At 30.7% G+C, this 250,098-nt stretch overlaps 8 protein-coding genes, 2 long non-coding RNA genes and 1 pseudogene across 23 annotated transcripts; 3 read left to right on the forward strand and 8 right to left on the reverse strand.

Annotated features, from left to right (window-relative positions):
- Nucleotides 1-51,117: 51,117 nt before the first annotated feature.
- On the reverse strand, nt 51,118-83,228 carry LOC129315457 (uncharacterized). 6 transcript variants are annotated; one of them, XR_008594504.1, is made up of 8 exons: nt 82,656-83,228; nt 82,478-82,547; nt 80,948-81,018; nt 78,914-79,062; nt 78,165-78,284; nt 76,703-76,795; nt 55,758-55,795; nt 51,118-51,310 (listed from the first exon to the last, which is right to left on the reverse strand). It is a non-coding gene; the product is annotated as an uncharacterized LOC129315457 (long non-coding RNA). The 6 variants fall into 6 exon arrangements; XR_008594505.1 differs by lacking the exon at nt 55,758-55,795; XR_008594502.1 differs by lacking the exons at nt 51,118-51,310; nt 55,758-55,795 and having other exon boundaries at nt 76,551-76,795; nt 82,656-82,776; nt 83,027-83,228.
- A 6,266-nt stretch (nt 83,229-89,494) lies between these two features.
- On the forward strand, nt 89,495-90,324 carry LOC129316586 (probable serine/threonine-protein kinase WNK11). Its single transcript, XM_054961002.1, has 4 exons — nt 89,495-89,506; nt 89,713-89,830; nt 89,873-90,009; nt 90,112-90,324. Exons 1-4 carry the CDS (start codon nt 89,495-89,497, stop codon nt 90,322-90,324), a joined length of 480 nt encoding a protein of 159 aa, XP_054816977.1.
- An 8,254-nt stretch (nt 90,325-98,578) lies between these two features.
- Nucleotides 98,579-103,234, reverse strand: LOC129316053 (monocopper oxidase-like protein SKS1). The gene is given in 10 exon segments (XM_054960299.1): nt 98,579-98,868; nt 99,027-99,226; nt 99,731-99,809; nt 99,893-100,258; nt 100,588-100,918; nt 100,921-100,953; nt 101,573-101,711; nt 101,828-102,098; nt 102,191-102,300; nt 102,972-103,234. Coding segments are annotated over 10 exon segments (1,782 nt in total). The 5' UTR covers nt 103,122-103,234; the 3' UTR covers nt 98,579-98,765.
- A 6,066-nt stretch (nt 103,235-109,300) lies between these two features.
- On the forward strand, nt 109,301-111,249 carry LOC129315116 (uncharacterized). Its single transcript, XR_008594382.1, has 3 exons — nt 109,301-109,486; nt 110,057-110,145; nt 110,969-111,249. It is a non-coding gene; the product is annotated as an uncharacterized LOC129315116 (long non-coding RNA).
- A 2,687-nt stretch (nt 111,250-113,936) lies between these two features.
- LOC129316587 (probable methyltransferase At1g27930) lies at nt 113,937-114,810 on the forward strand. Its single transcript, XM_054961003.1, has one exon. It carries the CDS (start codon nt 114,088-114,090, stop codon nt 114,808-114,810), a length of 723 nt encoding a protein of 240 aa, XP_054816978.1. The 5' UTR covers nt 113,937-114,087.
- A 1,020-nt stretch (nt 114,811-115,830) lies between these two features.
- On the reverse strand, nt 115,831-143,407 carry LOC129315320 (uncharacterized). 6 transcript variants are annotated; one of them, XM_054958939.1, is made up of 6 exons: nt 142,543-143,407; nt 126,351-126,416; nt 126,115-126,220; nt 125,765-126,053; nt 122,513-122,591; nt 115,831-116,432 (listed from the first exon to the last, which is right to left on the reverse strand). In XM_054958939.1, the coding sequence occupies exons 1-5, from the start codon at nt 142,885-142,887 to the stop codon at nt 122,555-122,557; spliced, it is 843 nt and encodes a 280-aa protein (XP_054814914.1). In that variant the 5' UTR covers nt 142,888-143,407; the 3' UTR covers nt 115,831-116,432; nt 122,513-122,554. The 6 variants fall into 6 exon arrangements, with proteins under 6 accessions (XP_054814914.1, XP_054814912.1, XP_054814915.1 ...); XM_054958937.1 differs by having other exon boundaries at nt 126,351-126,638; XM_054958940.1 differs by having other exon boundaries at nt 126,175-126,220; nt 142,543-143,405.
- A 2,966-nt stretch (nt 143,408-146,373) lies between these two features.
- On the reverse strand, nt 146,374-156,794 carry LOC129314973 (beta-fructofuranosidase, soluble isoenzyme I-like). Its single transcript, XM_054958464.1, is given in 9 exon segments — nt 146,374-146,622; nt 146,625-146,718; nt 147,862-147,949; nt 148,933-149,156; nt 149,589-149,750; nt 150,542-151,398; nt 153,326-153,334; nt 156,149-156,163; nt 156,166-156,794. Coding segments are annotated over 9 exon segments (1,926 nt in total). The 5' UTR covers nt 156,536-156,794; the 3' UTR covers nt 146,374-146,515.
- Nucleotides 156,795-160,595: 3,801 nt separating this feature from the next.
- Nucleotides 160,596-161,251, reverse strand: LOC129314945 (ras-related protein Rab-2-A-like). Its single transcript, XM_054958426.1, has one exon. The coding sequence runs from the start codon at nt 161,249-161,251 to the stop codon at nt 160,610-160,612; it is 642 nt and encodes a 213-aa protein (XP_054814401.1). The 3' UTR covers nt 160,596-160,609.
- An 8,945-nt stretch (nt 161,252-170,196) lies between these two features.
- Nucleotides 170,197-177,700, reverse strand: LOC129315721 (trehalose-phosphate phosphatase A). 4 transcript variants are annotated; one of them, XM_054959695.1, is made up of 12 exons: nt 177,246-177,700; nt 173,412-173,893; nt 173,162-173,302; nt 172,992-173,063; nt 172,746-172,871; nt 172,579-172,635; nt 172,383-172,484; nt 172,210-172,287; nt 171,742-171,811; nt 171,571-171,641; nt 171,373-171,465; nt 170,197-170,556 (listed from the first exon to the last, which is right to left on the reverse strand). In XM_054959695.1, the coding sequence occupies exons 2-12, from the start codon at nt 173,700-173,702 to the stop codon at nt 170,494-170,496; spliced, it is 1,164 nt and encodes a 387-aa protein (XP_054815670.1). In that variant the 5' UTR covers nt 173,703-173,893; nt 177,246-177,700; the 3' UTR covers nt 170,197-170,493. The 4 variants fall into 4 exon arrangements, with proteins under 4 accessions (XP_054815670.1, XP_054815672.1, XP_054815671.1 ...); XM_054959697.1 differs by lacking the exon at nt 177,246-177,700 and adding an exon at nt 176,788-176,944; XM_054959696.1 differs by lacking the exon at nt 177,246-177,700 and adding an exon at nt 176,670-176,816.
- A 31,520-nt stretch (nt 177,701-209,220) lies between these two features.
- Nucleotides 209,221-214,161, reverse strand: LOC129315102 (receptor-like protein EIX2; annotated as a pseudogene).
- Nucleotides 214,162-235,554: 21,393 nt separating this feature from the next.
- On the reverse strand, nt 235,555-237,917 carry LOC129316588 (receptor-like protein EIX2). Its single transcript, XM_054961004.1, has 3 exons — nt 237,758-237,917; nt 237,140-237,295; nt 235,555-236,657 (listed from the first exon to the last, which is right to left on the reverse strand). The coding sequence occupies exons 1-3, from the start codon at nt 237,915-237,917 to the stop codon at nt 235,555-235,557; spliced, it is 1,419 nt and encodes a 472-aa protein (XP_054816979.1).
- Nucleotides 237,918-250,098: the final 12,181 nt, after the last annotated feature.

The raw sequence follows: 250,098 nt of genomic DNA on the forward strand, positions 1-250,098 counted from the left end.
AAAATTACCAAGTGCCTTATAAATAAGATTAAATTTTTTTTTTCTCTAACTTGTAAATAGGACGAAAGGAGTGTTCATTTTTAATGCTAATCCAAGTTGTCTGTGTGTTTGGTTGGATTTCATTTTGCTTCTTCTTTTTCTTCTTGTTTTTTTTTAAGATTACTACAAGTAAAAATTCATAGTATTGGGATTTGAAATAGATAATTCCTTACTGTAGTTTTTCATTTCAATTTCTGTAAAGAAAAAAAATTTTAAATAACCATTATCAGTGCATTGGAGATTATTTCATGAGAAACTTTACAATCTCAAATCCATTATTCCTATCAAAAGCATGGTGTTATTTCCATGGCTGAAGAGAAAACAAGAAGAAGAAAAATAAAAAGGCTTCAATATTATGAAGTCAAGATTCAAAGTAAACCAGAACACCTTAACACACGTGTACTTGTGATCATTAAGTAATGCATAGATATTACTATTTTAACATTTTGTTCAGATTTGGTTAGAATAAACAAACTAAAGAATTTAGATTGAGGAGTTGGAGCATGGCTCTCTTGTGATGTGAAGTATCTCACTGTTAGCGTGGTGTCAATGGTTGTCCTGCTATTGTGATTTAGTTCATGCAGGGTCGTAGCGGTCCATTGTTTGTTCTGTGCAGCCTTAACCTGAATATATTCGTATTGTGTATGTAGCCTTAACCTGGCGTGGTGGCAATAGTTTGTTGCAGGTCAGGGTGCATGTAGCTCCGCCCATGATTGTGGTGCTGAGATGCTGACCAACAGCCACTTTGACTTTTCTCATGTGATGTCTTTTTTTTTGCATCTTTGTGATTAGACTATTCTTTTTTAAGAATCTGTGCTGCCATTACTTTACTTTTTTCCTTTTTCGTGTGGTACCAGGTATCATTTTGGCTGGGCATGGTGTCTGGTGATGGGGTCACGTGTTATTGTTTATGCCGGGCAGTGGAGGGTTTCTGCTCCTATCAGTTTATTTTTAGCTGCCATGGCTAAGGGTCTGAACTGCCAGCGGTGAGTATTCTCAACCAATTAGTTTTTACTTCTCCTTGGTAATAGGCTGGCCATGACAAACGAACATAGCTCTTTCAAGATCAAGCGGTTAGTTGGGATTCTACTCCTTGTGGCACCTCAGTGAGCAACTGCACTTATAGCGACATAAAATTATCATTTATATATTTCGGAGGGATTCTATTATCATTTTTGCTACTATCTTTTGCTTGCTTTTGTGTGGGTGGGTAGGTGAACTGTACAAATAAGCTATTGTGACTCCTATAGTATCCCATATTAATTTGCAGCACATAAAATTCTCCGTAAAGACAGGCCATTTCTAAAGCAAGTAGTCTTCTTTGAATTCAACAACTTTATTCTGCCTTCCAAATAAAAAAAGTTATTATATGCCACATATGAATTGGAGTGGAAGCGTGAGAAATTTCAACTGTCATGCATTATTGAACATTAACTTAAAATATGTTATTTCAATGCAAGTATGTTATTTATTATGAACTTTATGTTATATAAATGTTGCAGATTTACATATGTTCATTGTGTTAAGAATTAATAGACATTATGTTATGTATTCATAAATATTATATTGTTCATCCTTTGCTTGTTTGTACCTTTCACTTCATGTTAAACTATATTTACCAAATGTGTTATACATTCATGAATATTATATTAAGAATTTGTGGATGTCGTGCTGTGCATATATGAGCACTTTGTTGAGACAATGACAAATACGTCTTTCAGTGCACAACAAAATTTGCAAGAAGGCCTGCAATACGTTTTCAAATTTTATTGAGTCTTAAATATAAATTTTTATATTTTGAGGGCTTAAGTGAAATTCCCCCTTAAAATTAGTTGAACATAGAATGGCTTAGTATTAGACAGACTATGGCAATTAAAAGACTGGAATGATGGGGGTAGGAGGGACCCACAATAGAAGAAGATAGCAATCGTCCAATCTGCTTCTTTTGTGTGTGGGGCACATCCCAAACAAGTTCTTTCCATTTAATTATCAACATCTCGATTAGAATTTTCTTTTAATTTGTGGCAAGATGAGCTCCTAGGCCTTTTGGTAATATTCAAAAGCACATTCAAATTATATTCAAGATGTGTTTTTGCTAAATCTAACAAAAAGTTAGATATCATAAATGTATTTTTGCTACATATAAATTGAAAGCCAAACACACACTTAATTAGATCTTAGTTAAAAAATTTTATTTTCATAATAAAAATTAAAAAAAGATCTGTAATGTTCTCATCTATACAACAGCCAAGCAATCTTTCGATCTCCCAAAATCATATTGTCCATCAAAACAATTATTAGGTTGACTTCTATTAACATACTCCATCCATTCTTATACATAAGAAGTTTTCTAGAATATTTTTTTATTCTTAAATATAAAAGGTAGTTAGTATATTTTTAATGAATGGACTATTATACCCTTATTAAATTAGAAATAAAAAATATAAGTACTTTCATTAATTTACTTTGAAAAAAGAAATTTATTTTGTATTTACAATAACTAGAGGCCAAATTGAAATATTGCTGTGCTTTTAATTAGATAACTAACTTTTATTAGTTTGTGTGATTTAGTTAAAAATATCTTATATATAGAAACCAAGGGAGTAAATAAGAACAAACCTAAGGAACTAATTAACCATCACTTTCAAAAAACTATGGGGGAAAACAAATACCATAAAGAGGGGAGCATCTCTTTGCTTTCCTATCCAACAATAAGGTCCGTTGGATGCATCCTTTCACATAAGATCCAACAATCCAAACAGTAAATAGTCACTGCACAAACATAAATATCTCAAGAGAGAGCAAATAAGGAAAAAAATAGCAGAAACAGAGCAGCTTGGAATGAATTGTGAAGAAAATAAGATTTGGAAAGTGGAAACAGTTGTTTCATTGGCACTTATAAATTGAGTGTTGCTGTAATCGGGTGCCAAAGTGACATATATATAGTGTCCACTTTCCAACGATATCCTTCGAAGTGGGACCGTGCAGGGTGCAGGGTGGGATAAAATAGAAAAGCTTGAAATGAAATGTGAAGAAATAGAGGAATGAATCATAATTTCCATAGGTTATGTATATATATATAGGAAAAGTTATACATATATATTAACTATAAGTGGGGGGTTTTCATTTGAATTTTTTGACTCTCTCTCTCTCTCTCTCTTAAATTTGAAAAATAAAAATAGATTAAGCTAATCTACTCTTTCCAATTAAGATATTAACATAATGTAATTTTTTTACTAGCATTAAAATAATGTATTTTACTCAAAAATTTAAAACCTTCTCAAAACCCCAAAAGATTGGAAGAGCAACATGGGTTGAGTGGTTATACCAATAGGGAGGGCTAAAGAGGTCAAAACAATCGGTTATTGAATCTCCTAACTCCGCCGCGTATATTCAGGTGACAAACTTTTGGTAATCTACAAAAAATCTTTGGGCCTTAAACAAAAAAAGAAATTGATTAATGTTTTTAAAAATAAAGAATTCAAAATATTGAAAATTGTTTAAAAAAAGTATCACCCATAAGTTATTAATAGCACTGAACAAATTTCGCATGGAGTATAATTTGATTGGCTGGAGTTCCTGTGTAATAAATAAATGTAACAATGTAAGCCCCTAGCAACTGCCACGAAAGGGGTCGATACCATCACATTGTCAAATTAACAGCTCTAGTGGTGTTGGAATTTTCTTCAACACAAAAATTGAGTTCAAACATTTTCATTTAAAAAAAAAATTCAAGTTTTATTTACAGCACCTCCAAAGGTTGCCCAAAGAGAGAAAGACCCCACGCCCGGTAGTTGAAATTCTCCCTTACGATGTTTGTATATTCAGTACTCGGTAGACAAACCACCGCCGTGCCATCAATTACTTCAATCCATTAATCCCAAGAGTGTGGAGTTAGAATTTAAAAATAAAAGTGTCAATGTTAAAAAACATATATATTACAAAGTTTTCATAAATTTTAGAAAGGTTAGAAGTATGTAACATCTATATGATACAAAAAAAATTTTAAAAAAATTTGGAGGGTTGTGACCCTTGCTGGTTCTTCTCCCTCTGCCACTGATTAATCCATTTACATATTAAATGGCTTCGAATTTTTTTTTAAAATAGAATTCCATATAGACTGAATAATACATTAGATTGAAGAAGCCTCTTAGGCTAGAAAATGAACACTTACGTGGACTTGCCACGCATAGTCTGGGCCCTAAACAAAGATGTATAAACAAGATATATATAACTACTAATAAACCAATAAACTTATAAAACAGCCCAATAGGCATGCAGGCCCAAAATATAATAACAGATAATTCGACTGAACTAACTGGACCCAAATAACCCTAACTCTCAATACTCTCCTTCCTGTTGGACCTGAAGAAATTCAAGGTGCCCAACTTGGATAGGACTTTTTCATGAGCATTTCTTTCAAGAGCTTTAGTCAAAATGTTTGCTTCTTGTTATCCTAATGTTACATGCTTCAAAGAAATTAGACCATCTTACAGCTTTTCCCTTACAAAATGGCAACCTATCTCCATGTGCTTTGTTCTTTCATGATAAACAAAATTTGTAGCAATTTGAATCGCAACCTTATTGTCACAATACATAAAAATAGGAGTTAGATTAGCAACATGTAAGTCTTTCAACAATCCATTAATCCACATAATCTCAGAAACAATACTTCCTAATGCCCTATACTCTCTACTTCAGTAGAAGACCTTCAAACTATATTTTGTTTCTTGGAGTTGTAGACTATAATGTTACCTCCCAGCATAATCAAATATCCTGTTACTGATCTATAAGATTCTGAGCATGAAACCCAATCAAAATCAAAAAATCCTTCTAGTTTCATATCACCTAAAGAGGAAAAGAAAACACCTCTACATGAATTCTTTTTCAAATATTTAGCAGTATTTTTTGGTCTTTAATATGAGAGGACAATTCAAATTCTTAAACACATGTTGATATCTTGTGTTTTAGACTTTGAACGAAGTTGGGATAAGCATTTTGCATTAATAGAGTTTGCATATAACAATAGTTATCAGGAAAGTATACAAATGGCACCATTTGAGGCCTTATATGACAAGCAATATAGATCTTCGATTGGTTAGTTTGACGTTGGGGTGTTAAAATTTTGGAACTAGACTTTGTGCAGGATGCTAAAAAAATAGGTATAGGTTATCAAACAAAGATTGTTAACAACTCAAAATAGGTAAAAGTCTTATGCAGATTGTCGCCATCAAGAGTTAAAATTTATGGTAGGAGACAAAGTTTTTTTTGAAAGTATCACCTATGAAAGGTGTTGTGAGGTTTGGGAAATAATACAAGCTTAGTTCAAGGTACATCAATCCATTTGAGATTCTAGACATAGTGGGTATTGTTGCTTACTATCTTGCTTTGCCTCTGGTATTAGATGGCATTCATCCTGTGTTTTATGTACTGATACTGCAAAAGTATTTGTATGATCCTTCTCATATTGTTTAAACTGAAGGAATTCAAATAGATAAAGACTTATCCTATAAAAAAGTTTTAGTAGCTATTCTTAATAGGCAGATGAAGAAACTAAGATCGAAGGAGATTGCCTTTGTAAAGGTATTATGGCATAACCATTATATGGAAGAAGATATTTGGGAAGTAGAAAGTGAAATGAAAGAAAAGTATCTACAATTATTTGATGATTGAGGTAAGCATTCATTCAAATTCAATGAACTGAATTTCTTAAAGGGTAGACAATGTAATGACAAAAAAATAATAATAACAATCTGGTGGGGTACTATTTTAAAATTTTTCCCAACAAGCATGGTAATTTTCTCAAGCAGCTTATTATATCATTCTCTCCCTTCTTCTTGTTAGTTAGAAGCTATAGAATAGAGTGAAAGAAAGCGTTTGCGTCTGCCTCTGTTTCTCTCCTTCTTTCTGTCACATAGGCTTTATCAAGTGTCTGTCCCTTTCCTTTTTGTTCCTCCATCTCTATCCAGTGGAGTAGATGAAGTTCTTCATTTCTGCTTTGTTACGTGGCTACCGAAGGGGTGTGTGCGTGTGTGCGTGTGTCCAATCTTTCTTCTTCCTTTCCTTCTCACCTTTTAAACTTCCATGTGTGTGTGCTTAGTAAGCTTAAGTCCTTCCTCTTTTTGGTCTGTAATTTTAGCTTTATTTCCTTTTCTTTGGGGAGACAGGCTGAAGCTCTTTTCCTCTTCTTTATGTGGTTCGTGAAGTACGGTTTTGCAGCTATTACTGTGCTTTGTTTGAGGTAAGGTGTTGATTCTTTCTTCTTATATGAATATGACCTTAATGGCAGTGTGAATCACGCTTCTTTTTCCCTGAACCGAATGCATCCCTCTTTATCTAAGTTGCTGTCACGATTTTTTTAAAATTAAGTGGTAATTTTGGTTGATGTTGTGCATGATTTCAGTTGGTGCTAAGCTGAATGTTGATGATAAAGTTTATGTAAGAAGTTGATTAAATGGCTAGATGATTATTGTGAGCTGAAATTGGACACCTTTTAAGATGCTTGTAGAAATGCTTGAATGAAGAATTATATGTTGTTTTGGATAATATTGGGTGCTATTTTATTAATGTTGAGTTAAAGATTGATGAAGAAATTAAATGTTGAAAATCGTTAAATTTATTTGGATGTATGCCTCATGATTTAGTTAATGGTGAATGTTCTCATAGTGCTTGTAAATATGCTTAAAAGATTTGTTAGTGCGAAATAAGATTATTAAATTTTTATAGTAGAGTCTAGAGGAATTATACTATTACTTGAGGGAGTATATGTCCTTATATGCAAGTTATAAAGCTAAAATACTCACTAAAAAGGAAATTATTAGACTAAATGATAATTAAAATTTTGTTGAGCTTGTAATGAAAGTTGTGTTAATGGTGGTGGTTAAATGTTGCCCAATGTTGTTAATTACTTAATAGAAATTGTTGAAGGATTTAGTGAAAATTTAAGAGATTAATGAGAAATTTTAGGAATTATCAAAGATTTTGAATATTAATTTTGCTTGTTTATTACAAGAAGAGAAATTCATAATGACAAGAGAATTGTTGGATTATGTGTTAGATTATTTAAAAATCACGAGAGTAAGTGAGAATTTAGGGAGGCTAGGTTTTAGAATTCTTTGAAATTCTAAAGTGAGTGAGTAGCGTTTTGAATTAATTTTTGGTAAAATGTTTATAAAATATATTTATTTGAATTTTACTATTATTCCTTTATAAATTGTACGAATATTCTTGTAAATCTTATATTTTTAATAATTATTTTATTTATGAACATTTGTTAATTTTGCTAAGAATTTATATTATTGATAAACAATGACTGAAACGAATATACGACAAATGGTATAATTTCTCATAAGCAGTTTAATTTTTATTGCAATGATTCGTATATGGAGGAAATGATAATTAATTTGGATAATGAAAAATGATAATTGGACAGTATGTGCAAGTGAAAATTTTAAAACTATTTTTCTTACTCCATACACACTTGATTTTAATGAGAGGGATTAAGTTTAGAATGCTGGATGCTAATGGTAGTTTCGTTAACCCTTGACGTGCCATGGTACACTTAGTTGGAAGGGTGCTTGTAGGAAATGTTAGCCCCATGAGAAAGCCAACACATGTGGGTCGAAAGGATAGTAATTCATGAGCATTGTACTCACACTTATTTTCATGGGCATCGTGTCTGTGCTTGATTCGTGGCTCTTGTCATGCTTGTTTCATGGCTTTTAGTTATGCTTAACTGATTATTTATCCTCGTGGACTATGTGTCCACACTTATTATTCATTCTAATAAAACTTTTCTAAATTTTAAATCAAATTTATCATTTCTATAAATCCTCTAGAAGTATTCTATTCAATTGTACCATTACCTAAAAATTTTATATTTTATGAGCTATACAATCTTGATAAAGTTATACTGTTCTATTAACATTGTTTAATTTCACTATTTTATTATTGAGAAAGAATTTTTTTATTGCTAAATCAATTATATGTTTCATTATTTTATAAAATTTTTTTACACTAAATTTATTAGTTCTATCTTCATAATTTTCTTAATTATAATTTTGATTGCAACGCTACTCATCGAACACTTCTTTGGTCTTTGATATTATAGCTAACCCTGCGCCTCCTGCTGATTATTAAGAGGCCCATAGCTTTTTGAATAGTGAAAGCACCTTTTGGTCGTCTCTTTGGTGAAAACTTGTATTATATTATATGATTGTAATTTAATGCTCCATGTATACCGTAATTAGATCCCAATCTTATTTATTGGCATATAATTTGCTAGAATGGAGCTAGTCTATCTCTTTGTTGGTTTGGCTGACAAATTTATTATTGTAAAAATTTTGGGAGGTTTAATTTTTAAGGGAGACTCCACTGAAATTTTTACAAAACATTTGAAACATTATGATCTTTAATATATATAATTTATATACCGATATGTTAACTTAACCTTTGATTAATTAAAGCTTATAAAATATGAGTTCATCTTATATTTTATGTCGATCATACCTTTAATATCGAAGTGTGACACTCCATTTATTTACTCTCTTTTTCTCAACTTCGTAATCATGACCATTTATCAAATCTATGACTAAAATGAATTCATGATTGAGAAGTGGAAGAAAAAGAAGTAAAGAAATGGAGAGACCCCACTCTACTAAATTTTGATGAAAATAATGAATTTTTCTCTTCAAGGAAGAATCTAAAATTTGATGAATGGGGGCTAAGTCATTAATAACATAGAATGGGGCATAGCTACAATCTATTTTTAACTTGGGAAACTAAAAATAAATTTACATCTAAAATATGCTAATGATAATTAAATATCATAAAATGTGAAAATTATTATTTAGTTTCTAAGAACTTGTCTAGGAATTTAATTTTTGACAAAATAACATATTTACTTTCTATGATTATTATATGTTGGAATATAACTATTTTAGTGCTATTGACTTAATTTGAGTGAAAATTTAAAAGAAAATAATATAAATATTTTAAAAAAAAACCATCATAGGAACATAATAAAAAGAGAAATGCTAAAATGAGCAAGGTAAATAAGTAAATTATCTTTTGAACTTTAAGTCCAATAATATCATAAATTGTAAACTTATTTATTGTGCAAATTATGTTCCCTCAACTATTGAAAATAGTTTAATGTGATCATTTCATTAATAAAAGTTAACTTTGACCGTTAGTTGATCAAAAAATAATAGAAAATGAAAAAAAAAATTTGATCATTTTCTATAATTTTTTAGTCCTTTTTTGTAACTTTTTAATGTCATTTTCTATGAATTTCTTATCAACTAACGATTAAAGTTAACTTTTATTAATGGTAGGAGCCATATTGCACCATTTTTAAAAGTTAAAAGAACATTTTTTATAATAAATGAGTTCAAGGTTTATAGTGCTACTGGACCTAAAATTCAATAGATAATTTGCTCATTTATCCAGACAATAATATCATTATTTTTTAATGATTAATCAAAAAATATGCTTATTAAAATTCTAGACCAGGGAAAGATTTACCTATCAAAAGAATAACTCATGAATGCAGGACATAATGAAGGCTTAATTTCCGAACACATTCACATTTTATGCCTCCTCCATCTATCCTAACTAAATTATAAAATACTTTTAAGCTAATAAAATTTATTAAATACACTTTATAATTTTATTTTTTAAAATAAAATATAAAATTTTAAAAAGTCTTTCATTTAATATTTTATATGTGAAAGAATATTAAAAAGAGAAAATATAATGAGAATATTGAAAAGCATAATTAATATAATTTTATTTTTATCAAAATACTTTATATTTTAAAATGTTGAACCTCATCAAAAGTATTTTACAATTTGTGATGTAAAGAGTAACACGTGTCTTGTAATTTTTCTCGAGTAATAAGGTTTCAAAATAATCATCGAAGCTGATGGAACGAAAGTACGACGTTGCCTTAATTGATAATACAGTTCAGACAATAAGAATGTCAAGTGCAGGTACTTACTTTTAAGTAGTTACTACTTATTGATTCAGGGCCTACTTCGTGGACTAGAAATGCGCTGGGAGAGAGGACACAAAACTGTTGAAGTTGTCCTAAACTGCACGGAGAGCTTTAATTCCGTGACTCGTGATTTCTCTACTGCAACTCAGCTGGACAATACCCTCATGCAAGCTAGACGACTACTGATGAAAGATTGGAATGGTTCTGTGAATTTTTCTTATGATAACATTAGTGAATACCTTAGAAATCTTAGTAAGCCTGGTGGAACTTTTTCTGATTCTTTGAACTTCTTTCAACATCTACCTTCGCTAATTAGAAAGGGGTGGATGTTAGAAGGGTTCTTTCGGTTTTTTATGATGTAAATCTCCTGCCTGTTATCTTTTTCTGAAATAATATAATAGCTCATGTTTTCACTAAAAAAAAAAAAGACTTATTACTTACTTTTATTCCCTGTAGTAATTTTATATTTAGCATAATTTAATAAAAATTCAAAATTAATTTATTAAAAATATTAATATTTATTTTAGGTATAACTTTTGCCTCGACTGACAATATATGTCACTGCATGTTTGTTAGTTGTTTTAGTAATATATGTTCTAGTTTTTTTCCACAAAAAAAAAGAACTAATTTGAGGAATATTGAATAATAAAAATGTCATCTTTTTCAAGGTTTTCTTATTGTTTTTGGGTCTTGCATCCAGGTTAAAAATGTCGTCCAATTTACATGTTTGTTTGCGGGTGTACTGTGTGTACAAGATGGTCAAAATACTCTTCTAGTCTTCTTTGTTTCTTAATCCTTATTACATGTTAAAATCTGTAAAAAGAAAAAAATCAAATGCATATAATTAATACTCTATAAAAAATGATTTAGACAACTTTTACAAAGTCTTGCAATAAAAACCATAGAATGGTCCTCTCTTTATTAAGGAGTAGAAAATATATATGAAACATGATGGTTTTTATTTTAAAACTATATATATATATATATTTATATTTATATTTATATTTATATTTATATGGGGATAAAGATGTGCAATAAACCTTAAATTTATTGAAGCAGTTATGCCGGAGAAGGATTCTCGACCTCTGCTCTTCTCATTTATGCAAGGGAAAGGTTGATTGCACTTTAATATATTGGTGTCGTTGGTGGTTCCTCTGAACAAGAAGCTATCATCTTATATAAAATTGACCATTAAAGCCAGCTAGGCCATTAAAGGATTAGGGTATAAAAAAGTCAAAAGCCTGAACTTATTTTAGGGCTTTTGTTTTTGATGAAAATCAATCCTAGCCCATAGGGCTGACCCTAAGGCCCCAATTATAATATAATTTTTTTAATTTAAAAATTTAATAAATATATTTATAATCTCAAAAAAATTATTATACATAAAATTAAATCTAAAAAAATAAATTTGTATAAATCTACAACAAATTTATAAAGCTTAAACATCCAAGTCAAATGTCATAGCAATATTATCAAAATCATGCAATCAATTATTATGAGTATAAATAATAACCTCATCATTATTCGGAAGAAGAAATTTTTTTTTTGTCAAAACATGTAAACCAATATTAAAAGCCAATTTAATACATTGAATTTGTTCTAATTGTGAGGTTTAAATATTGGTTCACCCAAATTGTTCTCTAATTCAGACTTGTCCATAGAAAAATCATTTACATTCGTATAAATATTTTGATAATCCTACATTATAATTTGTAAAGGATTGAATAAATATCACTTAAATACTAATAAAGTAATAAACAGAATTGAGCCAGTTATATCGTGCTTTCGTGGTTTACTTCAATGCTTGCAAACTTCAAGACACGATTTCGATCACTGATTGGCATCTCAAAGATAAGTAGGATTGAAAAATAACAAAATTAGTTGATAACTTAAGTATTTAAAACATACGTGTCATTAAAAGGAGTTGTTTTTATGTGGCTGAGACATTTGAAGTTTGAGGAGCACTTGCTTTTTTTTTTTATTTTGTATTTTTTTTACCTAAATTCATTTTCATGTCCTAATTCGACACCCTAACCCTAGCTTTTTTTTGAACTTAATGAGCCGACCTAATGGGCTTGGCCCATTTTGTCGACCCTAATCTTATACACCTATAAAGAAAATGAGAGCATCTAAATTTTATAATGAGTTAACAAACTCACATGACAATAATACATTTGACAAATGATTAGAAATAATATGAATAAATTTTAGATTATATTTATTAATTTTATGGTCCTTTATATTAGAGAAAATTAATTTTTTAATCCTTTAAATTTAAAATCACTTAAAACTTAATCATTTAACTATGATTTGGTGCAATTTAATTCTTAACATTTTAACTTGTTTGAAACCCAATCCTTAATGTTTTTACCATTTTAAGAGTTTGAACTTATCATCCATGCCTCACCCCAACTCAATACCCTGTCATCATCTTTCATCTTATGTGGCATAACAATAAATGCCACATCGGATCAAGGAAAAATGGAATCCTCGTTGTGGATTTTCAACAGGACATGAAAAGTAAATTGAAGAGAACAGGAAATTGGGCTTTAGCCGAGGAAGAAATTGAAGAGAGGATTATATCGGCTGAAAAAGATCGATCCTCCAAGATCGCAACATAAAGATAAAGTCATTGTGTTGATGGTCTTCCAAAACTCAGTAAAGAAGAAAAAGTCAGGCGTGTTGACACAAGACTATGAGGAGATTACCCAACCTAAAGGTTATGGCAACCAGATTAGCACCATGAAATTTAAAATAGTATTAGATAATACCCCTGCAAAATGGCCCCTGAAATATAGTCCAATCAAAAGTTTTCTACGCACCATTTTTTCAAGAATCAGAAACAATAAAATACCCCTAAATTTAATTATGGGTCAATTTTATTTCTCAATCTTAAAGATTTTCTCAATCATCACTCTGACGTTAAGTGTAGTAGACAGTAAGTTTCACTATTTTTTAAATATTTTTTATTAAGTTAAGAGTCATTCTCACCTCTCAACTTCTATTTGAATTGTCATTTTTGTCCATCAACTCAAATATTTTATAATAAAAAATATTAAAAAATATAAAATAGGGTCCACTAATGGTCAACTAATATTTAAAAAAGGTAAGGTGATGAGGAAGAGAGTATTTAAAGTTAAAGAATAAAATTGACCCCTAGTTGAGTTTAGAGGTATTTGTGACATTTTGTGTACAGTTCAAGTAGGGGTGAGCATCGGTTGGTTCGGTTCGGTTCGGTCTCAAAATATGCAAAACCGATCGATCGAATAACACTGAAAATGAAAACTGAATCGAATCGAATAAGCCAATCAAACCGAACAAGGATCGAACCGAAATTTGATAATTCGGTTCGGTCGGTTAATTCGGTTTTTCGATTTCATATTTGGCTATTAAAATTGGTCTCATTTTTTAAATATTAAAACAAATAACACTACAAAATTGGGCCTTTTTTTATATTTGTTTTTTTCAATATGAGCCCATTCTAATTACATCCATATGACATAAAGTCCAAATATTATAAAGGCATGGATAATCAAATAAACAATCACAAATAAACACCAATGATCAAATAATGGCCCCATAATCCAGTCACAACACCTATTGATGAGAGTGACTGATTGAAATGGGGTTTCAAGTGATGTTATTATTTTTTATTCTTTATTAAAATAAAAATAAAAATAAAAATAAAATAATTTATAAATTAAATATAATTTATAAATTAATAAATTATATATAATTTGGTCGGTTCAGTCTATTCGATTTTAAATTTTACTAACAGAATCGAACTGAAAAATTAAATAGACCGAATCAAATAGACAAAATTCAATTCGGTTCGGTTCGATTTTCGGTTTCGATTCGATTTTGCTCACCCCTAAGTTCAAGGATAAATATAACCCTTAACCCTATATAGATTGATCATTATTTTTTAAAAAAAGTATATTGAATAAGTTGATATAATTTTTTATTATAAATATGCTCTTCATATTATATTTAAATAATTAAAATATTGTATGTATGTATGCATAATAAGTTTTTGTGTCCAGATAATTTTTTATTTTATCTAAAAGGTGCAAAGTATCAAATATAAGAGATGTAAAGTTGTAAAATTTATATATTGTACTTGTAACATTTTCAAAATTGTAACGTGGTAATGTGCTCGGCCCCATTGACGCTGATTCCTCACTGAAATTCTTGTTTCGTTGCAAAGACTCTTTTTTTATTAAAAATAATACTAATAAAATTTTTTTAAAATATATAATGATATTTTGACTTTCCAAAACATCATAATTTCTGTGAAATTTTTATAAACTTTTTTGTCATTAAAAAATTAATTTAAAAGATTAAATTGCCCTTAGTTTAATATTTCAAATGCAAACTTATAAATTGTTGTTGCATTCTAGTGATTTTAAGAAGAAAAAGTTGTTAATCTTGAAATAAAATTTGTGAATAATAATTTGTATTTACAACACTTGAGGAATATTATGATTTCAAATATGAACTTGTGAATTACTATTAAATTCTTGCAATTTAAGAAAAAAATTGTGAACCTTAGAACAAAACTTGTGACTAAAAATAATATTTATGATATTTGAGAAATATTAAGATTTCAAATGTAAATTTACAAATTGTTGTTAAATTCTTTCAATTTTAAGAAAAAAAGTTGTAAATCTTGAAATAAAACTTGTGAATCGCAATTGATATTTGAATTAAGGACAATTTAGTCATTTATATTAATTCCTTAATGATAGAAATTTTTTTAAAGATTTCAATAAAATTATAACATTTAAAGGGATTAAAATGTTATTTACATAATTCAAACAAATTTTATTATCATTTTCCCTTTTAATTTTTTGGTAAAAGTTGAGGCAGAGATTTCTTGGTTCATCTCGAATTGATCGCATGCTCTTCTTTGAAATTATTACATTAATTAATTATTTTATTCTAAAATTTTGGATTGGTTATCAAAGTCAATTTTATTCAAGATTAAACCCAAATGAAATGTAAAACTAGTCTATTGAAAGAATAATTCTACATCACGAATTCCATCCACACCCAACTAATTCCGTAAAAGTTTAAAGAAAAAAATAATTTTTTAATGTCCGAGCTTACCTGAACAGGCCCAAAAATTCTCACCAAATCTGATTGAGTTTGGTCTTAACATGAATATCCAAATAAAAAATGAATAAATTAGCCTGCTAGCTCAAAAAAAAATTTAGGCCCAAAAAGTATGAATCAAATTTTTGAAAATTTAGAAGTGTAATTGATTCATATTGATATTTAAAGGATTTATCATTAGACTTATCATTGAAAATTTGAAAATTGATAAAGATTTTATTTTTTATGTATAACACAGTATATCATTGATAAATATAATAAACTGACTATAATGCAAAATATAATAAATGTTAGATTGTTTACTTAATTTGATCCTATAATATAGATTATATCTGCAAAAACTCCGTAAAAAAATTATATTTTTAAAAATATATAAAATGTTAATAGAAAATTAAAAATATTTATATTATCATACTTTTATTATTTTTAATCTATAAAATATCTCAAAATAATATTTAAAATATATTTTAATATTATTTTTTAGTAAATTTTAAGATCCACATATTTTATTTTAAAATTTTTTTTGAGTATTCTACATTGTTTAAACATCCCAAATAATATATTTAATATTTTTTATAAAACAAAAATAATTAATTTTAAAATAAAAATTAAATTAAAATTAATTTAACAAATAAAAAATTAATACTCTCTCCATTAAAAAATGTAAGGCATTTATTGAGAAATTAAATGTTAAAAAAATATAAGACATTTTTAGTCTTTCAAAGTGTAATTATTATTTTTTTAAAAAATATCCCTATTAATAATAACTTTATATTTACTATAGGATGTTTAATAAGGATAAATATAAAAATAAAATGTTAGTTTAAAGGTAGGTAATTACTTTTTTAAGAGTGAAATTTAATTAAAAATACCTTACATTTTTTAACGGAGGGAGTAATTCAGATATCTATTCAAATTTTTTTATACAAGTTGAAACTTATTCCAACAAGATTGCATCTCTTTTTATCATTTTTTGCAAACTCAACCGATCAAACAACAAGGTACACGAATCTTCCTCCCCCTTAAATAAATATAAAATTATTAAAACAAAAAACCTGGATTATGCCTGCCATTTTCTTTTAAATACGCCTCAAACTCTACTGAAAGTATTCAGTGTTTTCATTCAAAAAAATATAATAATAATAATAATAATAATAAGCTGCTAAAGGGCTAACGTTTGAAGATGCAGGTGAGCTCCTTCAACGTTTGTTTGTTTGTTTGTTTTTGTTTTTTTTTTCTTTTTGTTTGAGGACCAATTGCAGGTGAGTTATATCTTGCTCTTGATTCCTTTTATTTGGGCTATGTATTCCATTTTGAATAAAATATCAGGCGTTCATATGATATATATATATATATATATATATATATTTTTGGTTGCCAAAGTTGCATCATATTAACGCCAAAAGGCAGAGAGTACAGCAATGTGAGCAACAAAAAGGGAAGAGAAAAAGAAGAGAGCGTGAAAAAAAAAAAAAAATGCAACAGCAGCAGCTGAAACAAAAAGCGATAAATTTCAACCATCGCGATCTCGATTTTGTGGATCCTACGAGCATATTAACGATTCATAAACACTTGCAACATCCTTAGCTAGGAGAAAAAACAAAGGTGGTGTGTGAACCCATCCAATCAGACTTACCTCCTTGAGTACAGAAGCAGCTATGAAGTTTGCTATGCAATTGCCTTTACGAGACAAAGGAGAGGAAAAAACCAGCCTTTGACGCCATAAGCGCTGAGATGTCGTCAGTGATGTTGTTACTCTGCCATGCACCTAGACTTCGTTGATCTTCTTTGATACAATGAACTACATTAAGGCAATTACTTTTGAAGATAATTTTATTATTGTTTAAGTCCTTAGCCAATAAGAGGGCTCGCTTCAAAACTAAAGCCTTTGCCATAAAAGCTAAGACTGATTTGACTCGGTCAGCAAACCCCCCAAACGAAGTGACCAGCCTCATTTCTACACAATATTCCAATAGTTGATGTGCCATCTATTAGAAGAAAGGCAGCGTCACTATTGATTTTTAAGAAGCCCTCAGGAGGAAGAGTCCAGCGTTGATCTTTGCTATGCCGCTCTCACTCTTCATTATGATAAGGACCTGATCTAATTGCCTTCCATTGTTCATGTAAAGAAGATCCGGCCATATCAATTACACAAGTAGGACTAGGGTCTTTGTGATTGAAAACTTTATCATTTCTAGTTTTCCAAAAGGTCCAAAGTAGCCAACAAATATACGATAGTTCAAACTCATTTAAAACACTGGCAACAGAAGAAATAGAAGTCCACCCCATCCCAAAATTTATGCCATTAAGCACACAAACTTTCATAGATAACTCACTGCCAAACTAGACACATCTTACCTAAGGGCAATTGAAGAACAAATGCTTGATGGTCTTTGGTTCTTTCTCAAAGATTGGGCATAAATTTGATCTTCCTCTATGCCTTTTAAATAATGCATCATTAGCGGCCACAACATTTGAGAGACACCTCTATATAAAATGAGCAATATGAGGAAGGGTTTTAACTTTCCAAAGGGCCTTCCACTTCAATTTTGTGATGACAAAGGAAGCTGAAGGTTTAATGCGATTAGGTGATGCAGATTCCATAGCTTGCTTATATCATTGATGGACCGTGTACATCCCATTTTGTGCAAGGTGTCTAAAAAGCCCTAGTTGTGTCAAGCTTCTCAAAGAAATTAAGATTAATAGTGTGAGCATCCTAGGTCATTCTATCCTCAAGGAGCAAACATTTTTCAATCAAATCAAGTCAATGACCTTGACAAATTAAGATTTCATAATTGAATTGAAGAGTTTAAAAGAGAATTTAAATATTTGTGTTTGATTTTAATGTAAAAAAACATGTAAGAATCAACCAAGTATCAAAGTAGCTTTCCAAAGTTAGATTCCACTACTTCTTTATTCATCCTCACCTAGTTTTAGATTTAATTGCCTTCTTCAATTAGTGTGTGAAGGTATCTTAATGACCATTAAGACTAGGTGATAGTGATTAGAACCTAGTAACTACTTAGAATCTAATACACAAACCATTCAAGATAGATACACTAATATGCAATTCAATTCTTAAAATTAATCCTAACTCTTGTCTTGATCGTATTTAATACTTTAAACCAATCAAGATTATGATATTAATTAAATTTTAAGACCTAAATAATAGTTGATACAAGTCCAAATAACATGAGATTGAAATGGAAATAAAATTAAAACATTGTCCAAATAGGCAAGGAAAAATCACAAGAAATTAAAGTGCAGATACTTTAATTCCAACTACTTTTGATAACCTACATATACTCAGGGTGATCTGGCCAATAATCTTCAAATTTAAAGGATCGGGAAGTTTTACCAGAATTAAAATGCAGATCCACAAGTACTGTGTGATGATCTGAGCCCATGGCTCTAAGTGGAATAACCGTGTACCGAGAAAATTTTCACAGTACAAAGTGTTAACCATAGCTCGGTCTGTCCGCTCCCTTATTGTATTCAAATCTTGCCGCCCATTACACCAAGTGAATTTAGAGCCATTAAAGCCAAAATCAGACAGGGAGCAATTTCAGATAAACAATTGAAAATTCAGCATCTTACGCATAGCTCTCGGTCTCCCCCTCTCTTTCTCTCTCATGGAGACAATACATTGAAATCCCCTAAACACAGCCAAGATTCATTCGCCCAAGTAGTGAAGTAGAGACTTGCTTCCACACTTTTAGCCCTTCACTCTCGAGGGGTGGACCATGTATGAATGTGACATACTAACGGGTTTTAAATCAGGAGTACGAACACTAGTATTTATCACATTTTCTGAGGATGACAAAATATTAACAATAATATCGTCTTTCCACCACATAGCCAAGCCTCCACTCCTGCCCACAGGATCAATGCTCCACATAGCCTGTCTTCCTTCTAATTTTGCTGACAGATCAATGTTTGTTTCCATAAGGAAAACAACATGGGGTTTATTTTTTCGACACTTTTCCTTTAGATATTTAACTATGGGGGAACCCCAATCCCTGACAGTTTCAGTATAAGATTTTCATTGTGCACCAGTGGAGGGTCCATCCCTACCTCCGGCGTTACTAATATTAAAATCATCCAGGGCCGAAAGAGTACCTTCAATCTCATTATTCGGAGATTTCCCCCCTGTTTGAGCCAGAGACGATCGCTGCTGTACATGGTGTCTTCCTCCAAAAGCCGATTTCGGTCATCTTTGTCCACTTCGGATTTGCTTATTGATTGTTCGGCAATTTGTACGAGGCGTCACTGTGGAAGATTTTGTTGCTGAAGACAAAGTCAGGGCCTTGCTTTCATCTTCTTCCTCTTCCATGAATAGATGCCGACATCGTTTAGATTTAGACAAGGGGGGCTTGATGCTTCTGACATGGGCCTCTTGAGCACAATTTTTGTGAGTCCCAAGGTAACTATGAGATTAGTGAGAGCCCACAATTGAAACCAAGTCCCATATATAGTTCTCCTCGTCATCCGGAAGCTCAAAGTAATGTCCAGGTGAGTCGTTGGTGAATTATTCTTCACATGTTGGGGTAACAGATTCGGCCCATCTAAATTATTAAAACCCTGTCCATTTACCTCAGGTGATTCTCTCTTCTCCTTCCCCATGCTCTCATCCACCTCCTTATTCTTGACACTAATTTCAGGGTGCTCGACCGTTATGCTAGATGTCATATCAGCTATCGCATCTTCATTTTGGGTTTAATCTGGAATGAACATTGACTTTGATAACCAATCCAAAATTTTATAATAAAATAATTAATTGATATAGTAATTTTAAAAAAGAGCATGCAATCGATTCGAGAGGAACCAAGAAATCTTTACCTCAATTTTTTACCCAAAAAATAAAAAGGCAAAATGATAATAAAATTTATTTCAATTATATAAATAATATTTTAATCCCTTAAAATAACATAATTTTTTTGAAGTTTTTAAGAATTTTTTTGTCATTAAGAAAGCAATATTACTTAACAAATTATCCTTAATTTAAATATCAATTCTCATTCACAAGTTTTATTTTAAGATTCACAACTTTTTTAAAAAAATAAAAGTTATTTTTTATCATGATAAGGATATTATTAAAAATATATCATCAATAAAATTTTATTTTTTTAAAGTGTTAAAGGATTTAATCTTTTAAAAAAATATTTTATAAATTAAGAGAAAAGTACAAAGTAGTATTACATATCCATAAAGACCTACCTCTACTCTTCACCCAAAGGCGGTCCTCCTCTGTTTTACTTTTCTTTGCAACTTTGACAATAACAGTATAAAAATAATAATCATACATTACAACTCTCTCACGTTTGTATGGCTTTTGTTTTCAACAACTGTTTTATAATATAATTTTTAAAATTATTTTTTAAAATAAAATAAAATGAAAATTTGTTTGATTATATCAATTCAAAAACAGTTTTAGAATTAAAAATGGATTGATAATGATGATTATAAGTAGTTAATGGTGATAATTAATAATAGAAATTGATCAAGATAACTATAATTTTCAATAATCAAATGTAGTTTATTTTAAAAATAAGGAAGATAAAAAGAAAACAACTTGAAGTTGTTTCTACTTTTTTGTTTTGAAAAAAATAAAATAAAAAACACTTATCAAATAAGTTTTAAATTTTTTCTGCTTTCAAAAATGAAAAACAGTTTTTAAAAGCAAAAAACAAACAGGCACTTAGTTTTTGTTTTTTTTTTTAAGAGTAAAGATTTCTATTCTTTTATTTTCTTTTATTTTTGTAATGCCCGTCTTATCTTCGTGATGTACCAAACCGACGGTGCCAAGTAGTTTCTCGCAATTTAACTCTCAACGTGGGTACTAAAAATTAATTTAGGATTGTGAAAGTTCTTAAGCCAGAAATTTAAAAGCCAATTTACAAACCCAATGTTTTTGCACCTATAAATTCTTTCTCTCTCTCTTTTTTTTTTTCTTCTTTTTCTTTCATCTGAACTATCTCCGCGTCTCTCTTCGTTTTTCAACACAATACACGACACACATAGAGGGACATACTTTGCCTGTTAGATATTCTATTATATACCGCTCTCTCTCTCTCTCTCTATATATATATATATATATATATTATAATTTTATTATATTATATTTATAGGTTGAGGAAGCTCAATCTAAATTAAATAATAAAATAGTACTGATGGCATATAAATACAAGCCTATAGATTAAGTTATTATACGGTTAATAATCACTTTCTAAGAATGTTCCTTGGTTGGTGATACTCTTCCTCGTTTTTTAGTGCTTCACGATTGTCCTCAGACTTGAGAGAGTCTGCTTCAAATTATCTAAAAATGATAAGAGATAACTTTAAATTTTCTGTTGGATCTTTGTGTGTGAAAAATTTATATAAATATTCTTAATGGAGTTTATCAAACTTGAGGCATAGAGATAGAGATAAGAAATAGGCAAGCTCGGCTTATATTGGCTCGGCCTTTATAAACTCAAGGTTTTAAGCTCAATTTTTTAAAAATTAACTGATTTTTGAAGTCTGACTTTATTTAAAATACTCCAGGCTGAGCCCATAAGCCCTTTATTATTATTTTTTTAATTTTTAAAAAATAAAAATTTTAATTAGAATATTTTATATTTTTTAAAATACAAATTATAATATTATAAAATTAAAAATAAATAATATAAAATTTAATTTTAAAGTATAAATATATATTTTAAAGTTTAAATTGAATTTGAAAAATGAAAATATTTTAATGGTAGCTAAATTGCTTGCCAAATATTGTAATGGCATGATGTATGCTTTGATGACGGATCTAAATCTTCCATCCTACCTTTTTCTGTGGAATCCAACTTAGCTAATATTTCTCGTGCATTTGTATTGAACTTGACTAGAAATTGTCAATTGATTTCTTTTTACTTTGATGTACTGTGATACATTAGTATATTATATTTTTGGGACCTTTCAGCTGAATCTTTGGGCAAGAATAATGTTTTTGGATGGAAGTGAGACAGGAATATCATGTGAAATCATTATCTACAGAACTTGTAAATTGTTGAAACAAAAATTAAATGTTTGATCTCTCCACGCTTGTTAGGAAGCAACTAAATGGTGCCAATCATGTTAGGATTTTGAAGAATGGGCTATTGCTTTAACAACACAAAACATACACATGAAATTTTAATTTTGTAAACACAAGGGAAGACAGGTTTTTTGAAACAAGCAAATCATTTATGAAGAAGAGGATGAGTTTTAAGAGAATAATTTTTAGTTCTTGCAGAGTAAAACTTTGCAGTATTAGACATAGAGATATATTTTTCAAAGAACAAGACTTTTTTTGAATAAGCCAATTCATTTGGGACCTTATGGATCCACTCTTTTTTCTAGTTGAAGATCAGCCTTTTATCTTAGTTGTTGCTAATACTTCCTTCTTGATTCCTTCTTCCATAGCCCGAGCCCAAAGAAGAAAGAGATAAGAGGGCCTGTGGAGAATGTGGTCAAAAGTCAATAATAGAGTCCGACCACAATGATCGAATTAATTATTTTCATACATAAGGATACTAAATTATAGCATGATTGAGGAAAAGAATAGAAAAGGTGATTTTATTATATCTCTGACTAGGAATAAGGCCTACCACAAGAATATTTTTTTTTAGTGGGACCTACTTAACTCGTTAGAGTATTATTTTGTGCCTGAGAAAATAATCGATTATTTTACTGTTAAAATTAATTAACCAAAAATATATCCAAATACATAAAAATCATGTAATCAATTTTATTGGCTAAAATTGATTTTTTTTCAGAAGTTGGCAATTGGAGCGTCTGCGATAATCCATCAAAAAGTGTTGGAGAAAATTACAAACAAAGACCCAGAAAAAAATTATAAAAAAATCTCAAAATTTAATAAAAATAAAACCAATAATTTTACTTCTTAAATAAAATGTAACAACTTCTATACTATTAAATACAAATTTATTAATAATTTAATTTTAAAAAATAATGTCTTTTATAGTAATTTAAACAGCTAAAATTGATTTTAAAAAAATTATCCAAACATATTCAATTTTGTTAAAATTAATTTTAGAAAAACAACATCCAAACAGATTGCGTTCTAACATAATCAATTATAATTAAAATCTACCACTTAATCAATTATTTTTATAATTTATTATGTTCAATTAAAATTCAAACGGATCCTTTATAAGGTGGGAGTCATTGGCTTAAATCCAATAGTAGGTATAAGCAGAACTTTTAAGCTCCCAAAGTTAATGGTTATTGAATAAGTTTTTTTTTCTTATAAGACATAATTAAATTTTAGAATGGATTGCTACCTATGCCTAGATCTCGAATAAATAGAAATTTTATTGATAAAACCTTTTCAATTGTAGCCAATATTTTATTAGGAATAATTCCAGCAACTTCAGGAGAAAAGGAGGCATTCACCTATTATAAAGATGGTGTGATTTAATTCTTTTTTCTCTGTTTTTTTTTTAGTTTTTTTGTCTCTCAATCTTAGGAGAAAGACACATTCCTCGGCTGGCTTTGCAAAAGTTCCGCAATTGAACAATCCCTTTAGACATCTACCTTGTCCTTGGGGTGTCATTGGAATTTTGTATCCATTTTTATCCCTCCGATTATTAAAAAATAATTAAAAATGATGATATGGGTAACGTGGTTTGACAAGATCAGGCTGAGTAAGAAGATGAAATGTGAGTACCGAGTTGCCGGGGTTTGGTGTAACGCAATTGAAACGGAAACACTTACAGTGAACCAGTTGAAGAGCAACAAGGCACCCAACTGCCACCCCCATGTGCCTTCCTTTTTTTTTGTTCTTTTTCCTTGTGGGTCCCTCTTTCCTCTCCCCACATTCTTTTTCTTTTTTTTGTTTCTCACCTGATATCGTGGAGAGTGTGAATATTTTAAATTTATTGTTCGCCCACCTCATTACAAACTAGTCAGGATCCTTACATAAGTTGGGCCCTTAATATGATGGTTTTGTGAGTATTATTGATGAAACATACTTTATGTGCTGGGCTGCATATCTTGAAAATCAAATACGAGATTTCAAGTTAAGCTATTTAAGCCTCTAACTGTTTAAACAAGTGCCTATTGGTCTTTTTCCACTTTCTTAACCCCAAACTCTTGAAGCATCTCACTTTTGCTTTCGCTCTTTTTTATCTTTTTTTAACTTTCACCTCATTATCAATCTCAATTTTCTTAATCTAAATTATTTTCAATTTAATTTTTATTTGAATCATCTGTTAATGTTATTCTCATTCAAATATAATTACATTTTCTTTTTGTTTCTCCTCGATGTTAAAATACAGCTGAAGTCAAAAACATCCCTATCTGCATGAATTTCCCGTATTGGCTGTTCCTGACTTCATTATTATTTAAATAAAGTGTTTGTTTACCTAAGACAGGTACTTTTAATTTTGACACGTGTATTTTGAAAGGCATGCATACTTGTTATTTTTATAAATACTTTGTGCAATAACATTTTTTATAAAGATTCCTATTGTAGATTCTTTTTCCGGGGAACTAACCTTTATTTGAAGGCTTCAACTATTTTTACTTGTTTTTTCAATGCAGGATTAGATTTTAAAACTTGATTTTCTTTTTTAAAAAATATCATTTTTAAATTCAAGCTCTTACAAAAATGATCTTAAATGGTGGCCCACCAAGCTTAATTATTATTCTCGAATCTAATCACAGGCATATTCTAAATTTACCATGTCTTATTAAACAATAAACAATGTGTTTGGATTTTGATTTATTTTTCTATTTTTATTTTAGAAAATAATTAATTATGAGATCATTATTATTGTCACTTTGTACACCGAATGTAAAATCAAACCTGGGTTTTATCAAAATAAATAAATATACCTGAGTTAACCTTCCAAACTGGAATAGAATCAACCCGGAGTGACATGGTCAGTCGGAGGAAAACTCATATTAACCCGTTCAACCTATTGCCTCGGGTTTTGTTTTGCTTTTTGTCTTCAGATCTAAATAATGTCAATTTGGGGGTCTAAACAATTCCGAAAAAAAAAAAAAAACCAAACGAGCTAGCATTGCTTGCTTGCTGATCCCATGTGTTTTGCTCAAGATACGTAAAACCGGACCGATCATTAAATCGATCATGACACTGGATCATAGGTTAGTGATTCAATTAGGGTTGAACCAGTAGTAAACCGGTCATGATTAAAATAATATAATTTAAATAAAAAGACATTAATTATAAAAACATTCAATCAAATCCAACCACTCAAAAGTCTAATAGTAATAAAATACAACACTTTAAATATCTATCATTACAATTACAACTCTTTAATCTCAAAAGTCTAGAAAAAAGATGTAGATAGAGTTGGAGAAGAGACGGAGATTGAGTAAAGAGACGAAGAGTTAGAGACTAAGCTGAAGAAGAGATGGAAATAGTAGAAACAAAGATAAAGCTAGAGAAGATATGGAGATAGAGCTGGAGTCTGGAGAAGAGACGCTGATTAGGTTAGGGCGAGAGAAGAGAGACACAGATGAAAGGCCGAACTAAATATTGTTTGAAAATCTGGATTGAACTTAGCGTGCTTTACCTCTAATTTCTCATTTTTTAACTTTAGTTTCACTTTTTTTTTGTTATCTTATTTCTAAACTCAACACTCTTAAAAATCAAAAATGAAAAAAAAATCTCAAAAAAAAATAACCCGATTGACCTAGTCAACCCACCGAGTTAACCGAGTTATATCGTGTTGAACTCGGATTGTTCGAGTTACACCGGTTCATTCCCCTACCGGTTTAGGAGTAAATCCAGACCGGACAAGGGACCGGGTCACCGGTTTTCAGGTTGACCCGGCCGGTCCGGGTTTCAATATCATGGTTTTGCTTTTGCCCTATAGAACTCCCAATTCATCGATTTAGATTTCTCTTAGCCGGAAAAGGGTACCGGAATGGCCGAAGATCATTGTCTGCAACGGCTGGAAAAACCGGGTCAGACGTCAGGTCCTTCACGGACCTGAATTGGGTGGCGCGACCCGGTCTAAGTGAGTAAGTGGGGAAGATGAGTTAAACGACATACGTTTTGTGAAACAATGAAAAATGACACGTCGTTTTAATGTTCCGGAATGGCTCTACCCCCGCCGCTCACTGACGTGTGGTTTTGTTGTCTCAGGAGTGAAATACTTATAAGGTTGGACTGCCAACTTTTGGGCTTTCGCCCTTTTGGGTTTGGGCTCTTTCTTTTTGTCTTGTTTTCTCTTTTTTCTCCCTCCTTTTGTTTTGGGCTGTACGTTATTTGGGTTAATGTTTTTATTTGGTTTTCAATTTCAATTTTTTGAATTGGACTTCGTGTTCTGGGTGCGAGATTCCAGGTTTTTATTTTCTGGCATGATTGTTTTCCAGATTCGGGCCGCTAATCTTCTGCTTTGGGAAAGAATTATTTTTGGAATTTTGAAAATTGTTTGGCATTTTTCTAGGATTATGAAAATTGGGCAAAAGTTGATTTATTTTCTGGTTTTTTCTTATGTTTTCCAGAATTAGTCTGTTCATGATTAAAAAGAAAATGTTTTTCTTTCTGGAAAGTATGTTAAGCTATATTTTGAGATCGAAATATTTTTGGGCCATTTTGGTTTAATTCCAGAAATTAATTTTGAGCTAAAAACATTATTATTAAATTCTGTTTTTGTCACACACACAGACATGTGTGTGTGTGTGTGTGTGTGTGTGTTTGTTTAGCACTTTGTTTGTATATTTGAGAATTCATTTTATGTGCCTATCAATTGTTAAATGTTCTGCGGATTTAATTTTGGCTATTTTAACATACTAGAGAATTTTACAAATTTGTTTTATTGTTATTTAATTGTCTATACATTTGGGAAATTAGTTTTGGGCAGTTATATATGATTGATTGAGTTTGACAAGTTATGTCTGAATTTTCTGAAATTAATTATTTGGTACATTAAATAGTGGGAGAATTTTTTTTTTGGTTGAATTTTAATCACATAGCAATATAGTTGATTAAATTCTCATTGAGGTTTGTACACATGTATTAAACTTAAGTGCACATATTTGATATTTGTAATTAACATGCACCTTTCTTTGATTAAGGAGTTGCCACAACATCTTTATAGGTTTTTTATATGTATGATTAATCACATATGGATTTTAAAATATCAATTATAATTAAGTACGTAATTATAGTTTATCTTTGCCCAAAAGGGAATGATTATATTTGCGTAGTTAATTAGGAAGTAGCCCATGGGTATGAGGAGATGTAAATGCATTCTAGTTTCATCATATTGGGCATAAGTTTGTGCTATGCTGAAGTCTTTGTAGATTTTAGTGATATGAAATTTTTGATTGTATATTTTACATTGGTGAACATACACTCAAATGTGATGGTTGTTTGCCTCATATATTATTTGTACAAGCATGATTGATTATGATTGAATTTCTCATTTTAATTTGTAGCATTATCATTATCTTTTAAATTGTTGAAATTTCTAGCTAGGGTCATGTTAGTTAGAGACAATTATTGAATCTAAGGAGTTTCACGCACACACACATGTATGTATATACATATATATGAAAAATTTTTAATAAAGAGGATCTTGACATAAATGAAATTCTCGTGTCCATTAATATAAATTTATTTAATACTCTATTTGTTAAAGAATATTAAAGAAAGAATATATGAAAATGGTAATATTAAAAAAATACCACTAATGAAATTTTATTTTTATTAAAGTGTCTTATGTTTTGAAATACCAAATTTTTTATAAAAATGTCTTATAGTTTGGAATGAAGGGAGTATTAATAATGGAATTTGTTAAGATTACAAAGAATTTGAATAGAAAAAGATTGAACATTCATTGCTAAAGATGATACAACATTACAAAGAATATGATCCTTCACTTGAAGGATTTACAGCCCTTCTTGAGTAATTTACTAATTATATCTTAAGGGTGAACTAAGCCCAACTTTAAGGTGAAACATTGGGGCAAGGACCATGTTAAGCTCCCTCTCTTAACTAGGATTAAACCTCCATACTTAAATTCTTAACCTATCCCTTTATAAGCTTATGCTAGCAGCTAACCATGATTAACAATTAATATTTCAACAGAATTCATCATTCAACTAACTAGGGATGTGACTTAATTACTATTGGGTCTATCCAAAAAAAAAATCTAGAATTTTAGATCAAACTAGGAGGATTGAAGTAGAAATAATTTCAATAGTGAAAAGATTAAAGCACCCTTCACTTATTAATTTTGTCTAAGATGCAAAATTATTCATTGTTAATTTTTTTTATTTTATTTGTTGATTTAACAATATGAGTTTAAATTACATGAATTAACCTATCAATAATTATACAAGACTTGAATACCAATTGTTCAATTATAAACAGCAATATTAGTTATTAATTTATTAACATTAATTGTAAATTACTTAACAAATAAAGTTAGCAAATTAATAATTGATATTACTGCTTGTCTGATAAATTAATGTAATTTATAACTTATATTAATAAATTAACAAGTGAAGTAAGAAAATTGATAATTAACAATTTTGCATCTTAGACAAAATTAACAAATAAAGGGTATTTTGATCTTTTCACCATTAAAATTATTTCTACTTCAATCTTTCTGAACTAAACTAAACTTTTAAATTCTTTAAGACTCACTTCTAATTAAGTCACATCTTTTATCTTTAATTGAAATTTTCCTATTTTATTTTGCCTTTGTTAATTAGCACCGTCAATTTTTTGAATTCAAAACAATTTCATTCATATATTCATCGTCATTTTCATAAAACGTTAGCTAGCTATATGCTTCTCCTTCGATCTTCTTCTTCCCCCTCTGATCATCACAAGTCACAGTAACATAGGCATCCTTACGAATCAAGTACTCCTAACCCTAACCCTAATTCCTATCTCTTTCATAACTCTAAAACTTTGACAGTACCCCTCCTCCTCCTCCCAATTCCGAGGGAAAATCGTCGGCTGTATATAGCCACTGCGGAGAGATTTTCTTGAGACTTGCTTTACGACTGATTAATCGCCAGAGCAACAGCACTGTTGTCAGAGATTCCAGCTCTATGACCCTGTTTGAGCCTGAGGTCCTGGGTTTAGCATCTCGGAAGCTGGACTTTAGTTGTTTTATATATATATCATCTTTAGAGTGGCTCAATTTCTCTTTGAGAGGAGTTAAAAGATCTAGCATGCAAAATGACAAAGACTAACTGGGTCACTTCAAGGCACAGTGAGTCTTGCGACTAGAGAATTCGGATCCCTTCAAAACATTTTGTTTGGCTAGCTTTGAGCTTTGGGACACAGTTTGTGAACTTCCATTCTAAGATGGTAGGTAGGAATGGTAGATCAATCATTTGAATTAACACGCTATCAGAATTGCATTTGAAGGCATCGTTTTGATTCAATTTTTGATCAAACATGCATGAATAAATTAAATCGATTGGTTTGTTAAAGAATAAGATGATCAATTTTATTAATAGACTGGTTTAATTTCATTTTTAATCAAGTTCGTTTACGTTTAGATAACCTTTTAATTATATATGGCTAAGCATAACTCTCTCTCTCTTTTCAATTTTATTCCCCAATCGTGCTATTTGTTAGTATATATAATCATAAATTGCTATTAATATTTTTAATGTTGTATTTGGAAAATGATAAAGAAGAGCCGTGTTAAAACAAGATACAGTGTATCTCACGACTAGAGAATTTGATCCTTTCGAAACATATTGTTTAGCCAGCTTTGGGACACTGTTGGTGAGCTTCCATTCCAAGATAATAGGTAGAATTGGGGGTCCATCTCACACACTCATTAAAAATCTAAATGGTCTAGATTTAAAAATTAATTTAATATTTTTATTTTAAAAATTTATAAAATTTATAAAAAATGTTTTTATGACTAATCTGGTCTATATTTAATTTAAAGTATCTAATTTAATATTAAAATTTTTATATAATAAATATTCAGACTTAACATTAAAACTTTTTATAATTTTTTATTTTTATAAATATAATATTAAAAATTGAATATATAATCTTTTAACTAGATTTTTTTAAAATTACAAGTTAAAATTTTTAAATATAAACTATACGGAATATATCTGGATAGTCAATATATAAAAATATAAAAATTTTAATATTAAATTAGATCCTTCAAATTAAATATAAATCAAATTAGTTATAAAAATATTTATTAAAATTTTTCAATAATTTTTATAATTTTTAATTTTAAAAAATATAAAATAAAAATATTAAATTGATTCTTAAATGTGGACCATCCGAATTAAAAATCTAGATGGTCCAAATTGCACCAGACGAGCACTGAAGATAAATCTGTAGGATTGGTAGTTTTCTAGCAAAAAAAGATAGAAATGAAGTAAACATCTATTTCCAAAAAAAAAAAGTGATTAACTTGACCAAGGAAGTTCGTCAGTTCGACATATGAGAGTACCATTTTAATTCCTTCAAAACCCTAATAATAAGCTTCGGTTTCTTCAACACGCAGAGAAGGCGATGGAGAAGCCGAATACAAACCACATGGCACTAAACTTGGCGAGATCTAAACGCAGACGATTGAAACCAGCTGATCAGAGAGCAAAACATGAGTTCCACAGCAACGAAGCAGATCCATTGCCAGATGGATATTTTTAACGCAGAAACAAGGTGTGTATATATATATATATATGTTAGAGTCCGTGCACCAAGTCCGTTTGGTTTCCAGATTCAAACACGCTCTTAATCAATCAAGTAGCAAATATTAGTCATGCATGCTTTCAACCAAAAAACAAATGGATTAAATATTTTCATTATTCTTTTAATTATCAAGTAATTTCTGTGAATTCCTCTTGTACATCTGCACAACCGTGTGCAATGTTAATTTTTTTTTCTTTCAGACACAAATTGAAGGCTAAATATGTAACAGGTCTCCCAATAATTCCGACCAACTTGTTCACAATGATCTCTCTAATTATTAGTTTATATACAACAATCACGCGAGTGAGGTAAGAATTAAGAAGTATTCTACCATCATTTTCTGTGTTTTCTTTTCCTTTTTTAACATAAGGTCACTACTGTATCTCCCACCATGAAGATGGATTATTGAGTGTTCTTGGCGAGCAAACTCACATATTCATCTGCTTAATTCTCTAACTTCCGTGATTTTCACGGTGACAAGAACAAGGTAAATGAAAAATACTCTAAACTGATTAAGGTAATTAAGAACTACTCCAGGCCAAAAAGTAGAAGGTATGCTTTCTTTGACCAAATATAGATTGTTACATATTCTACGTTTTAACATGAGAAGATGCTTGTACATTTATCTGGTTATCATCTTTCTTATGGGAAAATCTAATACTACACATGTAGACCCCATACACAAATTCCATGGATCATAACTCCTAATGTTATGAATTAAATTACTCTTTCCTTTATAATACGAATAACCTATCTTCCCTCCATGTTTTTATTATGAATAGCCTATGTGCCAGTCGAAAGACAAGGAAAGCTAGGAGAGTTCTTTTGAATAAATCTTGAATGCTCTAGTGGTCGGATATAACATTAATACTGTGTAGTGGTAAGAGTGGTAATTCTCTGGCCCTTGTTTGGGAACCACATCATATATTGCCATTTATTCTGTGAATTTTGTCGAGTAGCTTAAGGAATCCACCTAGAAGTAATAGAATAATTAATGAAAACAGACCACCATGAAAGTTGCAGAATCAGACATATCAAAAGGGCGACAGCTAGAGATCTAAACACTGACACAATCACTTCAAACCCAGAAGTGAAACCATGAAACATGAACTCGGCTGCTACGGTTAAGTGATATGCTACTGAACATACAACAGAAGCCGTGAAAATTACAGGATGAAGCTTGAATGGTGAAGGATCAGTCACTGGACTTCCTATTTGAAGGAAGCTGAGTAGAATAGGAAGCAAGGGAGCGAAGATCAAGTTGGAAGAAAAGGCTTCACGAAGGAAATTAAACTTATTGGCATTCAAGAACATAATAGAATCTCATCTTCTTGAGTAGAAGCTGTGGCTATAGCTGTTGCTGTAATAAGTCGTCTCTCTTTGCTGCAAAGATTAAAAGATATAGATGATTATGTACAATACGTAGGCATCTTTTTTATTTTATTTTAATTACATGTATTACTATATTATTTAGAAAAATTACATAAAATTTATCTGAAATCAAGATATATATATATATATATATATAACTCCTTTAATTATTGGAAATCTATTTTCTCGATCTGTACGTATAATTTTGTCACAGCGGAAGAACTTAAAAAACGAGAAACAATGAAAAGCAAATTTTAGATGGAGGCTTTGAAACAAAGGAGTGATAAATAATAATTCCATGAACATTTATATATACATAAATTAAATCAAGTTTGCTGAGCCCTAATGCTCTACCTCCCCCCCAATAGGGCCGAACCAACATGAAACTTGGGGGAGTTTGTGGTTTGGTTTTTAGACATTGAGAAAACACTATCATTCATATAGCTATTTATAATTTTATCGGGTTTTACTTTTAGGTCTTATAATTTTTTAGTATTTTTAGTTCCTATAGTTTCAATAATATTAAGTGACATTTGTTACTCATGTCTCTATAATTTTAGTGTTTTGAAAACATTTTAAAAATTACAAAAACTAAAAGTAAAACTCAATAAAATTATAGGGATCAATGATTGTATTTTTCTTTAAACATTTATCATAATTAATTTTTTTATAATTAAAAAATATTTAGATAATAAATTATGTATAATTATATAATATTTTAAAAAAGGAAATCTGAATCCATATGTATATTTCATATGTTAATTTTAAGAAAGAACATAAAGAATATATAAATTAAAGAGATATGCATAAATATACATATGTGTGTATATACTTTTCTTACGTTAGTGAGCACTCAAAGGTTACAAAATCTCACTCAATAATTTATAATTGTTATATAATTAGGCTAGTGGTCAACAATTCGTTGTCAATGCCACCTCTCTCTTCTTTAGAAAAAGTCGTGAGTTTGAACTTTGAACCCAACATTGACATGTTAACATGTGTGAGCCTAGGTACGTGTACCTCTCTTTCATATAGGAAAAAATAAGTAGTAATAGTAGTAATACAGTCATAATTAATGACTGACGAGTTTTATTTTTACTCTATCAGCATGTCACAGCCTCTCACGTAGTTTGGATGCCAGCACGTGCACAGACTTATCACAGTAAATATAGAAAGGGGGAGAACGTAGTTCAGCCAATGCATGTCCACCGGAGTAAAAATAAAACTCACTTGTCGGTGGTCACCGGAGAGAATGGTTTGAGCTAGGCAAACGTTAAGAGATAAAAAACATTGAAAGAGCTATCTCACCAGCAAAGTTTGGCCATTCTTTGCTTGGGTGGCAAAACTCCGCCAGTTCAGACCGTACCCATTCTCGTTCTCACCCTCCGGCGACGGCAACAACCATGTGTGGAGCTTCTTCAGCAACCCCAGGACTGGGTTGAAGATTATCATCACAAACAACGTAAAAGCTTCAGCCGCTCACCGATGCACCATCTCTATCAATCAGTATGCCGAATCGGATTCCGCAGAGAACAGACAGAGAGATGAGTATTGACGCTGGAGGATTATATAGACGATGATAGAGTCACTGTTGAGCCACTCTTCTTCTTCTTCTTCTTCTTTTTTAATTACAGTTGCCCATTAATCATGGGAGACTTTCAGTGACTAGGCCATAAAAATCACTGAAGTGTTATGCAGGCGAATTTTAAGTGTTATGTGCCTACTAACACTTGCGTATCCCCTTCATCGCCGACTTTAGTGTTACCGTCTACCGAACACTCAAGTCCTGTTCCTCTTTAGGCATATATAATTATATATTCAATTTTATATATTTTATGGGCAACTGTATTTGTTTCCAATTATATTTTAAAACATGTACATCTTTTATAAATTATTTAATTGATAACAAATTCTTGTTATAAATAGGGGGCTTTTGATAGATATAGGACCAGGCTGAGCAAACAGCCTACTATATATTATATTTTATATTACGATTGATTTATTATATTTATTAATAATATATTATTAAATATTAATGGCAAACTTTTTATAAATTTTTAAATTTATATTTTTAATGATAAATCTCTTATGTATTAATGATAAACCATATATCAATATAAATTGGCCCCATTCTTAAATTTTCAAAAATTTGGTTCATATTTTCTGGGGACAAGATTATTTTTGGTCAATGGGCCAATTTATCTTAAAAGATATTAACATATTAAAATTTATATGTTTTAATTTAATTGAATAAAAATATATTAAATATATAAGATTGAGTATACAAATCTCGCCTATAGTTAAAATTCTGCGATGTGCAAAAAAGACTATGTTTTTAGATGTATGCTTTCTTGTCAATTTGTTGCTTTTTTTGTTAGCATTTAAATTTTTGTAGACACAATTCGTTTTGAAAGATAATGGTCTTACAAAATGAATTGAGGAGGTATGTGTACGTGAGTTTGGAAATCAAGCTTTCGGTTTGTCCGGCACTCATCATGAATTTTTCTTTTGATAAATAATTCTTTTATTTTTTATTAACTAATAAAAAAATTAATTTTTATTTATAATAGAGATATATTGTACTATTTTTAAATATTGAATGAGGATATGTTACGAAAAAAAATGTTGAAGATTTTAGGTGTTTCTGAAGAGATAGTTGAAAGAAACATTCTCAAAGGCCCTTGTTTCAACGTGGCATTAGATTTGATAAATTTGTAGGGCCCACCACACCAAATACCATTGCCATTTGCCCAAAAAACCTAATTTATAGTGGGAAAATTCTCAAAAATCCATGTTTCAAACGCCGTGTTATTATTTCTGAGACCCTAAATGGTTATTTTGATTTTGAGGTTAGCACGATATCTTTTTTATTTAAACAAGCATTTTTTTTATTAAAAATAATTATGTTTGAAGCCTGGTCAGTTACGGAATATAAATTTTATAATTTTGCACCTCTACTCTTGATATTTTACACCCACAAGACTAAATAAAAAAATATTTGAACTCAAAAGCTTGTTAGATATATAATATTTTACTCATCAAGATAAGATATGAAAAGCATATTTATATAAAAGATCACATTAACATATTCCATATAATTTTTCAAAAAGAAAAATGATGATCAATGTACTTATGTTATTATCATTTTAATCCTAATGTAATTATTATTATTATTTAAAAAAATCATATAATTTTTAAATTAAATTATCTTGCACCCTTAACTTTGAGATCTGGCTCTGTCACTGAATGCAAGCACCTCTTCTTATGTAGATTCAAATAAGATAACTTGTTATTCTTATAGGATGGGTCCGCTTGTAACACGAGAAGGAAATCTCCATGCAAAATTAGACTATGGGACTGTGAATGGGTCAGTGAATTTCTTCAGAAAATGCTTTCGCCTTTCTACCCTGTTTGTAATTAAATTAGAACATGTATATTTTTTATAGATTAATTATTTAATAATAAATTCTTGTTATTAATATTATTAATACAAAAAAATTTTCTTGTCTTAATTTAATTGAATAAGAGTATATTAAATATATAAGACTAAAGTACATGAATCTTGCTTGGAGAAAAATTAATTATTTAATTCCTATAATTTTGAATCAAGTAATTAAAATTAAGTCCTTAAACTATACAACTCAATCTCTTTAATTTTGACTTGGTTAAGATTTAGATATTGTTTCCGAGTGTTTTCTGAATGAAATAGAATTGAGTGGAAGGGCTAAAGTTCTATACCATTATTTGGAAAAAAAAAATTAAAAGGGAGTGGAGTTGCTTGAGATAGTCTTCCAAGCATTCCTAAACCCTTTTTTTTCAACTGCTAATTTGAAAGGATCGAGGATGAAATGGCCTTATATAAATAATATTATTATAAAAATTACCTTTATTTTTTTCACCTCCTCTCACTCTCTCGGTCTCTTTCACCCTAATATTGAAAAAACATAATTATATTTAATTTAAATATATTAATTTTATAATAATTATTACTCTTATAAAAATTTCCAAACAATGAAATATTTTATTCTGTTTCATTCCATCCCATTCCATGTGATTCTATTCTATTAATGACCATTTCTTTCTACTCTATCATACACTCTCAAACATATCCCTTAGTCTCTAAATTTTGACTTTTGCAATTCAATCTTTATTGTTTTATCTATTAAAAATGTTGGTCCTTACATTTTATAAAATGAAATTAACACAAATAAAATTATTATTAAAACTTAGAGACTAATATTTTGAATGACTAATAAGATTATAGATATTGAGCTACATTGAGTTAAAATTAAAAATAATCATTCCTTAAATTCATGACTGACCTATTATTATTTTAATAGTTAAAAATTTTTAATTGTAAATAAAGACTGTTGTCTTTTTCTGGCATTTTAATATTTTGAGGTCTTCAAGTGTCATTAACATCTTTTTACAAGGACTGTAATTATTATCTTCCCTTGATTGAATTGGATCTAATAATATCTTTTGTTTGCTGTTGCGTATGGATGGGTGAACTACATTATTTTTAAGAAAGGGCTCTTTGTTTTGTATATCATCTCATGTTAATTTGCAGCACATAAAATTATTTGTAAAGAATAGCCATTTTTAAAGCATGGAGTCTATCAAAAGAAAATATAAAAAATTGCAAAATATCAAAAAATGCCTTCCATTGACACCTTACATATGTAACTAAAAAATGTAAAATGCAATAGTTTACCATTTTTAAAATGAAATATTTTTTTAAATACACTTGTTTGTAAAATACAGGCTCACTTAGACCTTCTTTAACTTCTTACATCTTACTTGGTCCATGTGGGCCCGGGTTCAAGTCTAAAATGCCCTATTCTTATTGAAGATCCAAACACGATCTATGCGAAAATCATCATCAAGGCCGCGACACCCATTCTAAATACTCAAGTTTTACCATATTTGTAAATAGGTGTTAAGTCTCTTGGAACTTAAGTGCAAATAAGATTGAAATGAAAATGACTAAACTGCCCATAATTTGCTTGCCTAAATGCGCTCTTAAAGTAACTCATCTATGATGCATAGATCATACACGTATCATTACGTATCTGATACATGGATATGTTAATTTTTTAAAAAATAGAGGATATGATATGCTTTCAATACATGTATATATATTTATAAAAATATTAAAAATATAATTTTAATTTAGAAAATATTCAGATTAGCATACATATATAGTCCTTTATAATAATACCAAATAAAATATGATCATTAATTGTAATTTTATTTTATCTATACCTAATTGCCTACCACCTAATCTGTACTAATAGGTATATTATCAATATCTCATTCCTCCTTGACCATTATAGGATTATATTTTCACATTTTTATAATTAAAAAAGCAATCTTTATTCTTTTGTTACATCCAAAACTTAATTTTTAAGGAAAATCTAATTTTTAAATTTAAAATAAAATAAAAAATGATTTACCAATACAAATTTAATTTAATATCACAAGTTTTAATAAATTTAATCTTTTTAAATTTTGTATTTTCAAATATTGATTAGCAATCTAAAAATATCTAATACATATCAAAAATTAAAATTTGTTAAAATTAAACTATATTATTTTATTACTTTATGTATAAGTATCGAAGAAGTATCGGCAAGTAATATAATATTTAAAAAAGTAATACCGATACATATCAAAAATTAAAATTTTTTGAAATTAAAAAATATTATTTCAATACTTTACGAATAAGTATCGAGTACAACATCCATATGGATACAATTTAAAGTGTCAATCCTTCATAGTGAGTAATGAATCCACCATCAAACCTCGTGTCTCTTATAGTTTCTCATTATCGGAAACTTCTGTTACCCCACTCAGAAATTTGTCGTTGCAAATCATCATATTGAAGCAGAAACGTTACCTTTGGGCGCAATTCTCCAAATTAAGACGCGGTCATTGGTCATCGAAATGCTCCCTGCCAAACTCGTTTGAGCAATTCTAACCGAAGCAAATCTATGAGGAAAGTTTGAAATTAGATTCGATGATTGTTGTCAAAATTTAAGTTATTAAAATTCATATTAATTGCTCAGATAAACACATTTATTCATTAATTTTAAATAAAATATGAATTTAAAATTATTGATTTTAAATTTAACGGTTTAGATAATATAGGCACTCAGTGCCTATGGTTATCGAATCCAAATTTGGTGGGGATGCTATGACCTTATTTTATTTTATTAGGGAAATTAATAATTTGGTGCTATTATTTTAATTTATTAGACTTCAGTCCGTAAATTTCCATTTTATATAATTTTTTCCCAATATGGGGGTATTTTGTGTTGTGATTTGAATGAATTTATTCATTCATATAGCTTTTGAGTTACAATCCCAAATCAATATTTGTGGATATCCATTGTAGATCTGATTTGAGCCATCGATATGGTGTTTTAGCTGCTTCTTTACGAGGATCAGTTGCTCTTTCTTGGGACATTTGTCAATCCTCTTGGAAAAATGTTTTATTGGACGCACTATTCCACTATTTCTTGTTGCCTTCGTTAAATGAGAAGTTCTTCATATGTTATACTTTTACTAAGACTTTGGTAGGCTTAGTCTCATTTGTTATTTGATGGACACAGTAAAATGTGATTACAAATGCACCCAGGAAGGTTGAATGCTTATTATGAGTTTGACCTATTGTGGCAGATAGACATATAATTTATGCACACTGCCTTGCTAGTTTAATAATTCATCTGCACCTTATGCTTTTGGACATTTATATGATGGAGAATTAACATTCTTTTAAAACTAAACGAGTTATAAGACACTCTATTAAAAACTTGACAATGCCCACTAGCAACTTGGCAAAGGCTATTGACAAGTGAAGCATATGCTAATGGCAAATTTGAATTTGTTAGGTACAATATTTTTTTTTTTTAAAAAAATAAACTAGTTATAAGATACTCTATTGACAACTTGACAATATTCATTGACTACATAGCAAAAGTTATAGACAAGTGAAGCATATGCTAATGGCAAGTTCAAATTTATTAGATGTAATAGTTTCCTTTATAAGATAATTTATTTGACAACTTGACAAATGTCCATTGACTATATGACAACTAGTAATGCCAAGTGAGGCATTTGCCAAGTATTATAGAAGAATACCTCTATCTCTCCCATTTCGGTTCCATAAAAGCCAGGCAAGAATGTTATCTCTCCATTTCTTTGCTGTAAAATCATTCAGATCAACAATATTGTTTCGGATCACTATTCCATAATCACACTTGAGTTTGATGAGATCCTCTCTCATATGAATCCCCGTGAATGTAATGCTCTTCAGCAGCAATAATAATGCCTCAGAGAATAGTTCACGGACCTTGACTTGATGTCGAGCTTGACTAGAAGAAGTTTATTTTTACTGAAGCAATAATAATTTCATCATCCTCAAGCACCTCAGTACATCCAACGTATAAGACGCCAGGGAAGAATGTCTCCCTCTTTCTTCTTCTTTCCTTTTAACCAAGAAGGCTTCTTGGTTATTTTAATTCCAATTTTATTCACCTTTTAGTTTCTAGGAGCTTAGCACATATTTAAAAATTTCATGAAACTTTTGGGTAGTTATAAAGGTTGTGAGTGATTTCATGATGATTTTCCCAAATTATATATAGAGCTTGTTTGTTTTAGCTTATTTTAGGAGGAAATTACTTATTTTTTTAAAAAAAAAATCTATTCTGTAAGTTTTTATGTTTAAATTTTTTAAAATAATCAAAATTTAAAAAAAAAAGAAATGTCGATTATTTTAAAAAATAATATGAAAACAATCTAATACGATAGATAGAAGAGAATGTTTTAAAGATACATGATATGAAAATATATCATAAAATTTTAAAATAATATAATAATAAATTATTTTAATAAAGTGAAAATTAAAAAAGATATTGTAAAATTTAAAAATAACTAACTAATAACCACTTTTTTATCATTACAACTCAACATAAAATAATATATCTTCTTTTTATAAAATATTGATAAAATTAATTTCTTTTTATAAAATTTTTAAAAATTATTTTTTCAAATCTTAAATAACCCCCCCCCCCCCAAAAAAAAAAAAAAACATACACACGCACACACACAAAGCAACTTCTCGTTTGAGGCTTTGAGCAACGGAGAACGCACCTTGGGTCTACTACTCTTTTTGGGCTTACCACAACTGAAGGTCCAGATTTAAATTTACTGGCCTTGTTTTTTGAAACTCCCCAAAATATCTCCTTTGAAAGTGAAGGTTTTATCAACTAAAATTGATATAATTGGTAGGAATTTTTATCACTTAAACAATTAAGTAAGAGGTTTATCCTTTGCCTTCAATACATCAAAAGAAATGGCTTGTTTGACAACTTATTTTAAATATAGTTTTCTGTTCTCTAAAATTAAAAAAATAAAATAAAATTTATTTGATAACATGTTTTTAGAAAGTATTTTGAATAAAAAAATCAAATATTTCTCTAAAAAATAGAAAAAAACAGAAACATATTTTCAGTAATTTAGAATTATTGTTCTAAAAAATAAGAGAGAATGTGAAAAATATATATTTTCATTTTTTTATTCTTAAAACATATTCTACAAAACATTAGTTCTCAAATTAATAAAACAAAAAAGTTTCAAACAAACATATATGGCTTTTTTTTTTCTATTTTAAAAAAATTAATTTTTTTAAAACAAAAAAATTTAAAAACTTGTTTGGACAAGTGTTTTCAATTTAATTGTTTTCAAAATAATTTTTATTTTTTTAAAATAGAAATAATTTTAAGTTGTTTTTTTTTTTTTCTTGTTTTTAAAATATACTACATTTGATTATTAAAAACTATAATTATCTTGACTAATTTCTATAATAAATCACCATTATTATAAAACTATAACTATTATTATCATTCTATTTTTAATTCTAAAATTATTTTTAAATTAAAGTAATCAAACACATTTTTATTTTATTTTGTTTTAAATAATAATCCTAAAAACTGTAATATAAAACAATTTTCAAACACAAAAACGGGAACAGGGCGAAGGTTCTGCTGGGTTGAAGTTGAAGGCCTTGGGAGCCGTTTCCTCACCTCCTTTAATTTCCCTTTCTGCGAAGTAGTCATAGGTTTTCAGATACAAACATGCTGTTCAAGTATTAATCAATCAAGTTAAAAAAAAAAAAAAACTATTTCCCCACCTGTTTTCACCAGAAAAAATGGAATAAACATTTTAATTAGTGTTTTTATCATACTCTGACAATTTCTGTGAATTCCTCTGATAGATACTCACAGGCCGGGTACTGTTAACTGTTTTTTTCTTCCAGACACAATAAAGACTATGACTAAACCGGCTTAATAATAAGTCTCCCAATAACTCCGGCCAGCTTGTTCGCAATTATCTCTGTAATTAGTGTTTACACAATCACAAGTAAGGTAAGAACAAAACGGATGCTTTCTTTGACCAAATTCTCTGATACATTGTTACAAATTCTTCATTTTAGCATGATAAGAAACTTGTTTATTTATCTTGTTATCACATTTCCCATGGGAAAATTCAATACTATAGATGTAGAAATTACAAATTTCATGAATCATGCATGGCTCCTATGTCGTGAAGTAAATTACCTTCTCTTTATCCATATCAGTGACCTATATTCCCTTCATGTTTTGATCACTTTTTGTTCTTCTGAGTCAATCTTGAATGCTCTACTGATCCAATACAACACTGTGTAGCGGTATGAGTGGTTGTCTGGGTCTTAGTTGAGAACCACGTCGTATATCATCATTTCTCTTGTGAATTTTGTCAAGAAGCTTAAGGAATCCACCTAGAAGTAACATAACAATGAAAACAGACCACCATGGAAGCTGCAGAAGCAGACATATCAAAAGGGCAACAGCCAGAGAGCCAGACGCTGACACGATCACTTCAAACCCAGAAGCAAAACCACGAAACATGAACTTGGCTGCTACAGTGAAGTAATACGCTACTGAACATACAACAGAAGCTGTGAAGATTACAGGATGAAGCTTGAATGGTGAAGGATCGATAGCTGAACTTCGTGTTTGAAGGAAACTGAGTAGTATTGGAATCAAGGGAGCGAAGATCAAGTTGGAGGAAAATGCTTCATGATAGAAATTGAAGATATTGACATTGAAGAATGCAACAGAAGAATCACGCCTTCTTGAGTAGAAGTTGTGGCTATGGCTATGGTTGTCTCTCTTTGCTGTTAACAAGAAGATATAATCATTTTTCTTTTATATATACAGGACTGAGGACACAGGTCATCACGTGCTTTTTTAAGGGAAAGCAATAAGCATGTCTCTCGTTTATTTTATTTTAATTACATATATTACTCGTTTATTTAAAAAAATAATATGAAATTAATATATACATGTATATAAGTCGTAAATCTATTTTATCATTCTATTTGTGCAATTTTACGGGCAAAATTATACTTAGGTTTCATATAAGAGAATTTATTATTAAAAGATCCTACGGCATTTACAAAATACTCACAAATCTTAAATCCTGCGTATTAACAACTGAATAAAGGATATTTATAATTGGATAACATGCATTTATAACTTTCTTTCATAAGTTATCATTTTTCATTATAAGTTGTAAATGCTCGTTTTTTAATTGTAAATACCCTTTACCAAATTATTAATAGATATTTGAGAGTATTTTATGAATTTTATAGGATCTTTTAAATAATAATTCTCTTTTACGAAACTTAGGTGTGATTTTCCCATTTTTATTTGACCAATAAATCTTATTATTAAATTTTAACATAAATATTCAATCATTATTTGAACATTTTCATGAGTCAAAGTTAAATAGATTTAAGTCAAATTGGGAAAAAATGGTATATTTTCAAAACAAGATAAAATAGAAAGATCATTCATTGGTCCTCATGGTCCTATTTATTTGACATATAACATTAAGAGAGAAGCTTTTAAGGAAAGATGACAGAGGTATTCTCTATTTATTTGATATTAATAATTATTTTATTTTATATTAATTATAATTATAACTATAACTATAGGGAGCTTCTTCGTATTTCTAAAATTATTATAGACTTAATTTAAAATTAAAAAATTGTTACTCTCACCATCACTATTTTTAAGGTCACGTCCCGTTAACTAACGTCCATAATCCAATTGATGATTAAATTATATATTTACGATTAATATTTCTTCAATTAACATAAATATTATTTTAAAATCATTTAACACTTATATAACTAGAAAACTCATTTCTATGCATATATTTTAAATTTTTTATCATATTGTAAATTTAGTTATTTTTATAATTTTAAAGATTTTAGAAACATTTATTTAAACTTACTTATTCACTAACATGCATGTTTAAATATAGATGTTGGCTTAATATATATATATATATATATATATATATATTTAGAAGATGACCTAATATAATCAAAATTTAATATAGAATGATTTCGGCCAAAAATATATATAGAAGGATAAATTTGTCAACATGATTTATATCATTATGATCTTAATTAATAAATATTACTTTTTTGGATTAATTTAATATTTTTTCTTATGATATTGGTTAAATTAGATTAAAATACAAAATAAAGGGAAAACATTTAAAATTGAGGTGAAATAGACAGAACAGTAAAATCGTTTACTTTTTTTTAATTACCAAGGATATCCCTACAATCAATAGTGGTGAGATTTAGTTTTTAAAGAATTCAATGTTATTTAAGAAATTATCCTTTCTCAAAGCGTGATTTTCCATTTATGCTTCCAAAAATTAAACTATGAAATGATAAATAAAAGGCTCAAACCGACCTTATCACTCATTGATTGTCCTCACCTTGAAAAACATTCACTATTTTAGATTATTAAAAAAATTATAGATCTTACTGTAAGAGATTAGATAATATTAACATGACATAAACAGTACTAATAATATTGTTATGATGATTAACATCATTATTAATTTTTTTTTTCATGTCAAACTGATGTTGATATAAATTTTTTAATAAGCAAAAATAAAAAAGCCTATATAAGATGAAATAAAAAGTTTTTTTTTTCTTCCAAAAACTTTCCATTGATTGTTTAAGACTTTAAATCAGCTTTTTTTTTACTCATTAAAAAATTCATATCAATATCAATTTGACATGTAAATATGAACTTAACAGCGGTGTTAGTTAATATGTTAGTATTATTATCACCGTTTATGTCATTTTAACATCCTTTTAAAAATGTAGGAATCAATATTATAAACTAATAAAAGTATAGGAACATATACTGAAGCTTCTTATTTACTTGTTGTTTACTAAATTCGTATGGATCAATATTATAAATGATCAATATTATAAATGAATAAAAGTATAGGAACATATATCAAAACTCTTTTAAAATGTAGGGATGAATATTAAAATTTGTCTTTCAAACTTACAGAATGTGGTGACTAAAGGTAGGCTTAAAAATTCCTTATTTAATTGAACATATATAGGAAGTACATAATACGGAACTTTGGACTCTTGCGAGTTGCGGGATAATTTTTTTATTTATTTTTTGACCAATGAAAATACTTCATATGATTAACAAGGCAAATAAGAGATTCAAAAGTACAATAATGAAGAATATATAACAGGAAGGAACAACAAAAAAGACAGAACCAAAACGCAAGAACACATGACTACTGTAGGCACGCTCAACCTATGATGATTTACGTACATATGAATGTAGATAATATGAATTAGATGTGTGTGAATGAAAATCGGAAATTGTATGAGCATTTGCCCAATTAAAAAAAAAAAGAGAGAAACTGTGTGAGCATTAATTTTAATCCATTGCATGAGATACTCCTTCTATCCTAAATTATAAAATATTTTTAAAAGAGATTTGATGTCTCAAAATATAATATTATAAAAAATAAAATTTTATTAATAATACTTTTTTAATATTATTGTTTTTATATATTCTCTCTCCTTAATAATTTTTTACAAAAGAAATATTAAATGAATGATAATTTTGAATGTTTATATTTTCATTTTAAAAAACTAAGGTTATATATTCAGTAACTTTTATTGATATATATTTCTAAATTGTTTGAAAATATTTTATAAATTGAGATGGGAAGATAATACGTTTTTAAGTGTACAAAAAAAATCCATTGCTGGATTTAATAATACGAATTTAAAATTCCAGAAATTTTTATAAACTCTATACAAAAGGGAGATCCAATAAATAAACCAAGTATTCGCTCACCAAAACAAGTCTTAAAAAAAAAAAAAAAACATTGGAAGAGCTCAGCTCACCAGCAGCAGCAGAGTTTGGCAAGGATTATTATTGTTTGGTTCGGCAGCTGAACTCCAACTCAAATTGTACTCATTCTCATGTTCTATATCCGATGATGAGGTCGACGACGACGACGACGACGGTGGTGGCAGCCGCGGCCATGTACTGAGCTTGTTCACCAATAGCATCACTGAGCTGAAGATCTTCATCACAAACGTCGTTAGGCCATCAGCAGCTGGTTGTTCCATCTCTTCATTAATCATCCAAACTCGTAGCTTTAGATTTGCGGTAAGCTTATATATGTATATATATACTATTCTCTTCATTGAAAAATATAAAATATTTTTAATAGAATCTTATTTCTTAATAAAATAATTATTTACTTCCAACTAACTATATTTTTCTATATTTATCACTATTAAATATCCTAAAATAAATATAAAATTATTATTAATAAAAATATTTTAAAAAATAAAATAATAATTACATCTTAAAAAATTAAAAATATTTTATAATAAAAAGGGTATTGTTTAATTGAGAATTGCATGGGTGGAATTTCGTGTCCAGTGGGACCCAATTTATTGGAGTGAGCTGCGGACCTTTGAGGTCAGGTGAGAAACGACGTATATAGTGGGGACTGGAGAGGGGCTGAGCCCGTCATCGTGATGTTATCATTATGTAGTGAGTTCAACTTTAGTGCAAATGAGATGATGAAGTCTGAACCATCGATTAAAAAATCTGAATGGTATAGATTTAAAATATTATTTTTATCTATTTTTTATAAAAATTATAAAAAATTTTAAATAAATATTTTATTATAAATATATAGTCCAGATTTAATTTAAAAGGTTCAATTTAATGTTAAAATTTTATAATTTTTATATATTAACTATCCAAATATATTTTGTATAATTCAAATTTATATTTTTTTGCTTATAATTTTTAAGAAATATATTTTAAAAAGTGCCAGTTTTATATATTTTATTTTAATAATATTTTATTTATTAATACAAACTTATAAAAATTATAAAAAATTTAATAATAAATATAGACTGTGCAAAGTATATATAGATTATCAATATATAAAAACATTAATACTAAACTGAACCCTCCAAAATTTTTTTTGGCCAGAGACCCTCCAAATTAAATTTAGACAAGATTGATTATAAAAATTTATTATAAAAATATTTATTAATAAAAATATAAAAAATATTTTAAATTTGAACCATCAAATTAAAATTTAAATGACTCAGATCTCATCACTCTAATAGTGCTCATCATGGTGAGGAGCAATGAAGTTGAACCCCATCTACCGCTAAATCTATATTGGTTCAAATTACACATGGACAACTCCATTGATTCTTTTAAGTTTGCTATTTGTGGTGAAGTCATTTGGGACTTGCAAGGATTTTGGTAAAAAGATATTCACAAAATATCTAGTATGCCATCCTAGTATTGTTGCAAAACCTTAGCAATCCTTGAAAGGCTTGGGAGAAAAAATAAAAAAAAACTACTGTCGTGTCAACATTTACTATGACTCTTTGGAGGCTATTCATTTTATGCAAATTGATTATACACTTAACCATCCTCTTATCAATCTTATAAAAAGCATTGGAAGCATTTTTATGCACGATTAGCAGGTTTTCATCAACCATATTTTTAGATAAATAAAATATTGCGTTGATTGACTGGTTCATCAAGCTGATAAAAATAGTTTCAACATTAGAATTTTTAATGATTCACTATTAGGGTGTAAGTAATTTTTATGTTTAGGCATCTCTTGATTTGTTTGTGATGCTATGATTTTAACCGTGACGTTCTTAACTCAAAAAATAAAAATCTTGTCTAAGCAATCTACTAAGCTAGTGTATAACTAGAATAATTTTTTTTAAGTAAATAAACTAGCCACTCTTTTAATTTATCTAAATGACAGAAACCTCCTTTCTATTTTAAAAATTTATATAAACTTTCATCTTTAACATTTGAATTATCTAAACACTTATAAATGTTTTAAAGAAATAGTTTTTTAATACAAACAAAAAATTCTCATAAATAAATTTTCAAACTTTTATTATGTTATAAAATTTATTAAATTTTTATTATATTATTAAAATTTTTAATTTTAATTTTTTAATCAAATTTATTGAAACTTATTTATTTAAGTATCTTTTAAATTTCTAAAAAGATATTTCAAACATATTTTTTATCATATAATATAAATAATATAAGTTTGAGAGATAGAAATAATTTAAATTTATAATTTATAATTTGTAAACACTTTTTCTCTACCAACATTTATAAACATATCTAGTTAACATATATTTATTTAAAAAATTAATCAAATAGTCAATAAACTTTTTATGTCTACCTCGATTGAAAAAATTACTTAAGTTTTGTCCCAATTTGCTAAAAACATTAAGCAAATAACTGTTTGTAAAAATAAAATAAAATAAAAGAAGGCAAATAAAACTATTAACTTATTTTCTTTTTCTTCACTAAATGAATTCATTTAATTATAAAAATAATAATATAATTTAGGGATTTATTAGAATGATGAGTAAATTAGTAAATAAAATTTTTTTAATATAAATTGTAATTCAAATTTTTTAGAATCAATTTATGGATTTATTTGAGCGAGGGTAAATTGGTAAATACTATTTTTTAATATAAATTTTAATTAAAAATAATATTTAGAATATTTTTACTAAATTAACAGATTAAACTAAAATGTATCATGTTTTTAAAATAGAAAGAAGGTATATATAATCAAGACAAATTAAAAGGGTCATCAGAATAATTTTACTATTTTTTAAGAGAATGCTTCAGTCTATTCCATTCTAATTTTAAAATAAAGTTAACCAAATTTTTGTCCATTTAACTTGCGCTTTGGCTTTCTATGATCATGGTTAATTCTATCTACCATGGTAATGACAATTATGGGACTTAATCATTAAATTACCATAATAGTGTGATTAATTAGTGTGTTAGTTGTCGTGAGCACTACAAGATCCCTGTCGTCATTGAAATTTAGGAGGAAGAACTGGATAATGGCTCACAAGGGAGAGGTTATTGCCGTCCGCCATTGTCCTTGTTGGAGTCATCACAATTGAGCGTTGTCCTTGTCGGAGTTATCACCATGGTTGCCATAATCCTCTTCATCGTGCTCAGGGTCAATAACAAGGACAATGGAGATGGGGCAAAATGGTCAAATTCAAGGCTTTAATGGAAGTGAAACTCTATTCTATGAGGTTTGGGTAAGGAAGCGGGATCCGTTAATTTTGATGGAAATGACTTCCAAAGAAAAAAAAAAAAAAAAACCAATTCAAACATGCCAAACACATGAAATTTGGACTTCTAGTTTCACTTCCATTTCCATGGCTTCAATTTGCTCTTACCAAACGTACCATTAGTGTTTGTAATGTCTTTAGAATTAGTGTATTAAACTACAATTGCCAGCCAGGATTTGTATTTCCTCACATGCATGTAGCCATAGAGAATAAGGGTCCGTTTGGTTTCTTTGTTTTATTTTTTTATTTTTAAAAATTGTTTTATAATATAATTTTTAAAATTGTTTTTCAAAATAAAGCAAAATGAAAATTTGTATGGTTATATTAATTTAAAAAAAATTATAATTAAAAAAAATATTAATAGTAATAATTATAGACGATTAATAGTGATAATTTACAATAAAAATTGGTTAAAATAACTGTAATTTTCAATAATCAAATGTAATGTATTTAAAAAAAATAAAATAAAAAAAATTGTTTTAAAAAAAAGCAGTTTTGAAAATAATTAAATCGAAAACACTCATTCAGACAAGTTTTTAAATTTTTTTTATTTTTAAAAACAAAAAAAATTTAAAATTAAAAAAAAAAACTGACCTTAATTTGACATTTTCGATGCATTTGCGCATTTTGGGAGAAGTATTCCCGAGTTGACTATTTTATTGGGGCCAAGTGCTTATGAATGCGTGTTGTGTGTGTTTAAACTTGATTTGGATATATTTGGTGGATTATGGGATGATTTATAAGAAATCATATTGTTGACCCCTTTTGTAAATTTTACTATTGAGGGATGATTTTGTGACATTTGATGATTTAATGATGTTAGGTGGGGGGTTGATGCTTGGCGATTCATTGGATGTGGTTCTGGGCCCGCGTGGGCTAATGGCTTGTGATGTCAAATTTGGACATTTTGTTGACGTTGGATAGTGGAAAAGTGGGTAAAAAGGCCCAGCGTGTCCAAATTCTATGTGTAATATTGAATTGGCATAAAATCAAAACCATAAATCAGTTTATTAAACGAAAATTGCAACAGGGATCTTGATAATCGCTTTGCAAGACCAAAGAAACAAAATTTAATTAAAATTTAATATAAAAATAAAAAAGTACACATTTATTTTTTTAACAAAATTCCCCCCATTGTCACCCATTACAGTAGCTTTGGCACCAATCACCAAATCATCCTCATTGGAGCTCCGATAAAGATCACAGAAATTAAATCATTTTTCAAGGTGGCTAAAGGGAGTTTGAACCCACAGTTCTTGGCCACCCAAAAGTATTACTAGCCACTAAGTTAGTAATACCTCATAATCATATAATTTCTACAAGTTTTTATAAATGTTTGCTAAATTAATTTGACAAGTGGAAATTTAAAATTTTTTAACAAATCCTTATTAATAATTTAATAAGTAATTATTTGTAAAATGACAAGTCTCATTACTAACTTTGAAACTTTCCCTCAATAATTTTACAAGTAGATTTTATTAAAATAACATGATCACATAAACTTTTGGAACAAAAACAAGTAAACATTTATAAAAATCAATGAAAATTAAATTTTTTTAACAAGTTTCTACTGATAATTTAACAAGTAACTATCTATGAAATGACAAGTTTCATTACAAATTTTGAAAGTTTCTCTTAATAATTTAACAAGTAAATTTTAGCAAAATAATAAGTTCACATAAATGTTAACGTGTAAAATTTTGGTAAAAAAATAAGTGAATATTTATAAAAAAAACTAGTGTATATTAAATTTTTTAACAAATCCCATTAATAGTTTGACAAGTAGCTATATGTAAATTGAAAAATAAACATCAAGCCCTTAACAAATGTTAGCTTGAAAAGGAAAAGCAAAGTTAATAATATCTACATATATATAAAGATTTGCATTATATGACTAAGCTCAGTGGTTAACAATTCTTTTGGGTAGGCAAGGTGTTGTGGGTCCAAACCCTACGTTGCCACCTTGAAAAAAGAAATTAATTTGTCACCTTTGCTATCTCCAGCAGCTTGAGTGGCAATGGTAGTCCAATGACCGATGCTAAAGTTGCAGTGGCCATTAGTGTTGTTCTCATTACTGGTGAAAATAAAGGGTTTTCTTTTTAATAAATAAGAGGTAGCCTTGTATTTTCAAACTAAACTTTTACTACATTTTGGTCTTTGATTTTGCAGAGCAATTTCAAAATGTTTAGTCATTCTTTGCAAATAAGATGCTACATAGGTCCTTAATTGTGATTTTCCTTTTCTTAAAATTGTTAATATTCATCTAAGATAGCCTAAGTGCACTTTACCCTACTTGCACTAGTATTTTGACACTATATAAGCTTTACAATCACATACCAATAGCTTAGGGCACAAAATATACAAAATATTCACAACTATAATGCAAGTAGGAAAAATAATAGAATAAAATCCTAATTGACAAATTAACAATATTTAATACACATAATTAAAACTAAGAGGCCTACAAGTAGGATTTACTCAAAATCCTATGCCTCCGGTCTTTATTCCTAATCTTGATCCAATAAGTTAGGCCCTGAAATATTGAAGAATGACGGGTAAATACAACTACTCAATAACCAAGGTCAACCATATTTATTGCCATTTTCTCTTAAACTCTGATTGTTTCCTCCTTTTTCTCTCCTCTAGTTTTAGTCTATTTCACGATCAGTATATTAGAAGATTTTGATCATGCATCGCGACTGCGTGATGGTACACAGAGGCCAATCCCTTGCTAGTTCACACACACATGCCGCAGTGGATGAATCACAAGCCACAACGTGTGGCACAGAATCACTTCCTTTAGATTTTCTCTCTTTTTTGCATTCGAGCAACCCGACTTTAATTTGGACCCGTATTTAGGGATGAGATCATAATCAATTATACTAATTAGACCTCTAGCCTCATACCACATCAATGAACTTAATTACTCTAATTAAATCCTAATTAGTTTTCTAAGATGTTATAGTCACAACCTGTGACGTACTTTCTGTAAAGTCTTACTCCACTAAACACAAATAACCAAAATAATTCATGATAATTAAAGGATCAACTCAAAGAGTAATTACTAAAGTTTAGTTCAAAAGCAAGGGATCCTAAATTTTTCATAATCATAAAGAGTTTAAAACAATGAAGATATCTTGTATTAGATTAAAAATAAGTTATGAAAGCATAGGATACCTCAGAGAAGTGAAAGAAATTGAAAACAAGTGAAAAGACAACTCTTTAATGTGTGACAGAGTAGTGCACCGTGGTTCGTGCATGCTATGCCATGGTGTGTTGCTCTTTGTGCCACGCACCGTAACTCAGGCGAAATGTGCTTGGTGTGTTGCACAAAAATTCAAATCAGGAACTTTCGACGCTCCCCGATTTTCCGTCAGACGTCCGGATGACATGATCTAGGTGTCTACGAAAAGCTTTTTACATGAACTAGCTAATGGTATGGGTTTCACTTTCAAAACAAGTCACACCAAGAAGTTGGACACCCAAACACATTTTGACTACTTTTTACAACTTTTACATAAAAAAGGTGTCTAAAACCCTTAGCAAGTGCTAAAAGTTTTTCTTAACACCTATACCATATCCATTAGACTCAGGATTACTAGTACAACACGTCACCCATACTTACACCATAATAAAACAAAAATTTACTCCTCAACCCCTTTTTACCAAAAATAGAGGGGGAGGCAAATTGGCATTGCATAATATCTAAATCAATCAAAACATGTTCAAATCATCATTTTTATACTTGTACTAATATTTTAGCCCTATAAAAACACACACACACACACATCTCAACATACACAAATACTCAAGGCCCAAAATACAAATCAAACATTTCCAACAACAAATTAATACATGTGTAATGGCATGCAACCTAGAATTAGCAATCATATACTATTACACAAAATAAATCTAAACTAGAGGCATACTGTAATATCCCGAGTTTTAACCCTGATTAATTAAATTTAAGTAGGGTAATTAAGTAAATTAAAGTGGTGTGTGTGGCCAGAGAGGTCTAACAACTATATTTGATGGTATTTTAGCCCTATTGTGGGACCAGTATCGAGGCAGGCCACTCGGGCATTAAAAGAAGAAGAAAAAGAAGAGTTGAAGTTGCTATGCCACACGCCGCGGTGTGTAGATTGTCCGTCACGACGCACAGCCATCTCTAAGCGAGAGAGGACCTCTCTGTGCCATGTGCCACGATGCGATGTGTGTCTGTCACGGTGCATAGCCATTTTCTGCACTTTATCAGACATGAATTGAGATAGCAAAAGAAATAAAAGAAAGGAAAGAAAGGAGAGGTGCGCCACAGCTCTGCTAGGGTTTGCTTGAAGATCACTTTGTGAGTATTTTGAAGGCTACAAACACTTAAGGTAAGTATTATACTCATTAATCTTCCCTTTTCTTCCATATTTATGAGTTTATGGTTATGGTTTGATAGTAGAAGTGGGATTTCAATCCATATAGGTTATGGGTTAGAATTTATTAATTCAAATGGAGTTAATAGGGGTAGATTAGAGTATTTAAATCTAGGTACGATAAGTTTTGGTGGCATGGGTTGTTGGGCACCATAAATGTTCGAAAATCCTATTTATTATAGGTGGTTGGAAGTTTGTGATTCCATTAATAAAAATTTAATAGCTCATTAATGCTATTGGGAGCTAAAGGTAATTATTAAACCCAATAGTTAGGCTTCACCTCTTACAAAGTGAAGGTTGAGCAATTTAAAAATAGAGATTAAGGGTTTTAAATGGTTGAGTTTGTTATGTTGATGGAATTCAACTTGGTTGATTGTAATTTTGGCTCTTGGTCACTTATTGGAGTGGAAATTCAAGCTTGGAAGCTAGTTAATTGAGGGATAAACCTTTGACCTCTTAAAGGTTTGAGGTAACCGGGGAAAAACTTCACTTTGGATAGTTGTATATTAATTTAAGGTTAATTAGTTGTTGAGTGTGAGGTTATGAATGTTACATGAAATTGGTTGTTTTAAGTAAAAATTATATATTAGCTTCTTTAAGTGAATGAAAAAGCTATTTTTGAGCTTGATAATGCAAGTGTAAAGTTAAGAAGATTTTATTATGAATATGCCTATATTTTTTAGAAATGAATGTGATGATGTGTAGAAATAGTTCGTGTTAATAAGAAATACATTTTGAGAAAAAGATGAGAATACACACTTGGGTAGCGCAAAGTCGTGAACCCAATGTAATTGTTGTAATAGTGAGTATATGAAAGTGAAAAGTGAGAAAAAGTGAGTATGGTTTATGGCATGATCAGTGGCGGGAGTTCGCCTAGGATTTGGGAGTAGAGAAAATTCATATGGTAATTAGGCTGCCCTTCGGTGCACGGGGGCTATGGCCTTATCCCACTGTTTGTTGAGGAACTGTCCCATAGTTTGTTGAGGGATTAGAACCTAACTATCTCCACCGGTTCAATGAGGAGAATAGCCTAGGGTATGAAACAACCCAGGGATTTGAGAATGGGAGAAGCCGTGGTCCGAGAGTGAGTCTTATAATCTTTGGCCGAGTCACACCTCACAATTGGTGAGCTTGGATAGTCCAGTCACATGGACGGAGCCCTAATCCATGTTATAGCCCACGATTTTAGTCTAAAGAAATAAGAAGGGTATAAGGTTAGTTAATCATTTCTTAAGTAAATACATGATGTGTCACACGTGCTAAGTGGTGGCAAGTCACAAGAGTATGGGTCTTGTCTCATATCTGAGAATATGGAGACAATGCACCTGGCTATGTGAGTGATGAAGCTATAGTGTGATAAATGATAACATATGATATATGGGTATATGTTTTATAAGTTTGATCTCCTTGTGCATGTATTTGTTTATAATTGATATATAACTGCATAGGGTATGTTTAACTTTAGTTACTAAGTAGCTAGACTCACCCCTCCTACTTAATATTTTTCAGGTTCTAACTCTAGTGTTGAGAGGGAGAAAACTAAAGAGGCAGGGAATTAGTACATTCCTTCTTGTATGCCTCTAGTTTTGATGTAGTTGTGTAATAGCATATATTTGCCAATTTTAAGTTGCATACTACCCATACTTGCATTATTTTGGTTTAGAAATGTTAAAATTATATTTTGGGCCCTTAACCTGTGTATTTTTATCATATATATGTTCATAGAGCCAAAATACTAGTGCAAGTGTAGAAGTGAAGTTTGACCATGTTTTGAATGATTTGAGTTTAATATAATGCTATTTTACCTCCCCTTTTGTTTTTGGTAAATTGGGGTTGAGGAGTGAATTTTTATTATAATAATATTTCGATGCTTGTGACGTGTTGTACTGTAGTCTTAGGTCCATTGGACATGGTCCAGGTGTTAGGAAAAACTTTTAGCACTTGTTGAGGGTTTTGGACACCCATTTTGTATAAAAGTGTTGGAAAGTGGTTAAATTGTATTTGGGTGTCCAACTTTCTAGTGTGATGTGTTTTAAAAGTAAAACCTATGCCATTAATTAGTACAGGAAAAGAGCTTTCTGTAGACAACTAGATCATATCATTCAGACGTCGGACAGAGAATCGGGGCGATCTGGAAGTTCCTCAATTTTGCTGTCAAATTGATAGTAGAACCAGTGAAAATTCGTGCAACACGCTGCGGCGCATGGCACCTGAGCCGCGGCACGTGGCACAGAGAGTAACACATTGCAGTACAGATTGCACCCGCCGCGGCGCACTGCTCTGTTTTTCAGCACATAATTTATTCTTCATCATTTTCGACTTCTTTTACTCCTTTGAGGTATCCTATGCTTTCGAAACTTATCTTTACTCTGATGTGAAATATTTTTATTGATGTTAACTTGTTTCTATTTAAAAAAACTTAGGATCCCTTATTTTGAATTAAAAACTTAGTAATCACCCTTCAGATATAATCCCTCAATTACCATGACCTTGATTTATTAAATGTGTTTAGTGGAGTGAGGATATTACACATACAGTAGGAATATGCTAATTCCTAACCTCTTGAGTCTTCTCCCTCTCATCACCAAAGCTGGAGCCTGAAAAGTGTTGAATGAAAAGGTTGAATCTAGTCACTCAGTAACCAAGGAAAAATATACCCTACGCAGTTATATATCAATTATAAGCCAAGCACATGTATATGAATCCAAGCACTTAAAACATACTCACACATATCATAACTCATCCTTTTTCATTAATAACATCCTTGTCTCACATATATTAGATACATTGTCACCATATTCTCATATATGTGACATGACCCCTCACTCATACGACTTACCACAACTCAACACGTGTGACACATCATATATTTGCTTATCAACTAATATTATATCCTCCTTATTTCCTCAAATTGAAATCGTGGGCTGCAACACTGAATAAAGTTCCGTCCATGTGATTAGGCTACCTAAGCTCACCAATCATGAGATATGACTCGGTCAAAGATTACAGGACTCACTTTCGGACCATAACTTTTCCCATTCTTGAATCTCTGGGGTATCTTATACCCTAGGCTATTCTCCTCATTGAACCGGTAGAGATAGCTAGATTCTAATCCCTCGAAAAATTATAGGATAGTCTATCGACAAACTGCGGGACAAGGTTATACCCTTGTGCACCGAAAGAAAGCCTAAATACCATATGAATTTTTCTCTACTCTAAATCCTTGGGTGAACTCCCGCCACTGATTATGCCATAATCAATACTCATTCATTTTTACATTTTTATTTTTTTTACTCATTATTACAACAATCACATTAGGCTCACGAGCGTGTGCTACCCAAGTATGTATTCTCATCATTTTCTCAACATTATTCTCACTTATCTCAAAATCCACTTCTCATCAATACATAATTTCTTTTACACAACATCACATTCATTTTTTAAAAGCATAAGCATGTTCATAGTTTAAAAACCTTTTTGACTTCACATTTTACATTTCAAGCTAAAAATAGCATTATGCACATTCAAATTTTCATACACTCATTAAAACTAATACATGATTTCACATTGAAAATCAATCCTATACATGTAACATTCACTATTCACATTAACAATTGATTAACATATGACTACCTAAAGTAGGGTTTACCTGATTATCTCAAACCTTTGAAAGGTTAAAGATTTATCTCTCAGTATAAGAGCTTCCCAGCTTGAATTTCCAAGCCAAAATAAGTGACCAAGAGCCAAAAATTACAATTAACCAAGTTGAATTTCATAAACATTACCAACTTAAGCATTAAACTCTCAATCCTCTACGTCTAAATTGCGCAATGTTCATTCTACATGAGTTGGAGCCTATCCATTGGGTTCATTATCTATCTATAACATCATATAACTTCATTGAACAGCCACATTGCCATTAATATCTCAGCAACCACAATAATAATAAATTTAATGTCCATTTTCAGACATGAATTGAGCCCATCATCCAACAACCACCAAAATCATTTATACTAAGTTTAAATACTTTAAACAACTCCCATTAATTTCATTTGAGTCAATAGGTTCGGACCCATACCCCATATGGACTGAAATTATCATCCCCATTTAAACTCTAATTCAAATTCTTGAGAAAATGGAAGAGGGAAGGAGAAAAAGGATTTAAGAATCTTACCTTGGATGATTTGGAGCTTTAAACCTTCTCAAATTCTTCTTTAGATTGTGCCTTAGCAGAGCTCGGTGCGTCTCTTTCATTTCCCTTTCCTTTCTTCTTTGTTTTTTCGTATCAGTTCGTATATTATTTCTGTAGAATTTGCACTGTGCGCTGTGGTGCATGTCCCCATATGCCACAGTATGTGGTATAAAGAAGGTGGTTCTCGCCTAATGGCCCTGTGCACCGTGGTGCACCGCTCATGCATTGCGGCATGTAACATAAAGGCTGTTTAGCATGTTTTTTTTTTTTCCACTTTTTGGTCCTTAAGTGATCCAATTTCACTTTAAACCTAAATTATAACTGAAATTTTAACTAAAAACACTTACTACTCTCCCTGAACACACACCACATCAACTTACTTAATTATTTTTATTAATCTTAGTAAATCAGGGAATTTAAAACAAAGATGTTACACTTTCTTTGCATTACATGCCTCGATGCATGTGATGTTGGCCATAACAAGTAGTGCTTGTTTGACTTTTTTGACCTCATTTTTACTTGTTTTAATTCCCAAACAATTTCCATGCTTTCTAATTATTTATTACTCTGATTGATAAGGGTTTAAATAACCTTTAAACTTGGTTTGGAATTAATATGATTTTGGGATCCCAATTTTGGAAGGAATTTTATGTTTAGCCATTTTTTGCTTGAATATTTAACTATGATTTAATCCTTTCTATCATGACAAGCCTTTTTATAGATTGATTTGATTTTAATTATCATGATAGAGTGTAATTATTGATTTAACTATGATTTTAATGATCATGATAGATTGGTTTGGTTTGATTTTAATTATCATGATAGACTTTAATTATTGACTAAATCTGGTGTAGAATAATATATCCTTACATCATCCATTGTAACTTGTTTTGGGTCTTTTTAAATTATTTTCCAAATCTAATTGGTTTCACATGCTTCCCAGCCTCTTACAAGTTTTGTTTTGCTAAATTTGAGTTTGGATCTCAATGTTTGATATATTTTACTCTATATTTTTGGAATGAGGACGATGAGAAGACTTAATCATAGTAATAAAATAACTCAATCAAATTACTCTACTAAGATAGAAAATAAAGGTGGGAATTCGAGCGAGTCGGATGAGTTTGGGCTCGTCTTGAATAAGCCTGATTTGAATAAGCCTGACTTCTTGGAAAGCTTGAATAGCTAAACTCGGCCAGAATTTTTTCAAGTTTTGAGCGGCCCGAATACCTAAATTTTATTTTTAAAATTATTTTTAATTTATTTTTTTACTTTAAAATTAATTATTTTATTTTATAAAAATTTTATTTTTAAAATTATTTTTAATTAATTTTTTACTTTAAAATTAATCATTTTATTTTATAAAAATATAAAATATATTTTTTGGATACTTCAATGATGTATAAGACCCAAATTTATAGTATTTTAGTATGAAATGACCTAAAACTTAAAGAATTAATTAACATTTATTATATTATACTCCCCCGATCTTATTTATAAGGAACATTTTAAAAAATTTATTTGGTCCCATTTATAAGTCACGGTGCTGCTTTTTGGGTAATATTTGAATGTATAATTAAAATTACCCTTCGTAAAAGAGAAAAAATAATGTGACATTACTTTTGAATTTATTATATAAGGACATATTTGAAATTCTACACAATTTTATTCTTTGTACTTTTTTATTGATATTGATGAGGTTAGTAGAAATAGTTTATAAAGAGAATCGAAGGAGTATATATTTTTTAAAGATATAATTTTTTTATTCAAGTATTTGAGATAAGCCTAAACTTGATCGAGCTTGGCCCAAACCTAAAAAAAGTATCTTTTTTTTAGTTTGGTTCTAAATTTTTCAGGTGGGTTCAGGCTAACCTGTTGCGCTTGGCCTGATTTATCAGCTTTAGTAGAAAATGATTAAACCTATGAAAAAAAAATTAAACTATCAAAAAAGACTATTATCCTCAGATTGAAAGTTATTATGCTTGTCATGATCTTGCTTTAACTAATGCAAGTTTGTTCTGGAATGACATAGTTTGGATAATATTATTGTTGCTCACGAGGTTGTTCATTCATTGAGAACCATGGAAGGGAAATGAGGTTTCTTTGCCATGAAAATTGACCTCGAGAAGGCTTATAATAAGCTTAGTTGGAGTTTTGTGGTCGACTGCTTGAAGGAGTTAAACCTCCTAAATCATATTATAGACATTATTTACAATAGTGTCTCTATAGCATCTACGCAACTCTTGAGGAATGGTAGCCAGGCTGATGAATTTGTTTTGTCAAGCAGCTTTCAGCAAGGAGACCCTTTCTCTCCATACCTGTTTGTTTTGTGAATAGAGAAATGGGCTAATCCTATTCAATCCACGATCAACACAGAAAAATGGAAGCCTATCCGACTTGTTAAATCTACCCCTTATATCTCATATTTTTGTTGACAATATTATTTTGTTTGTTGAAGCCTCAGTTCAACAAGCTAAGGTTATTGGTGACTAATTGGCTAGGTTCTGTGCTAACTTGGGAATGAAAGTGAACACTTAGAAGATAAGAATATTTTTCTCAATGTTCATTACATTTACAGAGAGGACATTAGCTCGATGTTAGGATTTGCTAGGACAAATGATCTAAAAAATACCTAAGAGTGCATTGACATCATAAGAGGGGAGGGGAGGACTCCTTCAATGATGTAGTAGACAAAGTGAAGACTTGGCTATCCACCTAGAAGGCTACTTTTCTCTCTCTAGCTAGAAGGTCAACCTTAATATCGTTTGTTACCAATGCTATCCCAAGCTATACCATGCAAACTGCGTACCTTTCTGCCAATACTTGCAAGCAGCTTAATAAAAGTAACAGAAACTTTCTATGGGGACACTATAGATAAGAAAATACACCTAGTTAGTTTGGATAAAGTGTCTAAGCCTTGGCACTTTGTAGGTTTAGGTCTTAGGCATGCCTTTCTCAGAATCAAGCATCCATGATGAACATGAGTTAATATCTTATTAAAAAAAATGTGATGTGCTATAGGTCAAAGTTATGCAGGAAAAATCTAAGTGTGTCTAGGATCGTATGCCTAAAGGTGATCTCAAGCATCCCGACTCTAACACATAGGCAGGAATTAAATCAATCTAGGAGAGAATTTCTAATGGCTATGAATTAATTAATAAAGACATGAATGTCCGTTGGAAAGGACACCGAAGTAGGGTTCTTATAGTCAAGTATGCTTATAACAGGTTAGTGGATGTGGGGAAAGGGAGGAACAAAGTTTGGCGAAGTCTTTGGAAGGTTCAAACCCCTTAAAGATATAAAACATTTATATGTGTACCAGGATAAGCTCCTCATTAATGCTGGCAAAATAGGGAAGGGATATGTCATAGTGACTTGTATATGAGGTGTAATGCGAATAAAGAAGATACTCTACACATCTTGCGGGATTGTGATGAGACAAGACAACTATGATTGAGTTTAACTTAACCCAAATACCATCAACACTCTAAAGGAATGGTTTAGTATCGAATCTTCAAAATAATATAGCAACTAATTCTTCAGACTATAATGCTTTATTTAGTGTTATTTGTTGGAGCCTTTAAAGGAGATAGAATGAACATATTTTTGAAGGTCATAGCCAGTTCAATGAAGGCACGATCACCCAAGCTAGAGGTATTTGTCATTCTATCTCAAGCTAATCTGCCAAACTCACTGGCATCTGCTAGAAGGGGCACGCTGATCTAATTCCAGTAGATAAATAGAAGCCACCTAATCTTAGTTGGGTCATCCTCAATATGGACGGAGCTTACTTGAAGATAGCTTGTAAATCTAGGTATAGGTACTTCTTTGAGAAGCCACTGGAAACTTCCTTATTGGTTTCTTATCAAACTTGAATGAGTGAAATCATCTAACTGTTAAAATATAGGCCATTACATTGGGGCTCAAGATTTCTTGGGATGTAGGAGATTGTCATGTGGTGGCCAAAATAAATTGCTCTAATACTGTTAAACTTTTACAGGGAGGCGACGTATCTACACATGAGGATATATCTATTATCATGGAAGTCGAAGGGCTGATTCAATAAGAAATTGAGATTCATTGACCTATCTCATATTTCTAAGCATATCAACATAGTCGCTGATCACCTTGCCAAGATGGCTTTGGACGAAAGCATGGTTGGGGTCGCATGTTTTTCACAAACCTGAAGAAAACTCGAGTTTTATTCTCAAGTGTGATTCTAATCATTTAGGTGCACAAGGAGGATAGTTATATCCTTCCATAATAAAAAAAAAGATATTACAATACTTATGCAACAAAACCAACTGCTAGCCTTTTTTTAAGCAAAGCTTTGGCTCCTCAACGCTGGAATCTTTCTATATGTAAGAAAGAATTGCCAGTAGTAGTTTTGGAAGTGGAACATTAGCACCAATATCTTAAAGGAAGGAAGTTTCTCATTGGATCTTATTAGGATAGTTTCTGAATCAAAATTGAAGATTTTATTTAGGAAGTATTGGATGGAAAAGTTAATGGGATATGACTATGAGATTTAGTACAAGTGGGGTAATGAAAATAGTACAGTAAATGCACTCTCTAAAGTGCTAAGGGATGAGGATTTTCATATGGCTCTCTTGACATGTTTAGATAAGCTTAAATAAGGGCTTTAATTGCTCATTTGCAATAGCTCGAAGGAGTATAAGGCAAATGTACTTGGTAGGAACAATTTTTAAAGAAAAAAGGCATGTCGGTTGTGGGAGATGTTTGTAGTGTATGACAAAAAACATTAAAATGGCCAAAAGCTAGTTTTCATTAGGGGTATTTAGGTATACAAGCAACATGTAAAAGGGTGAGAAAGTTGTTTAGTGGAAAAAGTTGTCTAAAGAGGTAAGGAAATTAGTTAAGCATTATGATACATGTTCTAGGTGTGAACATGAAGTTGTGGCATATCTCGACATTTTACCTCTTCATATTCCAAGTAGAATTTAGAAAAGTATGACTACCAATTTCATTGAAAGGTTGGCTAAGTCAAATGGTAAAGACACAATATGGATTTTGGTAGATCATTTAAGCAATTATACTCACTTTTTGCTACTATTACTACACCCATTTAAAACATTTAAGTTGGCTCAGAATTTTTTAGATAATGTTTGCAAGTTTCATAGGGCTCCTATGGAAATCACAATTGATAGAGATCTAATCTTTATAATGTGGAAGGTCTTCTTTAAAGTTCTAAGAGTAAAGCAGAAGTTAACTTCCTTTTATCATCCACAAATGGATGGTCAGTTCAAGGTGCTTAATACAACAACAACAACAACAACAAGCCTTTATCCCACTAAGTGGGGTTGGCTACATGGATTGCAAGACGCCATTGTGCTCTATCATTTATCAAGCTTTTAGGAATATTATTAATTAAGAGATCGCATTCAACAACTTTCAAGAGTATTCTCTTAGGCCTTCCTCTACCCCTCTTAATCGGACTCAAAGTTATATATTCCACTCTTCTCACTGGTGCCTCCCTTAATCTTCTTTGTACATGCCCAAACCATCTCAACTGATTTTCTACCATTTTTTCCTCAATAGGTGCTACCCAGTGGTTAGAAAATTATTTGCACCATATGTGCTAGGAAAAACCTAAAGATTGGGTTAAGAGGTCATCATTGACTAAATGGTGGTACAAAAATTCTTTTAATACTTCAATCAAGAGTAGTCCTTATGAATTATTGAATGGGAAACAACCATTAATACATATACCTTGTCTACCTAGAGATGTGACTATAGAAGCTATAAATAAGCCAATTTTTAACAAGGGAAAAGGCTTAGGGAATAGCTAAACACCATTTAAGTAGGGCCATAAATAAAATGAAGTAAAAGGCAAACTAGCATAGAACAAATAGAAATGGGCTAATAGATTTTTCTTAAGCTACAACCTTATAGACAAATTTTTGCCACCTCTAATAGCTCTAAAAAATCGGCTCCAAGATATTTCAAGCCTTATAGAATTATTCAAAGGACAAGTTTTATGACTAAAAAATTAGATTTACGTCCAGAATCAATAGTCCACCCTACATTTCACGTATCTTTATTGAAGTTATTTCTTGATCCTTCTGTTAAGGAGCGACATCCACTAGTCGATTGGCCTGCACTGCCTTAAAACTGAATTCTAGAGAAAAAATCAAATAAAAGAATGGGAACACATAGGTAGAATCATTACAGAAGTTGTGGTGCAGTGGAAAGGCCTTCTTGATAAAGTGAACTAGGTTTCACTATTTCAGTTGCAGTAATAACATCCAGCTTTCACTTTAACAGACCCTTGAGGTCAATGGTATTTGAATTGGGGTGTTGATTTGTAATTTGTAATTAAATAAATAGATAATTAGTTAAAGGTTGCTAGACATTAGTAGGTAGGAGTTAGGTCTATGATAATGCTTAAATATATATATATATATATATATATATGAGGTCAAGAGTATTTGAATGGGGGTGTTGATATATACTTTGTATCATCAGAACTTATATTTTTTTTATTAATTTAGAAAAGTATTATTTAGTATCTCCTATTTCTCTCTTCTCTCCCTTTTTCTTTCCCAATCCTAACTAGTTTTTCAACCACTACATATCATAAGCCGCATATCCTATTTTGATAGGGTTTGAGGCATGAAAATTGTGGGAATATTTAGGCATTATTAGTAATTACTTCTTCTTCCTTTTCTATATATAGACAGATTTTACTCAGTATTATAATTCAATATGAAATTTCTTCACTCAAATTCCACATGATACTAGAGCCAATACATCTTGGACTTTGGTTTTGTGTGTCTAGGGTTTTCTAAGTAAGCTTCACGGGATGTGGTCTTTAGAGTGTCTCTGGCTATTATTGTTCATCATGATAGAGGGAATACTAGACCTCACTATTGGCCCAGGGAGTTTCACAAGGGTCTGACCGATGAAACCCTGAAGTCCAACAACGACTAGCAGCACATGGCACGATTGATGACTCTACTCTAGAAAGCATCAGGTAGGGTATGGGAGTGCATGAAGGACTAAGGTGGATAGCAATGCCTTCCTCCGTCATAGCGTGACATTTCCAGCATAATCCTAGGTTGTTTAGGGTCTGGGTAGTTTTTCTTCCATATTCCTTTGTCTTGAGTTCTTCTAGTTGTGTGGCTACTCATTGTTTGTGAAAATGTGGCATTCTTTTTTTTCTTGGGAATTTTTTGCATTTATTAGAGCAATCTTATGGGTACTGTCTAATATTAAACTTGCCCATTCTGAATCTCTACACATACTAATAGTGGCGAAATCCTTCAAGCTTTAACAATGTCACGCAATAAAACAATGTTAATCATTGACTCTGAAGCCTCAAATCATATAACTAATTATCATGATTTATTTACCACTTACATCCTGCGTGTTGGGAATGTGTTAAAGTCAAAATTACAAATGGCTCTTTAGTACTTGTAATGGGAAAAGAGAGTATTCAAATTTTAGATTCCATAGTGTTGGAATACATACTCCATGTGTCCAAGCTTAATTGCAATTTACTTTCCATCAATCAACTAACTAAGCAGTCTAATTGTTATACTAAGTTCCTCCTATCCTACTGTGTGTTTTAGGATCTATCATCTAAAATGACAATTGAAAGTGCTAAGGAGAATGAGGAGCTCTACTATTTCAAAGTCTTCACTCGAGTAAGTAACTCATCGGTTACTGGTTACTCTGTATCTACTTTTAAAGTTAGTGATTTTATTTTATAGCATAAGAGGATTTCATTACCTTCAATGATTGTTCCCAGCTCTATGTCCAAAACTCGAATATCAATGACATTCATTATGAAATGTGTGAATTGACCAAACATGATAGAACATCCTTTCCCACAGCCAAATACACACCTACTAAACCATTTGCAACCATTCATAGTGACTTGTGGGAGCCATTTTGTACATCTAATCATACTAAAGCAACATAATTCATTTCCTTCATTAATGACTATACTTGTATCTGTTGGTTTTATCTTTTAAGAACTAAGTCAGAGATTCATGAACTTTTTTAACATGATCAAAACCCAATTTAATACCACCATCCAAGTCTTAATATACTGACAATGTGATGGAAATCATACTTAAGTCGATTTAAGGTTTATTTTATAAGATTTAATTTAGTCTAGGGTTTAGTTTATTTAATTTAACATTTATATTTTATTTATTTTGAATAAAATCAGATATTTAAGAAAATCTAGATTATCTTTGGTATCTTTTAAATATTATCAAATAAAATATGATATCTAGACTAGCTAGATATCTTATCATATTCTATTGATTTTAGATATATTTGCATTATTATTTTATTATTCTCTATTAGTTTTAAAGCTATATAAATAGAGTTAGGGTTCCTTTTGTAAACAATTCTAGCATTTGAATAAGAATTATACAATTTTCTCTTCCTCTTTCCCTCTCTCTTCTCTCTGTTCCCCTCTCATCTTTCTTGTTTCACATCAATTAATACCAAAACTTGGTTCCACCTCCTTTTTCTACCTGTGAAATCCACCCTCAGCACCTATTACACACGCCTATCTCCCCCAATTCGTCCAAACTACATTATTGGTATTTTTTAGCTCTATTCATGCCATTGTTTAATCCCAAATCTTCCTAAAGCTACAAATCATTTCACGAGGCCATTAGGATAAATATTCTCATTTATCAACTTTCTTAAATCACGCTGGCAAGGCCCGATTGATCTTTTATTTATTGATTATGACTTTAAGCCTTTTTAAAGGTTAAATTTAAATATTTTATTTATTTTGAGCATTTTTTATTTATCTATTTTGTAGTCTTAATTTTATTTAGCAAAAAAAAAAGGAAAAGGACAAAAAAGAAAAAAAAGCAGAAAAAATGTGTGCAATTTCTTTTTTTTAATTAGTTAATTTATATTTTCATTACTCTTTGCCTAGTCTACATTCCAAGATCACACATATTCCTCACACACATTCAGCCTCATACTCAAGCTAACTTTTACCCTAAGTTAGTTAAAGTTTTTAACGATTTTCCTAAAGAGTTTTTAAACCCTCTAAGATTACAGTAAAAATTTCACTCAAGTTGTTACTTATTTAATAAGTGTGATTTTTGAGGAGCTTTTAAGTTCCAGTAGACTTAAACTTGTTAAATAGGGTTTTTACCTTTTGGTAAAGGCAACTTAGAGGCATTTATCCTTTAAGATAGAATTACCTTAAACTTATACATTAGTCTACTCTTACTCTTGTATGACCATTCATGACCTTTATGACAATCAAATCTTCCTTGAAAGGGAGCTTAATTCCATTAGACCTAAACTTGGCTTCAAGATAAACCTACCTATTAACTTTCTATTAAAGACCTTACCAAAACCTTTGCTGACTTTGTTAAAAGACTTGATGACATAGGCCAAACTCTTCCAACATTTCAGCACAACTCTGAACTCAAAATTAGGAATTATAGGATGCCTTTCAAGAACTAAATAGACAAACAACTGGGTAAAATGGTCAATGTGCAGCCCTAATGGTAGGGGTCAAACACACACTAGGAATGTCGATATAAGGCTTGCAGTTATGATCAGTCATCAATCTTTCACAATTCTTAACAATACTAACACTAGATAACCTCACCTTGTGACTAATCCCCCAACCCTTTGAGGAAGAAGAAGTGCCTTGGGATGAACAAGATAAGCATGACCAATATGAGTAGAATAGGTAATTTCAATGGAATCGAGCATCAGCCCCTAAGCATAATTAAGAGCCCTTTCAAGAAGATTACCATGACAATGCTATTAAAAAGGTTAAGGTAGAAGCACCTGAGTTTGATAGTAGGCTGAACACTAATGACTTCTTAAATTATTAGTCAATATAGATGACTACTTTAACTGGTACAACATAACTGGCATGCAATATGTTCTCTAAACAAAAATGAAGCTTTTAGGATCTGCTAGGAAATACTAGCAGAATGTTTAAGAGAATTTAGAGTGCATAGGTTAGCCACTTGTAACACTTAGGTCGAGATGAAGTTGAAATTAAAGGAGAAGTACATGCCACCTTAGGCAAACTTCTATGGCATCTTAATATGTGTAACTGACCTCCTTATTAGGAACATTGTATTCGAGCCTTCTTGGATAACTATTGAAAGATTCGTTAACGGCCATAAGCCAGATATACAATATGAATTTAGGATAAACTATCCAAATAACCTTAAAGAAGCATATCATAAATCTACAAAGATATATTGTTTGTCTCGACACCTATCTACAAGACTCACCAATTTCTTACGCATGGATCTGTACAATAACCTTAACATTATGAGTAACCCTAATAACCTTGCACCTGAACGATCAACTTCCCAATCTGTTAGGCCAAATATGCCATAAAATAGTGAATCCTTAAAATCTACTTCTCATCGTAGCAGCTTCACAATTGAGTGTTCAAGTGTCACCCTAGGGTCCATATAGCATCTAGGTGCCCTCAATGTGCTTTACTCCTCAAATCTTAAGAAGAAGGTGTATTGATTGAGTACATACCTGATGTTGTAATATAGCCTGGTTGAGAGCCCCACTAATCTGAATGAAGAAATTATTGCCAACAAAGTTACTTTAGGGTGTCTTAAGGTAATGCGATATCAATTAGCTATTCCATCACTTGATGATTCATGGAAAAGGAATAGTATCTTCCATACATTTATGAAGTACGATGATAAATCTGTAAGTTAGTCATACACAATGGGAGTAAGTAGAATGTGCTCTCTAGTCACGGCGTTGCTTGGCTTGGACTTAATACAAAGCCTCTTCCTAAACCTTTCCGTGATGCTTGGATTGACTATACTTCCTTGCCTATAACGCAATAATGCTGAGTACCCTTTTGTTTAGGCCACTATCAAGAAGTCCTTTGTGTTGTTATTCCCATGAATGTGTCACACATCTTAGTAAGACGACCTTAAATCTATAACCACAATGTTAAAATTCACGGCCGAGCAAAAACCCATATGCTTAAGCATGATGACAAGATTATTCTTTTGTATCCTGCCAAACTAGAAACAAGAGGAAAGAGTTACCCTAATTCTAAGGGTCTAAAGCCAAATTATCAGAACCTTCACTTATTAACACAGAAGAATTTTGTGCAAGAAAGCAAGGAGTATAAAATTATTCTTGAGATTATTTCATAAGTCATTGCCCAACCCACCTAAACTCTTGTATCTATCAAAGTGTCCCAATTGTTGGATGAATCTAAAGATGTGACACCCAAGGAATTGCCTTCAAAATTGCCATCCATAAGAAATATCCAACTTGTAATAGACTTAGTTCTCATATCACAACTTCCTAACTTACCATACTACCAGATGAGCCATAAAGATAGAGATAAGCTAAATTGACAAATGAACGAATTACTTGAGAAAGGTTACATCTAATATAGTCTTAGCCCTTATACTGCACTTGCCTACCAACCCCAAAAAAAGATGGTTCTTAGAGAAAGATGTGCGTGGACGAGCCATTAATAAGATAATCATTAAGTATGAATTTCCATTCCCTAAGCTCGAAGACATGTTGGACTTAGTTTTAGGGTCTACTTGGTTTTCTAAAATTAATCTTCAAAATAAGTATCATTAAATTCGAATCAAGCTTAGGGATGAGTGGAAAATTGCATTTAAGACCTAAGATGGATTATATGAATGATTAGTCATACCTTTTGACTTTACAAATGCCTTAGCACCTTTGTGAGAGCTATGATTCATATACTTCGACCTTACTTGAGAAAATTCTTAATTGTGTACTTCGATGACATATTGATATTTAGCAAATCTAGGGATGACTACTTGGTCCACCTTTGGTAGGCCCTCTTTATTCTTCATGAGGAACAATTCTATATTAACCTTCTTAAATGTTCCTTCTCGCAAAACCAAGTCATTTTTCTTAAATTCATTATTTCCAAACATGGCCTGTCTACTGATCCATAAAAGGTCAATGCTATTCGAGATTGGCTTGAACTGAGGACCCTATATGAAACACGAAGCTTTCATGGCCTAACATCCTTTTATAGACACTTTGTATGAGACTTTAATACCATGATGACACTCATAACTATTTACCTAAAAAAAGACATTTAGTTAGACTCCCACGATATCCAAGACTTTCCAAACCATCAAAGCAAATTTTTCATGTGCCCTTATTCTCGTACTACCTAATTTCCACAAATGCTTCGAGGTTGTATATGATGCATTAGGAATAGGAATTGGAGGCGTCCAAAGCCAAGAAGGCTACCCGATGGCTTCCTTTAGTGAAAAAATTAATGAGGTAAGGCAAAAGTACTCAACGTATGGCAAGGAATTCTATTCCATTCTCCACTCACTCAAGCATTAGAAGTATTATCTCTTACTTTGGCAATTTGTTTTGTATTCAGACTACCAAGTACTTAAATTCTTAAGCTTGTAAAGTAAAAAGACACATTATTTACACACTTTATCTAGCTATTTAAAACCCATTTTGTCATATTATATTTTCCGTTTTGGTGCATTCATGGTCTCAAAAGTAAAAAAATTACCTACGAGACAAAGTTGTGTGCTAGGGGCATTTTGGTCAAAAAATATAATTTAGTAAAAATTTAGGTTAATGTTGGATTCGATGTGTTTTAAGCTTAGGAGAATGAATATGAAATTAAATTTTAAAAATTTAATTTAGTTTGGGAGATATTAATCAAAAATCATAACTTAGGATTGTTAACCTAATTAGAGTTTTGTGCATTTGTATGTGCATGGGTGTTTTTATGTGAGGCAGCCCTTGAATTACATTTTATTATTTTTCTCCCATCTAATTAATTAATTCCATGTGCCAAAATATGAATTATTATGCCACATATATTTACTTGAATAAATTTTGTTCATTATGTGATATAAATGACATGTGCATTTGAACTTGCATCAATTGATCAAGAAAGTGCAAGATGACATTATAGACCATAAAACAACATGCAAATGGCTTGATGGATGGGATAGATCTTCCTAAGTGAAAAATAGGAGATTATTTATATTAATATATGAATTATCACCCAACAAATAAAAAGGTGTCATTTAAAGGCATATGCACAAACTGTGAAGGTCTCTAACCTTTTTAATTTCATTCTGATGCAAAATCCATAGGCACATCCCTTCCTTCCTATTTACAACACAAATTATTCATCTTCTTCATTTCATCTTTTATTTTCTCTCTCTTTAATTTTTAGGGTTCTTCATTTTCTTCTCTCTAGAATTCTACTACTCCATCTCCATATCCAACCATTAAATTTTCATAAAACCACCACATTTCTTCTCCTCTCAACATCCTCTTCTCATTCCTATCATTTAATCATCCATCCAAGGCCTTAAACTTTAGTTAGAAGCATGCAAGAATTCGATCAACTCAAGAACTTGAAGGAGACTTTCATAGAGCTTGAAGGCTAAGGTATTCTTGGTTTCTAGAGGGAGAATGAAGGAGGAGTCACGATTCTACACTTACATTTTTAGCTAAGAATTAATTTGATCTAGCTATTCTATTTTACTTCACTTTGTAATTCTAAATTTAGATTACATTGTGATTGACTTAGACTCTAATTTGAGTAAATTATTGTTGTAATGTAAGATGTTTTGTTTGAATTTTTCCTATAGTTTTGACCCTCTCCTCAATGCTGCCATGTTAATGAATTGCATACTCTTGTGATTTATTAATGTGAATTTTTTTGAAATTAATCTTGCATAATCTTGTGAATTAATTTCTAGCCTTGCTCTTGTGTAACGTGATCTTGCAATGCTTGAGTGATTTGTGAGAGAGAGAGAGAGAGCTGTGCCTTAGTGAGATAGACACACACCTGGAGTCTTCATTTAGGTAATGGCCATGACTTTAGTTACTTAATTTAGGATTAAGTTTAGGTAATTAGCTAAAGCCAACTACATTTACTCAAACTTAGTTGCACTTTTGACTAGTGAGGGCATAATTCTTGGTTAATGACTTAATTAGCAAATAACTCTCCCTAATTCAAGCTCTAGGAACCTACCCATTTACATTTGATTTTTAAACACTTTAATTCTGCCCATAACTTGTTTTCCTTAGTGCATTAGTTTTAGTGACCAAATTGAACCTTAAACAAATGGATATTTAACCTAATTTACTTAAACAACTTACATAATTGAACCAGTGAACACTTCCATTGGAAGATGACCTAAATTGGCCCTTTGATACATTAAGGTTAGCTTAGAATTATTTTGAGAGAGAAGCGACCATCCTTGTCATAAAGGCACTTGAATGCCAAACATGCTAAGTGGGTCAAATTTATGCAAAAGTTCACTTTCATTATAAAGTGTTAAGCCAGAGTTGAGAATAAGGTAGCTAATGCCTTGAGTAGGAAATCCACTTTCTAAACACATTGATCATTAGTGTTGTAGAATTTGAGAGACTAAAGGATGATTACATTGCTTGCCTTGACTTTAGACTTACATATCAAGAAGTTCATTATAGTCATCATTGTGAACATGCAAACTTCTTAATCCTCAACAGGTACCTATTTCGAGGCTTTAGACTGTGTATCCCTCATACTTCAATGTGCAATTTTCTCGTCTTGAAATTACATGCTAGAGGCTTAGCTAGACATTTCGGTATCCACCCATAACCTTAGCAAAGGATAGATTTTATTAGTCCTCCCTTAAGTGAGACGTTACTAGAATCCTAGTTCAATATCACACATGCCATACTGCTAAGGCAAAGAAAAAGAAATATAAGATGGTATATGCCCTTACCAATTCCCTGAGGCACCTTAGAAGGATATTACTATGAACTTTATATTAGGTTTGCCTAAGAAAGTTAGAGGGCATGATTCAATTCTAGTTATCATTGACCAATTCTCAAAAATGGCACATTTCGTCCCATGTACAAAACCATCAATGCCTCCTATCTTGTTAAGCTATTTTTTCAAGAGATTGTCCATCTTCACAACTTACCCACTCTATTATTTCGAACATGGATGTCAAATTTGTTAGTTATTATTCAAAGATCCTTTGAAAGCTCTTTAGTACCCCAATTAAAGTTTTCCTTTGCCATTCATCCTTAAACTAATAGTCAAATTGATGTTGTTAATTGTAGTTTAGGTAACTTGCTCAAGAATCTAGCCAACAATAAATTAAGAAATTAAGGCTCGGTACTGCCAATCGCAAAGTTTCCTTATAATAATTCAATTAAATGGTCCACTAATGAGAGTCTATTTCAAATTGTTCAAGCGTATAACCCCAAATAGCCTATTGACCTTACCTATCCCTCTTACAACTTGTACATCTGAATTAGCCTAACCTTTTTCCCATCATCTTCACAACCTTCACGCTAAGATTAAGCATAAATTATCAATGAGTAATGATGTATATAAATTAACTACTAATGCATCTGTCATTCCCAAGAATTTGATGTTGGAAACTATATTATGGCTTGCATATGTCCAAAGTGCTTCCCGAGAAATTCACTCGAAAAGTTACATGCTCATGCTTCTAGCATTTTTTCCATTACAAAGAAACTGAGGCCCAATGCTTATTTATTAAATTTACCTCCAAATATGTCTATCAATCCATTATTTAATGTTGAAAATCTTGTTCCTTATCAAGGTACTTTTGACCCACCTCCTTAGCTCTCTGATGACTTTATAAGTACACAACCCCAATTTGCCCCAATTCCACCATTGTCGTTGTTATGCCACTTACCGACTCCATTAATGCTATTGTGGATGAACAAATGATTGTAACTCAAGCAGGTCCTATCCAACAATACCTCATCTACTAGAAGGGTCATTTTGATTTGGATGTCACATGTTCCACAACATCAACTCTGCTTTGTTCACCAACTACTAACTATTTACCTCTCAAGTGGAGAGTTCTTTCAACCAAGGGGGAAATGATGGAAATCATGTTTTAAGTCTATTTAGAGTTTATTTTATAAGATTTGATTCAGTATCTAGAATTTAGTTTATTTGATTTAACATTTAGATTTTATTTATTTTGAATAAAATAAGACATCCCAAAAAATCTAAATTATCTTTGTTATTTCTAAATTATCTTTGTCATGTTTTAAACATTATCAAATAAACTATCATATCTAGAGTAGTTAAATATCTTATCATATTCTATTGATTTTAGGTATATTTGCATGATTATTTATTATTCTTTACTAATTTAAATCTCTATAAATAAAACTAGGATTCTTTTCATAAGCAATTTTGGCATTTGAATAGAAATTATACAGTTTTCTCTTCCTCCTCCCTTCTCTCTCTTCATCTCTCCTCTTTCGTTTCACATCACCATGGCACAAAATACTTTAACCAATTTTGAGTATTTCTATCCAAATGCACAATATTGTGCATACCAATTTTTGTACCCATACGCCCCAACGAAATGGGGTTGTGGAAAAGAAAAATTGTCACATACTTGACATTGCTAGAACACTTATGTTTACCTACAATGTGCCTAAATTTTATTCGGGTAATATTATTCTGACAGCGACCTACCTCATCAACCATATGCTAAGTTGAATCTTTTGAAACTTATCTCCAAAAATTGCAAAGTATTTTCTTCACCTCCCATATTGAAACCAATCTTCCACTACTTGTGTTGGTTACATCACCTTTGTTCATAACCACAAAAACAACAAACTCAAACCCCAAGCCATAAAATACATGTTCTTTGGCTATTCTCCTACTTGAAAAGGTAACAAATGCTTTCACCCTACCACATAACACACATTTGTCAACCTTAATATCACCTTTCATAAACCAACTCCATTCTATCCCAATTCTTCAATTCAAGGGGAGAACATAAATGAATCTCAAACTTAGAAATAAGAACCAAATAGAGAATTAGTACTTCTTGAGCCATGGTGTGCACCAACTGAACCATTACTACCACCAATCCCTGAGCCATTACTAGTATCTATCCTTCTAATACCATTCCCTTTTATACCACAATTCGAGGAACATAAGCAAACAGAAGATGTAATCAGAGGTATTAAAAAAAGGAGAACTTCCAATTTATACTTGAAAAAAGAAATCAAAAGTTATTGAACAACTTATACTCGAAGCACTAAAAGAGATGAAATCAGAGGTAGCTACTGAAGCAAATACTCAAGGTGACTTAAATTTAGGGACAACTCTTGAAACCCTAAAGCTAGGTGGTACAGAACAAGTAACTAACTCTACTAATCTAGATCTTCCTATTACTTTAAGGAAGCAACCAGCTCATGTACTTTTCATCCAATAAAGGTTTGATTTATACAACATACTCTTATCAATATCAAGTTTTTGTTACTAATCTTAATAAGGTAAAGGTACCTAAGACTATACAGAAAGTTCTAAGCATTCCTGAATGGCAAAGTGCGATCATGAAAGAAATGAGGGCTTTAAAAGAAATGAGACATGAGAACTTGTCTAACTACCCAAAAGATAAAGAATAATGAGTTGTAAGCAAGAGTTCATCCCAAAATACAAGGCTGACGGAACCCTTGACACATTTAAAGTATGCTTAGTTACAAGAGGGTTCACACAGACATGATCTGGACTATGAATAAACATTTGCTCTAGTGACAAAATTGAACACTATCAAGGTCTTATTGTTTGTAGTAATTAATTTTGAGTAGCATCTTTACCAACTTGACATAAAAAATTCTTTTCTAAATAGAGAATTGAAAGAAGCCTATATAATTAAGTTTATAAACTGAAAAAATCTTTATATGGCTTACCGAGAGCTTGGTTTGATAAGTTCTCAAAAGCACTGAAGTCCGAAGGACATAAGCAAGCACTATTGAATCATACAATGTTTATTAAGATTGAAGGGAGCAAGAAATGTATTCTTATTGTTTATGCCAATGGCATAATACTCACCAGAGATCACCTTGAGGAGATAGAAAGAATAAACGCTCCAATTGGCAAGGAATTTGAAGTTAAAGACCTCAGGAAGCTAGAAACTTTCTTGGGATGAAAGTTGCCATGCTAAAAGAGGAATCTATATTTCTCAAAGAAAATATATGCTAGATCTTCTAACTAAAACAGGTACGTTAGGTTGCAAACTTATTAAAACTCCTATTGAGGTCAATAAACCAAAGAAGAAACCTGAGGAAAAGAAGGGCAAAGAGAGAGATTTTGGAGAGGAAGAAAACTTAGATAAGGAATGTGAAGAAAAAAAAGCAACACTAGCTGACAAGGAGAGATATTAGAAACTTATTGGAAAAATAATATATTGTTCCTATACAAGGCCAGATATAACATCCGCTATCAGTGTAGCCAATCAATATAAGAGCTACCCTATGAAGAGTCATATGGAGGCAATTTACAGGATTTTTGAGATATTTGAAAGATACTCCTAATAGAGGACTATTCTTTGGATAACATGAGCAAAGATCTATAGAAGTTTACACTGTTGCTAGTTGGGGTGGAACTTATAGAGATCAAAGGTCAACTTTTAGCTATTGCTCATTTCCGTGGGATAATCTAGTCATATGGAGAAGCCAAAAGCAAAGAGTTTTTTCAAAAAATAGTGCTGAATCTAAGTTAATGGCTTTAGCTTAAGGAATAATAGAAGAGTTGTGGTTGAGACCATTCTTGAATGAAATACAAGTTGGAGCAAGTTCACCATTAAAGCTTTACTATGATAATAAAGCCGCCATATGTATGGCTTTAAATCCAATACAACATGATAGGTTAACATGTAAAAATAGACTGACATTTCATTAGAAAAAGATGAAAGAAGGAATTCTATGCTTGACATATCTGCCTACAAAGTTGCAAGCAGTTGATGTTTTAACTAAAAGGTTACCTAATCCTACGTTCAAGAATTATATAAGCAAAAATGAACATAATTAACATCTATGATCCAACTTAAGAAGAGTGTGGGAATATTTGATATTTATTGTAAATATTGTAAGGCATCCTTAGTAATTATTTCTTCTTCCTTTTCTATATATAAACAGCTTATACTCAGCTTGTGAAATTTCTTCACTCAAATTCCACGAAATTAAAATAATTCAGGCCTACAAATCAATCTCATTTTGCCCACATTTGTAGCATTTGAACCAAGCATCAAATGAAAAAGAATTCATCAAGCTTTACTTGTCTGCTTGCTAGAGAAGTTTGTAAAAACAAGTATATATTTAACATGAAACAAAGAGGGTCTAAGTGAAAAAGTAAAAGTAGATCCCTATAAATATATTTCTGCACTTTCAGATTAGGCATCAAATGATAAAATGATCACCGAGCCTCAAATGAGTGCATTAAGATGCAAATACCAAAAGCAAAGACATCAATTTTAAATCCAAATAGTTATTTTACCTTACAAGCCATATATCCCATTTTGATATATCTCTAGCCATGCATGTAAGGAACATTACAACACCTTTGGATGCCAAGTCCACGCCTTCAAATCTATCACAATTTGTCCACACCACATTTGTATATGGGTATTCAGACCAATCATCAAATCATGCAATAGTCAGAATTTTGCCCAAAAAAAGGGTATACTTGCAAGCAAACAACTACTAGCAGAACAAATATGGACATTCCAAGCCAAAAGTTAAAGTACCATCACTATTCATATAAACCCCATATGCCATTTTGATAGATCTCAAGGCATATAAGTCAACTTTGGGTGTCCAGTTCAAGGCTCCAATCAATCTCAATTTACTCTCAAACAAGGCATCAAACGATGCCACGATCAGAAGTTTTGCAAGCGTGCTTACCAAAAAAAATTATTATAACTAGTCTTCTACCCTTATTTGAGAAAAGTTATTTGCGACCATAAGGTGCCTAATAAGCTTAAAGGAAAGTTTTATCGCACTGCTATCAGACAGGCAATATTATATAGTAGTGAATGCTGGACTCTAATGAGACAGCAAGAGCATAAAGTTGGAGTAGCAGAGATGAGAATGTTACGATGGATGTGCGGACATACACGTAAAGATAAAATTCAAAATGAGCACGTGCACGAAAAAGTGAGGGTGGCACCTATTGAGGAAAAAATGATAGAAAATCGGTTGAGATAGTTTGGGTATGTACAAAGAAGACCAAGGGGGCACCAGTGAGAAGAGTGGAACATATAACTTTGAGTCCGATTAAGAGAGGTAGAGGAAGGCCTAAGAGAACACTCTTAGAAGTTATTGAACGCAATCTCTTAATTAATAATATTCTTAAAAGCTTGATAAATGATAGAGCACAATGACGTCTTGCAATTTATGTAGCCGACCCCACCTAGTGGGATAAAGGCTTGTTGTTGTTGTAGTCTTCTACCCAGTGCAATGCACATAATGTCAAAAAAATATTAATATCTTTTCAGATTATTTTGAAAAATTCAATTTACTCCATAGTTCCTAAATTGCTACAAAATATCAATGAAAGGAAGATAAGTAAAGTGCTATAGAGAACTTAAAAGAAATAATGTGTGGAAAAAAGGCATTAGAGTAAATTACTTATGGAAAATAACTTAAAAAGAAATAATGTATGAAAAAAAAAAGCATTACAGGAAATCACTCATGGAAAATAAATAAGAATTAAGAATAAAGAAGAGCAAAATAAGGGAAATAAAGAACATTCACTCATGGAAGAATTCTGTTTTGTCCAATCTAAGCTTCTATTTCTATCACTATCACATGCATTGCATAGAAAGCACAGATACTTCCTACTATTTAGCCTTTGAAAAATTAATTACATAGGCACATATTCTAACTAAATTGACAAATAAAATTCTCAGAAAATGTCCAGGCATGAAAAAAATGAAGCAAAATATAGTGGGTCATACCTTTAATTTGCTTCACCAATTGCCCAAAACTTGCCGCACGAACACTTCTTTTTCTCTTTAATATCGCTATCCAGAATATACTAATAGAGCTTGTTCATATTTCTGGGAGAACCTATTCATCTATCATTCACAGAATACAATCCATGAGTTCTTTTGATGTATGAGTGAAAGCTAGAAGGTAATTAGATACTAATACATATAAAAACCATATTATTGCAGAAAGAGTAATCATAGCACTGAATTTTTCCTGAAGGTGGAATTGCCAGCTTTGAAATTGACAAAAGGATTGGACAAATCATTAATTTTTAGAAGTCCAGGAAACATCATTTCTAATATTGGCCATTGTTAACAAAGGACATGAACTTAGTAAATGCGAATACCCAGCTTGCAATAATACATATCTTTATAATACTTGATAGGCACTAAATAACATGAAATGTAAGCTTCAAATATTTCAAAGCATCCACCAATTTGCTTCACAAAATTTGCACCAGTCATGAATTAAAATACACAAAAAGGCAGTCATATGTTCAATTTGCTTCAGATTTTCTAAGGTAATGTGCTATAACAAACCTGAAAAAAGATTTTTTTTTTTTAGAAAGGAGCATTAGATTAAAGTAAATTATTAAACTAGCATAAAATAGTAAGAATAAGAAATACAGTTACTATATGTGTACATCATGTATTACAGAAGATTATTAATTGACAATATAATAAGCACTGATTGACATTTAATATATTATGCTAACCTGATAGAGTTGGAGATGGCCAAAATTCTCCTCATCTTGGAGTATAGAGCACAGTCCAACATTACTCAGATTCAATCAATGGTAGTTGACAAAATATCCCAAACCTGCTAGTCCATTCTGCTGGTTTTCTTACCATCTTCAATTTTGAGCTTAGGCAAAATGAGAGGAAATTTATAGTTTAAAGATCAATATCACATTAAAAGGAACAAAGAAATACTGAAAGCCTATGACAATAGCCCTCCCTGAAATAATTAGTTGTCAAGAGGCAAGTCCATTAGCATGACTTTCATATAGGTAATAAAATTTGATTGCCATAAATTTAGTTCAAAATATTATTACATAATTTATAAACTTATCCCCCACTCAACGAAGTTAAAAAAAAAAAAAAAACTTAATCCAATGATAAAAGCAATATACGTAAGCTACATAAAGGGATCAGAATAAACCTAAGCTATAAAGTCAATACTACAGAAACATTATTGGTGACAATGATACAAACAACTCTCAACTAACAAATTACCTTCGATATGTGGAGAACAGTTCACAAGAAATCACATACATAAAAAGCTATATCTAATAAAATTAATGATTAAAGTATAATAAGATTAATGCTTAAATTATAAAGAGCATAAAATGAGAGTAAGATCCTAAACATTTAACAGTTTGTGAAAAATCTGCTGGATATTAAATAAAACAAGACATCATGATTTTAAAAATCAAAATCAAAATTGCTGGAAAAATTAATGAAAAAATGTTCTAAAAAACCCAATCAACGTTATAGAAAACTTAATAATTATTGTGCATACAGGAAGGGATTTGTGTTAAAAATTGATGGTAAAAATGTTTTCAAGAAAATAATAAACCATGTGAAGTAAAATTACTAAAGTGGGAGGGACCTTCAATTCTAATGGCCCATCCTCATTTTCAAAGGGAGACATTGCTAGTGAACGATTCTCTCTGTGTGTGCGTGTGTGCGCGCGTGTGTGTGTGTGTGTGTTTAGATGATCAACGTTAAAGTCATAAAAGAAAACTCACTCATGAATGAACAAGCGCAAGTAAATATATTCATATTGATTTATCAATGACCAGCACGCTGCAGTACAGTGAGCAAGAGTGACAACCACACATGAGGGCAATTGCAAAACATAGCCATCAAATATTAACAACACAAGTAAACACAAAACATGCAATATCAATGATCGAAATTCGTGGTCCATCAAATATATTCTCAAAATCAAAAAATCCCCATATTTTGTCGGCTAGAAAAACTATCCAAAATTATTGAACACTGACCTGGATAAGGTCATGTCAATAATTCAATACAAATCTTAACACTGACAAAACTATATAGACAGCATACTTCAAGTAATTATAATTAAGGAAATAGATTCAGAACATACTCAGCTTTAAAATCAAAATTTCCCCTGATCATAATATGGAATTACTTTGCTACAACCACAACTTGTTTTGAGAGTAACTAATTATTTCCCCCAATGCAACAACTTTATAATAAATATATTTATAAATAACCAAAAAGATAAATGGTATATGATAAATTAAAGAGATGAAAAATATATTTTAGTCTCCCAATATTTCTCATTCAAGTTGTTCTAGAAGCAAAATAAAAACTACTATAAAGTAGTTACCATCATTTATTTGAATAAAATTTCATTTTGTTTTTTAAAAACAGTATACATGTAAGTTGTTGTACACAGAAACTTTCGGTTGATTCAAAACATATTAGTAGACAGAAAGTGATATAAAGGTGATTTTGGGGAATACCATGGTAAGAATTTGTCCTTAAGAAGACCCAAATCTTTTACTCCTTTGGTTGCCATTTATATAATTCAAAACAAATTCTACACATCATTCGCAAGTCTTCCATTCTGTTATTCTTCAACAAATTCTAAACTTTATAATATAAAAAACAATGGCAGTAAAATTATTGAATCAATTTCTCAATAGGGAAAAAGAAAGGTAATCATATTCATACCGATACAATAAAGTAGAGGAAGAAGCAATCAAAAACCTTACCTTAGGAGAAATGATTTTTCTGACATCAAAATCTCCAATCTCCAATTAGAAAAGGTTTAAACAAATAGTCACTGCAAAGAAAAATAGTGATTTTCTGGTTAAAGAATGAAAACGTTAAAGGAAAACTTAGAATATAAACACTTTTATCATAAACGAACATGATATTAAAAAAAAAAACAATATAACAACCTATGGCAGAACAAGAAAAATTTAAAAGATTGCTCACCTATCACTGAGTATTTAAAAACAAGTTGAAAGTGTGTGGAGCAGTTTTACCTTGATTGGATTTATATCATAAAAGAAAAAGACTCTAGGAACTGCACCAAACTCTGAACTATTGAAATGCTGTGTCACAGAATACTGTGCAACAACATATACAATACAACTTGGGCATCATCCAAACAAGACTATGGAATAATAGCATCTTTTCCTTAATTTGCAATACCTGATTTGAATAAGTAACACCAACCCCTGAGGTTTGTGTAAACTGTAGGGACCACATGCAATTGTGCACAAATGTACAAGCAAACATGAAACTGCGTACAAAAGTGAATTGATAAAAAGTTTGAATACAAACAGTGGAAGCTAGTCTTCATTTCTTTGCTAGATGCGCAAACTCTTGAGCTAGGCATACTCATGGCATGCCTAATAATTTTATGAGCTTTGATCATCCTCATCCCCCTTGGTGTTTGAAGGTGGAGAATGATGAAGGGTTGAGTAGATAATTCATGAGCCCAATGTAATATTACATATTATGTTAGGCTAGCTATCATCTTTATTCAAAAAAAGGCAGACAAGCATATCTCTACTATTTAATGCATTAATATAGGTAAGTATTAAAAATGTTTCTTTTGGTGAGCAAGAAAGTTAACAACAAAATAGAAATAATTCAATATTGTGTGTGTAGACACACAAATAGGATCCATAACAAAGATGGTTCAGATTTTTGCAACATCACCAAAAAATGGTTGTATTAGGTAAATACTAACGTCTTTAAACATTTAGCTGACACTCCCAAAAAATGGCACAAGAAATTTAATGAGAACATTATATAGTACTAACCTTGACAAAATACTGGTATATACCACGGTTCCATCAGGGAGATCTTTACATGATTTGGACAAAAATTATAGTTGAAGAATTTCCTTTCATAATAGTATTCCACACATGAACACTCAAGTATATTACATTATAAAATGAATTTGCACGCTGGGAGAAATTACATCTTTTAAAATTTCAAAGAAAAACGCTATCCTAGAAAGATAAATTTAAATGCCGCATGTAAAACATGCCTGCAAAAATCTCTAGCAGAACTGCAAGAGAATTCTAGCAGAACTGCAAGAGAATTCTAAATCATTTTGTACTTAGTCAATCCAACCTTTGGTTAAATTAAAATGAAAATTGTACAGCATTGAGTCAAAATTTAAGCAAAAAATTGGCTATTAATATTTATGTCAGGACACTTTAAACCATCCTTGTTAGTTGGAAATAAAGACAGAAGAAAAAGTATTACTCATCAAGAGGATTTACCAATCCAGGGAAATGGTCACCAAAACTTAACTTGTTGATTGAATGGCTGACTGCATTATGCACCATATTTCTGTAAATCAATTTTGAAATACAAGCAGAAAGCATTGGGAAAAAAAATTCTACAAAAAAAATTTTATAAAGTCAAAGCAATAGATATTAGAGATTCTCTGAGTCTTACGTTATGATTATCCTGAAAAGCAATCAGATCAGCCAAAAAGATAGTCGCCGCTTTTCCCAGTGGCAAAATCAAAAATTCCAGCTACCTTACTTCATCTTTTACCCTTTGTATATAACGTTCTCTTTTTACACATAAAACAAATTGTCAGGATCATAAACTATGAGTTGACAAACGCTCGATAATCATTTATTTCATGTTAAATTGAAAAGATATACATGACAAAACCTAGTCTTTTTTTCTAAAAAAAAAAAAAAAACAGATTCCTCAACGCTTAAAGTTGATTTTCCACTGTAAACTTGAAGAGATTAGTTTCAAATATCCAACCCTACGTAACTTTTTAGTAGTCCAATTTGAAAACCAAAACATCTTACTGAAGTTTCAAATTCAAAAGAAAACCAAGGCAGATTTATCATCAAATGATCACACGTGCCTCTTCTACCCCATAGTATGAACCACAGCACTTTTCGTTGTGTTCAAGTCTGCCACCATGTCTCAATAAAGGCTTCTCAATCTGCATTATGAAAGAATCCAGAAACAGAGATCAGAAAAATCTATTTGTGTTTTAAAAATCAGCTGATCCAATAGAGTTCTTGCATACTATGATTGTAATGGTAGCAAAGCCAACTGTAAATAGCAATAAGATAAAATAGTAATATTTTATTCAATTAAAACCAATAGAAAGCTGTTAACCTCTAGAAGTTCATGTTATTTCATCACATTTTCCTTTAATTCTAATTCATTTTGGTTCAATGTATATGTTTTTATCGCCCAAATTAGGAAAATGTGCATTTTGCTTTGGGCTTGTGTTCTTAGCTTTAATTTGATATTTTTCGCCTAATTTCATGTTATTTTGATTGAAGTTTTGATTATAAGCATTTCTGGAGCTTTGTGGATGTTTTTTGGAAGGCTTTTGGATGAAGAAATCAAGAGCAAAATGAATGATTTTCATTAGCTGTAAAAACAGTGCAAAACTACCAAAGTCGTCTCAAAGTCGTGACTTTCGTTCGCGACTTTCATCGCTTTCAGAAAAACGCTGCGTTTCATTTATTAGAAATTAGTTTGGCTAGGACACTATAAGCTGAGAGCTCAACCCAGAACATATTTTTCAGACTTTTAGACACTTTTGGAGCTTGGTTGTGCTAGGGTTTAGGCATTGGAAGAGTTAGGATCAAGAGATTGAAGCTTTGAAGACATTTGAAGCTCACTTTCTTTCTTCGATTTTTCTATTCCTCTTCCCTTTCCTCTCTTATAATCTGAAATGGGTCCACTTATTTTGTATATTTGTAGCTTGTGGATGATTATGAGTAGCTAAACCCTTTGTTCTAGGATTATTTGGAACCCTTGTATGGATTAACACTATATTTCTCTCCTCTCTTTTTGTGATTAATGATATATATGTGTTTTATTTTACTCTTTCCTTAATGCTTCTAAATGATTGGCCACCATTTAGATGTTGGGTTCACTTAATTGATGCTTGAGAGGGCTAGGTTGAGTGTAGAACTGGGTAATATTGTGCAAGAACTTGATATTTGCATGTTGAATGGATGGTTTTGCTAGTAAATAGAGATATACTTGCTAACCTTGCATAGCCACATTAAGGTTGATGTTTAAAAATGAATTTTATTAATTATAACAAGAGATTAGGCAATTAATTTAACTAAACACTTGTTCATGACTTGAGAGAGCTTGTCCAAGTATTTTTAGAACCCTAGATTAGCACTTTTTTCATTAAAAGCATTTATGAGAGGAGGTAATTTTGATGTTATGAAATGCAAGGGGGACAAATAATCCTAGGTCCCAATTTGTGTTGGAAGTTTGTGAATCACTCACTTTCTTAATTTTCTAGTGTTAGTTTCATTTACAAAATCATTTTCACCTAATGTTGCGTAGCTCAACTTGATCGAATTTACTTAGTCTTTTACTTTATCATTATTTTTGAACAAATCCTCGAGGGAACGATACTTTACTTTCATTATATTACTTGTTAAGATCCGTGCACTTGCGGTGAGCAACAAAAGCATCGCCAAGTATGACATAAAACTACTCAATATAGAATAACATTTTCATAACAATAAAAGTGACTCCATGTAGTTCTTAAAACGTAAATTAAAGCTGACAATTAAGCACACAGGATCTACTATAACTGTGGAAAATAAAACATAAACATTTCAAACTATGACAACAAAATTGAGCAAATAATGTTCATAGTTAATAAAATCATGCTACTATTAAAAGTAGAGAGTTTTGGAGTATTTCGGCTAACCTTTGGTACACCCGATTCCATCTTGCTTGGTGTCTAACACATTACCATTGGCACCAATTCTTTTTTTGACTATATTATCTTCCAGCAAATAGGAAGAGTGCATCGTAAGTAATCAATCAGAAGTAGTGTCGACACAAACGTTGGGGATAGAGAAAATCAGTAGACCGCAATTAAACAGAATGTCAAATAAGCCTCAATTTACCCCACACTACATCCAAGCATTTAGAGGAAGCAATGATTTACAAGTGTAGAAATTTTATGGGGGCCTACATCCAGCAGCATAGGCACTGATAGTTTAAGCTTAAAGAAAGAGTAATCCCCCAAGCAATATATTTCTGCATATTTAGATTAGGCATCAAATCATATGTCGTCATTGAGCCTTGTGAGAGTGCCGGAAAAAAATGATAAAATCCAAGACCAAAAAGCATCTGTATAACATCAAACTACCATCATTTCTCTACCAAGCAACATATCCAATTTCGATAGATAGCTCACAAGCCATTCATGAGAGGAATACTTTTGCAACTCTCTAAGGCCTCCATAATAATCCTCCATTTACCCACATATGATACAGGCATTCAGATAAGTTAGTCAATGATAAATGTTAGTAATTTTTCAAGGGGATACAAATGGCAGCATAGTCACACATAGTTTAAACTTAACAAGAATAAGTAATCCCCCTAAAAATATATTTCTTCTACACATTTTGATGAGGCAAAACAAATCATATAATGCCATTGAACCTTGTATGGGTCATTAAGAAGCATGGTGAAATCCAAAACCACAACCGTCCATTGAAAATAGAAGTACTGTCAATTCTCTAAGAAGCCACATATCAAACTTTGATGGACAGCACTCAAGCCCACAACTGTCTATCGAACATAAGAGTGCTGTGATTTCTCTAAGAAGCAATCTATCAAACTTCCATAGATAGCACTCAAGCTCACAAACTGCCTATCGAAAATAAAAGTACTTTCATCCTTCTCCAAAAAGCCAGATATTGAACTTCGAAAAATAGAAATCGAGCCATGCTGTGAGGAATGCTACTCAAGCTCTCCGCATGACAATTTTAAGCCAAAAAAATAAGCCTCAATTTACCCACACTTCCATGCAAGCATTTAGAGGCAATGATTTATAGGTACCAAATTTTCTGGGGGCCTACAGCCAGTAGCATAGGCACTCATAGTTGAGCTGAAAGAAAAAGAGTAAAACCCCCCCCCCCCCCAGCAATATATTTCTTCACATTTAGATTAGGCAAAAAATCATATATTGTCATTGAGCCTTAGCGATAGTGCTGCAAAAAAAATGACAAAATCCAAGACCAAAAAGCATCTGTAAAAAATCAAACTGCACCATTTCCCTAACAACAAGCAACACATATCCAATTTCAACAGATAGCACGCAAGCCATTCATGAAAGAATACTTTTGCACCAACTCTGTAAGGCCTCCATAATATCCTCCATTTTTACCCACAATGCGATACAAACATTCAGATAAGTCAATCAATGATAAATGTAGTAACTCTTTGGGGGGATACAAATAGCGAGCATAGTAACACACGTTTAAGCTTAACGGATAAGTTAACCCTAAAGCTTTATATCTTCCCCCTAATTTTAATATTTCTGCACATTTTGATAAGGCAACAAATCATATAATGTCATGAGCCTTATACGGGTGCATTAGAAGCATGGCCCACTCCAAAACCACAACCGTCTATTGAAAATACAAGTAATGTCAATTCTATAAGAACTCACATATCAAAATTTGATGGACAACGCTCAAGCCCACAACTGTCTATTAAAAATAAGAGCGCTGTGATTTCTCTAAGAAGCAATCTATCAAACTTTCATAGATAGCACTCAATCCCACAACCGCAATTGAAAATAAAAGTACTGTCATTTCTCTAAGAAGCCATATTGATCTTTGATAAATGGAAATCAGCCCTTGCATGTGAGGAATGCTACTCAAGCTCTGCCATGCGATTTTAAGCCTCCAAAATAAGCCTCAATTTACTCACACTTCCATCCAAGCATTTAGAGGAAGCAATGATTTATAGGTGTACAAATTTTCTGGGGCCTACATCCAGCAGCATAGGACTTGTAGTCTATGCTGAAAGAAAAGAGTAACCCCAGCAATATATTCTGCACATTTAGATTAGGCATCAAATCATAGGTTGTCATTGAGCCTTGTAAAAGGGGTGTAAAAAAAAGGATAAAATCCAAGACCAAAAAGCATCTTATAACATCAAACTGCCACCATTTCTCCAACAAGCAACATATCCAATTTCGACAGATAGCTCACAAGCTATTCACGAGACGAACACTTTTGCAACTCTATAAGGCCTTCAAAAAATAATCTCCATTTACCCACAATGCGATACAGGCATTCAGATAAGTCAATCAATGATACATGCAGTAATTTTTTGGGGGATAAAAAACAGCAGCATAGTCACACATGGTTAAACTTAACAGAATAAGTAATCCCCTTGAAATATATTCTGCACATTTTGATCAGGCATCAAATCATATAATGTAATTGAGCCTTATATGGGTGCTTTAAGAAGCAAGGTCAAATCCAAAACCACAACCGTCTATTGAAAATAAAAAATGTCAATTTTGCAAGAAGCCACATATCGAATTTTGATGGACAGCGCTCAAGCTCACAACCGTCTATCGAAAATGCAAGTGCTGTCATTTGTCTAAGAAGCAATCTATCAAACTTTCATAGATAGCACTCAAGCCCACAACCGCCTATCGAAAATAAAAGTACTGTCATTTCTCAATGAAGCCACATATTGAACTTTGATAAATAGAAATCGAGCCATGCATGTGAGGAATGCCATCCAAGCCCCGCATGTCAATTTTAAGCCTCCAAAATAAACCTCAATTTACTCACACTTCCATCCAAGCATTTAGAGGAAGCAATGATTTGTAAGTGTACAAATTTTTCTGGGGGCCAACATCCAGCAGCATAGGCACTTGTAGTCTATGCTGAAAGAAAAGAGTAACCCCCCCCCCCAAGCAATATATTTCTGCACATTTAGATTAAGCATCAAATCATATATTGTCATTGAGCCTTGTGAGAGTGCCGTAAAAAAATGATAAAATCCAAGACCAAAAAGCATCTGTATAAAATCAAACTGCTGCCATTTCTCTAACAAGCAACATATCCAATTCTGGATAGATAGCACACAAGCAATTCATGAGGAGAATACTTTTGCAACTCTGTAAGGCCTCCATAATAATCCTCCATTTACCCACAATGCGACACAGCATTCAAATAAGTCAATCAATGATACATGCAGTAATATTTAGGGGGATACAACCAGCAGCATAGTCACACATAGTTTAAGCTTAACGGAATAAGTAATCCCCCTAAATATATATTTCTGCACATTTTGATGAGGCATCAAATCATATATTATCATTGAGCCTTATATGGGTGTCTTAAGAAGCATTGTCAAATCCAAAACCACAACCATCTATTGAAAATAAAAGTACTGTCATTTTTCTGAAATGCCCAAATATCAGACTTTGGTAGATAGCATTTAATCCATGCATGTACAAATGACCATTCCAGCTATGCATGTCAATTTCAAGCCTCCAAAATTAACCTCAATTTACCACATTTCCAAATAAAGCAATGAATGATCCACGAAGCAATTTTTTTTTTTTTTTGGGTCTACAAGCAACAACATAGGAACAAATAGCCCAAGCTAAAATGAAAAAGTAATCCCCTAAGAATATATTTCCGCACATTTTAATTAGGCATCAAATCATATAATTATCATTGAGCCTTATATGGGTGCATTAAGAAGCATGATCAAATCCAAAACCACAACTGTCTTTGAAAACAGAAGTACTGTCATTTCTAATTTCTCTATGAAGCCACATATCAAACTTTGATAGATAACAATCAAGTCATACATGTAGGAATGCTATTCAAGTTCTGTATGTCAAGTTTAAGCTCCAAAATAAGCCCAATTTACCCACATTTCCATTCAAGCTTTCAGATTAAGCAATGACTAATAGATGTAGAAATTTTTGGGAATACCATTCAGCAGCGGAGGCATTGATAGTCTAAGCTGAAAGGAAAAGGAAATCCCCTAAAAATGTTATTTTCTCTACATTTAAATTGGGCATCAAACATATATTGTCATTGAGCCGGTTCAAGTGCACTGATAAAAATGATAAAATGCCAAACCAAAAAGCATCTAAATAAAATCAAAGTGCCACCATTTCTCTAAGAAGCCACATATTCAATTTTGATAGATAGTGCAAGCAATGTATGTAAGGAATAAATTGTAGGTAAGTCAGAAACAAAAAATACATCTGGACCTTGTTAGCCTGTCCTTGAGTGAGAATATGAAATGATCAAGTTACAACATACAAGGAAATGCAATCAAACTGCAAATAAAATCTAAACTTCTAACCTTTAATCAATGCTTCCCAAGTGGAGGCCTTAATTCTCCATATGTTGTAGGCAATACCCACATTTCTTTTTAAATTAACTTACAATTAAAGTTCGTCTGATAAAAGTGCTGAACCACCATTGAGATTGATTCAACTGGTCAATATGGAAGATACTGTGAGTTACTTGGAGCCGGTGCTGTAAAAAAGTATACAGAGCTTCAATCCAGTAGAAGGCAAAGAAGGTGGCTGGGTGGTTGAAACGAAATCTCCATACAAAAATTCCGCAACGACGAAGCCTGATCAAACGACTCTACTACGAGATTGAGTTCTGAGCAAGTTGAAGAATGAAAACAATTATTGGACTTTCACCAGTCATGACAGACACAGAACAAGACTCTGAACTTCATCACTGAAGCTTCCGTTTCTGGGAGCTGCCGATTAGCAGAAGAAGCACCGTCACCTCTAATCATAACTGTGAAGAAGAATGAAGGGTGCCGGGGTTAGAGTATCTTCATCTTCATGATTATTGTATCATTCGCAGAGACCTCAATTGCAGCATCTTCATCAATGGGAATCTGGGGGCAGATCAAAATCGGATATTTGGGGTTGGCGACTATGATAGAGAGAAACCATAGGGTTCATTCTATGATTGGGACGCCAGAGTTTATGGGCACCAGAGTTATATGAAGAGAACTACACAGAGAAAGTGGATATATATATTCATTTGGTATGTTTGTCGGAGATGATGACGCTTGACATTCCTTACAGTGAATGTGATAGTATTACAAAATTCTACAAGAAAGTAACCTCTGGGAAAGACCTAAGGCCATGGACAAGGTCAGAGACCCACAAATTAAGGGCTTCATTAAGAAGTGCTTGGGTTTTGCGAGGCCTTCTGCATCAGAACTCCTTCAGGATCTGTTCTTTGAGGGGCTTGATGATGTCAAAAAGAAACTGAGAGCTAACATTGTCGCGAACACGAAGGGAGACTAGGTGAGCCGTGAGGGAAATTTCGTATCAGCAAACTGAGGAGAGGAAATGACAAAGGACGGCAGGATAAATTTTCGTTGATCTACTGTACTGGAAAGCGTGAAACACAAAGAAACTAGGAGGGAAAATTTGAACCAACCTAAGCACGCGGCCTTTGGCAATACGCATGTCGACACCGGCGAAACGGTGTTTTCTCAGAGGGAGTATGGGTTCGAAGGTTTTGAATCGGAGAATCTCCGGCTGCACGGGTTCTCTCGGACAGCCATTGATCTTGATGAGTCCAAAGCCGAGCTTGCAGTGAGTCGCGGCGACGGCGATCTTCTTGCGGCTAAAACATTGAACTTGTTCGATTTGCCACGCCAAAGCCATTGCGTGTTCGTCCTCGTCTACCCCAAAACTAGTAGTAATGCCGTGCGACGATACAAGAAGCGGTGTATCTGCCATTGTCGGTGCCCTGAAGTTACCGTTAGGGTATTTTGAGGTTGGCGTAAAGGGGAGGGTTTTGGCCTTTTGGGGTTTGGAGGGCGCGCGAAAATCACAAAATTTCTAATGGCGGTGCTGGTATTGGTAATGTCGGCGTCCTGAATAATTTTCCGTTACCGACTTAAAGTCGGGATAATTTGGAGTTGGCGTGAAAGTAACGAAAAAACAATCGCACTTCCTTTTAATGGCCGTTCTGGAAATTTCTTTTCTCGGAATTGGCAATTTTATTTTTATAAACAGCTGGCTTTTTTTTTTGGAAACTCAAGAATAATTTTTCAAATTAACTATAAATCAAAATATAATCAAAACAGGAATTCTCAAATATATAAAAGGAAAATTTAGTGAAAAAAAAAATGAAAGTATCGATTCTTTCCTTTTTAAAAAAAATTACCATCTTTTAAAATAATATTTAAAATATTAAATTTTATTAATTCATATCTTGTAGTAGTAAATAATGATATCATTAAAAATATCTTAATTATTTATTGAGAAAATTTATCATCCATGGGAGGAAGGCAGTGTTTGCTTATAGTAACTGGGGGGAGATGATATTTTTTAATGAACAGATTATACTTTTTTTTTTTAGTCCTATAACATTTTTTACTCTGAAACCATTTTATTTATAAATATAAATTATGTTTAACCTTTTAGTCCTAAATACTTAATAAGTTTTTTTTAAAAAGATATTTTAACCAGGAATGTAATTAGCAATTTTTTTTAACTGAGACATCCTATAAAATAAAAATTAAACATTTAAATAGTATGTAATTTTTAAAAATAATTAACTATTCATATAAAATATAATTCAGTTACAAGTTTGTTATAATATTAAATAGAAAGAAAATTTTATTTGTATAAATACAAAAAAATTATGAACAATATATTGTAAATTTTTAAAAGGCAGAAAAGTTATATGCTGTGTTGAAATCTTAGAATCTTAGCAACTCGTCAAGAAAAGATATATACTCAATTGGACGAGCTCAATCAGCTTGATCATTTTAACAATCATGGCAACTCGTCTCAAGTTACTTTTATTTCTATCAACTCAATATGTCCCTCCTTTTTAGAGAAAATTTGCTCAATGGCCTCAAAAAAATACAACTTTCATAAATTATGGAAGAAGTTTTTGAATATTTCAGAATATGGCCCATTTAAAATAAATTAGATGCATTTTTACTACATTGTTCTCAACTCCATTCAGTCTTTTTTATTAAAATAAGATATAACTGATGTTATTTTGATCTGATTTTCTTGATTTTATTTCTCCATCCATATGGTTAACGTTTCTTATCGTACTGCTGCCTCTCTTTGTTTATCTTCTCTGTTTTTCCTAGATATTCTCATCACATTGAACAGAAAACTACATTATCGAATAGAAAATTGTCTTGTATTCGTTTATCTAGAGGTTGAAGAGAATCATCCATAATCGAAGTTCCATCATCTTCATATATTCAGGTAATATATCCATTGAATCAGTAAATCATCTATTCCTAATCTATTTTTTGTTGTTATTGATCATGCAATTTGCTTGAATTTCGAACACAAAACATATTATTTTCTCACTGTTCGTGATTTTTTATTTTTTATTTCGGTTATTTGATTTTCTATGATCAGCTAAGCCGTCTGTAATTTTTTTCAAACCTAGCTTGATCTGAGTTGGGTGAAGGAGTATGGCGTTTTCGTGTTTCTGATTAACGTAGTATATCATTGATATACTATAGTATCTCATTGATAAGTAATATCAGTGTTAACTTACCAATACTATGTCATCTTATAGATATGGGGATGCTTAATCTGATAATTTCTTATGATAGAAAATGGGATTTGAACAACCGTTACATTGATGGTTCATACTTAGAGGTGCTTGTGGAAGATACAACTTCCTACCTTGATGTCATGGAATTGTGTATAAGAAATTGCAGTTGAGTGCAAGTCATGAGGTCAAATTGATGGTTTCTTTTGATATTGGAACTTCAACATATAGTATTTTAAAGGTGAAGAATGACAATGATTTGATATGGTATTTTATTCGCTGAGAAATTCTAATCTCTTTAACTTCCCGTTGATTGTCTCTATTTCCAATGGACCTTTTTCCATACAAGAAGTGTTTTGAACCTTGCCATGAAGGAGATAGTTCCTTAACTTCATGTTCTTCTACATTTTCCAATAACAAGAATTGTAGCGGACCTGATGAACTTTTGCAAATAGATGATATTAAGGAGGGAGGATGCTTTCTTTAGCAAATTGGAAGTCCAAATCTGCAACTGTTAGCTATGAAGAGGAATTTTGAATACAAAACTCTGAAATCAAATGGTCAAAGGCTTGTTGTTGCTTGTAGTATTGATGGTTGTAAGTGGTACGTACGGGTCTCAACAATTTTCTTCTACTCAGGTTTGGGTCATTAGATAGTATGTAAAGGACCATACTTGAGCTGTTGACGTCATGCGCGGTGACCATAGGCAAGCAACAAGCCTTATCATTAGTGAATGTGTGAAGCAAAAAGTTATTGATGGAGAATGTAATGACCTGAAATCAATAATTAAGCACATGCGTAAGGAATTTGGAGTTGGGTGTTAGTTATTACAAGTCATGGAGAGTAAAGGAACTTGTTTTGGAAGCAATTCAAGGTTGTCTGGAGGACTCTTATGCCCAATTACCTTCCTTGTGCTATGCTTTGAATCACACAAATCCTGGTACTATTTATTAGGGATATACATTCGTTTACTAATTATATATTCAAGCAATAACTGAATTAGATATATTGTGTTATTTAGACAGTAATTATGTTTTGTATCCTACTTTGTTGTCTGATTATAAATATAACACAGGTACTGTTACCATATTGAAGATGGCGGTAATAGTCGTTTTAAGTATTTCTTTGTATCATTTGCTGCTTCTATTGAGGGATGGAGCCATTGTCGACCAATTATATCTATTGACGGAACTTTTTCACGAAGATTATCCTCACTCACGACAACCTCAGCATTAATAGAGTGGAAGATATCATCAACATTATTAACACTTTATCTTTGTCCCCACTATTTTCTGTTGTTTGACAAGGATGTCAAACATTTTTCTATCATTGATCGCATCTCTATTTGACTTTTTGCGATCTCAATTTGTCTTTCTTCAATCTGTAGCTATCGCTTCTCAACTATCTCAAGCTTTTTGTATATTCTCTCACTTTTTGATCTAGAAAGTGAGCCTCGCATGCTTGTTTCTGGGTCATCATTGTCAGTATCTTCAACACTTAGAGGTGACACAGTAGATGTTCCTACTGCAGCTTGAGTCACGCTCTTCTCTCCTACAAAATGTGCATATAATCCTTTTCCCATTCTTGATTTGTGATGACCAACTCTTGTATTTTCAATTGTAAGATCCAAAATAAAATGATACATGATGAGTTACAGCTGCTAATTAATATTAGATGCAAGTAATAGCTAGCAATTTTTCAATATATATTAGATATAAAAAATCATATATTACTGATATACACGTATATAACACTGATATACCATTATATAGCACTGTTATACAAGATAGTGAACTCTACATTTTTTATTTTCCCAAAAATGCATATCAATTGCACCTATCTGTATATGATTGACATATAGTTACAAAAAACTATTAAATATTAAATGATTTACAAAAAGTAAACATGATCACGTTCTTTGCATTCTTTGCATTGAACACACTTAAATATAAGGTAAACATAAAATTATGAACATACTTACATTCTTTGCATTGATCATGTTCTTTTCAAGTTGTGACCACTCATAATAATCATTCGTTGTCCATTTCAATATCCTTGGGAGTGCGTCTCCTACTTTTTCAGCATATTTATGCTTTTTCAATGCCGTATCATTTCATATGCCCAAGCAACAATGGCATATGGGAACCTCCAATCCAATAATTGACACCAAATTTATTAATTGCATCCTTAAAAGATTCCACAGTCATGTTGTAGCACACCCTTCCCATGGATATTTTTCAAACAAGTTATCATCTTCAAGCAATTTGTAAAAACTTGTGATCAATGGCATTATGATCTTGCTTTGACAAGAGCATGTTCTCTAAACAAATTAAGTTTTGCTAACTTGACAAAATCCGCATCATTGTTTGGGATGTTGCCTCTAAAAACAGAAAAGACGTCCTTTCTTTTAAGCAACGTGTTCTTGACTTGAAAGAATTTGTCTATGAAGGTTGGGATGGGTTTTTTACTAAAGTCCATAGCAGGTAAAGGATTACAATTTAGGCCAGTAGAAACAATTGCAAACTCCTTTAATAATCCAAAGGTTAGCACTTTTCCTCTAATCAAAAAGTATAACTTGTCATCCCTTTTGCCAGGGCATTGGCTTCAAACCAACCAATGCACTAATCGCCCTGGAAAAGCACGCATTTTTATGTCTAGTAGGTGTCCTAGACATCCTTTTTTGAATGTTTCAAGCTGCTCCTCATTTAGTTTTTGGTTTATTATTTCAACAACTTCAATCTTGCTGCCATGCAAAATTCTCTGGTGAGGATTCCAGAGATCCTTATGGACGATAATATCTTGTGCTTCTTTGGTCTTGGCTTATATTCTCTATTGCCTCTTGTCTTTCCTACGAACGGCCCTCGAAGTTGTTGCCCCTGATATTTTAGAAAAGTGTTATATATATTTAAGTATTAGCATTGATGAATCAAATATAAAAGCAATGAAAAAAATACACTTCACAATGGTATGTCTTTGATATAGGTACATATATCATTGGTGTGCTAATGGTATATCATTGATATATATATTTCTTAAACAGAATTGTAGTAAGGAGGATTATTTGATTAGATGAAAAAGAACAACTGAAAGAAAGAAGAAACAGGATGTCACAAGGAAGATGTACTTTATAAATTATAACTAAAGAAACATAAGCTCTATCTACTCTTTTAATCTTAACACAGATATCTTTAAATGAGAAAAAGAAAAAGGAAACTTACCAACTCTTATGTAAGCTTATTTAACAAATGGTTTAACATAATTCAATTAAATAGGAAAATAACTATCCCAACCATGCAACAAAATAATAAGGAGCAACAAAAGCCATCCACAATAATATTAATAATATTAAGCTTATAGCTATTCAAACATGCTATCCCAATCCAAACATTATGGACTGAGGCGTTAAGATAGTTTTGCCTGATAATTAAATCGGTCCAGAAATTCCTAGCCCAACTCACAAGTGGTGTTAAACAAGTAGGCTGGTTTAACTTAGAGGAAAAATGCCACTAGCTCAATTTAATTAACTTAAAGGAAAAATGCCACTGCCTGATGGAAAAATGCCATTATATAGAGACCGCATGTTTTGATGACATACTTCAAAACCAAATAAATCCTCATCTTTGTTATCAAACAGAGAGAGTTCATAATTGTTATTAAATCTTGAAACAGGTACTGGTATTACTGTAAACACTATCATTTCCATATTAAACGAAACTATCAATGTAGGATCATAACTATCATAATTTTCTTTGTCCATCTTATAACCATATCCAATACAGAGCTCCATTGACACTAATTGCTTTAGAACCATGCATTATCCCCTCAAAATTTCCAGACTCTATTTCTTTTCATGACACTGAGCATAATGAATATGCTTGCACGCGATTGATCACCACATCATATTCAACATATCAGTGAATATACTCTCTTTTTTTCCTCTTTTACCAGGGACCGGGAGGGAGAGGACAGGTCACCTTTTTATTATCAACATCTTTCTCTTTTACCAGGGATCGGTAAGCAGATTTATCGACAAAGACCCAAGAAAGACCTCACAACAACCGGCCAGTTAGCTTCTTAGATCGGTTTGATTTGACAGAATATATCAGTGATATAGAGAAAAAACCTGGTGAAGTGGGACGATTTTTCCTCTTTGGCGGCATTGACAAAAGACCTGAAACCCTCACTTGAACTCTGCCTTCAGTAACAGAGTATGGCCGGCAACCTACCCTCAATCTGTAGGTTTAGCGTGACTTTGTGTAGAAGATGCAGTTCTGGACTTCCTCACCTCACATTCGTAATTTTTGACCTTGAATCTGTAGCAGCAAGTCTGCCTGCCTCGCGTTCGTCTTTGTTAGTAAATGAATATGTAGAACTTCGGTTTGCCTCTTCTCTCGTTTGTGTGGTCTTCTTTTCCAAAAGTATAAGTCAGTTTATTGTCCGGTGTGAGCTTTTTCGGTGGTTGCTGTCAGGTTCTTCGGCGTCTGACCGAGAGCGTATCGTCGTCTTTCGTGTGGGGTAAAGTGAGTGAAAGCAAGTGTGGGCCAAATGTCCAGATCTTCGGTTTGAAAAAGGGAATTAGGGTTGTGGGTTTTTTTTTGACCGAAGGCATTGGGTTAAATTTGTCTTTGCATCAGATGAAAATTAGGAAAAGGCCATCCACTTAATTTATAAAAGGGAGAATGACAATTAAGGACCTGCTAAGAACATTAATTCAAATTACGGACCGTGAAATTTTGAAATCAAAGTTAAGGACCATGGTCTTTAATTGTGATAAAAAAAATGTAATTTATGAGGTGGGATTCACTAACGCGACTTGGGAATTCACTAACCCAACTTGAAAAAATTACTAAAGTATATTGTGAAAACATGAAACTCCACTTGGAAATGAAATGTTTAACAAAAAACGCCACTTGAGAATTCACTAACTAGACTTGAAAAAATTTCTAACGTATATTGTGAAAAAATGAAACCCCACTTGAGAATCATTAATAAAAAGTGACTTATCCAAATTGGTGTTTTTGTATCAAACAACCGATTCCCAAGTGACGTTTCATGTTTTCACAATATACGTTAGAAATTTTTTCAAGTCTAATTAGTGAATTCTCAAGTGGCGTTTTTTGTTAAACATTCCATTTTCAAGTGGGGTTTCATGTTTTCACAATATACGTTACAAATTTTCTCAAGTTGGGTTAGCGAATTCCCAAGTGACAATAATGAATCCCACTTCACAAATTACATTTTTTTTTAATCACAATTAAGGACCATAGTCCTTAATTAGGATTTCAAAATTTCATGATCTTTAATTGGAATTAATGTTCTAAGCAGGTTCTTAATTGTCATTCTCCCTTTATAAAAAGGTGGGTTATTAATTTTATTTAGTCATGTAAGGTTGGCCAAATTTGCTAAAGCCCCTATGTTTTATTCCTTTTTTTTTATCCAAATTTAAGAGAGGAAGAGAATTTAAAAGAAAAAACAGAAAACCAACTTCATTTACTAAAGGATACACTCATTAACCATATATTAACCAACTAACTGAGAATACGGACAAAGCCCATTAAGCTATCGGATTAAGCTTTTGTTTTTCTGGCTCGAGTTTAGAAAATTGAGATAGTTCGGCATAAAAGGGATTTCTCAACCTGTTTAAACCCTAAAAAAAAATGGCTTTAGCTTGGGTTATCCATTTAAACTCATATTTACTATAAGCACAACAACTTGAGATATTTTATATCTTTGAATTAAATTTAAACTTTAAAATATGTATTTGTACTTTAAAATTAAAATTTGTATTACTTATTTTTAGATCTTAGAATATTTTAATTTATACTTTAGAGCATAAATATTCAATATTGTAAATGTCGAACGTCATTTAAAAGTAAAGAAAAAATAGAAATGACTTTCAAGTTCAACCTTGAATTTCATTGATAAAAACCAAGTTTAAATAGATGATCAATTTTGAGGTAAAAGGGCTTTTAAGCCCAAGCCCACATGAAAATAGATGTGAGTTTGTAACATGAACATGAATAAAGAATTATCAAACCAAATGAAATCATTAATTCATCCTTTAGTCCATTAGCAACTAAGTTAAGAAGATGAGGGCCAACCAAAAGAAAATCTTGACTCAGAACAATCTTTACACCTAAAATTAGTATTACCCTTTGGGCATACTATCCTACAGATATCCAAAACCTCACAGACATAGCAGAGAAGCTTAGCTAGATAAGAAAATGGCAGTAAAAAGTGCCAGCAGCATCATCATGTAATGCTTCAAGTTTACTCCAAAACTACGAACTCCAGAAGAGTGGTCCTGCTGCCTGCAGTTAAAATTCGCAAACCAATCACAAAAAAGACAAAGACTTGATGATAAATTAAAGAGTTCTTAACAGTGTTTTTTTCACATGTTTTGATTATGTTAAAGAACATGGTAATAAACAATTAATCAATCAAGTGATGGGTTGGAAAGATTGGATACTTCTGAAGAGACTTGAGGGGTCCACAGTACAGAACATTATCTGGTGCTGCCATTTCTGTATCCCCATTTTCTTCAGGATTGACAATCCTCAGGTATGTTTCTTGGCCAAGATACCATCGGTCCAGGTTTTCTGCTCTCAGGTTCCATGCTCCAGTGTTATCAAGAGAAACAAGGATTGCTGTCCATGCTTCAGGATAAACCTATTCATTGGGAACATGAACACTTCAAACACAACACATAACAGAACTCAAATCCATCAATGGTTGAAGATTATTGCATGGCAACACAGCAGCAATTTACTAAGAAAAACTAACCCTCTCAGATACATAGCATGCTATTTGGAGCGCAAGCTAGTATGAGCGTATGGTCAGGTCAACAATTAACAATCTACTTTTACAGTTAAAATCAAGGTCAAGGTTATTCTCAGTAGCTGAGAAGTGTTCAAATCCAAAGGACATCCGTGACGAGCAAACAATGAAGATCAACTCAATTGCTCGTTAAATTTCAACATTTGACATTGGGGAACATTCATTCAACTGTTTTTTCAAAGCTGAGCTAAAAAGGTGCAGAATCAACAAAAGAAAATCCCGAGATATTAGATGCTTGCAAAAGACAATATCACGAGAGCAATATGGCCATGGGATGTATAAATGTAAAGCTTTTTTGTCCCAGCAAAGTGATATATTTTTCAAAGGAAAACAAACCTGAATTGTGCAGCGAATAATTCCATCCCACTTATTATATGTACCTCTAGAATTTTCTGACCACTCACCATAGCCCATCCTGGAGTCATAAAATTTTTGAACTCTGATCACAGACCCTATTATACCTTATAAGCGACCAAGGGAAAAGAAAAGGACCCATACCCCACTACGAAAAAGGAGTAGCCATCCATGTGAAAGCTCTGTATTGTGGTGTCATTGTTGTGCAATATAATCTCAATGAACCCTCCATATGTAGCATTGATTAAAGATCTGTCCATCACTGGAGTTCTATTCAGTGGCTTACTGGGAAAATCGAGCTTGTAAATTCCTCTCAACTTGTGGTGGTCAGCTAGCCGAAATGGTATCTCAGGTTTAACAAATGAAATGCCATTAATGGCAGCTCGAACTTGGCCATTGATAGGCACTGGAGGCAGAACCTTCAACATGTAAGTATCAGTTATATTGATGGAGCCATACCGAAAGGACCCTTGAGGATTGGGACGAGCTCCACTGGCAGATGTATTTTGCCTAATCAACAAAGGAAACTTAGTACATGCAGTAAACAGGTTCATAAAATCATCAAGATGGAAACGTTAGCTGCCTTGTCATTTACTTGCAGCCATAGAACAAATTATACCAAATAAATCATATCAAATGTAAACCCAAGAGCACAATTCATATAGGCCAACACTAACACATCAATAGTTTGATTTTTGAATAAATTTTAAGTATGAGCGTTAAATTGAGATTTAATAACATCAAGTCAACAGATATGTGGTTTTCATATGCAGCATAATAACTCAAGGAAGTAACCGTGTTCTGAAAATTTTAATTACACCAAATTCCAAGTGACAAACCTGACACTTCTTGCTTGGTTCATTGATGCCTCCTTGTCATAAAAATCATTGGGTGGATCAGGGAGAGGACCAGTTGCTGGTCCCTTGGAATTGGAATAATGTAAAACTGCAACTCCTGTAACCCTTTGCCACAATGATTCATTAACAAACCTGGGACTTGCAACAATATAATAGTCTGTGCTTGCATTCTGGTCCATGGAAACCAGAAAAGAGTATGACTGCCCAACATGAATATCAAATTGACTGTAATTTGATTGACTTGTGTAACACCCCTCTGTTTCTACCAAGAGTAGATTATGATTCTGAATTCTGAAGTTCAAACTAGTTGAAATCCCACATTATGAACACGGAATCCGATAAGTTTGCCTGCCATATAAATTTTTAATCCCAATAAGTATTCAAATGGCTCCAAATGGTTACCATGCAAGGTGCTAGATAGAATTTTAAAGGATATACTATAAGTATATAGCTTAATATTTCAGTAACAACAAGCCATGAATGCAGTTATTGCCAAGTAGTATGATATAACATCTTTAATTAAGTCCTTACAACAACTTTTAAGTTGTTACAACGTCCGGGTTGAATGCCAGATTGAAAGCACACCCAAGAAAATCTCCAAAGATATCACATTACATTTTTTCCTTTTTCCTTTTCTTTTAAAAAAAATCATCATGTAAAAGAAGAATCAGCAAAAATCAAATTTTACATTAGCACTGTAATGCAGCACTAGCAATCAGAAAGAAGGTATAATTTAGACATTGCAAATGAAAATAAGAATTTACAGTGAGAAAGAAAATTAGTTGAAAAAGTTCTTTTAAGAAAAAAACAACTGAAAACATAAATTTACAAAGATAACATCATTTTACCAAGTGGGAACACCACAATTTGAGGGGGGTAAGTGAGATTTTTTTTTTTTTTGGTGGGGGGGGGGGTAGTGGATGAAGCGTAACATGTTTAGCAAATTAAAGGGAGAACAAAATAATACCTGGGTCAACATTAATAGTTTCATACTGAATACCGCCTGGTACAAGAGTGGTGTTGTAACGATAAGGCCCCTTCCCATTAATAAGAACTCCATCTGGCATGCCAAGTTTTTTTCCAGCATCCAGTGTTGTTCGCAGGGCCTAAATTTAAAAGATGCAAGTATAAAAGAAACCAATCATAGAAAACCCCATCACCAATATATACAGAATAATCCAAAGACATTAATTAAAAAAAAAAACACAAGAGAGTTACTGACTGTGTGGTTCTGTGTAAACCAGTCACCAATCAGAATGACAATATCCCCATCTGGTTGTGCAAAAGGAATGGGAATGTCTTTCCTGTTGTTGATCATAAAGGGGCCAAAGCCACCAGAAGCTCTTTGGAAACCAAGAGAAGGGAAGTAGAAGTAGCTCCCAATTTGATCTTTGACTTGAAACTGATATGTCCAATTCCATTTGGAAGGAATTGGACAGTTTGTGCCAATAACACCATCCTGCCATGAATTACGTCGCATTTGAACACCAGGCCTATCACAACCACATGAGAATCTTGTTAAATCATAATCACGGAACTTGGGAAGTGAAAGCATGAAATAACAAAGGGAGAAGATGGAACCGACCAAGTAATGAGGAGATCTTCATCCAATTCATTCCATACATTAACAACAACATTGTTATTTGTAGTCACGTTGATAAGAGGACCAGGAAATTCCCCATTGATAGCAATCACCTGCAATTGATGAATTGCATCAAAAGTTCAAAATAAGAAAAAAGAGACAAGAATAGAACAACACATAAACGGAAAAAGAGATTAAAAATACTTAAGAAATCCCAGTGACCATACTGAAATTCCACAATCAATTTCAGTTTTACATGTATCAAACATAAGAGAAAATTTGGCCGTCCACTACTTTACCAGTCTAGACTGTTTCAGCGATGCTTAAGAAGCACTAGCTTACTGAATACTAGGTAAAATACAAAACAAAAATACGAACCGCATGAAAAACGGAAAATCCAAATTTAAGAAATGAAACAGGATTGTACAGTGAAAGCCTTGGACGCATTTTACGCAAGAATAACGGCTGGATTCCACCATTCAATTGATACGGATCTTTAACATTTAAGAAATATTAAACAACACTTTATTAGAGAAGAAAAGGAAAGAAATAAACCAAAATAAAACCCAATCAGTAGTGCCATAAAGTAATTGACAAATTTCCCAGCATAAACGACACGCCATTTCAGGAAGGAAAACGAGAAACACGAAAAACACCAAACCCAAGAAAAAAGGCTCTGGAAATGGATCTAAACAAACGTTATTGATCATAAATCACAAGAAAAGAGAAGAATGATGTACAAGAAGTTTACAGAAGAACATCAAGATTAGAGAAAAGAGCGAACCCGTTGAGGAACACCGAGAGGAGAGACGGTGGTATAGGAGAAATGAAGCTCACTAAAAACATATGGGTCTCCAGCAAAGCAGAGAGCTGAAAGCAGGGCAATATGCAAAAATGAAAGCAGAGCGAAGGAAGAGAAGCGGCAAAGAGCCATGTTGATGGGTTTGAAAGAAAGTCTCAGAAGTTTTATGGTTAATTATAATATATATATATATATATAGAGAGAGAGAGAGAGAGAGAGAGAGAGAGAGCGAGCGAGCTTTGGTGGTTTTACTGGTTTGTGTGACAGTGGAGAGGGATACAATACTTCTTCAGTTCTCCTTCCACATGACTTCCGTTTTTGTAAATTTCATTGCCATTGTCAATGACGGACTACCGGCTCACCTGTTCTTTTCTTTCTTCCAAAAAAAAAATCACTCATTCCATTTTCATTTATAAGGAAAACAACCTCTCATTATTTTTTTATAACTTTATTTTTTTATTTATAAAAAAAATCACATATCTTAATTAATAAATAGTTATTACATTTTTTCTTAAATTACTCTTCGTTAATTCATAATTTTCATTCATGAAAAGCAATTAATGCAACCTTACTTTGATTAATTCAATATAAAAATATTTTAGTCTATTTTTTATTTTTAGAACATAATTACAGTTGTTAAGTAATTTTATTAAACTATGTGATATAATTATTTTTATATATATAAAAATGAAGGGGGTATGTAGATTGCAAAAAAAATGAAATATAATTTTTATGTAACTTTTATGGATGTATTAATTGGTTATTCTTTCCGTTCAAAAATATAAAATATTTTTAATTAAATTTTACTCTCAATAAAATAGTTATCTATTTTCAAACTAACCTTATCTTCTTATATTGATCCTTATTAAACATCCTATAATAAATATAAAGTCATTTATTAATAAGAGAATTTTTTTAAAAAAGTAATGATTACATCTTAAAGATTAAAATATTTTATATTTTTAATATTAACTCCTCAAAAAATATTTTATATTTTTTAATAGAATTATATTTTTTTGTTATAAATTTAAATTTACAGTTAAAAAAGTTTTTATAAATAATGATGACCGGCTATAGGCGGTGAGGAAAGTGAGAGAAAACAAACAGTTGGAGGAGGGAAGGGAAGCACAAGTTTGGGCGCGTAGTGAGGCATTCCTTTGTAACGTTCAGATTTCTGAAAAGAAGGGCCACTCTTCCCACATGCATCCACTCAGCGGGCCCCACTTTCCTCTTATTTTATTTTTAACTTCCATTATCTTTTTTTCCCCCCATTTTTTTTAAAATTTAATTAATTTTATAGGTAAGCTTCTTTAGAATAAATAAATAAATTCAATGGTAAGGGAGATATACCAGCTTAACCAAAGTTCTCAAATTTGAGTCTTAAGAATGCAGTATTTGATGGTAAAATTTCTATCTAAAAGATCGAATTTAATACAGATTAGTTAAAATTGTTGGTTTTTTAAATATAAGATGATTTACAACTAAGAAAATAAACTTTACTCACATGTGTCCTTATTAATTTTTCGGACATTTTATCTAAATTTAACAAAATTATTAGTGCATTAATTTATTTATCCTAAAACATACAAGTATTCCCATTATACTCATATTTATCTTCATTCTTTGAGAAAATATAATAAAACTTTGGTTCGTGTCACAAGATTGTTGTTAGAACTTAGAATTCTATGAATAAAAAAAATGATTTGTTAATCTTACAAATCGGACAACTTTATATTTTCAGAGGGTCTTATGTATAGGACCAAGCCTGGTATTTTTTTAAAAAAAATTATGAACATATAGTTTAATTTATTATAAGTTTTATTAATCTAAGGAAGTGATTAGGTACCCATAGCAAATCCCAGCAAGTAGCAACACTATCTGATGGTTCACAAACTTGAAGATCATGCCATTGACCTCAGCATAGTAAATGCATAATTGCCGATGTTGTGTTCTTTGTCCCAAATATTTTTCATATTTTATTTACAAATCAGATTATTAATTTTTTATTATAATTTTCTTCTTTACACTCCATCAAATGATAGTGAAAAAAGTATATTATTAAATGACATATATTTAATAGAGATAAAATTAAAATTTATTAAATTTTATAATCATAACAATGTCAAGTTCAAACTTGAAGATGATACTGTTATTAAAACAGCTAATATTTCACAATACAAATGATGCTCGTAGATAAACCTTTTAAAAGTTGATGGATTATATACATTCATTCTATTTATTATATATTAATTAATCAATAAATGATTGAAAGGGTGATTTAATATGGACATATTTGTTCTAAGACAAGGGACTAAATTAAAAATAAAAAAAGCTTATATATTTAGACTTACATACTTAATGTGCTTGTATCTAATTAAATTAAAATATGCAAATTTTTTATAGATTATTTTTTATAATAAATTATTTTTATTAATTAAATTAATGCATTAAGAACCACGTATCATAATTTAATTTAATATAAATATATTAAATATATAAAGTTAAGTATATGAATCTTACCCATTAAGAATATAATAAAATGAGACATCAAACGAAGGATCTCACGTTGATAAACATGAACAATTGAAAATTTAAACTTGCTAATAAATGAAGATTCAGTCCTTATTACATGCGTTGACCCAATCAAATATTGCACCCATATTTACATCTGATTATTAATTGCATACATTAATTCTACGTTCAGTGATCTGATCAGATCATTCCCTGTCGAGGAATTGAGGAATAAATGCTCAAATATGACACGGCACTTTTGTCTTTTCCTCATTACAAGTATTTTTTTTTTTTTTTTGTTGGGTCCACTTTTCCTACCTCGTATAATTAGTTGTTGGTTAATTTTTACTCGCTCCGTTTTCACATACATAAAAAACTATATTACACTAAAAAAAAACTAATTAACTATAATAATTAAATTTAAAAATAAAAAAATAAAATTAAAATATTCTATATTAATCAATATAAGCATACATTAATTATTTTTTATTAATGTAAATTATAAAGAGTAATTTAAAAAATATGTAATAAATCATTGAAATAGGTGATTTTACTTATATAAAAAATAAATAAAAAGTAATAGTTTTTTTACAAATAAGAATAGAAGGAGTATGATACTATAAGTAGTATTTTTTTTTTTTTGTTAAACAAAACAAGGAATCTCTTTTTAAGTGATACTATATTTAAATAATATTTTTATGAATCACTTTACATGGTTTTATAAACCGGAGATAACGCTTGATCTGCAATCTCAAAGATTGTTCCCTTATTTTTGGCTTAAACCAAAAGAATATATATAATCACACTTCATATTAAAATATTAATAATATCTAAAATTAAAAAGTATGTTATTTCATTGGATGATGATATTATAGATTGGATTCTTGGCAGCACTGAGAATAAACAATACTGGCGATGGCTTTTGAGCTTTAATTAACTTGATGCTTCATCTTAGAATCTCCCAAGGCTCTAATCTCTAGAATTGGTTGGACATAAGAATTAGCACCAAAACATGGATCGTCCGAATTAAAATAAAATAATTCAGATTTATTATTATTTTATTTTATATTTTCCATCTTTTAATTTTAATAGATGTAGAATTTAAAATAAAGTACCCTTTTAACTATCATTTTAGAAATTGTTTTATTATTTAAAAAATAAAAAAAATTAAACTTGGACCAATAAAATTAGATCTATATCGTCCAACTCTCATTGTGACTATGCATCAATGAAACAAGTGTACTGTGTACTGTGTTGGTCAAACATATTTCTTAAACATAAATATTGCCATGATATATTAACTTTAATATCTTTAATAATTTTTTAGTGACCCCTTCAAAAGCCATTAATTTAATTCGTTTTAGTGGTTTGACAAATTTGTGAACAAGTAGCTAATTATGGGTACCTTTTTTAAGGTAATGGAGGTTGAGCATGTGCAACATGAAAATGAAGTCATTGTAGCGAATGAAAGTGGATGGTAACATTAAGTCATAAATTAATTATGACAAAAGTTTGGTTTGTAGAATTTATATCTCACAATGAAAGAAAAGAGATTAATGAATATAGTAGTGGTGAAGTGATATGCATGTATGGAGGACTTAGGATCTTCTCAACTTTTTTTACGAAAACTAATATGCGCGCGCGCGCGCTCATAGATTAATTTCATTTCTTTATTCTTCTTATATACTTCCTCCATTTAAAAATATAAAGTATTTTTTAAAGAGTTGAATATTAAAAAGTATAAGACATTTTTAATCTTTTGAAGTGTAATCATTTCTTTTTTAAAAAAATATTTTATTAATAATGACTTTATATTTATTAGAATGTTTAATAAGAGTAAATATAAAAAGATAAGACTTTATATATATATATATATATATGTATGTATGTATGTATGTATGTATGAATGTATTATGGGTTTCTTTTATTTATTAATTATCAGGAATTTTAAATTGACGCAATATGATATTTGAAATTGACTTATGAGATAGGTGCTCCACTTAACAAACAATGAGATTAAGGACATAGCATGATAATTTCAGGTAAATGATAAATTGAAAGGTAAAATAATTCTTTGAGTATGAACGAGCGTGTTTCTTTGAAGGATAGGCGTGACTAACCTACATGCAATTATGTAGTCATGTGGTTTGGTTGGGTAATTTTTTGGGCCTGCAATTGGGCTTGTAAACAATGATACCAGTGCATATTAGCAATTTCATCATGAGGTAAGTGGAGAAAAAATGATAGAAAAATCCTCCTCTAATATGAAAATAACAATGAAATTTTACAAAATATTGTAGTTTTTTTAAAGTTTTTTGGTACCTTTGCGACATTGATATCTTTTATGAAATAATTGAAATGATTTAAATATTATAAATATTAGTAACTATTTTGGTTTAAATAATGATCATTTTTTATAACTAAAATAAAATAGTAAATGACAAGTAATTGTTTTTAATTATTGGAGTCTAAGTGTTTTAAATAGCAATGACTACTTTGAGTTAAGTAATAATTATTTTTTTTGGCAATGATTAAAATGAGATAGTTAATTATATTACAACTTCCTCTTTATAAATTTTTTAATCACTAAAGTTTAAATGTTGTAAATATTAGTTACTACTTTTATTTAAATACTATTTTTCTTCTCAAAATGGATAATAAATAATAAGTTTTTCTCTACAAATATTTTGATCATTGAAATTCAACTATTGTAAATAGTAGTAACTAGTTTGGTTTAAGTAATAACTGCTTTTATTTCTATAAATGACTAAAATGGGAGAAATAATTAGGGAGAATCTCATTTAAGGTCCTTAAGGGAGAAAAAATTGCAATTAGGGCCCAATACATTATAAAACTATTCTATAGGTCCAATGATCCTTTTGCAAACATGTTTTAAAAATAAAAGATACAATTGCTCTTAATGAGAAAAGGCAACAAGTACAAGTTTAAATTTTTATAATTACATGTTTACGAATTCATAACTCTAGGCTCATATTAACAAGTAATTATTTATTGAAAATAAAATTCTTATCTAAAGTTAACATGTTTATCTTAGCCAACTTAATAAATATATAACTTAAAGTGCAAATATTTATAAGTACATGTTCATCTATTCACAAGTCAAAATTTAGAATTTATGATTTATATATTTAAAATTAAAGTTCATCATGATAGCAAGTTTATATTTTTCAACTACATGTTCACTAATTCACAACTTTATGTTCACATATCAATAATAATTATTCATTGATAATGAAATTCTTTTATCATAACAATAAGTTCAGATTTTTACAACTATATATTTATAAATTCTCAATTTTAGGTTCACATATAATAAGTAATTGTTCAATAATAGTGAACCTAAAGTTTTTTCTTTCTCACTAAGGGAAATTGTGTCTTTTCTCTCCAAAACTCAATTGCAAAAAAAAAACTCTTGAACCTGTAGAATAATTTTATAATGCATTGAGTTCTAAATGCAATTTTTTCTTCCTTGAGAGCCCTAGATGAGATTCTTCCACATAATTACAATTTCTATCTGCAAATTTTTTAATTACTAAAGAAGTAATGTAACATCCTAAAAATTTTAAGACTCAAATTTATTTAAAAAAAATAAATAAAAATAAAATAAAATATCTATAATTAAATTAAAATTTAGAATAATTTAATAGAGGCCCAGAGTTTAAATTTTACTAAGCAAAAGTTTGGTTTTATTTGATTTTTAACTATGGAAAAAATTACCAAAGTTGACCCGGGCTTTTGTGCAATAATAAAAAATGTTGGGCCCTTTCTTGTAATTTTTCCCAAACTTTTTGACCAGCATTTTAAAGAGCAAACAGATGCAGAAAACGCAGAAAATGAACAAGGGAAGGAAACGCACAAACGGGAGAGTGAGAGAGAGAGAGAGAGGAAGAAGAAAGGAGAAAGAGAGGGAGTTAGGCTCGGATCTAGGAGTCTTTGCGACCGTTGCGAGCTCGGCTACACGATAGGTAAACTCCCTACTTCAATCCTCTTCTCTTTCTCTTGATTTTCTTCAATTTTTGGAAGAGGAAATTTTTGATTTTGATCCAAAGGCTTTATTCTTGTAAGCTTTTGTTTCTTTGGATTCTAGGGAGCATGTTTTGAGTTTCTATATAGTGATCTAATATTTTGAGTGGATAATTGGATGAAAAGAGGTGTTTTGGGCACAAAATAAACCTTGAGAAATTGGGTTTTTGCTCCTCAATGGTTTAAGCCTATTGATTTAGTTATAATTTTGCTATTTGAGCCCAATAAGATTTAAATTAAGGTTTGGTTTTCATTATAAGGGCTAATGGTGAAAGTTGGTGGCACTAAGTAAAGGTTTTTAATTGATTAAAAAATTATATAAATTGAAAATTAGCCTAGTGATGGCTAATAAATGGTTTTGGTGGTTAAGTGATACTATGTGAATGGTTGGATTAATATATGGACCATTAGGGTGGATTATGACTCATTGACCTAAGTTGTGTGGTATAAGTTATAGTCTTCATTAATGCTATTTGTCATGATAAGTGATGTGGATCACTTATATGTTGTAGAAAATTGTTGGTGGAACTTATTGAGAAGTAAGGAACAAGCCGAGCCCTATTTTGTACAAGGGGAACCCTTTTAGTACCAAAGGGTTGAGGTAACAGGGGAATTTATATTTCTTATTACTTTGTTTTAGCTATTTTTGAATAAATATTACTAGTTATCATGCATTACATGTTTTAAAAGATTAAATGTGCTTTATAAGGGGTTATGGGATACTACTTTGATTATAGTGCAAATATGTTTTCTAATTGTTTAATAACAATGTTTTTATGGAAATGAGATTTATAAATATTATACTACTTTAGAGTGTTGAATGGTCAATACTCAGGAAAGGTAGACAAGAGTAAAAGGCATGATCTCGGTGGGAGTTCACCAATGAGAAGGTGTGAATTTTTGATATTCTATGGCACACTGTCAGTACTCAGTGTTGTCTTACGTATTGTGGGCTCAGTGCACTAAAGTGGTTAGTGTATTGAGTGTTCGACACCTCTCAGTGGGGGAGGGAATCTGACATATGAAGTGTGAGGTTGAGTGCCTAGGCCAAGGTAGCCCTCACATGGAGAGTAAGTTGGGCTGGCTCTGGGAGGGAGTTAGCTTTGACTGCTCAGGATTCACGTCGAAGGGGCATAGGCGGTTCGGTGGATTAGATCATGCCTTAGATTATGTTTTGTGCCTGTGGAGGTACAAGTAGGTATAAGGTTTACCTGCGAGTTAAAGAGTGCCAGGGGGCATTCTGTTGGTCATGAAAGGCTATACCGGCCTAGGTCATGCATTCATGCATTTTAAATGGCTAAATTATATACTATGTTGAATTTATTATTCGTTTATTTGATTATGGCTTACTTTGTAATAATCAATGTAAATTTTGCTGTTACTGAGACTGTGGTTGTCTCACCCCTTTCTTTTCAATATTCTAGGTCCAGGCGAAGGATCCAGTGGTGGACGGGGAAAGGAGCAAAGCTAGGGGTTTGCTTGTGATTTGTAAAGAACTGCAACCCCTTTCTTTTGAGCAAATATATTGTAATGTATTTAAGATTAGGGTGCCAGTAGGATATGATTATGTGTGTGTGTGTGTGAATATGTGTGGATTGTGTGCTTGTGTATGAATTTTTGTCTGTTTGCAGACTTATGGCTAGGAAACTTGGTTATAGTGTGTGGTTTTGATGGATTTACTTAGTAGACCAAGTTTCTATTACAAGCAGATCTTTATTTTGATATATATGTGATTTTATAAGCAAATGCAAAGTGGTTGCATTGCAAATGGTGTGCTATGGGAAAACATACAGCTTGGATAGAGAGAGTGGGTGCGTGGGCCCCACAAGGAGCTCTGAGCAAGTGAAAATGTTTAGCATATGTATTTATATAAATACATGGTATTTGGATTGATTTGTGACCACTCTTGTATGATTTGTGCATTTTGGGGGTTTAGGGTCCATTTTGGGAAATGGCACCCGGGTGGTCAAATTTTAATGTATGGGATTTTCCATCATTTGAATGTTCTATCAGGTGTTTTTAATCTTATTTGACGTGTCCAAAGTGTTTCCACAGGTTTGTGACCATTAGGATGGGATTTGGACAATTTTGAAAATGGTTTTTACCAAAAAGCTGCACTTTTGCATCCGGGTGTCCAAATCTTAATCCGACCGTTGGATTTCTCTAAAATTTGGGTCACAAGTAAAACCTTTTATAAGCTTCGTGTGAGCTTTGGAACCACGTCGATCGGATATCGGACGGAGAAACGACGCACTCCGGAATTTGGTCTGGAGGTGCTGTCATGACAGCATTAAATTGCTGTCATGACAGCTACAGTATTGATTTTATAACCTGCACAAAATTCAATCCGTCCGTTGGATCTTTTCAAAATTTAGTATGCTAATAGTATTCTTTAAAAGTGACATGTGGGCTTTGGAATCACTCCGATCGGAGGTCAGATGATGAAATGGTGCACTCCGAAAGTTGGTCCGGAAGTGCTGTCATGACAGCTTTTTAGCTGTCATGACAGCAAAAATAATCAAATTTTTAACATGTCTAATTTTAAATCCGACCGTTGGATCTTTTTGAAATTTGATATACTTATAGTACCCTTTGAATGTGACGTGTGAGCTTTAAAATCACTTTGATCGGAGGTCGGATGACGGAACGACGCCTCCCAGAAGTTGACTCGGGAGGGTTGTCATGACAGTAATTTAAATGCTGTCTTTTTATTTCTCTTTCATCTAACTTACTTCCGTGCACTATAGTTAGAACCTATAATTTTTTTTAAGGTTTTAAATGTTTACTTTGCAATCGTATATTTGCTTAGTGATTTAAATGGTTTGTTTCCTAAGTTGGTTTTAGGATTAACTCCTTAACCACACTTAGTTTATTTGAATTGTGTGATTTTTGGATAACACTCGGGGCAAGTGTTACAAGTAATAAACCCTGATTGAGGACAAACTGCAAATCAGATTCAACTTGAAAGTAAATAACAAAGTAAGCATCAACATGCTGAACAAGGTGAAATGAACCACGAAGATGCCAATGAAAGAAAAGAAGAGATTGAAGCTCTAAATCATGTAAATGTTTTCCATTGAGAACTTTGAAAATAAGAAAATGATGCGGACAGAAAAAGAATATGAAAAGACACAAGACAAGGAAAAAACATCTTAAAAAACCACCTAGAAAACAAAATACAAGAAACCAATACGAGAAAACTAGAAAAAGAAAACTACAAAAAACAGCAAATGACTAGAAAAGAAGACACAGACAAAAGCAAAAGCAAGAACAAGGAAAATAAACTCAGAGAGAAACTGAGCTCTCCTACTCCTCTATCGATCAAAACTTTATAATTAATTAACATTCTGCCTATGCAATGCCGGTTATATGATGAATAAAATTAAATATTGTGGTAAAATAATAATATTTCAGCCATATTACATCATGTTAGATAAAAAACCATCTTCTCTGATAACTATATATAAAAACAATAATGTTGTTTAAAATTTAAAAGTGGTTTTATAAAGTTATGACAAGTAACCATCCAAAGTACTAGCAAATGGCGTTATCATTTTTTTTTCATTTTTACTTAATGACATTTAATTTTCTATGATATTATTCAATTCATTCTACTTTTGAATTCAATATAAATTGAATTTTATATAATTTAATTAACATTATTATAAAATATAAAAGAAATGAATGTTGGTCCTTATACTTTTAGTGTATTTTAATATTAATCCTATATTTTTTCCCCTCGCTCCTAACCTAATCCGCGAAGTTAATTTCTATTTTTTAAATATGACCTTTATTGTTTAGACTATTATCTCCATTGTCCAGGGTTCAAATATTAATACTATACATAATCGATGTTGCTGAGAGGAAGGGGAAAGTAAATTTAAAAAATTAATACGGTATATATACACCCAATTTGTAGTTTAATCCTTGTACAATTTTAAAGGTATTAATCTATGTATAGTTTCAAAATGTCAAACACATAGTGCTCCTACTAAATTTTCCTCTTTGTTTTTCAAGTGACCCCAGAAGCATTCTTCAAAATTGACTCACCTTTGAGTTGTCAGATGTTCATTTTAATTTATCATAAATCAAATAATTAAGTTGATATATATATATATATATATATATATATATAATTTGACACATATAGAGGAGAAGCTAGCTTTTAATTTGGGAGGGAATAACGTAGACAAAGTCCAATGAGTACTAATTTTAGAAGCTATAAAAGTCAACTTAACGAGCCATTAAGTGCCACGTTTAGATTAAATCTACATGTTCAAGATCGCTCTTTCTTTATCTTCATTTTCATGTATCATTCACTCCTCTATTCATTTTCACTCTCTCAAATTTGTTTTCACTGCTCTCATGCAACATGCAATATATCCGAAAGGACTCGAGAAAGAGATACCATCCCATTTCCACTCTCAGTAAGCCTAGATTAATCACCCTCCTAGTAATCGGTGTCATCTCCATCACTTTCCTCATTCTCTACTTTTCAAGATCATCCTCCAATCCTTCCTTATTATGCTATGACTCCTCCGACATGCCCTTCACGAAAGCCAACGCCATAATCGCGGCGGAGTTTGAAAAAACGCCGAGCCCCCTCGTCGCCATCCTCCACTATGTTACCTCTCCGGTGACTCCCCAGCTCTCTCTAGCCGAAGCTCGAGGTCCTTACGACATCTTACTCTCCATCGCTCCTTGCAACTTCCTTGTATTTGGCTCCGGCCATGACTCTCTGATGTGGAACTCATTTAACCATCGTGGCACCACTCTTTTCCTTGAGGAAGATCCCAAGTGGGCTCGATCTATTATACGTCGGTTCCCGGTTCTTGATGTTCGAATGATGCGCTATCGGACGTATCTATCGGAGGCCGACACTCTCCTTGGCTCTTACAAGGAGGATTGTTGGGGTGCTAATGTTACAATAAGACTAAAAGGGAATGAAGGGTGCAAGTTGGCTTTGAATAGCATGCCGGCAGAGGTGTATGGGAAGGATTGGGACATTATATTGATCGATGGGCCGAGAGGGTATGAGGCGTCGTTGCCGGGGAGGATGGCGGTGATATACTCGGCGGCAGTGATGGCACGTGGGAGGAAGAAGTTGGGGGTGACGCACGTGTTTGTGCATGACGTGGATAGGAAGGTGGAGAGAATGTATGCTAGAGAGTTTTTGTGTTTGAAATATAAGGTTAGTGAGGTTGGGAGACTTTGGCATTTCGTCATCCCTCCGGCCATTAACTTTGACGATCATGGCTTTTGCTAATGAATTTTAATTTTATATATAAATTGAATTACACAATTAATGCATCTACAATATTCCCTCTTCTTAATCCTATTACTACAATCTAAATTTGAGTTTGTTCTATTATTTGCAAAAAACATTGTGTTATAATTTTAAAAAGGTAGTTTTGTAAATTATATATTAATTAAATATTAAAAAGGTCATTTTTAAAATTTTAAAAAGGATAAACTATTTTTTTATTTGATCTTATGATATAGGTTATATGTACAAAAATCTCATTAAATATGTAGGAAGTATTGCTAACACTTCTTTTTAATGAATTTACAAGCATTCATTACTAAAATGACAAATTATGTTATTAGTGTTAACAAATCCATTTCATATTATAACAAGTCAACAAAATTGAATATGTAAAAACTATGGTTAATAAATTCTCCTAGCAAATTCACAAGTAAACGGTACTCAAATGACAAGTTATTATAGAATTTTAATATATCTATTTTATATCACAAGTCAACAAGATTAAATATATAGAATATATTGTTAATAATTTGTTAGCGAATTAATAAGTATGTATTTGTGAAATAATAAGTTAAATTAAAATTTTAAGGGGGCCTGCCTTTCTTTTTTCCATCCACAATTCATAGAAAATATATTCACTTATTACAAATATCTATATATATATATATCCCCACTTTACTCCAACTAAAAAAAAAAGAAAGTTTAATAGGAAGCACAACACATGTATTGTAGACAATGTCTACATTGTAATGGCGCAAAATTATTCATTATGCTAAAAGAGAAATTAATCTTGCGCACCTCTTAATGGTTGATGATTCTGTTTAGCTTTTGTATGAGATATGCTACTTATCAATCAACATGCACATACGTGCGGGCACACACATATATTTGGTGAAATTGGCCAAAATGTGTGCGCGTGTGGGGTGAACAGTTATCTATCTATATTTAGAGAATCTGAAATGAGCGTGCTGAATGATTTGCATTGGACAAAAATTCAAGTGGAGAAAATGAGGGTCGAGATTTCAACTAGTGAAGGAAAATCCTCCTACTTCCAACATAATAGGCTTGTTTCAGCATCAGTTGTCATAATGTTACCAATGGCTGCATGATGCATCGACATTCTCAGTAACATGCACACCAACCATGATCTTAATAATATATTACAGATTTATAAAAGAAAGTGATACAAACAAGTGAAAATGCATGTAAGTGTCATGTTTCACTTTCCTCTTACTATCTAACCTTCCTCAAAAACTCTCATGTGCACAAAACGGTGTAATGCTGTAATGCTATAGTCCATCCCTAACAGCATAGTGATATTACAGTGTAAACATTCACATACTAGCTAGAAAAGTCAAAAAGTGAACACTATGCATGAGGAATCCATTCCTAAGCCCTGGTATTTACTGTGTAGGCAGATTGCAGCAAGTGAATCAAAGGTTACAGTCCAAATGTACCATTTCCTCCTCAAGTGCGAGCCGCCGGTGGAGTTGCTGTTGATGAGCAGAAAATTCCATGAACATATTCCTAAGGTCACTGGCAATCTTAAACTCTCGAGTTCCGCTGTGAACAATCCTCAGATCAGTTCTCTTTCCATTGCAATCTTTTTGAAATGACTGTACCTGGAGAAAGCAATTCTCAGTCAGAAATTTTGACCACACCATGCAGGAAAGAGGCAATTGATGATTCTTTATTTCCATATAATCAAACTTTCAAAACACGACGTTAATTAAAAAGACCATATGTCTAAAATTTTTCTATTTAATCTTGTTCTTTTGCTAGATCAAGTGCTAAAGTCCCATTTAATTACTAGAAAGGATTGGAAATGGATTGAAAAAATAAAAGTAAAAATAAAATTATAAAAAATTATAGGTGAACCACATTCACAAGGGAGAGAGGTAATTAGTTTTATGGGGTTGGGAATCATGATAACCCACTCCTAACTTCCCAACCACCAAAGAATCCACTTCCACTTCCACTTTTCTAAATCCCAGTCTCCAACACTGCTCCAGCCCAATTAGAACACCCCAATATTCATATTCCATAGCAGTACAAGGGTTGATTTTCTTTACATAACCAAGTATCCAATCTTCATTGCAATCCCTAATCACACTCCAACAACCAGCCTTATGGATCCCATTCCTACTCACTCCATCAGAACTAAGTTTAACCATCCGTCCTCTGGCGGCATCCACCTGACCAACCCCACAATCTTCTTGCTCCATACGTCTTCAACTGCCTCTTTCTTAGCTTCTATCATATTCATACTAAAAACCAACAATGCAATGTTTTGGCTCTAAAATCTCCCTCTCTTTAGCTTCACTAACAAACGTACACCTATTTCTTTCTTTCCACAGAACCTTCCATTCAAAATCAACCCTCCCCCTTCACATCTTCTGCACAAATTAAGCCTCACTCAGTCATTCAGTTCAAGCACAAAAAGTTGTTGCTTTATATAACCCACTACTTACAACATCCATAGATCTTTATCTCTACCGAAGTCTCGCAGAACATGTAACACATTCCCTACTTGCCCACAACTCACAAGCAAGCGAAGCTTCCCACCTTCTAAACCTCATCTCACAAGTGAGCATTCTGCCCTTAGCCACCAACCATAAAAAAAAATAATAAATAAATATAATCCTCCCAATTGCAGGCCAGTTGGAAATAAAATTCCAGAAACCATACTTTTGGCCCCAATAGCTCTCTATAAATAACTTGTAGCCACACTTGACAGTGAATTCACCTTGCTGGCCCCCTTTCCAACAGAATCCGTCCATACCCTCCTCCTGACCAGGCTTTAAAGCTGAACCACTTCTGTGTCTCCCTTCATTGGAGATAAAATGCTCAAACATAGTCCACTTCCAATCACTACCCTCATCAATTACATCAGCACACGCCAAGCATATGACTCTGCTGGAATCAGAGTAATAATTGCCTCACCGAGTTTAAAATTCTAATGCAGCCAACAATCATTCCAGAACAAAGTTCCCTTTCCATTCCAAACCTCCTTCCGTCAACTAACTTTGAAATGCTTCCAAAGAGAAGCTAAATCTTTCCATAAAGCAGAATCATACCTACTCACAACTACCTCGCCAAAGAATTCCTTATTACCATTATATCTATATTTCAAGATATTAGCCAACAAATCACTGCTTCCAGATCTCAATTTCCAAGCAAGTTTCATTAAACAAGCCTCATTCATGGCCTGCATATTCACACTCCCGATCTACCATACTCTTTTGGCTTTTGAATCCCCTTCCATCCTACCAAGTGCATCTTCCTTTCTTCTACGCCAGGTCCCAAAATGAAGGATCATTGCATCCTTTCCAGCTTTTCACAGATTGCCACTGGTAGCTTAGTGACCATCATAAGGCAAATGGGCTGCAAACACAAAACTGACTTAGTAAGAGTCACTCTACTTGCCATGGAAAAGCAATTTGCTTTCCAACCAGACAATCTCTTCTTAACTCTCTCCAAAATATATTCATAACTCCTCTAGGATCTGTTATTAGATGAAGGGAGTCCTAAATACCTCCCCATGTCTTCAACTTCCGTAAAACCAAATAAACTGAACCAGCTCCCCTCTAGTGCTTCTCCCTACATAACTTGAAAATAAATTGATAACTTTTCTGCACTCACTTTCTACCCAGTGAGATCGCAAAACTGTTCAAGACCCTTTAACATGCACTTCATTTAAGCCACAGAAGCCTCACCAAACAATAAAATGTCATCAGCAAACATTGAGTGGGTAACCTCAGCACCATTTCTTTCAAATTTAAAGGCTTTCCAGTAACCCTTGCTCCTAGCATCATTAATAACATGGCTAAATCTCTCTCTTATTGGTACAAATAAATAAGGGGACAATGGAACAGTCCCCCAAAATTTCCAAAAGAAGAGTGCAGAAACACCATCACTTCCTAGAGCTTTTAAAGCATGAATAATAAACATTGCTCTTTTAACTTAATCGCTACTCACCCCTCTCCAGTTCTAAAGCCTTATCTCTCTCCAGTTCTAAAGCCTTATCTTCTGTAATTTGCTTAAACACAGTACCAGTCACACCCTGCTCTCTGTTGCATCTCTTCTTTAAACAGATTCTAATAAAATTTCAAAGGCATCCTCTTCCATTCCTCTTGGTTCTCGTCCCAAGAACCACCTTCTCTTCTCAACATCTGCACCCTATTCCTCCTTTTTATCATCTTACGGTGATAATACCTAGTATTCCGATCCCATCCCTAATCCACTGATTTTTTAACTTTTGAAACCACAGAACCTCTTCTTGATACAGCCTGGCATCCAATTCATCTTTCAAACGCTTTTCCAGTTTGAACAAGTCTGGAAAAGGTCTTCTTAATGACATAGTTTTCCTCTGAACTACAACCAATCTTGCCAAAATTCTTCTCTTCCTCTTCTCTATATACACTTCCTTATTCCATCTATTCAAATCTCCTTGCAAGGAAGCCAGTTTCTCACAAACATCAGCGTTTCCTTCCCAACTTTTCTTCGTAAAATCCTCAAACCCATCATGTATTGTCCATACAGCTTCAAATCTGAAATGTCTCATACCAGCTTGTCTAACTTCAATCAGCTTCACTATTAAAGGATTGTGGTCAGAGCAACCAAACCTTGTAGCTATCTTAATACTTGCATCTTCAAATCTACATCTCCAAGCTTCATTACACAGCCCACGATCAAATTTTTCAAAAACTCTTGCATAGCCTGGAACCAGAGGTCCTCTCCAAGTAAATCTCTAACCAAAACTATGAACTTCTAATAATCTGCAAGCATCAATTCCTTCCCGGAACTTGATGCACCTATCCAAATGAACAGGTACACCACCAATTTTCTCCACCTTTCTGAAATCATTAAAATCTCCAGCTACCAACCATTCTTTTCTTGTCCTAATCCAATCTAGCCATATCATCCCAAAACAATCTATTATGATCCTCTCTTGGAGAGACATATGCAACAAGAAGCACGCATGGTTTCTCTCTCTAAAAAGAAACCATAATATGCCCAACTGGAAATTTTCTTCTACCAATTCAACCTTCACCACTTGTGACTTCCATGCCGCCCAAACCCCTCTTGCAAATCCCCTTCCTCCTATGATAACGAGATTTCTGAATAGCACAGCTGCCTTTGAACTATTCACCCTGGTCTCAATCAAAGCAACAAGAGACACTTTATTCTCATTCACTGCCATTCTCAGAATCCTCTCCACACTCTTATTACCTGCAACTCTACAATTCCACACTATTAAATTTTTTTCCATCAACATATCAAACATAAAACAAGATTAGTTAATCTCCAAATCAACCATCTCCGACACCTCAACCACAGCATCATCAGTATCCATATTTTGGTCACCATCAATTCCATATTTCATATTGGGTAGCCTTGTACTAAAATTCTACTCATAAAAAACACTTCCACTGATGGTCATCTCTTGCACAGCAACGTTTTGGTCAATTTCTGCCAAAATTTGCCTTGCTCTACCCTCCTTCCTCCAACTCGATTCCTCCACCTCCAAGAAATGAACTATTAATTTTGTTGATTAAATGAGTTTGATTGTAGTTTCACATAAATTTTATTCCAATATTCTAAGGTTAATTACAGTTTGGTTTCTGAAATTTGTGCAGTACTATAAGTTATGTTGGGCTGTTCTTCAATGTTTGTGCCTTCAATTGATCCCAGCCTAAGAGTTTCAAGTGCACGTGGTGTTTTGAATGGTTTTGCACTTCCTCTACTGAAGTTGCAATTAGGATAAATCACAAATACTAAATTGTAAAAAGGGTATATAATTAAAGTACAGTGTACTTTCCCTTCAATTTAGTTAAAGAGCCAAAGTCCAATCCAAGCTTCTGATATGCTAAATCAAAATAGTCCACTAATAACAACAGTTCATTCCGATCCAAATTCCCTACTGCAGCCTTCCATAGCGACATTGGTAGCAAAATATAAGGTTATAGACAGTAAGGTGATGTCCCCTACATCTTCTCCTCTTTCTTTTAAACTAGTAACTTGAATGAAGTTAAATCGGATTTGCAAAACCAGTGGACAGCCTGAATATCCTATGAACTGTGCCATCAGTCAGATTAAACTGTAAAATATCCAAGTCAAAATTGGTTAATGCATTTTAAAAATAGGGTTTATGATTTTCCTTGGTGCCTTAGAAATAGAATTTATGATTTTCCTAGGCAGCAATCCTATTGGCCAAGGGTATGCTTAGATTGAGGAGAAAAGAGGAGGAAGGAACTAAAGAGAAAAGTCAATTCTCATATTCTCTGTGATTCAGCCGGACTGAAATCTATTTTTTTTTTTACAACATATTTAAATTGAAAATAATGGCTTAAAAAGAAAGAAATGGAAATGTTTATTTAAATAAAAATCAATGTCACTGGCTAATGAAAATATAAAATAATAAATGTCTAAATTGAAAATCCACTTCCCCTCCCTTCTCCAATATTCTTGGCCTAAACTCCAAAACATAAACAGGTGATATCATGCTCCCCCAGCAAGCTTTAAAGATTAGGTTAAGATTTGGCCTACAACTAATTTCCACCTCGTGGATTAAACTTCCAAGTGTTTTAAACTCTTTAATAGTTTGGTTAGTTGTCCCATAATCAATCTGTATAGCGTCCTAAATCGAATTGAAACAAATGATGTGAATGATTGAACAACATGCCTTCAGGTAATTACTGCAATTAGAATAACATTTGAAAATTGAAACTGGTTAAAAAAGATTAGAGCAAGAAATTGATGTCATTTGGCTTACCAACCAAGAATTCAGTAAAAAGAAAAAGGTTTATCATCCCATATTAACTATCAACTACTGGTATTGTCACAAGTTATATATGTCTATCTTGTTTAATTAAGCACTCATCGGTTGGGGGAAAAAAAAGATCTCTTAACCTATTCTAATGATGAATGTCAAAACATAATGCACATGTTCTAGTTGAAAAAAATAGAAGAAAAAACTGAAAATCATTTAGCTTGCCAGCTAAGGATTTGTCAACAAAGAGAAAAGTTTATTGGTTCAACGTCAACGAATTGTCACATATTATATATTTGTCTATCATGCCTAGCTATCGGACTGATTGACCTTGCTTTTACAAACAACAACATATATAGCCTGATAGAATAGACAAATGTAACTTAGGACAATACCAATAGTTGATCATTAGTATAAACTGGTAGATCTGTGTTACTAATGAATACCTAATTAACAAGTCATGTAACACCTTAAACTTGATGTGACACATTTTGGTAAAAGGAAGTGTTAATTGCTCTATATTATTGAATTTTAGGGTGTCAGTTACTCTTCTTAGAGATAAAAATGCTTTTTAACCCAAAGTCAATCTGAAGTTAATGATCAATGTTAATATTTACTAGTCCAAGGGTAACATTATAATTTTGACACTTAAAAAGCTACATTACTCCAATAAATAGTTTAAAATAACCAGTGTTTTTTCCGAAATAGTTTGGGGTCAAAAGTGCCTTTGAGTCCTTCAAATAATAGATGAAAACACAACAAAAAATTTCATACATATGAAACAGATCATTTCTTTAGCAGCCACAAATATTTCTACAGAATTTTTAAAAAATCGAACAAAGGGGTTCAATGACACTATAAACCATACAAACAAATAGTAACATGTCCTAAAAGAATTTTTTGTTGGCTAAAGGGGAGATGCGAAGTTACCTTAGATGCAGGCATCAGTGTTCCCATTGATGCTTTGACGTTTTAAAGCCCCACTACCTCTTCAATTATCACCCATGGCCTGACAAAGATAAAGGTATATTATGCTCTACTTTACAAAGAAATGGCCTGATTTTGAAAGTTCAAGTTTTATAATTAGTCAATTAAAATTACACTATTGATCATATACATACACATAATTATTTACTACAACAAGCAGATTTATCCCACTAGGTGGGATCAATTACATGAATTAGATGACATGCCATTTTGCTCTATCAAAAACCAAGCCTTTGAGTACATTTTTAACTAAAAGATCTCCTTCAACAATTTCTTTAAATATTCTTTAGTCTTCCTCTACTCCTCTTCACAAGGCTCAACACTATTTATTCCATTTTCCTTATCGGCATCTCCTACAAACTTCTGCAAGCATGCCCAAACCATCTTAAACAATTTCCTATCATCTCCTCATTAATAGATGCCATACCCATTTTTTTCTCATATATGCTCGTTACAAACCTTAATTTTTTTATATGCCCACACATCCATCTCAACATTATTATCTCTACTATTCCAACTCTAGCTCTTATTATCTCTTTAAAACTCAACATTCACTATCATATAACATAGTTAATTTTATAGTAGTTCGACAAAACTTCCTTTTTAAGTTAATTTAGTATTTTTCAATCATAAATATCTCATGTAGCCTTTCTCCGTTTGAAACACTCCGCTTGTATCCTATATGTAACATATCCATCAATTTCACCATCATTTTGAATAATTGTTTCCAAATATCTAAACTTTTTCACTTATGGTATAATTTGATCTCCCAATCTAACCTCAAAATTACTACCAACCAATCTCTTATCAAAATTACAATACATATATTTTGTCTTACTTCTACTTAGTCAAAAACCATTCGACTTCAAGGTCCTTCTCTATAACTCAATCTCCTCTTGACTCCATAATAAGAACTATATCATTAAAAAAAATGCATTTAGGGATTTCCTCTTGTATTTGCTCAATTAGAACATCTAAAATCAAGTCAAACAAGTAATAGCTCAAAAATGATACTTGAAGTATGTCAATTCTCATAAGAAAGTCCTTTGTCTCACTAGCAAACGTTCTTGTATAGCTTTGACCAATGACAAATCTAGAAACAAACATAGGGGGCAAAATTAAAAACTACTTAAAATATAAGGAGGCTAACACTAATTTTTATGTGCAAAATAAAAAAAATCAAAGAGGTAATGAAATTGTGGGGGGACTAGCACCCCCCGGCCCCCCCTTGCATTCCTCCCTAGCTTTGACATATGCAACACAAACACATTTCTTTTTTAAGGCTTTCCAAAGCGCTTCTCTTAATCAATGATCATAAACTTTTTTCAAATTAACCAAAACCATGAGAAAATCTTTTTCTTTGCTTTGATACTTCTCTATTAATCTTCTTAGTAGATATATCGCTTTTATCATAGACCTAACTGCCATGAATCCAAATTGGTTCTTAGAAATACCATCCTTTAACTCCAACCTATTTTCAATCACTTTCTCACAATTTATCATATGACTCATGAGCTTAATTCTTTTGTAATTTGCACTAAAGTCTCTCTTCTATTCACAGACATTTTCTCTTGGATTGTAAGATTTCAATAAATAGCTTGGTTAACCATAGCACTTACTCTTCACCTAAACATTTTCACACTTCAATAGGAATACCATCAGGTCTACTGGCTCTACTATTTTTCATTTTCTTAAGAGCTTCCTCAACCTCACTGTCAAGAATCCTATGATTAAACATCAAATTTTGTTCACCTTCTCAAGTTACTAAATTCTATGAGTCACTAGTCAAGACCCCTTCATCATTGAAAAGCTTGTAAAGTAGGCTTCTCACCTTTTTTAACATCTCTATCTGTAACCATAACTTTTCCTTCTAGATCCTCTAGACACCTTACTAGGTACAAATCTCTTGATTTTCTTTCCCCATCCTTGGAATCTTGTAAATTTTTCATTCCCCATCCTTTGCCTTGTAAGACTCCTCAAACACATTAAAACGTGCTTCACTTGCTACTTTCTTAGTCTCCTTTCTAACCATATAATACTTTTCCCAATTTTTAGCATTATTGCAAAAATGTATGGCTTCAAAACACTCTTAAATGTTTGACTTTATCTTGTGCGTTCCCATTCTACCACCAAAACTCCTTATCTCTTAGTCCAAACCTACTCATAGACACACATCAATACTTGCTCATGGCCAATATAACGAAAAGCTCGAACTTTACTAGAGCAAGTCTATAGAGTGCCTAGGTAGAGTATGAGGATACAGACCATTTTTTAACATTAAAGATAAATTGTTAGATCCTTCTTCAGATTTGAACATTGATAAGCATAAAATATTATGCTAATCAAGAGTTGAGAATGCCAATTGCCCCTTCTAGAAAAACTTCTAAGGCAAAATTATACTTTAACCGTGTTCAAAATTGTTCAACTAATGATCAACATTTGTCAAATATTATAGGGCAACACTGTATCATTTTTAAAACTTCTAGAGTAACATTGCGCTAATCGAAAAATAAGAATATCAATTACACTTAGTGAAAAATTTTCGGGACAAATTTGCCCATTAACCAAATAAATAATATTAAAATAGAATGTTTGGACAATAAATTTCTTAATAAACTATAGTTTTAGGTTATTTTGGTCAAAAAGATAAAGCAGATTAAAACAATTCTACAACTTAAATAGACAGAAGCTTATGACCGGAGAGGCATTACTTGTCACTACTATCTAGGAATTTCAGGGCTAAAATATTGAATGAAAAATTCTGAATGCATTTGACGAGGCATCAGCTGTTCCACGAGCAGCTTAAGACAGGAATTTACTCTACTTGAATGAATTTGTTGAGAATATAAGGAAAGGATATCAAATAAAGGATAGTTTAAAGACATATAATGCTGACTGCACAACGGTTGGGCCTCAACCTTCATATCAGCATCATCTGATATGCCATTTATAGCTACTGACCTGCAAGAATTTTTAAATCCTAAATACAAAAGTTAACTCATGTCTTAACTTATTTGACCTTCCAACATTTGAAACATCCCTTAAATATAAAACAACAATAAAAAATAAATGGATTCCATATAGTGCCAGTCCTCTAGATAAAGCAATAGAAAGGAGAGCTTTGCATGGTAAGTTGGCCTATTCTTTTAATCTATTTTACACCCAAAAAAAAAAGCAATTGTAAGCCCTACGTACCTTCCTGTTGAAGATACTATTATCTGAGTGGGATCGCTCAAGAAGTTGCGAACCCTTTTAAAATCCCCTTCACTATCAACGATGAAGGCCCCTCTGGTAAACAACTCCGATGATAAACTTGGAAAAGCAAACACTTTGGGTGATACAAAAGTGTGTCCATATAAGAATTCTCCAATTGTTGTTGGAGATAACGCTTTATCCAGATTCCCAACTAATATCATAAACATGCTTTTCTTTCCACCAAGATCTCTGTCTTCCTTCCTGTTGCTAAGAAGCTTGGCAATCCTATCTGATATAACAAAAAGTCAAAAAATAAAGAAGAAAACACAAAAAAAAAAAACATGTATCACCTTGAATTGAACTTAAATAAATCACCAAAAAAGCAGTGAATGACATATACAAACTCGCACATGAAGATGATGTTTTACTGACAGACCGCCTGGCACAGCGAGTTTCCTGCACAAGTAAATATGATGTTACACACTAAAAATTACCCACAAATAAAATATGTGGTATGATTTCATTTCCTCATAATGAAAGCTAGTAATTAGAGATTTCTGCTGAGATAAATATGCATATATCTTGCCTTGTATAGGCGCTCAAGAAAACCACATTTCTTGGATGGATGTATCCCTTCCTGTCCACTTACTACCTTGGAAAATGAAATGGAATTAGATGTAACTTCAGTTCTATCCCTAGTAGTCTTTAGAAATGAAGCCACAACAGGATCCAGCCCTGAAGTTGGCTGAATTTTGCAAATATCCGCAACACTTGCATTACTGTAAATTCCAACAACAGGTCCATGTAACCAGAGAAGTGAAAAGGTGCACAAGCACTCTTCCTCTCCATTAAAAGAATGCGCCTTTTCTTGCACCTACCAACTCAAGAAAATAAGAAGGGAGCGTGTAAACATTCATGGAAATACCTTCCTACCTGAAAAAAGCTGTCAGAATGGCATTCTGTTGAATTTAGTCTTCAGCAGTACTAATGCCATTTTGCCTTGAGATTAAGAGTAAAATCATATATAGCTCAACTCGAGAAAAGTTGGAGAGGAAAAATATTAAATAGGTAAGAAGCTAGTCATTAGATATAGGCGATTCAATAAATTGAAGGTGAATATATAAATGAACACTTTTGCAATTTTATCATTTTACTAATAGACATCATGCTGACTGTTAACTACAGATTGACTTTGGATTAAAGAGTATTTTTGTCCTACTAAAAAGTAATTGGCACCACAACATTTAAAAATTGGGAGCACTTGGTATCCCTGTTATTTTTTTCATCAAAACATGTGGCATCATGTCTAAAGTGTCACATGGCTTGCAAACTAGGTACTCCTTCCAATCCTTATTATAAGGCTTCTTCTAAAGGGATTCTTTAGTCCTTAATATAAGACAGTTGGTGAAATATTAATTGCGTTTTTCTAATGCAAGAGAGTGTAATGCATACTTGAAATTTTTTCTTTTAAATATGAGTAAAGTTGAAAGTTTATTCTTTTTCAAAAAAAAAATAATAACTTAACCACCTTTCCTTAATTTCAGTGAAGTGATTAAAAATATCTCATAATAAGGACCGGAGGTCATATTCATCCGTCAACAAAAAATTTATCAACCTAGACTAACTATCAACTAGCAATAGTGTCACAAGTTATATATATTTATAAAAAATATCTTATATATTTGTGCAATAATGATGAAAATTGAGAAAAATATCATATGACTAAAAGGGAAACTAAGAGGGCCATGAGTAAAGCCCGTTCTAAAGCATTTGAAGAGTTTTATAATGGTCTTGGGACAAAGAATGAAAAATGAAAAATTTATAAAGTTGCTAAGAGTAAGAAAAGAAAATCAAGGGATTTGGAACAAGTAAGGTGTATAAATGATAAAGAGAGAAATGTTTTGGTCATAGATAATGATGTTAAAAACAGATAGGAGACATACTTTTCTAAGCTTTTCAATGATGATGGGGGGTCATCAATTAACTTGAAAGATTTAGTAACTTCTGAAAGAGCAAAATTTGTCTTTTTATCGAAGAATACTAGCTTGAGAAGTGAGAGAAGCTCTTAAGAAAAAGGAAAATGGCAGAGCCAATGGATCTGATTGTATCCCTATTGAAATATGAAAATGTTTGGGTGAAAAAGGAATGCGGTGGTTAACTAAGTTATTTAATGAGATCTTATAATCCAAGAGAATGCCGGACGATTAGAGAAGAAACATCTTAGTTCCTATTTATAACAATAAAAGAGATATTCAGAATTGTGCTAACTACAGAGGGATTAAACTTATGAGTCATATTATGAAATTATGGTAAAGAGTGATTAAGCATAGGTTGAGATTGAAAACTGGAATTTCGGAGAATTAGTTTGGCTTCATGCCAGGGAGAGCGACTACAGAAACTATTTATTTACTAAGGGGATTAATGGAAAAGTATCAATGTAAAGGCAAAGATTTACGTATGGTTTTCATTAATTTGAAAAAAACTTGTGATCGTGTATTGAAAGAAGTACTTTGGAAGGCTTTGGAAAAGAAGAGTGTCTGGGTTGCCTATATTCGAGCTATACAAGATATGTATGAGGGGGCAACAACTAGTATAAGAATGCTTGGTAGTAAAACAAAAAATTTTCCTATAAAGATTGGATTGCATCAAGGATCATCCTTGAGTCCTTATTGGTTTGATCTAGTGTTAGATGTTTTGACTGAGCATATTCAAGAGGAAATTCCTAAATACATGCTTTTTGTAAATAATAAAGTTCTTATTGCAGACACAAGAAAAGAGATAAATTGTAAACTTGAGTTATGGAGGAAGACATTGGAGTTAAAAGGTTTCCACTTGAGTATGAGTAAAACAGAATATTTACATTGTAACTTTGATAAGGGGTCAATGAGTAGTAACTTAGAAGTGAAATTAGGTGATTAGACCATACCTCAAGTGAAAAAGTTTAGATATTTGGGAGCGATTATTCAACAAAATGGAGACATTGGTGGAGATATTACACATTAAATACAAGCGGGGTGGTTTTATTGGAGAAAGACTAAAGGAGTTATTTGTAATCGTAAGGTACCTGATAAGCTTAAAAAAAAGTTTTATCGAACTGCTATAAGACCAACAATTTTATATGATAGTGAATGTTGGGCTTTAATGGGACAGCAAGATCATAAAGTTGGAGTAGTAGAGATGAAAATATTGATATGGATGTGCGGATATACACGTAAAAACAAAATTCAAAATGAGCGAATACAGGTAAAAGTAGGTGTGGCACCTATTAAAGAAAAAATGATAGAAAATCACTTGAGGTGGTTCAGACATATATAAAGAAGACCAAGAGAGGCACCTATGAGAGAAATGGAACAGATGACTTTGAGCCCTGTCAAGAAAGGTAGAGGAAGACTAAAGAGAACATTTTTGGAGGTTATTGAGCGAGACCTTTTAATTAATAATATTCATAAAAATTTAATAAATGATAGAGTACAATAGCATTATATAATCCATGTAGTCAACCCCGCCTAGTAGGATAAGGCTTATTATTGTTGTTAACTAGGCACTCCTAAATCAAAAATCTCTTAACTTGCAATTATAGGCAACATCAAAGCATGATAGATATATTTTGGTTAAATAAGACAAAAAAGAAATGAATGAAATTTGACTTGTCAACTAAGCATTTGTCAATAAAATACTTATATACTTATGTGTGTGTTTGTTATCCCATACTAACTGCAAACTAATGATACTATCATATGTAAAAAATGTCTATCCTAGCTAACTATAGGAATATAATAACAACAGCAACAATCCTTATACCACTAGGTGTAATCAACTACATAGATTGCATGACGTCATTATACCCTATCAACAACCAAGCATATTTTTTTAAGTAAATCAAATATATAAAAAAACAAAATGATACAAAAAGAAGGAAAATAAAAAAGTTTAACATCTCTGAATGTTCTCTTTAGTCTTCATCTATTCCTCTTTATAGGGCATAAGACCAGTTATTCTACTCTCCTCACCAATGCCTCACATGGCCTTCTTTGTACATATTCAAACCATCTTAAATAATTTTCTATCATTTCTCTTCAATAGATGCCATGCTCACTTTTCCCATATATGTTCTTAAGAAAATGGAAAATGGTAGAGCCACTAGACCTGATAGTATTTGATTGAACCTTGCTGTTCAGTGCTCAAAAATATAGAAAAAACAACAATAAGACAGCCAAAAGATCAAGGGAAATGCTAAGGTTTAATATTAATGATTTCAAAAGACTAAATCAGTGTTACAAAAACACTCCACTGATTCAGAACAAACCTTATTTCCTACAACAACCAAAATATTCAATCGAACAATCACAATGCAATGACATAAGGCATGCCCTTTAGTTTTCGAGAGCCTATCTCTCCCCTCACTTCAAATACAAAATATGACTCCCCCCCACAAGACACTAGTGACTACTATAACCTTAAAAGTATCTTGCACAATCTTCAACATCATTTTTTACTAAGACAAACCTAAAAAGCCCTCCAACCAACACTAAATTTGTGTAGCTTTCCTCTTAAGAGTAAGAATAGCAAAGTCAACATTCAACCCCTCCTAAAGGTGCTATGCCATTTTCTTTCATTTTCCTATTTCTCCACTTATAGGTTTGTAGTTTCATGTTTCTCCTCCTATAGGTTTGTGCAGCAAAAGAAATTTCATCATTACCCACCTCTAAAAGTTTCACCTTATCCTCAAGGGAAAAGGTAGGAAATTGTTGGGATATACTTTCAGCACTCTCCTAAGAACTCTTGAAATTCAGCATGTCTTTCCACTTCACGAGGACTTCTAATTGACCATTCAAGAGTTTCCTAACTTTGAGAATGTCATGCAGCTGCACTTGTAATTCCAACTCTTCCGATAGTGCTGGAGGGTAGGAATCACTGTTGCGGAGTGGACAGATTTCTTGAGGTTTGAAACATGAAAAATAGGATGAATGCAGGCTGTTGGTGATAATTCCAGTTGATATGCTACTGCTCCCACCTTCTCAATAATTTTGAAAGTGTGGAATTTTCAGAGAGGAAAAAATTGTATTGTCACATTACAATTCTAATGTACACACTGGTCCTATATATATACATCAAGAGAGATAAAAGCTAATAAATACTAATAAAGCCTAATTAATGAGATCCTAATAAATGCTAATAATTCTCAATAATAACATAATATTCCCACACTCCCCCTCAAGTTGGATCATAGATGCTAATCATGTCCAACTTGCTTATACAACTCTCAAATGCAGGCTTGGGTAGCCCCTTGGTTAGTACATCCGCAGCTTGTAACTTTGTAGGTAGGTATGTCAGACATACAATACCTCCTTCTACTTTCTCTCTGATAAAATGTCCATCCACTTCAACATGTTTAGATCTCTCATGCTGTACAGGATTCAATGCCATGCTTATAGCAGCCTTATTATCACAATACAATTTCATTGGTGGATCAACTCTGACTTCTATTTCTTACATGACCCTTCTTATCCATAGTTCTTCTGTAATTCCTTGAGCTAATGCTCTCAATTCTGATTCAGCACTGCTTCTGGATACAACTCTTTGCTTTTGACTTTTCCAGGTTACTAAGTTTCCCCACACAAATGAACAATAGCCAGAGGTGGATCTCCTGTCTCCATAAGTCCCCCCCCAGTCTGCATCGGTGTAAATCTCAATTGTCCTTTGATCATGCTTCTTGAATAACAATCCCTTACCAGGTGTACCCTTAAGGTATCTGAGAATCCTATATACAGCTTCCAGGTGTCTCTTCCTTGGATCACACATGTATTGACTTACTACACTGACAGCAAAAGCAATATCTGGCCTCGTATGGGATAAATAAATCAGCTTCCCAACCAGTCTCTGATATCTGTCTTTATCAATGGTTTCTTCTTTCTCCTTGTCTTCTTCTTCTTCAACTTCATTATCAGAGTTGTCTTCTCCTTCTAACTCCTCAGTGCCGCTTTTCTTAGGTGGCCTCTTCTTTTTCGAGACCACAATAGGAGTTTCCTTAGGTTTACAACCCAACATGCCAGTTTCCTTGAGAAGATCAAGTATATACTTCCTCTGAGATACATATATTCCTCGTTTTGACCTAGCAACTTCCATCCCAAGAAAATATTTCAAGTTCCCAAGATCCTTAACTTCAAATTCCTTACTAAGGATAGTTTTTATCCTTGCTATTTCATCAACATGATCTCCTGTAAGGATTATATCATCAACGTACACAATGAGGATGCACTTCTTAGCTCCCTCAGCCTTAACAAACATCGTATGATCTGACAACCCTTGCTTGTAGCCTTCTAACTTCAGGACCTTTGAGAATCTGTCAAACCATGCCCTAGGTGACTGTTTCAAGCCATACAGTGATTTTTTCAGCCGACATACTTTGTCATTTCTGCCTCTATCAAACCCAGGAGGTAAAGTCATGTAGACTTCTTCCTTCAATTCTCCATTTAGAAAAGCATTTTTGATATCTAGTTGATGAAGATGCCATTCAAGGTTGGCTGCCACTGACAATAAGATTCTTATAGTGTTCAGTTTTGCCACTGGCGCAAACGTCTCTTTGTAGTCTATGCCATAAGTCTGGGTGAAACCTCTTGCTACTAACCGTGCTTTCAACTTGTCAAGTGCGCTATCAGCCTTATACTTTGGGGTAAAGACCCACTTGCAACTAACTAGTTTCTTACCTCTAGGTCTTTCAACAATCTCCCATGTTTCATTTTTCTCCAAAGCTTTCATTTCTTCCATAACTGCATTTCTCCATTCTGGTATTTCCAATGCTTCTTGGATGTTGTTAGGAATAACAACTTTATCCAAATTAGTGATGAAGGCTCGGTAACCAGGAGAGAGAGCCTTGTAGGACACATGCTTCTGAATCGGATGCAAAGTACAAGACCGAGGTTGTTTCCGAAGGGCAATAGGTAGATCAAGATCAGTAGATTCACATCTTTGTCCTGAGTCATCTGGCTTACTAGATGGATCAATCTTTGGTACGTCAGCTTCAAGGACTACCTCTGGTTCTGACTCTCTTGGTGCCTCAGGTACAAGTTGCTCACTATCTTTTGTTTTCTTCTTTCGAGTGTAAACTAACAACTCCCCCTTTTGTGGTCTTTCCACATCTTTCTCTGTTTTCTTGTTTTCCTCAAACTTTGGCATAAGAGAAGAGGTTGGTGAAGGTGGGATGTTGGACAAAGGTAAGGGTGATGGTTCTAGTAAAGGAGACACGGACTCAAGAAGTATATATTCAGCGTTATGTTCTAGTTCCCAAGTCTGAGATTCACCTATATTCTCCCCCTGAATTGAGGAATTGGAATAAAAAGGAGTTTCTTCATGGAAAGTAACATCAAGGCTTACAAGGACGCGTTTAGAAACAGGATCAAAGCACTTATATCCTCTTTGAGTAGGAGAATAGCCAAGGAAGATACACTTGATAGCTCGAGGTTCAAGTTTACTGCTTTGATGGATATGAACAAAGGTTGTGCACCCAAACACACGAAGCGGAAGTTTGGTTTCAATGTGGGATGTAGGAAAAACACTCTGCAATTTTTGGAGAGGAGTTTCGAAGGCTAATATTCGACTGGACATCCGGTTGATGAGATAGGTTGCGGTTAAAATGGCATCTCCCCAATAAAACTTTGGCACGTTGCATGTGAACATGAGTGCTCTTGCAACTTCAAGGATATGTCTATTTTTTCTTTCTGCGACCCCATTTTGTTGGGGTGTATGGGCACACGTACTGGTATGGATAATCCCATGCATTTGGAGAAAATTACTCAAAGATTGGTTGAAGTATTCAGTGCCATTATCGGTGTGTAAAACTTGAATGCTAGTGTTGAATTGGTTTTTGATCATGGTGAAAAAACTCATGAATGTGGATGCAGCCTCGGACTTGTTTTTCAAAAGGTAAACCCAACAAACACGAGTGTGGTCATCAATGAAGGAGATGAACCATTTTGTTTGAGTACGGTTTGAAGTGCGAGATGGTCCCCACAAATCACTGTGGATGGTTGTGAAAGGTTTGGTAGGTGTGTATTTGGCTCTAGGAAGGGAAGTTCGATAGTGTTTGGCAAGTTCACATACCTCACACTGGATTTCACTATGATTCAAGGTCGGGCATAAGTTTGGAAACAACCGCTGAAGGTAATGAAAATTGGGATGACCCATTCTCTTATGCCATAACATAAAATCATGAACTTTAGAGGTAGATGCAGAATTACCAACAATAGGTGGGTTATCTACTCGAGTGACGACCTCTAAATAGTAGAGCCCCTCATATTCTTTGGCATTGCCGATTGTCGCACCAGATGATAGATCCTGAAACACACAATGTGACGGGAGAAATTTAGCAAAACAATTTGAGTGCCTGGTCAGTTGACTGATTGAAAGTAAATTACAATCAAGTTTTGGCACGTGAAGGACAGATTCCAAAGTAATAGAATCTGATATACGGATACTCCCTTTTCCTGCCACCGATGCTAAGGAGCCGTCTGCAATTTTCACTTTAATATTTCCAGCACATGGGGTGTCAGTGGTGAACAATTGATGACAATTAGTCATATGATCAGATGCCCCGGAATCCACGATCCAGACCACTGCACTTCGAGTCGTCTTTAAAGCCTGAAGGAAAGACCCTCTTTTTGCCACAAATGCCATGGGTGCAGATCTAGAATTATGCACAACACTACATAAAAGTAGCCACAGCACCACCCCTAGCACTTCAAATGAGGGAAAAGCTTTCTGGTAGACTGAAAACAGAAGCCACAACCCAATATAACTCCAAATCCAGCAAAACAGGGCACTAACAACACCATACGACCTGATATGGTTCGAAAACGATGTGCCCATACACCGGATTGTGCTGGATCTTGCCGGAGAGAGTGCGTCGTTGCCGTCCAAGAAGATCGCGTCCTGAACGGAGCCTCCACGCGCCTCCACGCGCCGTCGAAAGCTTACTGACGCAATGAGCAGGGGTGGCGCGTGTGGTCTACACGCGCCGCCGTTCGCCGCCGCCGCCCTGGGTTTCGCCGTTTGGAGCCTCCTGAGTACGTCTAGGGTGGCAGTGAGATTCAAAACTCGCTCCACCATTGTCCACACAAACACCGTCACGTACTGTTCAGGCAGCCCCATTCTAGCCATTCCAGAACTAATTTAATTTGAAATTTTGAGCCTGATGCTCTGATACCATGTGGAATTTTCAGAGAGGAAAAAATTGTATTGTCACATTACAATTCTAATGTACACACTGGTCCTATATATATACATCAAGAGAGATAAAAGCTAATAAATACTAATAAAGCCTAATTAATGAGATCCTAATAAATGCTAATAATTCTCAATAATAACATAATATTCCCACAGAAAGGCCTATAAAAAAAAAAGACTAAGCTTCTCATTGATCCTCTTGGCCAATGGTCATAACCTATAAGGTCTAATCTTGACATAAACTTGATCCCCAACCTCAAGTTGAACATCCCTCCAGTGTTTATCGGCTTGCAGCTTGCTCCTTCATTTTACTTTGTGCACGAATCAAATTCTCCTTAAATGTCACAATGATCAGATTTCTTGCTTGAATCTGTTCGTTGACCATTTCGTTGGTGGAAAGCTCATCTTGCAACCTGAGAAAGGTAGGAGGGTCTCTTCCATACACAACCTTAAATGGTGTCATATTGCTAGCACTATGGTATAAAGTGTTGCATCAATATTCAGCCCAAGACAGCCATTTGACCCAGTGATTGGGTTTCTCACTCATGAAGCTACGCAAATATGTTTCTAGTCCTCTATTTAACACCTCGATTTGTCCATCGGTCTCCAGATGATAAGCTGAACTAAGACATAATTGTGTGCCAGCCTATCTGAACAATTCGTTTCAAAATTGACTTAGAAACACCCGATCTCAGTTCGAGATAATAGTTTTGGGAAAACCATGAAGCTTAACAATCTCAGCCACAAAAGTTTCAGCAACATCCTTGGCTGTAAATGGGTAAGACAAGGGCAGAAAGTGGCCATACTTAGTGAACGGGTCAACTTCAACACGAATGGTATCATACCTCTTAGATTTAGGAAAGCCAATAATGAAATCCTTGCTAATGTCTTCCAATATGCTCTGAGGAATGGGTAATGGTTGTAAAAGTCCTGCTGAAGATAATGCTTGATATTTGTTCTTTTGGCATATGTCACATTGTGCTACATACACTTAGGTGTCTTTCTTCATACCCTCCTAATAAGCATATTAGCTAACCTCTTGTAAGTGCAGAGGTAACTGGAATGTCCCTTTAAAGGTGAGTCATGATATACCCTCAATAACAAAGGAATTTGGCTGGATTTTTTTGGTAAAGCTGATCTGCCCTTATAGTGCAAGCATCCTCTTTCCAAGCTACATCCTTCAGTGCTTTTCGGATCATCAATAAGTTGTTGCAGCACCTGATTCAATTTTGAATCAAATTGAACTTCCTTTTCCCACCCTTCAATAACATTATGCCGCCATAGAGAGAAACCCATCAATCCTATTGGCTCCTCCTGTCTAGAAAGAGCACTGGTTGCCCGATTTTCTTTTCCCGACTTGTAGGCAACTTCAAATTTGAAACCCATCAATTTGAAGACCCACTGTTGCTGATTTTCTTCAACAATCCTCTGTTCCAGCAAATATTTCAGGGCCTTTTGATCTGTATCGATCATAACTGCCCCCACGAATAATGTCACCACTTGTTGACTGCCATTACTATTGCCATGAGTTCTCTTTCATAAACCGAGCTTTGTTGAGCTCTATTGGTGAGCTTTTGACTGAAATAAGCCACCAGTTGCCCCTTTTGCATCAATACTGCTCCTACTCCAGATCCTGAAGCATCTGTTTCATGCTCAAATGGAATTGAAAAATCCGGCATTGCAAGCACTAGGAGCATGGTCATGGCTGCTTTGAGTTGCTCAAAGGCCTTTTCAACTTCCAAAGTCCATTTAAAGCATCTTTCTTGAGTAAATTGGTGAGTAGACTTGCTATCTTGCCATAATTCTTCACAAATCGTCAATAGTAACCAATTAGCCCTAGGAACCCTCTCAAGGATTTCACATTCTTGGACTTAGGCCACTTCACCATGCTTTCCACTTTCGTCAAATCAGCTTGGACTCCCTCTTTAGATATAATATGGCCAAGGTACTCAATCCTTAGTTGAACAAAACTGTACTTCTTCATCTTGATCACCAATTGGTGCTCTTTCAAGCAAGTTAGTACAATATTTAAATGTTTCAAGTGGGAATTAAAATTAGTGTTGTATATGAGTATGGTATCAAAGAATACTAGCACAAATTTACATAAATGCTCACAAAATACTCATTCATCAAAGATTGAAAGGTGGAAGGGGCATTTATTAGGCCGAAGGCATCACCTTGAATTCACAATGGCCCTCATGTGTCTGAAAAGCAATCTTGTGTTTGTCTCCTACCTTAATCTAAATTTGATGATATCCAAATTTAAGGTCCAGCTTTGAGAATACCATACGTCCTTTCAATTCATCAATGATAGGGATTGGAAATTTATCTGGTATTGTAATCTTGTTTAAGGCCTCATAGTCAACACCAAACCTCCAACTCTCATCCTTTTTCTTGACTGGCAAAACCGGACTTGAATAAGGGTTGTTGCTTGGTTGAATAATTCCAATCTTCAGCATGTCTTTCACCATATTCTCTATCTCATTTTTTTTTGCAAATGAGGATACCGGTACGACCTTATATTTGGCGAATGCTCTCCCAATCTAATCTCAATAGCATAATCTTTTGCTCTTAAAAGGGTTAATCCTTCAAGGGCTTGGCATACTGATGAAAAGTTCTGCAGCAATCTCTCCACCTCTGAAATCACTCACATTGCCTCTCCTTGATCACCCACCAATCCATTAAACTCTATTAAAAATCCTTCCCCCTTCTTCATTGACCTAACCAAGGACTTCAGTGTAGCTTGATTTTTTAATAGTGTGGGGTCTCCTCGTAAACACACTCATTGACCCTTCTTGTTGATCTTCATGGTTAGCAAACTCCAATTTACTCTCACGTCACCCAATGATTTAAGTTACTCCATCCCCAATACAACATCTATTCCGTTCAAGGGAAAGGGGTAGAAAGTTTGGATTATATCGAGACCTTATACCTTTAATTGGAGATCTTTACAACACTGCTGCTTCTTTAAAGAGTACCCATCACCTACTATGATTGTATATTCGACTATCTCATCCATTGGAAGCTCCAACTTACTGCCAATTCTTCTAAGATGAAGTTGTGGGTGGCACCACTGTCTATCAAGATCATTATCTCTGCTTCTTTGATTTTTCTGTTTACTTTCATAGTGTGATTGTCACCAAATCCCATGATGGAGTTTAGTGAAAGCTCCATCCAAGTGGCTCCCTCTTCTTCCTCATCGCCTGTCTCTTCTAATTTGGATACAGGGCCAACAGTCTCAGTCATCTATCTTTTGAAGTACGCTCTCTCTTTAGGTTTGTGCTCGTTACATTGGTAATTTTATTGAAAGGTTGGGGTCACGAAAAAGGCTACACACAAAGAGTTCTGGCTAGCAGGAGGCCGAGTGAAGTGCTATGAAGTAGAGCCACCGGGGACATCGGCTCTTGACAAGGTGCCATTATCACAAGTCCCACATCGGGAGCCTCACAAATAATGTGGAGTTTATAAGTTCAATGTGCTGAATGTTGACTTTGTTATTCTTAATCTTAAAAAGAAAGCTATACTGACTTAGTGTTGGCTAAGAGGTTTTAAGCCTATCTTAATAGAAAATGATGTTGGAGACAGTGCAAGATTCTTTCAAGGTTATAGTAGCACTAGTGTCTTTTTTTTTTGGGTTCATATTTTGTATTTGGAGTAAGAGGAGAGCCTAGCTCTCGAAAACTAGAGGGCATGCCTTATAGCATTGCATTATGACTGTTTTGTTGAATATTTTTGTGGTTCTAAGGAATAGGGTTTGTTCTGAATTAATGAGTGTCTTTGTAACACTGATTTAATCTTTTGGAATCATTAATATCAAACCTTGGCATTTTCCTTAATCCATTGGCTATTTTATTGTCATTATTTCTATATTTTTGAGTGTTGAATAGTAGGGTTCCATCAATATCCCTATTGAAATGTGAGAATATTTAGGTAAAGAGGGGATTCTGTGGCTAACTAAACTATTTAATGAAATCTTACGGTCCAAAAAAATCCCTAATGAATGAAAAAGAAGCACCTAAGTTCCTATTTATAATAATAAAGGTGATATTCAGAATTTTGCTAACTAAAGAGAGATTAAGCTTATGAGTTATACAATAAAATGGTGAAAGAAAGTTATTAAATATAGGTTGAGGTTGGCAATTGGTCCATATCCATGTGAGATTCAATAAAGTTTAACGTCAACTATTAAGGGTCTAACACAACCCTCCTCCTTCACTCGAGCATAAAACCTACTATAAACATAAGCAAAGTGTATGTTGGACTTTAACAGGACAGCAAAATCATAAAGTTAGAGCAGCAAAGATAAGAATAGAGATAAATGTGCAGACATACACGTAAAGATAAAATCTGAGGATGAGCACACATGAAAAAAATGTGGGCATAACACCTATTGAGGGAAAAATGGTAGAAATTATTTGAGATGGTTTAAACATGTACAAAGAAGACTGCAAGAGGGACTAATGAGAAGAGTTGAATAGATAATTTTGAGCCCTATTAAGAGAAGTAGAGGAAAGCCAAAGAAAATACTCATGAAAATTACTAACCGGCATCTCTTAATTAACAACATTTCTAAAAATTTGGTAAATGATAGAATACAATAGTGTTGTACAATCCATGTAGCCAACCCCACCTAGTAAGATAAGACTTATTGTGGTTGTTAAGGTTGGCGATTGGTATTTCTAAGAACCAATTTAGTTTCATGCCGAAAAGGGTTACTATAGAAGTAATTTACCTACCAGGGGGATTAATGAAAAAAATATCAAAGTAAAAGTAGAGACTTGCACGTGTTTTTCATTAATTTGAAAAGAAAAAAAAACTTATGATTGTTTACCAATAAAAATATTTTGAAAAGCCTTAAAAAAGATAGGAGCTCAAGTTACTTATATTAAAGTTCTATAAGATATGTATGAGGGGGCACCAACTCACATAAAAACATCTAGTGGCAAAACAAAAGACTTTCTTATTAGAATTGACCTACATCAAAGAACATCTTTGAGCTCATACGGTCATACTTGGTTGACCTAGTTTTAGATATTCTAATTAAGCATATTCAAGAGAAAATCTCCAGTTGCATGTTTTATTGCGGATGATATAGTTATTAATGCAAAGTGAAGAAAAGAGATTAATTCTAAACTTAAGTTATGGAAGAGAATATTGGAGTTGAAGGACTTTGCCTGAGTAGGAGCAAAATATATGCATTGCATTTTTTATAGGAGATCAGTCAACAATAATTTAAAAATGAAATTGGAAAATCAAACCATGCCACAAGTAAAAAAGTTTAGATACTTAAGAGCAGTTAATCAAAATGATGGTGACATTGATGGGATTGTTGCACATAGGATACAAGCTAGATTGTTTAAATAAAAAAAGGCTACAGGAGCTATTTGTGATTAGAAGGGTACCTAATGAGTTTAAAAAGAGTTTTATCAAACTGTTATAAGACCAACCATATTACATGGTAATAAATGTTGGATTTTAAGAGGATAATAAGAGTATGAAGTTAGAGCAGCAAAGATGAAAATATTGAGATAGATATGCAAACATATACGAAAAGATAAAATCTATAATAAGCATATACAAGAAAAATTAAGCGTGGCATCTATTGAGAAAATGATAAAAATTATTTGAGATGTTTTTGAACATGTACTAAAAAAGCTATGGGAGATACTCGTGAGAAGAAGAGAACAAATAATCTTGAACTTGTAAAAAGTGGTAGAAGAAAACTAAAGAAAACACTCATAGATATTGTTGAACAAGATTTCTTAATTAACAATATTCCCAAAAGTTTGGTTGATAATAGAGCATAATGATGTCATACACTTCATGTAATTGACCCCGCTCAATGGGGAAAAACTTGTTTTTATTACTCATTACAAATTTTTTTCATGCATGCTCATACATTAATTTCAACATCTTCATCTCTAACACTCCAGTTTATGTTCTTGTAGTTCCTTTAAAATCTAACAGTTGCTATCACATACCATAACTAGTCTTATAAAAGTTTGATTCAGGATCTCTTTAAGGTTATTAAATACCTTCCAATTACAAATAACTTTTACAACCTTTCCCCACTTGAATAACCTAACTTGTATACTATTTGCGACATCTCTATCAATTTCACCATCATTTTGAATAACCATCCTCGAATATCTAAACTTTTTTACTTATGGTAAAATCTAATCTCTCAATCTCACTTTCAAATTATTACTAACTGACCTCTTATCAAAATTGACTAACTATAGGACTAACAAAAACATTTATAAGCAAACAACTATATAATGTGATAGAACCATTAGTTAATTGTTAGTATATACTGATAACTTTTTATTAATGGGACCATTTTTCCCTCTAAAATTATTTTTGAAGAGTGCTGGACACAGCCTGTACTTGAAGGGTGGGACAATATTTTTCTAAATATTTTTTTTCAAAAGAAAAATTATTCTTCCATTAGAAACCTATCATCTTTTTCATTATCTACTAAAGTGAAATAGTTGTGGAGCTCACGCACAATGATAACAAGACATTCTAACTCATTTTGACTATCTAATATGGGCCAGAAGAGAATTGACATTTAAAAATAGGTTAAAATGCTTTGTTGTCACTATGTGTGGGTCCACAACTATTCTCCATTAGCAAATAATAGAAAAGATGTCGAATCTTTGACAAAAGAGTGATTTTTCTCCTAAAAAGATTGTTTAGAAGGAATATTGCTCTACCCTTTAGTATAGGTGCTAGAAGGGAAAAAAATGATCATTATAATTTTGACAATTGAGCAGCAATGTTGCTGTGAGGAAACATAAAAAATAACCAGTGCTCCCCACATGGAAAAATGCCTTTTAACCTTGATATAAAAGTAGTCATGTTTCTTTTGCATTATCCAATTTGAAAAATGAACTATATTATTTTACATTTTTTGAATTGCTAAGACTACCAAAAAAAATTTAGATCCCATTTGCTTGCAAGAAAGGAATGAAATGGATTGAAAAAATAAAGCTAAAAATAAGATAATTATAATAGATAGGTGAGTACATTTATAAGAGAGAAAGGTAATTAATTCATAAAGTTAAAAAATCATAACATGATTGAAGGGTGTGATGATTACTACATTTATAATATATACCAATAAATTTTATTATACTTATCATAAAAAGAAGGGTGATTTAATTCATTTTTATTTTATTTTTTCAATTAATTTCATTCCATTTCTTCCTAATAACCAATTAGATCACTCTATTTTTTTTTTTTAATAATCAAACGTCACCTTAGATCACAAGATGAGGACGTTGAAATGAATATATTAGTCAAGAAAGATAAAATTCATATCTATATATAAGGAAAATATCCATTTTAACACTATGAAGCGAGCATATGTTGATAAAGCAAAATGCGATCTATCCAATTCCAATCTCACTTTGTGATGTTTATATATATATATATATATATATATATATTCGATTACAGTTTGTCACTATAATTTTCATAATCAAACAAGTAAATAACAACAACCACCGTCGAATAGTAATAAAAGAAATGGTGGTAATGGGATAAGCACTCACCACAAAAACGGTAGCGTCATAGAAACGAACATCTTCATTGCAGTAGCGGTAGCAAGCACAGACGGTCGTTCCTGGTATGACGGTTCGGCACTCATCGTCTTGAAGCTGCAACGAAACCGGTCTGAACCGTTTCTTGAACTCTTCCACCTCCTCCAAGCTATTGAAGCATTGAGCTTGAAAGACCTTATCGTGACTGTCGCCGAAGTTCTGGAACTTTATTCTCAGAACATCTTCTCGCTCAAGCACAGCCCTGACGGAGTACCATGCGTCATCGTCATGGCTCTTGAACTCCACATTATACTTTAAAGAATCATCGGCGTTGACATCGTTCTCCGCCTGTGACATTTAGGGGCAAAATGTCGCCTGAACCTGTTCTTCGAAACGCTGCGTTTTATGTGGGGGGAAAAAAAGAAGACGATGCCAATCAAAAGGGAGAGAGATCTTTACTGTGCGACAATGACAGTAAGCGATCAAATTCAAACTCTCCCTGAAAAACTTCAGGTTTTTTCTCTTTTTGTACCCAAAAAAAGAAAATTCCAGGCTAAGAATAAACAAAAATTTTATATCGCAATCCGCAACGACCTCACACTCCACCGAACAGTTCCGTTCACCAGTTCAAACTGTGCAAGTAGTGAAAATGGGCATGAACAAGGGATCAGAAAATCAATGGCGAAACAATGATCGGGGCAGACAAAAGATTTGTGCCGGCGAAGCTCTGGAATGCAGCGGCGATGTGAACACGAGAGAGATGACAAGTACAGGGACACTAGAAGGCGTCGACTGCGAGAATGGAATGCTCTAGGTGATGCTTTCGTCTTGATTGGGTTGTAAATGTTTGGTTATTGATATATATATTTTTCCTTTTTATTCAATAGAAGAAGGGTACAGCTGTCGGAAACTATCAAACAAAATATCATCACGAGAAAAGGCCGAATGGGAATGGTCAGCTCATGGAATGTGCAATACCTCAAATGAGTAATGTGTCATTCCATTGGCCACTCCCACAAACCAATAAGGTAATCGGAGCTGTTGTTTGTTCCTTTCATTCTATTAGCTCCCATTTCACTGGTACTAAACATGGCTTCAGGTGGCCTTGAAATCAAAATTGGGTTGGAGCAATGTCTTTAAAAAGAATGAAATATCCCCCCTATTTAAAAATATAAGATAGTTATAATCAAATTTTACCCTTCAATAAAATACTTCATCCATATCTATATATAAAAGACTTTTTAAAATATTTTATTATTTTTAAATATAAGAAGTTGTTAGCATATTTGTAATAAATAGACTATTATATCCTTATTAAATTGAAAAGAGAAAAAGATGAGTAATCTCATTAATTTACTTTAAAAAAGAAGATTTATTTTTTGTTTATAATAATCAGGGGGAAAATGGGAATGTTGCTATATTTTTAATTAGATAACCAACTTTTATAGATTTGCGCGATTTAGTTAAAATATCTTATATATAGAGACAGAGGGAGTAGATATTTGTCTTCAAACTGATACTATCTTTTCATATTTATACGTATTATCGGGTGTTTCATTCTAATATAAATATAAAGTGATTATTTAATAGGAGTATTTTTAAAAAAAAGCAATGATTACATCTTGAAATATTAAAAATGCTTTACATTTATTAATATCTAACTCCTTAAAAATGTTTTATATTTTTTAATGAAGGAAGTAAAATATTGGTTCATGATTCATTAGGTAACCGTGCTTTGAATTTAACTAGTCAGGAATAGATTGATATGTTTTAAATAATATATGTTGAAAATAAAAGGAAATAGTTATATATAATAATAAAAGTGAGTTTTTTAATTTCCAAAAAAATAATATAAAATAAAGGAAAAATGACAATTAGGGACCCATAAAAATATTAATAATAATTGCAAACCTTAAATTATTGAAATCCTAATAACATACTATGGTCCTTATTTGTAATTAAAAATTACATATAGTCAATTGAAAAATCTACTAAATATATCTGGGGTTATTTGTAATGTTAGTTAAGAATTTAAAAGAATCAATTGTGAATTTTAAATTTTCACTATCAATAATATAATATACAGATAAATCATTTAAAAAATCAAGTAAATATACTTTGCGACATTTTTAGTTCCCAACAATTTATTCCAAAACCTGAAATAGGTTAAATTTCAAGTGAGGTCAAGGCTTGTTAACAGTAAGTTAAGGTACGTCACACATATCTACATTTTCAGTAATTCATTACTAATAGATTATTTTTTATAAAAAAAGATTTTTAAAAAGGTTTTTTTATCCAAAAGAAAAAAATAGGTTTGTGGTAGCAGAGCCATAGGAATCCAGTCATTTTCCCTTTTTAAATCTCTTACATATATATATATATATATATTATTTGATTTCTCTAAATTCAAGCATCATTAAATCCAATTAAAAATAACTCACCTAAAAGTGTTTTATGCATTCACCCAAAATCAAACCCCAAAACCTCATTTAAGCATTCATAACCCCTTATACTAAAATCAATAACTTTTAAATTCCTTTAATATGATGTTGTTACTCTACTAAATAGAGCATGGGAGATGAAAAAATTATTAGGCATCTTAAGAATGTTAATCACCATCCAGTTAAATTATGCCAACCCAATTGGAATGAGGGAGGTGAAAAAGAAGGGGGTAGACTTTCCTAATCCCCTCCACTTCCTTTTCTAACTACAAAATTAATGTTTTGGATAGTTTAAATTTAATCTATTATAACATATTTCTTTTTATTTTATTTTTACTGCAGTTTTAAACTTTTAAGATTAAAATTTATTCGTTTAAATTTGATCATTTATTTATTTTTATAATTTAATATTTTAATAATAATTTTATAGAAAATTATAATGTAAACTATTATTATTTTGATCTGATAATTAAAAAATAAAGAGAAAAGGAAGAGTTGAGAAAAGAAGAGGAGAGCATATCTTCAAAAGAAAAAGCGAGCAGAAAACTTTAGTATATTGACAAAACGAGCTAAAGGGATAAAATAGAACTCCTTTTTGACCAAAAGCACTAAAAGTATAAGTTACTTTAAAGAAATTAAATTTAAATGAAAAATTATCATAATATCATTTTAATTTAATATTATTCTTTTTTTTAAATAACATCCTGTTTTTTCAATCCCCATGGAGACTTTGCCAAGATCATCATTCCTAATGCCATCTGAATTTAAGACAGGTCGAATTTGAATGTGATTTTAAAAAGCTCATTTTTTTTTTTCTGGTCAGGATTTTAAAAAGCTCATTTTTTTTCTGGTCAGGATTTTAAAAAGCTCATTGATTATGTTAATATTGCAGATTTTGGAGAATGTTATCTTGCTTATAATAGGATTTTCTTCTCGTTCTTTTTTTTCTGGGACCTTGTTCTGTTAACCAAATTGTTGATTGGCTTGTTAAGCAATGAAATTGTGCGTGCATTTCAAGAGGGAAGTCTATTGCCTCATTTATTTTTTGTTACTCATTTCTATATACATAAATGGTTGAAAATTAATCTAATATTTGAAAGACTTAGCCTTGCACCACAGATTATTAAGGTATTGCCTTGAACAAATAAGACCTTTGTGAATAAGATTGGACATACAATGACCAATATGCCCTGATTGAGTTAAAGTAAAGAAGGACATCCTTTTCAAATCATGGGCATTTTAATCAATTCACGAAATACCTTATTTACAAGTAAGTTCCCAGGGACTCCACAGTCTTTGGTGTGACTTTTGGGACATTGCAATGCTTACAAGGGACTTTATAGTGATTTTTCCTTTGTTTTTGTTTTTTTTACTTATTTCTATATATATATATATATATAAATGGTTGAAAATTAATCAAATATATTAAAGATTTAGCCATGCACCACAAGATTATCACATTTATTTTATTTTTCCCATGGCAACAATAGATATTACCATAAGATACAAATATTAATATAATATGCAAACGTACTCTAAACCTTTCATTGACTCTGATCAAAGGGAAAAGGGCGTATGAAAGCAGAGTTCAATTGCCAAATCTTGAGGGAGGCCTTGATGTTGATGGCTGTTGCATTGTTGAATAGAAACACCTTGCTGCTCCATATATGGCTTCTGTTGGATAAACCCTAGATGTGATCACTCTTCTCCCTCCTTGAGCAAAGCTCTCAATGATTGAATGGTCAACCTAATCAATCACATTCAGAGTTTAGGAAATCAATTCTCATTAACTTCAATATTGTATGAAAGCTACAAGCCGTATGCAGAAGTATGTGTGTGTCTCAACAACTAAATTCAAAAGACAAGTACAAGAACATATATATTCAAGAGATATTTGAGGTAGGTTAAATCAGTAATCCGATTTCTTTGTTCCACAACTCATTAGCTGCCCCAAATAAAAAAGGAAAAATTACTCTCAAGTCCCATATAAGAAATCTAATTGCAATAAAATTTCATGAAATCACAACATTACTTTGCTGAAGTTGTCAATTTGCTAAATTGCAATTGTCAATTACTGCTGGATAGCTGTTAGTTGACAACTAAGCAGCAACAATTAACTTCAATAAAAGGATATGGAACTTTAAATTAATTTTGTGATCTCACGGAACTTTTCTGTAGCCAGATTGCTTTTGTGGAACCTCAAGAGTGATTTTTCCAATTAAAAAAAAAAAGATGACTCATTATTTTGGACGACTTGGGTTCACTCTGGGTGCAGAAGTATTAAGGCGGAGAGAAACTTCTCACCTATTTTGGGATCCATCAACATCGATTGTACACCCCCCCCCCCCAAAAAAAAAAAAAACAGATTGCTAAATATGAGGGAAAAAAAAAAAGTGCACTATATCCCTTGAAGTTGTCCAGCAGACCAGCACATCCATATAACCACTCAGTAATTTAGAATGACTATGAAATTAGGCTTTATCATCATTGTAAATGATCAATTCAATTAAAAAGCTTAAACTACTTACTGAAAAGCCATGAAGAACTTCCTCTTAGGTGGTGTTTACTGTAATGTTCTTCTGCTAAAACGAATTAAGCAGATACTTATTACAGGTCAACACAGTGACTGCTGAATCCATCAAAAACAAGTTTCTTCACATGTTATGTTTATCAAATAACTTAATACCAAACAACTACAAATTTTCACCCGAACTTAATCTTAAATCACACTGAATTTAAGTTTCTTGGATTGGATTTCAATACACTTGGTTTTCTTTATTCTGATATTAAATCCTACTTTTTCACTAGTATATATTCATAAAAAAGGAAATGCATGTGGAAATAATTTCTAAGTTGAGTAAGAAGCTGTTATCGTTTGATTTTCACTTACCAATGCTCTCATTGACAGTTTCTCATCACTGAACACTGGAACTTCGGTCCCATAAACTGTCTTTATAACATCAGGAGCCTTAGATGACCTGCATAATCGAACAACTCTTATTCGAGCTATTCATTCTGTGATGCTTCACCAACCCAAATACTAATTGAAGTTTCTTAATGAATTCAAAGTTCGTGCAATTGGACTAAAAATAATTACTCAGATTTCAGACTATATAAGACATCGAAGTTGTTAATACAATCATGTGCATTATTGTTGGAAAAAATGATAGAAAATCATTTAAGATAGTTTAAATATGTACAAAAAAGGTTGTGAGAGGCATTGGTGAGAGAAGTGGAACAAATAATCTTAAGTCCTAAAGAGGGGTAGAAGAAGATAAAAAAAGAACACTTAATGAAGTTATTAAACAAGACTTTCGATTAACAATATATGCAAAGATTTGGTTATTGATAGAGCATAATAACGTCTTGCAATTCATGTAACTTATCTAATGGAATAAGGGCTAAGGCTTGTTGTTGTTGTTGATATGTATTATTGTTGAATGCATGAAACTTAATATGAATAATCTGTAGCATTGTGCGCAGAGCACTTAATGAGAGGGAAGCAATGAGATTGCCAGTTTACTTGTTTTGTTCTTACAGTAACTACACAGTGTACAATACTTTAGAGTCACATGTGCACACTATATTTAGCATGCATCTAAATCGAAATTATTCCCAAAAAACTTGATACATATCTTACTGTACCAAAACAGTACAAATAATTCCTGAAGTATGAACCGTCTGGTTTTGTGTCTGAAAACGGACTTCTCTTTTCTCAGACAAAATTTATTGTATCTATTAGACCCAGTGCTTGTTTTCGTTCCCTCAACTGAGAGAATATGAAATGCACATTAAAACAAACTTAAGGGAAAAAAATGTGTGTATTTTACAGTACCAAAACAGTATCAATAATTAATAAAAATCATAGCAATGCTTCAGACTTCACCTTAATCTAATTATTTCTTTTCTAAGAAAAAGTGAAATCAGAACCACATATTGAAAATTGAAAATTGATACATACCTGGTTTCATCAGCACAGAAATAACTTGTTGAATTTTGATGGCTTGTATTAGAGGGACGGAAATAAATGGGCGTTAACTCAGAAAGTGTATCATCAGCTATAGTCAGAAGGCCAAATGGTCCCAATGCACTTCTATCACTAGCTCCATGCCCACAACCTACACTGTCTTCGGCAATCTCTTGAGATCCCAACGATTCAATTTCAAATTCAGCAAATATGTCCAACTGAATCAAATTTCCAGCAAATCCAACACAGTCCATTAGTAGACTCTTCAATTGAGGAAATTCAACAAACATCTTGTGGGCTAAGCAGGATTTGACTTCTAAATTCATGATTCTGATGAGGTATCTTCACATGAAAGATCTTGATCATAATTTTTGTGAGTCAGTTAATAATTTTTTGAACGAAAACATAAGATCTGTTTGTCAATTTCAAATTCAGCAAATATGTCCAGCCGAATCATATTTCCAGCAAATCCAAACAGTCTATTAGCGGACTCATCAATTGTGGCAATTCAACAAACACCTTGTGGGCAAAGCAAGATCCAACTAAATTCATGGCTTTTAATATGATGTATCTTTGCAGGAAAGATGATAAATCTTTGAATGAAAACATAAGACGTGAATGCTTTTCAGAACTTGATGTTATAAACAAACCTGTGTCGCTGAACCTATGTTCAAGGGCAAAACGGAGCCAGGCTTGAGGACTATGCTTTCAAATTCAGAACTTCTTAGCCTTAAGCTCTCTATCTCTTCTACTGGCCATTGAAGAATATTAGTCTCAGTTTTCTTGTCAAATGTCACTTCCCTTGGAATAGTCTGCCACATTAAAAAAAATAATAAAATAAAAGGGGGAATATCCAAACATTAGTATTGTTCTTGTTCTTTGGAAATAGAATGTTTGAGGTTTAGTTTACTTAAAATTTTGTAAGCATAATGAGTTACATATTAGAGTCATGTATTAAACGGCTCAACACTTACCTCTATTTTAGATACTTCAAACACTTATGTAGTTGTGAATAATCATCTAACAACTTGTCATAGGAGTTCATTATACATCTAATATATACAATTTTACCGATAAATGTGTAGCTTAACTAGTTAAGGGCTATGCTAGATGGTCTCAAATTTGAGCTCTTCATATACATTTGCTTTAAATACTCCTTGAAAGAGCTTGCCACCCTTGTGGTCTTAATCAGCTCAATTCAAAATTAGTCAAGATTTGAATGACTCTGGATATCGAGTGCGCATGTAACATGTGTATATTATATTATAGAGTAAAAAGGTAACTTTATCTTTAAATTATCTATTCAAGAGCAAATCCTAAACTTTTTTTTCAGTAAATTTTTGTAACTCAATATTTAAAAGCATTTTAGGAGATTTCAACATTTTTAAATATTGAAGGAGAAAAATACACTAAAAAAGGGTTTTAGGTTCCAGATACTAATATATTGTTTAAGGACATAATTGTCATTTCATCCTATATTATTTATAGATTTAAGAGGAAAATAGTGATATAAACACGTAGCCTACATGATAAACAGATTATAGGAAGCAGAAATTGACATAAACATTTTGAAAAAAAGAGAGAGAGAGGGAAAAAAAAATACCTGAACAGATGCCCAACCCTTTTTCAAGTCATCATTCTCAGTGTCCGTTTCATTAATCCAACCCCAGAGGACACGTCTCTCTTTGACTGGATCATAAAAGGACTTCGATGCGTAGTATCTTCCATAGTCTACTCTTAACCCGATACCCACATCCTCTTTCGGGTTATCGGGTATCCATGTATCATTCTCAATGAAGTAAGTCCCAAGTGCATAATGATCTATTGTAGTATCATCTATACTAGCCTTTAACACGTGCTTAACTCCTGGCCCATTTACTGATGTGGGCAAACCTTTTGACCCGTTTACCGAAACCGGATAAAAATCCACGCACTCCCACATGCCCGTACCTGGGACCGAATGCAAGTGGTGAACGTTTTTCTCAAAGTGGATGAAATCTGTGGTAGTATAAACAAATGAAAAGCCTGTCTTTTTCATTTTTGACCCAATGGTAACCCGCCATCTTCCATCTGGTCCGATCCATGCAGTGGACGGGTCACGAAAATCTCTCGGGGCAACAGTGGTTGGGGGCACCAAAACCGGGTTATGGGCATACTTGACCCAATCAAGGAGAAGGGGATCAGATAGGTTGGCGGGGTAAGCTAGATTTTGTACTTGTACTTTTTTATCGGTATCACCTGTGTAGAGGATTACGATTTTGCCATCTGGCAACAATGTGGCCGACCCGGTCCATACACCGTTGATATCAAATGGTCTATCAGGAACCATGGCAATGGGAAGGTAGAGCCAATGAATGAGGTCCCTTGATACAGCATGACCCCACGTGATGTTGCCCCACACTGCTGAATCAGGATTGTATTGATAGAATAGATGGTACCATCCCATGTGATACAGTGGACCTGCCACCATATGAAACAAACTCAATTTAAAATTTAACATTTATCTTCTTTGATCAAAATTCATTAATTTTTACTAATTTTATTGGTACAAAAAGATGGGAGAATGACAATTAAGTTTCAAGAAAAATAATTAATGATTGTTAGATTATTGATTAAAAATTTTAAAAAATAATTTATGAATATTGATTAAAATAATTTAATTGTAAATAAAATATTTAAATTTTAAATGTATAACTCTTACTTTGCAGGTGAGATTTTTTTTTGTAATTATTTAAATTAATATTTATAATTTATTTTTTTTTGAGAATTTTGTCAAGACTACCTATCTATCATAAATTTCCTCTTGTAAGACTGTATTCTCATTCTCCCTAACAAGAACTTGGAACAAGTTGAGGGTTTTCTCAAACTAATTCAAGTTGTACAAAATTAAGTATAATACTAACCTGTGTAAAAAAAATTAATTCTTTGATTAAAACTGAAATTGATGTAAATAATCAATTAAAAATTATTTTCATAATTTATAAAAATGTCACCACCTTCTATTTTATATCGATATTTTTTCAACTAACATAAAAACACTACTTTTTCCTAGTACAAGGTGATTATTATTATACTCTTTTCATTTAAAAATGTAAGGTATTTTTAATCAAATTTTACTTATAATAAAATAGTTACTTATTTTTAAACGAACCCTATTTTTTTTATATTTATCCCTATTTAATAGGGTGGAATACTTTGAAAAAAATGTAATAATTTATTACAATTTAAAAAATTAAAAATGCTTTATATTTTTTAATCTCTAATTTAAAAAAATTTATATTTTTTAATAAAAAAATATTATATAATACTGAAAAATTGCATCTAATCATGGCCTGTCCTCAAAGATTGACCTGAAATTATTTGCATACCCATGGAAGTTGGAAAGATCACGTGACGCTATCCAACAGTCAACTATACATAAAAGCGAATTGGTTGATAGAACCTAAACGTCCTAGCTAGTTTTGGAATTTTTCAAATTACTTTGCCTAATTGACAGTGATTTTCCAAATTCGATTTCACAACTTCATTATAAAACTCATTCAAAAAAAAAAAAACTCATCCAAAACCATGCGTGTAAGATCTTTCATTGAAAACTAATGAATTCAATTTAAAAATTGTTAAAAGTAATATTCGATTACCAACCAATATGAAAATAACACAAATTTCTTTTAATTTTTTAAAATTGCACATATTATTTACTTTTATAAATAATTTTGATGGTAAAACAAATTATGGATTAGAGTATTTCAATTAAGAACTTCATGATATTAGTTAATATGGATTACTAATTATTGAAAAACATTCTTATTCAAACAAGATCTATCACAATTAAATTATGGATATTTTCTCGAGAATTTATCACTTCTTATTATTATTATTATTATTATTATTATTATTATTATTAATTATGGTATTTTTTTGTTGAATTATCGTTTTTTTAACTAAGGAATAAAGATAAAAGTCACTTAGTATTTTTTTTAATATAAAATAACACCTAGTGATAGTGACTTCAAAAGAAAATTTTGGATCATCAAATTAATGTGGTCAATAGCTTCTTTTTTATATCTTTATGTCCTAGTATTTTTATTGGTCAATAACTTTGATTTTCAATGATCTAGAAGACTAATATTTTATATTTTATTTCTAATATAATTGATCGATGTATGCAATATTTTTGAGGACTAAATCATTATAAAAATAAAAATATTATGATTTCCGTCATTTATAATTTTAATGTCCTTTTGATCCTTTCACATAATTATAATTTTAATGTTTTTTACTTAAAGGTATTATACTGAAATTTTTCCTAGAATCAATTATTTAACAGAAAAGTTAAACATTTGCAAAAGTTAAAATAAAAAAAATAAAAACTTTAGTAGATACGTACCATCAGGATCTGAAGCAGCACCAACCAAAGAGATATATGCACGAACACCACATCAAACAGAAATACAACGGGGGGAAAAAAGGCAGTTAGTTTACCATTTGTCTTCATCGTGTGTACGTTTGAAATAAAAAAATTTATATTATTTATAAATTAAAAATAGAAACTAGGTGCAGTAAATAATAGTAACGTGAATGTGGCATATTGTTTACCATTTTAATATTTATCACTAATATTATAATAAAAAATTATTATTTTAAATCTCCATGTGAAGCCCGGCATTTTATCAGGCGTTATTATCAAATCAGTATATTAATATATCAATATATAAAGCAAAACTTACAAAAGATTAATTATCTATAGTTATAAATAATACAGCTCACATCAAACTCCATACAAAGTATGAACTCACATTTTTTTTAATAAAAAGTTTACGAGAGTTGGATCCAAAAAGTTCACCTGAACTAACATTTTGGTTTGATTGACAAAAAAATAATCTTTCTAACTTCATTACATCAAAGAAAAAAAAATATTAACCAATAAGCATTGGTCATAGTAAAATAAGCTATGACTGTTTAAGCGCCAAATTTTAAATTCAAATCCATATAAATACAAAAAATATAGTTGGAAGAGCTATTTTTTAATTGGGCTCGATAATACTTAAATTTGATTCAATTAAATAGTTATATTAAATTAAAAAATTTTAAATATAAAAAATATTAGACTTTTGCAATATAATTTTATGTAGCTTGACATGTTTTATTCTTCAACCTTTTCAAGTTAATTTTAAAATTAATTTCTTTTGGGACAAACAAACTAATTATCAATAGAAAATTAAACAAAAGTTGGACGATGGCTAAATTTGGAAAGTTAATCTTGACCCTCCACCTGCCCTGGAGGATTTCAACTACCATTCAAATATGGACAAGTAAACCATTTCAAATACGAAACAAAATCAATAAATAATTCAAATTTGACTCGTTGGTGATTGTGCTCAATTTCTCAAGGTTGACAGTAAATTACATATATATATATATATAGGTAGATAAAATCAAATTTCTTATCACAGGTATTGACATCTTATTCAATATATAAGAAATTTGATTTTATCTAAAGAAAAATATTTTTTTATTTTAAAAACCAGCAAGAAGAGAATTTCGGTTTAAAATTAAATTTATAGAACTTAAACTATATATATTAATTCTGGCCTGCACTTTGCATATATAAAAATCCAAGATGAGTTATAATGTTGAAAGCTTATGAATAGCCTAACTTCTATTCAAATTTGATATTATGTGTGTATTTAAAATTAATTTTGATTTAGTTTAATAATATATTCTGTGGCTTGATTATTTTGTTTTGGTGAACACAAATATTACTACTAAAAAGACTTCTAAGAACACTTACATGAGAAAAACATTCCATAAATTTCCACCAAAATAAAATTTGAAAAAGCTTACGGGAGCGTTGTAGGCCAAAAATATGCATTATGCATGAAAAGTGTTTTTTTTTTCATGATAGTCAAGGAATAAATTCTATTGATAATAGAAACTTTTTTTTTTTCATGATGATAGAACTTTCCACGTGACTTGATTATATAATTTAACATTTGAAAAACTTGGGAAGAAACTTTTAAAATAACTTTTGACCAAGCTGGGAAAAAAAATAGCACAAAATAGTAAATTACATATTAGACCCACATGTTATAGGTGGGATCACCTCTGTTTTATCCCTCTCCTGAGATGTGTGTGCCAAGTGAGAAGGTGTCTCCTTTTCTATGAGGAGTTGTTGAAGGTAATTTTTTTATTTAAATTTTCTAAAATTGGGACTAGTGAATTCAGAAGTTTTTTCTTTAAGTATTTTCATGTATTTTATTTTTTATAAAATACGAAATGTTCTCTTTCTTTCTTAAAAAAAAACTTCACAAAAATTCACCATCAATGACAACAATTTCAGAGGAAGTAAATCCAAATTTTTTTAAATATATATATATATATATATATAAAAATGAACATTAATTTTTGGATTATATAAGTTTTATTAGGAGTCCTATCTAGATCTAGGATATAGAGGTTAAGAAATAAAAAAATAATTATTTAATCCTATAATTTTGATTTAGGATTAACAGCAAATTGTACATTAAACTATAGGTTTAGGAGTTATTTCAGCCCTAAATTTTTAAAAGATACATTCTGACCTAAAAAAAGTTAAAATTGATAATTTTTCTCCCACTGTAAAATTGAACAAACGTCTATCAATTTTTTAAAAATTAGGGTTTAATATGCAATTTTCGCTTAATTTTATTATTCTTCCATGTCTCCTACCCTCATTTAAGAAAAATCATACATTAGACTCAAATTTTTTAAAAATTGATGAATGATTGTTGAAATTTAATAATACAAGTAAAATTATTTTAATTGTTTAGAATTTAAAATATATCTTTTAAAAGTTTAAAAATCAATTTAGGGTTTAAATTATCTTTGAACCTATAATTTAAAATTTAAATTACTTTTTGACCCTGTGATTAATTACTATTAATTCCTAAAATTTAACTTATATATCTAATATAATCCTCTCTCACGTTTTACTCATTTAATTTGTTGCTCTCTTACTTCCATAAAACCATCTTGTACGTCAAGAATTAAATTGTAACTGACATAAAGTGTAAAATATAGATTAATGATTAAAACTTATAAAATTTGAGTTATGTACACCAAGTTAAATATCAAGAATTAAGTTACAACCAAGTGAATCAAACAATGTAAGCTTAATAATTAATATATATATATATATATAATATTAAAAGACAGTTAAATGCAGACATACCGTTCATCCAATTTTTTTGGGCTGAAAATGATAAGCAGTTCGTTGCCAGGAGAACATTGCATTCGTCCAATTATACGAAAGCTTGTTTTCTGAAACTAACCAACACGACGGATTCGACTTCGCCGATACTCCTTCAGACACTCCTCTCGGAATCCGAACCTCCCGAAACGACGTCGTAGTTTCCTCTTCTTCTCCTTCCTTCTTCTCTGTCAATCTTGCCTCCTCCCTCCTCTGGTTTCTCGCCAATGCGACCACACACGCCACCACAATGATTAAGCACAAGATTGCGACCACGAAGCTCAACCGTCGCCGGCGAGTCCTCACCGTGCGCGGCGGTGCATTGAGCAACGGAGTGCGCCCTTGAGCGTGCTTGGTGATGGCCTCCATGGTTATAGCACAATGGAGACTCAAGAAGAAGAAGAGCTGTTGATGTATATGTATGTATGTATGAATGTATGTATATTTATATATACACACAAAAGAGGAAGCTATTGGTAGGTGATTAACAGTGAGATTTGTGAGGCGGCGAGTTTAAATGAAAGAATCTGGAAGAGAAGAGAAGATTTTACTGAATGAGAAGAAGCAGAAAGGGAGGCTCAATTGACGAGGCATGGAAGAAAGTTAGTTGGCGGTTTCAACAAAATTTGGAAGAGAGAGAGAGAGAGAGAGAGAGCCATGTGACAAGTTGTATGCGACAGAGACATCATTTAAAAGAAAGACGGGGGAGCAGATCAGCACTTTTCTTCTTGCATTCACCTAAAGAAAATTTTGTCAAAAAATTAATCATTCAATAATGTAATTTTATGTGAGTTATAAATTAATCTCTCTCAACTTTAATTGATTCACTCAATACTTGAAATTTGACAGTGCAATTTAATATCTATAATTTTAATTATTTAAAATATTAATTTTTATATTTTATAAAATAATATTATAAAATTAAATTAAAATTATTTTAAAAATTAGGATCTAATATTTTAAATTATTAAAATTATAATAACTGAATTGCACCAAATCAAAATTTAGGCAATAAATTGCAGCTAAGTCAAAATTTTATGGATCAAAGTTTAGGAATTAGGTTATAAATAAGCCAAAAATACTTGAAACAAATGACTAATTTTTCTAAATTTTTTAAAATCTCTACTTAGTTTGTGTAATATATAGAATATTAGGTAGCTTTTAGAATTAATTTTTTAATTCTACTCCTAGTTCATTTATTACTTTTAAAAAAAATTATATATCAAAATTTTAATTATTATTATTAAGGCACTTGTAGTTATGTAGGTTATTTAATGAGAATGTGATTAGAAAGATATATAATTTTTTAAAAGATTAAAATTTTATCTATTTTCTTCCTAAAACCGTAAAATAGTTATTAGTATCTTATTTGTGGTTTATTGAAAGTATATCTTTGTCTTATTAAATTGAAATTTTGAAATAAATTTAAAATAAACAATAATGTAAAAAGTCTCAGAAGGTACGTACTGTTCCTGAATCGTAAATACTGTGACTTATTCTCCAAGATTGTGTAATACATGAGACACACGCTATTTCATGTCTGAAATTAAAAAAAAAATTCAGATTTATAAAATTTGTATTTTTTCAGGAAAATTACATTTGGATTCCATATAAAAGAATTTATTATCAAAAAGTCTTATGAAATTCACAAAATATTATACCAAATCTTGTAAAGTCCAATTATTAATGCCCTTAATCAAGATGTAAATAAACAAGATTTAAAATTTGAAAGTATTTTTATGAATTTTATGGGACCTCTTAATAATAATTTTTTTATGTGGAATTTAGATATAATTTTTTCTTTTTTCCTACTTTTTCAAACTCGATATAATTAAATTTCTGTTATAAAAAGATGCATAAAGGCCCTTTTCGAATATTTTGAAATTATGTAACCTTTTTTAATTTTAAAAATTAAAAATTTTTATGTAGCCTTTTTATTTAATTTTAAAATATAAACAAAGCTTCCATAAGATTATAACATAGCGGTACATTCATTGAAATTATAAAAAAATATGTTATTGATTCATATTTTTTTGGAGAGAGTTGCATAGATTTAAATACACATTTATATAATTTAATAAAATTGAAATAGTCTCATTTTTAATTTTTTTTAAGAGGCTCTGTGTAGGGTTTAAAAATAATAATATAATAATCCCTTAAGAAAAGTCCATATAATTTTGTTCTTGAAAACATGTATTTTTTAAGAAAAAATAATTTATTAACAAACAAAAGTTGTAAAATAAATTATATAAGCATCTCTCATTTCATGTAAATCAATGGAAAACAATGGTAAAAATTCAAGTATTTAATAAGCTATTATGTTATGAGGTGAACACCATAATCACTATAAATATATACACTAAATAATTATTAAACTTCATACAGGTTAATAAAAATTTTAGCAAGAAATTCAACATATTACACTAAAACACACGTGTTCAAAATACAGAAAAAATTTATTTGAACAAAATCCAAAGAAATGCGTATTCAACTTGTTTTACACCTATATACGTTATATTGAAAAATTATGGATAACGAGACAAGTAGGTGATGTGGATGATTACGTGGAACTAAATATAGTAGTTCTAATTTGGTGTCTAAAACTTGCACACAATCTTAATATTGACCGTTGATTGATTAAACGTGGCTCTACGCAATTCATGGAGTTTAAAGTTGTTTTCTTCTGAGTTTCATTCCCTGTTATTAGACGGCTTTATAAACTATTAATTATAATATTCTGAAATAACTTATTTCACAATATGTCGTCTCATTACCAAATATCCTCTCATTGGCCTTTCTGATATAGCTTATTTCAAAATAACTACCCTTATTTCAAAATAGTACATCTCCCTTTCTAAACTATTCATAATACATCTTTCATAACTACTTATTCAGTGATAGGATATTTGGAAATAGCTTCACTTATTCTCAAATAATGAACTCCATCATAATATTAGTGCTTTGTAACTCTCTTATAATATATAAGATATGATCACTTTGAAAGAACCATTCTCTGCTTCTCGTTATTGTTCTTCACTATTCCAAAATATCCTCACCTATTTCGAAGTAAGCTGAACTCTATTTTTCATGAGTAGAATAGGGGCAATTTGAGGTCATTCTAATCTCTTTCCCTTTCCTTTTTGAGAGCTATATGAGTTATATAATCTTCATACAATCACTCCAAATGCTGCTTTGTGTAAATTTGAGCTCTCCTCAATCCTATTTATAAATTCTTTATTTCCAAATAGTAATGTTATTCTGAAAGATCATCTACCTTATCAAAACATTTAATACAAAAAGACATTACTTTTCTCACTTGCCGTGTAGAGAAAGCTCTATTGTAAAGCATTGTTATATTGTCTCGTTTCAGAGAATGTTTAGATAATTCTGTAGAAAGAAATTGATCACTCTAATGGCTTTATTCAAGAGTGTAACAAATCATTTATGAAGCCCAACTATAAATAAGAGTATTTATAAAAATAGTGAAAAACGAATGCAAATGAACAAACTCTAGCTATTCATATTTATTGTTTACTAACTTTTCAAATTTATATTTATTATGTGAAAACTTCATTGATTATATGTCAACTTTTAAATAGAGTATTCAACAGCAATAGTTTATTATTGAACTTACTTTATTCATTTATGTTTTTTTGACTTCAAACAAAGGATCTTAAACTCGAAGAGTTTAAGCTAGCTATGTTATTACTTTTGTAAGGAGGTGATTTAGACTCTACTGTGAACCTAAAGTTGTACCAAGACTATCAAGAACCCAAATTAATCTTAATAGAGTTAGTGAAAAATCTCAAGGTGCACTTGAGAACTGAACTTAGGCTCAAGTGGTTAGAATTGAATTAGGATAAACAACTATGCAAGCTTTTCTTCTTTACTCTCTATGATTAGTGATATCGTTCTAAACTCATTTTTTTAATTTAATTATTAGCCAAATTTTTTTAAAGCCCAATTCACCTCTTTTTGAGTGGACTTTCAAGGCTTTTGTGCAACTGTCTCAAAATTTAAAAATGTTTTGTACATTTTAGCCTAAAAAAATAAAAGAGTTTGTAAATCTATGACTCATTGGGTTCTATAAGATAAAAAGAAATTATTTTTCAGTCATATTTATAAGTTGTCATTAATTCTTTTGAGAAAATATAATTATTGGTTCCTCTACTTCTAACGTGTTTTGATATTAGTTTTGATATTTTATTTCATTGTTTTGAATCCTTTAAGTTTCATATGCCTGCAATGTTAATTCTCATCATCAGTTTAAATCTACTATTATATATAACATTTATTTATTTATTGCCCACGAAAGAAATTCAATTTTATGAATAATGTAAAAGATATTTTAATATCCGCGTATATTCAAAAGGAAAAAAAAAAGAAGAACACAATAAACTATTAAAAAATAATTAATAAAACAAGTAACTATTTTCTAGGCTTTTAGGTGCGACAACAAGCTCTTCTATAAGACGAACCAATACTCTTTTCTTCATATGGTAGATAGACATTCCCACAATATGCTTCTTTTATTCCACAACTCTGATCTGATAAATCAAAATCTTTATTCCCAATCTTCTTGTACACAACTTTAGCTGCTTCTTCAAATGCCTCATAAACATTCTGACCCATTTTCGCTGAAGCCTCGAAGAAGATCAAATCATTTTCTTTAGCAAAATGTTCAGCTTCCTCAGTACTCACTTGCCTTCTCAGAGAAAGATCAGACTTATTCCCAACCAACACAATCGTCACATTTGCATCAGCTTGTTCCTTAACATCTTCCATCCATGAATCCAAGTGTTCAAAAGTCTCCCTCCTTGTTATATCATACACAAGCAGTGCAACTATAGCTCCTTTAAAGTAAGACCTAGTAAGGGACTTGAATTTTTCTTGACCAGCCGTGTCCCAGATCTGCAACTTCATCAGTTTCTTATCAACTCGAATCATCTGAGCTCCATATCCAGCGCCAATGGTTATGTCGTGGGTGTGTTGAAATCGCCTGTCAGTGAATTGATAAAGAAGACATGACTTTCCTACACCAGTGTCACCGACAATGATGCATTTGAAGCGATAGCCGTATGACATTTTTGTTATGATATGTGCAATAAGTATTCACCGAATGATGGATTGGAGGATGAGATATAAAGTGAACAGGAATATATAGCAATTTCGAGAATTCAGAGTGAATGAGGAAAATCTTAGTTGGTTTGGACTTCATAAAGGGTAGGGATATTAGTAAGATTATATACTGGATAATGATAAAAAGGTTTGATTGAAATTTGAATAATAAGATAATGATAAAAATATTAATTGATAACTAATAAAAATTCAGTTGTGTCGAAATATTAAAATAAAGTATTTTGAAATAATTAAAACTAAATTTTATTTTGGATTACATTTTTAGAGATATATATTTATATTTAGTTTTCAGATAAATGATAGTATAAAAATTATATTTATGTTACAGTGTATAACGTTTTAAAAACTACATGTTTACAAGATTTTTTAGATATTGTTTGCCATAAAATTATACAAGTTTTATTGAATATTTATAAATAAATATCCTTAAAAGTTTTAAATATAGAATAAATTAAGTTAACCATATTTTAAAGAATATGTAACAAAAGCATTATTAACTAAAACTTATGTTTAGATGGTATTTCAGTATAAAAGACTGTTAAATTAGACAATTTAACGTAATTTAACACTTATGTAGCACAATTTTAAATTCCAAAAAAAGTTCGTATCTGCTTTTTAAAATAAAATAAATGATTCTATAATTGATGCAAAACTCTCATAATTATCTTCATTTTTACAGTAATCATCATCTTGTATAATATATATATATATATATATATATAAATATAATTTTTAATATTAACTAGTTAAGCGGATAACACACATTTGCGTGTCTTAATAATAATTGTATAATGATTAAATAAATAATAAATTTGATGATGATGATGATGATGAAATAAATAATAAATAAATAAGTTTCTCCAAAATACATTTATGCCCTACTAATAATAGCAAATGGATTAAGGTTAGAAATCTTAATATTTTAGAAATCTTAAAATTAAATGAAAAGATAACAATAAATATTGAAAGATTACAATAATTTAAATATTACAATTTACAACTATTAAACAAGATATTCCTAATTAATAAGATAAAATATCTTCAATGTTCGAATTCTCAATATTTTTAATTAGTTCTTTTTCTTTTCATCATTTCTTATTCTCATCATTAATATTTTAACAATATTTATTAAATTTTATTTTAACAAAATTTTAGAATGCTTAATGCTCCTAAAAAAAATTCAATGATAAATTAACACTAAAAAATTGTCAAAAGCCTACTTTTTATTGCACGTAAATCTCACGTATATGCCATATTGGCAAAAAATAAAAAAATTAATAGGTGATTAATGAAAGAATTTTTTTTCTTGGTGCTACTTAGAAAAATGATTCAAGAATAAATTGTCACTGCTTTTCGGGAAAAAAGTTAACAGGAAGAAATGAACCTTAACCCATATAATAGCACCACAAAATTACGATATGCCCCAGTTGCCAATGCAATAATGCCACGACATGTAAGATTGAATGGTTTAGAATTTTTCAAATGTCATTTTCGCCCCTGCCCAAGACCTGTCTGAGTCAAGCAAACTTGTTTTCAGTTAATTTTGGATCCATCAAAAACCCACCTGATTCAAAATGGGCGGGTCAATCTTTAAAATAAGTTAATGAATCAAGTCATTTTTGCATCCGGATGATGGTTCAAATGGTTGAACTATTTGGATCAATCTGAATCTTAAAACATGGCTTTAAAATGAATTGATTTATTGATCATCGTATCTTATGTATTATATTTTATCGTGTGTGTGTGTGTCCATATCAATATTACCCAAATCATGTTATACATGTTAATAGGGAAAACTTGTCAAATGACTTGTTTACATCTATGAAGAAAAATGAAAAGATTCCTCCGTATCAAGAACGTCGTTTGAGAATTTTGTGGTTCTTGGTTGTATATTTTTGGGCGAACAACAATGATGTCGTTTACTGCCACAAAGACTTCCAATAAAAATCAAACTGAAATCCCACGGATCGTGGCTGGATGAGCTCAGCTGTCGTGTACGGAAGAAATACGTCAAGTCGTCTGAGGAGCGGTTTCCAATTTATTGGCATTTGCCAATTACCACTTGTCAGACAAGCATTTATACCCAGAATGGTGGGAAGGGGAAACAATTTACTTAAGCTGTCAATTATACGGGTAGAGCCTTTTAAAACCAAAAATAATAAAGATAGGCTGCTATTTTAAGGTTAATAAAAAAGGTAATTCGAGTCCTTTTAATTCTGAAAATAAAAGAGTCAATTCTTTTAATTTTTTTATTTTTTAAATTTTAATTTGAAAAAATAAAAAATTAAGTATTTAACTAAAAGATATGAAAATCTTAGACTCATTCCATCATCTCTCAATTATTCATCAAGATTCGGTTGATAATGTTAATAAAATTTAATTTTTAGCAGTATTAATTTTGATATTACTATTTAATATTAAACTCAAATGTTTAAGATTTACATATTTATTGTGGTATGAATTGATTTAAATTTATTTTCCTAAATTCAATTTCATGTGGAATAACTTTTTTAAGATTATAAATATATTTTTATAGGTTTTTAAATTGAAAAAAAAAATTGGCAGTCAACCCTTCAACCTTAAGGGACAGAGCTGGACCTTACAAAATGGAGGCCTAAAGTATAATTAAGCTTATCAAAGTCGGTCCATTTAAACTCTAATCTTAATTGACAGCACTATTTGCCAATTAATTAGTAGAGTATCTGTACTTATTCTACAATTTTTTTAAATAAGCGTTATCTATCATTAATGGTAAATATTTACAGGAAAAATAACTTGTGATAAAGTATTTAATTATTTAATTTTAAAATATGAATGTACAAACGATCAAAATTCCTTTTTATTAAATTAAAAGTAGAATGCATAGAGCCCATATTATGCAATTCCTGGCGCATTCATTTTTATGCAATGCAATGTTGATTATCATATATATATTTGATATACTTTAGCAAAATAATAAAGGAAAAATCGCAACGAGGGCCTCCAAATGAGGGGAAAAAGCAATAAGGACTCCAAATAATTGAAAGTTCATTTATATATGATTAAAGGTTTATATATTGACTTGTATAACCTTCAGTTATTCTGCCATCTTCTCGATAACAAATCTTAAGGTGGTCGGGTGTTCAAAATTTTAGCTTACACAAAATAATAAATTTTATTACTTATATTTTTAATATGTGTATATATATGAGGTAATAAATTCTAGAATAAAACAAATTATTAGTTTATATTTTAAGCATGCACAAGAGTAATAAACTGTAACAAACATACATAACAAGTTATTATTGAAATAATTTCTAATATGCAATATGCATGTGAGTAATACATTATGGAGTAAAATATGCTTTAAATTTTTAATGTGTTTAGAGACCAATTGACATTTCTTTATATTGGTTGAGGAGATTCTGGAAACATTCACGTCAATCAGATGATTATGCACTTGTGCTAGTGTATTGTGATTTAATTATTTGCTTTTACAGGTATATTTTCATGATTCTCTCATGCATTAGCTGTTTTTGGAAACCACGAGCTACTTTCTAGAAGAAAAATCTTATCAATTTATGAGGCCAATTGAGTAGGTGGAAATTGAAGAGGGATTAACTTTTAAATTTTTATACGCATGCATACATACAAGGATGAACCCAGAAATTGTTTTATAGGAGGGTTATAACTGAAATTTTATTTAACAGTGGGGGCAACTAAAGGTGATTTTAGCATTTTTAATAAACAATAACTCAGCCATTTATAAAGGAAATTTTCAAACGTGGCCCCCCTATATATATATATATATATATATATATATATATTAGTTCAAGGGACTTGCCTGATCAGCTAACAAGTTAAGTTTTCATGTAAATTTATGGAGTAGACTAGTGATAGATTTAGGATTATTTTATGGGGAGTCAAATTTTCTTCTTCTTCTACTTATGGGGGGCAAAATTTAATTACAAATTTTATAACCAACTTTCAAAATATGGCTTCAAAAACTTCGAAGAAGTTAAATCTTAAATCCGCACTAAAGTAGAAAAGGCAACCATTTTTTGAAAGTATTTTTATTACATGAGTATCCTTATATTAAAGGTAATCTTAATGGAGGAGAGCTCGTTTCTCTCTAAAGTCTATGGCAATTCCCGCTACTTCATGGTGATTCCTCTAGTTTTTTTTTCCTTGTCTTTCTTATGTTGATTCCCTTCTTTGTTGTTGCTTCTACTCATTTTGATAAGAGACGCAGAAGCAGAATCATGCCAGTTTAGGGACAAAACCTTAAAACACAACAAAAACACAAGAATAAAAAGAAAGGAATGAAATTTATGATAAAAATAAAGAAATAAATAAAATAATTAATAGGATAATGATCAAGAATAAGATTCTCTAGAGTATCTTGCTCTAGGAACCTCAACCTTTGAAGACACCACAAGAGTTGATCAGCTCTTGATCATGCTTGTTTCTCACACGAGATGCTACCACAAAGCACTAAGGCTCACAAGAGTTATAAACTCTAAAATGAATAATTTCATTCAACTTCTCTTCCATTTACAAGAGGGAGCATGCCTAATATATATAGGCTCATAGAGAAGACTTTTATAAAATTAAAACCCTAATTTTCTAATACTAAAAGAAGAAAGAAAATAATATAAAATAAATATTCAGCCACATAATTTAAGAGATGTGATCCTAAAATTATGGAAATACAAAACTTAAAAATTAAAATAATATAATTAATCCTAATCTTTGACTAGACTCAAAATAGAAAACTATGACTAGTCTTACTCCTTAAGAAAGAAAGTCGAGTCAAAGTACCATTAAAATAGAAAACAATTAAGGGATCATAAAGGATTTAAAATCACACTACCCTTAACTTCTTTACTAGGGTTTCATGTCTCTTTGCTTGTAAGAGGCTCAACTTGTACTCTTCCTTACATTGGGCTAGGGTTTGCATTTATTGGGCTTGACTCTTCATGGATTTAGATCTTAAGTACATTATACACGCTTAGATGCTCTCCTTTAGGCTTGAGAGGAATGCCTCAATGCTCTCCAAGCTCTTAGATTTCTTGCACAAAACTAAACAAGGCTTGCTTCATAATTTTAGTTTGAGCTTTTGTCATTAGACCTCCAACATGTTGTAAAAAGTCTTTAGGCACGTTGGATTGAGAGTGTTGGACTCCTTGTTTCTTGCCTTGGACTCCTTTCATACCACTATGCTCGTTATTACTATTCTTAAATTTTGTTGTCATTAACGTCATGTCATCCATGTCATGAGGCCCATCACATTTTCCTTTTCTTTCTATATTTTTTTGGTTCTTTTTTCAAACATGTTTCTCTCTAAGTATCGTTCCTCTCATGTTTCTCCTTGTAGGCATCACTATCTTGTGTTCAAGCTCTTAGATTATTTTCTGTTAAGTACTTCTAAGCTTCAAGCCTTATTTATTAATGTTTTCTGGCATCTTCATGGCTTGGCTAAAATTGTTCAAAACTCTTATCCTTTTTTCTTGTGTATTTCAGTCCTGCTTCTGATCTCTCATTTGTTTTTGATAAAGGTTAATGGTCATTTTTGTCTATTAACTTTATCTAAAAGATTATTATAGATCTTAAACTCAACAATAAGTCAATTCTATTTTTTAATGTTAAATATTTCTTCCTTCATCATCCTAATATTAAAAATATTTAACGTCTATTAATTATTAATAAATCTTGATATTTTTTTTATTTTTTATTAAATTAAGAATCATTTTTACTCAACTTCTATTCAAAGGATCAGTGGACAACTTGTGCTCCAAATATTTAACTCTTTTCCTTCTTTCTTCGTTTGGTGTCGTGTCTTTGGTCTCCCTCTTAATTGTTATATAAAGCTAGTTGCTTCTTTTTTAGGTAATAAATTAGGTTCGTTTCTTTCTTTTGATGAGTCGCGTCCCTACTCTAATATTGGTCTCCGTTTTAAAGTTAAAAAAAAAAAAAATAGGGAGGGAGGAGGAGGAGGCAATCTTATTGATAGTCAGCTATTCAATGAAGATATCCTTTTTGTTTTTTAATTTTAAAGGTCACACTAAAGTTTTAGCTAGTTTATATTAATAATTAAAAAATTAGATCAAATTAAATGGTCAAACCATTGACCGGTTAAACTAACGACTCAGTCAAAAAAAAATACCATTTAAGAAGTTGGGCTGGATTAGACTCCTTTAAATCAAGAATTGGATCCAATTTTTAAAAACTGAAGAGCTCAAAAAATATGCCTTTTCTTTTTTTATTTTTTTCATCAGTTTTCTTTTTTAAAAATGACCCTTTTTTTTAATCACTTGATGTTATGTTGTATTATGTAGTTTGTTAAGTCATGATAAATTTAAAATGTTTGGTGTTATTGTTAAATTAAAGAATAAGTTCATATTTATCTCTTATATTTAGATTATTATATACATATATAATTTTTTTAATTATTATATTACTAGTCTGATCATAACAATCTTAAACCACTGTCCTATCTGGTTTGGTTCTAAAAATATTGGTTCATATTAATCTAACTAAAATCCTGAAGGACTCCTATCAAATTTACTTCTATTTCAGTGGGGGGAAAATCAAATTTATTTATCTTTCCTCACATGGGTCTCCATTTAAAAAAAAAAATTAGCTAGCTCTTTTTTTTTTTTTTTGGCCAAAGCTAATCCATATTATTGACAGTCAGGTATTCAATGAAGACATCTTTTTTAAAACAAAAATGGAAGCTCAAAAATGTGAACATGGTCCCAAATAACGAAAGATATGTAAACTAACACCGAATCAGGCAATGTAGTTATGTAGAACTCATCCTGGCGTGATATTTATATATTAATTTTGTTATATATATTTTTTAATATTTATTGATATTGGTTGATTTTATATTTGTTTTTCTTCATTGATATTGTATTATAAATTAACTTTATAATTATCCTTGAGACTTTTTAATATTTAAGTCTTTCAACTTTATTTAAATTTTTAACTTAATTTCTTAATTTTTTATTTTTTTACTCATAAGTATCTTCTTATTAAAGATAATCCTATTCAAAACACGAACATTAAATTGATTTCTTAACTTATTATCATACACAAATAATATATAATTGTTAATTATTCTTGATTTTAAAATATTTTATTTTTATTTTTATTTTAATATTATTTTTCAAATTAAAATAATTTAGATGAATGATATTTTATTTTTAATAAAAAAATTCCTTTTTTTTTTGCCACAAGTTTTTATCATTTGTTTTTGGACCGACCCACTTGGGTAATAATCGGGCCGAATATGGGGCTGGAGTCGATTGCAACCTGGCCCTTGACCCCTTTAGTTATAGTTGATGTGGGTGATAGTTTTTGTTTTCCAACATATAATTATGTGTTGATCAAAAACAAATCATTATATGTATATATATGTTATATGTATGTATATGCACATTTACATACATCTAAACATTTAAAACTTGAGAACATATATATATATATATATATATATATAACTATAAGTTGAGTTTTGAGTACATAATAATGATTGATACTTGTTATTAATTGCTTGATAGATTGTGTTACATCTAGTTCCTTTGCATTCTAGAAGACTTTTTTTTTGTTTTTAATATAAAACACTTGATAAGTTATCAATTATATTTTTTAAAAAATTTATTTCTATTTAAACTCATTAAAAATGAGAGAAAATGCAATATAAACTTAAAAAAAAATTAGACTTCAGCATATGTAGCCCATTTAATAGGACCAAACAAATATAACAGCCAAACATTTTTAAATATTTTGCAATGTGGCAGTATTAATATTTAAGTTAAATTGAAATGACAAAAACACCCCTTTTTTTCCAAATTTGAAATCTCATTCTTATTCTCAAATTTAAAATATATATTGCTTTCTAAGCTGACGGCAAAGTATTCAAAAGTATTTAAACATTAAAACGATATATGATTGTAAATAAGACATGATTATAATCATTTAGTTACAGGAGTTTTGTTTTTCTGTTACACAAGTTTTTTTTAATTTGTTTTGAGGATAAAAAAGGAAAATCACACCTCAACTTATTGTAAATGGGCCACATTCCAAAATTTTTAAAAACTTCTTCCATAATTTATGATTAATATAGTTTTCATGGCCATTGGAGCAATTTACTCAAAATTTCTCATTTAAATAGGGATAAATTTAAAATTTAAAAGTTTATTTTATTTTTAGACAAAGTTTAATAACTTAATCACATTTTCTTAATTATGATGAGGTAGTTAGATCATAGATGTTAGAGAGTGAATAAGCTTGTTTTTTTTTTTTCAATGAATTCTTAGTGAGTTTACTATGAAAAAAATGTCTCACATTGGTTAAAATTATTTTTTTAAAAAAATAGGCACACACATATAAATATCAATAAACTCAATATCTTCAGATTTTGGACTCCATTCGTGTACCCACTTAGAGGAAAAGAAGGGGTAGATAGTTGAATATTAACTGTTAAGTGGATGAGAGAGTTAATTTTAAAAATTTTAAAAAGTAGATAATTTGTTATCATCATCATCGTAGTTGCTCTGTTCTACATTTCTTCAAAATGAGCTCATTCAAAGATAATAACCTTGATTAAAATGCAGTTATTGCCTAAGCTAGACCAAGCAAAATAGATCATTCTATAAATAGGTTTGAAAGCACCTGAAGAACAGAAATTATCTTGTACCAAAATCTACCATAATAATTTTATAGCAGAGTCACCACCATGAGAAGATGGACAGATACAAGAGAACATTCACGTAATGGTAATAAGCTTAATTTAAAAATATAATCGATATATCGTTCTACATGTAAAAGAATTAACAAATGAATAGTTTGTTGTGGAAGCCATGAATGAAAAATTAGAGGACAATAACCAGAACTGACAAAGAAAGGAGATGAAATGAAACATATTAATATACTCTGATAAGAAATTACCCTCAGCACATATTTTTCTGTAATACTTTATGAAATAATTATGAGCCAAGAATTTACAGTTACCAAAGGAGCTTTGAGCAAAAACAAGAAGTTAGCTAGGTAGAGACTATGCTTCCATGAGAGGCTTCTGTGAGGAAATCGTCTACTCCAAGAAACCTCCTGGAATAATACTTCCTTGGAAACCCAAAAATCTTGAAACATAAAGCTATCTTTATTAGATATACGTAGTAGAGTATATATTCTCTTCTATAAACCTATATGTAGCTTTTAAGGAGGCCTGACTTCCAAACCACAAGAGACTTGAGAAATTCCATGACCTGCAAATATAAACATTAGGGAAAGTTTAGGCCGGCACAGAGTGTGAACATAGGATTATTATATGATGATGATATTATCCTTTGGGATTTTATTTTTTTTAGGTGATTGAATAATTTAAGATTTATATGGGTTAGCAATACAAGTATTTAGGCCCGAGGATATTTTATCGTGGTGAGGGACGGATCTAGGGGGACAAGCACCTTGCTTTCCGCCTCCCTTTGAAAATGGCTGAAGTTTTCTTTATAAAAACTGATAAAATTATGGCCCCCCATATTTTATGTTATTTGAAATTTGTCCCCCATATATATCACTGTGGATTCATCCCTGATTGTGGTACCAACAAAATTAGAGCCTCTTAATTATGTTGCTTATAGATAGTCTTGATTGTCAAATAAAACAACTCATTTGGTTAAAATGGAAAGGCATGGTTGGAGAACAAGATCAACACCATATTGGTTTTGATCAAATTTGTTCAACCCTTTTATTTTTGAATCCTGTCCAGCATTAAATGCCACTGTGCCTGGCCTAAAGATCAATGCAGTATTTTTCGAGTGCATTTTATTAGCACCCTATTTCTCCCTAATAAAGTACAATAAAATAGCTGCCAGAGAAGTTTGGACGGATTTATGCGATTTCAACCTTCATATTTGGTAAATGGAAAAGTATTTTCAAGAAGAAAAAGAGAAATGCATCTAGAAAGAAAATGGAATATAGATATATTTCTCTTTTCCTTTTTTAAAAAGCACTTTTCTACCTATCAAACGGTGTATTTTTTGTCCTCATTCTTAAGCCACCGTGCTGAAACTGAGAAATACCTCTGATGGATCATGAAGAGAGTAGACTGCATTACTTTCCTTTGGTGCTGAAGCAACTAAGATGCCATAACCTTTATGTCCCTCCTTCAAAACCTGTTAAAAATCATTTGATCAGGAAAATTGAGGAGGGAAAGAAAAAGAAAGATGAAAGCAAACAAGAAGATTTTGGCCACAAAATTAGTGCTCTTCGAGTGTCACCTTAAAAGCATCTTCATCGGTCCGATCATCTCCAACATATATAGGGAGCACATCATCACAGTTGTTAAGCCCTGTAAAGATATTTCTAATGTCACTTGCTGCGGAGAAACAAGGATAATGCTAATATTCCATAATGTAACTAAGAAATAAATAAATAACAAATGAACTCACCAAGTGACTCAAGTAAAAATGTCACAGCTTTCCCCTTATCCCAATTGATCACTGGTCGGACCTCTAAAACCTGAAAAGTTGTGACCTCAAGTTATTAAATTCTTCCATAGGATATAGGTTGCCGGAAAAAAAAAATCCAAGAATGAATTAAATTTTTCCATCCCAGATATCATGCTCATTAAATTTCATGGCAATTTATTCTTTATCACTATTTTGCACTCTACAATATTTTAGCATATAATTTATTTCTCAAACAAAAGAAAATGCCAAATATCTGCTCATTTAATTACCGTGGTCTAATTTTTCTAAAACCTAGCATTCAAGATCAATGCTATCTTACACATGATTCAATGGTTTGATCAATCAAATTCAAATTCTATAACAAGATATTGCTTAATGGAATTTAAATACATACTAATATGTTTAACTCTTAAAAAAATTACTCAAAGTTGGCTTTGAAAATAGTACCTTGCGCCCATGGGTTAGTCGCAAACGCGGATAGTCCTTTAGAATATCAGTGACTCTTTGCCCCACTATATGCCAGTTCTGCATTTTAATTAAGAACAGTTAATTTTATTTTTAAAAAAAAAAGTAATAGGTTACCCAAGCGCAGGATTAAGCATAAGAACAGAACCCTTTACCTTCTCCTCTACATTGCGGTAGTGCACAGAGACACAAAATTTATTGTTCTCAACTTTTGCTCCTTTTATATCTTTTGTACATTCAATAAGGGAACTCATCACCTGCTCAAACATGACTCTGTTAGAATGCCATAGTCCCATAGAGAAAAAGATTGGAAGGTGATTCACTGTAGGATTTTTTTTTAAATATACCCACCTCATCAATCATGGGCAAGAATTCAGCAGCAGTTTGGAATAAATTAACTTCCTTTCCCTGTATTTGTTTTTGCAAATATATTAGCAGAGGCTTTTTTGAGAGATGATTTCAGAAAGACAAGATTCAAAAGCATATGCCAAATCAAAACTTTGATTGAACCCCGGTACCTGATTGTCAGTAGACCTAATGCAATTAGGATGGTTATCAGATACAGATTGTCTAACAGGACCAATGATGTCCATCCCGTGGCTACCAGCATAATAGAGTTCAGTTAGTCCTACAAATTCATATACCTGAGAAAATTGAGTGTGGAGAAGGTTAGAATTCTCTGCATGGGCACAAATGCACATATAGATACAGAACAATAAAAAGAGAAAGAAACTGCAATAAAATGATCATGAGAAGCCAAGTACCTTGTCACGGCTTCTTCCACTAATTATTGCAGTGGGAAAAAGTTCTGCCACTTTTTTGACAGCAGCACGCATCTGGATAAGTTAAAACATCAAAATCAGCAAGATAAGAAGAATCAAAGAATGGCTCAAAACTGAAATACTGGACCAAAAATCTGGAAAAGATTACTTACATTGTCGGACATGAAAGCACATTCAGGATTATCCACAATTGGTGAAAGAGTTCCATCATAATCCAAAAACAATGCTATTCTCTTGCCTTTTGCATAGTTTGTAATTTGCTCAAAAGAAGTAAGTGCTGACGGATACTTTAACTGTGATATTGATTAAGAATGGAAAATGAAACAGCATAAACAACCCATCCAGAATTATACATGTGAAAACTAAAAACAAGCACAATGGGCTGCAGAAAGAAAGTAATACCAGCCAGGTACAGTAAGCACTATCAGCATCAGATGATGCAAAACCATGGTTGATATCCTTTGTTATCTTCTTGGCTGTAGGAGAAGATGATTTCATGGCATCCAGCCAACCACTTGAACGAACATCATCAAGAAGTCCTGTCTTCTTCCAAGGAATTGTCAGAGGCCGGCCAGGTGGAAAAGCTGCCCCTGTAGGAGAATAAGGCAACAGACTGGAAGGCACCCTCAATCTTGATTTCGTTATGGGCGCGGCATCAGTAAGAACAGGAGTGTGATTCGACTTCAGGTCCATTGGATCCAGGTTTGTAGATTAATTTATAGAGCAGCAGGAATTTCAGATATTAATAGAGTATCGAGTATTGATCACCAATTGAGCCAATATCAAATTTTCACTTCAACCAACTCTTTTATCAATAAAAAACCACTTCTTCAATGTTTTCCTGTCACTACTCTTGGGGTAACAGTCCATCAACTGCCAAGTTCCTGAAAACAATGATCATATAATTAATTTTCTATAGACTCATTGAATATCAAGCAGCAGAATTATTGAAACAAACAGCATTCAAGTTTTACCTTTTCATCATACCATAAGCAAAAAAGAAAAATTATAGGAGACTCCCACCAGAAAACACATTTTGAAAGAGGAATTTGTTTTGGGAATTAAATACATTCAGCGTCAGGTAGGCATAGACAAACAGCTAGCAGGTTCAGCGGATGTGATTACAAAAAGTGCACATGCAAATGCTTTGGTCAACAACAAACCAATAAATGACAAAGACGCTTGCAATGCATAGACAAATGTATTATGGAATATATGAAGCAGCCAGAAAAAGTGGGGAGCATGGGGGACAAGTGAAGGAGACAGGTGTTGGAACTTCTATTATTAGAAGAATAATTGTAAAGCATGAATGCACTTGGCCATGTAAAAACAAACACAAAAGGAGATTATTAAAAAAGTAAAAAAGAAGGAAGTTGCTTGGATTCTTATTTGATTGATTGGTTTAAAACTCTCCAATTCACTAAAATCCAAATGAGGACAGTAGGGATCTCATCATACAAGCAGTAAACCCAAGATTTGAAATGCACAGACTAGGCATAGACCTAAATTGACAACTCAATATTATTGAGGCTCCCCTTGAACCATAATTGAGTGATTTATCTGCCTTTGGACAAGAAAAGTGCAAAGAGAGAAAGCCTCCACAGCACCATCTCGGTTGAGTTAATACATTATTGAGCACTTCTGTAATTCCATATGACAATAAAAAAAATTATGCTGAAGGTAAAGGTAAATTAATAGTTCTCAGCAATTATTCTCCACTATTGTTTATAAAAATGAATATAAATTGCTGCTAAAGAACAAAAGGATATGAATAAATATTTTTCAAATGAAGTATCATTGAACTCCATTAATACAAGAACATGAAACTCAGAGACCTACTTTTATAATTCATATATTTTCTAATAAACTTTATATTCCCAAAATCCAGGGAAGATAAACTAAGTTTTAAAAAACATGTTAAATTCATAACAAAACTTCCATGCTTAACATAAAAGGGGTTTCTTCAAAGATTTTTGGATTGAGAGATTCACAATGATAACAATAAATGTTGTTGAGGGCTCAAAAATCATTTTAAAAAAAGTGAATTAATTAGTTATAAAATAATCCCTTCATCCCAAATTATAAGACACTTTTAGGAAAAATTCAACGTTCCAAAATGTAAGACACTTTAATAAAAATAAGGTTTCATTAATGATACTTTTTTAATATTATCCTTCCCATATATTCTCTCTCTTTAATATTTTTTCATCAATGGAATATTAAATGAAGGGTATTTTTGAAAGTTTATATTTTTTGTATTGAAAAAGTAAGGTAATAAAATTTATTTAATGAGCTTTATTGATATGTAAAATTTTGTCTAAAAGTATCTTATAATTTAGGATGGAAGGAGTAGTAAATAGAGATTAAATAGAAGACTAACGTAAGATCTTCAGCTATTTGGCAAATGAAAAAAAAAAAAAATCATATCCTAATAACAAAGCCATCAATTCACTTATCAAAACAAAGTAAAAATAACTGGCAAGAATGACTTGAACATGAAGAAGAAAGACAGAAGCACACAGGACTACAATTCACCAACACCAGACACTAAAAATCAAAAATAGTAAAGGATGGAGATCAAAAACAATCTAACAGCAGCCATCAAGCAAATGAAAATAGATATTGCGTTCACTGTGAGCAACTAAAATTTCCTTAGCAAAACAGAACTTAGCAGATAATAGTTATGCACACATTGTCAAGCTGTCCACCCCGTATAGTGGACAGGAAAGAACGACGCAACCACACATTACGGGCCTACAAAGCGTGGGACTCAATAATATATATGGACCCAACACATAAAGATTCTGCATTAAAACAACTGACATAGACTATCACCACTATACACAAGTAAACATTTATATCAAGAACACCATACTTCTGTTGTTATCCCAAATAAGCATCATGACAACCGAAGAAAAAAAATCCAAGGTAGTGGGTGTAATGGTTCTTTGGAGCCTGCCAATATAAAGGGCCAGAAATTATTTCTATTTTATCAGCATAAATGAAATTACGCCTCTTTTTTTTGGGGGGGGGGGGGCAACGGCAAAAAGACCAAAGAAGGATATCGACTTCACAAAAATTGACTTTTCCCTATTTATTTTTCTTTTAACTGGTTCAAAATAGTTCATCAGATCAGGACAAGGAACAATCAGACTTTGAAGGAAAAAAAAATCAAGCATAAAACAATGAACAAATCACATCAACTTAATCAAATATAGTTCCAAGGAAAGACACATCAGAATTTTTTGTCCAAACTCGACAGTATCCATCCTGTGGTCGGAAAACTGAAAAAAACCGAATTAACCAATCAAGTAAAAGACCAGTCAAAGCAGATGATTATATGTTAGAATAGAAAACAGAAGGAAGCAAACTGCTCATTATCTTTAATTTAAGACAGGTGGCCCAGATTTTGACCAGCTAATATTTCTAAATATCATTGAATAATCATCAACTACGGAGGTAAATGGCAAGATTCCATGGCCAAAACGCCACCGGACTCTCCGATCGTCAAGCAATTTATGCAGTCAAAATCGGACAACAACCAAATAAAAGGTACAACAAATCAAACCAGGAAACTTCAAGAATCTCAATTTGAAAAGCATTCTTGCGAGAGAAAGGGGGAATAAGATGAAAAAATGATTGAGTAAATTCATAACGTACATAATATAGGAGCTCTAAACAGAGGAACAAGGAAATGAGAATGTTCATAATCATCGGAATACAGGTTCCGGGTTCCCAAACGTTAGGAACGGAGACAAACCATAAAGAAGACTTATACCTAATAAAATCACGATTTGATTATAGTTCGGCAGCCAACAAAACAACAAAATAACCAGAAGAAAAAAAGTCGATGCCCTGACTGTTTGGTAGGATAATTCAATTAAAAGTATATTTTTTCTCAGTAATTTTCCCGGCAGCCAAACAGAGAGAGAAAGTAAAGGAATGCGTAGGCCGACGAAGATAAAGAACTAAAGCCCGATTTTGACCAGCTTCTAGTATTTCTAAATATGATAGAATAGTTATCAACGGCGCAGGCAAGAGGAAAGATTCCACGTCACCTAACTCTCCGAATGGCAGGCAATTTACGCAGTCAGAATCAGACGATAACAAAAGCGGAAAAAACAAAGTAAAACGAATCCTCACCAGACTCGTAAGAATCTAAATTTAAAAAGCATTTTCCTGTGAAAGAAAGTGGAAATATAAAGAAAAAAAATTATTCATAGATTCATTACGTACCTAATATACAAGCTCCAAACAGAGGAACAAGGAAATGAGAAAACTCATAATCCTCAGAATGCAGATTCCAGGAGCCAAATTCTCAGAAACGGAAACAAACCAGTAACAAGGCTGATACCTAGTAAAGCAGGAGCCGATGTACAATTCGGCAGCGGCCAGCCAACAGAATAACAGAGAAACCAGAAAGAGTAGATTCCCTGACTGGTTGGTAGGATATTTCAGCTACAGTATCTCTTTTCTCAGTAATTTCCCAGAGGCCAAACAGAGAGAGAGAGAGAGAGAGAGAGATGAAGGTAATGCGTAGGCCTATTAAGAGCAAGAACTACGAAAATGAGAATGAAGCTGAGAGCTTAAAAGGAAGGAGGAACCGTGTGAGCGAGGAAGACAATGAAGCGGCAAATCTGTGAAAGAGCGAAGAAGGAAACAGCAAGAAAGCAATGGAGGCAAAGAGAAGAAGAAAGAAGGATGCAAAATAGAAATGGAGGGTATTTATAGCGTTTCGGTTATCACGAAACGTGCTCCGTAAGGAAAGCTTCATCGGTTGTTGAATTTGGAAGCACTTTAAAAATAAATAGAAAATGACAAAACAATCCCTAGTAGCCCCCATTTCCTTAGCCTCCACTTGCGCGTGAATTTACGTTCCAACTGCCAACGGCAAAGAGCGAGTGACGACTGTGGCCGAGGTGAGCGCGTAAGTGCCTTGACTCTCCTGGGCAACCATCCTTTCCTCTCCCTTTCCTTTTTTCTCCCTTCTTTTTCAATAAGATACTGAAAATTAAATTGATTATTCAACCAATTAAGTCAGCAAATTATGAGTTAGTAATTTAATTTGAGTTAAATTAAGGATCACTTTAAAGAATAAATCAATTATAATTAAAATAATATAATTTAAATAATAAAATATTAATTATGAAAATATTTAACTAAATTTAAGATTAATCTCTAATATAAGATACAAATACAATAATAATTATATAATTACAATCACTTAAAATTTTAATAATAATAAAATACAAATTTTTAAATATCCATTGTTATAATTACAATTTACAAACCTTCAATCATTAAAAAATTCAAAACTAATTATCACTAATGTTAAAATTATCAACAATGACAGTCATAATTTATAAATACTAAGCAATAATTAGACAAATGAACAACAATAAATAATAAAAAATTAAAACAATTAAGGTACAATTAACTTAAAAGAATATTGAACCTTTTAAATTCAAACTTATAGTTAAGGCCCTTTATTCAAAATTCAAACCACAAACAATAAAATCTAATTTAATTGCTTTGCTCTTCATTGCCTTACTTTTTTAATTTTCAAGCCAAATTTTTTTACTTTTTATTTAGTTTTTATAATTTTAAAATAATAAAAAATTTAAAAAGTGACCTGGTTGACCCAAGGTCAACCTGATTAGCCGGTTTAGGTAGAAACCCAAATCAAAAATAGATCGGGTCACTAGTTCACGGGCTGAATAGGCTGGTCTAGTCCGAGTTTTCATACAATGCTTTTTAACCATTAAATTATGATTCAAATAAAATAAAATATTTTATAAGATAGTAAATTTGAACGATTAAATTACACAAAACTTCCCTAAACTTTAAACAATATATAAATAACCTCTTTAACCTTTAAAACTTAATAATTTACCTTCTTGAGCTTCCAATTTTATGCAAATAACCCCTAGCCATTAATTATACACCCCCTCAAACTTTATTTTTATATACATTTAAGTCCCAAACTTTAATTGATATACAAATAACCCCCTAAATTTTAAATTATGTGTAGATAATTAATGTATAAAATTAATCATATAGAGTTATTTAAATTAATATAAGAGTTGAGGGAGGTTTATTGTAAAATTTTAAAGGTTAAGGAAGTTATGTATACATAATTCAAAGTTAGGAGAGTGATGCATGATTTAGAACCTTATAAATCATAATTTAATGGTTAAAAATTAGAAAAAGGATGGAGAAGGAAGAAGAGAACATTCTCTCAATTAACAATGATGCAATGATACCCATTAATTTTATAAAAAGAAGCCAATATTTTTTAACTCATTGAAATAGCATAGTGCTGACTATCAAGTTCTGAGCATGGAACTTCACGAATTAAGAAAGGTTAACCTATTTTCATAAAATTAACAAGTACACATGAACAATTATTGACTTAAGTATAATAAAAGCTCTTAAAAAAATGTGTGAGCATTTCTGTATTTTAACCCCAAAATATATTTGCATGTTTTTTATTCGAATTTCATTTATAAGAGGTCTACCTTGACTCTCAATATTCTGAAAAAGATAAATTTTGTTATCAGTAAAACATACTCTTTATATTTACTCAATATATATATATATATATATATATATATATTTGAATTTGCATGTTGCAACCTGTATCTTAACCCACCACGACCTAAGTTGAAGGGATTTAACAACAAACTAAGCATTTGTATGATTTTTTGGAGGCTCTCTTATCAAGCATTTAACCATGAATTTTTAATTAAGTTAGTACAATTTTATTGTCAGTGAAAACCAACGTTGGATGATGCTATTTAAAATATTAATGTGGAGTTTGTAACCAAAAAAAAAAAGTATTAATGTCAAGTAAGACGTTCGATTATTAACAAAAAAAAAAAGATCAAATGCTTGTATAACATTAATTATTCAATTATATTTTGAATTTGTATTTTCCCTTTTTATCCTTTTAATCATTTTGTTAGTTTTTCTATCCTTTAATTTTCATAGAAATGCATTGCATTATTTATGATTGATGAATAGTGCATTTTATTTTTTTTTCTTTTTACACGACAAAAATTTAGTTAACAAAAGAGGGAGGTGAAACTGACAAATTTTCTGAAGTTTTGTTACTCTAAAGGAATACGTGACAAATAATAAATCAATATCACTAGTCTAAATATTCTGGCATAAAAACAATAATTATGTTAAATTATTATAAAGTCTAGTCAAATGACTTTTCTAACTTAGTTTTTTAACTGAATATTCCATTAACATTCTTAAGTTTGAAGATGTTATCATTATTAACTCATCCTTAGGAGAGAATAATACTAAATCCCTCAAAGACCATCAAAGTCAACTAGTGAATTTGAGATCCTCGAAAGAACGTAACATTTACAACATAAATAAGCTAAATTTTCTCAATTTTTTAACACTACTTTGTAAGAAACATTTTATTGTTAAATTTATTTACACTTCCTTTTTTGTTTTTATATTTGTTGTGATTGTTGATTATGATTTTTCAAAAATATTTTTTCCAACATCACATCAAACAATATCAACCGCGAAAGCGATATTAGTTTATTGATTTCATCAAAGATATTTCTTCAACAAATATATTTCTCCATTTAAAAATATAAAGTATTTTTATTAAGTTTCATCCCTCAATAAAGTAATTACTTACTTTTTAATTAATCCTATTTTTTATATTTATTTCTATCAAATACCCCACAATAAATATAAAGTGATTATTAATAGCAGCACTTTTGAAAAAAGATAATAATTATACCTCAAAAGATTAAAATACTTTACATTTTTGAACATTCAACTTTTTAAAAAATACCTTACATTTTTTAATGAAAGGAGTATTATCTAGATTTTATCTATAAATGAGTATGTTATCCTTTAAATTTTATATGACAAAAAAATAATATAAAAGAACCGTAAAAATTACAAAAAAAACCAAAAAAACCTTTTTTGTAATTTTGAGTCTTTATTTTTTTATTTTTTTATTTTTGGGTCTTTTTTATAATTTTTGTTTCTTTTTTGTAATTTTTTATATTCTTTTATGTAATTTATTAATCAACAATAGTTAAAGTTAATTTTTATTAATAATAAGGGCTAAATTATATTGTTTTCAAAAGTTAAAAAAATAATTTACACAATAAACAAGTTTATAGTCTATAGTTTTATTGAATTTGAAGTTCATGAAGTAATTTACTCATTTATTTTTTATTTATTGTAAATTGGGATCCAAACGTTTTGGCCGTTAAGCTAGTTTTATATTTACAAATATAAGAATGCTGTTGTTACTGTTAAAATTTGCATTATGATTATAATTTTACACTTTATATTTATAATTTTACAATGTGAGGGTTTAAAGTTTAAAGAGTTAAGGATCAATTTTATTTTGAAAGTATATACAAAAGGTTATAAATAACTCAAGCTTAACCATGGGTCATTTATATCTTTCAACTTTAAATATCTTTTGTCCATCACCTTGTCGTTTCTCTGGTCAATGTTTTCATTAGTGGGGTCAGTTTTGAATTTTTTTAAATATTTTTTATTATAAAATATTATTTATGAATCTCACATTATGTTTCATATTTTTTTCCCCTCCCTCTCCTCCCCCTCTCGGATCTGCAGCCCGTGGCATTTTAACATTACATTTACATTACACCCAACTTTATTGTTCCTTCCTTAACATTCATGTAATTATTATATGTGCTTGTTGCAGGTATGTACTTTGGGCGTCGCTTGTTAATTGACAGGAAAGGAGTCCTCTTTGGTTTCGGTACTGTCTTCGAGGTTGTCCCGCTCCCACCCTCTAATCCAAGTAAATGTTATTACTTGTGGGTGATATACTCTGCTTTTTACGGCTTATATACCATATTCTTGACAAAAAAGCATCCCTTGAGTATCAACTTCACTCACATCAACGTTTACTCTGATTTCCTTGAAGTTTTGTCACTTATTCAACATTACCACAATCTAAATCATCCCTTAAATGAAACCATATCAAAAATTAAAGACCTCGTCATAAAAAAATGGAGTATCAATTTCAACCATATGTTTAAAGAAGTCAACAAGAGTGCAGACTGGCTTGTTCATCAAGCGTCGAATGATAATAACAATATTTTGATTTTTGACGACCCTCTACCAAAATGTCTCACTCTTATACGACTTGATTTGACCTAATTTTGCATGATTTTTTGTGAATTTGCATTAAAAAAAACATCTCTTAAGTGCGGCATGCAAATGGAAAATGGTGCTACAAAGAGAAAGCAATTCCTTCCAAAAAATGGAGAGGGAAAGGAGGTGACTACATGAACACAAGGGAGTGCAACAGCAATAACAACAAGAAGAAGAAAACTAAAATAAAGGCCAAGATGAACAAGAAATGTACGCAAAATGATGATGAAAGGCATGAAGAGGAGGAAGGAGAGAAAAGAAGAGAAAGTGATTGTGGATGTGAATATGAATAAGAAGAGAGGAAGGGCAAGTATGGTGATAGAGAGATTGAGATGCAGTAGAGTCAACAAAAGGGGATGGAGATGTTGTCAGCAAACACTGGTAGGTTACTCTTTGGCGATCGAGGCCAAAGTTGATGATGATGGGTTCCACGTCAGAGATGAAGAAGATGTTGGAGGGTTTAATGTTTCCATGGGCATGTTTCTTGTTGTGGATGAAATTAAAGCTATGTCTTGTGCTAATCCTTTTGCTATCTTCAATCGAGCTTCCAACAACAAGCTCAAGAGCGACAACTAGTGCAAAGGCAATAAGGGACGAGGAGGAGAGGGAGGGGGAGAAGGAGAGACAAAGGATAGAAAGATAATATTTTTTATTATTAAAAATATAAAAAATAGTGAGACCCATTAAATAATATTTTATAATAAAAAATATTAAAAAAATTTGAATGTGGGCCCCACAAACAAAAAAATGAATGGATAAAGGGCAAGGTAACGAATCAAAAAATATTTGAGGTTGATGAATATAAATGAATCATATTTAAGTGTAGGGTTATTTATAATATTTTGTGTATACTTTAAGGCAATCCAAGTTTAAACCCCTATCCCTTGCCTACGTCTTATTCCACCTTTGCCATTTAAGCTATTCTCAGTGGATTAATATTTTCTGGTCATGTTAAATTAAAATGTAACTAGATTACTATAAAAATGATTTTGTTAAAAAACTTGAATAAAACATAGATTCATTGCTTAATCTAGCTTTTAACCATTTAGTAGAAAGTATATATTCTTTATATAAAAAAATTTTTATACCCTTATATGTATGTACTGTACTACTAATAAAAACATAGATTTTGAATTCAAAACTGAATTTTTAATATTTTTTCATTTAAAAATGTAACGTATTTTTTGAGAAGTTAAATGTTAAAAAATATAAAGTATTTTTAATCTTTTGAAGTGTAATCATTGTCTTTTTTTTTAAAGTATCTCTATTGATAATGACTTCATATCTATTGTAGAATAGGGATAAATGTAAAAAGATAGGGTTAATTTAAAAATAGGTAACTACTTTCTTAGGAGTAAGATTCAGTTAAAAATACTTTTTATTTTTTAACGGAGGCAATACGTGTTTTTTATTAATTATTTGAATTGTTCAAATTTAAGTCAAAATAATATAATATAGAAGGAAAACCTCAACCCTTGTATGGAGTTTTAAAATTTTGTCCTTCCATAATTCTAATAATATATTATAATTAATATTAATAATTGTATTAATTTTTTGTTACATCCATCAATCTTAAGTTAATATAAACCCTAAAATTAATTCATACAATTTATAATCTTCATATATTTTATAAAAACAGTATACAATAAGATATTTTTTTAATAAAATTACTCATACCAATAAAATTTATTAACTATATTTTACAAACATACTTTTTAGAAAATACAAATATAAAATTACCTTGATTATTTATAAGTTATAAGTATTCTCTTATTGTAAATAATTTTATTTGAGGCACTACCATCACATTTTAATAAACTAATCTCTTTCGCTTCCTCTAGATCTGATCACTATCAATATAATTTTTTAAAAAAAATTATTTAATATAATATATATGTTAAACGGTAAATAAAGAGAAAAAATATAATAAATAGAGAATGATAATATTAAAATAAATATAATTAAGAAAATTTTATTTTATTAAAATATTTTATATTTTAAAACATTTAAGAGTTAAAATAAATGCGTAATTAATTGGTTTGACAATACCACATGTTCACACCTTTACTGCCTTCTGCGAGTGACTAAAGAAACATTTGAGAGCCTGAGTGAATCGGATCCCACGCAGGGACACGTGTAACCACGACTTTGCCTTTGGAGCGCGTGGAAACACGTGTAATCGAGTGTAGGTTGACGTGGCCACGTTGGGCGAGTGGGGCCCACTATGACTCGGGCTACTTTCCGTCTCGTCGCAATCAGTGAAAGAGCAGTCGGCGTCGGTGACGACGGGATTGTCTGGAGACAGCCAGTCAGGTGGTCCCACGTGGAAGAGTTGCTCAAGTGGGCCCATCTCCAGATAAATGACGACCTCATCTCGCAGGGGTGATGAGGTGGCATTGCCATGGGGCCTTTCTCCCTGGGCCCACATTGTCACTCCAAAATAAAAGTGTCACGCGGCGTGAAACAAGGGCTCTTTACACGGGCGTCTCTGGAATCTAGGATCTTCAATTCATCATCTACTTTCATCTTTGAAAATAAAATAATAAGAACAAAATTAATTGCATGGGAAAAAAACGCCTTGGACTTAATTGCAATTTGATTAAAGGGTTTTTCTTTTCTTATTTTTTTGGCAGAGGAGGTGAGGGAGGGTAAGTTTATAATAAATTATTTTTCCACGATAAATAAGTGGGAGCATGAATTTTAATAAAGAGAATATGTAAATTATAAAAAGAAAGAAAATTAATTAAATTATAAGTCGGGCCATGCAGCATGAAGCAAGAATCTTGTAAGGAGAGATATTTATATTTAATATTATATTAGATCTTGAGTTCAAACCTTGTATATACAAAAATTTTTGTTGGGAAGCTCACCCATCAAAATCAAGTGCACAACTTAAGTCGGATCTGAATGTAGTCAGGATAAAGCTTCGATGAACCAAGGTGGGCAATCAAAAAAAATTGATAGTATATTGAATAAAATTATTTTTAATAAAAAATGCCTTAAATAACAAACAAAAATTCTTTACTGAGGTGTATCTGGAATCTCATCTACTTTTTTCTTTGAAAATAACAACAACAACAACAATAATTGCATGGAAAAAAACAGTGCAGCCGCAACTTGGTTAAAAGTTCTTGGAGGAGAGGTGAGGGAGGTGAGTTTTTAATAAATTGTTTTTTTAAAAATTGACTAAGTAGAGTTATATATTTTTTTTGAGTTGAATTTTAAAAAATATAAAAAAATTTGGTGTTTTAATGTATTTTTTCAAAAGTGCTTGTAATAAATAATATTTATCATTAAATAAAGATAAATATAAAAGATAATATTAATTTAAAAAATAAATTATTTTATTGAGGTGAGAATTGATTAAAAATGCATTTATTTTTTGATTGGGAGTATAGAAATCATACAAAAAAAGAAAATTGATTAAAAATTGTTAACCCCACTTATCATCAAAGTAATTATAATCTACCCTCATCTTCCCTTCTACATTTCCAAACCTTCCAACCAAACAAATTCTTATATTATAACGAGCTCTTGGATGATATCATGTCATTGATAATTTTTTGGAGACAAATTGCATTTTTGGTATTTTAATTTTTTATATAAAATTTTATTTAAATTTATTAATTTTATAACATATATTTTCAGTCTTCTAATCCTACATTATTAAGTTCATTAAAAACTATAATGCCAAGATTAAATTTTTAAATGTTAATAAAATATTTTCAATTGTTATCGTATTAAGTTTAATTTTAAATAAAAAAACCAAAATGAAACTTGAGTAAAGTTAAACCCTCAAAAATTCATTTTTGCCCGCCTTTTTATCACAAAAAAATCTGCGCCTTTTTAGATTTATTTTTATTAGCTTTAGATTGAGCGATTCAGGAAACAAAAAGTTAAATTTAGATTGACAGTCTAAATTTTAAATATTTTATCCTCCAAACTGATTTTAAAATTTCAAATTTTCTAGTATAAATATTTTTAATTTTTAACTGTAATTTATCGTCTAAATTTAAAATATTGATTGGATTAAAATAAAAATAAATCAATAAACCATGGTAGCATAGATTTGAAATGTTCCCCATCTCTGTTTATTTCATTTCAATGATGTTTCTTCAATGGCAGTCTCCATCAAATGCTGAAATGTTAGGCTGTGAACACTTTCAAAATGCTATTCAAATGCCATATGTTGCGGAAAAGTAAAATATTCACATGTATCAATAATATAAAAATCATTAAATAAAATAATATTATTAATATTGTATTGATTTTAACATTTTTTACGGGGAGATTTATATTAAAATTTTATATAAGATAATTAATTACTGTAAGATTTATTGATAACTGAATTAAATTGTATTGATAATATAATCTATTATCAATGTAATTTTGTTTAATTATCAATGGATCTTGTAATAATTAATTTTATATATAAAATTTTATTATAATTCTCTTTTTCTTACAGGGCTAAAAGTGACCCTACATATTCCAAATCTGATTTCAAAATCAAATAACGACTGCTTCAATCCAAGTGGACGTCATAACAACCACAGAATTAAGAGAAGTTATAAATCATGTTAAATTTTGCACGAAGGTGCATTATTTTATTACTGTTCATGTTGATCATTGAATATATTATATTTAGATTGAAAAAGAATGGAAGAAATATGATATATGATAGGATTATATCATGTATTATGGCATTTTGAGGTTGGGAAAGAGTACTTACAAGCTATTATACTCTCTAATTTATAATTTAGTAGGTTATTTTGGGGAGCGTAGTTATTGTCCAAATTAAGAAATTGGGAAAATCAATTTTATTAAATTAATTTAGTAGGTTGGGAAAGTGTTATATTTTTTATTACAAAAGCAATTTACACTTTGGACCATGCATCATGCTTACATTTTTGTGATGTTGAACTGTTGAAGATATCTTTAGCGTGTGAACCAAATATTTTGAAATAATAATTTCTTTAATATTAAAAAAACTCAATATAAGACATTTTTTAAGGAGTTGAATATTAAAAATGTAAGGTATTTTTAATCTTTTAAAGTATAATGATTGCCTTTTTTTAAAAAAATGACCCTATTAATAAATAATATTATATTTATTGTAGAGTGTTTAATGGCGGTAAATATAAAAAGATAGAAGTAATTTGAAAGTAGGTAACTATTTTGTTGGGAGTAATATTTAATTAAAAATACCTTATATTTTTTTAATAAGGGGAGTAACAATTTTTTTTTGGAGAAACATGTAGTTATATTTTTAATATTATGTATTATTCATATTTATATTTTCGAGAGAAATGTTTGTTTACTTCTATTTACCAGCTAAAGGTTTTTGTTTTTATATAGTATATTTTAATGAAATATGTTATATTTTATATTCATATTTTTAATTACTATTCTGAATTTATGATGCTCTTATATATATATATATATATATATATTTAATCAACTAAATTTGATCTCAGGTGATGTTAAAATTGATTAAGGATAGGCAGCTTGCATAATTCTGAATTTTGATAGAAATAAACAATTTTTGGACAGAAATTGTTTTGAGAAAAGCAATAATTTGCATCTAAACTTTATGAAGTAAATTTCAAAATTTTTCAACCTGATTTTTTTTATCTACACGATTCAAATTGTTTATTTTGTTTAACACTTTCAGATCCAATTAAGGATAATTGAATCTAAAAAACAACAAATACACGTTTTGATTTGATTGGGACAAAAACACATCTGCATTTTTTCCCCTTACTTTTTTTTCAAGATACACGTTCAAAAAAGTCAATTAATATATCATGGCAAAAAAAAGGTACATTAATATATAACTTCTTCAAAAATAAAAAAAATAAAAAAGAGTTAGCATTAAGATTCTTTTCTCTGGAACAAAATTTAAGTTGCTATATGACTTTTCACAATCTTGTTTTAAAAATTGAATTACATACACCAGTTTTTGATAAAATTTCTTAGCTTAGTAGTCTAGGTATCTACGTTTTTACAAACCGAAGAGTGAATTTTAATAAATCAACTTGTTTGTTTTTCTTATAAGAAATTTAGAATTTCCCAACTAATTTTATATTATTTATAATTGTACTATTAGGCATCAGCCAGTGGTATTCTTCAATCCCCATTGTTTCGCGTGGGGTGTCAATTTCTTTGGTTTTTTTTTTTTTCTTTTGCAATGAAAATTTGGTGAGCTAGGTTCCAATGAATCATCCAATTTAGCTTACGTTTTAAGCTATGATTAAAAAAAATAGGGCAGTCAGACCGACCAGATCATTGACCGATTAGGCTAATGACTCAATTAAATTGAAAAAATTATTTAAAAAGTTGAATTGGATGGAACCACTTTGAAATGACGGTTGGACTAAAAACTGAATCCAATTTTAAATCGCTAACTGTTAAAGAAATACCTTTTTTTAAATTAAATTTTATTAAAAAATGATCAATTTTTTTAATTATTTAATATTATATTGTATCATGTGGTTTGTTTAGTCCTTAAACTTAAAATATTTAATTTATTTTTAAGTTAAGTAATAATTTTATATTTATTTCTTATATTTAAATTATTACATACATATATAATTTTTTAATTTAATTATTATATTATTGATTGAACCATGCGAATCACTAATCTTTTCAATTCAATATCTGATTCTATCTTGAAAACATTGATTTTAAGGCTCAAAATTACTTATAAAAATAGTTTAGATCACTTATTAATAAAATTTTTATATTGAAAATAAAATTTGATATCATGACATAGTGAATTGTGAGTTAAATTATTAATTACCAATTGTCCAACTGAACTAATTTTTATTATCTACGGTGTCAATTTTTGAGAGGACACTTGTTTTGCTTTAATGTTTGTGGTTTGATATGTTAGGACACGACACACAAGTACAACATTAGTTTCACAAATTATTGAAGAAACAAAGTTGTTATCTGTCATGTTTAAAATATTCTGTGGGCGCATCAGCTGAGCGTATAAAATATTTCGATGAAAAATTCAAAAGATTGAAGAAAACAACTGAACACATATTTATTTAATTAATAATTAAAAATATATAGTTAGTGGTGCAGTAAGTTTCTAGGAAGAAGACATTTAATCCTGCATTATTGAATAGTTCAGGATATTTTATCTTAAAAATTAATAATTTTTAAAACAAAAAATATAAATAATTAAAAATAATAATTACACTACGATTATAATTATAATAACATAAATAGATTAATCATTATTTTGCTAGAAAATTATATTAAACAAATTAATTAATATGATCTTTTATGTAAATATCCTTTTCATACTTATCCTAATCATTAAAATATTATATATCTAATAAATTTCTAAACACGGATATTTTTTATCTAATTCATAGGGTGCAAAATATTAAAAGAAAATGATCTATTTATATTTTTTTCAAAGCAAGGGGGTGCATTTACCCACCCTCATTACAATATGATTGTGCCACTCGGCATCAGTTCACTTATTTAATGAGTATCTCATGTAACACATTAATAATTATTTGACTTAATTGAATAGTTGTTAAAAATTTTGTCATATAAAATACTCAAAAAGTATGAAAATTTAAATTTTTGGAGGAGACAATAGATATGAGAGATGTTTTGATCATAAAGATTGTTTTCAATTTTTTAAGAGAAATGCATTTTGATAATTTTTAAATATAATGAAATTTATTAATTATAATTGAGATACTTATTGAGTGAGTAAATTTAAATCAGCTCTTTACCAAATCCAAATATGTGAATCAAGCTCACAGTTAACTATTATGTTGGGGCTTTTGCTTCTTTTTTCCTCCCTTTTATTATGTACACATGTTCTCTTAACACAGGCAATTCTATTTAGAGTATAATTGAGTATCAAATATAAACATTTCAACAAAATTCAAACCATGTTCATTATATTATAAGAGACTAATTTCTTTCATTAGATCAAATCCCGTTGGTCTTTACCTTTTTATTGTACTCCTTCTCTACCATTTTATAAGACACTTTGGAGGTGAGTTGGTTTCCCAACAATATAATATAACTTGACAAACATAATATTTTATTAATTATATTTGTTCCAATATTACCCTTCCTTCTATTATATATTTTTTCTGCCTCTACTTAATGTTTCACAAATAAGGTTGCATTAAATAAATGGTACTTTTTGAAAAATTTATATTTAAGCTTTTGAAAAATAATATTGTAAAATGAATTTAATAAAATTGACTAATACGCATAATTTTGTTAAAAATTATCTTACACACTAGGTTGGAGAGAATATTTAAGAAAGAATAAATAAGTAAATTATCCTTTAAACTTTAGATCCAATAGCACTATAAATTTTGAACTAGTTTATTGTGTAAACTATTCTCTTAACTTTTGAGAGTAGTACAATTTTGCCACTGTCATTAACAAAAATTAACTTTAACTATTACTTGACTAAAAAATTATAAAAAAATCTCAAAAATTATAGAAAAGGATAAAAGAACTACAGTAAAAGATCCAAAAATTACAATGACCTAAAAATTATAGAAAGGACAAAAAAATTTAGTTTGGCCCCTTTTTTGTAATTTTTGAAGTGATTTTCTACTGTTTTCCAGTCAACTAACGTTAAGATTAAGTTTTGTAAACAACTGAGTCAAATTATATCATTTTTAAAAATTAAAGAAATAATTTATACAAAAAATAAGTTCATAATCTTCAGTATTAGTGTAACTAAAATTAAAAAAATAATTTGTTCATTTACCTTATAAGAAAAGAGGGTATGCCATTTAGTTCTTGGATGCGGACATGCTACTATGTAAAATCTATATTTTTATTATCTCAAAAAATAACATTATATTTCTATTTTGTCTAATATTTTTAGATTGTTTTTTTTTTTGTTCTTTGGCCAAAATAGATTGTCTAATGTGCGCGCTTATGGTATTGCGTAATGTGTGTGTTTTAGTGTACGTATATTTATTTGGCCCAAAAAAAAAAGTGCACGTATGTTTATGTGAGAGATAATCGACATAATTCATCGCTATAAATGACTCAAAATAGTAATAAATCTTTTACGGCCAAATATGAACCTGCACGATCGTTCTTTTTATTTTTGTGTTCTTTCAAAAGTTTAGATGTCCTTTAGGAGGTAAGATTATAACTATTACATTTTCTTTTTAAGGTTATACGGGTATTATAAATTTATGATTTTTAAAATTAGGAATAAAAAGTGTTATTCAAGATTTCAATTGTTTCATATCTATATAATTTTGAATACACAAAACAAATACTCTCCCTACCCGATGAATAATATAAATTAGTTAATGATGTTTAAAATTATAAATTCTTTTCACATTCTATCTTATTAAAAAGTTGTCTCAGTTAAAAATCTTAGATATTTCACCCTTGATTAAGGCTATTTTTTAAAATACTTGTATTAATTAATATCTTATAATACTAATACTAAATGGAGGAAGCATGCATTAAATTAATGGTAAAGTTGTCTATATGATCATATTTAATATGCTTCTTTTGTTGCCTATTATGCGGTATCTTCTAGAAATAATTTTTTATTCTCAATAAAAGACACACTCTGGGGTATATGTTATGTCTTTCCATTATTATCTTATGTAAAGTCATTAATTATGAGAGATAATATTATCCAAATTCAATAATTTAAATAGGGAAAAAAATGGAAGTTTGTATATTTTTGAGAAAGTTAAAGATTTAACTAATTCTCATTAATTTTGATTTGAAGGTGCCTTATAATATAAATTAGAAGATGTATTAATTACATTCATTGATGTGTGTGTCAAAATCTAAAAAGACTCATATTTTGAAAAGAAGTGAGTATAACTTATGTTGAATAATCATGATTAATGTTATACAAATAATTAATTTATAAACTTATGATGAATTTGATGACAATATTGTTATTGTGTTTGAATTTTTTTTTTGGGTTTAATGAAAATAATACTCCATCCTATTCGATTTTATATATACTTTTAACTTGTTTTACCATAATTAATGTTTTGAAACTCATTAATAATGCACTTTTTCTCACCAATATTTAATAAAATAAAAATTTTGATAAAAAGTCAATGATATAGTCTCCTCAATTTTTATTATATGACACTTCTTAAAAGTATTTTTTTGTCTTTAATATAAGGCACACTATAAAATATTGACCATGTTTTTTTTAGTATTATCTTTATTAAAACTCATTAAACACGAGGAAAAATGTAACACATATTTGAAAGTTTTTCATTCAAATAAGAGTAAAATTAAAAATTTATTTTATTTTTAGATGAAGCCAATAACTTTACTACATCTCATTAGTTCTAGTAAGATAATTGAAGGTACTTTATAATAGAGATCAAATGAAATATCTTATAAATATGACAAAAAAATTTTCCTCTTTACTTTACAAATATATTCTTCTAATTTTGTTTATAAGTCATTTTTAATATAGTTTATTAGAATTAAAGAAAACTTTAAAATTCATTAATGTTATTTAAAAATTTAATACATTTTTAACTTTACTCTTATTAAATATATATTTTTTATCAATATTTAATGAAGGGTAAAAGAAGAAATTATGATAAAAATAAATGATATAATTTATAAATAAAATGAAAAAATTATTCTCTCTCCACTTTATAAATACCCCTCTCTCACAATTTATACTCTTCTAGCCTTATTTATAAAATAAAGAAAAATGTTAAATGCTAAAAAAAATTATTGCAAATAATTCTTTTTATTCTTATTAAGAATATAGGTGAAAACTTCTTAAATTTTTAAAAAAATTAATAAAATTTAAGTCCTTTTATTTCAGTGAAACATGCTAAAATTAGGACTATAATAAATAAGGTACTTTCAACTAAAATCACGCATGTTATAAAAATTTATTAAATATATTTTATAATATTATTTTTTAAAAATAAGAATTTAAACTTTTCAAAAGAAAAAAAGGATCTTTCATTCAATATTTCATTTATAAAAATATTAAAGAGAGAATATAAAAAATATTAAAAATATTGTTAAGAAAATATTATTTTTATTAAAATATTTATATTTTAAAACGGTAAATCACTGTCATAAATTGAGATGGAGGGATAAAAAGGTAAAAGAGAAAAGGTTAAGGAATTTCGAACGCGTGAGGGAGAGTGGGGCCCAGCGTGAGCTGGCGACAGGAGTACGTGGGAAGTACGAACTGGTAAAAGTCAAAGAAGAGTACGTGGAAACCAAAAAGGGCGGTTGAATTTAGGGAAGTTTACCTGTTTCTGTTTATTACTATTGGCACTTTCGTCTCATTTTATTATTTTAATATTTCTTTTTCCAAAAAAAATATTATTTTAATATTCAAAATAAAAATAAAAAAAGTAAATTCATTTTCACTCATTCAAAGCAATGAGTTGGCAGCTACACAGAAAGGCACTTATTAGGCTGGAAGGGCGAATCTTTGTTTTCAACGCCCTTTAAGTCTGCCTAACCTTTTTTTTTATTTTTTTATTTTTACAATTTACCAAATATGCTTTTGACCAACCAACCAACCAACCGCGCCCCACCCAAAAAGCCACAAGGGAAAAAAAAAAAACCGTTTTTTGGTAAGCAAAAAAAAAAAACTTTTCATTGACCTGTGCATTAACTTTTATCATTGATGATTTAGTTTGTCTATTTTTGACTTCAACGCAATCAAATCTTGCTTTTGCGGAGTTCACGCGAGAGAGAGAGAGAGAGTATCTAACAGAGATTAATAAGTTGGTTCAAAATTCTAGAAAGCTAGAAGTTGTTCACGGATTCCAGAAAAAAACCTAGCTTTCTTTTTTGGTTAAAAAAACCTAGCTTTCTTTTTTGGTTAAATGTTGGAATTGGGAGCATAATAATAATGTTTTAAATTAAAATATTTGAATTAAATTACTCTTATAATTAATGAAAAAAATTGCCTTGTCAAAATAAACTTTGATTTTAAGAAGAGTAATTTAAGAAAAATTCAATAAATGTTTTTTTTTTACACAAGGAGTGTATTCCACCCAAAAAAGATACTCCCTTCGTCTCAAATTATAAAACTCTTTTAAATAAAATTTTACATACTAATAAATCTCATTAAATATACTTAATAATTTTATTTTTTTAAATAAAAAAATAAATTTTTAAAAATACCCATCATTTAATATATTGAAAAGAGAAGAGATAAAAATTAATTATAAAGAGAGAAAAGATAATATGAAAATTGATACATTTAATGAAACCTTAATCTACTCGAAGTGTTTTATATTTTGAGACGAAAAAATTCCTTCAAACTATCTTTGTTGAAGTGTTATCATGTTAAGAGTAAATAATAAACATCTTCAAACTAAATTGCTGTATGTACAAAAATTAAGATTTAAATTTTTAATTACTTATTTAAGTAACAAAAGTTCCTACTAAGTTGCTAAAAAAGAAGGAGGTGCATGGCAATTTCTCTTATAATAAAAAATATAAGGAATAATTTTTAAATGAAATTGATGATCATTTTTATAAATGGCTTTGTATAAAAAATGTATCATTAATGACCTTTTTTTCAATCTTACCTTTTCACAATTTTCTGTGAGAAAAATAAAATGCTGCATATAAGAGAGAAAATAATTTCAAAAATGATGCATTTAATTTACCATTTCAATAATTTAATTACATTTTTAAGTAGAGTAATTAAAAATAAATTATGTAGAGCATATGCTTGCGGTTCCTGGCTTCAAAGTGAATATTCCAAGAGCTTCTAGAATGCTCAACCCTTTTGGGAATATGAGCATCCGTTCCACGAATAGATCGTATAATGCTTGCATTGACTTTTATATTTTCAATTAGTAAATAAATACTGTTTTATTACTAACTTTTAAACAAATTACAAATTAGAAACGAATATATATATATATATATATATATAAAACTAATGAAAACATTTTAATATAATTCTAAAAATGATTCTGAAATTTAACAATATTTCTAAAATAAAAAGTAAATTAATGATATATATTTCAATATATTTTCATAAGCTAGACGAGTCGACATATCAATAGCACACAACACAATCCACCTCATTGCAAACTTAGCACAAGATATGAGAAAAGAACTATGGCTTATCGTATGCAATTATATTTTATAGCCTGTGTAATATACGGGAATATTAACTCTCAAACTAGATAAAATAGAATGGAGAGGAAAGATTTTAATCAATTGAATTTCTAAAAGAAGAGATAACTGAGATTGAAATTAATTTTTTAATGTAGAGAAATTGTAAAGGAAAACACAAGTGAAATTAAAGAAGAGATAATTGAGATTGAAATTAATTTTTTAATGTAGAGAAATTGTAAAGGAAAACACAAGTGAAATTAATTAATTTTTTGCCATAAAATTAATTAAAAATTTTAAACCACACTACTCCAATTTTTTTTTAAATAGAACAGAGGTATTATTAATTAAAATAAAATAAAGAGGAAATTAAAATATTTTACTCTTTTTTTTGGCCAACCTAAAATCGATCTAATTGAAATATTTTTTTGACAAATTAAACATGCAAATGAAAAATGACAAGTAATAATGACAGTTTAATAAGCAAAAATTTCAAAAAATATCAAGGGTAATGTTCTAATAAGTATAGTAGTTACAAAAAAATAACAAGTGATTGCAATATTTTGATAAACATACATATGAAAAAATGACAAAAAAACACAGTTTCTTAACAAAGTATGAGCGTAAAATAATAAGTGTAATGTTATAACAAGTATGGTGATAAAAAATGACAATTTTTTTTTCTTTGGTTAGGTAAAAAATGACAAGTTAGGGTATTGTTTTTGCAAGAACATGTATATGAAAAATAACAAGTAACTGTAACGTTTTAGTAAGTACCAATATGAGAAATAAAAGGAACGATAATGGGAAATGACAAACGGGGCTATGTTTGTTTTTTCTTATTCAATATTTTTGTTAGAAGTCACATCGGGGAATTCAAAGTAATTTCAAAATGTTTTAGTCTTTTGCAATTAAGGGTTTTCTTCAATATGATTTTCTCTAATAAAAAATAGATTATTCACATTCACTTTGTATAATATTTAAAATAAAATATATTATTAATGATTTGTGAACAACATAATTTTCTATTCGTGTACGTAATTAGCGACTAAAAGAAGCACAAAATTTTGGTTCGCACAAAAACTAAGACTGGTAACCCACTCTCCACTTCTATATTCAAATTTCAAGATTCTTGATTCGTGAAACCAAAAGCATATGCGACGATTTCAGAATTGGCATAAATTAAATAATTAATCTCCAATTTTCTTCTACTAAAATAATATAATATGATATTTAATGACATGTTACAATCTTAGCATTTCTCTTTCAATATTGGATATTGCACCTTGTACACAATGACATCTTTCTTGTATAAGACAAGAACCTCTCTTCTACACAAGAAATTTGAAGATGATGAATTTATATCTTTCTTTGTTTTTTTTTTAAAGCCAATATGAATTGGTATATATCAATTTACTAAGTACTCCCTCTGTTTTTATATATAAAATATTTTTAATTAAATTATGTAAATTAATAAAAATTAATTATTTAATTAAAAGTATAGCAACATTTTAATTTTATCTTTAATTATTGTAAATAAAAATGAATCTTTTGTTTTTTAAAGTAAATTGATGAGAGTACTTATCTTTTTCTCTTTTCAATTTAATAAGAATATAATGGTTAATTTATTAAAAAATATGCTAATAATCTCTTATATTAAAAAAATTTTAATTTTTTTTATATAAAGATAGGGGAGTATGTAGTAATGTGTTAGGGAGTTTATGTCAATAACATTTCCCAATGTTCTTGGCCGAAAAGTAAAAGGAAAATAATTATGCATTCTCTTTTTTGCATTTTTCTAGATTTTTTTTCCTTTTTTTTTTAAAGAGCATTTTGTAGGGATTCTGTTTTCAAGAAGGGAAAGGAATGGTGATGCCATAACTACCATTTATAAGATTTTGAATTTAGATGCACCTAAACTTTAACTTAGTAAATAGGTCGGATTTATCCTCATAAGGCTTAATATGTAAGCTTGTAAGCTAGTTTGTGTAAACACGCACATAAAAAATATATAATAATAATTTAAATAGTTAAAGTTTTTTATTATTTATAAATATTTTTTATTAAAAACAATCCTGTTTAAAGCATGATTAAACACTAAATATGAATAATTTTTTTAACAAGAATTTAAATTTTTATTTACCATATCATTTCAGGATCGAGCACACATCGTCTGTGTTATAGGAAAAGTGTCAGAAATGAATTGTTTTTTTTTTTTTGCACCCCTTTTTGTGCCAATGGCCCATGTATCATAATGGCACCGACACTTCTCTTATAATAGGGAAGATGGTAGTTTGAACTCAAAAGGTTTTGATAAGCTTGAAACTTATTAAAAAGGTGTACTTTATTAAATAGATTGTTATTGGGTCTCAAGTTGGCTCAAACATGTTGAAAAAATTTTATAAAAATTTTAAAATAGGTTCAAGTTTTGTCTTATCATATAAGTTCAAGCTTATTTGACTAAAGCTTGGACTAACTTCACCTATTTTCACTCCAACTAATTCATAAAATATAAAAAAAAATAAGTTACTAATTTTGTAATTAATGTGTAGAAAATCTGTGAAATGTTTTTAAAAATAATCTCATAATTTAATGAGTAAAATTTAATGCACACAGAAAAACTTTTCCTGATAATAATGGTAATATGAAAAAGAAAAATTTGATTCCAATGAGATTTAACTACTTTCCTTTAATTCTAATAGGATAAGATGTTTAGAATTGTTTTCTTTAAAGAATTGGATGGGGGTATGGGTATGGTATTGAATTTACAGCAATCAAGACCTAGACAAAGTTTTTTTAAAAATAAATTATAAATATTAATTTTTATTATAATTTAAAATTTATATTTGATACTTAAATATTTATTTATAATTGAAACTCTTAAAATTACAATTATTTGGATCACTATTTTTAATTGGGCAAGATTTACATACTTACTCTTATATACTTAATATATTTTCATCCAATCAAATCAAGACATGTGAATTTTAATATATTAATAATATCAATAACAAGAATTTATTATAAAATAAATAATTTATAATAGATACACATGTCTTTCTTGTTTAATTGAAAACAATCACTTTAAATATATAAGGTAAAGTATATACATTTTTTCCTTTTCAATTTATATTTTAAAAAATTTATTGAGGATCCAACTGTCATTAATTTAAAGTCTAGGACTTAACTATCATTCTTTTGGCAGTATTTTCTCTCTTTTTCAAAAGTATTAAAAATTGGGCTGCTAATTAAACCGTTCAAAGGTTAATAAATTATGATTGAATAATAATTAGATTGATTATAAACAAAACATTTCAATGGATCAATAAAGGCACTGGTTCAATTATTCAACAGCACACTCATTTTATCTTTGAATACTATTTCCTTTCTAATTTACTTCTACCAAACACCCGTCATTCCCCGGCTTCCTTGCCTTCACAGTTCTGTGCTTAACTTGAAGTTTACGATGTCACAGCCTCGAGAGCTGTAATGAGCTGTAAAGAATTGGATGGAGGTATAGTATTGGAAAATGAAAGTTAGACCCAGAAAGTTTGAATTAATAATAGTCAGCTCCCATACAAGTTTTTCTAAAAATGAATTGTAACTATAAATTTAAACAGTTAAAAACAAAATTTGTCATTGCAATATAACAGTTATATTTATATTTTAAATATTTATTTATAATTAAAACTCTTAAAATTATAATTATTTGAATCGATATTTTTAATTTACTTTTTAAAAAATATCGAAACTACTTATCATTAATTTAAGGAAAAATTTTAGTTAAGGACAAGGAAAGAGATTTAATTTCAAATGAGTCCAAATAATTTTAAAATTTCAATTTAGTTCAATATAGGAGAGAAAAGTTAAAATAATTTTGACAGTAAAAAAATTAAAATACCCCTCACATGTTACACAGAATTATTGGTTATTAATTCTCTTACTGTACTTATTAATTTATCAATATTACTTGTAAATTATATCTATTTATTAGACAATCAGTAACATGAGTCATTAATTTACTAATTTTACTTGTTAATTTATTATAAGACCCGTCAATAATTTACAAATGATGTTAGTAAATTAATAAATAAAGTTAGCAATTTAATAACTAATGTTATTGTTTATGATTGAAAAACTGATATCAAATCTTATATAATTATTGACATATCAACTTATATAATTTACAACTCATATTTATAAATTAATAAGTAGAGTAAAAAAATTAACAATTAGTAATTCTACATAATAGGTAAAATGCATTTTAATCTTTTCACTGCAATAATACTTTTGACATTTTTTCCTTAAATAGAACTAAAATGTCAAAATACTTTTGGGCTCACCTAAAATTAAGTCCTTTCTCTAATCCTTAACTAGAATTCTTTCTTAATTTAAAGTTTTTGGACCTAATTATCATTCTTCCTGTAATATTTTCTTTCTTTTTCAAAAGTATTAAAAATTGGACTGTTCATTAAACCATTCAAAAGTTAATTAACATGTTCATTAGATTGATGATAAATAAAATATTTTAATAAATCAATAAAGGCACTTATTCAATTAACCGAGTTGACTCATCTTTCCTTTGAATATTTCGGTATCTCCTTTTTGGTTTTAATTTTTACCTAACACCCGTGGATTCCCCGGCTTACTTACCTCCACGGCTCTCTGCTAAACTTGAACTTTGAAGCCGGTCTGTTTAAGTTGTTGCAAGTGAGCGATCTTTTTTTTTTTTTTATCTTTTACTTTTTGAAGAAAATGCCGTCAAGGTGACGTCACTTAAATATCAGTTGTGAAATTTTCTAGTGGGAAGCACCAAAACATAGTTCCGACAAGTCAACTTCAAGGTTGTATTTTATGAAGAAAGTAGAGATGCAACGAAACATCCCACGTTCTTCCTAACCCCTTGACCATTGAATTCATGATTCTTCGCCAAATTCGCTAAAACCAAAAATGCCACTCCCATGGATTGCAACTACATAGTTATTACCATCCCTTATCTAAGCTACAATGGGTGAAATCATTATTATCACCTGCAGCAGAATATTTTTGATATATTTATTTAATGTAACAATAAATTTCAAAATTTAAATTCAAAACTTAAAGATAAATTGATCCAATTCTCTTAATTAGTTGAATCTAGCGCCCCTCAATTATCTCACTTATATTCATAGATCACCTGTAGTAAGTTTTACCATGGTTAACATCTAGATCACTATATAATTAAAGCATCTTTTAAAATATTTGCTAGTCCCAAAACATAGACAGTGAGTAGTTTTTATAATTATTTTTTTAATTATATATGTACTTCGTTTTTTATTATATCAATTGTTATTGTTAAGTTGCTTATATAGAATATTTGATGAGATTATAATTGAAAAGAAATAAATTTTTTAAAAGAAATTAATGTTTCATCTAACTTTTCGTAGAATTATGAATTGATTATTAATGCCTTACATTATAGTTCAAAAAAAGTAAAATACTACAATATTTAATAACTTGCCCACTATTTAATATGGGTAAGAGCATAAAGATAGAAATAAAACTAGATAAATTTTTTATAAATGAAACTAAAATAAACACTCTCTCTACTCTATAAATAGAGAGTAATTTACGTTTAACTATGTTATTATAATTAGAGGTGGTTTAATTATTAATATTATTTGATTTTTTTTTCCAATTGATCTTTGTCACTTGCATCTTTGAGAACCAATCATTTTCATGTGTAACTTTTTACCCTACTTATAAAATTGTAAAAGGGTGAAATTAAAAGAAACTTACTAATGATTCATCTTTTTATGTTAAGTAATTTATAAAAAGGACTATTAATTCTTTTTAAAAAATAACTTATATATAAGATCCAAAGGAGTATATATTAATCTCCTTTTAGAACAATTTGATGGAACCGATGATTTTATATATTAGTCACTCTGCATAAAAAATGTAAATCACTAAATTTGTTTTTTTCCCAAAACTACCCCTATTTACAACTATGTAGTATATGTTTTAGAAGAGAATCATGGTTTTAGATAACGATACATTTGAAAAATAATTTTATTTTCATATCATCTTAATGATTTAACTACTGCTACTTCATTCCAATATGTAGTTAAAAGTGGCATGCATCTTGGACTAATCATAATTATAACTAAAAATAGTTTGCATCCAATGATAATACCTACCCTTTGCGCCTAGTTGATGAAAGATTGGTAAATGTCTTCTATAAAAGTTGTGAAATCCTTTATAAAAAGAAAAACGTTGTGAAATCTACCAAATATGATTGAGCCATTGAAATTTAAGTATTAACTCATATTTTTTTAATTGACAACTCATCTGATCTTCCTTTTATATCCAAAAAATAAATGTTTGGTTTGACTAGTAGTTTCATATTCTTGTAACAAATATTTCTTTTCAAGAAAAAATTGTTATGAGCACAAAAGCCTATTTAAAACTTTTTTTTTTTTTTATGTTTACACCATTTCATGCACCCATCAAATAATTGAATTCTTAAATTTTAACAATATAGTCATTTATAACGTGACTTAGAAACATTAGGTTTGCGCTTATGCCAGCAATTTCGCCGCCATTGAGTTTTTTTTTTTTTTTTGATAACATGTTACCTTTCAGTTCTCTCTCCCCTTCTCACACCCACTGTAACTTGACATAATAATAAATGAATTAAAGAAAATTTATTATTTTGATTGAAATAATAACTCTATTATTGAAAAAAATTCCAGAAATAGTTTTTTTTTTATTTTCTCTTCTTAGCGTGACAAAGATAATATTTATTTTCATAAATAAATAATTTTTTTTGGCAAATAAATAAAATATGTAGCAATGAAAAGTAATGAAAATGTCAAAAATTGTGATGGCCCATTAGGAGCCATAATGACAACTTAAGTGTGGCCCTACTTGTGTCAATCTATGAAAGCCCACCTAACATAAAAAGGTGAAAATAATAGCCACAATAACTGAAGAGCTTGAACTATTATTTAAAAAAAAAAAAGTAACGAGCTTTAATTGTTTTTATGAGTATTATTTTGATTTAATATATTGTAGATAAAAAAAAAATTCATCAACGAGAATTTCCAAACTGGGGTTCGATTTAACCTAAATATGAATTAAATAGATACTGCCGGATGATTATGACAAAAAAGAGTTACTGTTTTGTATTTTTAAATTTTAAATTATATATAAATTTTTTATTTATTTTTGAAATTTCACAATGAACTAATATAGATTTCGAATTTAGGGTTAGATAATAGCCATTTATTTTAGTTTATTTCATAAAAAAATTACTTTTTTTTAAAAAATTATTTTATAAATTTCTATGATGTTTGTTTAAAATTTTAAAAATAATTAAAATTTTAAAAAGTAGATTTTAATTATTTTAAGAAGCCATTTTAAATAAATTTTTTAAATTAATATAATGCGATAGATGAGAGAAAGTATTTTAAGGAGACGAGATACACAAAGATATCACAAAATTATAAAATAATATAATAATAAATTATTTTTATAAAATAAAAATCAAGTAAGATATTATAAAATTTTAAAAATAATTAATTAATAATTATTTTTTATTATTATAAGCAAACATAAAATAATATCTATTTCTTTATAAAATCTCTACAAAATAAACCTATTTTTATAAAATTTTTAAATGATTTAAAAATCACTTATTTTAATTTTAAACAAATAGGCCCAATTTCTCTATTTTTAATTGATGTTAACTATTCCATTATTATATCAATAACATTCTACCTACTAGGCATTTTTCACTCATATAATTATCTTTTTAATATATTTTCTTACATTTCATTGCATCTTAAGTTTCGAATAAGTTTTATATATATATATATATATATATATATATATTTATATATTTATTTATTTATTGTAGTTTAAATTCAATTACAAATCCAGAAGATAAGTTATAAAAATAATATATATATATATATATATATATCTCTCTCTCTCTCTCTCTCTCCCTCTCTCTCTCAATTGGAGATCCTGAAAGCTTAGTTGGAATTGATGATGATTAAGCATTCTTTTGTATTCATTCTTCAAATTTAAAAGTATCAAAAGTTGAAAATTCTAGAAGTTCCATTAGAATCATTTTTAATTGGGCATTTCTTTCATATATATTTTTTAAATTTAAATAAATAAGTCAGAAAAATAATATGCACAGATTGAAGTTGAAAATCTTAGAAGTTTTGCTGGAACCATTTTTCAAATAAACATTTTTTTAATTGTTTTCAATTATTTCCAAGTTGCCAGTTCAAACTGAGCTTTTATAATTTCAATTTCACATACTCCTTCTGTTAAAGAATGTAAAATATTTTAAATTAAATATCATCCATAATAAAGTAGTCACTTACTCCCTCTGTTTTTATATATAAAAGAAAAAAGTTGTATTGCACAGTTTAAAAAAGTTGGTTAACCATAACAATTATGTCTAAAAATAATTTTTTTACTAAAATACCCTATATTAATCAACATAAACATGTATTAATTATTTTTTATTAATGTAAATTATGAGAGGTGATTTAGAAAAAAGTGTAGTAAATGCTTATTGAAATATGTGATTTTGCTTATATAAAAAATAAGAAAAAAGTGATAGTTTCTCTTTTAAATAGAAACATAGGAAATACTTTCAGATTAACCTTATCTTTTTATATTTACCTTTATTAAATACTTTATAATAAATATAAAGTGATTCATTCAATATAGGCACTTAAAAAAAATAATAATTATATCTCAAAAGATTAAAAATGGTTCACATTTTTGAACATTCAACCTCAAAAAATGCTTTGTATTTTTTAATCGAGGGAATACATTATTTCCCAAAAAAAAATCATCCATCCAACACATGTTTAAAATGGTTAAAAAAGTGTTCCATTAAAAATGATTTGAATTGAACTTTCAACATTTTTAACTAGTGGAGGAGGAAAGGAGACCGGGTCCGTCTATGCTACCCATCATCTTGATGAGATTTGGATCACCCAAATTTTGATCTAGATAGTTCAGATTTAAAATATTGTTATATATATTTATTTAAAATTTATTAAAATAAAATTTAAAATTATAAAATAGTTTTAATAACTTTTTTAATTTGATCTAGAATTAAATATGAACTATACATAAATCTGAACTGTACGAAGTATATATGAATAATCAAAAATTATAAAAATTTTAATATTAAATTGAACTCTTGAAATTAATTCTAGATTGTATTAAAAATAAAAAAAATTATTAAAATTATTTTATAATTTTATAATTATTATTTTAATAAATTTAAAATAAAATAATACTTTAAACTTGGACCATCTAGATCAAAGCTTAAATGGTCCAGATCTACAGCTCTTGACTCCCAATTTTTAAAATTTTTTTAGTATTATCTAGAGATTACATATTTTCAACTCTTTTAAAATTTATAAAAGCTTTATAGTGTATATGTATATATATATATATATATATATTTAATCTGGATTCTCTTATTGTTAAACTCATGCTCTGTCCTTTTTTTTTTTTTACTTTTTATGTATTGTTTTTCTAACTTGCCCTCTAGAATTTCTAATTAGACTACAAAATATAAGTTGGCCACTCATTTAACCAAATTATTTTATTTTTGCTTTCCACGTGAATATGAGCATTTAGGTCAATTATTTTTTCTTTTATTAAATGGAAGAAGGACTAAAGTGTGATTTTCTCATATTAAAGTAATAAAGTAAATAAATATAATATGGAAGAACGTGAATTGTAGGCATGAATAAAATATGATGGTTTGGCTCTTCGTATCTTGTGTCACATGGAGACGGAGGACAAGTTTGGTTTCAACTAACGAGGTAGATTTCACGTGTTACCTAAGGCACTTTAAATTATGCAATAAACAAAAAAGACATATATTTGATTTGTGATCTATATTTAAATTCAATAATTCAATGTCAACTAGCATAGTTGATTGAAGAAAATGTCAACTTAGCATATATTCTCTTTGTTCTCAACCGCCAATTACCCTAACAGTAACATTACCTTTTTTGTTAAGAACAGATCCTAAGTTTGAAAATTTGATACATTAGCGTGGATGCGTATGTCTCTTATGTATAAAGAAGGGTTAGATTAGGAATAAATTTCTTTTATTTTAAAAATAATACTCTCTCCACGATCATAATATTGATTATTAATTCATGGTTCTAAAAAAACTTGAGTAAAATCTTAATTTCTTAAAACTTTACATCTTCTTAATTATATTTTCATTGAATACCTTATGTAAATACATTAATGATAATAATAATAATTAAAAAATAATAAATAAAGCAGAGATATAATTGAAAATACAATTATAAATTTATCCAATACCTTAAATTTTAGACTAAGTAAGGATTTTAAAAAATACCTTATATTATATAGTTTGAACTATTTTGTTTTAATGCTTTGTTGTCATCGCTTAAAAAAAATGTAATTTTGAACCACAATATACATAAACATTAAAAAAAGAAAAGAAAAAACATATTTTTCTTGCATTATTTGAAGCAAGATATGGGGTTAGCTTATTGTTAAGAGGAGAATGAATGAAAGTGAAATTCTATATGTTCATATTTTCATTTAAATTTCAACGTAATTTTTGTATTGATGCATATTTAGATTCAGAAAAGCATATGAGAATTGGAAGAAAATCCCAAATTAAATTTAAAATAAAAGAAAACAAATTTTAAATTTTACTTCCCATTCTTTCTTATTAGTTTTAACAAAATAGATATGATTGTAAAATATATCATCATGAATCATGAACTTCAACTAACAAATGCTTTTCCTCAGTATATTTAATATTTAGAGAAAATATCATTCCCTGATTATTAAAATAATTTTAATATTAAACAAGGATCAAAAGTATTTAAAATATTACTGTATGACCATGTGATTGATTTGAAAATAACTTTGTATGTGAAGAAACTATAATACCCTCTTTTTTAATTGACAAGTGGTTATTTGCTAATTATTGAGAACCTATTCCCAAGTTATTCACTAATTGACAAGTTTAAAAATTTAAAAGAGCTTGATTATGGAAAGGGACAGTGTAGATCATGTTTCAACAAGTAACCATTCATTAGTTAACAAATATTCATTTACATTTAATAATAAACCATTTGCTAATTGATAAATTAAAAAAAATAAAAAAGTAAGGGTATTATAGTTTTTTTATCTAAAATTATTTTTAAATTAGTCCTCTTATCTTACGGTGATATTTTCTAATTTTTTAATCTTTGTTCGATATTAAATTTCCTCAACCGTTTTTTGAATGATATTTCCCCTAATATGTATTCTACAGAGATCTAAAGAGTTGTATTCCAAAGTTTTTTTTTTTTGGGGAAATAACTAGTATTTAATGGGATCAAATTTAAACATTATCAAGTTTAATTGGGTGTAGTTCTCAAGATATTTTTTATTTTTTTTGCATTCACAAACTCAAGACTAGCCACAACCTCTTCCACAAAGACCAAACATTTGTCTGTAGTTGTATTTAAATTTTTATATTTTTGTAGACAAAAAATTTATGTTAGTAGGATTGAGGAGGCTCACCAAGGTTATAGTATGTCTCTAAACTCAAATAACAATTACAATCGTACTTATAAATCACCCACTAATAAGATTTTTATTCAATAGCATGATTTGAACCTACAATCTTATTGATCATGAGCCAAATGCTTATTAACTGGATCAACTTTTATTAATAGTTGTTTTCAAAAGTTTTTTTTTGATTATAACAAGTAATTTTCTAGCAGAAGCAATCTTATTTGAGGCATTATTAGTTTTAAGGAATTTGCTCTTTTTACTAAATCCAACTCCTATTATTGTAATCAATTTTTTTTTTGGTTGCCTAAGATATCTCCACAACTGACAGCCCTGAAATTAATTCCTCCAGAAATCTAAGCATCATTTAAGGAGTTTTTTCCTCCCAAATAATATTTTTTTTATATACACATTCAAAAATTAATTCCTAAAATGATGCTTAAGATGCTCAGAATGCATTGTTGGTAGTGAAGCCCAAAAAAAAAAAAAAGAGCTTGGATCTAGTTTAGGATAATTTATCGCAATCTACAGAGAAAGAAAAGAAAAAAACCCTATAGGCTAATGAACAATTGGTTTATGGGCTTTCCTGATGGCCCATTCTTTTGTTTTCTGTCCTTTTTTGTTTTTGATAATACCATTCTTTTGTTCTCTCTCTATTTTTTCCCCCTTTTTTGCTGCTATTTTTTTTTTCTTTTGGCCACAACCTCTTATTACTCTTTTTAACTTTTTAATCACACATTTTCCAATGCTTCTCCCAGTTTTCATTTTTTACCCAAATAATCTGATTTCTTTCAAATAATTACTTGTATCTATATGGGACGATCCATAAGCAGCAAGTTCTTACATTTTTTAACTTATTCTCTCTGAAATTTCTTAGATGCCTATTATTGTTTTTATGCAAAAAAAGTCATTTAACTTCACTTGAAAACTCAATTTGGTTCCTCTCTTGCCTTTCTTCTTGTATCAGGAATAATCCATAGAACACCTGCTTTCCAACCTTTCATCATTTAGATAACAAAAATAATTTCATATAATTAAGCAAAAGAAAAAAAAAAACCAAGACTCGTGCATGATGAAGAACTACGATACCAGAGGGAATGCTAAATAGAAAAAGTTGTAGCATTAACAATAATAATAAATAACTTTATTTTATTAAATCAATGATTACATGAATTGAGTAATCCACTTTTGAGTTTGATTTTTTTAAGCTTCAAGAGGCTAGGCTTAGAAGCCTTTTTATACAAAAATATATCAATTTTTATATCTTGAATTCTTAAAAAACATGGTTAAACTTGTAAAGACAAAGCCCAAGTCAAAGTTAAAAAGGTCCAATAAGGAAAGAGATCTGAACCAAGCCCATGTATTGATACAAGCAAAAAGTGTAAAGAATTAATTCACACATATAATTTTCTTTTCTCTTTTGTACTGTAATATTTTTTTATTGCACAAATGGCATCTTATTATTTATTCTAGGATTACGTGTGCCCTACCTATATAAAGAAATGAATATACTCTGGCTCTGCAGCCATTATTTGAAAATTCTTCATTTGTCTAATTCCAAGTTTGGTTAGTATTTTTGGCTCTAATTTTTTCAAGCATTTTGTATTTGATGATATTCACTATGATAATGTTCAGTTTGGTTGTGTGCTCTTTGATTTAAACAATGAATTTGCATCTTCACAACCTCAACTTGTCAAGTCCTGTTTCTTTCTTTGAATATTAGATTTTTGAATTTTTATTTCTCTTTTATTTCTGTATTTTTTTTTTCCAAGCATGTAATAGTAACTGCATTTTCACATTTCAGTGATGCACTTTGGTAGGTATTGTTTGCAACATTATTGCCTTGTAGTGCTCTCTCCAAAGTTTTGAACTAGCGCAAGGTATATAAAGATAGAAAGCAGTTATGGAGATGACCTCTCTTTGAAAATTTGGCACTCCCTACCTTCTAAATTATAAGATACTTTTAAATAAAATTATATATGTCAATAAATCTTATTAAATACACTTAATAAAGTTATCTTTTCAAATAAACTTTTAAAAATACCCATCATTTAATATATTGAAAAGAGAAGAAACAGAAATTAAATAGAGAGAGAAATAATAATATTGAAATTGTTGCATTTAATAAAATTTTAATATACTATATTTTAGAACGAAGAGGTTCTTTCAAAAGTACCCTATGATATGAGATGGAAGAAGTATGAGATATCAATTCTGATCCAAGTTATAAGGTAGAATATTGAAGGAATATTATAAATGAAATAATAATATAAAAGTGATAGTCGGGTCAAAATCTTACCAAAACAAGGAAACTCAACTACCTATGATTGATTAGACTACTAGAATCTTTTTTTATATGCATAACAAATGCATTGAATAGAGAAAGAAAGAAAAAAATAAACATGAAGAGAGATGCCTGAGTGAGTTCTTTCATCAACCACCCACTACTATATGTAGCGTGGGGAGAATACATAAAAAAAAAAAAAGAAATTCCAACTGTCATAATTTGCTTCAACAGTGGAGGGAATTAATGTAATGAAATATTCACAATAAATGTGGAAAGACTTCTTATGATCAGTTGTCATTGATTCGTACTACATCAAATGTCCGCTCATTAATTTGACATAAAGATCTGATTCCCATTAAGGGCGAATCAGTAAATTCCAACAAATGTAGTCACTTTCTATAATTAGATGAACCATTTCTGCAGGAAACATGGTGACATAACAATAAAAATATACAAATGGGAAAGAATATATAACTCAAGAGAAGAGAAGGAGGAAAGCTAAAGGACTTGTTAGTTCTATAAACCATGAAGTGGTCATATCCTTATATAGAGAGCTAAGTGAATGTTTGCCAGCTTAATGGTAATGACATAAATCAGTTTCAGCAGCTTGATGACAAGTAAATAAATAAATAAATAAATTTACACAAACTTAATAGTTATAAAGAAAATCGTTTATGACTCATGAAATTAAAAGGTAATTAATGATGATTGCCTGATACTTTATCTAACTTGCCGAAGGGAAAATTGTGGAATTTTAGTTGAGTTGACCCATTATTGTACATGCTAGCATGCTCTTCTTGACCCACCTACTTGCTCAAATTTACATCTTAATATTTATATCCTAAGACTTCCTCAATATTAGAGGTAAAATAGAGGAATTAAATGATTTTTTTGTGTGTTTTTGATGAAATTTATAATCTAAACATTTGTGAATTGGTCTTCATAATTTCTACTTTTTTAATTAGATCCTTATTAATTGTTTTCACCTTTTAGAAAATAATATTTTAAAAATCCTATCAATTAAGCACTCCCTCACTCATTTATTAATTCGACCTTAGTAATGAATTAGTAATAATAAATATGTATTTTAAAAGTTATATATATATAAATTATACGTTTCAAAAAAGTTATGAATAACGAGATTCATTCTTCATTTCCCGTATAATGATAATAAAAATATGTTCAATTTTGATAAAAGGAATGCCTACAAATATGTTACTAAAAGACAGCAACATTGATAATAATCAAGTATACACATTTTGTTTTTCATATGCCTTTTTCTTTAAAATTATCTCTGTTTATATATTTCTTTCTTCCATTACTTTGTACATTTAACTCACACGCTTTTCCAATTTTTAAATGAGACTACAGAAGCAATTTACTTTCACCAAATACTTATGAGTTAGCTTTGCAACTAAAACACCATTATACAAAATTTAGTCATACCTTTCACTGTTCTAATTGAAATCTAGCTAAGCTATTTGTATATATTTACAAACTTTCCCAAGGTTTAAAGAAGACATATGATGAATAAGATTATTGTAGAATGCGTGTGTAGTGCTAGAAAGAACGAGTCATGAATTTGGAACAAAATTAAATGAGTCAAAACTCTTATCAGTTAGCCATTAGAACATGTAAGAATACGCAAGAAATCATCAACGCGCAAAGTAAATATTGTTGATAATTATATTTAAAGTGAACAGTCTCATGGTATAACAGCATACTCAAAATATGGCATCCAGGTTTCTATCCTGTTCTTCTGTACCTTGCTATCTTTATTGCAACTGCTACATATATTCCATCGGCTATTTTCTCCATGTATCTAAAGCAAACATACCTTAGACTCTTGTTGAACACTAGGAGTCCAATAACTCCCCAGAACCCTGTCATGAAACCAAGGGCTACAACAAAGTAAAACAAAACCTTTTCTTTCTCATTCTTGTTGTCTGGATTGTCTTCATGATAAACGCTTTTTGGATCTTCATTGTTGCCATTTTTGGGGCATTTTTTCAGCACAGGTTCTCCACAGAGATATTGATTCCCAACATAAATAGACGAATCCTCAAGAGTGAAGAATTGGTTTCCCTCAGGGATGGACCCTGAAAAGTTATTATATGACAAATTCAAGTGGCTCAAATATGTCAAAGAAGACATGCTACGTGGAAGTGGGCCTGCAAGTTGGTTCCAAGAGAGATCCAATGATTCTAGTAGCTTCAATTTCCCTATTTTCCTAGGGATTTCTCCTGACAAATAGTTGTGTGACAAATTCAAACTAACCAATTTAGTGAGAGAAGTTAGAACTTCAGGTAGGAAGCCAACCAATGAATTGTTTGATAAATCCAAATTGACTACAAACTTCAAATTTTTTGTGAAATCAAATTCTCTTCCTTTCATGACTTGCTTGACATGTTCTTTATCCCATTTATCAAAAGCAGGAGCAACTGCTATTGCAGTTAAAGGACCATTTGCAGGTCCAGGAGAAGCAGGAGCTAATGCTATTGCAGTATAAGGACCATTTGCAGGTCCAGGAGAATTATGTACCATTAATCCCATGTCTAATGGCTGACCTGAAATCATTCCTCCAAGATTGCCAAGGCAAAAAGGAATCGTTCCTGTTAAGTTGTTACCTGCAAGGTCCAAGCTTTGCAAGAGTGAGAGTTGGCATAGGCTCAAAGGGATAGTTCCACTAAGCTTGTTTTGTCGAAGCCTGAGAATTTGCAATGACGGTAAGTCTTCTCCAAAAAATGAAGGAATAACACCAAATAGTTGATTGTTTCCAAGATCCAAAATCTCCAAGTTGTAGCAATTACCAAAGTTCGGAGGAATCTCTCCATAGAGACTATTGTTGCTCAAGCTCAAAGATTGTAAAATGGAAAGAAAACCACACAATGATTCAGGAATGGTTCCTGCCAACTCATTCGATGACAGATCTATCAGTGATATCCAGTTAATTTCACCCAAACAACTTGGGATCCTTTTAGAAAATTTATTTTTTGAAAGATCTAAATCATGAAGCCGCTCCAATTTACAAAGTGATTTTGGAATGGAACCATTTATTAGATTATTACCAAGAAACAAACTATTCAAATTTGGTACCATATCATGGATATTTCTTGGGAGTTGTCCACTAATTTTGTTGTTGGAGAGATCTAGCACAATGAGATCCTTTTGCTTTTGTTGAAACCACTTTGGGAAGGGTCCCCAAATGCCAGTATTAGACAAGTCTAAATTGACTAACTTCTTTTGGGTTTGAAGCCATTGAGGAAATGGTGTCTCAAGTTGGCAGGATTTCAATTGAAGATTTATCAATTGAAAAGGAGGTATCCAATTGGGTCCAAGCTTTACAGATAACTTGTTCATTCCAATCCTTAAATCTTGGAGATAGGACAAGTTACGAAGGTGAATTTCCCTGAGTGTACCTTCCAAGGAGTTAGTTGAAAGATCCAAAGTCTTCAAGCTCTTAAGCTTCCAAAGGCTATCAGGTATGAAACCATTGAGGCGATTGCCTGAAAGATCCAATACCGCCAAGCAAGACAATCTCCCCAAGAATGGTGGTATTGTCCCATTTAATTGATTATCTTTAAGATTGAGTACTCTCAATTTTATCAGTTTCCCAAAGGATACTGGGATGGGACCATAGATCAAATTTGAAGCCAGACTCAAGTAAATCAAATTCTCAAGTTGGCCTAAGCTTTCTATATGATCTTTCAGCTCATTATGACTTAAATCCACAGCTTGTAAATTATTGTTACTGCATACATCAGCATTTTTAAAGCTTTCAATTGTTTCTCCTTTAAATTTGTCATCTGACAAGTTTTGTGACATCTGATCGCAATCTTTTATGGAATTATAAGGAGAACTTTGGAGAGTAGAGAATTTATTGTGGGTAAGATTGACATGGTGAATTCTCTTGATCAACCACAGTGGAATTGCAGAAGTAAGACGATTGTCAGAAAGGTCAAGGAATCCAAGGGAAGACATGTTTTGAATTGCAAGGGTTTATTCCGGGCTAGATTCATATTGGTTAGAAACCTTAACTCTCCTAGCCATAATGGAATAGAGTCAAGAATGTTGTCAGAAAGGTCAAGGAATTTAAGGGAAGACATGTTCTGCAAAGCATTAGGCACAAGTCCAGGAAGTTGATTTCCCTTAAGGTTCAAGACTTGAACCTTGGAAGTAAGCATGGAGGAATTCACAGAACTATGAGAAATTCTCAAGCTGTCAATTCCACAATACATAAAGTGTGCTTGTAACAAGAAGGGAAGATTGTAAATTACCTGCATCATGGAATTGCTCCCGTTCTTGATGTAAACTCCACTCATGTCAATGAATTGCAGAGAAGAAAGTTGAGAGACCCAAGTGAAGTCATCCATATATAAGCATTCAACACATGTGCCATTAATAATAGGAAGAAAATGATCACCTGTGTTGAAATCAATGATCTGCAAGTTTGAGAGGTTTCCTAGATGACTAGGTACCCGCCCAATAAAGTTACAGTTGGAGAGATTAAGATACTGTAGTTGTTTCATGGACCCAAGGAACGTTGGGATGGGACGATATTGAAAATCAATGAAGCTTAAATCCAAGTGGTTCAAATATTTCAACTCTAGCAAGGATTGGCTCATTGCTTTGGCTGTCAATGAGTAGTTAATAATGAATGAACCATTGGTGAGTTTCTCTGACTTTGCGATTGAGCAGTTAAGAAACATTGAACCATTATTGATTAATTCATCCACTGAATAGCTTTTCGGGCTGAGATCAATCTTGACCACATGTCCAGTGATGCCATCGCATTTGATTCCTTTCCATCTGCAGCATTCTCTGCCTTCCCAAGCAAGGACGTGCCTTGAGCAATTTTCAAAGCTTTCTCTAAACTTCAACAGAGCCTGCCTCTCTTCTTTTATGCAGCCCTCAGTCAGATTCCCACAGAGACAGAGTTGTGAAGCTCCAAAAAATATTAGAAAGAAAATGAGAAGCACCTGACTTAGAGATATTGTCATGCTTGCTAATGAGGTATGATGCTCAAGCATGGAAAGTTATGGGTTAGAAGATGATGAGGTTGTTGGCATTTATAGGCGACAGAAGCATGAGGAAGGTTCATATATTCATATTTTCAATATTGGAGGCTAAGTCAGTCAATGCTAATATCTGTAATAGTTGACTCAATTCCAATCATGCACATGCACATTCAAATTTTATTCATACTGTTCATACGGAAAACCCAGTTAACGATGCTGACTTGTGTAAATGGTTCAAAGACATGCCCCTAAGACGGAAGAAAAAGTAGGGCAAGTAGATCAATTATTGCAATATATTTTGCTTTCTACATAGAAGAATTTCCAAGAAAGATCACCGATGACCTCAGTCAACACTGCTTTATGTATAATGGTACGTTACAGTCTTAACTACACTAGCTTACTTAGTACTGCAGATGCTTGTCATTAACTTGGTCAGCTTAATTATACCTCAGTCAACATTGCTCGCGAAAATCCAAAAGAATGGGAACATAGCGAATAAATGAAGGATTATATTAGGGGAGGCTTATATATAGCTTTCAAATAAGAGAATTAATTACTACAAGGTTAATTAACAATTGAACCAAGGCCATTGATAATACAATATGTTATTACTTTCTTTAATTAAGTTGTTAATGAATCTTATAATAATTAATTTTTTTATATGAATTTTGAACGTAATTATCCCTTATACTAGGGGGAGCGCCGATCTCTCTGAAGAAAATGGGGAGAGATGATTGGGGTACTTTTTTAATAATATAAATATAAATTAAAGTATGCCACATGGCATTATAATAATCTGAATTGTTACATTTTTATTGGGCGGAGTATAATTGACTTGGTAAATTCGGTTTACTTAAAAATTTTTCCACCCCTGCATACGTCCATTGCGCTCAGAAACCAATACACTTGAAATAGAAGGGTTAACACTAATTTTTATATTTTTTATAAATAAAATAAAAGATTTCCTAAAATTTTTCAAAGAAGCAATCAAATTGTCATCTTGCACCCCCTACAAATATCCTTGTATGGTGCCAACCTCAACGATTCAGAGCCTGTTTATTTGATGGAAACTGGAAAGCACGTGAATGGTAATGGAAAAGAAATAAAAACAAATATATAATAATAGAAGGGATAACGACAAATAAATCAAAGTAAAGAAATTATAAATAAATATTACGAAATGGAATTTTTTGTGAATTTTTTTTAACCCTTCACAAAACAATAAAAATCGTAATTGTTAGTTTGGTTATATATAAACAATTATGTTTCTCATATTAACAACATCAGTTTAGTATTAATAATATAATACAGTCGATCACAAATTTTGTTTAGTATTGCAATAATAACTATACTACTTATATTGATAATTTTATTTTTGTTATTAACAACTTTAGTTTAAGTTTTAACAACTCCACTTTCTATTGTTGTATAGAGGATTTGAAATATAATTTTACAAAAAAATTATAATAGATAAGAAAATAAAATAATAGAATTATGAAAATGCAGAAAAGATATAGGTAACAGAGGCAAATTTAATTTAACTGAAAATTATTGATGTTGGAGCATGATTCATGAAATTTATCTAGAATGTGTTGATTTTTTTATATTTGTGATATCAAGCTTTTCTATTAAATAGATGATATCAAGACAAAGATAAATATATAACATTCACATCATGGAAACGTTATTTGCATTCTCTAGGCCTTGATTCCATGAACCAAAAGTACTCTCATTTTCCCCCCTTGGGTTTATTTCCGTTTATCAATGTTTCATTCAAAGCGCTTGTTTAAGATTTTGATCCATTCTTTGTACTCTTCGCTTTTTATTACAAGTTCTTCTTAATCATCTTCATCTCTCACCGGAATGATGAAAGATGGTTAATTTATTAATATTATTTAATAATAATTGTTTTTTGAATTTTATAAGAGTATAGAAAAATGCCGGATTGTATATCAAGTTTTCTTCCAATAAATGGTAACAAAGATAATATTTGAAAAAAAAAAACTAATAACTCATTTAGGACCCATTTGGTGCAACGAAATGAGGTTAACAGAATGAAAATACAAGAAGAAATGATTAATTTATTTATGAGAGTAGCTATTTCAATGGAAAGGTCCATTACCTCATTTGAGCTAATATTCGTTCATCAGTAGATCATGAGAATGGGAACCCGTTCCTAGAAATGACCTTTTGTGTGATCAAATTGTCATTGGTTTTGAAATTTTTAGGCAACCCTTTCTTTCCTCCATTAGCCCTAATTTTGACTTTCATTTCCACAAAAAATAACAGATTTGTGACTTTCACTATTTAAACCCATAAAGTATAAGGGTGTTCATAGGATGAGGTGGGACTAGGACAACTTTATCCCGTGTCTTGTCTTGCCCTAAAAGTCATCATGCACCGTTCAAGATTAGGATGGAATGAGACACAAATGTCCCAATAAATTATACAAAATATATAAGAGAGACTTGAATAATGATATTTATTAAATTATATAATTTACTAAGTCTTAAATCAAAATAACATAAGTACACAAATTCAATCATTGAATTACAGCAACTACAATTTAAACTGAAAGAATACAATCACAATAACTACAAGCTAAAGCCAAATACATAACAACAACACATAACATCTAGGTTACAAGTACTAAACAACAACAAAGTACATGAGTTACTTAACTTAAGTGAGTCGATGATTATGTAAAAAGAAAATAAAATAAACAAACCAAAATACACACACACACACTTTGACTTTAATCAAATAAATTAAGTATTAAATATTAATAAAAAAAATAAAAAATAAAATAATATATTAGGGAGGGACGGGACATCCTAATGGTGATCTAGTGTTTAGTGTTATCTTAAACACATTTTTTGTCCCATCCCCTTTTTTTAAGCCTAGACAAATCCATCCTAACATGATTTGGACAAAATTGGGCTAATTAGAATGAGGACTAGCGTGAACACCCCTATTGAAATGTATTAAATTTTTCCAAAAATTCCTCTTAATTATGGATGTAATTAATCAAATTTTTGACATCTATTAAATAAAGATAAATATAAAAAATGTGTAATTTTAAATTTCATTAATTAACTTATTATGAGGTGTTAAGAAGCAGGTAGTGTTTGTATTGATGAATTTGAATTCAAATTTTAAATTTAAAATATCACATTTTACATCTATGTATTTAAAATTTTGTATTTAGATAGTGTAAAAAAAATTAAAAGAAAAGAGAGACAAGGTGAAATTTAAAGCAAAAATAGAAGATTATGAGTGATGAACTTATCTCCAATTTTCAATTTCTAAAAGATAGGTATGAGAGACGGGATGAGAGGTGAGAATAAGAGAAGTACTGATAGTGATAATGTGAAGAAAATAAGAGATCTAGGGTATCCTAAGTTTAAAACAATTAAGCTCTAGTAACTTATGTAAGAATACATCAAATTGATCTAAGTAAAATCGTACATCCATAATTTTTTTATTAAAACTAAAAAATATATTAAGTTAAGTAAAGTAAAAAGTTACCCATCCCTATAAAATTTACTCATGTTAGATTGAAAGAGAATTTTTTTTAAAGGTTAACTTATATTAACAAAGGAAAAAAGAAAAACAAAGTCAGAAAGTTAAGGTAAATAACATATAGCTAAAAGAGAAATGTAGGAAAGTATCATGACACGTGTGATTGTGGTTGATTTTCACAAGAATATAGCTATTAAAATGCTTTAAGAGAGAATTGATATCCAACTGCACAATGTTCTGGATTGAACAATGTTTTGTGAAAGAGAAAAATATTGTTACAACTAAAATAATAAATAAAGATTGGTTTTTTAACATCAAAAAGATCAGACTCTTTCTTTAGACTGGACTGAATAAGAGACTAAACATTTGGACTATTTGGTCCAGTCCTATAAATTTAATTATTTAATATAATTATAATTAATCTATTAATTATTATTACAATAAGTTAATTTGTAACAATAATTAGTATTTTTTGTTTTATACTTATGAAATCATGAATATTGAGCAAAATTCTAGCATTGATCAACCTTAGTCTTGTCCTTTTATTAATAAAATTTATTGTTAACTTAGTGTAATGGATTTTATATATATTGAAAGTTGTTTAATATTATTGAAAGTTATTTAATTTGAATAATTTGTGTTGTAACTAAAATACCTTTTCTTGTTGCTGGAAATTGTTGTGAATTTATAACTGTTATTGTTGTGATAAATTTTATATGATTATAAGTAATTTTATTATGTTAATTGAGTTTGTTGTGTTAAAATAAATTACTATTTCTCATAGATAAAAAAGAAAAAAAGGTGAGATGTTGGACTCGGGACCAATCTCCTAATCCTGCTGGACTAATCTAGTCCTGTTTAGTTTTGGATTATTTTAGGATCAGACCACATGTTACTTAACTCGGTCCTTTTCATGAAAAAGTCAGACTTTAAGTTAGGCTTAAGTCCTATCGGATTAATCCTTTATGCAACCCTAGTTTAATCTAATTACCAACTCAATCCTCATAATTTAAAAATCTAGAACTCAATCCATCTAGTTTATAAATCCACAAACTCAGACCCCAAATCATCCAACTCAAATCTAATTGGAACCATGTCATCGCTGGGTGGGACTAAAATGCAACATCACCAACTAACACATCACTCCATCCCCAACTCAAATTTAAACCCAAGCCCTGAAACCCAACACTGTGACTCTTGAAAACGCGTTTTCTGGGTGGAATACCAGACATTGGAACATGGGTTCAGTCTGCTTTGACAGTAATGGAAGCTTCCGAATCCGTTAACCGACAACACTGATCGAAATTGGAGAGAGATTTCTGGACGCGCAGAAGTTCTTAACCCTAGAAAGCGCAGCTCTCAGACATGCAACAGAAAAACCAGAAGAATCTGCTCTGATTTGCTTCATTTCAGGTCAAGAACTGTGCTACTTCTTGCTTGAGCCGAATTAGAACTGTACATCGCTTTCTTTGCTTGATTCTGATTTTCCTCATCCATGTTGACCAGCCTTCGCGAAGGATTTCAGAGATCAGTTGTTCATTTAGAGGATTGATTTGACTGTTCTGTTCAGAGCTGGAGTTCGAAGGATAGGGATAAATCGAATCTAGATAATTGATTATTCTGAAGAATTTCCTGATGATCATTGATCCATTGTGGATTCTGAGTAAAATTCTTGTACACAGCCTGGTTTCTTTCCCACCAAATTAATTGCATCAGAATTATTATTCTCTTAATGAATGGTTACCTTTGCTGAACGAAGTTGCTATTGTATCCAGCGTCCAATTCCTAAATCCAAATCCCCAGGGAGCTGACAGATGTAATGTTCGAATTTGTTGTTCCATATCAATCAATTTCAAATCATATCAATGATTGCAATCAAATTCATAAACTTAAATAAAGTCTCATATAAATTCAAAGAACTAGAAGAAACTGACTGCAAAAGCTTACCTGGTAAGGGGTGCAAATAACCGGTTTTATGCCATGCCCAACCTGTGATCACTATTTTAATTTATAGGTTTGAGTTTGTGATATTTGCAATTTGACCACTCAATAAATTGTACATATCATTATAGTCTATAAATATTAATTCAAGGAAGAATGACAATTAAGGACCTGCTAAGAACATTAACCCAATTACGAACCGTGAAATTTTAAAATCTCATGGTCCTTAATTGTGATGAAAAAAATATAATTTGTGAGATGAAATTCATTATTGTCACTTGGAAATTCACTAACCAAACTTGAGAAAATTTATAACATATATTGTGAAAACATGAAATCTTACTTGAAAATCAATTGTTTAACAAAAATCGCTATTTGAGAATTTACTAACTCAACTTAAAAATTTTTTTAACGTATATTGTGAAAATATGAAACTCCATTTGGGAATCGATTATTTAATAAAAAATGCCAATTTGAACAAGTTACTTTTTATTGATGATTCTCAAGTAGGGTTTCATTTTTTCACAATATACGTTAGAAATTTTTTCAAGTTTAGTTAGTGAATTCCTAAATGACGCTTTTTGTTAAACATTTCATTTTCAAGTGGGGTTTCATGTTTTCACAATATACGTTAGTAATTTTCTTAAGTTAGGTTAGTGAATTTTCAAGTCGCGTTAGTGAATTCCACATCACAAATTACATTTTTTTTATCACAATTAAGAACTTTGAGATTTTAAAATTGCACGGTTTGTAATTAGGATTAATGTTCTTAGCAGGTCCTTAATTGTCATTTTCTCTTAATTCAATGACAATTACACGCCTCAAACCTTTTAAAACATTTTCAAAGAAATCATTTTATTTAGACTTAATTATAATGATGGCGACACATTTTGAATATTTACACATGTATCTTTATTTGTTGAATCTTTTTTTTTTGGTGTTGAGCTCGGGACCTCTAAATTAAATCATCAAGGATTTACCATGAAGATTAAATTTGTTGGTTTTATCTATTGAATCTTATTTCAACATATAGAAGATCCATGACTTATTTAAACTGTTTTTATTTTATTGTTCTAAGATCTGGTGTTTTATAAAACATGTTTGAAGAAAAAAAAAAGAAAACAAGTGTTTTTAGCATTATTTGTTTTTCAAAATAATAATCTCAAAATATTTCAAAAATGTTTCCTTTTTTTTATTCTTTAGAATAATATTTGATTTTTTTTATTCTTTAAAATATTTTTTAAAAACAGATGATCAAACAATTTTGTTTTACTTTTTTGTTCTAGATAACAAAAAACTGTTACCAGGTTATCAAATAAGCTCTTAATGTTTAAAGCTCCAAGCAAACCAAATAGCTCATGTAAAATGATGAGTCATTGAGCCCTCGTCTGAACAGCCAAAAGGGCAGATGATATTAACATGCATGTGATGTGCTCTCAAAACTTCACCATTAACGAAGTCAATTGTCAATGATTTTCCATATGGACAACAGATTTTTAAATGGCAACTATATTTTCCAAAAGTAAGACCAAAGGTAGCGTTGAGTCGTTGCAGCAGACAAGGATTGCCCAAGGGTCAGAGTAATCATCCTTTGTAGTGTAGCAACCTATCATTCCTATTATAATTCTAAATTAATTTATCTTTAATATTGAACAGAGATACCGGAATTTTTTAAATTTCCTCTCTAGCTGGAGGTTCCTAAGTATCATGAATCAACTTATTCCATGTCTCAGATCTTATGATCATCACAAATAAGTCAAATCCATGAGTATAGATGAATACAGGGACCAAACTTAATTTTTTTTAAAAAAAGAGTGCCCTGAAGGTTTAAAAAAAAAATTATATTAGCTCCAAGCCAAATTTCATTAAAAGGGGCATTACGAGCATAAACCAAAAAGTACACAAGAAAGAAACAACTGAATGTAACATAAAAGCTGTTAAATCTTCTATCAATACCATAGTATACATGTACATATATAAAGAGATGGTTTTATTTATCTTTTAAATCATTTACAACCTTATGACACATTTGAGTATTATTTAGATGCGTTTGTTGAAAAATCAAAGATTCTTATGTTGCCAAAAAGCTAAATAACAACAAAAAAAAAAAAAGTCATTCTAAGCTTGCATGATAGTTTCATCCTCCTAATTTGCACAACATGTTGCAATATAAATAATTTAGAAACGTTAGTATCAAAATTCACATATAAACCATTAGCATTTTTAAAATATCATCAAAGGCGTAGAGCATATAAAGATGCAATATCACCCCTACAATTTTGTTCTCTAATGATTTGACCATGTTGACTGTTTAGTTTGACCGTCATCGCTGGTGTGGCTTGCCATCTTGATGCCCACGTTTGATTAACCCTTCACCATTGAGCTTCCTCTGTGTCTCCTATTGGAATCTCTTCCACACTCATGAGAATCCCTGTTTCTCTCCCTGCCATCTCCTCGCATTTCACTGAGCACAGAGACCCCATGAAGACTGCCATTCATAAAGGTGGAGCTCAGCAACATCAACCATGATGAGGCTATCCTCATCAAACTGGGCTCACTCCCACTCCTTCAATTATTTCTCAGACAGCTCGTTTTCTCAATCCCTCAAAGTCTTCGAGAGGCTTCATTCCTTCATAACTTGGCCAACTCAGCTAATATCACAAGCAAAAAACTATATTTTCTTAATGCAAATGTGTTTCCTGGTTTGACCCTTTTGCATTTGTCCTTCAATAGCCTCGAGGGTAGATTTCCTGTGAGCTTTTCTGGTTTGCCAAATGAGACTTTGTGGGTTAATGGGCATACAAGTAGACTTAATGGAACCATAGATTTTGTTCAGAATTTGACTTCCTTGAGGGAGGTTTAGTTACGTTCAAATGTGTTTTTGCCTTTTTGGGTCCATTATTGGATTTTTCAAGCTTGAAGAATTTGAAGACCCTGAGTTTAAGGGAATTTGCTTATTGGTCCTATTCCTTTGTCATTAATGGGTCTTAAATCACTAAAAGTTGTAAATTTAATGACTGATAACTTACTTTAATGGCCTTGGCCAATGTTCAATCCAAGGGTTGGAGTGGATTGATTGGTCTTTACTTTTTGTCTTGCCATTTTCTCGAACCATGTTCGATTGGAACTGATCTTTGAAATTGTATCTCCCCACGGTTTCGAAACTGGAGCAGTGAGGAAGCACCTGCGAAGTAGGTTTGAAATCGAAGCCATCGTCACTTATGGGTGTGACCTTGGAGTTGCTTACGAGGAGCAAGAGCTTTGGGTTGAAAATATCTGATAGATTAAGAAGAGCAGAGGAAGGAGAAGGTGATGAAGGCGATGAGGAAGGGGAGAAAGCTATGAAGACAACGTGTTTTTTTTTTTAATTTCTAAAATACATGCTGTAAACGTTATTTTGTCCAGACATAATTTATATTTAGTAAAAATAATAATAAATTTTACTAAAAAAATATAAAAATATAAAAATAAAATTTAATTTTTTTAAAATTATATTTTTAAAATAAAAAATTCTTAATTAATAGATTTAATTTTATTTAACCTAGATAATTTTTTATTAGTTAGGATTTTATTTCTTTTAATTCATTAAAACAACATAACTAAAAAATATAAAAAAAAATTAATCTTTTAGTCCTCCAACTTTTAACTCACTTGTAACTCAGTTCCTTAATTATAACTCGCCTATAACTCAGTCCCTTAACTTTTAAATCACTTACAAATTAGTCCTTTAACCTTTGTTAACTTTTTTTCATATTAACTTATATCTCACATTAATGAATAAGAAGAGGATATTTTAAAATAATATATGAGTATTTTTTATCCCTCTTATTTGATAATTTTTTTAAAAAAAAAAAAAAAAGGACCGAGTTATAAGTAAATCAAAAGTTGAGGAATTGAGTTGTAATGAGTTATAATTGAGAGACTGAGTCGCACCGAGTCATAATTGAGGGATTGAGTTACAAGTGAATTAAAAGTTAAAGGATTAAAATATTAATTTTTTCAATATAAAAATACAAAACAAATTTTAATTTTTTTTATAATTATATTTTTTTTAAAAAAACCTTACTTGAGTTTTTAGAAAATCTTTCCTAAATTATTTCAACCATTCAAAATATTAGAAATTAAGTTTTTTAAATCCTATTTTTTATTTTAAAAAATATATTTTGTTAATCTAAAAAAAAAAAAGCGTTAAAAATAAAAAAAATAAATGTAAATGCTGGTTTCGCCACAGCCCTAAAAGGTTCATCAGCCAGAGACGGGCACACAGAGGACGCCAGACGAGATAAGCCAGGGAGGAGAGATGGTACAGAGAAGGAAGCAGACGCAGACACACAAGAGAGAGAAGAGTGTAGACTCGGCTACACGAAGAAGAAAAGAGGAAGACAAAAAAGCTTCGGCTGATTCAGAAAGAAGCCAGAGATGCACACGCACGGCAGAACAGACACACACAAAAGACACAGAAAGAAGCAGCTCATCATTTCAGGGCTGAACCAAAAAGAAAAGAGAGAGCAAAAAGCAACCCAGATGAAAAGCAGAAAGCACACAAAGAAGCAACCCACGGCAGAGACGCACACACACGACGACGCAGCGGAAGAAGGGGAAAAAAGGCAAAAGAGAAAGATGCACGCGATCAGGAAGAGCAGAACAGAGACGGCGGTTTGAGATGGAAGCGTGTAACGGTAAATAGTCGTTTGCTCTCTATATAAAGCCTGGGATCTGAGGATTTCTGAGGGGGAGATTTCTGAAAAAAAGAGAGCTTGGACCGAAGGATTGAGGATTTCTAGAGGAGATTGAGGAATTTCTGGAGAGGACCGAGAGCTTGGAAGAAGAGCCGATTGAAGATACCCACAACTACTCTCTGTAATAGGTTTGAAGTTAAATTCTGTTCCTTTTGTTCCTGATTATGAGATTGCACGCAGCCCTTCTATATAAGAATTTTAATTAGCTTCTGAATACACGAATACGGAGAATCGGGCGTGTGATTACCACAAAGAACGCCTCTGTTTTGTCCATAGAATTTTTGGTTTGGGCGTGTGATTCAAATGTTGAAAACAACTCCATTAATGTCCTTGAAAATTCTTAGCCGTGGGTGTGATGATTGCTTGAATGAGGATATTGTGTTTATAGCCCATTCATAGATTGAAGCAAAGATGAAAAAATATGATGGCATTGAAAGATTGATCTGAGAAATCTGAAATTGCTTTACAATCATGGGATATATAAAGGAGAAAAAATTCTGTATCTGTGGTGTTTTGCTTTTCATTCTTATTATTGGTGTTTAGCCTTTAATTATTTGAAATGACCACCAATACCACATCTTCGTTGGGATATGTCTACTGGAATAATAGCACAAAAGTAAAATTAGGTCCTTAATCCTTGCAGCACACTTTTTTTATATCTACATCTAAATGAGTTGGAATATCTCATGAAATTTATCAAGATTAGGTCTAACGCTGGATGAGCACATGAAAATTGCAATTTGTTTATGAATGAGATCACGGGCTTGACTTTATTGTGAGCATTTTAGATGTGTGTTGATATAAGGGTGCATTGTTCAAAGTCCAAAATGAATCATTTCACTGTCAAAATCATTTATGCTCCCCTTCAATATTTCGGTTCTATGGAATTAAGTTGTGAAATTTGTATAATGAATGGTTTTCTTTTTTTTTTTTTAATGATAAGAAGTGACGTGCTTTAGGCCCATTAGAATCCGCAGGAAACTGCCACATTCTTGTACCAATTGTAGTGGTCTTTTTTTTTTTTTCCCAAATTATAGTCTCTTTCACTGTTCATAATTATATTTAAATTTTATTAATGCTTTCACTTTGTGCTGTTACGAAAAATGTCTTCCTTAGCGAATGAGTTAAATGATCAATGAAATAAAATTTGCAGCATTGTGCATACATGTTATGTACCAAATTTTGATCCTTAATTCTCATTGCGATCCCATTTATCTTGAATTTAAAGAGATGTTAATTTAATTTTGATTTTTGAATTAACACAAGTAACAAGTGTTTTATTTAGAACAATGCCCTGTAATAATAAGTATAATCTTGTCATTGGCAATTTTGTGAATAACAATTGGGTAAAAGATAGAAAAAGCAACCAACAATTGGCAAAAGATTTTGTTTGTTGAGTAGCTAATTAAATCTAAGATATATAATAATCATAATGATGATAATAATGATATAATGATATACTTATGATTATTTATTTTCCTTGTGAAATTTTAATAATCTTCGTAGGAGTTTAAATGATCTCATATCATGTAAATCAATAAGGTTTCGTAGATATGAGAATAAGATTTATATATTAAGATGAGTTTTAATGACTTATCATTAAAATTAACTTTTTTTTTATAAATAATTTAGTTAAGTCTCATGTGAGATTTTAAGAATTTTCGTAGAGGCTTGAATTAATTATATTATTATGTGGGATAATAAGTGCTCGCAGATATTGTGATTTTCAAATTATATAGAAATAAATAAATGAATTTTGTAAATAAAATAATAAACATTTTTTTATTAATTAAATTAATAATTTTAAATTATAATCACATTTACTAATGAGATTTTTAAGTCATGTGAGATCTTTGAATCTTCATAGACCTCTAAAATAATCATATTATCACGTGAGTTAATAAAGCTTTGTAAGTATAACGATTAAGATTTCATATATATAAAAAATAATAATATATACATTACATGCATAATAAATCTGGTAAATTAATAAAAATATATTTAAATAAATTTACTTCTTTTATCGTGTGAGATTTTGAAATCTCCACAGATATTTAGGATAATCATATTACCGTATAAGCCAATAAAGCTTTGCAGGTATGACAATTAAGATTCTTTAAAAATATATATATACATGCTTAAACAAATTATTACTAACACTTAAAAATATAAATAAATTAAGTTGTTAAACTCTTTTATCGTGTGAGATTTTGGAATCTTCACAGATATTTAGAACAATTGCATTATCGTATGAGCCAATAAGGTTCTGCAAGTATAGCAATTAAATTCTTAATCAAAAAACATAAAAAAATAATTTTAAATTCTTTTCTTTTCTTTATTTTAAAAATTCAAAAATTGAAGAAAATCATTGAAATTAAATTACTTTTTACAATTTAAAAACACATATCAAATTTTAGATAATTATTTTATTTGCAAAATGGTGAATTATTTTTAACTAATTTATCTTCAAAAAGATATTTTCACGAATAAATTTTTTAAGCTCGAACTACGTGGACTTTAATCCCCATCACAGGGTACGTAAGCTTCAAAATTAGATTTTGAGTCAAGTCTTCCCTTATAAATAAATAAATATTTCTCACTTAATTCTTATCATTTTTATATCAAACACATGAATACAAAAGTGATAATTAAAATAACTTTAACACTATATTAATATAGCACAACAAATTTTAGGTAACCGATTTTACAAACGGGTATTATGAGGTGCCTAACATCTTTCCCACATTCAATCGACTCCCGAACCTATTTTTTGATTTCACAGACCATCTTTATTCTCTTTTAAATGGTTTTCCAAGATTTCCCTCAAAATTTTGGTGGTAACTCTGTTTCATCCGATTCCTACCTCGAAAGCCGGAACCTATGCTCGCACGTCGTCTGCGTCGCATTTTCGGGTGCGACACATGCCATATAACATTCAAATTAACGGTCAAAATAAGAATTTGTTAGTCCAGGGTGAAATTGTACTATTTTAAAAAACGTTAAAGCAATATTGGATCTTTAAATACTTTAAAAAACCAATCATATCTTAAAAAAATTGAGAACAAAATTGTACTTTAATCTTAAAATAAATAGCAAATGGAAATATAAATTACAACATAAAAATTTTACCCAATCCCTTGCTCACTTACAAACATTCATTTCCAAATTAACAGAAAAACTTACAACGCACAAAGTGGTTGGGGGGAAACATCCCATCCCTTATGGGGTCAACAGCTTGGAAATATTGCACTAGACACAATTTCTCACCATGGTTTCAATCCTATTCTCTTGTGCCTTACTACCCTTATTGCTACTGCTACAAATATTTCATCTGCTATTTGCTCTATATATCTAAAACAAACATACCTTAGACTCTTTTTGAATACTAGGAGTCCAATGACTCCCTAGAACCTTGCCATGAAACCAAGAACTATAACAAAGTAAAACACAATCTTTTCTTGGTCATTTATGTCTTCAGCATGGATGCTCGTTGGAGCTTCATTGTTGTGGCGCTTTATTAGCATAGGTTCTCCATAGAGATTGATTTCCGGCATAAATGGATGAATCTTCAAGAGTCAGGAATCGGTTTCCCTCTAGAATGGGCCCCAAAAATTTGTTGCATAACAGATTCAAATAGCTCAATGATGTCAAAGAAGCTATGCTACTTGGAAGTAAGCCTTCAAGTTGGCTCCATGAGAGGTCCAGTGGTTCTAGCAACTTCATTTTCTATTTTGCTTGTAACTTCTCCTGATAAAAAGTTGTGTGATAAATTCAAACTAACCAATCCAGTGAGAGGAGTTAGAACTTTTAGTATAAAGCTAACAAAATTGTTGCTTGACAAGTTCTCTTCCTTTCCCATTGATCAAAAGCTTGTATAGTAGGACTACTTGCCAATGGTGCATTAGGTAATTCACCAGGAGCAGTTATAGGCTCAAAAGCTTCATCTCCCTTTGATTCATTACCTAATGCTTGGTTTATCATCATTCCCTCAAGATTCCCAATACAAGAAAGGGATTGCACCATTTAAGTTGTTGCTTGCTAGATCCAAGCTTTGCAAGTAAGAGTTGGCATAAGCTTGATGGAATACTACCACTGAATCTGTTTTGGTGAAGCCTGAGAATTATAAAAAAAAACTATCACTACCCTATATACTTGAAGGTATAGTGTCATATAGTTGATTGTTGCCAAGATCTAAAATCTGCAAGTCATAGCAAGATTGCATAGTCGATGGAAGCTCTTTATGGAAACTATTGTTGCTTAACGAGTGTAATGAACCAAAACTATAGAATGATTCAGAATGGTGCCTAATAACGCATTAGATGATAGATCTATCAATAAAATGTAATAAATTTCACCCTAACAACTAGGAATCTCATTGGCTAATTTATTTTTTGAAAGATCCGAGTCTTGAAGTCCTTACAATTTACACAATGATTTTGGAATAGAACCATTCAAAATGTTATTACCAAGGAACAAACTAGTCATATCTGGCATCATATGGTGGAGGTTTCTTGGGAGTTGTTCACTTATCGTGTTGTTAAGGAGATCTAGCAGGATGAGATCCTCTTGTTGAAAGCATATTGGGAGGGTTCCCCAAAGGCTAGTATAAGTCTAACTTGACTAACTTTTTTGGCTTTGAAGCCACTGAGGAAATGGTGTCCCAAGATGACAAATTAAGATTTGTCAATTGAAAAGGAGGTAACTAGCTAGGTGCTAGCTCTATAGATAACTTGTTTATTCATAGCCTTAAATCTTGGAGATAGGACATATTATTGAAGATAATTTCCCCAAGAGAAGCTTCCAATGAGTTAGTTGAAAGGTTCAAAATTTTCCAGTTCTAAAGCTTTCCTAGACTATTAGGGATGTGACCTTTTAGGTGATTGCCATAAAGATGTGACACCTTTGAGGAAGACAATCTCTGTAAGAATGTGGGAATTGCTCCATTGAAGTGATTATCTTCAAGAATTAGTGCTCGTAATTTTGTTGAATTTATGAAGAACAATGGGATGGGACCATATAATAGATTTGAAGCCAAATTTAAGTGTACTAGGTTCTTAAGTTGGCCTAAGCTTTCTGGAGGATCTTGTAACTCATTGTTACTTAAATCCAGTTCTTGTAAATCACTGTTAATGCATACTCATATATTTGTGAAGCTTGTAAATGTTTCTCCTTGAAATTTATTGTCTGGCAATAAGTCCAGTGATTTTAGATTGCAATTGGTTTTGGAATTCTGAGGACAAGAGCTTTGGAGAATAGATAATTTGTTGTTGGTAAGACTGACTTATTGAATTCTCTTGATGAAGCACAATGGAATTGCAGAAGTTAGATTATTATAGGAAAGGTCAAGGAATCTTAGGGAAGTAATGTTCTAAATAGCAGTAGGGAACAAACCAGACATTTTATCCCTAGCTAGATTCAGATGGGCTAGAAACATGAACTCTCCTAGCCATAATGGAACTGAGTTAAGATTGTTGTCAGAGATGTCAAGGGATGGCATGTTTTGCAAATACTTTGGTATGCCATCAAGAAAAATTCCCTTGAGATTCAAGACTTGAACATGGGAAGGAAGTGTGGAGGAGTTCACAAAACCCTGAGAAGTACTAAAGCTGAGAATTTCACTAAACACAAAGACTACTTATAACAAGTATTAATCTCATCCTGAACGTTTCTGACCAAAAAAAAAAAAAGATCTCATCCTAAATGAAAAGTCTCTCCACGTTAATACATCGCAAAGAAGAAAGTTGAGAGATCCAAGTGAAGTCAACCATTAATAATTTGTAAAATCCATTGAGATCAATAATTTGCAAGTTGGTAAGGTTCCCCAGATGTTGAGTTACCCACCCAAAAAAGAAACAGTGTGAGAGATTAAGGTACTTTAGTTGTTTCATGGACCCAACAAACGATGGGATAGATCTAAGTTGAAAATCTATGAGGCTTAAATCCAAGTAGCTCAAATGTTTCAACTCCAACGAGGAAGGACTCATTACTTTACTTGACAATGTGAGTTAACAACACATGGTTTGTAGTCGTCATTGATTGACTTTTCTGCCATCAGATTTGTTATTGGGCTGAGATGATCAATCTTTGACAACATGTCCATTAACGCCATCACATTTGACTCCTTTCCATCTGCAACATTGTTTGCCTTCCCGTGCGAGAACATGCCTTGAGTAATGTTCAAAGTTGTCTCTGAACTTCAAAAGAGCATGCCTCTCTTCTTCTATGCAGCCCTCCTCAGTCAGATTTCCACAGAAACAGAGTTGTGAAGCTTCAAAAGAAAGTAGAAAGAAAATCAAAAGCACGTCACTCAGAGATCGTCTCATGCTTACTAAATGGTTATTATAATGCTCAATCATGGAAAGTAATGGATACGGAGACGATGAGGTTGTTGCTGTTAATTTATAGGTGTGACTAAAGAACAAAGAAGATTTATATATTAATATTTGCAATACAGAAGACTCGAGTTAATGCTAATTTATGTAATGGTTTAGCCCCAACTCCACTTTATATATACTCGGGATAATTAATTATTCATACTGGTCATCCGGAAGAAAAAGGAATGCACATAGACTAATTATTGCAGTATATTTTATTCAAATAAATACTTAGTGATCAATTGCATTTTGACTTTGTGGTGAATAATAACCAATTGAACAAGCTGCTAGGTAAAATTCTTCGCCTCATGTGTTGCACAAGGAAATTGTATGATTTTTAGTTATAATGTGCAAAAGGAAAGAAAAAATTAGTTTTTAAAAGGAGCAATTTAACTGTGAAAGAAAAAATAAACATTTCAATAAATTAAATTACAGTCAACTCTTCCCTATGTATTGGTTTAAAGACTAAACTACTCCACTAGCTTGTAATTAGTGGATATTAATTAAGTTATTAATAAATAATTGTAAACGCACTTCATACTTTACGGTCCATACATACTACACGGACAGTTACTTAAATAGGTATTCTAGTTTTCCATGCATATATAAATATAAATAAATCATTTAGCCAATTATAAAATCAATTATCCAATTTATGCAATATATGCAATTCTATTTTTAATTTCTTAACATCGGTTTAAAATATTTTTACCTTATTTTCATATTTTTATAAAGGATCAACATTTATATTACATGTGTGCGTGTGGACTAAAACACAAGATATTAAGTAATAATGCTTTTTATTCTCAGAATCATGAACACCCATGTCATATTTAATTCATGTCTCATTACATTGTTAATTTTGCACATGCTATTGGCTCCGAGGCCGTGATTCTTAAAGATCCTTCAAGATTGCTGAAATGTACTCCCTTTATCTCAAATTATAACACACTTTTAGATAAAATCTCGCATACCAATAAACCTTATTAAATACGCTTAACGACCTTATCCTTTCAAAACAAAAATATAAACTTTCAAAAATACTCATCATTTAATATATTGAAAAGAAAAGGGATAAAAATTTATTATAGAGAGAGAAAGGGTAATATTAAAATTGATACATTTAATGAAATTTTAATCTATTCAAAGTGTTTTATATTTTGGGATGGAAAAATTCTTTTAAAAGTGCTCTATGGTTTGGGACGAAGGGAGTACTTTGTTTGGAGTCCTTGATTGTAATCCTTCAAAATTATCAATTTCAAGTTCTTCTATAAACCCACTGAGCATTCCTAAACTCATCAGTAAGTGATCGCCATGTTTGTTAGTGAGTAGTGACCATGTTAATAAATAATTTCCTTTTGGGACGTACGTATTCTAGTCTGCCATATATATATATATATATATATATATCTTCCATTTTAATTTATACAAGACGTGTTGTATAATGCTAATTTTTTTTCAGATATTTCAATCCTTTTTTCCCCCTTCAAAACAATGTTATAAATCTTGTTACAAACATCTTATACATTATCATGTTTTAGGAATACTAAAATTTTCAGGTACACAAGCTTCAACTAATGACAGGTTACCGGGGAAAATTTTTTGTAGAAGCCAAAACGCTGTCAAAGATGGTGTGAGAAGCAATTGGAAGCTCTAGCAATAACGCATTATCTTAGTGCAATTTTCATTGCTTTTCCTATTTGGATTTAAATCATCTAAAGTTGATTCATCAATTTATACGAAGTTTTACATTTTTTAGTATCTTTTTCCATTTTATTATTTTATAAAATATAAAATATTTTCTTTTTTTTAAAAGACAAGTTTCACAAAACAACTACATATGTCAACTTCAGAGAATTTAAATTCACTTCCTTCATCTCCATCATTATTGTTGCTAAGGAGAATCCGATTACTTGTTTATTAACATCAGATTTTTTTATTCCAATATTAATTTTATGAGTAATTTAGATAGAAATATGGGTGGATGAATGCTTATTGTTATAGCTTTCTAATCATGCATTCTAAATTAATAAAACGCGTCTTTTATAAAAAAGAATAACATTACCATATTATATAAATTTATTTCAAACAATTTTAATTTTTTTTATCTTACCTCATTTAGCCAATTATAAATCATTTATCCAATATATGTAATTATTTTCAATTTTCTAATATGGATTAAAAAACTTTTTAACTTTTTATCAATTTTTTTTATAAAGGATCAACATTTATGAGTGTGCATATAGACTAAAAAAGTAAGATAATAAATGTTAAAACTTTTTATAATATTTTTTAAGAAAATATATTAAACATGATAAAATAATTATTTTTTTTGTTAGTAAAGACTAGGCACATAACAATGAACAATCACGGCTCACATGTTAAAAAAAAAAAACTAAAAATCCAACTTTTCTTATGCCTTGACATTGTGGGAAAAATGGAAGGACAATTTAGGACAAGAAATCAACCGGATCGGGTCAAGTAATTGATTCCTCATAATATAACAAATTAATGTTTAAATCTCCATTAATATTAATATACATACATATGTGTGTGTATTCACATTTAATACCTTTACACATAATTGCTTCTAATAGAAGAATAATTGTGCCCCAAAAAAAAAATGCACACAATGAAAAGAATACAAAGAGAGTACATCTCAATGAAAGAAAAAAAGAAGAGAGCTTGTTTTTGGATAAAAGAGAGTTTGTCACTAGACCACAGGTACAAAAATACATGATAAATATTGGATAATATAATGTACTTAAAAGATTTAGCGGCAGAGAAATTCTTTTAATTATAACAATATCTTTTTTTTAATCATTTTATCCTTAATCCCTAATTTAAGGAGATAGAAAAATTGAAGGGTTATTAGCTAAACTATACGTTCAAAGACACCCAATATCATAAAATCAATTCTGGCCCATTCTTTCGCTTAAACTCAAAAAATTGGTTCAATTCACCCCTTACCATTAATTGATCTTACCGGTGTCTGTTAACTCATGTTGTTTGACCATGAAGGTCCACGTCATAACCTCTACATTCATCAGGCCATGTGCATACAAATCTTCCACCTCACGTAGGTCAGAATTTTTTTTTTTTTGAGTTTCAAAAGGCTAGTGATTTTTGGTTTGATATTGATGTTTATGATTTCTGGTCGATCTTGATCTCAATATGGTTTTGATGCTTCTATGTTTGATGTTTTTATGTTCATTGAGATGTTTGCATTTGGATTTGCTTATGTTCATTTTTGGGTCACTTTATGTGTTCATTTATGGGTTTTTATTTGAATTTTAATGAAATATAGTTATGATGCTGTTTGATGCTCCTGTATTTGATGGAAACGAACCTAATTTTTGCATTTGGATTTGCTTATGTTCAATTTTGGGTTCCTTTATGTGTTCATTTCTGGGTTTTTGTTTGAATTTTAATGAAATATGGTTCTGATGTTGTTTGATGCTCCTATCAAACCTAATTTTTGCATTTGGATTTGCTTATGTTCATTTTTGGGTTCCTTTATGTGTTCATTCCTGGGATTTTGTTTGAATTTTAATGAAATATGGTTTTGATGTTGTTTAATGCTCCTGTGTTTAATGGAAAAGAACCTATTTTTTGCATTTTTGGGTTTGCACTTGGATTTTTTGTGTTCGAACTAGGATTTGGATTTGGACAATGGAGCATTTTTAGTTTGTGTCAATTTGATTCTCTGCACTTTGTTGTATGTATGATGGATTTTTTTGTGCAAAACACGATAAGGACGATGGAGCATTTTGAGCCATGTTAAGAAGAAGATAAGATTTTTATGTATAAAAAACAAATTGATTAAACTTACCACATGGCATGGCAAGTGGCTAAAAAGTCAAATAGTTCAGTTCATGTCAGCATTAATAGTTAACCTTAACTTCAATTAACAACAAGTGCAAGGATGATATGGTTTTGAGAGTTTAAGAGGATGAATGAATCAAGCTAAGTTTAGGATACTCAGTGTTTTTAAGTATATAGCTTACACCTAAACCATAATCATTGATAATTGAATTGTTTATAAATATTTAAAATGACTAAGAATGACATCCTTAAGACCTTAATCATTGTATTCCCTCTTTTAAAGAAAATTCAAATAATGGTCGAACCCTTATGACCATTACACATCATTATTCCATTCCATCAAGGGAAAAAACTCCCTAACAAGCAGTCGAAGAAACGCTTATTGTTTTCCTTTTATATATGGTTCTTTTTTTTTTTTTAAAAGTGTTTGCATTGTTTGCCTATAGTACGGTTTTTTGTTGTGTTCTTTGTCTATTTTTTATAATAATTTTCCTATATTCAATGAAAACGATAGATGATGGAACGATAATATAAAAATATAACTAATTTAATTTAAAATTTTTTCCTAATTTTTTTTAAAATGTTTTAATTATAATATTAATTTAAAATATAATTTAATATTTACTAATATAAAGTTAATTTATATACAATTACTACAATTATTGTTTTTCTTACCTGAATAGTACTTGAATTTCATTATAACAGTGAAAACTAACAATGACCAAAGAAGTTAAAAAAAAAAAAAACCAACAACAACAACAGCACAAGAAAAGCAGAACACTAACAATCAAACAAAAACAAAACAACAAAACTGAACATCAAATGGCAGGATATGAAGGATCTGAGAAGCAAGACATGGCCACCTCCAATCACAAGTGTTCGGGTTGCCAGATTTGATCAGCTTTATGCATCCAAGATTATGGGGTTCAATAACAACTCTTTGGGGAATAGCAAACCTTCTGCTACACCGTTGCTAAACTCAAACTCTCATCAAGATTTCTGCCATATTCTCTTGATCCTTGCAACTCTTATTGCTATTGCTACATATATTTGATCAGCTATTTTCTCCACATATCTAAAACAAACATACCTTAATCTCTTGTTGACCACTAGGACTCCAATAGCTCCCCAGAATCCTGTCATGAAACCAAGGGTAACAACAAAGTAAAACAGGATCTTTTCTTTTTTGTTGTCATCGTCTTTGCCTTCATAAATTGGAGCTTCATTATTGTCATCCCGGGAGCATTTTTTCAGCACAGGTTCTCCACAGAGATATTGATTTCCAATGTAAATGGATGGATCCTCAAGTGCAAGGAACTGATTTTCCTCTGGAATTGGCCCTGAAAAGTTGTTGTATGACAAATTCAAGCGGGTTAAAAATGTCAAAGAAGACATGCTACTTGGAAGTGCACCTTCAAGTTGGTTCCATGAGAGGTCCAGTGATTCTAGAAACTTCATTTTCCCTATTTTGCTTGGAATTTCTCCTGATAAAGAGTTGTGTGATAAATTCAAGTTAACCAATCCATTGAGAGAAGTTATAACTTCTGGTATAAAGCCAACAAGGTTGTTGCTTGACAAGTCCATGTTAATTACATATTGGAGAGTTCTTATGTAATCAAATTCTCTTCCTTTCATGAATTGCTTGACATGTACTTTTTGCCATTGATCAAAGTCTGGAAGATACATAGGACTACTTGCAGGTACTAGTGGTTCAGAAGCTTCATCTACCTCTGATTGATAATCTAATGCTTGTTTGTTTATCATCATTCCCCTAAGATTCCCAATGCAAAAAGGAATTATGCCTGTGAAGTTGTTATTTGCGAGATCCAAGATTTGCAAGTAAGGGAGTTGGCAGAGGCTTGATGGGATATTACCATTAAATTTGTTTTGGCGAAGCCTAAGAATTCTGATTTCACTAAAATCAACCCACATACTTGAAGGTATATTGCCATATAGTCCATTGTTGCCAAGATCCAAAATATTCAAGAAGTGGCAAGATTGCAAGGTTGATGGAAGCTCTCCATGCAAACTATTGTTGCTCAAGTTCAAAGATTCTAATGAATCAGACCTATATAATGACTGAGGAATGGTGCCTGATAATTGATTAGATGATAGATCTACCAATTTTATGGAAATTTCACCCAAACAGCTAGGAATCTCACTGGATAATTTATTTTTTGAAAGATCCAAATCTCCATTATCCCATTCAATTTACACAGTGATTTTGGAATAGAACCATTCAAAAGGTTGTTACCAAGGAACAAACTAGTCAAATGGGGTATCATATCATGGAGATTTCTTGGGAGTTGTCCACTGATCTTGTTGTTAGAGAGGTCTAGCGTATTGAGATACTCTTGTTGAAACCATGTTGGGATGGTACCCCAAAGGCCGGTGTTTGATAAATCTAACTAGACTAAATTCTTTTGGCTTCGAAGCCAATGAGGAAATGATGTGTTAATTTTGCCAGATGACAAATTAAGATCTATCAATTGAAAAGGAGGCAACTAGTTGGGGGCAAGCTCTATAGATAACTTGTTCATCCTTACCCTTAATGCTTGGAGATTGGACAGATTACCAAGGAGAATCTCCCCAAGAGCCCCTTCAAAGGAGTTAGTTGAAAGATCCAAAATTTCCAAGTTCAAAAGCTTCCCAAGACTATCTGGGATGTGACCTTTTAGGTGATTCCTATAAAGACTTAACCCCCTCAAGGAAGACAACCTCCCTAAGAATGCTGGAATTGTTCCATTGAAATGATTATCTTCAAGAATTAGTTATTACAATTTGGTCAAATTTCTAAAGAATAATGGGATGGGGCCATATAGCAGATTTGAAGCCAAATTCAAGCGTACAGGGTTCTCAAGTTAGGCTAAGTTTTTTAGAAGATCTTTCAACTCATTATGACTCAAATCCAGTGTTTGTAAATCACTGTTAATGCATACATATATATTTTTTAAGCTTCTAAGTGTTTCTCCCTGAAAGTTTTTGTCTGGGAACAAGTCCAACGATTTTAGATTGTAATTGATTTTGGAAATCCAAGGACAATAAATTTCAAGAATAGAGAATTTATTATTGGAAAGATTGACATATTGAATCCTCTCGATGAACCACAAAGGAATTTTAGAAATAAAATTATTGCTCGAAAGGTCAAGGAATCTGAGGGAAGTAATGTTTTGAATAGCAATAGGAAACAAACCAGAAAGTTCATTCCTGGCTAGATTCAGATGGGTTAGAAACATGAACTCTCCTAGCCATAATGGAACTGAGCCAAGAATATTGTTGTCAGAAATGTCAAGGAATGCAAGGGATGACATGTTTTGAATAGCATTGGGAAATAACCCAGAAATGCTATTCATGGACAGATCCAAATGTTCTAGAAACCTAAGCTTTCCTAATCCTAATGGAACAAGGTCAATAAAAAAGTTACAAGAGAGGTCAAGGGATCTAAGGGATGTCATGTTTTACAAAGCCTTGGGCATGACATCTAGATCATTCCACCTAAGATTCAAGACTTGAACCTTGGAAGGAACAGTGGAGGAGTTCACAAAACCGTTAGAACTAATGAGGCGGGGAGTATGACAATATATAAAGTCTGCTTGTAACAAGAATGGGAGATTGTAAATTACCTTCATTATATCATTGATCCCATTCTCAATGTGAACTCCCCCCATGTTAATATATCGCAAAGAAGAAAGTCGAGAGACCCAAGTGAAGTCATCCATGTATAAGTCTTGATTAAGTCCCTGACCATTTAAGCCATACGAGAGAACTCCATTGAGATCAAGATTTCGTAAGTTGGTGAGGTTCCCCAAATGGTATGGTACCCGCCTAGAAAAGGAACAGTGGGAAAGATTAAGGTACCTTAGTTCTTTCATGGACCCAACAAACAATGTGATAGAACTGAATTGAAAATCAATGAAGCTTAAATCCAAGTAGCTCAAATGTTTCAATTCCAACAAGGACAAACTCATTGCTTTACTGTGCAACGTCGGGTGAGGAATTGTTTTTGGGCTGAGATCAATCTTGACTACATGCCCAATGATGCCATCACATTTGACTCCTTTCCACCTGCAGCATTGTTTTCCTTCCCATGTGAGAACATCCCTTGAGTAATTGTCAAAGCTATCCCTGAACTTCAAAAGAGCCTGCCTCTCTTCTTCTATGCAGCCATCATCAGTGAGAATCCCACACAAACAGAGTTGCAAAGCTGCACAAGAAAGTAGAAAGAAAATTAAAATAATCTCAATGCCATCACTTATGGATCTTCTCATGCTTGCTAAAGGGATTTAACGCTCTAGCAATGGAAGTTATGGACGAGAAGACAAGAGGTGATCGGTGTTTATGGGAGACTGGAAAATGAGGATGATTGATAAATTCATACTTAGAATATATCTGTATATATAGAGAGATGAGTGTTTGAGTGTTGAGTCAATTATTGATAAATTAATGTCTTGACCTCACTAAATTTCAATTCTAATAACTTACCTTTTTGCCCCTACTAACCTAGGGTCTTGGATCTGTTACGAATAGTAGATCTACAATTCTAATGGTACCCCATTTTTCTTTTTTAATTATAGTAACAAATATAATTATGATATTATAAAAAACATTAACAAATACACACACAAACATGTAGATACATATACACACATGTTTTAGGGCCAGAAAATTAATATAAGCGCAAAAATGAATTGTATAGAATTATAAATTATAATATATCAAATACGTATCATATTTCCTTGGTTACATGGAATATTTCTCAGGGAAATTCTTCAATGTGAAAATTAAGAAAATATATTGCCAAGTGTTAATATCCACGTGACTTCCTTGCATGTTCTTCAGTGTTCCTCTTTTGTAAGTATATATATGAAAAGATAGGTGATGAACTTAAATCTTAATTGGAGCCATTGCACAAGTTAGCATTGACTCAGTCTTCTCATATAGCTAATATGAATTTGTGGCTAAAGTTGAGTCTTTGCACCACTATACAAGTTAGAATAGCTGCACTCAGTCACATACATTAAGGGCACATTTGTTTTATAAGGGATTTTTTAATATTTTAGAGATTTTTTTTTTAAAAAGTAATTTATTATTTATTAATAATTTTAAAATTTATAATCTTTCTTATGGATCTTTATACATAAGAAATAATTTATCATTTACTTAATTTTGAATTTGATGATATCCTCATGTAGCTTATTTCTCTCCCTTATATATATGTATCCAATTATTTTCAAAAGTTACATAAGCAACTTCTTAAAGTAATAAAAAAAATCTTTTTTCACAAATTCTGATAATATTTAAGGGTTTAAAAAAACATGATAAAATCTCCTAAAAATTTATTTTTTAAAAAAATGTTTTTAATAAAAAATGAAATAAAAGTGCCATGAGAGCTTTTAAACAAGTAAAATGGAACCGCTGCAATGCTATTACTTCAACCTAAAAAAAAGTGTGTAAATATTTTGGCTTAATTTTACAATATTCTTTATAGCTAGTATTAATGCCCTTTATCAAATTGTAAGTATGCAGGACTTATGACTTGGGAGTATTTTGTAAATTATATGAGACTTTTTGGTAATAATTTTTTTTGTGAGACCTAGGTATATTTTTCGCATTTTTTATCAAGAGTATATTCCGCCAATAACAGAGACTAATTTCCTTTGTAATGTGGATCCACAAGAGTTAGACTAATTGTTTATCATCCAACGAAATAAACAGTAACACTAGAGCAAACCTGCTAGATAACCCTTTTGCACCAAATGTTTAGCTGTCATGAAATGGAGCAACCATTCAAAACTAACAAGATTGTGAACTCAAAATCAACACCCTGCTAGACATATATATGCACAAATATATATATATATATATATATATATGTATGTATGTATGTATGTATGTAACTAAAATAATAAATAAAGAATATTACAATTAGGATTAGAATTCATAATTCAAATTATTATCAAATTAAAAATTGAGTTATTGTAATTATAATATTATAAAAACTATTATAACAAATATACATATATTCATGTTTTAGGGTCAAAAAAATTTTAATATATAAGCAAAAAAATACATGAATGATATAAAATTATAAATTAATATATAAATATATATCATATTTTTACCTAACATTGTATATGTATATATATAATTGTGGCAAAAAAAAAACACTATATATATAATCATTGTGACAAATTACAATATTTAATCATCCTCACAAGGCCGCATTAACCTTGGTTAAATGCAATCTTTTTTTCTGGAAATTCTTCAATGTGGAAATTGACAAAATATAATGCCAAGTGTTAATATCAGCATGACTTCCTACATGTTCTTCAATCTCCCTTTCTTGGAGGTTGGAGCCATTGCAAAAGTTAACATTGACCCGGTCTTCTTACATTGCCAATATCAATGTGTGGCTCAAGCTAAGTCAAGTCTTTGCCACCACCGTACAAGTTAGAGGTCAAGTTTGTGTTTCACTTACAAAATAAGTGATTTTTAGGTGTTTTATCGATTTTATAAAAATAGAATTATTATTTAATAATTTTTTAAAATTTTATAATATTTTTGTTAATAGTTATTTATAAAATTATTTTTATTTACTTATTTTAAACTTTTATGATTTCTCCATACATATTCATATTTTGATAACATTTTTTTTCATATATTGTATTTTATTATGTTTGTAGAAAAATTTAAAGATTTTAATATTGAAACATGAAAAAAGAGTGCTGAATTTAAAAACTTAAGTTGTTAAAAGATTCTAATTTAGTAATAATATTTTTATAAGATCCTTATTTATTATTTTCCTAGAGTATAAGTTTTAATAGAACCCTTTTTGGTGAATAACTTTCAACAGACTTTGTAATCATGCAATTGCATCATCTCAGAAGAGAGGAAGAAAATAAATGTTCTTCAAGCATTTGCAGAAATTTTCAATTTTATTGATTTTTAATCGTCTTAGACATTGTTGGGTAAGAATCTCTTGTTTTGGATTTAATTAGTGAGAAAGTTTTATACACTACACATTCCATGTACAATATATATATATATATATATATTACAAGTAGGATTATAATTCATAACTCAAATTATTATCAAATTAAAAATTGAGTTATTATAATTATAACATTATAACAAACATACATATATACATATTTTAGGGCCAAAAAAATTAATATGTAAGCACAAAAATACATAAATTATATAAAATTATAAACTATAAATTAATTTATTAAATATATATCATATTTTTACCTAACATTATATACATATACATATATATAATTGTGGCAAAACAATGTATATAATCATTGTCACAAATTCCAAGATTTAATCATCCTCACAAGGCACGCATTAACGTTGGTTAAATGTAATCTTTTTTCTGGAAATTCTTCCACGTAGAAATTAACAAAATATATTGCCGAGTGTTAATGTCAGTGTGACTTCCTTACATGTTCTTCAGTCTTCCTTTCTTGTAAGTACATATGAATAGACAAGTGAAGTTGAGCCTTGGAGGTTGGAACCATTGCAAAAGTTAACATTGACTTGGTCTTTTTATATTGCTAATATCAATGTGTGGCTCAAGTTGAGTCTTTGCCATCACCACACAAGTTAGAGGTCAAGTTTGTTTTACTTACAAAAATAAGTGATTTTTAAGTGTTTTATTGATTTTGTAAAATAGAATTATTATTTAATAATTTTTAAAATTTTATGTTATTTTTGTTATAGTTATTTATAAAAATTATTTATTATACTTATTTTAAAATTTTATGATTTCTCCATGCATATTCATATTTTGATAACATTTTTTTTTTCATATATTGTATTTTATTATTTTCATATAAATTTTTTTTAAGATTTTAGTATTGAAACATGAAAAATGAGTACTAAATTTGAAAACTTAAGTTGTTAAAAGATTCTAATTTAATATTAATGTTCTTATAAGATTCTTATTTATTATCTTCCTAGAGTATAATCGTGGAGGTTCAACTTTTAACAGAACTTTTTTGGGTGAATAACTTTCAACAGACTTTGTAATCATGCAATTGTATTATCTCAGAAGAGAGGAAGAAAATAAATATTCTTCAAGCATTTGCAGAAATTTTCAATTTTATTCTTTTCATTTTTACTGATTTTTAATCGTTTTAGACATTGTTGGGTAGGAATCCCTTGTTTTGGAATAATTTTTTATACCAGCTTGTTTTGGAGAAAGTTTTATACACTATACATTCCATGTACAAAATGTAAGAGCTAGTTGAGAATTTGTCTTAGCAAAGCAAATCAATGAAAAGCTAGGCAGTGGATCAACAAGAGTTAGATTTAATAAAAAGAGGCTAGTCTTACACAATATGAACTAAAATTTGAATTTTTAATGAGAAAAATGCTTACATTTAGTACCTGATTGTATCTTGAGTAAGATTAACATCTTTATTTTTTTTTATGTTTTTCAAGATAGAATCAAATATAGAAATATATTTAAGGGGCTTGAACTGCTCTAATCCTTGCCACAACACCTTTATTAACATCTTTATCTTTATATTTTGTAATTTGTTTACTATTTGGTACTGTAGATCTACAATACCAATGGTACTCCATTTTTTTAATTATAACTATAACAAATATAATTATAATATTATAAAAACATTAACAAATATATATATATATATATATGTACATATTTTAGGGCAAAAAATTAATATAAGCGCAAAAATACATAAATTGTATAGAATTATAAATTATTATACATCAAATACATATTATAGTTCCCCCTTACATTATATCTATATATATATATATATGTCACAAGATTAATCATGCTCACAAGGCACCATTGACCTTTGATTACATGGAGTATTTTCCTTGAAAATTCTTCAACGTGGAAATTAGCAAAATATATTGTCAAGTGTTAACATCAGTTGGACTTCCTTGCTTCCTTTTGTGTAAAGGTGATAATATGCGAGTTTAACCCGCCAACCTACAAAAAATATAGGTTGGATTGAAAAATAAATGAGTTTATTTTTATGCAACGTGGGCCAAAATTGTTCCACATAGCTTGAACCCACAGTGGGTTAACCCATGGGTTAGCCCATTTATTAAACAAAAAAAGGCAAAAAAATATAAAATAATTATCAATTCTCAAATCAACCAAAATTTTAAAACTAGGTAGATGGTTTTGAATAGTTAATTTATAAAAACTTTAAAAACAATTAATATTGAATTGGGCCATAAAATTAAATCTACATTATTCATATTAATAATGAAATATATTAATTAATTTTGATAATTTTTATTTTAATAATTATAACATAAAAAATAAAATAAAATTTGTCAACCTGGACCACCCAAAATCAAAACCAAACTCGAGGTATTACAACATATCCTTAACAACTAAACTAATTAACATTCACGGGAGGATGGGAAGCCTTCATTTAGACAACAAAGAAATGAAGAATATATCTTACTGAATCAATATCAACATATAATAAAAATGAAATTAATATTCTAAGCTGCACTTTTTATTCCATACAATATGTAAGAGAAAGCAATTTAATTATTTCAATAAAAATAAAGGAAAGAAATCAAAATCTTTGCACCGTATTACTAGCTATATTTTTTTGTAAGTATATATGGAAAGATAAGTGAAGTTGAATCTTGGAACCATGGCAAAAGTTAGCATGGACTCAATCTTCTTATAAAGCAAATATGAGTTTGTGGCTAAAATTGAGTCCTTGTGGATTTTTAAATGTTTTAGATATTTTCTTTTAAAAAAAGTTATTTAATATTTAATAATTTTAAAGTTTTATGATATTTTTATGAATCTTTATACGTAAGAAATAAGTTATCATTAACTTAATTTCAGTGCATTTTCATATTTGATAACTTTCTCTGTCATATATGTGTGTGTCTAATTACTTTTAGAAGCTACTTAAAATAACTTCTTAAAATAATTAAAAAAATTTCAAGATTTTGATTATATTTAAGAGTTTAAACAGATATAATAAAATCTCCTCAAAGGAATTTAAAAAAAATAAATGAGTTTTTAATGAAAGAACTTAAATAAAAGTGCCATGAGAGTCTTTAAATCATTAGACAAGTTATACTCACATCAACGTATTTTTACATGCAATTTTTGTACAAGTGAGTGGGGGCAGGGAAGTTCTTATACTCACATCAACGTAGATTAACCACTAGTACTGAATGGCACTTAAATTACAAATATAAAGATAAAGATCTAAATTAAGTGAGTGTGGTATAAATAGTAGCGCTCTAAACTCCTTAAATATCATTTTAGAGTTCGATTGCATCTTGAAAAAAAAAATTCAGAATTCAATTCTATCCTCAGAAACAAAAAAAAAAATAAAAAATAAAAATGTTAATTCTATTTAAGGTACGATCAGGCATTAAATGTCAATATCTTTCTCAATCAAAATTCAAACTCTAATTTACTACATTGTGAGGAACTAGACCATTTTGTTAAGCTTTCACCTAGCTTTTCATTGACCTGTTAAAACAAATTCTCAACTTTTACATTTTGTACTAGAAAGAGTAGCGTATAAAAAGTCACTCACTAATTAAATCCAAAACAAGGGATTTTCACCCAACAATATTGTCTAAAATGACTGAAAATCAATAAAAATAAAAAGAATAAAATTGACAATTTCCACAAACGCTTGAAGATCATTTATTTTCTTCCTCCCTCATGAGATAATACAATTGCATGCTTGACAAAGTCCGTTATTCATCAAAAAATGTCTATTAAAAGTTGAACCTCTGTGATTATACTTTAGGAAAATGACAAATAAGAACCTTATAAAAGCATTAATATTAAGTTAAGATCTCTTTACAATTAAAGTTTTCAAATTGAGCACTCATTTTCCCATGTTTTAATACTAATTTTTTTTAAAATCTTGATTTGATATTAATCTTCTTATAAGTTCCTTACTTGTCATTCCCTAATTATCATTATATTCTAGCAACAACTAGTTCTTCTCTTCCTAATATTTCAATAATTGAACCATATATATGTTTGAGGATGAAGACTCTATGCCCAGGTGGTACAAATATTCATATACAAAATTACCACATCATATCACGAGAATTATATCTGTTCCAAAGGTTTTTAAGTGTATAGAACTCACACTAAAGGATTAAATCCAAATTCCTCTTCCAAAGTTTCATATTAAATTATGGATAAATGAATAAATTATCTCCTAAAATTTAATTAAGTCAAGTAGTATCATAAATTTTGAACTTGTTTATTGTGCAAATTGTTCTTTTAACTTTTGAAATCATAAAATTTAAAAATCAGTAAATAATAAATATTTTTAAATAAAGATTCACAAAAATATCATAAAATTTTAAAATTATTAAATAATAAATATATATTTTATAAAATTTCTAAATATTTAAAAATTACTTTTTTTTAAGTAAAACAAACTTGACCTGTAACCTGTGCAATGGGGGCTAAGACTCAATCTCAGCCACACATTCGTATAAGCTATGTAAGAAGACTGAGTCAATGTTAACTTGTGCAGAGGTTCTAAGACTCAACCTCACCCATCCATTCATATATACATACAAAAAGGGAAGACTGAAGAACTTGACAAATATATTTTAATTTGTCAATTTCCATGTTGAAGAATTTCCCATAAAAATTAAAGATTACATGTAACGAATGTCAATGCTGCCCTCTGACAATGATTATATATATATATATATATATATATATAATGTTTATTATAATCAATATTAATAATTGAATACGATTCATGTATTTTTGCGCTTATATATTAATTTTTTTTTCAATTTTTTGGCCCTAAGACATGCATCGATATATGTATATTTGTTATAATATTATAATTATAATAGCATAAAATTTATAATTTGATAACAATTTGAATTATGAATTCTAGTTCTAAGTGTAATAAATTTTTTATTATTGGCCGAATATACTCTCGATTAAAAAAAAAAGTATTAGCTTTAACAAATATTGTAAAATCGAACCAAAATATTTTACACACTTTTGCCGGGTTCAAGTAATAATATAGTATTGGTTTAGTTTTATTTGATTATTCTTGTGGACATACCTTGCTTTAGAATATTCAAAACTAATTATGTCTTAAAACGTGTAGCTTTGCATTAGCTTTATATTGGCTAAGTGGGATGATATTTTGGAACATCGCCGTGCAAGCAAAGCATGAGGTTTTGATTGCTAAGATGTATTTTTTATTGAAGACAATCATATTTAAATTACAGTCAGATACTAAATATGTGAGTACTTTTTTAGATGAGTTCGAACTTTAATTTATGACATTGTGAGGGGGCTAAATCCTTCTGCTAAATCGAATGTCTATAAGGTTTTGTTATAAAGAAAAATCTCCAAGAAATCTGAGCATATAAATGTTAAATCCTTCTGCTAAATCAAACGCCTATATGGGTTTAAAAAAATAAGATAATAAATGTTAAAACTTTTGATAGTAAATATATTAAACATGATAAAAAAAGCTTTTTTTTAATTAATAAAGACCAGGCACATAATAATGGACAATCGTGGCTCGCATTTTTTTTTTTAAAAATGAATACTCTCTTTCTTAGGAGTGTTCAGTCTGGACCCGTCCCGATTGGTCCGGTATCGTCCCGATCATATCGGGACGGGTCTTGTCCCGGCCCAAAAGTAATTGGGACGGGACTTTACGGGATGGGACAGGAAAGGGGTTCGGGATGGGATGGGACACGGGATTACTATCGGGACGTTTCGCCCCGTCCCGAATATTATGTATATTATTTTTTATTTTAAATATATTAATTATATTAATATAATTTATACTTATATTAATTATATCAATTATAATTTTAATACTTGCAATTCTTATTTAAAACTAAACTTTTTTATATTGATAATTTTAATGGCATGGAGTAAACATGACGATATCTTTCTTTATAATATACTAATTATATTAATATAATTTATTTTTATATCTATTTATTTAATAAATTTTATTTACAACGTATTTTTTGCTTATTTTTAGAAGAGTTAATTAGCTTAGTATATCTTCACTAAAGTAGAAGAACAATGATTTGATGTTATATTTGACTTGCCTGTTGTTACTAATCTTATAGCATAAAGATCATTTATATTTATTATTATAATGTGTAGTTGTGATTAATATAATTCAATAATTAATTTTAAATTATCGTTATTTATATACTTGTGTTGTTTTGATTTTAAACTTAATAAATTATATGATTTAAAATTTTAATGAACGTTATTATCTAAATTTTTTTTTTGATATTATTCCATTTATTGGGACAGCAGGACGTCCCGATCTTGTCCCGGTCCCGTCCCTGCTCTTAACGGGACGGGACGGGACGATTTTTGAGACGGGACGGGACACGGGACCAAAATTCAGTCCCGATCTTTTTTCTGGGACGAGATACGGGACAGGAGTATCCCGGTCTCGTCCCGTCCCATAAACACCCCTACTCTTTCCATGAACAAATCCTGTCTAACTCTCTTCTGCTTTAGGACCATCAGAATTTAGAAATTGTGCATCAGGGTTGGACTATTTGGTTGAGGAAATCTAAAAGCAGAAAGCATCAGAAGCGCGCATAAGTATTCGATTCCTGAAAGAATTGATTCACTTCCTACTTGATTTTCAAATCATCAGTACTGAATCTTTTAACATGTTGTTGGCAATTTATTTGGTTTTAATTGAGCCTTATAGTTTAATCAATTAAATTTTTTAATCCCTAAAAATTAAAATCCTTACATTTTTCCTTTAAAAAAATTAATTAAATTTTTTATATTTTTATTAAATGATTATATGACTTTAGAATTAATTACATAATTTTTATAATTCAAAATTCATATAATTAGTTTGTCTTCTAAATATTATTTATACATGTAGAATTTTCATAAAAGTTATAATAAAAATATGAACAGTGGATTAAATCAATTTTTTTTTTTCAATTTTGTCTTAAAGTATTAAATTAAATTTTCTGCAAACTCCAAGAATATTTTTGTTTTGTAAAATTTAATAATTCATCATTAATTTTAACCTCCAGGGGTCAATATATATAATAGATAAAACTATGAGAGCTTGATTAAAATAAAATAAATTGTAAAGATCTAATTTAAAATCAAATGAAACTGTAAGGACTTGCGAGTATATTTTTCATAAACTTTATATAAGCCAAATATATGTTCCTAGTTTAATTTGTTGCAATCCTTCAAAAGTATCAATTTCAAAAGGAAATTTTCTCTAAATTCACTGAGAACCTGCAAGAAGTTAACAATGAATTTCCGAGAAAAAAGATCACTACTTGTAATCATAGTCAACTCTGCCTTGTGCACTGGTTTAAAGACTCAACTACTCCACTGGATTGTAATTAGTGGATATTAATTAAATTTTTAATTTTTAATAAATAATTATAAACGCACTTTATACTTTAAGGCCCATACATACTGCACGGACTGTGACTTCACCCTTGAGACGTTGGTATTCTAGTTTGCCATGTATATATAACCCTAAATAATTCATTTAGCCAATTAATGTATATATAACCCTAAATAAATCATTTAGCCAATTATTAATTTAATTATCCAATTTATATATGCAATTCTTTTTTTTTAATTTCTTAACATCGCTTTAAAAATATTGTTACCTTATTTTCATATTTTTATAAAGGATCAATATTTATATGTGTGCATGTGGACTAAAGCACGAGATAGTAAGTATTAAAAAGCTCTTTATCCTCAAAATCATGAACACCCATGATATTAATCAACCACCCGACTTTTAACAATGTGCAAGATATTATAAATACTTTGATTTCATAAAGGATTAAGAGGTTATCTATGAGCATGTATATAAAGAAGTTAATTTATGAGTAATTACAGATTTGAATTTCAAAAAATTTAAACCCGTTTCATTTATCTCTATCATTATTCTTGCTAAGGAGAATCCCATTTTTGGTTCATTATGAGTAATTTAGATAGAAATGCGTGTGGATGAATTCTTATTGTTATATCTTTCGCATCATGCATTCACAAATTAATAAACACGTCTTTTTTGAAAAAATAACATTACCACATTATATAAATTTTATTCAAACGTTTTTAATATATTTATATTACCTTATTTAGCCAATTATAAATCATTGACCCAACATATGTAATTCTTTTTTAATTCTCTAATGATGATTAAAAAATTTAAAATTTTTATCCTATTTTATAAAGGATCAATATTTACGAGTTTGAATATTGACTAAAATTAGATAATAAATGTTAAGATAATGAAAAGAACAAGCAGATTTTGGCACTACAAGAATAAAATACATGATAAATATTGCATAATGTAATGTATTTAAAACATTTAGGGGTAGAGGTAGTTTTATAATTATAAAATCTGTTTTGTCATTTTATTCTTAATCCGAAATTTAAGAAGATAAAAAATTGAATTTACACCTGAAATCATAGTCGTTGATCTTAATAGAATGAATTATAATTATTTAAATTTAAAATGTTCAAATTCACTA

Source organism: Prosopis cineraria, unplaced genomic scaffold (genome assembly GCF_029017545.1).
Source record: "Prosopis cineraria cultivar Desert tree isolate PC_DT_omini unplaced genomic scaffold, ASM2901754v1 PC7, whole genome shotgun sequence".
Classification (NCBI taxonomy): Eukaryota; Viridiplantae; Streptophyta; class Magnoliopsida; order Fabales; family Fabaceae; genus Prosopis; species Prosopis cineraria.

Bases quoted from the DNA above. Each gene is read 5' to 3' on its own strand.
- LOC129316586 (XM_054961002.1), top strand. The intron at 89,831-89,872 runs GTTAGAGTATCT...TATCATTCGCAG, and splicing joins GAAGAATGAAGGGTGCCGGG to AGACCTCAATTGCAGCATCT. The intron at 90,010-90,111 runs GTTATATGAAGA...TGAATGTGATAG, and splicing joins CAGAGTTTATGGGCACCAGA to TATTACAAAATTCTACAAGA.
- LOC129316587 (XM_054961003.1), top strand. From the start codon at position 114,088: ATGCCCTTCACGAAAGCCAACGCCATAATCGCGGCGGAGTTTGAAAAA.
- LOC129315320 (XM_054958937.1), bottom strand. From the start codon at position 142,887: ATGTCACAGGCGGAGAACGATGTCAACGCCGATGATTCTTTAAAGTAT. The intron at 126,639-142,542 runs GTGAGTGCTTAT...TTGAGTTGGTAG, and splicing joins ATGACGCTACCGTTTTTGTG to GTGCAAGAAAAGGCGCATTC. The intron at 126,054-126,114 runs GTGATACATGTT...TTGTTATATCAG, and splicing joins TTATTTAAGTTCAATTCAAG to ATAGGATTGCCAAGCTTCTT.
- LOC129314945 (XM_054958426.1), bottom strand. From the start codon at position 161,251: ATGTCATACGGCTATCGCTTCAAATGCATCATTGTCGGTGACACTGGT.
- LOC129315721 (XM_054959695.1), bottom strand. From the start codon at position 173,702: ATGGACCTGAAGTCGAATCACACTCCTGTTCTTACTGATGCCGCGCCC. The intron at 171,812-172,209 runs GTACTATTTTCA...ACAACTTTTCAG, and splicing joins GACTAACCCATGGGCGCAAG to GTTTTAGAGGTCCGACCAGT. The intron at 171,466-171,570 runs GTGACACTCGAA...GATTTTTAACAG, and splicing joins CCGATGAAGATGCTTTTAAG to GTTTTGAAGGAGGGACATAA.
- LOC129316588 (XM_054961004.1), bottom strand. From the start codon at position 237,917: ATGAATAGCATTTCTGGGTTATTTCCCAATGCTATTCAAAACATGTCA. The intron at 237,296-237,757 runs GTTTGTTTCCTA...GAACAATTCCAG, and splicing joins AGCCAGGAATGAACTTTCTG to CATTCTTAGGGAGGTTGTCT. The intron at 236,658-237,139 runs GTAATCTGTCCA...ATCAATTATCAG, and splicing joins TCTTGGGGAGATTCTCCTTG to GCACCATTCCTCAGTCATTA.